Here is a 270,803-nt window from a genome sequence, read left to right as displayed (position 1 = left end):
GAGGTGTCACTCACTACATTTCTGCGCTCCAGCAAGAAGAAACAAAAGCTTCCCCTTTGAAAGATACCACGTGCCAGAATGGCAGCTCAGGTGAACCCACGCTGCTCCCTGTCTGTGGATCCCTTCTGCCTGCTGAAGAACTCTAATCTTCGCACAAAGCCACCTCGTTCTCCCAAACTTTCCATCCTGGAACTGCCGCTCATTAAGGCAGCTCCAGAGGCAGTGGAGGAAAGGGCTTTTCCGCAGATCCTCCCGCCTGTCCTGAGCAGAGCATCACAGGGACCTGCCTGGGAGCTCCTCACCAGCTCTGCGAGCGGGAGCACAGTGACAGGGGCAGGGGACAGCCACGGGGTACTCACTTCACTCGGAAGTCGTCAGCTGTCATCCTGCTGTTGTCGATGTTCAAAATGATCTTGTTGTTGTCTATGGTTGCACAGACAATCTGGAAAAAGAAGATTCACTCCTGAAGTCTCATCCCTCGATCCTCAGGCTCAAGTGTACCCACTGCCAGTGCTGCCAGACCTAATCTCTTTCCCTTTTTTTTTTCTTTTAATATTGCCTGGCAGGCATGGGGGAGTTGAGGAGTGCAGCAGTCACGAGGGTGAGTGTTCAGTGAAATACAGTGGAGGCATCAAAATGCTAAAATACGAGGTTTGGATGCAGACACAATTAGTGTTGTCCAGCAGCAGCTGAAATCTACCTGTTAAATCCAAATCTTACTTTCATGGATAAGAGATTTAAAAGCTTTGTTTCAAGACTTAATTATAAGCCTGTCTCGTTCTGTCTGTTTCCTGGATTCTTTTCACTTTATTCTTCTTTGTGCCTTGACATCCTAGGATTTTTGCCAAACACAGTTTGCAAACAAATGTTTTTAATTTTAAATTGCACACTCAAAATGTGTTATGGCAATACTCTCTTTGTTCTTATTTTTAATTAGATATCCATTATTTCCCAATTCTGTAGGAAAGAGTAAACTTGTAAAAAAAGGGAAATAAAGTTTAACTGGAATTCTGTAAGACTGATGACAGAATAATATACATTTAGGCAAATTAATGCGATCCATTATTTATTTCTCTTTTAGTTGCTTTCCTGGCATATATCTATTTAAACACCTTGGCACAGACCTAATTCAGAAAGACTACTGAGCCAATCCAGATGTATTCCACGAAGATAAGATTTTCCCTTTCAGATATATCTGATGAATAAAGGCAGTGGAAGCAATCCAAACACTCAAGGTTTTTACCTTTGAGCTCTAGGGCTTTCCACAGGCAGTTGTCTTAATGGCTGTTTACAAAAAGCATTTTACACGAATGAAACGTTACTCTCGATAACTGTATTAAGTTGTGAACCAACACCGTGGGAGAAGCTTACAAGGGAGAAAGCAGCTGAGAAATGATGTTACCTGATTTTGAAGATCTTCTATTTCTTTATAATAGCAGCTGTAGTCCCGTGGCTCACAAAAAGGGCCCTGCTTGGCATACCACTCCCTGATCCTGCACTCCAGGTCTGCATTCTCTTGTTCCAGGCACCTCACCTTGTCCAGGTAAGAAGCCAGGCGGTCGTTAAGGTTCTGCATGGTGACCTTTTCGTCACCAGAAAGAAGAATGCCATCACCAGCAAAACCCCCTCCAACTACCCCTCCACCAAGACCAATACCAAGGCCACCTCCAATGCCACCGCCAAAGCGAGCACTGCCACCGCTGAATCCAATGCCTGAACATCCTCCGAGGACAGCGGCTCCTAAGCCACCTCCATAGTTTCCACCAACCAAACTGCCAGTGCTCAGTCCTCCTCCGTAATTCACACCACCACAGTAGCTTCTACCAGAAAACCCTCGGCTACCACCTATCCCACAAGTCGTGTATCTTCCAGAGGAGACTGAGGAGATCCGTGCTCCTCCACCACCACCACCACCACCAATAACACAGCTGCCACCACTGGTCCTGCCCCTGAGAGAGCCAGTTGTCTGCTTAATACTACAACTCATTTTGAGGACAGCTGCAGATCCAACCCAAAGCCCAAAGCAAGATGCACAGCTTGATATTGAATCAGACTGCAGGTTGGTTGTGCCGCAGATCTCTATTTATACCTTCCAAAGGGGGTGTCACCTACAGGGTGTTTCTTCTTCCCACGGGGCTGGCTAGTCTTGCTGTTTATGCCAAGAATAAATAGCCCATAGGCAGTTTCCCTCTAGAAATCCCAGTTCACAAGGAAGATACTTTACATGTCAGCAGCTTATTCCAAAAAGTAAAATAATGTTTTATGAGTCATCAGCATTTTGTATGATGCAAACTTACAACAAGTGAAGAAAAAAAGTTGCCCTAGATTATGTACAAAGAAAAAACATTGGTATTTGTAACATCAAAGTGCCTTTTATCTTTTATTAATTTGTATTTATTTTATTCTTAGTCCAATAAACATTTTTCTATATCACATGCTACAGTAGAGTACAGGGAACAAAAATGGGTAATTAATATAAATTCTCACTTCTGAAAAGTGCAAATAAGAGTGACTGTAGTATTGAAAAGTCCAGGGATGCTGTGGTGTGGATGTCTGTCACCCGGTACAATGACAGTAGGTCTAACAGACACTTTACTCTGAGATTTCATAAATCCCTGAGGTAATTCCCCCGTGGGTTTAGTTCCCCAGTTGTGGCTTATATTGCTCTGGTCCCGCAAACACAAGAAGTCAGCTTGCTCCCAGTCCACAGAGATCAGGCCTGCTAGATGTTGGATGTCCTCTGTGTCTAGCTGTTACACAGAGTTGATGTAAGCTGAGGCGCATCAAGTACCTCTCTGAAGTTATTTTTCAATTACTTTAATTGCTGTCCATGCTGCCTCAATTTGTGGTGATGATAGATAAAGAAAGAGATGACAGGAAAGGGAGTATCCATGGGAGATACATCCAGTTCCCTGGATGGACTGAGAGGTGATCTCGCAAGTCTTTGCCATTACTAAGATTGTGCTGACCACAAAATAAGCAGAAAATCTTTCCGCATTTCTTAACTGAGTTTGTCAGAGTGGTGTCCGGTATTAGCACAGCCTGGCCAGCCATGGGAGCGCGATCTCCAAACCAGGCGAGCAATAGCCAGAGGAGCGTTCGGAGAACTGGCTCCACCAGTGCAAGTGCCTTTCTCCAGCAGACTGCTGTAGTGAGAGGATATTCTGCTCTCCAGGGGACGGAGGCTTCTGTTCCCTACAGGGTGGAATTTCCAAGCAACTCTTACTCACAAGTGACCTTTGACTCAGGTACGTCCATATTTACAGGAGCAGTTGTGATAACTCCTCTTTGGTGGTGCATGTCACACCTGAGAGGAGCCCTAGAGCAGCCATCGCCTCTGGGCAGAGGGACAGAGAAAACTGCGCTCGTACGCTCGGCGCCCTCTCATTCACTGCTGGGAGGTTAGGTGGCTTCTGTCACCGTGGCAGGAGAGTGTCCCCAAGTATACAGAGTTGTGATCGTCTTCTCACCAGCCTAAGTTAGCACTCTCCACTCTCCAGTGAGATAATTTATTTCTTTACTTAGATCAGAAGCGATAAAAAGACGCCTACCCAAGGCTGGCAGCATCCTAGAATATTCATTATTCGTGTGGTGCAGTGAAATAACTTGCTCAAGGACAGAGCCGGAGTCTGTCAGAGCTCAGATTCCTCTGCAGTGCCTGAAATACAAGTCCATCCTCCCCCTAGAACCACATCCCCCATGATCCCCACACAGCCTAGACTCACAGTAGTGAAAATCATGAGCAAAAAAGAGGATGGGGAGTAAATCTGGCTTTCATCAGTCGTTTTGAGGAATATAATTGAAGACAGGGTGCGGTTGTAAGAGCCAACAGAAATTAATATAATGTCTGGATTGCTTGGAGCTTTGCTTCTGCTGTGCAGGTTTTCAGAAGAAGTTACCTAACAGCCATCTAGAGCGAGCCGTGCTCTGCGCTGAGGTTGCTGTTATTTCCCTTTCAGAGTCGTAGGTTTAGGAGGAGACATTGCAGATACTGGACATTTCTCTGCGGGTGGGCGAGGAGCACCTCCACCTGCTTCTTTTAGCAGTCACCTAATAGGAAGAAGGAATAGGTCTCGCTCTACAAAACAAACTGGTTTGCAGCATTGAACAACCTTTTACATATGTCCTGGCTGAAAGGTCCACAGGCAACCAAATCACATTTTACCAGTGAAGATTAGAAAAGATCATACAATCATACAAGTACTCATATTTGGGATATAATTATATTCTATGGGGCTCCTGCCAGTTTCACTGGGATGTGGAACATGGGACTGATACAGCAAATGCATCCAAAAGCCAGTCCCTGACTATCCAGGCTGTATTTTAAAACCAGTTTGATTTTTCCTCTGGCTCCGTGCTGGGTAGCTGCAGCTGTGTTTGCTGCAGGCGGGCAGCTCACACGGCGCCTGGCAGTTTCGCCCAAGCAGCGTGGCATTGCCCTGCTCCTTACGGCGTGTCAGGGCTCCGAGGCTCGGCACCGAGACCTCGCCGCCAGTCAGGTGGAGGCGTGTGTGTGCGTTTGCTGGCTGTATGGCTCTCTGCTTTCTCTAGCCGTGAGCCACCATCTTGTTCTGAAACATCCGTCGGTATCGGCCTTTTTCCCCACTGAACTGATTCCTTTACCTCCACGTTTGTTATTATTTGCATTCCTGTAGCCCAGGGGCATAGCCTTGGGGCAGAACAGAGTGCAGGAAAGGACTGTGCAAGTCTAAGACTAAAAATGTCCCGAAAGGATTTACAGCCTAAATGTAAGACAGGAGGAAACAAATGGTTTCATCAGCTGGAAGTACAGGAAGCAATGCCAGGCTGTTAACCAGCATGATTAGCAGTGGTCTCAGCACAACGTCAGTGCAAACGGTGTTCAGTCTTGTGGGCATTATGGAAGAGAGATCCGAAGGTGGACGAAGAGGTAATGAGTCTAAATATTGACACGCAGTGGTGGGCAACTCAGGAGCAGGCAGGAAGATGTGCCGTTTTCAGGTGATGTTGTGGGCAGTGGAGTTGGGTCCTGCGGGAACCGTGACTGTCCCGGTGCACGGCCTTTTGGACAATGTCAGCCTGGCTCTTCCACTCTCTGCTCGCTTTTCTTATCAAAAGTTGATAATGTTTTCTTGTGTCAACTACAAGAAGGGTGTGTCTAATTTGACAGAACTTCGCTTTCATAAGCATTGCTTCAGTGATGTTTGTGCAACCACACTGGAATATGATTTTATCTTGTCACTTGTAATTACCATTAATAATTTGCATAATAGCCATTAGGCATCACTTATTAAACACTTCTTTGATGTGATACTGAGCTGGCTCCAGACCTCATGCTCCCATCTTTCAAATGCAGACCATGACTTTTTTCTGGCTAATGACTCATTGGTTTATACCACCATGTTTAGCAAAATTCCTGTAAGGCAAGTGAAATAATTATCACAAAGAGCTTGGTAACAGCATGATCCTAGGTCTTAAATACGCCTCAGAGACCAAGGTGATTACTCTGTTTCAGTTTCTTGCTGACTGTTCACATCTTCAAACTACCTCTGAACATTTGCTAGTGATGAAGTAGAAGTTCAGCGAACACGGAGGTGGACAGAACCCGATTTCTTCGTGCTGAAGCTCACAGTCTTCCCTGCTTCATTTTGTGAAGGGTTTTCATTTCCTTCCAGCACCTACCAGACAATGACAACGCAGCCGGACGTCCCAGCGTTTGCATCTCTGGAAGCACTACTGATTCTCATGGCAGAGAAGAATCCGAGAGAATTTGTATTAGGACATATGGGAATACTAATGGGTGAAGGAAACCACAGCAGTCACTCCTGCCTGGACAGCTGAGTGCAGTGCAGGTCGGGAGGGAAAACAAGGCTTTAGCCTGCCTGGGTCAAACCAGAACCTGACAAGCAGCACTGGAGTATTCAGGTGCTTCCTGCACTCAGGCACCAGACAGTGGTACAGCAGAGCCAAAGGCGTAGGCCAGCCTCCCCCGGAGCGGCTTCTTTTTATCTCTGTTTCATGCTTGCACTAAAAAATCTCTTAATTTCAATACACTTTCAATATGTGGTTCATACCAGCAGTTTAAATTATATTATTCAGTGTACTCAGCTGAGAAATCTCCTGCTTGATTATAGTAGTAGTTTACTCATCTATATAATTCTTTGTAAATGTTACACAAGCCAGTATACAAAAATACAAACCCCACAGATAGTTACTGTGGCTGTGAGTGAGACTGTACCTGTCTGCGTATTTTATAAAATAGACTTTTGTAGAGAAATTATAGTTTATACATCACACCAGAATATGGCCTACTATTAAACAAGCACAGTGCCTGTAATCAGATGTAATTGCTTGTGCAGTGAGGTCCTTAACTCATGGCTGATTTCCAGCATTGGCAATTTGCAAAACTAGTTGGTTTATTTGTTTCTTCACTGATGGCTTAAACCTCTGGCATGTTCACTCCTCAGGGATTTTTTCTGATGGTGTTGTAATTCACATGTGTCTGCTCTCCCTGTAGGACAGAGACCAAACCAGCTAGAGCAATCCCAGTACATTTCATCTACAGCCACTAGCTGTGATGCTGATTGATGGCTTCTGCTTACCAGCCCGAGTGCTGATTTAACCCCTCTCCTCTCTGGGGCACCCAGACCTCTTTTCAGCCTTAGATTCCTCTCCCAGTCTTATACCTCCAGCCTAGCTCTCTGTCTGTCTTTGAGATGCTCACTCATTCTTGCTTTACAGGATTTGCACATTAGAAAATAGAAGAACGAGCTCATACAAGCTGCAGTACCTATGTGGGGTGTGAGTGGTATGTATGCAGAACATGGTGGAAGTTTGCCTGCAGGAGGCTGCAGTCAATGTCCCAGGGCACTTCTTGTCCTGTTGTCCCACTGTATCCTCCACCTTTCATTTATCTTCTCTTCCTCGTCTCTTCCTATGCAGTTTCCGCAGTCACCACTTCCCATCACTGTCCAGGTTGTAAAGGCACTGGGCAGGGAAGGCATCTTTGTATTTCTGCACTGCATTTAGTGCGGTGACCTTAGAGGTGCTGTGTAAACAGGCAGGTTAAATAATACTGAAATGCACGGTATAGTTAGTGTTGCAGGAATAGGAGATACAGAACTTAGTAGAGAAAGTATTTAACCCAGAGCCTTGTCCAGAAGCTCGTTAGAGCAATTACCTCCCCAGGGCTAACAAGTGGCACAGCTGGAGCTGGTCTGTGGGTCGCTTGGCCACTGGCCCTCCATGCTGGTGCAGTCATCTCCGTAAGAAGTGATGTGCCACTTGGAGTTGAAAGCTTAGAGCACAAGAGGTGACACTTGAGCAGACAAGGTTTTCTGCAGAGTGCAGAATAAACTGGCTACCGAGTTCCTATCTTTGCTGTGATTTTTCCAAGAGAATAGCTGTCTGTGGTCAAGCTTTGGCTTGTCCCATGTTGTCATTCCAGGAATGTCTGAGCCGTTTCTTATTTTAGAAACAGACACTAATTAAGACTCATGATATCCCCTGAAGTCTTCATGTTGGAAGCCTTCATGGTAGACCTCTGTATAAGGTTAGTCATCAAACCCCATCTGATATTTCACTACAGAAAAAGAAAGAGATCTGCCTAACGAGGAGCAAAGGTTGTAAGCACTGTTCACAGCCTGCCTGACACATTTGTTAGGTCCTGCTGCTGGTGAGAAGGGACAGGCTGGATCTTGAGTCTTTGCTTGCACCAGCAGCAAAATGCAGTTGTGTTCCTGAATGTGTTTGTAATTCCTTTCTCTGTGGTAATAAAATACCAGCATCTTTTTTTTTCCTGGCTGTTTGTTGTATCTTACTTCTAAAAAAATTCTCCCCCACATATTAATTTGTCTCACCCTTTTATCTTCCCACATGTTGCCAGCTGGTTCTTCCTGTTTCCCTTTTTTTGAAATTCATTTAGAGGTTCTTTATTTAGCATTTTCTCTGGGAATTGTTTTCCTCCTCCAGAAGGGTGTGTCAGGTCCAGCAGAGCCTTGCTTTCAAAATTACTACTTCAGTATTATTAGGGAAAACTTGTTGTTCTTGATTTTATCCTCTTACTGCACATTCACAATAACTCAAAGGTGTTGTGTGTTGTATTATGTTATGTTATATTAATTATATTAGCAGACACCTACTTTAATGAAAACTCGATTTTCGCTCAGAAGTGTCTTTCAATAGAAGACAGTCAGACTGCCTTGAAAGTCCTTCCCTGCATTCTGTCCAGCCCCCTTGACTGTTTCTGTCCTCATCAGCTCCTACTTCATGCTTCCTCCTCCAGCAGCGAATGTCCCTTTCCGCAGCATCGGCTGGTCCCTTCCCTCTGCCCTGCTGCAGCTGCCATCCATCACCATCCTGCAGCCACTGAATTCAGTGGGAGTGGTGTGGCAGATGGGAATGCTGCATATTTTTCTTTCTTCTTTGCTTTGTGGATATAGATCAAAGGTGGATTTCTAACCAAAGGCATATGATAAATCTAACTATCTGCATAACAATTTTTTTAATACTTGTATATTAATTTACTTGTAGAAATTATTTCTCAGGTTCAAGGCTGTGTCAGTAGTAGCAAAGTTTTATTAGAGACAAGCTTTGGTAGTTGTTAGAAAACTGACCACCAAACAGATTAGCCCAAGTGAAGCCCAGAGATCGGACCAAAGCAGCATCAGGGGGTGAAGCCAGCAGGCAGCGTGGGTGGCAGGAAGGCAGCCCTTCTGCAAAGTCCCTTCCGACTGGTGCTATAGGCAGCACTGACAACTGCCAGGTTATTTTTGCCTTGTTTTTCCAAACGGTTTGTTCTTCGAGAGGCCTCAGGGGCATGTGCAGTGGGCTGGCAGGGAAGCTCTCTTGTCTGCAGTGACCTGCCGAGGGAGAGCAGGAAGCATTACTTTTTCAGGGGGTTTCTGCATACTGTGCCTTTCTCTTACATTCCTCTTGCTCTTGTACTGACTTTTCTGTTCCCTCTTCTCCCTAGCTTGCTTAATTTTATACACTACTTGAAAGACTCATGACTGACTGATTCCCCCTGCCAGTTCCTCGTTTTCATGTTGTGCTGCAAGTCTTACTTAAACACATTTACTACTAGTAACCCCCCAGCATCAAACATATTTTCTGTGCATAAGTTTATAAATGCCCCATAGCTGCATCCCTTGCTGCTGCTTTCTATCATAGCTCAATTAATCCCCATGCTCTACCACCAACAGTCACACCCGCGATCCCGCACGTCTGGCTCCCCGCACTGCCTCTCTTGGGAAAAAGAAACCGCCTCCAGCCCTTCTTCACCACCCAGAAAAGCCTGGAGATCTCTCATCCTCCTCTTCCCCCGGTGCACAGCCGGACTAAAGCAGCAGTTCACAGAGGACACCCCACCTTACACATCCTCGCCCAGAGCGCCCAGGCTTAGGGCAGGCACGGCTGAACCAGGCTGGCTTTAAGCCCACCACTTCTTCCAGCAGATGTTGCAGGGACTCCTCTTCCCACTGGCCCTCTGTGGAAAGGAGACAGCTCTGGTAACCAAAGCCCCCCACTTTCACGCCCTGGAGAGCTGCCCTGTGACCTGGAGCATTGGCTTGAGCCATGTGTCTCTGGTCACTACTGGCCATTTCCCCTTCGAACCAGGAGGGTCGTTAAGAGCAACAATTAGCACATCCTCCATCCTGCCTGCCTTGACAGCTATTGCTTTTCCATCCTGACGCGCTCAGGATTACCCGAGGCTCTGAGACAAGCTCTGGCAGTGTCATTTCATCCAGTGCAACTGGCATTTTGGAACACAAACTGATTTTTCATGTAACTAATTGAGGACTGGAGACTCCAGGAGAGCCCACATTAGGGCACCACCATTAAAATACCTTTTTTCCCAAACTAATGGAGCGGGTGGGTGCTCAGGCCGGTTGTGTGTGTATGCAACTATTTATGAGATTAACAGCATGCCTTGCTGTTTCAAAATCTCAGTCAATGGGAGGAAGAGCCAACTGCTTTGCATACAAATTAAATTTCCCAAAAGTTTAATTAAAATTGTTGTGTGAAACTGAAAATGTTTAGATAATTTATTGTTTCAGTTAATTTAACTGCCAGTCCCTAATCCTGTCTTGCAAAAGCCAATAAAACTCAGTTAAATGACGGTGTTCACAGAAGACCTTGCCCAGCTCAGAGTGAAAACCGCCCTTTAAGGAGCTGTGACGCTGCACTTTACCCAGGCGGCTGGGACAGCTCGGGGGGCTTCTGCCAGCTGCCTTTGCTGGCCCAAGCCAGGGAATGCTCTCTGGCTTGCACTCCGGACATTTTTCAGAGCCAAATCCTCAAGTGCCCCGTGGTTTGCTAATAGGCCCTGTCTGGTAACAGGTCAGTACTGGTTCCTCACCATAACCTTGCATTTTTACCACTGGTATCACTAATTTTCATATCCCTGTAAGTCAAAGCATAAAGATTTTACTGTGCCCGAGTCTGTCCGTAGCCTGCGTACATGATGTCATGCTGTCCTCCCTCCAGCAGGCAGTGGTAGGTCTGAATCTCCTGCTCCAAGCGGCATTTGACGTCCAGGAGGGTCTTGTACTCCTGGTTCTGGCACTCCATTTCTGCTCGTATTTCAGCCAGCCGCTGTTCCACGCAGGAGATCTGGCTCTGCAGCTCAGCCAGGTATTTGTTGTAGCGGCATTCGGTTTCCGCCAAAGAGGATTCCAGGTTTTCTTTCTGAGAATGGAAACAACACAAAGGTACCTGGGTGTGCTGCAAGCTTAGCCCATCTGGTTACGGGTACAACGCTGGTCATACGGCTTTCTGAAGAGAGCTGAGGAGTCCGAGATGTGAATTGTAGTGGCATCACCTACCATGGTGAGCTGGGCTTGTACGTTGATTTCCAAGGCCTGCAGCTGACGTCTCAGCTCGGTGACCTGTTTGTTGCTTGACTCAATCTCCTGGCTGCTTGTGATGACCTCCAGATTCACCTCCTCCACCTGCAAAGTTAGAAAACAGCTGCCCTTTCCTCACCTCGCCACAGCATCTCATGGTGCCAGGGGCCCACCACACTCGTTGTGTACACCCTGCAGTGCCCCTCAGTATTTCCAAATCTGAAGCCCCCCCGTTTATTCCGTTGTGACCCTGTAACACCATGCGATGACCCCTCTGCCGTGAACAGAGGAGTGCTGAAAATGGGCAGTACAATTAGATGCTGAGCACATCCATGACATTGCTGATATTAAGACATCTCCAGAACTGTTCTTAATCTCTCGTTTTCCCCTTTTCCCCCAACAGGCAGAGTAGGGTACAGCTCTGCATATGTATCGTACCTTGCAGGCGTACCACTGCTCAGTCTCTTTGCGGTTGCGCTCCATCAGCGTTTCATACTGGCACCTCAGATCCTCCAAGATCTTCCTCAGGTCTGGGCCAGGGCAGGCGTTGACCTCCACGCTCACATCTCCAGTCGCCCGTTTCCTCAGACAGTTCATTTCCTGCAGAGAATATGTGCACCATGTCAGTAATAGTCACACTCGGGGGGACTTTCCTTCTTTCTTCTTATTTCTCTAAGAGGGGCAATCTAACCTCCTCGTGGTTCGTCTTCAGACAACACATCTCTTCAGTCAAAGCCTCACACTGTAGCTGCAGGTCGGTCCTGCAGCTGGCCAGCTGGTCCAGGACGGGCCTTAAGTTGCAAATGTCTGCATCCACGTTTTGCCGGAGACCACATTCAGTCTCGTACCTTAAGCCACAGGCAACAAAGGAAGGTCAGCATGTTAGTAAACCATGGCAAGCCCTTGAGTTGAGTTTGTGGGGAAACAATTTAGGACCGAGCTCTTCTTTTGCTTCAGGCATGCAATGCTGTGAACATTGTCAATGATATCCACACCTTTCACAGAGATCTGCAATGCAGCAGCATGACACGCAGTGTTAGGAATTCCCCATCGCTCACCTGCCCCTCCATGGGCAGTGTGAACCCCTCAGTCTAAGGACTGTACTCACTTCACTCTGAAGTCGTCAGCAGTCATCCTGTTGTTATCAATATTCAGAAGGATTTTGTTAGTCTCCATGGCTGCACAGAGGATCTAGAAGAGAAAATGCAGGACAGAGAGAAATTTGGGCTTATGGCTTCCTCTGGCTACAGAAGGCCCTGGAGGAAACACCTACCTGGGGTAACACAGTCCACTTATTTTGTAATGGTTCCGTATATTGGCATTATTGATCAGTTAGATGGCATTACAGCGGGGAAACCTGTGTGCCAGCTTGGTGGAGCAGACTGTGCTGAAACTTCATTTGTAAATGCAGTGTCTTCCCTCCCCTTGAGCCGTCCGTTTCATATCAATTATTGCTTCCTGGGCACCTCCAGAGACATAGCTATCGCCTCTGCCATTTGGCATTGGTCTATCCATGTGTGCAAGCAAAACCCAAAGAAATATTAGAATTTACTTGAAAAACAGTGATTTACCTGGTTCTGAAGGTCTTCGATTTCCTTATGAAAACAGCTGTAGTCCCGTGGCTCGCAGCTGGGCCCTACCTTGGCATACCACTCCCTGATCTTGCACTCCAGGTCGGCGTTGTCTCCCTCCAGAAGTCGCACCTTGTCCAGGTAGGAGGCCAGGCGGTCGTTGAGGTTCTGCATCGTCGCCTTTTCGTTGTTAGCAAATAAGATCCCATCACCGCAACTGGTGCCAGCCCTGGTGAAGCCACCGCCAATGCCTCGAGTGCAGATGCCTCCACCGCTGAATCCAAGGGTAGAACAAGCCCTCTGGGTAGCTCCAAAGCTCCCACCAGCAGCACTGTTGGCGCTCAGCTGCTTCCCAAGAAATCCCTCACTTAAACTGTCACCAGAAAAATTGCCAACTGCACCCCCTAAGTCATAGGCAGCGTGTCTTCCCGAGGAGGCAGAGGAGACCTTCCTTCCACTCCCAGCCGCAGAGCTGCCAGCGCTGCCTCTGCCTTGGGAACAGGTAGTAATGACCTGCCTGACGGCACAGCTCATAGTGAGAGCACGAGGATCCAACTCAGAGCCCAAGGCAAGCTGCACAGTTCGCTGCGGGATCTGATTGTGATCCCTCTGTCCCCACAGTCTTCTATTTATACCATCCCTTGTGGATGTTGCCACTGGAGAAGGGCTGTTTATTCTTCCTCATTGTGACCTGGCTAGTACTACTTTTTTTTTTCCAGCTGGAAATTTTTCCCCAAAGGCATTTGTCTCCAGAAATCCCACAACAGAAAGATGCTTTGGTTAACAGAAGCGTGTTTCAAAACTACATCAAAAATGTTACTTCCTGAATCATCAGGTCTGACTTGTGATGAAAACTAAACAACAGTGACACAAAACCCGACGATACTCGAGAGTGCCCGGGGAATGAAACATCATAGCAATTATCCATCCCTGACATGGGCGAGTCTATCCAGAAAGTGAACGCTGTGGGAAAGCTGTCCTATCTGATGGAGCCTCTTCAACCCCTTGGTGACCAGAAGCAAGGGTGTCCCCTTGTCCAACTGCCTCGGGGTCCCTGGTGCTGCAGCCAGGAGACTGCCCTGCACCATGCTGCCTCTCTGCAAGTGCACCGCAGCGAGAGTCCGTCCCATTCTGCATGGCTGTCGGTTGAGTGAGAACCTGCTGGTGTTAGATCTCGAAATGCTCTTCTCTTGGAGAGCGCAGGGAAGTACTGCACTTGAGTGTAGCAGGGATTGTTTGACCCTTGTCTTTCTCCTGGATGCATCAAAACATCCCCTTTCAGAGGGCAGATCCCCTGGTATTTGTTTTGCTGCTTTTGAGGGTAGACAAAATATTCAAATATTTATCCAAAATGAAAGAGAAAAGGATATCTCCTGAGTACCAAATGTTGCAGTTAACTATGATTATTCACTGCCAAGAGAGGACAGCCACATCGGATGTTTCCTAAGATTTCTATAACAGTAACATGGAGAGTTTCAGAAGCAACGTGATCCTGTACAGGTCTGACCCAGTTCCGACCAGCACTGTGGAAATTCTCCAAATATAATTGAGGGAAAATGTGTTAAATTTAGAAAAGACACTAGAAAAGATAATTTTAAAAAAGATATTAAACCTATTTTTTAGTTGGAATGCTGAATTGAGGGAGAAGGGAAATAATTAAAATGTTTTGTCATCTGAATCTTTCATTTTATTAATAATATTAATATAGCCATGCTAATATTGGCTGACTTTCACCCGAGTGTTGCTCAGCATTGGTTCTGGCATCCAGGTCACCTGGACACATCACATAAAGGATGCGTCAGGTGCAGCCTGTTTCAGAAATATTGCTTATGCCATTTGGGTAAGTTCATTAGTCTTGATTTTATCTTGACGCTGCAAATCCAGAAGACCTTAAATGTGGTGTGGATTCCGTGGATGTCCACCCTTTGTTATGTCCATAATTAGCAGTGAAGCCTGTGCCATGGTGCCATGGCATGCCTCACCGGTGGCGAGATCCTGCGAGGAGGCTGCGGCACGGTCGGGATGGGGCACCTCCGCGTGGAGCCCAGAGCAGCCCTGCAGCTGCTCTTGCTGCTGGAGCAGGAGGGAATCAGAGGCAGAACTGGTCAGCATCTGCCTTTTTTCCATAGAAGAACTGTAAAAATAATGCAAAGCTAACATTTAATTTAACTCAATTCAGAAATGTATGGTACTTCGTTTTTCAATAAGAAAATTTAAAACGTTAAAATGGTGGTTTTTTCAATTATTGATAACTAAGCAGAAATGTCCGCATTTCTTCCTCACTTTTTGGACTTCAGATCTTGTCATAGGTCTCTGTAGCCAATGGTGGTTAGAATTTCTACAGCTTTTGTAAAGGAGAATAATAATTTCACACTTGATTTTACTGGATTTCTGTGTTCATGGCAGCTTTTTTCCTTTCCAGAATTTGAAATTTTATTAAAACCAGCTCTTGCTTTTACACCAGAGCATAGCTCAAGACCCACCAGCAGTTACAGTCCTCATTTCATTAAAAGAGATTTTCATTTATTAGGAGATCTGGTAATGATAATATCTACATGCATAATGGAAGGCTCTTTCCAGAATTAACTTTTGTTGGCTTCCAGACTGGAGTCTACAGAGGGAAATTTGCTCACCACAGCCTTGTGGCCAGCCAGGGGCATTGCCTCTGATGAGCCGTCCTCGGTTGACTTGGGAGCCCCTCGCAGGCAGCGTTGTGCCCAAGGGAGGAGAGAAATGATGGCTTATGAGGATTTCCCGGCAGGCATTTCAGAAACAGCAGTGCAAGCCTGGCAAGGAAAAATTATTTCTTCAAGTAACAAATGAGCAGAAAAGCCTCCCCGAGGCAAAGGTGCTGTTCCCGTTTAATCAGCTTTGTAGAAAATAGAAAGAAAGGAATTATATTTCAGCTTGGCATTTGCGTCTTGTCCTGTGCTGTGTAGGGGAGAGCAGGATGTGGTGGAGGATGGGCGCTGCGGCGTCAGTCCCAAGGGTTGTTCTAGTGCACAGAATTATCAGGTTCAAAAGAGCAATGAAAATGAGACAGAGAGATTAGGTTTCCCCAGAGGGAAGTCCTTTGGTAGTTTCAGGATATTTTAAGGCTTAAGACGGTTTCTTAGGCTGCTGCATATGAAGTACAGAAAGTACAATGTGCCCCCAAGAAGGTGATCCAGCATTTCATGTTATTACAAACATTCCCTGAGTCACCGGCTGTTCTCATATCCCAGAGAACTTCCCTGCAGACCTGGTGGCTCAGACACGACAGCAAACCCCGAGTCCCTGCGGTGCCCGAGCTGCCGTCCGCCACCCTGCGTGACTGCCAGCCCCAGCTCAGGTGTGGGCTGGAAGCACCAGGGAGTGCCCAGGTAGGGAAGCTGAGAGCCAGGCACTGTCTGGCATCCGCAACATGCCAGCTCCAGCTTCCACACGTCCCTCCAGCCTTGGGCAGCCTTGTCAGGAGGCCCTGATGAAGAGCGAGAACCTCAAGCAGCCCAGGCTCCTGTCTGCTCAGTGTCAGCTAAATTTGGGTGTTTCGCCTATGGAAAAATCTTGGGTTTGCTATTTACAAAGTCTTTTCTTATATGGCTTTTGATGTAATTGTCTTTCCACTTTTTTTTCTGCGGGTTATTGGCTGTACCAAAACTGATCTCCATCTCGATGATGACACCAGATGCTCCAGGGTTCTGATCCCAGCTTTGCAAATCACTCTAGGCAAATCATTCGGCTTCTCCAAGTCTCAATTTCATGCTTTGTAGGATGGAAACAGTAATAACAGTAATCCTCCTTCTCAAGGGCATTGTAAAAACAACTGCCTGATGTGAACATGGAGCTTTAAAGATCGGAAACATGATGCTCATTTTAAGTATTATTCATTGTACGTATTCTTGTTATTATATGTTAAGTTTGACACTGGCACGTCCTACATATTTCGCTCTGTGTCTCGGCTGATGAAATACCTTCCCAGGACATTCTTGGTTTTCTTTTTTTGTTTTGTTGTCCTTTAAAGTTTCACCATTATTTGCTGGGGACTGGCTTTTCTAACTCCTTGCTGAATCCTAACAAGGCTTTTCTTCTTGTGCTGGTATCTTGCAGAAAATTTGAGAAATGCTGTCCAAAACCAGTGTTTGTCCCTGTCTTGGATGTGATAATTTGTCCATGTTTCACAGATACAAACTGTGTGTAGCAAACAGTAATAATTAAAAATAAATTGCCTGATAGTGATGTGGTATTTTCTGTCTTCAGAGTACTGTAATGTAACACAGTGATAATAGGGTTATGTGGAGCTGTATGCAGCAATTAAGCCTTTTTCATTGATGCAAATATATGTTGGTGAACAAGGAAAACTCCTGATAAGATCCTCCCAGGGGGACTGAACCAACTGATTACAAACCTGGGCTTTCCATCAGCGCTCCCAGTTATTCTCCCAGCTCCTCTTGGGAATTCATTTCTGGCCGTTCCTGCTGACGGATGTAAATGAGTATCTTAGCACTGGGTGACAGATATCAAAGATAACTAAATATGCTGCTTGGTAAACCCCTCCCTTGTGTCCTTTTGGCTGCAGAAGTGGCCATGCCTTACTGTGCTGCCAGCAGAGCCAGACACTCTTGGACTGACATCTTCTTTTAGCCTCCTACTTATATTTAATCTGTAATGTTTGTGATTTTCAGAAAGCCTTTCTGTATTCACACACTTGGGGCATTCTGCAGATGGCTCTAGAGTTTAAAAGCTGCCATTTACAACTGAACTATAACAACTGTCTTCTGATGGGGAAAAAAAAACCAACACCTTTGCAGTTTAATCAGAATTTCCAGCCTGCACCCTTGCCCATTGCCATAGAGTCTCAGCTTGATGCTAAAGTACATTTTTGCTTGATTTAGTTTTTATTTTTGAGATGGCTCTACCTCACTTGGCTTGGAAGAGTTCCTTTTTCTGCAGGGAAGGTCTGTTATTCCAGCAAAGAGAAAAGCATGATACAGTTAATGAACTCTGCACTCTGGTCTGTGTTTCATTCCCTACCCTTTTCTGTAGCTGCTGAACAGTAATACAGATAACATCTCTTCACACTCCCTTTTCTGGAAAGACCTGGCAGGTTCCCCACTTCTTCGATCACCTTCCCTCTCCTTTGCTTGTCTTGTCATGCCCAGCATGACATCAGCCACCCTTTTCCCGAGGCTGTTCCGGCCAGGGAGCATGCCTTTATAATTGTCCAATAAGGACCGCAATGCCTTTGTGGAGGCTGAAGGAGAATGAATCACCAATAATAATCCAAGAGACAAACGTGCCTAACTTCAGCCGCAGAAGCTCCTTGTACATCATTATGAACAGAGGGAACATGATTTACTGCAAACTAGCACCTTTTCCTTTTGTCTAAGGCCCAAATCAGCATTCTTGAGGTGGGTGATGACCATGAGGCCATGGTCCACAACTGGGCAGAGCTCCAAAGTACTGCTGGCTAGAAAGCATGAAGTTGGATCTAAATTATTCCACTAGGTTTTTGGGGTCTAAAATTATTTCATCTCCCATCGAGCCCACAGGACACGTTTGGTGGGTGTGCAACCAGTGCAGCATCCTTCGGTGCCCGTCACGCCCCAGGAGGGGAGTGGGAAAGGCAGATCCAGTACCTGGCTGCCGGGGCACCAGCTGCGTCACCTAATCCCGAACGGCAGCTTACCTGCAGACGTTGTTGACATACAATAACTAGCTCGTGTGTCTAAGAAGGATTTCAGCAGTGATCTGCTAGATGCCATAGTGATAAAAAGTTATTGCTGCTCATCCCTCTGCGGATTAAGCAATGGTTACTTTAGAGCCGGTTAAGTGCAGCCCTCAGGCGGCATGAAAAGACCTGTATAAGGTTTTCATACAACGTGCCTAATAGTGTGATTTAAAGACAGTCAAATAAGACAGAAGGCATGTATGTATAAGATTTGCCAATCAGTTTGATGTTGCGCTCGTGTCTTGGAATGGGACACATGACAGCAGTAGTCTTGCTGAAGTCATTTAAGTTCAACTTACAGGAGAAAGTGATTCTTTACGATACCAAGAGTTAGAGAACTGAGCTTTATTTTGTTTGTTGTGTGGCACATTGACCTCAAACATTATCCTTCCCTCATTGCCTTCATTTCATATCAAACATCAAATTTATCTGATTTATGTCTTGGTCAGTCCCATGTATTTATGAGCAATGATTTCAGTGGAAAAAGCTATCTCAAATTATTTTTGCTCCAAGTGGAACGTCTATCCCTCTGTTACCCTCCTCTTGCTGACTTCTTCTTGTGGTTTCTTAGGACTTTCCCTGGCACGAACACACAGCCCTGAGGTTTTGAGAGATCATGTATCAGTAACAGACAAGTCTGCAGTTGCATGAACAATGAAAAAAAAGCTTTATTAAATGTGTACAGAGTGCACGATGGCACCTGTGTGAAATTAGGGTAAAACAGGAAGAAGGAGCAAAGGAATGAAGCTGATGGCTTTTTGTGACACAACCCCATCACATATGGCCTCAGGCAGCGCTTGGTTCAGCTCGTGCACCCTGTAGCCTGGGGTTGAGGATCCACAGAGCTGCCGGCCGTCCTAGCGAGTGGTGAGCGCAACCTGCTCCCGGGAGGAGACCACCTTCCCGTCCTGCACCTCCTCAACGATTGTGCGGACCTGACGGGAAGATGTCATGACTGCAAAAGGAAAACAGAGGACAATTATTCATGGGGAAGGAAGGAGGGAAATTTCCTAACATATTAACAGGTATTCCGGGTTCTTAAGGAAGAGGTTTGGAAAATGCTGTTTCAAGCAACGCTACATTGGCTAGGAAGAGGGAAGAGCCAGGCTGATGAGAAGGCTCCAGAAGGCAAAAGGCACACTCCCTAAATGTGTGGTGGTGCTGGCTTTTTCTGGTCTGTGTAAAGCTAGAACAGTGGCTGCTCAATCACAGGTCCATTTAGGGGAAATCACTCCTGTGCAAGGTATTTCCCTTCCTGACAGCTTTTTCCCCTGGTTAGCGGTTGTGAGATGCACATGAGCTCTCTTGACTGCTGTCACCCTGATTCAGGCAGCGAGGTGGCATGGCACTAGTATTCATTCCTCTGGTTTAACAGCCACTCTAAAAGCAGGTTTCAAAGCTGTTTCTAATAAACCTGTGTACCAAGGTAGGATCTTACCATCTCTGCCGGAGTGTGAGGACATAGCGGAGGAGTACTGGGAAGAGATGCTGTAAGAGAAGGAGAAAAACGAAGAGAAGTTAGGGACAAAATCCTTTTTTGTGGTTACATAGGCTCGACATTCAGGCAGGAGGAAACCAGAAAAGTCTCATAGAGGTTGGTAAAGCCACTGCTCCACTCGGTGTCTCCTGGAGGGGCCACTGGTCCTTCCAGCAGTGAAAGGTCCCCATTACAGCATCTCACTGCAGGCAGACACCAGGCACGGAACCTCTGGGCAGCCATCGCTGCTATGAACATAAATATGAACCCTGAAAGCTGCGATCGCACTGAGTCCCCAGAAAGCAGATTTTGTATCTATCACCCATCTCCTCCCGACCCACCCTCCCAAGCAAAGCCCCTGCACATACTGTGCATCCTCGCCCTCCAGGAGCCGGCGGTACGTGGCGATCTCCTGCTCCAGGCGGCACTTGACGTCCAGGAGGACCCTGTACTCGTGGTTCTGGCGCTCCATGTCGCACCGCAGCTCGGCCAGCTGCTCCTCCACGCTGGTGATCAGCCCCTGGAGCTGGGCCAGCTGGGTGCCGTAGCGGGCTTCGGTGTCGGCCAAGGTGCCCTCCAACGCCGCTTTCTGCGTGCAGAGGAGAGGGACGCGTTCAGGGGGCACGAGGCTGGCAGGGAGGGGAGCACCCATGCATGCTCTGACCCATGCTCCCGCGTGCCCCCCGGCCCTCGTACCGTGCTGAGCTGGGACTGCAGGTCAATCTCCAGGCTCTGGATGGTGCGTCGCAGCTCTGTGATCTCCGTCTTGCCGCTCTGAAGCTGCTCGGTGTTGATGGCCACCTCCCGGTTCAGCTCTTCCGTCTGCAACGAGGCAAAACCGTGCCGTTCCAGCACCGGCGAGCGGGCACGGCCTCGGGCTCCGCACTCCCCGCTGCGCTGCCGCCGAGCCGGCTCACCTTGCTGAAGAACCACTGCTCGGCGTCCCTGCGGTTCTTGTCTGCCAGGCTCTCGTACTGCTCCCTCATCTCAGCCAGGATCTTGGTGAGGTCGATTCCAGGAGCAGCATCCATCTCCACGCTGATCTCTCCACCCACCTGCCCACGCAGGGCATTCATTTCCTGGCACAAAGGAGACACACGATGCGCGTCAGAGTGAAACCGGCACGTTCCCATCATGCCCGATGTCTTATTTGCACCCGGGATATGAATCCCACAGGTCTCCTCCTGGAGTTTCTGTCCGCAGGGGTTGTTTCCCTCTCCCTTACCCCGTCCAGCGCCTCCCGACAGCCCTCATGGCAGAGACACTCCTGCGCCTTTGACCTGACCCCCTTCCATTGTGCTCAAGGGACAGTTTGTGGGTCCCAGCTTGAGCCTGGCTCTGTGCTCACCTCCTCGTGGTTCTTCTTCAGATAAGCCAGCTCCTCCTTCAGGTTCTCGATCTGCATCTCCAGGTCCGCTCTGGCCAGGGTCAGCTCATCCAGGACCCTGCGCAGGCCGTTGATGTCGGCCTCCACGCTCATGCGCAGAGCCTGCTCCGTCTCGAACCTGGGGACACACACACACAGTTGCACCGTGGAGCCCGGCTGATACAGGTTTTTTCTTGTTTCCTTCCCCAGCTTTCTGCCAAGCATCTTTTATTAAATGTACATGCACGGGTCTCCACAGTGCAGGCATATCCAGACAATGCAGTGTCCAGGAAGAGATGTACTCTTCCCAAATGTCCCATTTTTAGTGAGCAGTGACCTGGTGGAGCAACTTTAGTTGCAGAAAGCAAGGAAAAGCCTTAAAACAGACTGGCTTTTCCCGCCCTTCTCGTAAGAGCTCGTAAGGCATTGGACTTACTTGGTTCTGAAGTCATCAGCTGCCAGCCTGGCATTGTCGATCTGTAAGACGATGTTGGCATTTTCGACAGTTGCAGCAAGAATCTGGGGGGGGGATAAAAGCGAAAGAGTGAAAAAGTAGTTCCAAAACATGGCATGTGCTGCCTGAGTTCCTGTTCAGAAGGACCGGAGCAGCACTGAACCTCCTGCCCATTGGGCTGGACTTCCACATGGACTCTGCAAAGAGTCCGGCAGGATGCTCGTGCTCAGTCTCTCATTGACACTGATTCGGTCCTGTGAGGACACTGGCACGTGCCCACGGCACAGCCCGTGACCCTGCCGCAGTGGCACCTCCAGGCGCTCGCATCACGCTCGGAGTCCCGGCAGCACTCTGGGCTTTGCCTGGCAGCGCTGAACAGCCCAGCTGAGAAGGAAAAAAGGGCTGAGGAAGGAGTGTCTTGTGCCTGAATTGGTTTGCTTTCGTAATTACACCTGAGGTTCAAATATTTGTTCTGGGATTTTGAAAATGATTGGCCGTTTAATGAGCAACAATTTCTGTAGCCACAAGCTAATGAAAAGGTCTCACTGAGTTCTGATGCTCCGGGGGATATCCGAGCAATAAACTGGGAATATTGATGTGGTAGTTCCCCAGCTGCGGTGCAGAAAGGGAGGAAGGGTCTGATCCCTGGATCACGAGCAGAGCGTGTCTCTAAGACCCAGCACTTCATTGCTCAAATCTGGTGACAACTTCTGCCTCCACATGTTTCTGTGCTCCAGATGAGACCACACCCCACAAGCTGGAATTTGAGGAGAAGCTTTGTGTATCAAGGCAAGAGCCCTTGACCCCAGGGTGAAGCAGGCTTAAGGAACTGAAAAATTCTAGGTATGTGGTTTCCCCCGGGGGCTGACCCCTGAGCCTGTCAGGGCTGCTGCCCCATTTCCCTGGCATTCGCCCTCAGGGACCAGGTACTGTCTCAGCCCAATCCCACACCTCCACCTCCCCAGTGGAGCCTGAGCGTCCTAGGATGATGTCACCTCGATGTCACCTCCCTAGGCAGGGGTGAAGGACCAGGCAATCAGCGTGTGATGAATTATGTGGGCAGAGGGAGGATGGATGGCAGGGTAGGAGGGGAAGGACAGATTCCAGTGCTTTTGTTCAAGGACCTTTGCCTAAAATCAGCCAGGGAGCTGCTAAGGATAAAGAAACAAGCTTGGCCGTGATTTCAGCTGCTGCATTTTAGAGCAGGACACACCTGGCTTCAGATAGAGGGAAAGCCACCTACCACAACCAGTGAGTTCTGACTCCTGGATTTTTACTCATGTCTGTGTTTTCACCTCCCAAAGAACAACCATCCAATAAGACAATTTCTTTCTTTTTTTAACCTCTACCTCGAGCTTCCTGTCAGGCTAGAAAAGATCTGATTTGTAGGATGTTTATGAGAACAACTTTGCATAGCCATTTGCATATCATTCAGCAGTGAACAGTGCCAAAGAGACAACGTGTCCCTGCCTGCAGAGAGCTTGATCAGGAGCCTGACGAGGGGAGCACAGACTTGGGACATGAGTGGCATGGAGGAAAGGCAGGACATGCCAGCGCGGCAGCACGCACCCTGTGGCATCAAGAAACCTGAACTGATGTCAGGTAGCCTCTGACTCCTGCCATCCTGCCCCGGCTTTCTCCCTACACTGAGACAGTCAATAGAAACCTCATCTTTGTGCCTGGTGGAGGACATGATCAAGAAACTGCTGTTCATACATTGTGACTGTTGTTTCCAAGCACGCTCTTTTGGTTTTCCCATCTCAGACCAATTACCTGTCATTTGTTAATACCCTTCAGCTTTTAGGAACAGAGTCATCTTTTTAAAAGTGACTTTAATGAAGGTGTCTTGGTAATCACAGCATCCTACCTTGTTCCTGAGCTCCTCGATCGTCCTGTAGTAGGGGCTGTAGTCACGGTCTGGACCAGGTCCCTGCTTCTTGTACCATTCCCTGATCTTGACCTCCAGGTCAGTGTTGGCCTCCTCCAGCGCACGCACTTTGTCCAGGTAGGCGGCCAGGCGGTCGTTGAGGTTCTGCATCGTCTCCTTTTCACCAGCCGGGAGGATGCCATCGCCACCTCCAAAGCCGCCTCCAAAGCCGCCTCCAAAGCCAGCCCCAAAGCCAGCCCCAAAGCCAGCCCCATAGCTACCCCCAAAGCCACTGCCGAGGCCCCCTCCTACGCTGCTGCAGTAGCTGCCCCCGTAGCCACTTCCGAGCCCCGAGACAATGCGGGAAGAGACCGAGTAGCTGCCAGAGCCTCCGTGGACGCTGGGGGCTCTGTAGCCTCCTCCCCCAGCACGCACGGAGGAGAGCCTGCTGGAGCCTCCCCCCAGGCCACCGAAGCCCTTGAGGGAGGTGGAGGAGGAGTATTGCCTGACAGTGGTGCTCATGGCGAAGGCTGGCGGAGGCGGAGGGCTGGAGAGAGACACCCGGCTCTGCAGCGCAGACAGCGAGTGCTCGCTTCCCCCTGGCTTGGAGCCCTTTATAGCTGGGGCAGGAGGCGTTGCCGGCGCTTTTTTTTTCTGTTGCATTCCCGATGATTTTCATCACTCCTAAAATCTGAGCCAACTTCCAGAATCGTCATTTTTGCCTTTGTTCTATTCATGCTTTTTGTCATATTCCACAAGAAATTTTTTATCTCACAAAGGGCGTCTTTATGCTTCTTCCGTTTCCAACTAAATAGTCAGGTGTGATTCAAAGTAGGAGGCTCCTCGCTCAGGGCTACATTTTAATACTGCTTTGTACTGTTAGCTCTGGAACAGAGGTACTCAGGCAGCGCTTGGATGGAGTAAGTCAGCATCTCTTTTGCTGTGTCTTTTTGTCCCAGCTGCTACAGTTTCCCATGTCTACTTAGGTTGTACATACAGCACACCTACAGGGACAACAACCGTGTCGTGAAGCCCTGAGTGTACGTCTACAGTCCCATGAGTACAACGGTGCCAGAAGGGACTTGGCTACCAATCCTGGAAATACAAGTCTGCTCTTTTATCCACAGAGAGAGGGATGTTCTGTAATGAACAAGCAATGAGAAGGGAGTTCATGCTTCAGGGATCATCCAATTCTTCACTTCAGAGACCACCCAAGAGTGGAGGAATATGAAAAGGCAATAAGCAGTGGATGTTTTGTCTTGTTCTTTGTGAGCGAGAGCCTAGCAAACCATTCAGAAAGGGCAGGGTATGGCTACTAGCTGGCGCAACTTAAAAATTATGAGATGCTCCAGGAAAAAATGTGCATTAGCATGAAGGAGATCAAGGATGTAAGGAAAAAAGCTCCTGATCTCTAAGCACTGTGAACAGGAGCACAAAGTGGACAGTAACATAGCTTAGCAGCTAATGCTAACGATGTTTTCTGTGATAAACATCTCAGGGAGGACAACTTCAGTGTGAGTTTGGAGTTTACAGCTCCTGTATAAACAGAGCTTCAGGACAGATACCACTTGCCTCTGAAGAGCAAAAAGGCTCAAAAAATGCACGCACCGGGCATGGTAAAGCTCCGTTGTCTGTTCTCTGCACTGACCTGCGTCACGGGCAGAAACCACAGATCTGAGTGTCACTAGCTAATAATGCAGGGTGTGGAGGAAAAGATATTTCTCATGTGTGTACATGGTGAATTGTTTGACTGTCTTCGCAGACAGGCCCCAACAACCCCTTCCCAACAGCCAAGTTCTTCCTTAGATCATTTGCCAAGGGAGGGGGGAACGAGGATGGAAATAAGCAACAAAGGTACATTTGTAAGTAGCCTTAAAGGGCACGACTCCCTCCCCTCCATCTGAAGGAAGCTGGAAACGCTACAGGAGCGGGATGTGTCCTTGGAATACCAAGACATGTGGAGAAGCACAGCTAGCAGTGTTCCCGTATTTGCCACTGGTGGATGGAGACAGGTCTGTGCGACGGAGAAGCGGGGAATCTCCACGGTGTTTGCTCTGGCCGGAGGACGGGTTCGGTCTCTTGGCGGCAGCATCTTGTCGCGTGAGTGCCGGGGACGGGGTGCGGGGCCAGGAGACACCCACTTTCTGCTCATCCTCCCCAGGTGCAGACGGCAAAGGTACAGCAGCGCGGGGGCGGCCGGGACGCATAGCTCCAAGGAATGGGCTTTCTCCCCGTCTTCATTTCCTCACCCGGGTAACACGAAAGGGCAGAACCCGTGGGTTGGTGGCACAGAGAACCACAGGGGACCATTGGTGATAAAACCAGCACGGAGCCCCCGTGCAAGCCCAAACCCTCAGCCTTGACACGAGCGAAGCCTTCGGACCGGGCAGCCGGCAGGAGTAACCAGCTTCCCACAGACATGGTGTAGCACAAATAACTGTCACAGCGTTACCAGGTTAACAACCTACTCTTTCTTTACATGACATTGCCTTTTCTTTCATCTTTTGTTTCCTATTTAACCGCTGTGTCATAAAAATACACATTGCTCAAAATATCTATGATATTTTGATAATACCACAAGGCAGCAATTAAAATCATGAGGTGTTAACTGAGACTTAAAACAACGTATTAAAAATTCTAAGACCTTATTTACATGACCTCCCATTGAACACAACCACAAATGGCTGCATGTTATTTGTAACACACTCTCTTTTAAATAAAGAGCTGACTATTAAATCGGATTCTGCCCCTGGTTCATGAGCATGTGCGCACTATGAGCCTGGTTTTTACACATTTCCGAATCAGAATGCCAGTTCTGTGGCGTGACAGTCATTTCATGGTAGCCCATGGGTGTTTAAACATGCAATACTCTTTTACTTCTGGAGGAAAACGGAGATGAAATTCTGGCTCCAAACATACATATCAGCAGACCCTGAGATGAAACTACCTGGACAAAAACACTTCTTTCTTTGTTTATTTTTGTGGGCTTATAAAGTTTGCTGTAGCATCAAATTATCATAGGAAAGTTCCCTAAAATGAGCTGAAAAGCCACAACTTAACGTCTCTTTCTAAAGTGGTCTTTTATGTCAGATTAACTCAGTGTAGCCTGAGAAGTCAAACCTTCTTTCTGGAATAAAATACCACTTTCCGAAAGCTGCCTCAAGCTGCCGCTGCCTGTCTGCATACGCCGCCACCTGCAGCTCCCTCCTCAACGGCTTTCTTAAGGTCAGGACTAATTATTAATGCTTAAGGCAGGAGAGAACGAACATCTGTTTTCCACACCTCCCTCACAATTTGCAATAGCAAGAGTAATTAAAACAGGGGATTTTGTTAGCAAGGGATTATTTGTTGTTTCTATAGCAACACAGGTGTGCCCAGAGAAAAATATAAAGCAGGGATGAATTCCACGAGGCACCTTCAGCATCCCCATGCCGGGTGTCGCGAGGGTGGCAGCCGGAGGGGCACGACCACCGTGGGGGGCTCAGAGGAGCCGCGAGAGGTGTTGGTGGTCCCTGCGCCATCCATGGGGAGAGCAGGGGGTCTCTAAGAGGTGACCTGGGGAGCCGCAAGTGTTAACTGCAGCCTGTGTTCGTCTCTACCCTTCTGGGGCATCTGAGCTCGGGCTGTGGATCGCCTGCCCTCATCAGCCCTGGGGCATGGAGCACCACTCGAGGGACATCCCTCCGGCTTCTTGAAGGGTCAGAGAGGGCAGTCTGGAGGAGCGCAGAGATGCCGTGGCTGGGAGAGCCTCAGGCCAGGAATCGTGCCCTGTTATTTTCATGTGGCCCGTCCGCACTGCACCGGGAGCACGTGTCGAGGCAGAGCGGTGGGAGCCGTTCCCCTGACCACAGCGCTCCTTTACTGCACTGTGTTTATGTGTCCTTTGGTGGAATCTGAGTGGAAATGAGATCGCTGTTCATCAGCGGTAAGCTTCGAAGTCAAAGCCATGTCTACCACAAGCCGGTGGATGCTGGAAGAACTTTAAGGCGGCTCGCTCAGGGCTGCTGCGCAGGGTGCACAGGGCAGCTGGTGCCCTGGCCGTGTCGCAGAGGATCTGCTCTGTGTGGACACGGGGGATACAGCCCCAGCCGACACTGGGCAGAGCTGCATGGCTGCAGCATGGGGTGCCTCTAGACTGTGCATCCCTGCCCCGCCACCTCGGCTTGTGGTGTGGATGATGCACTGTGGGGATCCTTTCAGGGTTTGGGGAAAAAAAGCTGAATTCTTTCTTATCTCCTTATAAAATCCAGGCAGATTTTCTGGAAAGGGGTCTTAAAACTGCGTGGCCAGCTCTATTCTTACACACATTCGGTAGCACTTCTCTGAATCATCCCATTGATTTAGAAGTTGGATTTATGAAGTAATAAATGTGGCAGAATCCAGCCAAGAATGTGTCTGAACTGGCTTTCCAGGAACGGCTGGGCCAGCTGATGGCAATGTGAACTGCTGCGTCAGGAGCAGCCACCGACAGCCGGGGAGTGCCAGAAATAGCTCCCACAAGAGTGTTAATCTCTGCTCATACAGGCCATACCCACCACGTACCATCGCTTGCTTTCCTCGCCCTTTAGCGGTGCCTTTGGAAGCAAGAATGAAACAAAGCCGAGTCTGTATTTCTGGAGGGGCGTTAGCCGGTGTATCCCTGCCACATCTACGGCTTGATTTCATTTTACCCCAATTATTATCTGCACTGCACGGCAACAGAGCTGGGGAGGGAATCGGGGTCCTGGCTGCATGACCCGGGTTTTGTTCTCTCTCTTGCTTGGACTCACTGAGTTAAAAGCTTCAGCTCTACTCTTGCTGTACATTGCAGCCGGGGCAACAGCACTTTCCCCCGACCTGAAAGTCCCAGTGCCAAATCTGAGATGAAATACGAAGCGCCTCACAGGTTTCGCCTCCCATGACCATGTAATCAGTTCCTTTCTCGACCTCCACCCACATCAGCTGTCTTCACCGAAGCAGCCAGGTCTCTGCTTTTACAGAAGTGTAGGTGTACTGGCCCCACTGGGTACCAAAGGTGGAGAACGTGACTCCTTCCAGAGAGGAGCTTTGTCCTGCAGCTCCAGGAGTGGGACAGCCTGGCTCTTCAGAGCAACAAGACCAGAGCCTGGTTTGCACAAGTGTGAAGAAAAGCTTTATTTGATTTCTGAGCGCGGCACAGTGCTCAGAGAGAGGGTGAGGGAAGTAGGGGTGTGATAAAAAGAGAAGATGCTTTTCGTGATCTACGTAGCCAGAGCACATAAGCTGGAATCTTCTTTTGCTTTGCTATGCGAGGTTTGCGGCAAACCGGGCAGCCGCCTTAGTGGGCAGCCTGCGTGATCTGCTCACGGGAGGAAATCACCTTCCCATCCTGGACTTCCTCAAAGATTGTGCGGATTTGACGGGTAGTGATGGGTGCTACAATGGAGAAAGAAGGAACTGTTACTTACAGGGAAGCAAGGAGAAAGGTGTCTTAAAGATTTTCATGGGTAGTTTTGTTATTACCAACAACTGCCTCAGAAACCCACCAGGTTCCTACCTCTAAATACTTTATTGTATAGTTTCAGTCTGCACACATGATCTTCTGAAACATGTCTTGGTATATTGTAAGAGTGGTTTATGTCAATTCACATTTTGAAAATATAATAAAATAGTAAATTTAGTAAATTAGTAAAAAGAGTCTGTGCTAAGAAGGTGGCTAAGGATATGACAGAGCTGTGTGTGATCGGTGCTTCAGCCAAGACATGTTCTTACCTTCTTTCACAGGCTGCGAGACGTAGTGGGAAGACATGCTACAGGAGGAGAAAAGAGACAGAATGGTCAGAAAGGGGAAAAAAGTGAGTAGTCTCTAAGACAAAATCATTATTTAAAACACTGACTTTTCTTCTTGTACCAGTATGTGATTAAAATGCCTTCTGGACACTGCCTAGTGTCAAAATTTAAAGGGAGAAAATGGGATGTATGTGTGCCAGGGGGATTCAGGCGTAAAGGCAGCATGCATCCCTGCTGCAAGGAGCAGCAGTGGTACCTGCTTCTTCCCCAGGATCACAGAGACACTGGAGGGATGGGAGATGGATCCCAGGGATGCTGCAGCACTGTGATAACCACTGGGCTCTCTGGACTAGTAGGACCAAAGAGGGAGACCCTGTGACGTGCCATGGGTCAGGAAACGGGCTCATAGGATCCTCCAGGGGACACAGGTTGTTCATTTTTTTTCTTCGCTATCACCCATCTCCTCCCGACCCACCCTCCCAAGCAAAGCCCCTGCACATACTGCGCATCCTCGCCCTCCAGGAGCCGGCGGTACGTGGCGATCTCCTGCTCCAGGCGGCACTTGACGTCCAGGAGGACCCTGTACTCGTGGTTCTGGCGCTCCATGTCGCACCGCAGCTCGGCCAGCTGCTCCTCCACGCTGGTGATCAGCCCCTGGAGCTGGGCCAGCTGGGTGCCGTAGCGGGCTTCTGTGTCGGCCAAGGTGCCCTCCAACGCCGCTTTCTGCATGCAGAGGAGAGGGACGCGTTCAGGGGGCACGAGGCTGGCAGGGAGGGGAGCACCCATGCATGCTCTGACCCATGCTCCCGCGTGCCCCCCGGCCCTCGTACCGTGCTGAGCTGGGACTGCAGGTCAATCTCCAGGCTCTGGATGGTGCGTCGCAGCTCTGTGATCTCCGTCTTGCCGCTCTGAAGCTGCTCGGTGTTGATGGCCACCTCCCGGTTCAGCTCTTCCGTCTGCAACGAGGCAAAACCGTGCCGTTCCAGCACCGGCGAGCGGGCACAGCCTCGGGCCCCACACTCCCCGCTGCGCTGCCGCCGAGCCGGCTCACCTTGCTGAAGAACCACTGCTCGGCGTCCCTGCGGTTCTTGTCTGCCAGGCTCTCGTACTGCTCCCTCATCTCAGCCAGGATCTTGGTGAGGTCGATTCCAGGAGCAGCATCCATCTCCACGCTGATCTCTCCACCCACCTGCCCGCGCAGGGCATTCATTTCCTGGCACAAAGGAGACACACGATGCACGTCAGAGTGAAACCGGCACGTTCCCATCATGCCCGATTTCTTATTTGCACCCAGGATATGAATCCCACAGGTCTCCTCCTGGAGTTTCTGGCGCCTCCCGACAGCCCTCATGGCAGAGACACTCCTGTGCCTTTGACCTGACCCCCTTCCATTGTGCTCAAGGGACATTTTGTGGGTCCCAGCTTGAGCCTGGCTCTGTGCTCACCTCCTCGTGGTTCTTCTTCAGATAAGCCAGCTCCTCCTTCAGGTTCTCGATCTGCATCTCCAGGTCCGCTCTGGCCAGGGTCAGCTCATCCAGGACCCTGCGCAGGCCGTTGATGTCGGCCTCCACGCTCATGCGCAGAGCCTGCTCCGTCTCGAACCTGAGAACACAAGTACAGTCATAAAAGTCGTACAGGATCTTGTCCAGCTGGGTGCAGAGCCCTTCAGTGCTGCTGCTGGCATCGTGTCAGCACTGCATGATCCTGACGATGCATGGACACCATTCTGATGGTGAATGGTCATGAACACAGGGGAACAAGTGATAAAACAGTGTCCATCTCGGTCCACAACATCACCTTGCTGCTGATATTGCTGGGTCTTGTTACTGGGTCCGGGCTTTGTTGAGCTATGCACACACAAATTAAATGCACAGCAGAGACACAGGGCAAGTTCTCTGCACAGGAGAGGTGGTACCACAGAGGGACAAGCAATAGGAATAAAATAGTGACATTTTGCATGGAAGCAAAACAATCCCTAAACGTCTATAGATTTAGATAACCTCCTGCTTTGAAAATTACTCCTTCATTTTGAAGGCTTTGTTTCCACATTGCCCTTTTGGGGTTCGATGGGATTTTCTCCTCATTTCATCAAATGCCTCCGCAGACTTTGCTCCATTTTCCCAGGAAATGCGGCTTACTTGGTCCTGAAGTCATCAGCTGTCAGCCTGGCATTGTCAATCTGCAGGAGGAGGTTGGCATTGTCAACGGTGGCCACCAGGACCTGGAGCAGAGGACAAAGAAAAAGCACTAAATGAGTGTCAGGAACTCCTCCCACCTGACCAAGGGATGGGAGCACAAGTGAGACTGTCGGGACAGGAATAGTTTTGGGGATGCTTGGGGTTTCCTTGGCAGAAGTGTGTATGGAATCAGGGTGAGTGAGCTGAGACTGACTGCAGGAAGGGGCTGATTGCTCTGTGACTTCCCTTTCCAAAAATCTTTCAGTAAGTATTTCAAAAGGCAGCATGAAGCCACATAAGATGAGTGAGATCTGATGATGGCATTTGTTCCCATGCTCCAGGGCAGGTGCTGATGATGCAGGAGGAATCACCTGCTCCCACATCCACTGCACTGTGCAGCTCTTCTGGCAGGACAGATGGACCAAGCAGGGTGCTTGTGCTCCACAAACCTTGTGCCCATTTGTTCAGGGATGGATTTAATTTGTCAACTGCAGAAATGGAATAAAATGCAGTAAGCGGGTGCCTACAGCTTCGGATTTTTATATTACAGAACCGGGAGCAAATAATCCACACTGGGAGAAGATTCAGGTCAGAGTTTGGGAGGACATCAGCTACGGTGCCAAGGAGAGGGAGGGAAAATGGATTCCTGGCATCATTTGCCAGCACTCCTGGAGCTCCGGCTGCACACCGCCTTCCTTCATGTTTTCTGGGGGCAATTCATACGTAAGAGGTAACGGAGAAGAACAAAGTCAGCTCCTGAGTACTTCCTCCGAAATGGGATGGTGGGAATCAGCTCAGGACTGAGAGAAATCCCCCCAGAGCTGCCTGGGTTGGTGGGTTTGCAGTGAGCCTGGCCCCGGGGCAGTGGCTGCTGAAAGGAGGCAAAAAACTTGTTATTGGTCAGTTCCATCTGTTTCTCTTTAGCACCCACATCCCATCAATACAGAGGAGCTGAAACAAGTTTGCAAATTCTTTGACCGAATGTTTACAAACATGATATCAGGGTTTCAGTTCACACACACCTACAACTTTCCCTGCACACTCATTTTATACTCTCCTAAAATATGCATTATCAATGCAGACTTGTCTCTTGGTCTTCATTTTTGCATTATGTCCTTTTACATCTGCTTCTTCCAGTGAAAACTGCCATTTGTTCCATCTAGAAGGATGCCACCAAAAGCTGAGATTGAGAAATCTCTGATTTCCAGCCTGATACTCTGCATGTGCATCTGAGACACTCTGTTACTGCTTACTAATTACAGAAGTAGCAGCCAGTGTTTCTGCTTCCTCTGATAACAAGAATCCCACTGTGTTAATCACAGCATCCTACCTTGTTCCTGAGCTCCTCGATCGTCCTGTAGTAGGGGCTGTAGTCACGGTCTGGACCAGGTCCCTGCTTCTTGTACCATTCCCTGATCTTGACCTCCAGGTCAGTGTTGGCCTCCTCCAGCGCACGCACTTTGTCCAGGTAGGCGGCCAGGCGGTCGTTGAGGTTCTGCATCGTCTCCTTTTCACCAGCCGGGAGGATGCCATCGCCACCTCCAAAGCCGCCTCCAAAGCCGCCTCCAAAGCCAGCCCCAAAGCCAGCCCCAAAGCCAGCCCCATAGCTACCCCCAAAGCCACTGCCGAGGCCCCCTCCTACGCTGCTGCAGTAGCTGCCCCCGTAGCCACTTCCGAGCCCCGAGACAATGCGGGAAGAGACCGAGTAGCTGCCAGAGCCTCCGTGGACACTGGGGGCTCTGTAGCCTCCTCCCCCAGCACGCACGGAGGAGAGCCTGCTGGAGCCTCCCCCCAGGCCACCGAAGCCCTTGAGGGAGGTGGAGGAGGAGTATTGCCTGACAGTGGTGCTCATGGCGAAGGCTGGCGGAGGCGGAGGGCTGGAGAGAGACACCCGGCTCTGCAGCGCAGACAGCGAGTGCTTGCTTCCCCCTGGCTTGGAGCCCTTTATAGCTGGGGCAGGAGGCGTTGCCGGCGCTTTTCATCACCTCTGACAGCCAGAGCCAAATTTCAGAATCATCATTTTTCTCTCCCCAGTTTCATGTCTTTTGTCACATGCACTACAGCACACACAGGATCTGCTCCTTCCGCTGTAGTTCCCAGCACCCGGCATGATTCAGACCGAAGGCTCCTTGCTCACGGCTACGTTTTAGCATTTCTCTGTTGCACCTGAGACACAGTGGTGCTCGCTCCAGCTCCACCCCGCTACTCCATGAAGTAACACAAGTGAATCCTCTGTGATATGCCAAGTCACTAGATCATTAAAAATCTACAAATATATTTATTTGCTTTTTAGAAGAGTCTAAAGGCAACGAAAGCTGCTGACTTAAGAGCTCTGCACATCCATAATCTTTATATGGGCCAACCCAAAGCCAGACGGAAATTTTCCCGTCAGGACCTCTATCCCAGGACAAGCACAGACCTGGCAGTATCTGTATACTGATACCGTATTTGGCAGAAATCTTGGAGCTCAAAAGAGAAGAAACTCCAGTAGTTTCTTCTTACGTACTGGCATACAGAGACTGGAAAGTCCCTACAGACGTGGACTTTCGGTCAGTTTAAAAGGCAGACGCCTGATGTTTCCTAGTGGCACCTGCTTTGCTGCATCACCTTTCACAAACTCCACAGAAGCAGCCTCTGACTTCCAAAAGATTTGTAGAAGCTAAAAGCTTTGGTGCCGCAATTTCTTCTATCTATCTCATTGCTGAGGCAGGTTTTCATGCTTAAATAGTCCAAATCAGAGAAAAAGAATTTGAAGCTGCATTAGATACCCACTGCCAAGACACATTATGTGCAATTTCTAGTGGGAAGAGCAGGATCAGCCCTGACCAGTGCTTCGGCCTGCCTGCAGACAGGCTCTTCCCTACACATTTGCAGCTGAAGACACGATGCTAACGTAACTCAGCAGCACCTGTATCAAAAGGACTGATGGGTGAAGTGCAACGCACGCAGCAGTGAGGAGCAAGAACACCGCGACCACCTGCGAAGCAGAGGGTTTAGACAGGACACCGCAGGAGAGATGCCCAGGGATGAGGCAATGCAGCCGCCCCGATAGCCACGCCTGCGCCGTGCTATTAAGGGATTGAGCACGGTGATTATAGTAATGCAGCTGGACAGGTATTAGCGTGAAAAGAGCAGCAGAGAACCAGGAAGGGAGACACTACACTGTTTTATACTTTGTTGGGGGAAAAAAAAAAAAAAATCCCTCTACTGATGTGGCGCCAGGTCTTGCAGTGTACAGTGGAAAATCGCACACCCAACCTGCCGGCCTGCCTGGCTCCAGCGATGTCATTCTCGGATAAGAGAAGTTATTTTTTCTTTTAGCAGAGGTGCCTGCGAGGTAGTGAAAGAGAGTTACAGGGATTAGGAACCCTTTTGTGCTTTCTCTCCTGTGGTGATCTCCTTCCTTCCTGGGGCCCCTCTGGCTGTTTTCACATTCTAATGCACTTAACTGATTTTGGAGTTGCTAAGATGTTCCCAGAGCCTCACCCTTGGTAATTCATAGTGCCTCCTTTCTTTCATCTGTTCCCTGAAGGACACAATAACAACAGCGCTTTATCTGCATCGCTGTTAGATCTCAAGGGTTTAATAGGGAGTCACGTTCTCTTTCTTTAGCACCTGGCAAGAGAGGTGGGGTGATTTTTCTGGGCGGCCACCGAGGAAGCAGCTTAACCAGAAACAGACTCCAGATCCTCTTAGTGGAGGGTAGCACTGCCTCAGAACTGATTGGCTTCAGATTTGGGTTTTTGACTCCCCAAGCCGCAACATCTGGGGATTTGGGATGCACGCATGCCCCCCCCCTCAGAGAGCTGGGGGAAAGGAGGGGACCTGGGAACGACCCACCCCTGGCAAATGGCAGGGCGTGCAGATGATCGTGCTCAGCTTGCAGCAAAGTCCTGGAGCAACCTGGCAGGGTGAAGATCAGTGTTCCCGCTGGCCCGCTTCCCTCCACAGTGGGGGGTATGGGATTACCCAACAGCTGACATGTGGGAGCTGCGCTTAAGTGCCATTCCTTGGCCACCCTTGCTCTGCGTTCTTCCAGATGTGCTCGCTTTGCTCACGGTTGCTCTAGCAAACACCCTCCAGCTCCACATGGGCCCCTCACACGATCCAAAAACTCTGCTGTGAGCTCTGTCCCCCCGCTCAGGTCACCCCCACATTTTAGGCCAAGTTAGGAGTCAGTCTGAAGGTGACAACTGCCATGAGACGAAGCAAAGCCCTGCCACAGCCCCACAGGCAGGAAATACCTGGATTTAGGGCTCCTTGTTCTGTATTATCACCACCTCGGTCCATTTTTAAGCTCTTTTATTACAGCTGGCACAGGAGCCTAAGAGGAGATCTGGAGATCATCCTGCAATATCAACTTTTTCTGGTCTATGCTGATCAATGTTCTTGCCAGTCAGCTGCCCCAAACCAGCCCCGTTCTTACAAGAGAAACCCTTAGCACCAAGTTCGGTCAGCAGAGCATGATTATACAGAGGAATGTGCACCACTTCAGCTATTTCATGTTACCAGAATTCAATCTCCCAGGCTCTCCTGAAACACTCACCCACAATAAATTCCCTTGAGACAGAAAAAAGAAAAAAAACACCACACATCATAATGTTCAGGAGATGGTATCGGAGTCTGTTCCAGCAAGAAGCATGCCGTAGATGCTATCTCTCCCTCAGGTGTGCTGCAGGGGGAAAGGCAGAACTGAACTCCTCCGGTTCGCATAGGAAGGGAGGTGAAATTATGGGTTAGGAGTGGACAAGCAGTGCACACAGTAACCCACTGTGGTAAGGGCTGGGTGAAAAGGCCAGGGTCAGTGAGTTGCATTTGCCTCAAACAATAGCACTTAATTGTGCTTTTAAAGCCATTAATAAGAACTAATTAGGAGTCATTGGGTTTCCCCTGTGGGCCAGCTTCTCCCAAGTGCCTTTCACAGCAATTCGCAGCTCAGTAGAAACTAGCTGAAGGATCCAGCCCTGGGAAAGATGTCTCCTGCATGGAAGGAATGGCAGGCACAGGCTTTACCTTTGCCAACAGGTTTTCTCTGTAAGTTTGAACAACACCAAAATGGGTAACAAATATATCAAGGTGTGGAGTGAAATATGCTGTCTCTCTTTCTATCTCAGCTGCTAGTTCTTCATCGTCTGCTAGGACATGTCCTGACAGCCCCCCACACACTATCTGGAAAAAAGCAATCCTAGATCTGTTACCGTGAAAGGAAACTTGATGGTGTGTGTGCAATGGAAACTCCCCTCTGGGCAGGCTCAGGGCGTTTAGCCATCAGCCCGCCAGTGGAGTGGAGCCAAGGCTGGCCCGAGCTGCGGGGTGCTGCGTGATGCTCACCCCGTTTGATCCCCTGCTGCCTGCTGTGCTGCAGGATGGAGGGGAGACGGGCAGCACGGCCTCGTCCCCTTTAGCTGTAGAAGTGGAGGAGGCGGCAGTGGAGCCAGCAAGGTGAGGACTGACCGGAGGGAAGACAACGGGGGTGGCTCTACACTGGCCTCCTCTGGGCTCCGAACTGGCTCCTGCCAACGGTGAAGCCAGACCTTGCTCTGCTTTGACCGGCAGCGCCGTGTCAGGGCGCACTGGGGTCTCGAGAGGCTTTTTCTCCTCTCAGTGAATGTGAACAAGGATGATGCTCCTCCGTGTTGGCCCGTGCCCCAAGCTGTTCACAGAGCATCAGGCGAGGTCCTGGCCCTGCGTCATTCGGTGCTTCACAAGCCGTCTCCACCAGTGAGCACCTTGCTGGAGCACAGACCTGCTCCCCTGCCTGACACCCGCTCTGCCCGTTTCAGCACAGCGTGTGCCAAGGCGATCCCCTTACGGGAGTGATTCCCAGTGAATCAGTGCTGCGAACCCTGCCAGTTCACACGCTCCGTTGCTCAGCTGGGCAGTGCGGAGCGATGCGGTTATCTCTGCTTCGCTACAGGGATCACAGACGGGCTGTCAACAGAATGTTCAAGCTCTTCCCCCAAGTCCTGCTGCAGTTATTCATCCTCAGAGCCACCCAAGGGCTGTGACCGCCCATCGTGCTGTCAGCTCACCCAACCGAAGGCTGGCTGAGCATTGCTTTTCTGCTGGCATGTTTTAGCAATAAAGATACTGAATGCTTTTGATCACAACCAGTTTTGTCTCCAAGAACTGGCTTAGCCTTTCTGCTCCTGCTTGGGGACAAGGAACCCGTTCCAGCAAGCTCAGTGCTGTGAGCAGCTTGGCTCCCTCTTTCCCTGAAAGGGCTCTCTGGTGACATCCTGGTGCGCGTGCTCCAGCTCGGGCTCAGGCCAGTAACACTATGCAGAGCCATGGACCGGAGATGCGGATTCCCTGGTCTGGAGCTCCAGGGCGAGCTGCCCTGCAGCGGGTGCAGGACCAAGTCTCTCCCTGTGAATCTCTCTGAGCTGCAGTCAGAGGCGTGACCAGAGTCGTTCCAGCTGGCAAAGGGAGGACAGACGGACCACAAATCAATGCGTGTTTTACCCTAGACAAAAGAATATTTTTTGTATATGAGCAGAGCCAGACTCCCAAGCTATCACCAATTGCTTCAGCTGTATCACCACAGAAAACACCAACCGTTGGAGTTTCCCACGTTATTTTTTCAGTGTCTGTCTTCCAGATAGCAAGCAGCTCTTGCATTTCCTCATGTGTCATTCTGTCAGTGTGGAAATACGATCACACCCTGTCTGTTCATTCCTCTCCCCTCGCTGGGCACGGCAGAGCAGGCAGGGAGCTGCACACCTACTCTCCCATGCTGACTATAGGCAACAGGCAGCGGCTCCTGCATTCATACTGCGCCCACACCTGCTGCACCTACGGTGACTCCAGGCCAGGTCTCCATGACACAGATGGGAACCCTGGCTTGGGGACATTCGTGACGCTGGCAGTGGGGTGGGGCAGGTACTGGCATCAGCCTGGAGACGCTTGTGCTCACAGAGGGGCAGGAATCACGATCATCTGCCTCATTTTTCTCCCTGCTCTGGAGTGCGGCCAGTCATGCCGAAGGACCCCGGGTGGATGTGCCAAGCCCGTTGCTGGTGACAGGCGCTCCACCAGCCCCGTGACTACTCCACGGCAGCCTCTGCTGGGATTTAGTGCCCTCCCGCTCCCAGGGCTTGTCCTGGCCTCTGTGCAGACCCACCCCACGCACACAGCCCCGATGACACAGGAGGATGGGCACGAGCGATGGAAACAGCCCCCATGGACCGTGCTTTTCTAGCGCTGTCCCCAGGGGAAGCCCCTCTCCCCAGGTGGGACCCTGGCTCAGTTTGGCCTCTCTGGAGGAGGGCTTTGGTGTGGCCCCGCACATAGGATTTGCTGTGTGTTCTGGTCCCCTCCCAAGCTCCCTTTCTCTTGCTCCTCAAGGGCTGACGGCTGCAGTGGCTGTTGCCGGTGAGAAGGCAGCGAGGCTCCTGCTGTGGCCCGGGTGCAGCAGGGTCCGCTGACCTTGTGCACGTGGGGGGACGGAGGGGCAGCGCTCCCAGGAGGCCACCGTGGCTGCAGGGAAGGTGCCCAGCCGCGAAAGCCATTGCACAGGGGAGATGCGCCGCACTGCCCCAAAGCAGTCCCTGTAACCAGGCAGCGCTGTTGCTTCCCACAGGGTTGTAATTACGTGGCCGCTTGTTAATCCATACTTGGCAGGCAGTTTTCTGAAGTCATTAACAAGAGTGAAACATTCCGTGCCTACCAGAGGTCCCCAGCCATAAACCTCCCCCCATCCATCCCCAGCTTCCCCCCAAGGACCAGAGCCCCCCCCCAGCCTCACCACCCCCACCCGCAGCTCCACCAGCCCCCGCTGCAGCATCCGCAGGACCACGCTCCCTGCTCCCCGCTCGTCCCTCGCACCGTGCCCCGCAGGTCTCCTGGCTGAAGTCCACAGCTCCACCTCGGAGCACTAATGATTTTCTGTACATGAGTTGAAAGAGAAAAGACAAAGCCGGCCTGTCAGCTGGGTGTCTGGCATGAGGCAATTACCTGCCTGGGCTTGGCACAGCGCTCGGCTCGGCTCTCTCGCCTGGAGCGTGGCTGATCCTCCTGATACTGCAACAGTAATTATGAGCTGCCGCTTTGGAATCAGCTCTTTTGCCTCTGGTTTTTGGTTGGTTTGTTTTTTTAAATACAAATAACTGTGCTCAACCAGTCACTGCAGGGAAGAGCAAATGCTTGTGATTAAACTTCGTCCCTGGTTCACTGCACCATATCGCGTAGACGCGGGTCTGCATAGCCAGGGCCTGTGCCGGTTTGGGGTGGCGGGTGCTGCTCAGCTTGGTGGTGTAGCCTGGCCAGCTGGGCCCCGACAAACACGCCCCCACCTCCCGGTGCTGCATGGTGCAGAGCCCGGTGCCGGCTGAGCGTCCTTTGGGCAAAGCAGCCGCCTGGCCTGGCAGCATCGGCAGCACAACGCGGTGGGAGCCTCGGTGGTGTCGGTGCGTCTGGCCCCGCGGGGAGCACCAGGAGGGCCCCGCGCCAAGCTGAGGGGACGATGGGGTGTGCAGTGGGGAGCTGGGCTGGGCCTGCACGGGGCACATATTGAGGACTGCGCTGGGGACCTGCGAGGGGCTGTGCACCAAGGGCCTGCCCTACACCGGGATCCGTGCTGGGGAGCTGTGGGGGGCTGCGCACCACGGACCCACCGGGGGCTGTGCACTGGGCTCCTGCCCTGCCCCAGGACCCACCGGGGCTGTGCACCGGGGACCCACCGGGGCTGTGCCCTGCCCCCTGCCCCGGGACCCGCCGGCTCGCGCTGGGCCCGCTCTGGTCGCGCGGCGCCGGAGGGCGCACTCGCTGCGCACGGGCGCCCCCTGCTGGCAGCACACGGCGCGGCGGGACGGCTGCGGCTGCGGCTGCGGGGCCCGGGGGGGGGGGCGGGGGGGAGCAGGGCGGGCTGCTGGGGGGGGCTGAAGTGTGCAGGGGTCCCGCCAGGGTGTGCAGGGGGGTGCTGCAGTGTGGGCAGCCGTTCTCTGCCTGCACCCTGCCCGTGCCACTCCCCCGCAAGGGGCTCCTGCAGCGTGGGGGACGCGGGGGACGCGGGGGACGCGGGGCACGCCGTGCCTGGGGCCCACTGTGTGTGCAGCCCGCTGGCAGCACCCTGCAGAGAGGCGGGGAACGGACCACCACACCGGTGAGGCTTCATGCATCACACTGGGGCCGGATGCACCACTCGGTGCTGGTCCCGGCCAGGCCCCTGGGTTTTGCCTTCGTTCTGTGCCCCAGCAGCCCCACAGGCAGGCAGGCAGGCAGGCAGGCAGCGCCTGCTCCCGCTCTTGGTGCAGGCAGAGCCAGGCGCTGAGATGGCGCCTGCGTCCTGCCAGGCAGAGCTGGGCCTTCACCCTGCTCAGGTGGAGAGGGGAGGAGGCAAGTGTGAGCAAGTGTGTAAGGGTGTGCACACTCGTGTGCATGCATGTCTGTACGTAGTTCTGACTCGTTGCCACAGATGGCACCACTCACTGCTCACGGTGCTGGCTGGGAAGAGTCGCTCTGGCACCCGGCTGTGGCTGCAGCCCCTGCACTGCCACGAGGACACGGCGCTTCAGTGGCTGCTGTCTCTGCTCTGCTGCAGCCGATGGCCCTCGGCCACGCGCCTGTTACCAACCCCCAACTGCGCAGCACAAGCACGCAGAGACCCGGCCGTGGTGTGCAGGAGCAGTGCAAGGCTCCTTCCCAAGTGAATCCCCTCTGGGGATGCCCTCAGCGTGCTCACCCCGAGCCCCTGGCCACGAGCCGCCGTGCCAGGGCCCTGAAGCAGCCTGGCCCCCACGCGTGGCTCCGGCTCTGGCTGTACGGCTGCACAGGCCTCCCCTGAGATGAGCCACACGCTGTCAGCCCCATGCAATGGCCTGGGTTTTTTCATAGCCCCATGCGCTGAGGCCCTTTGGCATCTGCTGCCTCACAGCTGCCAGAAAGATGTCTGCTGGCCCCGTGGCAACATCCTGGGGATGGTGCCTGCAGAGCTGGTCAGCGTGAGGGATGCTTGAGGCAAGGGCCAGGCCAGGCTGCAGCCCAGCCTGTGTTCTGCAGAGCCAGACCCATCCCACAGAGCCAGAGAGGTGCCTTTCTCCGGGTCTGCTGAGACCCGGGACTGGGAGGCTGCCGCTCTGGCATGGAGAAGGCTTTGTCCCCTGGGGAGGGCAGGGAGGGCAGCGTCTGGGTGTCCAGTCCCCATGGGACGTCCAGCCTGGAGAACACAGAGCGCCGTGCCTTCACGAGCGCAGTGGGGTGCACCCACCCAGCACCCCAACTGCGGGTGCTCCCCTCCATGCCGCCCAGCCTCACCGCCCCCGCGGTCCCCATGAGTCAGCGTGCACGTTCCTGGGGCAGGAGGGGACATGTGCGCTGCAGGGACAGGCTGGCTGCGTCACCCCCTCTTGCTCCCACGCCTGGGGCTGGGGCGGCCCAGCTCCAAGCTGAAACTTGCCCGACTAATTACAAGGGAGATGAGGACTTCAGAGGATTTACATTCCACCCGGGCCACACCTGGGAAACAACTTTCACCATCAGCCAGTTCCTGAGAAAAACTTTCCACCTGCGTGGCCAGCTGCAGTCCTGCCCAGGGAGCCCGGCGGGCTCAGGGGACGGGGCAGGGGGGCTTCCATCAGCCCCATCTTGGGTTTGTCATGGGTGCTGCAGACAGCTTGTCCCCTCTTCTGCTGCCCCAGGAGCTCCTGCAGGCTCTGGGGAGGGCTAGTGCCTCTGTTCCCTGTGTGGGGGACGGTGCAGCTCAGCGCCCCGACACAGCTGGGGTCCGACCGTGCTTCCCCGAGGGGTCAGGGTGTGTGGGTGTTGGTGACTGGGAGCAGGGGGGTTTGCACCAGCATCCTCAAGAGACTGGAGCCTCGTGGGTGGCCAGCCAGGCCCTTCACTTTTGCTTCCCGGTGACTGCCCGGGACACAGGGCTTGGACCCAGGGTGGTTGTGAGGGACGGGGACTCATGGGACTCGCTGGGGCGGAGGGGCCATTTCTGCTCAGGGCACTTCTGTCCTGCCCACAGCCAGCAGGCACTCAGCGCTCCCCAAATTACAGACAGGGCTGGACCCGCCGAGCCCCTTCAGACACATCGGTCCCTCCTGGCTGGGAAAACAGTGGGGAAAGACCCGAATCCCTCCTGTCCCCCATGAACACGGAGAGATGCAGGCAGCCGGTTACCCGAGCCAGCTTTGCTGCACAGCCCTCACCAGAGCCGCCTGCTTCGTCCTCCTCCAGCCACTGCCATGTTTCTCACCCTGGGCCGGTGGCCCAGCGTTGAAGCCACCGTGGGATTGCTGGGACACCAGGACTGCCGGTCCTGCTGCAGGCTCTGTCCGGTGTGTGCCGCAGCAGCCTGGGCTGAGCACCAGCAATAGCTGTCGCAGGAATGTGAACATTACAGCAGCAAGGCTCTGCGCCCAGCACCGGTCCGTGGCTCATTGGCAAGACCAGGGACGCGGTTCACACCAGCCAGGCCGGCGCGGCACACGGCGCAGAGCCGGCACCGCCAGCCGGGCAGCGAGCCCTTTGTGTCCTGCAGCACGAGGCCTGGGAGTTGAGGCTCCGTCACGCCACGCACGGTGCAGGGGTCCCACAGCACGGGGCTGCGCCGTGCTCAGACTGCGGTTCCCCACCTGCGTCCCCTCCCCGTGTCCCTCGCTCTGCAGACGGGGTGCTGGGACCCCAACACCATCCAACACTGCTGGGCTTTGGAGCGTCGGCTTTGCAGGGTCCCGGGGCTGTTGGCCACAGGCCAGCTGGGGGTAACAGAGGCCATTTTGGCCCCACCACCCCCCAGGAGCTGCTGGGAACAGGCAGCGTCAGCACAGCACCAAGTCCAAGGTGTTTTGCAATCAGGAGGGAGCGGGTGGTTTCCTTATTAGGCAGCGCAGCGGCGGCGTCTCCCCGGGGCGAGCGGGCGGTGTGGCGGCACACCCGGCTGGCAGCGCCTGCGAGGGCGGCGGCGGCGCAGGCAGTTCTGACATGGGAGATGGGAACGCGCGGGCAGGCCCCCGCCTCGCTAATCACAGCCCGGCGCTGGGCGTGGGGACAAGCTGCGGCAGGGACGCGGCAGAGCGGCCGTGTCAGCTGAAACAACACCGGGCTGACGCACCTGCAATTTGCCCCATCGCCCGCCGGCCCCGGGGGGGGTCTCCTGCCCTGCTGGGCAGCCCCCGTCCCCTGCGTCGTGGTTGCTTCCAGCGAGGTCGATGTGCTCAGAAAGGGCCCCCGGGTGGGGAAGGCTGGGGGGGGGTGCGGTATTTATTCCCGCTCCTGGGCAAGGACCAAAGGCAAAGACTGAAATTCAGCCGGAGCCTGTCCTGGAGCGGGAGGGCCATGGGGGACCAGGGTGCCGGGCAGCGTCTCCACCTCCGACCTCAGCCCCACGGGGTTTCACCCAAATCTGTCCCCAGCCTGGCGAGAACCTGCTGCCAAGCTGGGGTGCCGCAGCCTTGGGGCCAACACCGGCCCCAGCACCCAGACCCAGGGCTTCCCTGCGCCCCCAAAACCTGCTCGATCCGCCAGCCCTTCCTGCCCCACGCCAGACCAGCTGCCGTGGCTCTACCTCCCGGCCAGCGCCAGGCTGAGCCTGTGGCAGGAGTGCAGCAAAAACTGCAACGGAGCCGCTTGTGGAAAGGCAACGGCTCCATCTTGACCTGGTTGTCCCGGGAAGCCCCGTGCCACGGGCGAGCACAGTGGCTGTCGGGAATGCCGAGCACATGGCGGCTGAGCAGCGCCGTTACCACAACGCCTGTGCTCGGGGGCCGCAGCAAACACCCCCCTGCAGAGAGAGGGGCTTTGGGGCGGATGGAGATGGAGCAGCCAGGAGGCCCCAGCAAACACCACCGCCTGCAGATGCTTCAGCGGGGGGGAGCTGGGGGGATTCAGGGTCCCCTGGGGAGGGCACATCGCGGGGTCATCTCTGGGGTGCTGCTTCTGGGAGAGGCCTGGCAGGTCTGCAGGCAGGTGGGTGCTCGGCTCCCTGACATCTCGTAGCCAAAAGAAGCAGCTGTGGCCGAGCTGTTTTCTCGCTGAACCCCTAAGGCACAGCCTGCCCAGGTTTCCCTGTCCCCCTGCCAGGCCAGCACACGCTGGCCTGCCGAGATAAGGGGCCTGAGCAGCTCTGTGCTGCCTGGTGCCATGGGACGGGCTAAACACGCTGTTCCTGCACCGCCGGGGTGCCAGGAAAGCCCCAGGCAGCGTGAGCGGCCACAGGAGGGCCATGCAGCTGCTGGACACAGCAGCAAACATGAGCTGCGGCTCTGGGCTTTGAGCCCCAAAGGACCTCAGGCACCCCAGGGCCTTGGGTCCCCGCAAGTGTCCCTCTGCCACTGCAATCTGTGCTCTCTGCAGCCCGGCTGTGCCCACAAAGCTCCCCCTTCCCCAGGGCCAGGCTGTCCCTGTCCCCATTTTGGGAGCCAGGGTGTTGGGACCCCAGGGCGTGGCCGGCCCCACTGCCAGCTCCCATCCCGGCTAGGTAGGGCGGGTGCCATGGCCAAGTGTTTTGTAAGAGGCAAATCTCTGCAGCGCCGGGCGTCGTGCCGTGACGGGGCGGGCAGGGCTGGGCTCTGCCAGCCGTGCGGGAAGGAGGGCTGGCCGGCGGCCAGTGTTTGGGCCTCGGGGAGTTGCTGTGTGTAGGCAGGGATGAGTGTGCCTGGCCCTGGGGCAGGGAAGGGGCAGGGCTGAGAGGCTGGAGGTGCGCAGGGAGCGCTCACACCCCTCCCAGGTTTTGCCTCGTAAGTGAAATACAAACTGGAGCAAGGCAGATGCTGATCGAGGTGTTTGGCCTGACCTGCCCCTCCTCTCTGCTCAAGTCAGCAGGCTGGGGACTGCCGGGCTCTGCCTTGTGCTTGCCATTTCTGCTGCTGTTACCCCAAAAAGCTCCTGTCCCTTCACCCCTGGGTCAGCAAGAGGTGGCTTCAGCCCGGTGCCCTCTCCCTGTCATACCAGGGCAGGGTGGGATGCCTGAGCTGTTTGCAAGCTGGGCTGGTCGCACGGCAGGGCTGGTTCCTCCCTTGGCATGAGCAGGAGGAACCCCCAGCCCGGCCGGAGATGCACGGGGCAGTGCAAAGCAGGCAGCAACGATCTGGCCTGGTCCTCCTATGGGCCTTGGAGCCCCCCGGACACGCAGGGAGAGCTGCATGGCAAGGGTCTTCTCTCTGAAGGGCTCTGCTTCGGTCCCCGTTGTGCAAAGCAGCGTCAGCAGCACGGGGCTGTGGGGGGGATACCTGGGAGGGGGGGTCTCACTGCTCTTCCCAGTGCATTCGCGGTATCCCCATACCCGGGCACCCAGCATGGCAGGAAGGGGCCCAGATTGGGCTGTCCCGTGTCCACAGACCTCGCCGGTGCTGCTGCTAGTGCTAGTGGTGAGCTCCCCTCCGCCGGGAGCCCAGTTCAGCGGGGCCCTGCCTGGCCCACGAGACTTCCAGCAAAGGCCCTGCCCAGGGTCTCTCTATGAGCCCAATTCTCTCCCTGGCACAGAGCAAGGAACTCCCGCCACGCTCGGGGGACGCTGCCTGGCTCAGCCAGACCAGAAGGGGAAGACAGGAGCAGGGGGGGCTGCAGGGCAGGACTGCGGCATTGTGTCCCCCCCCAGCTGGACAGGCAGGGCTGGGGCCGTGCAGGGCAGAAGCAGTGGGAGTTGTGTTACGTCCCTGGCTGGACCCCTGTGTCCCGGGCTGTTCCTCGGCATCCCAGTGAGGGACCCGGCGGGAGCAGAGCCCAGCACCTTTGCCCCTTCCCATGGCACCTGGAGCAGCTCTCCGTCCCGACAGCGTGGCCCAGGTGAGATAAATTGCAGAAAAGCAGGACGTGCCTGGCAAAAGCCTGTGCGCTGACGTGCGCAAACAGGCCGTGCTGGGGCCATCCCGCCCTCTTCCCCGGCGCAGCCCGATGCCGAGGCTCTGAGTCAGCCCAGGTGCCGGCAGCACCACGCTCCCGTCCTCCATCAGGAGAGACTGAATGCAAAAACCTGTCACGTCTCTCCATGGCCCGGCACCTTGAGCTGCCCTCGCCACCTGGTCTGGGGCCCTCCACTGCAGAAAAAAACCCCTTTGGACTTGCTCCCCATCACTAAGCCGGGGGGGGTTGGGGGGGAACAGCCGTGGGGAGCCCAGAGATGTCTCTGGGGCCAGTGGGGCCCATGCACAGGGCTCACCGTGTCTCAGAGCAGCAGCTCTGCTCTCCACCAGCCACTCAGAGCCCCTGGGGACCCTGGGAAGCCCTGGCAGGGGCTGCCCTGCCCAGGAACAGCCTGGACCTTTATTAGGTGCAATGTGAGTGCCGAGTGCTGTGTGCTCGGGGGGGCCTGACCCTCGGCCAGGGGAATCCCTGTGGTGCAGGGACAGGCCTCATCCTGGCCCCATGGGAACGACACAGGAACTGTCCAGGGCTGCAGTGGAGGGTGTAGCACCCCTTCTCTGCAGGAAACCTGTGGGATCCCCCAGCCCCAAGACAACCCCCAGCACCTCTGCACCAGCACGCAGGCGCTGCGCATAAGCCCGGAGGGACGGAGCAGCTCGGGCTGTAGCCCCTCGCCCCTTGGGACTCCCCAGCACCCACCCGGTGGGCACGGCGTGAGGCCGGCCATGGGGACGTTCGCAGCCGGGGGAAGCTGCATCGTCCCTGTTCTTGGTGCACAAGTGCAGGCAGGGAGAGGCTGAGCCGGGCTGTGAGCCAGGCTTGTGCCTGCTCACCAGCCCCAGCAGGTCGGCTGGGCTGGGCTGGGCTGGGCTGGGCTGAGCCCCGGTGCTTAGACCTCTCCTGGCACCTCGCGGAGAGGAGAGGTTTCACAGCCAGCGCTGGGAAGGCAAAGGCTGAGCTGTGGGAGACAGACCCCTGCCAGGGGAAGGGGGGAGCTGAGCAGTGGGAGGGAGGGAGGGAGGGAGGGAAGGAGGGTGAATAAACACCATTAGAAAGCCGGAATAGTGGTACACCAGGAGCCAAACTGGTGACCGGGGGTCACCGGGTTAGATGGGAATGAGGACTTGCCCGCAGACGGCCCTTGCTGTGCATCGCAGGGGAGAGGGCTGCGCTGGGACATGCAGTGGTGTGTGGGGGGGTATGTGCGTATGGAACCCTCCGTTGAATGTCTGTGTTACAGTGCGTCCAGTGCCTCCATCCCCGGAGCATCGGGCAGATGGGTGTCACAGAGAGCATCCTGCAGGCCACGGCTCCCACCTCAGGCGGGCAGAGATCAGCCCACCTGCTCATTAAGTAAAGACTTCCAGGGTTTACAGACTTTGGGATGTGAATTGCCAGGACGGGCTGTGTAAGGAAAGGGAACGTGGTACTTGAGCAAATAGTCTGGGATTCCCTGCGCTGCCTCTGGCCCCGTGACAGCTGGGCTCACCCCAGCCATGCCTCGGCTCTTTCCAGGAGCAGGTTAATCACCAGGGCTAACGTCTGTCAGTGCTGCCTTCGCTGATTAATGCGATCAAATACTGTGCATCAAAAATCCAGCTCATCCTGAATCCAAGTCTGTGCAGTCACACAGAGGCTGCAGGAAGGATGTTAGAGGAGAAAAGCTGGTTTCTAGGAATGTCCCAGCCCAGAGGGCATTTCTGAGCTGCGGGAGAGGCAGTAAGGCGAAATGCCGGGATGATTCCTTCCTTCCTTTCTGCTCCACGTCCCAGGTGTATCGGAGGGGCACCAAGGCCCCCCACCTCAGAGCACAGGGTGAAATGGCCTTGAAAGACTCAAAAGGCAGAGACCCGCAGCAATGCAGGCCTGGTTACCCACCCAAGAGCACCCGTGAGCACCTCAGACCGCCGTTGCAGCACTCCTGCACACTGGGCTGAGCTGCGTCGGCCCAGGGTCAGCGGGCCCGTCGTGCCGCACGCGTGCAGGTGCACGCGGGAGCGTTTCCCCTGAAATCCTCACGTCACCAGGAGCACCGATGCCGGGCAGCCCCTGCCCTCGCCACCAAAGCGTTTCCTGGTCACAGGGGCCTTCTGCGGTCCTGCGTACCCCCGGCTGCTGAGGGACAAGATGGTTTCCAAAAGCCACCCCCAGTCTAAAGCACAACTGCAGAGCCGTGTCTGTGATGAGGGGACGATGACGGAGGTGTCAAGAGGACACAGCCAGCTCTGGGCCCTCCTTGCTCCTCCTGCCGACCCCAAAATAAACCCGGCAGCTCGACAGACATTGCCGCAGCCCCGCGCACTCGGATTTTCCTGTGCATGGAGCCAGCGTCCAGCCTGGGGAGGACGGAGGGAGATGGTTCTTTGCCAGGCACTGGACATAAAAAAAACCCAAACCAAACCCGCAGGGACTCGGTGCTATCCGCCGAGAGCTGCTCCTGCAAAGGAGATCAGCATTGCCACCTCGTGGGGAGCCCGGACAAGCGTCTCCCTGGGAGGAGGCACCTCCCCGGGCGGGCAGGGAGGCAGGAGCACCCAAAGACGGACAGGCGTGAGGAGGGTGCAGGGGGGGCTCAGCCCCGGTGCCCAGCTGAAGCCAGCCGAGACTGCAGGTGCCTGCTCTGAATCCTGCTCTGAAGGACGAAAAATCGATGTTAACGTTTCCCTGGCGGCATTCAGCCCGTCACCAGCCACGGGCTGAGCTCTGGTGCTGACACCCGCTCGCCTCTTTTGGTATTTTACAAAAGGCTCTGGGGGTCCAGTGGCGAGGATACAAACCCCGACGTGTCGTATGGACACTGTGAATCTGCAGCGACGCTGATAAATTGACTGTCTGGGACGTCCTGGGCGTCCTGGCTCGGCCGTGGGACCGGCCTGCCCACCAGCAGGCACAAGACAGGAGGTACCACTGACTCTGCTCAAGTGGTTGGCACCGAGTACGATAAACAGTCACTTTGCTGGAGTAAGGACTTTGAAATGCCTCCAGCGGAAAGATGCAGTGTAAATGTCTAATTGCTTCTCTGCTGTCTGGATGCACCACCATGCGGCTGCTAAAACCTGATCAGAAAAAGAGGGGAGAGAGAAGAGCCATCTGCTTTGTTCATGATGGAGCAAATTCACATTTTAATGAAAATTTAAGCCAGTTCTCCAGCTGATCTGTCACATACAGACATACAAAAGTGACAGATGCTTTAGGAACACCAGAGAGACACTGAAATATAGCAACCCAAATTACTCCTTCTACCTAGTGCAAGATAAACAATTTGCCTTTATCTTAAATAAAGCCCCCAAGAATGATGCAACATCTAAACCACATAATGGCTGCCAGGACCCACAGATGGCAGCACACCCAGATGCCAATAATCCGTCAAAAATCCATAGCATTTCAGACATGGGTCCCAAAGCAGGGCAGGAACACCTACACAGGGAGAGCTGAGGCTGCAGGAGATCTAAAAGGAGCTGATAAACCATCCACAGCCCAACAGATGCAACACAACAGACCCACATCACCCCAGGGGCAACGTTCCCGCTCTGTACGTGGCTCTAACTAGCTCCCAGAGGAGAGTTTATGCTCTGTTTGGATCTATGTGGCTTTTGACCCCATTAATTTGTGTAGGAGATTTACTGTTCTTCGTATCTGGGGTTTCAGTGTATTTTTAGAACATGTCATACATCTTTGAGCTGGATGTGATGTTCATCTGCCAGCAGCCTCCGCTCCGCACTGTGCTGAGCCAGTGCTGGGAGACACTCCTCGGTTTGCGAGGGGTTTTTAGCCACACAGCAGGCACCAGGAAAGCCATCAATTGTCATTCTTTAGCAGCTCATACTGAACACTGAGACCCAGGCGCCTGACCCCCAAATCAGGACACCGAAGCAGGATTAAATGCATCTGGTTTTGAAGTATGTTCGGTCACATCTCCACCCACAGGGCTTTGAGGAAAGGACAAGACCCGAGATCACCAATTCCTGCTGACCAGTGACCGGAGCTCGGAGGCAACAACGGGCGGCTTTGCCCAGCAGTGCCTGAGCTCTTGGGCAGCACAGAGCTGACGGGGTCCCCTTGGAAGCCCAGCGGCCTTGGAAAATGAGCACAGAAGCTTGATTTCTGTCTGCACATGACGCTCTGCTTGCTTCAAGCGCGGCTGTCATCACGGTGATAGCCGAGTGACAAACGTACATCCACGGGCAAGCTCTCCAGGCTGAGGCCGAGTCTTCCCGGGCTGCAGTGTGCACAAGTCATCCACAAAGCACGGCGGGGGTGCAGCGACGGAGGGCAGGGTGGATGCGTTGGCCTGCACTGGGCTCAGCGGGGCCAAACCCGGGCTGCGAGGGCCCACACAAGGTGACAGGGAATGGGACGGGGCAGTCACCCCCGGGCTGGCAGCGCGGGGGGATCGCTATGTGTTTTGATTGCCGGGAGGTAACTGCCCGCCCGGCAGAAACCCAGGCCCTCTGCCCAGGACACGGGCTGGACAGCAAAGGTCTCGTGCCCGTGGGCACCCCGTGGGCCTCGGTACCGCCTGCGTTCAACCTTCCAGCAGCTTTCGGCTGTCACGCCGTGCTGCAGGGGCACGTGGCCGACCGAACTGCATCTCGCTGCTGCCGGCTCCGGCTCCCGTGCCCGTCCGGAGAGTGTCGCAGCCGGTCACCGCTGCCGCAACACGCGGGGGGGACAGAGCAGGCCGGGAGCCTGGGCACTGCGCTGCACAGGGGGTCCCGCCCCACCTCGGGGAGCCAGCACCCAAAGGCAGGGTGCAGGATCTCACCCCCGAGGCCCCGTCCCACCCTGGGATCCCGGGTTTGTGTCACACACTCCGGAGACCGGGCCCTGGCCCCGCAACCCGCCGCAGAGTTGGGCCCAGAGGGCTGCGAGGGGAGCAGAGGCCGCGGGCGAGGCCAGCGGGGCGCCGGGGGAGGATCGGGGGGGCCGGGGGGCGGCGGGGCCGCGGTAGGACCGGCCCTGAGGAGCCCCGAGCCCTGGGCACGGTGCGGCCCCAGGCCCCGCCAGGAGCCCGCCGCACGGCGCACGCGCCGCCCCGCGCGAGGTCGGCCCCCCTCCCTCCCGAGCCCGGGCCTCCGCCGCGCATGCGCCCGGTGCCTCTCGCACCAGCCGGGGCGCGGCCGCGCTCGCCCGTGCGGAGTGACGCCTCTGCGCGACGGCCAATCACCGCCCTCGCTTCCCGTGCGTGCTGGCGTCACACGGAGGCGGTATATAAGCGGGCGGCCCCAGTCCCGCCCCCCTGACAGCGTCTCGAGCAGCCGCCGCGAGAGCATCCTCCGCCGAGAGCCGCTCGCCTCCCCGCGCCCGCCGCCTCCTCCGCCGCCGCCGCCGCCTCCACCGAGGGAAGGGAAGGGAAGCGTATCGTATGTCCGCTATCCAGAACCTCCAACCCTTCGGTGAGGCCCTTTGTGCGGCGGTGGGGCCGGGCCGGACCGGGGGAGCGGCCTAGCGGCCCCGCCCTGGGCCGGCCCCGCCCCGTGGCGCAGTTACTATTCCCGGGGCCGGTTGCGTCAGCCGCGGGGGGGGGGTGTGTGGGGTGTGTGTGTGGGGGTGGGAGGCGGGTCCTGTTCCTGACGGACGGGCGGGCTGGCCAATGGGGAGCGCGGCGGGGCGGTGGCGGGCCGGGGTCTGACGGGCGCTCTCCGCAGACCCCTTTGCTGATGCAAGTAAGGGTGATGACCTGCTCCCTGCCGGCACTGAGGACTACATCCATATAAGGATCCAGCAGCGGAACGGCAGGAAGACCCTCACCACAGTCCAGGGCATCGCGGATGATTACGATAAAAAGAAACTGGTGAAGGCCTTCAAAAAGGTGGGTGCAGCCCCTCGCCTGCGCGGGCGCTCGGGCTGAGGGGGGCTGCGGGGGCGTCCGGGGCGGCGCTCGCAATGTGTGTCGTACTCAGGCGGTTTTTCTCTTTTGTTGCAGAAATTTGCCTGCAATGGTACTGTAATTGAACACCCCGAATATGGAGAAGTGATTCAGTTGCAAGGTGACCAGCGCAAGAACATATGCCAGTTCCTCGTAGAGGTAGGATTTCTTCGGTTTGCTGCATGTGCTAGCTAAACTTTAAACTAAACACGAGTCTCTATTTTAATAACCATCCAGGTTCTAATTTTCTTAGTGTTAAAGGAGCAGGCTGACAGAGGAAGCTCCTTCTGTTCTTCTTGAAATTCTTGCTTGAGGCAAATACCATCCAGCAAGGATTTGGAGTTGCCGTCTAACCTTCATTCCGTACTTCAGGGGGGAGCAGAACTGGGACGGTTCCACAGCGCGGACGGCGTACGGACGTGCGCAGAGGCCTGTCCGCTTTGGTGTGCTGTAAAGTGCGTTTTCTTTCTTGCAGATTGGACTGGCTAAAGACGACCAGCTGAAAGTCCATGGGTTTTAAGTGCCTGTGGGCCACCGAAGCTTTATGCAAGAAGATTTCCTTACCATGAAATTCCCATCTGTCCCTTGTCATAAGTTTAAAACCAGCCAGTTTGTGTAATGTAACGATCTTGGGTCCACTGTTCAGTCTGGACTAGTGTAATTCAGTGATGTAATAAACTGACACGAGCCCATGCTATCTCGTCTTGCTGTCCCTCATTTAACAGAGGTAAATCGGGCGTTTGGCACGTCCAGCCTGAAGCCAAAAGTTACCAGATGTTCCAAGTTAAACCAAGGGACTCGGCCCGTCAGGCCAGAGACTGTCCGGATCGCTCCTCAGCCCAGCTGCTCTCCCATCCCCATGGACGGCAATTCTGGCGGTGCCGACACGGAGCGAGGCGTGAGTGCCGGCTGTGACATGGCACGGGGCGATAGTGCCTTTCCTCTAGGCAGCGCTGGCTCCTGGTGGCAGAGGGATTTGGGGAAGCTCGACTGAACACCGGGAGGACTGAAGAGCGACTGCGAGGCTGAATGGCGGCAGCTCAGGCCGGGCAGGTGCTGGTGCCCTGTGCGCCCCAAGACACCGGGGCAGCGCACGCGAAGGAACCGCTGCCTTGGGTTAAACTTCTGACAAGGGATCAGTTTTGGACTAATGTAACTATTGTAGCTAGAGCTGCAGAGCTTCTGTGTTACTAGCAACTGCTGCCTAATGCCCTGTGAAGTAACAGACTTTGGTTTCATTTTTAATGTTTTATGTAATGTATTTAAAATCTTATTTAAATAAAAATGGTTTTCAAAAGCATTTGCTTGGTAGATTCAGTTGCATTCTGGAGCCAAAGTGCTTTGCTTTCCGTGAGCAGAGATGCTGGCTGGTGCCGGGGGGATTCCCTCTGGCTGGGGGGGGGCAGCCAGGGTGGGACAAGCGGCTCTGGGGGTGTAAGGGGAAGGTGTGGTGCTGTGCTGGTGCTGTGCTGGTAAACAGGGAGTGTGGAGTCCTTCCCTTCCTGGGCCGGAGTTCATTAACCCCTGCACCCGGTCTTGTGCTCATTGCGTTCCTGTGAGGTCAGCACTTCTGCTTCCTGTGAGATGGGTGCTGCAGCGAGGAGGGGGCTCTGTGGGTGCCCTGCTGAGGTGGGCTGGGTGGGGGTGCAGAGCAGCACCATGAAATGCCCCCAGACTGGTAATGAAGGGCGCAGGCAGTGCCTGAGTTCCGCTCTTGGGTGCCCCGGCCATGCCCGTCCTGCTGCCCAGGCCAGTGTGTTTTGGTGAGGGTCGCTCACACCCCGCGTGCCCACGGAAGCGCAGGCAGCTGCCTGGGCGGCCACTTCTGGCAGCTTTCTAAGAAGGGAGCCTTGTTTGTTCGCTCGCTGCCCACAGCTGTCCTGACTTTCCACCCCTTTTCCACGTGCTGCGGTGGAGCACTCAGTTCATTTTGCTGCCATTTACTTTCTTTCCTGGGAGACTTTGCTCTCGGAAAACCAAATTGCCGCAATTACGCAAAGCACCTACGGGAAGGCAGGCGACCTCGAGCCCTGCCTGCTCCTCCGAGAGCGAGTACAGGCAGCGTTGAGGCTGGCACTCGCGCTGGGGCATGCGTATGTGCCTGCAGCCCAACGCAGCGCAATCCTCAGCCTGCTTCTGCTCCAAAAACTCGACTTCCCCTGCCTGCGCTGGGGCCTTTCTGAGCGCATCGAGCCCGGTTGTTTCCCCGCCGGGGTTTGCCCGGCTGCTCGCGGCTGTTCAGACGCAAGAGGGAGGCACCGCCTTGGCCCAGCATCCTGCCAGCGCCAGGAGAAGCAGCGCCGGCTGGGCCATGGCGAGGGATGCTGCGGGCGCTGGCTGTCCTGGCTCTCCTGGGTCCATCCGTCGGCCGGGGCTGGGAGAAGGAACCGTCCCCAGCGCCCGCGGGTCCGGCCGCAAACCTGCGTCAAGGGACTGCCGAGCCCATCGCGGTGGAGGAAGTGGCCGCTGTGTCCCCGTCACCTTGACGGCTCATTTGTCCCAGATTGAGCCATTAAAAGCCAGAAATTGCAAAACAATTTGTTTGTTCCTTGTAAAAAAAAAAAACAAACCAGCCAACGAACCAATCTGTAGAGCGAGGAATCGATTGCTGCGGAGCACGGGAGGTGCCAGGGCGCTGCTGCCTTCTGCCCATTCAAAGCCCATTTGTTCTGGGCTCGGCGGAGCAGCGCCGATATCGGGCTTTGCCAAGGCAGCGGGAGCCGGGGATGCGGGCGGGCAGCGAGGTGGCACGGCGCACGCCTTTTATTGAAGGCGCAAGACAAATGTTCTCCGCAAATACGGGGCGATGGGGGTAAACACGGGCAAGAGGAACGATTGATGTTGAAAGAAAAGCCTGGAGGCAGCAGACAGGGGTTTGCGGGGGGGCTCTGGGGCACGCCGCGCTCAGCCTGGGGGTGGAGGGGCAGCGCGTGTGCCCAGCCGGCCCCGGGGTCTGTCACCACCCCCCACCATGACACCCCAAAGCTTTGGGGGGGGGGATGAGATACAGAGCAGGGGGGGGTGTGGTGTGTCGGAACAATCTCCACCAGTGATGGCGATGGTATGCACATACATATGTACTGAGGGGGCCTATGGCCCCATAGGTTGTCAGTATCAACATACGTGCCTACATACGCATATGTCCTTATCTACACCTATATCTACATGTATGTATACATATAGATACATCTACACATAGATGTAGGCACATACATAGATACATGTGTCTAAAAGTATATATAATACACACAGAGATATATATGTAGACACAAATATATACACATATATGTATAATAGATATAGTATAGCTTATTTATGTATCCCACTATTTACATATGTGCAGATGTATACATACAGATTGCTATAGGTATAGCTATAAACGTGTGTATACACATATATGCATATGTACATCAATATGCACATATATATGTAATCACACAGAGTGACACACACACACACATATATACACGTCCCCCCCCCCCCCCCGGGGCCAATTACCCTATATAGTTGCCACACATACACATATATACACAGTGCTCAACCCATATATCTGTATACACCCCCCCCCATTGCCCCGTATAGTCTCCATCCACATAAACATAGATGTGTGGCTGTATCTATAGCTATATATCTGTAGCCACATGTATGCATATGACTATATGTAAGTATGTAGATAGATGCATGATACGCTATTATATACATTATGTATGTTATCTATATTTTATATTGGCTAGAATGTGATATATTATACTATACAGTTGCTGTTTATTATGTAATACATAAAGTAGCATATAATTTCTCTATATACCTAGTCTAGTATAAAATCCAATAGTACATATATAATAAAATATAAGTGAGTGTGTGTGCATGCAGGTGCAGACATATATATAAAAATATATATAAAAAATACATATATTATACTGCCAGGGCCAAGTGGCCCTTGCATATGTATACACACACACACACACACACACACACACATATATATGTATACCTGTCTGTCAGTATGTAAATACATAGGTATGCAAATAGCTATGTGTTTATAAATAGATATACGTACTGCTGGGACCAACTGCCCTATGTATTTCTCTCCATCCATATAGACATACAGGCACATATGTACACACATACATGTGCGTGCATGCAGCACACAGACACAGACACACACACACAGAGATCCCCCCCCATCTCTCTATCAACAGCTATAGCTGTCTTTTTATACACTTATCTATACATACAGACACATGTATTTAGAGCTACTGATACCTGTGTGATTTTTATGACAACGCGTCCCCTGCAGAATCACCATCCATATGACCAAGTATGTGAGCACAGGGTTGTGCACCAACTCTCTCTCTCTCTCTCTTTTTTTTTTTTAATAATAGCTACATCTATAGCTAAAGCTATAGTCTATAGGCGCCTGGCTTGATCAGCTTATCTGTAGTTGTATGTTCAGCTGGAGATAGTGAGAGAGCGAGTGTGTGTATAGGCACGCATGTACTCAGACACCAGCATGAAAATATATATACATGTAATTATGGAGCTATAAATTTATCTCTGAGATATATATATATGGCTTTATCTATCTGTGCATGTGTGTGTGCACACAGCCATGGCCAGTTGCCCCATATATGCTCCATCCATAGACACATATATGTATATATGTGTATGCACATGTATATGTATAGCTATCGGTTATAGCTGTATGTCTTTATAATTACATGTAGCTGTACATATGTATATGTATAAGCTGTGTATGCATTTAATTCTGTATGTATTTAGACAGAGATATATCGCACACCCCTCTAGCTTTATAGCTCTAGATCTGCACCTGTGTCTACACCTTTATCTACAGTTATATCTTTCAGCTGATTGTATACATGTGTTTATGTATCTACATGCAGCAATATCTGCATGTGTGTGTATATATGTACGTATAGGACTCTAATTAAAGCTGTGTGTGTGTATATATATATATACACACATATGTATGTAGGTGTGCATGTTCATTTAGATAAATAGATATATGGTCCTATGTACATACATACAACAAAGGCCAAGTACCCTGTAGCTAGCTCTATCTAGATTTATATTTACCTATACCCATATGTGTCTATATATGACCATACCTATATATGTATATATCTAGATCTATATATGTGCATGTGTATCTATGTATTTATATGCATGCGTGTGTCTCTGTACATGTATATATGGATAGATCCCTAGCAATCTATGCATGTTCATTTATATATATTTCTAAACATATTTCTGTGTGCATATGTGTGTGTATGCATATATATATACACACATATGCCTATATTTACATCTATAGCTGTATATGTTTATGTGTATCTATACACATACATAGCTGTATGTATACATTGATCTGTGTGTGTGTGTATATAGATATAAAATACACGGCTGTAGGTAGTTATGGATAGATAAAAGAGTTCTGCATTTACATATGCATATGTATAACCATGGCCAATTGCCTCATATACTCCCTAACCATATATACATATACAGAGATACACACACACACACGTGTGCCCGTGGGGCTCGGCGGGCGGGTGTGGAGCCGCCCTGGGGTGGGGCGGCCGCGGCAGCGCCTTTAAGAGCGGGGGGCCGAGCGCGGCCACCCCAGACCGAGCCACCCCGCAGCCCCACAGCCGGCAGGTGAGTCCTGGGGGGGACACGGGGGGACCGGCTGGGAGGGACAGGGTCGGGGGGGGTGGCAAAAACTTGGGGACCAGATGGGAGGGATGGAGGGGACTTGGGGACCAGCGATGCCCGGGGGACACGCTCCCTGCTCCCTGCCTGGCCGAGTTCAAGGAGCAGCTGGACGGTGCTGTCGGCCGTATGGGTCAGTTTTAGGAAGCCCTGCAGGAGCAGGCGTTGGACTCGATGATCCCTGTAGATCCGTTCTGACCCGAGTCTGTGATTGTAGGGGTCTGGGGAGAGAGGGATGGAGGGGACTTGGGGACCCACTGGGAGGGACAGAGGGACCTGGGAACTGGCCGTGCCCTGGGGAAGAGCACCCTGCTCCCCGCACGGGTCACCCCTTGCCACAGGCTGAGCACGTCCCCAGTTCAGTGGCCGCAGCCCCTCCGCCCCCCTCCCCACTCAGTCTCTCCGCAGCCATGAAGGCGAAGGTGTGCATCGTCCTCGTCCTCGCCATGGTGGCGACCGCCTGCCTGTGCCGGCCCGCGGCAGAGGCACCGGGTGCTGCGGGGGACCCCCGCCGGCTCCCCGCCAGCCTGGTCCGGCGGGACTGGCCCGAGTCCCTGTCCCAGGAGCAGAAGCACTTCATGTCCCGATTCCTGCCCCACATCTTCACAGGTACTGGGAGGTGCGGGGTGGGCAGCTCTTGCGGGGGGTCCCATAAGGCACAGCCCAGCTCCCCCCACCCCCAGCCCCCAGCTCGGGGCAGCTCTAACCTGCTGCCTTTGCCCCGACAGACCTGGGTGACCACAAGGGCTACGTGCACGGGGACGAGGGGTCGGAGGCCCTGCATGACCACTACTACCCCGACTGGATGGACTTCGGCCGCCGCAGCGCTGAGGACTCGGCCGACGCCGTGTAGCTGCTGGGCTGGCCGCACCGTGCAGAGCACCAGCGTGCTCGGTGCATGTCTCTGCCTGCAATAAAGCTTTGGCACTACGGCCGCTGCTGCTCAGGTCTTTGCTGGGAAGAGCTGGGGAAGGGGGGTGGAAGCAGGAGGGGGGGTGGGATTGGCCCCCAGCCCCACTAGGAACCACAGGGCAGGGACCCGACAGCGCGCGGCAGCAGACACGGCACACTTGAGCTGCTTCGCAACTTCACGTTTATTCGACAGGGGACAGCCTGGGCGAGGGACACAGCTGGGGGGAGCAACAGCTACACCCTGAGAAACACTCGCTGCAGGCACCCCCCGAGCTGGGGGTGCTGCTGCTACTGCTATTCAGTAGGCAAGAAAGAGTTTAAAAACCAACATTCGCTTTTTAAGTCAGCCCAAGTGCTGGCCAGGGGCCCAGCCTGGGGTGGGAGGTCTCACCCCGGCACACATGGGACCCCCCAGGACCCCCCAAGCCCAGGCTGAGCTTTGCCCTTTGCTGCAGCAGCCCGGACAGCCCCAAAAGGCTGAGCTGCCCCTTGCTCCTCAGACAGGCTCAGCAGAAGCAGGAACAGTTCTTATTGCCAGCAACCGGCTCCTGTGAAGGGGCCGTACCCCCAGAGTGGGGACAGGGTCAGTCCGCACCCCCTGCCCGGAGCTGGGTCCCCCCAGAGCCCCGAGCATCACCCGACATGATCCCATCCACAGCGTAACGCAGGGTCGGGGGAGCATCCGGCTGGGGCTACGCGGCACCACGGGGTTGTGTCCTGGCCAGGGCAGAGCTCCAGCGAGCTGGGGCCAGGAGGGCTGCCAAGACATCACCAGGAGCTGAGGCTGAAAGCCCGTCCCGTCACCGATTCCCCGTGGACAAGCACTGAAGAGGACAGAGGATGAGTCTTGTCCTGAGCTCACGGGCTCCGCAGCGCCGTCACGTCGGTGCACTCCGGGCTCCCCTCCGCTCCCCGCGGGCGTAGGACATCTCCCCTCTGGCCACCACCTTGTCCAGCCCCAGGCGCCGCAGCTTCTCCACCAAGTTCAAGCTGAAGATGCTGCTCTGGGGTGGGGGTCTGTCCTGCTCCCCACCCGCAGGCAAGGGCTGGGTGTCAGCATGCTGGGGGTCCTGGGAGGGGAACGGGGGGGCCCAGCACAAGCCAGTCCCTGGCACCGAGGCAGAGATGCCCTGTACCAGCAAGAGCCTGACGAGTCCCACGGGGGTGCTCGGGGGTCTGGGGCCAGGTGCCAGCATAGAGGAAGACGGTTCCGGCGAGGGGCTGCCGAGGCTCAGCCCCTCAAGGGGCCCACAAGAAGGCACGACGGCGTTATACCGACTGGAGGGGAAGAGAGAGCAGAGGAGGGGGGGTCAGCAGGGGGCCCTGCCCTGGGGGAGGCTGCTGCAGGGGCCAGGGGGGCCTCGGGCAGAGCAGGACCCCCTTTCCTCCTTCCTCCATGCTCATTCACCTAACAAGGCTCAGGCTGTAGGAGACCCCCCGCAATTGCAGCATTGCCCAAGCACCCCAAAGGTCACAGCCCCATGCTGGGGGGCTGCAGCCATGCCCCCTCCCCAGCTCAGAGGAGGGGATGGGACATGAGCACTGCTCCGCAAGCATTTTCCAAACATGCAGGGTTTTGTCCAACAGCACACGGTGAACTCCAGCTCACACCAACCCCCAACAAGCCTTGGAGAAGCTCATTAGGGCTAAGCAACAGTGCTCACTAATTAAGAGGAGGCAGGCAGGCTCCATCCCCAGCCCAGCGCCTGGCTCCTCCGGCGCAGCCCAGGGAAAGATCCTGGTTTACGCACAAGTCCAGAGAGGAGGAAATCCACGTCCGCTCCCGGGGAAGGCAACTCCCCATCGCACCAGGAGCGAACGCTGCTCTTGCCCCCAGGGTAAGCCCAGCCGCATGCACCCTGAGGAAGGCTCTTCTTCCCATCACCGTGCAGCTCACAGAGGCCAGTGGAGGCTGGTCCCAGCCCCTGGGGGGGTGCACAGCCCTGGGCACGCAGCCGCTCCAGCAGCCGGATCCGGGGACATTCAGATTCAGGGATATTTCTAGTACCAGGCATCTCTCAGAGCATCAGGGGCTGCAGGTGGCCCCCAGCACTCCGCTTCATGAAGCTGCACGGAGCCGGGCACGGGGTGAGGAGGAGAGGGTTAGGGGGGACGGGGGGGGCGAGGGTGGCGGTGCAGGCAGTGCAGGCGGTGGGGGGGCCACGCGCCTTACCTGGGTGTCACCATGGTGATCTCAGTGGTGGGGTGGAGGATGTGGCAGGTGGTGATGGTGAAGGTAGACGGGGTCTGGGGGAGGTTGTTAACAGAGAGGAACACTGGAAGGGACAGGAGACACCAGGTTAATGGGGAGGGGGGGGGGGGCACAACCCAGGCAGAGGCAGAGGGCAGGGCTCTGGGCAGATGGGAGAGCCAAAGCTGTGCTGAGAGCCGCCATCGCCAGCAGAAAGCTGCATGTGTGGGGCACATCCCCAGCAGCATTTGGGTCCGGCTCTTGCTCAGAGAGGGCTGTGAGCACAAGTGGGAGCAGGAGCTGATGTTTCTCCCAGACACGTCCTTTCCACACGCCCGGGCTGCAGCGGGTGCACGCTGGTGTGATGGCGAGGGCTCACCCCGCCAGGGCGGCTGCAGAACAGCCCTCGTGCGGCTGCAGACGGAGCATCCCCACGGAGACGGACGGGTGGAAGGGACAGGCTGCTGCAAGAGGGGAGAGCGCGGGGGGGTGCGAGGGGCAGCCTGGGCAGGAGGGCATGGGCATCCCGGGGGCCACGTCCCCTCCGCCCCCTCGGCCCACGCTCACCCCCCGAGCGCTCCTTGGCTTTGGCGGGCGTTGAGGTAGGGAGCAGCTGGAAGGAGCTGGCGTCCACATCGTCCTCCTCCAGATCATTGAGGTTGTAGACCTCCTCCAGGTCAATGTCCAGCTGCCTGAAGTCTTTGGTGAGCACCCCGGGACGGGGCACCAGGATCCCGCCCAGGTTGGGCCGTGCCAGCTGCTGCCAGTGGTGGAGTGTCACAGAGCCTGGGGGGGGACATACACAGCCGGGGGGCTCAGCTGGTGTTGTGGGACCCTCCTGGCACCTCCAGCTCTGCACACCAGGGAGCCCCCCCCACCCCTCACCTTCCAGGGGCTTCACAATCTGCAGTTTGTCAGGCAGGTAGGTGAGGGAGCTGAGGGAGAAGCCGGAGCCAGTGGTGAGCTCTGAGCCCCCTGAGTAGTTGGTTCCGGTGGAAACGATGCTCTCGTTGGGGGTGAGGAAGCCACTGGAGCTCTCTCCGTCCCTCAGCCGCCACAGCTTGCGCTCCCGCTCCGCCTCGAAGAAGGAGCGCTCCTCCGAGGCATGGCTCTGCTGCCGTGCCGACAGCCGCTGCACCGCTGCCTCCAGGTCCTGCCGGCCCGGGGCTGCCCGGGGCTCCTCTCCGGACCCCTCGTCCCTGCCAGCGGGTGCAGCATTAGGGTGCTGGGGGCCATGGTCCTGTACCACATCCCCCACACACACGCTGTGCCAGACCCCAGCCGGCAGCGGGCTCCAGCCACGCCTGCCCTCCCCCTGCCCCAGGCTTGCAGCACTGGTTAATGCTCCGATGTGATCGGCATTTCGCCAACACCCCAGCTCCTCCGCAGGGGCAGCAGCTCTGTCCCACCCAGCCCGAGCCCCTCCTGCAGCACTCACTGGGTGCCCTCCAAGCCGGAGCAGTGGGGGGTGCTGGCCCCCCCGGAGGGGGCGGCTGACAACTGCTTGGAGCCCGGCACGTGGTGGGGAGACTCGGAGCAAGACTTGGCTTTGACCGCCTGGTTCACCGCTTTCACCGTCTCAAAGACACGCAGGTAGCTCCTGTGGGCAGGAAGCAGGCAGTGATGGACCCTCGAGCCAGCCCAGCCCCCCGGGGACCCCCGCCAGCATGACCCACTGATGGCAGCACTCACTTGTAGTCTGAGGAGGAGCTGTCTGTTCCCTTCCTCATCGTCCCCTTGATCTCAGCTGCCAGCGAGTCCTGGAGACACGGGGGAGGCAATATCAGCGGAGAGGAGAGCGGTGGCCCCCACCCCTCCCACCGCCCAGCCCTGCCTGCGCCCCCCACTCACCACGGGCAGGAGGCTGGGCGCGCTGTAGCGGCTGACAGTGCTGTTGGGCAGGCTGCGGCTGCGCAGGCTCTTCACCTCCTCCTGGGCTTCCTGCAGCATCCCACCGCACTCGGCGTACTTCTCCTGCAGGTCCCGCAGCTGTGGACAATGGGTGCAGCTCAGGCATGGTACCGGCGGCAACAGGGCAGGACCCCCCACCAGCTGGGACAGGCCCCCCCCACCAGCCGGGACACCCATGGCCAGGCTCTCCCTGGGCTCACCTCCGTCCGGAGCTGCTGCTGCACCTCCTTCGCCACAGCCAGGTGCTGCTGGAGCTCCTCCACCTCTGAGCCGTACTGCAGGCAGGAGTGGGCAGGTCAGGAAGCGTTGCCCGCACCTCCCCAGCACTCCCCCGGCACGGGCAGGGGACGCTCACCGTGCGGCACTTCTGCTGCAGGTCCACGACCTGTGCCAGGAGCTGGCTGATCTCCTCCTGCTGCCGTGCCGCGTCTTCTGCCTTGCGGGCCAGCTCGTCGGAGAGGTAAACGACCTGCTGGCTTGCTTCGGCTGGGGAGGGCACGGGGTCCATCACCACCAGAGCACGGCCATCCAGCCCCAGCCCGTGCAGTGCCTGCAGACCCCCCAACCCAAGCTCAGGAGGAGCTACCCCCCGCGAGCCCAGCCCCACGTACAGAACTGCTCCACGCAGTCAATCATCAGCTGCTGCTCCTGGTCCTCGTACTGACAGGTCTCGGTTGTGATGTTGGTGGCCTGGGGGAGAGGGTCGGAGGGGCTGAGTGCGACGGGCAGGACCTCCAGCCTCCCTGGGGGCCAGCTCAGGTCCCCCGGCAGTGAGCGGGGCAGAGGTGGGCACAGAGAGGGGCGTCCCACCAGCCAGCTCTGCTCACCTCCAAGCGAAGCTTCTGGTTCTCCTCCTCCAGACACTTGAGTTTCTGCTGCAAGGTGTCGTACTGGAAGTACTGCTGCAGGGACAGCGAGGACTCGTGCCGGCGCAGCCTGGGGTAGCAGGGAGGGCACTGAGCACCCACAGTGCAGGCAGGATGGGGGCACCCTGCCCGCTCCCCCCAGCTCCCAGGCAGGCATCTGCAGCGATACAGCTCTGTGGGGCTGGAGCCATGGAAGCCATGGGAGGGAAGGGAGCACCAGCCCTGGCGCTACCCCAGAGGTGGCAACGGCTCCAGCCCAACACCTCTGCCTGGCCCCCCAGGAGCAACCCTGCTCCAGGCAAGTGGTGGGACAGGGATCCCCCACTCACGGCGTGGAGGTGGCAGAGGTGGGCTCGCTCTCCTCGGTCGTGGTGGTGTAGAAGTGGAGCAGGTCGTCCCGCATGGAGACCTCGTGGCGCAGCTGCGCAATCTGGGAGGGCAAGAGGCATCAGGGCACAGCCGAGGGGACCACAGCCACCCATGGCCCCTGGGCAGGACATGTGGGGGGCCGAGGATAGGACCCTGCACCCAGGAGCTGTTACCTCCTCTTTGGCCAACTCCAGCTGTTCCTCCAGGAGCTCATTGCGCTCAGTCAGGCTCCGGTTCTGCTTCAGCAGGGACTGCCCGATGCGTGCTGCCAGCTCCAGGTCCCGCTCCTTCTGCAAAGGGCAGGTCTGCGTCAGCCGGGGCTCGTCCTCTGCTCTGCCCCCCCTTCCCCACCCCTGCATCCCACCGGTCCCCAGCCCTCACACCAGCCCATGCCTGTGCACGAGGCAGACACCGGCGTACCTCATCCAGCAGGTTGGTGACGGCATCGATGTCGTGGTAGGTCTTCGTGATCCTGACCACCCGCTCAGCACACAGGACTGGGGGAGAAGGGCAAAGGGTGAACCCCTGCACTGTGGGAGCACCGGCCCAGTGTCATTGTCCCCCCCCCCCCAGCTTCCCATTGGCACCCACTGCCCCGGGGTCGCATGGCAGAGGGAATGGGAGGCGGCTGCTGCAGGCAGCACAAAGCTGCTCCACGCTGGTCACCAAAAAAGACCTTTTATCTGCTTGGCAGCACCACCACGGTGCAGGGCAGAGGCAGACAGGGATGCTCACAGTCGTGACAGCACCATGGGAAATGGGGTGCTCCCACCCTCACCCCCCAACGCTGCCCGCACCTTGGGATGGCAGGAAAGATGCTGAGCTCCCCTCGCTGCACCCACCACCCCGGCCCAGACATAGCGCCAGCCCCACCGCAGGATACACGGACGGGAAGAAGGGATGGGGAAAGTGAGGCAGCAGAGACGGGATCGGAGGTGACATCTCCGGCAGAAAGCAGTCTGGAGCTCCAGTATAAATAGCAGTGGGTGGCACCATGCAGAGCTGGGCTTGCAGGCAGCGTCCCCTCCAATCTGTCCCCAGCCCCCTCCCCCCAGATCTCCCCCCGAGAAGCCAGTCCTGCCCTAGTTTCTCCCTGGAGATGTTGGCAGAGGCAGAGCCAAGCCCATCCTCTCAGGATGCTGCACCCCGCACCCAGCCCGATGCCCCTCCAGCTGCAGCGACGCAGCGATCCACGCTCTGAGCAACAGGGGCAAAGGCAGCTGCAGGCAGGTTACCTCAGTAACAGGCAGCTGCCTGCCACGCCAACACCACGCAGCACTACTGCATCGGGCTGGGCCCCAGCTAAAGCCCTGCCTCCTCCTCTGCCCCTATCTGGGTCTCTGGCAGGGAGAGGTGGCACAAGGACGGGGACGTCTGTCCCTCCGGCACCAATCCTGCCAACTGCGCCTGCAGAAGCTGCCAGACAGCACTGGGCATGCACCCAGATGGCAGCACTGGAGCTGCACGGTGGGAGGGAGCTGGCAGCAAGCACGCAGCCCCGGGTCCTGCCTGTGCCACGCAGCCGCTCCTGATGCTCCCTTCCGATGTTTGACTGCCCCAAGGGTGCGTGCCTCAGTTTCCCCTGGCAGCGCAGCGCTGGCTGCACTCGGGGCCTTGACCTGCGTCCCCAGCCATGGCCACGCTCCCCAGCTGGGCAGACAAAGTGGGTTAACTGGAGAGGCTCAGCCACACAAATCCCATTACGCCGCCCCAGCTGGGGTTGTGTAATGGCGTGTGTGTCACGGCAGTGCCCCCACCCGCCACCCCGTCCGGTCCCCGCTGCCCCAGGTGCTGGCCCCGCACCCCAGAGGGCACATACCCCAGTGGGCACGTCCACGGGAGGGGCCCAACCTCACCCTCATCCCCCTTCCCCACAACCCACAGGGTCTGCTCCCTGCAGGGGTCCCCAACCGCACCTCGTCAGGCCGCTGAGCCGTTAATTGGAAATAATTAGAGCATGAGCATCATTACAGTTTGAGCGAGTGGCAGGCCCTGGGAGACGCTGGGGGCTGCAGCACTGGCAAACACGTAAACACCCGGCCCATCTGCGGGCCTGATCCAGCGCGATGCGGGGACCAGCGCCCCATGGGAGGGCAGCCCCCCACACCCCATGGGCACACACAGACATGGTGGGGGCCCCTCGCCCCATCCCTCTGCCTGCTCCCCACCACCACCGGAGCAGGGACAACCCTCCTCGGGGACAGGGTTTGCTGGGGGGGGGGGTCCTCAAGGGACCTGGCAGCAGCTTCCCTGGGATGGGGCCCTGCGAGCGGGGGCTGGGGCTGCCCACCCCGCAACGGGGAGGGGGAAACGCACGGACGGGAAGGGCGGCAGCACCCATCCGGGCGAGAGACCCCGGCCCCCGGCCCCCGCCGCCCGCTCCGCACCCGGCCCCTGCCCGCGGAGGGAGCCCGGACCCGCCGCAGCCGCGTTCCCCGGGGCAGAACCGGGCCGGGCCGCCCTCACCTTCCTCCAGCTCCCGGGCGATGGGGTCGGCGCCGCCACCCCGCTCCGCGTTCCCGTTTAGCTCGTCGTAAGCGGCGGGGCTGCTCCAGATCTCCATCGTGCCGAGCCGAGCCGTGCCCACCGCAGCCAGCCCAGCCCCGCCGCCCGCTCCCGCCCCTATTTATAGGGTCGCCCCGTCTGCGCGCACCTGCCCGGGCGCGTCCCACCGCGGCCGGGGCCGGGGGCGGTGCCGGGCGGGAGCGGGGGGTGAGAAGCGGGGGGGGGGGGTCCAGGGGCTGCCGGGGCTGCCCGCTTCCCCCCGCTCCGCCGCGGTGTGGGTCGGCTCGCTGCGGCTGCACGCTCCCCCGGGGCGCCTTGGGGACGTGGTCCCCATCAGGCACCCCAGGAGCAGGCTGCTCCCTTAGGGCACCCCACAGACACGGTCCCCATCAGGCACCCCAGGAGCAGGCTGCTCCCTTAGGGCACCCCACAGACACGGTCCCCATCAGGCACCCCAGGAGCAGGCTGCTCCCTTAGGGCACCCTGGGGACCCACCAGGACAGTCCTGCTCAGCCCTGGGGTGCTGGTGCAGCTGGGCTCTGTGTCCCACCTCCCAGTCCACGGACACAGGGGGTCTGGGCACATGGGTCCCCATGGATGATACTGAGCGCCAGCTGCTGAGAGGGGACACTGTGGGGTCACTGGTCCCTGAGCAGCACCTTTGCAGGGCTGACCCCAGGCAAGTCATGCACAATTTCTGCCCCTTAGGAGGAACAAGGAAAGGTTTTGGGTCCTTCACCCTAAGCCCAGTCTGCATGCAGGGCTGGGGTCCCCGTGATGGTCACATCGTGTCACACCACAGTACGGCCTTTGCTAAAGTTCCCTGCCCTTTGCCTAGCCCACCTTGCTCTTCACCCCAAGCCTGTCCCCAGGCCTGGGTCCCCCCATCATGCCCAACTCAGCCCACTGCAAATCCTGCACGCTCAGGTGCCCAGTGTGGTGCTGGGACCTGCCAGGTCTGTGAGCCAGGAAAGGGCTCTTCCATCCCCCTCCAGCCTGCCCCACTCAGCACCCCCCTACTCTGAGCGTGGGCTGGCACGAGCCTGGCCCCCCCCGTGCCTCGTCCAGGCTGCCCCACGCTCCCTGGCTGGCACCCCCAGCTCCCCCACAACCACACTTGTGCAGAGGCAGCGCCAAAACAGGAGAACTGAATAAATCATGCTGTGCTGAATTATGGAGAAGCTGGCTGGCACGTAGCACAAGCCTCGTGGGGCGGGAGGGCAGCGGGGCTGTGCCAAGGACCCCACGCCACGGCACCACGGCATGCTGAGCGTGATGCTGATAACGCCAACACACGCACTGCCTGCCCCCATTGCCTGCCCCAAAGCCGTTCCTCGTTAGTACTGAACTAACTGATGAATCAGTGAGGCTGGGGCTGGAGCTGCCCCTCATCATCACACGATGACTTTATTTACCCGCTGGACTCCTACTCGCTGAGATCCTGACCCCAAACCATGTCCCGCCAAAATCACTGGTGCCCTCAATCCCAGCCTCTCCCTCCTCCTTGCACGAGTGTTTCTCCCGGTGATGGCAGAGGGTGAGGGCAGGGACCAGCCAGCTCACCTGGGCACCATCCCCCCGGGGACCCCCAGGACACAAGTGTGTGTCTCGGCATGGACAGGCAGGAGCCGCTCCTTCCTAATCCCCCGCTCAGAGATTTGCTCCTCGGGGCAGGTCCCCTGCGTCTCTGCGCAAGCAGATTACAGGGGGCTATTTCTGACGGCAGCTTAAAGGTTTGGGTAAAGGGATGAGGCAGCACGGGCCCCCTCCATGCCGGCACACGGAAGCGGCACCAGAGGCATGGAGAAACGTGACCCGTGGGGCGCCGGGGCTGAGCACTGCTGTCCCCACGGAGAGAGAGGGGATGGGGGTGCCCGGGGTCCTGCTGAGCCGGGTGCTCCCTGCAAACGGAGTTTGGGGCTCGATCCCTTGCACTGTTGCTGCAGGGTAAGGGGGTGCTGATGGCTGGGGGGGCCACACCCCGCTGCCTGCTGAACAGGGACGGGAGCTGCCGGACGGGGAAGGCTGCAAGCGTGGGCAGAGCATGACCACGACGGGGGTTTGTCCCCAGCCCAGCCTGTCGCAGCAGGGGGGTGGGAGACGGGCCAGCAGCGGGGCCTGGCCCTCAGCCCCATCTGTCTCCCGCTGCCCCACATCCATCCCCCAGCCCCTCGCTCTAATCCTGCCCCCGCCACACGTGGGCCAGAGGCAGAAGCAAAGCAGAGATAATCCATCTGTGCCCCCCGCTGAACCCCAGCCCCACGCCGGGAACGGGCCTTGCCGCAGCGCCGTGGGGCATCGCCCCTGCCTGATCTCGGGGGCTGTGAGTGTGTCCCCCCGGGTACCCACACCCCACGGCTCTGGGGGCTTCGCCAGCAAGCAGCAGCCCCACGTCCCTCTTGGCCGCTCCGGGCTGTTGTGTTTGGTGGGGCAGCGGCACTGGGGGCCACCGGTGCACCCTCCACCATCCCTCCGCCGGTGTCCCACCCTGGGGAGCCATGGCACAGTGCAGGGGGTCCTGACAGATGACGGAAGCTCTCTCCAAGTGTCCGGCTCAGCTCAGCAGAAGCTGCTCCCAGAATTAGCCCGGGATGTTCTGGGCGAGGAAATCCAGCCCATCAATCCCGTTAGCGACAATTAGCTCCTGTGCTGCCCTCACGGCCCCGACCCAGCCGGGCCAGCGCTGCCCATACCCCGCTGCCTTCACCAGCCCCACGGCGCAGGATGCGTCACTCACGGAAGTACTGCAGGGTCTCCTCGATCTGCTGGGGAGTGAGGGGGGGCACGGGCTCCGTGGGGCCGGGGGACACACGCAGCCAGTCGTTGTGGTCATAGCCAAAGACGGTGTCAGCCCGGAGTGTGTAGCGGGGCAGCTGCTCACCCAGCAGGCTGATGATCTCCACCTCGGGGACATTGCCGCTGCACAAGTCTGGGGAGAGAGGGGCACGGCATCAGCCGAGGGTGGGGGACACCCGGGAGGAGGAGGGTGCAGGGGGGGCCGTGGCAGGGGAGCCCTTCCTGCACCCCTCAGCCCAGTCAGTCGAGGTTTGGGGCTGGTGCCACCAGTTAGGTCTGTCCCCACAGCCAGTTGTGCGGGGACTGGGGGTCCCCCCGCAGGGTGGCACACAGGACCCTCGCCCCAGCTCTCCCCAGCTCCCCGCTTTCTGCGGGCAGGGTCCTGCTGCCATCTCCTGGCCACGCTCTGCCCGGCCAAGCGGCGCTGGGGACAGCAGGCCAGGGATGCCAGCGTGGGGTGAGGGATTCTGGGACCGTGGCTCAGCTCTGGCCACACAATGGGGACAGGATGAAGGACCAGCCCAGAGCTGCCCCAGCTCCTCACCCCGGTCCCCAGGGTCACCCACCAGCACCACCCAGCTCTACCCACCAGTGATGGTTGCAGCATCGCTGTGTCCACCCGTGGCCGACCCGTGGGGCGTGGGGTTGACATGGGGCAGGGCAGCGGCGGGTGAGTCCGGGCCAGACTGGAGGTGGCAGGCGGGTGGACACTGGCCAGGGGGGTTCTCTCGCAGGACTGCGGTGTCCAGTTTGGCTGGCGTTACGTGGGGGGGCCGGCTGCCATGGGGAGAAGCACCTTCCTCCCTGGCTCCCTGGAGCAGCGCTGGTGGGCAGCAGAGTCCCTTCTCTGGCCCCTGCCTGGGGAGAAGGAGCTGTTAGGGTGATGCTCTGGGGACTGGGGACACATCCTGCACCCCAGCCACATGCTCAAGCAGCTGTGTCCCCCCTAGCATCCTGCCGGCTGGCCAAACCTCCTCCCTGGGGGCAGCATCTGCCAGGCCTGGGGGCTTGCGGAGACCTGGACAGCACGGCCAGGGCTCAGGCGTCCCCACTCCCTGGCCAGCCCGTGGGGACAGGGGGACCGCGGGGACCGCCAGCGCCCAGGCAGGACCCAGCTCAGCCTCTGCCTGCTGCTGAACGTGGAGCGGTTGTGGGGATGGCACCGGGTCAGCGTACCTGCTCAGCGCTGCCTCTGCAACAGCTGCTACGTGATGCGGGGGGCTCAGCACCAAAGCAAACACTCGGAGATGTCCAGATCAGCACCAGCGCCAGACAGGGGAGAGGACGCTCTGAAGGAACCGGGCAGGACCCTGCCCCCCCCAGGCTGGCAGCCAGGTCCCTGCCTGTGGGAGCGGGCAGGAGAAGGAGCCGTACAGCTGCTCGGCAGTGGGTGGACACGGCTGTCGTGCCAGCGGCTCTCGCGGGAGCCCTCGGGAGCCCCACCTTGGAGAGCAAAGTTCGGCTGTGATCCTCCACCCCATCAGCACCAGTATGTGGAGCAGGGACCTGCCGTGTTGCCCAGGGCAGGGCTGGGCAGCATCCACAGCCATCCCATCCCAGCCATAAACACATCATGCGACAGGCCATAAAACCAGCACGTTCCTGCTCTCCTGCCACCTCCAGTGGCCCTGGCTCGGGCTGCAGCCACTGCTGGCACTGCTGCCCCTCTGCCGTATGGGGCAGGAGCCTCCCACGCAAGCCCCATGCCCCCACCTCCGCTGCAGCGGGGGCTGCAGCACCAGCAGCCCCTCATCCCTGGGAGCAGGTTCATGTCAGGGCATCGCCGCCCTCCCTCCTGGCACGTGCTCATGGCTTCTGTCACGTCCACGGCACCCAGGCGAGGACACCCCGCAGCTCCCTCCAGTGAGGCCGGATCCTTCCCAACACACAGGCCAGGCATGATGCAGCAGGGACACCCCAAAGTCCACCCGCAGCCCCACAGCCCTCTGCCCCACAGCACCGGGACCACCAGACATAGGCGGCCCAATCCTGCACCGTGCTGCCCAGAGAACAACTCCACAGCCCCCAAACCTGCAGACCCTTTCCCTCCCCATTTTTCCCCAGAGAAGGAAGAGTACCCACCGTGCTGAGGTGCCGGGCTGCTGCTGCCCTGCTCCCCACACTGCTGCTGGTTCCGGGGAGGAAGCCCAACCAGTGAGTCAGCGCTCGGCCAGAGCTGCCAGAGCCCTGCGTCTCCTTCTGGCCCAGCTCCTGCACGTACATTAACTTTCCCCAGGGGGGACCTTGTTCAGACACGTGCGAGCAGCTCCCGTCGCCCCCGGATGCTGCTGTCCCCCCCAGCCACCGGCGTTCAGCTGCCAGATAACCTGGGAATTTGCCCCACTGGGAGCTGGCGGGGAGCTGGGCGAGAGCAGGACGGTGGAGCTGGGGCACCGGACGGCGATGGTGGGCCAGGGGGAGCGGGGCCCTGGCTCAGCCCGCACCCAGGTGCACGTGCAGACCTGCTCTCACCGCTCTCTGCTCTGCCCTGATGCCATCATGCAGCTCCTGCCCAGGCACCTCCCTGCCTGCACAGCCTCGCAGAGGGTCCGGGCTGCCTCGACCCGAAGCCCCTTCCCCACCCTGCACCCAGGTGCCGATGCTCGGCAGCAGCTGAGCGGCGCTGGGGTGGCTGGGCTTGCTCCGGGCTATTTTTTCCCCTCAGCTGCTGCAGCAGGAGCCTGGGGCTGGGGAGGGGACGCTGCTCCGAGTGAGGAGTCTCCGCAAGTGCCTGGGTCGGGGGCTGCAGAGCAGCAAGGCCAACATGCGGGGTCAGGGCGAGGATGAGGCGGTGGGTCAGTCCCACCGCTGGGATGGGGGTAATTGCAGTCCTGCCCTGCCCCAGCCCAGGGGACGTCACCAGACGGGTCCCTGCAGAGACCCTCGGGCTGGGGATGTCCCTGCTGTTGTGCAGGGAAGGGTACAGACACAGTCAGGCTGTGACTCCCACATCCCGTCAGATCCCATCCCGATGCTCAGGTGACCCCAGGAGGCAGCATCTGCCCGAAGCATCGTTTAGAAATGGGGCTCTCCCTGCACCCAGGGGGGGTGGACTCCTGCCCCAGCGGTTCATTCTGCGCGCTGCTTGGCTTCCCAGCTGGAATGGGGCTCCCCAGCCCACAGCTCAGCTCTGGCTCCATCACCTTTGCTCAGTCGTGACCCCTCGGCACCCAACGCTCTGCCCCTGCCTCAGGCCTCGCCGTGGGTTTCGTGCGCCCAAGGGGCTGAGCCCTCCGTTCCCTTCCCCTTGCAGAAATATCCTCAGCAGCGTCAGGCTCTTCTCACAGAGCAGGAAAACCCTCCCCACGCCGGGCAGACTTCCTGGTTCAGGCACCGGGGACCACAAAGTGCAGCCAGATCCCAGATCCCAGATCCCAGCTGCTATCGCCGAGCCCCCTCCTCAGCCAGACCATCCCTCGGGACCCCCGGGACCCCGGGACCCCATCCCTGCTGCAGACCCCCGGCCCCTAACACCAAGGGAGCAGGAAATCCCACCCGTGGCAGGGGCGAAGGCTTCGGCAGCAAAGTGTGGAAATGTGTTACGGGTGTCAGAGCCCACGAGTGGCAGTGGGGCCGTGGGGGGAGCTGAGCGCCGGGAGAAGGGGCGAGACGAGGCAAATTCTCCGGGGAGCTCCGGCAGCCGCCGCCTGTGACACCCCCGGGGGACCGGTGGGGACCGGCTGGGCACCGCCCGGGGCTTGCCCGCCGGGGCTACCCGGGAACTCGGGGTGCCCGGAGGTGCTCGGTGCACCCGGGGGAAAGCGGGACACCGGGAGGAGCCGGAGGCTCAGTGCACCCGGTGGCAGCAGGGACACGGTGCGCCCGGGGGGGGGACCGTGGGTCGGTGCACCCCGGAGGGGAGGCGGGATACCGGGAGAGCCGGGGGCTCAGTGCACCCGGGGGTGCGGGGATTGCCGGAACTCGGTGCACCGGGGGATGCCAGGGGGTCATAGGGTTCGGTGCCCCAGGGGGTCCTGGGGGACGGCGGGTCTCGGTGCACCGGGGGATGCCGGGGGGGGGGGGGGGGCAGCGGGTCTCGGTGCACCGGGGGGTGTCGGGGCGCGGAGCACACTCACCGCTGGGCGCTTCTCCCGACGCGGAGGAGGTGGCGGCGGCGGGGCCCTCGTACATCGCCCCCGGGGCCCCGCCGATAACAAAAGCCGCTCCCCGGGCAGGTGCGGAACGCGGCCGGGCATGCCGGGACCTGTAGTCCGACCCCCCCTCCAGCTCTCCCCGGCTCCCCGGGGGATGCAGCTCCCTGGGGGACCCCGCAAGCAACTCCGGCTGTCCTGGTACAGGTGTCATCTGGCTCCGCTTCCTCCCCCCAAAAAAAATTCCGGCGGTGCCCCCCCCCCCCCCCCGCCAGCCTCTTTGCAGCAGGGCTGGGGGGTCTTGGGGTGTGCAGTCTTGTCCCGGCGAGGGGGATCCAGGGTGGGCGAGGGGCATATCCCTGCCCATTGCCCCGGGAGGGGCCGGGTCCCGCGGCCGTGCCCAAGGCACGGCCGCGGGACCCGGCCCCTCCCGGGGCAAATGCTCTGGGGCATCTCTGGAGCGAGGGCTGGTCTGGCTAAATCACTTTGTGTTCCCCCCACCCTGCACAAGAGGCTTATTCCCATTGCACGTCACTGATCCATCTCTTGTTCTGGCAGTGGCTGCAGCAGGCAGTGGGCTGCCTGGACACCCCCCCCCCCCCCCCCCCAGTCTCATCCCGCAAACCATTCCAGCCCCACTGCCCTCCGGAAGCCCGCTCGGCTCTGCTGGGTCTGCCCGGAAAGCAGCTGTTGTTTTGTTTGTCCCTGGTCCTGGCACGGGACGTGGCAGGAAGAACAGCCGCATCCCTGCTGCACCGTGGCTTGGCCACGGCCACGGGGCTGAGCTCAGTGCAGGATGTTCCCCTGAGTTGGTGGGACAGCACTAGAGCCAGCCCCGCTCCTGCTGCCTTTGTTCCCGGCTCACTCCTGCCCTAGCCCAGGCCCGCTATCGGGATGGATCACAGCGTGCCCCGACAGACGTGCAAACCTTCACTTCTTACCATGCTCTGCAGCAGCCCGGGCCCCGTGCGTAGTGGGCACCCACCTCCCCGTCCCCCTGCTCCCCCTCTGCCGCACAGCTGGGCGCCGCAGCAGCAGAGCCGAGCCAATGCGTGAGGACAGAGGGGTTGATGCTAACAGCAAGCGGGAACGGCTGCGACTTTGTTCCCAACTCCCTTTGATCATGTCTCTCCATCTCCCCGCGCTGGTGGCAGCCGTGTCGGGCTGATTAGTGTCCTGCCAGTGGCTGCACAGAACGAGCTGTGCTACAGCAGGCAGAGCTCAGAGCCGGGGGGGGGGGGGGTAGGGGATGATGTCCCGACTCTCCAGCTGTCTCCCGGTGTCACGGTGGTGGGTGTCTCACTGAACCGACGCACCAATCGCAGCACCCTGAGCCACCGATGCACTGCAGGCATCCCTGCACGATCCGACTCCCCTCTCTGGGTTCCCCACCTCTGCCCAAGGAGCGTCCCAAGGGCTGTCCCCTGCGGGACGGAGGCACAGGGCAGAGGTACAAACCCACCTGGGAGAGGGATGTGGGCATCCCGGGGCCAGCCACGTTTCACCCTTCCATCCCCTGGCACATACACCCCAGGAGACAAAACCCACAACTCTGCCGCTGGCCGCAGCCTCGCACAGAGCTGCTGCGGGCAATCTCCTGCCTCCGGGCTCAGCCTGCACCTTCTTGCCCAAAAAGGTGCCACGTGATAGCTTGGGGCGGCTGGCAGCGTCTGTCCCTGGCCCCGTCCCCATGCCGAGGAGGCCGCTGAGCAGATGGGCAGCCCTGAAGTTGGTGGGTAACTTTGTGAACAGAGAGTTTTCACCTCCCAGCACGATCCCTGCCTGGCGCCGCTTCCCCATCGCCCTCCCCGGGCGCAGCTGTCAGAGTTAGCATTTCAGCTGAGAATATTTCCTCCTGCCATCTGTTCCCTCGATGGAGCCGGGCTGCAGAAGGAGGCAACCAGGTTTGACTGAGTAAATCACTTTTAACCTGGCCTCTCACGGCTCCATCCAGGCTTCACTCCATCAATCAGCGGGGCTCGCTCCCGACCGGCACGTTTATCCCCCAGAGCTCATTAAAGTGAGCTCTGCACAGCAGCAGAGAGGAGACGCCGGTGATGCTAACGAACAAACATCTTAATTACTGGGAATTTTTACCTCCTGACAGAGCAGACAGACGCCCAGACGGAGCCGGCATGCTAACAACCCAGTGTGGTGACGGGAGCTGCTGCCAGTGGCCTGTGCTTTGCTGAGCATCGTCCCCGAGCCTGCTTGTTGTCCCCCCCCGGCCGCCACCGGAGCCCCGGGGCAGGCATAGCGGGTGCGGAGCATCGGAACGAGCTCATCCAAGGTCATCCTGCCCCACGGGAGGGAACCACCGATGCCTGGCCCAAGGAGGGTGATGGCCACCTTCACCCCGGCTGCCCCAAGGGGACTCACTGACCTTGCCCAGCCGACAGAAGAACACGCTCAGGGCAACACGGGGCTGGGGGGGTTATTTTATTCTTTGCTTTGGTCTATACAAAAACAACTTACAGAAATAATAAAATCTTCCATTCCTGAACCACACTCCAGTAACTGTCCATCCCTTTCCGGTGGAAGCGTTAAACCACCATCAGATCTAGAGCCTCTTTAAAAAATGTGTTAGATAAGGGAGGAGGGGACGGAAACACACCACTCACCAAAAAGAAGGGAAACGGGTTAAAATGTGCAACAGAGATCGGTAGAAGGACACGGTTCCTAACGCTGGAGTCACTCCTCTATGGGTACTGGTAGGATACAGGTACACAAAGTCAGCTCCCCAACGGCTGATCGGAAAGAATTAAACTGCAGACATCCCGATGGCTAAAATGAAGGTCCTGGGACACGGTACCTTTTGCTTTCCGCAAGCTCTGGATTGGCCTGATTAAGTTAGAGTTCGCAGAAAGCAAAGGGTTTTCCCGTGTTAGATTCCTTTCCTAGAACACTAACACGCAGAACAAGTAGTGGGGAAGTTAGAAAGCACAAACTTAAAGACGGCGAAAGCCGTTGGCACCATATTAAAAATAAAAGAAATATATATTCATAGAAAAGACTATTCTGCCAATGAAAGGTCGCTAATGGTGCGGGGTTTGTGTGTTTTAAAGCTTCAGAAACAGTATCTTGGATGCTGGATGCGGCAGTAGGTGCTTGAAGCAGTCCCAGGGGGAAGGACCTTCTCCACAGACCCACAGCGAAGAGAAAAAAAAAAAAAATAATCGAAAAATAAAACCTCTCGTGGGAATGGAAAAGTTTGTCTTCTCAGGCACTTCTGTCTCCCAAGTCCTTCTTGCGAATGCTCAGCTCTGGGGCCACCCTCTTCTGTACGGAGGAAACACCTGCGCGCGGCAGGAGAGAGCTCCCGTTACTCGACCAAGGGGGGAATTGGAGCAGACCAGAGCCCAGGGACCCCCGAGTCCACGGGGCGGTGGGGATGCCAACCCGTGGCAGCACCGGGGACCCCGCGGCACTCCGGGTGCCACCAGCCAGCCCTGCCTCCCCTGGCCACCCGCCCCAGGACTGAGTGTGCCCTCGGTAAGCGCCCGCACCCCGGGTACACGCCAGCAACTACCTGGTGCGGGGGCTACGGGCGGGTTAGGCGAGCATGTGGTCAGCGAAGGGCGCTCGGACGCCGTCGCTGTAGGCGTCCATGGGGTAGTCCCCGTCCATGTCCATGTGCATGTCGATGGGGTCCAGGGGGATGTCACCCGAGTACATGGGGCGGTAGCCGGGGTCCAGCTCTGCAGGGAAGGGATGCGGCAACCTCAGCGCCCGCCAGCGAGAGACTTCTCCAAACCTCAGCCGCCCTCACCTGAGCGTGTGGCACGTGGTGCTGCAAAGGACACGAGGGCCACCCACCACCCACCTGCCCCAAGCCCCCGGGGCAGCCCGGGCACACAGGAGAGCGGCTGCACGTCCTCACCCCGGGGAGCTGAGCATCCCGCTGAGCATCCCCGGGCAGGCTGGGCTGACGCTTCGCTGGCAGCCACCCAAGAAAGGTTTTAAAACCAGCTTGGTTTGGTGAGATGAAACAACTGCCCCACCAGAGCACAGCCCACGAGGGGACGCAGCAGGAAGAGCTGACGTCGTACTCACCGTCTGAGTAGGGCTCGTTGATGGGGATCATGCTCTGAGCCTGCGAAAGAAGGTGACACAATTGAAGAGGGAATTCGTGCTCACGTGTGCACGATGCTCAGGGGCTACGTGGTGCCCAGCCCTGCCCCAGGCAGTGGGTGCTGTGACCCAGGGCTGCTGGAGGGCCAAGGCCACAGCCTGTCCACCCCCCTGCTCCCCCCATATTGTCCGAGCTCTGGCTGGAGGCAGCGGCGGCAGCTTTTGGAGGCAGGACGGGGCCATCCCAAGAAGGCCTGGTTTCCCCAGGGAAAAGGGCTCATCTCCGCGCCCAGCAGGATGCTCACCGCCTCCCAGGCTGCCGGGTCGTGCTTGAAGAGGGAGTTGGTGAGCTCCACGGAGACACGCTTCCTGTAGTCAGGGTTCTTGTCCTCCGAGATTCGGAAGAGCACGGCGGCCGCATAGGTGGCTGCAGGGGAAGGGCGGCAGCCTCAGCTCCCGGTGCCGTGCGGTACCAAAGCACCGGAAGCCCCAGACCGGCTGCAGCTGGGGCGATGCCAGGTGGCAGAGAGCCCCCGGCATGGGGCCCGGCACAGCGTCACTCACCCGTCCCCTCGTTCCTGGAGTGCAGCAGCTCCATCAGCGGAGCTGAGGCCCCCTCAGCATCGATGGCATCTGCCGCCTCCTTGTCCTGGGCCAGCTCACACAGCACACCAGCTGCGACACGCTGGATGTTCTCCACCGGTGAGTAGAGGAGCTGTCAGGAGAGATTAGCAGCAACGTGAAGCAGCTGGCGTGGGGCCGTCGTGCTCCTGACGCGGGCTGACACGTGCGGGTGCCGCCAGTTGAGCATCGCGGCTCCTTGGCCTCGGCACCACGGGGCCGTGCTGCCGGGCGGGAGGTGGCAGAGCGCAGCCCCCCATGTCCCCCCCAGCCCCTGACCTGCACGAAGAGAGGGATGGTGTTGAGGCGGAAGATCTCCATGCGGTTCATGGGGTCCCGGGCCAGGATGTGCAGTGCCCCTGTGCACCCCTCCACGATCTCCTCCATCTTCACTCCGTCCTGCCGGGGGACAAGCGCTCAGCTGGGGCACCACGCCAGGGCACGGCCACCCCGAGCGTGGGCACGGGACAAGTCCCCAGGGACAGGGCGGCTTTTGAGATGCCAGGCTGTGCCAGGAGCGGGGCAGAGGGGCACCCCTGGCAGACCCTACCACGGGGACTCACCGTGTAGGGCTGCTGCGTGCCGGCTGCTACGTGCCGCTGGGCGTCCTGGTGAGCCTTGACCAGCAGCTGGACCAGGCGGGGGATGACGGCGGCCTCCTGGAGCGGGGCATGGTTGGCTGGGCACAGGGCCAGGTTGCGGATCAGGCCTATGGTAGCCTGGAGGAGAGAAGTGGGGAAGGAAGATTTGTCTCGACCATGGACTGGAGCAGCGTGTGGTCCCCATGGGACGGGCTGGCTGGGCCCCCCTTTTTCCCTGCCTGTCCCACCCCATCCCCACTCTGCAGCGCAGGCTGACTTCAGCTTCCTCCCACACCGGATCCGGCCCCCTCCTCGCGGGGGAGGCCGGGGAGAGTATTGATTCCAGCCGAGCAGCCGGCACGAGCCATTTCCTCCATTAGCTGCCATCAAGGACGCAGCCCAGTGGGACCAGGGCTGCAGCAGCCCACCATCGCTCCATGCACGGCACCAGCTGCAGACCCCCCCAGCAGTGTGTCCCAGCAGCTGGGGGCTCGCTCGAGCCCAGCCGTCACCTTCCTCCGGCCCCCAGCAACTCCCCCCCAGCCTCTTACCTTGACCAGTGGCCACTGGTTGGGCTGGTTGAGGAGCTTGACGATAGCGGGGATGCCGTAGTTGAGGCGCACCGAGTTCTGGGCCATCTCGGCCTCAGGGTGCCGGCTGGTGAGGTGCCGGAGAGCGCAGACGGCCGGCTCGGTGATGTCCTCCTTGTCACCCGCCCGCAGGATGGTGTGGATCAGGGCCTCCACCCCGTTCGACTGCGTCACCAGGGTCTTGTTCTTGCTGTTGTTGCAGGTCAGGTTGGAGAGGGTGCCGGTGGCACAGGTCAGCACATTCACATCGTCGGAGCTCAGCTGGTTCACCAGGATCTTGAGGACGCCGTCCAGGCCCTCCTGCAGGGGTGGGAGGTCAGGCTAGATCCCGCACAGCCAGACCCGGGCTCAGCCACCAGCTGGGCTGCAGCTCCACGCCATCCCCTGCGTCTCTTGCCCAGGCATGGGGAGCCAGAGCTGTCCCCCGGACGGGCCAGACGCCCGGCCTTGGCGAGGAGCCCCCTCCCGCAAGGACGGCTCCTGCCATCGCACAGAGCATCCAGTCCCCGGCCGTGCTCTTCCTCCCAGAGCTGCCACCTTCTCCCTCGAGACCCAGGGCGCTCCTGCGGCCGCCCTCGCTGGTGCTCGCACACGCCTCGCTGCAGACCCCTGCCGCCCAGCACACCGCATCCCGGCCCCACGCACCCCTCCTCCCCGGCTCTGCCTGGGCCAGAGCAGGCAGCGATGGCGGAGAGGCAGCGTTTCCACCTCCCACACCGCCCCATCCCCCTGCAACCAGAGCTGCTTCTCCGCGATGCCGGCACGGCGTGAGCAACGGGCGCTCCCCACATGTGCAGCTTTACTTAAGAGTTTAATGTCTCCAGCAGCTTTTCCCTGCTGGGATGTGCAAACAATGCACCCGCCAGCGCTCCCCGAGCGGTCCCGGGGTGACCCTGGTCCCAGCCGTGCCGGCAGGCAGCCAGCAGCGGGGCAGGAAGGAGTTAAAGGCGCCACGGCCGCATCCCCCCATCACTCAGCAGAGCCAGGGGAGGGGACAGTTACACGGTTACAGCCAGCCCAAATATTTTCCACACTACATCAGGCGCTAATCTGCACGGAGAGGCGGCCCCAGCAGATGGGGAACACATCAGGAGGCAGCAAAGGGCTGGGGAGAGCAACCCCAGAGCAGAGCTCGGGGTCACCTTCGCACCAGTGGCCACTCAGCTCCACGGGCACAACCGCCTCGGTGCCGCAATGGCAGCTCCGACCGCAGCTCCCTCGCCGGGGAAGGAGCCGAGCAGGCGGCAGGGACCAGGGCAGGCTGCCGAGGCTCCCCGAGTCAGAGCAAGCGGCAAGTCCTGGCGATGCCCTGCCCAGCACATGAGCAACTGTCGGTGGCCTTGGCCCCGGCACCTGGCTGGCATGGGAAGGGGCCACGAGCAGCCTTCCACGACGCCAGGCAAACCCCTGCTGCAGCGGGGCTCGAGCACGGCTGGGCATCCCCTCGCTCTGCCGAGCGCACGTGCTGCCAGAGCCGGTGGCTCGCGGGGATTGGAAATGGCACGAGGACAATACTTTGGATTTGGTCTGGCACAAGCAGAGGGCGAGAAGCAGCCTGGAGCACCCGGCGGCTGCTACGGAGAAGGCTCCGAAATGCTGCATTGAAGCACCTCAGGGTCCCGCAGACTCACCTGTTTGGTAGCCACGTCGGAGAGGTTTCGCAGGGTCCAGAGACAGTTCTGGACCAGCCTGGGGCTGGAGCTGGTCAGGTGCTTGCCCAACGCCTGCATGCCGCCTGCCAGGGAAGGAGACACCAGCCCATCAGCAAATGCCCCAGCAGAGCAGAGGAGGGGGAGACAGTGGGTCTGCGTGGCGAGCGTGGGCTTGGGCACCACCCGACCGATGTCTCCAACGCACGATCCAGCCTCATCGCTTAGCGGAGGCTAAATGCGGCGCGGGAAGGCAGCCAGGCCAGATCCTGCCCACGCACAGTGCCAGGAAAGCACCTCAGCAGCCTTTCAGAGCAAGAAACCAGGCCACATGCGGGTGGTTTCGCCTAGCCGTGTAAGGCATCAGCACGTCTCGCACACCAGCTGTGAGATGGCACCCTCAGCTGCATCATCCTGACACCACCGTCCTCCTGTGTGACACCAGCTCTGCCGCAGCCCCCCAGCCCCTCTTACCAGCCTCAACGATAGCGGGCTTGTTGCTGGGACACACCGAAAGCACCTTGAGCACCCGGCTCGTGGTCCAGAGCAGCTTCTCGTAGTTGTAGCTGCGCATGATCTGCACCAGGGCTTGGGGTCCTCCGTTGGCCAAAATAATCAGCTGCAAGACAGAAGGGCCGGGGTCGGGGCGTGCGGCAGCTCTGCGTTGCTGGGACCACCGCTCTGCTTTCCCCAGCTTGTGCCAGGACACCAGGTCCGGCCATTCTGCAGGCAGGAGTGCTTCGGGCCACCCCCGCCGGGGCCGTGCACTGCCACTGCCCCCCCCCGGCCACCCCAGCCCCGCGCCCTGGGGTCCCCCGCCCCGTGCCACAGGCGGGACAGGCAGCAGCCCCCCGCCCAGCCAGTGTCGGGGGGCTCCCTGGGACGGGACCTCTGCACGAGGCCCGGACAACTCGTGCGTAGGAGGAGAGGAGCGGCCAAAGAACGAAGACAGAGGCATTGCCCAGAGCAGCCAGGGGAGAAACCCAGATGAAGTGATCTACCGGCCAGACTGGGACAGTCTACGTTTTCGGGGACGCTGCACCTGCAAGAGGTGAGACGCAGCAGCGTGGCATACAGCACAACCGCTCCGCAGCCGGCTGTGGCCGGGGGGCACACGGGCCGAGACGCAAGGAGCTCCCACCCCTGCCTCCGGGCTTCTGTCTGTCAGGAGCGAGGTTGGGCGACCGCCCCCCTCTCCTGCCCTCCCTCCGGCAGGACCCGACGCAGCAGGCCGGGCTCCCCGGGGGCACACCTTGCTCTCCTGGTTCCCATAGGCGAGGAGCTGAAGGCAGTCGGTGGTGATAGCCAGGAACTTGGGGTTGTTCTTGTTCAGCAGGGGAACCATCTTCTGCAGGCCGTCGGCCAGGCGCACAGCCATCTTGGCCCCTTCCTGGTAGAGCAGCAGGTTGTGCAGGGTAGTGATGGCGTAGAAGAGGACCGACTCGACTGGCGAGCTGCAGGCAGGCAGCACAGAGCCACGTTAGTGCAGGCAGCTGCCTCCGGGCTCACCAGGCTGCCAGCGGAGCCCCCGGGGCTGCCCCGAGTCCTGACTCCCACCCAACGCCCTTCAGCAGGACCCGGTCTGAGGCCACTGTGCCGCGTGGCCCTGGGGAAGGGACACCTCCTCTTTGGGGCAGAGCAGAGACAAGAGCCCCATCTTCACAGACAAGGCAGCGTGGGGGACCGCTCCCCTCCTCCTGCCCCCACACAGGCTCCAAACGCAGCAAACCCCTGGGGATTTCACAGGCTAAAAGGCTCAAGGTCTCCCACTCCCTTGTTTTGGTGTGAGCAGGAGGAGGACCTGCGTCTAGGGGCACCACGAGCCCTCCCGTCCTCTGTCCCCAGCCCAGGCACTCGCCTGGCTGCCAGCCTGGGAGGGACCGCTCGGCTCTGTCATTCTCTCGGGACCCCCTGCCAGCACCCTCGTACCTCAGCATCCTGACGAGGGCCGGGATGCCGCCAGACTTGAAGATGGAGAGCAGGCCCTCGCGGTGGTGCGAGAGGTTGTGCAGGATGCTGGTGGTGCAGCGGGCCGTGTCCAGGTCACTGGTGCTCTGCATGGTGCGGACCACGGCCGCCACGATCTGGGGTGACTGCATCAGGGCGCGGCGCGACGCCTCCTTCTTGGAGAGCTGGTTGACAATCATGGCCGCTTTGCTGACAACCACCTGGGTGGGGGAGAGAAGCCGGCCGGTGGGAGGGGGTCCCACTACTGCCCATCACAGCAGGGACAGGAGGGATCCCACTGCTGGGTGAGAGCTGGCCCGGGGCTGCTGCACATCGGCAGCGCAGGCGAGGATTGCTATTTTTAAGAATCCTCATCCACGATGCTCCAGGAGCTACGCTGCGGTTTGCAGCAGCGGACGGCACACGGTCGGGTCCACGGAGCACCGAGAGCTGGCAAGAAGCGCTCAGCGTGTGTGCGAGCCAGGGCAGGAGAGCCGTGTCCGAGCAGCAAGGACAGGCTGTGAGGAGACGTGGGTGGGCAGAGGTGGGCTCAGTCCCGTTGCAGCATGGAGGCAACCACAGAGCTTTGTCAAGAGGAAGGAGTCGGACAGCAGCCATGGAGCCCCACAAGGACGGCAACCCGGCCACGGCTGGGGAAACGCACCCTGCAAGCCCGGCAGCTGAAAGCCCAGACACACGCACAGCCAAACCATGCTTCCTTACCGGGTCCTCATCATTGAGCAGCTTGGTGAGCTCCGGGATGGCGCGGGTGGCCAGCTCGGCATCGTCCTGGTAGTTGATGAGGTGCACGATGGCCGATTTCAGCATCTGCGAGGGCTCTGCCAGGCGCTGCACGTTGGTCTGCTGCCCCTCCAGCTGGGTGGTGATGAGCAGGGAGCGGTCCTCCACCGTCTCGGGGTACATGGCGGCCCGGACGCGCTGGGCCCGGGTCATGGCCAGCTGAGCCTCCATGTCCGCTGCAGGGGTGGATGGGGAGGCAGCGTTAGACTCGGGTTCTCCCCGAGGAGCGCTCCTAGCCCTGCTTTCCAATTTCAATTAGCTGAGCAAGAGCTTAGCGCAACAACGCCGGCAACGTCAGCAGTCCCAGCACGCTCTGCAAGGAGCCGGTGCTTCAAAGTGTAAACAGATATGGCAGCACAGAGATAAGGCAACGCTCAATTAAGCAGCATGATTAGGCAGTTGTCACACAAGGCCTATTAATTAAAAAATTAAGGATATTTACGACTTGGGACCAGCTGACACTGGGGATTAGGAGAAGGACACGGAGGCCTTCACCATCGGGGATGTCAGGACAAGCGTGACCCCAGGGACAGAGCTGCTGCAGCGGCCACGCGCAGCCCCCACCTCTGCGGCACAGGGACCGCGCGGGGCTCAGCGCTCTCCACGGGGCTCTGCCTCCCCGGGGGTGCTGGCGGTTAAAGCTGGCAGGGCTCATCGCTGACGAGGGAACCGAAGAGGCGAGCGGAGCCAACCAGCCCTCCTTCTAAAGGATAAAGCTGTGGGAAGCATCTCCTTTAGCTTTGGGGGCTGCGTTTCTGTCTGCTTCGCCCTCGCAGCAGCAGGAGAAGACGGGTCGGCCGGCGGGGCTTTACGGCACACGCCGGCAGCTCTGCCAGCCACGCTGAGACAGGTTTCCCGAGCAGGCAGGCAGGAGAGCAGACGGCCAATCTGTGGGCTGGGATCAGCTGTTTCTATCTCTAGCCAACCCACCGGCGCGCTCGGATGTACGTGCACAGCTCAGCACCGGTGCGGGCTGGCTGCGAGCCGCCCCTACGCAAGAGCCTCTCGGCGCAGGGAAGGAGGACGGGAGGGAGCATATTTTAGGCAGCAACAACTCCCGGGGTGTGGAAGTCGGCGTGGAGGAGTGCCCAGAAGGAGCGTGGCTCGTGGGGGAGGTGGAGGAAGGCAGGAGCCGAGCAGCCGAACTCGCAGACGCGCCCGGCCCCACGGCCCCTACCTTGTGCTTGGCTCTGGCCCTGGCTCCCTCCCTGGCAGTAGCTCGTGGTGGTCGTCTTCTTGATGGTGTACTGCTTCCCATAGACCTCGTCATCGTCCCCGAGGCACTTGCTGCTGACGGAGGGCACCTGGGTGTTGACGCCGGAGTGGATGCCCGAGTCATAGGTGTAGGTTTGCTGCCACTCCGTCACCTTGATCGGCTGTTCCATCATGTTCATCACCTCCATGGCTGCTCTGCGGGGCAGGGAGGGGAGAAGTTACACCTCTGGCAGAGCCCAGGTTGCCGCAGCACCCTCTCGCTCCTCTCCCGCGCCAACCTGCGCGGCAGACCCCGGCGCGGCAGACCCCGGCGTGGCAGGGCACGGCAGCCGGCCCCTGCGCAGCCCACGAGCAGATCTCTATCTGACCTCCTCCCCCATGCAAGATGAAAGGCGGCACCGGGATGACGAACCCACAGCTCAGCACTTTGCTGCTCGTGTTCAGACACGAACCGTGGCTGCAACCGGCGCAGACCGCGCACGGCTGGCTGAGCCGTCAGCCAGCGCCCACCGCGCAACGCCGTGTCTCACCGCCTCGGCAGCGAAGGTGTGAGCAGGCTCTGCCCAGCCTGGAGAGACCCCCCCTCCCCAGCCAGCCCCCCCCTCCAGCTCCAGGCTCCCCCGGCTGCCCACAGGCTTTTTAAAGAGCAGTTTCCAGAGACAGTGCCTGGCACAGAGCTGGGGACAGCCACAAGGCTGGAGCTCCAAGAATAAAACAAACCTTTTTAGAAGCCCTTCTGGGACACTCCTAAAGCACCTAAAAATAACCAGGCGAAGCCACCGGCTCGTCTCTCCCGTGGGCGCTCAGCACCACAAGCGCTCACGGCACGGTCTGGGGCTGGGTGCTCCCCATGCTGTGCCGAGCACCACGCCGTGGCTGCGAGGAGCTGGGACGGGGCAGACATCTCAAAACTCAGGACAAACCAGTCAAGGTTGCTTGCAAGCAGGGCTGGGTTTCCCTCGTCTTTAATTTGGGGATGCAGGGGGAGGGAGAACGGCTCATGGATTAACCCCTGAGCTCATCGTGGCAGGCGGATGCTGCAGGGCTGTGAGTCACCGGCCCTGCATCCAGCCCCCGGCACAGCCAGGAGGGGAGGGATGGAGGGACGGAGGCAGGCAGGGATGGATGGAGACAGCGGCCAGCCAGCCCCACCGCTGCTGACCCACCACCACCCAGGCGCCTGCCGGGATTTCTTCCCCTTCCTCCGGCCGCACAGGAGGCCGCGCAGGGGTGGGGATGAGTCAGAGTTTCAGAGGTGATAAGAGGCGAAGGGAGCAGCTGGCGCTCGGCGGAGCTGGGCGCAGCAGCAACCGCGCTTCCAAACAGAGGCATAATTACCACCTCCACCGGCACTGATTCATGCAGCAAGCTGGACCAGGGCAGCCGTGCGCCCCTGGCTCCGCTCCAGCCGCCGGCACAGCTCGGGGCTCACCGGGACCAGCCGGGCTGGTGCGGCAGCCTCAGTTCCCAGCACCCTCCTTGGGGGAGCAAGGGGGACAGAGGACAAGCCCCCCACCAACCCAGGCCCCCCGCCACGCCGGCATCTGAGTCAGGGCGTTGGGTGGTGGCCGAGGACGCGGCTTGCGCGGGGCAGCAAGGCATTGCGCGCACGGGCTTGGCACGGCTCGCCCCAGCCCTGCCGGCTGCTCCCAAGGAGCGGCCGAGCCCTCGCGAGTGGCACAGGCTGACGCTCACAGGGAAAAATCCCAGCTCAGGCACACGCGCTCCTTCCCAGGGAGCAGCAGCTGGGTGGGGAAGCAGGAGCCCCGCCAGACTCCTGTCCCTATCCACCCCCATGGCTGGATGCATCCCACCACCCCCACCCCCAGCCACCTTCCCGGAGCCACTGCAGGGTACTGCTCCTGTCAATTCAATATTTTTTGAGCTGTCAAGCAGCAATCCGCAGACTAAGTACTGCTCTGGCTTTAATGGCTTGTGCATAATGCATGTTTATAAGGCAGCAAGAGAGGGACCCACTAATGGAGGCCAGCGGGGGCAAATCATTCCCACGGCAGGGCGCGGGCGGGAGCTGGGGTTTCCGTTTGGTGCGTGACACACGGCACCGGGGGCGAGGAGCAAGCTCGGCTCAGCCACCCACCCCACGTCAGAGCAGGGTTTGGCCAGGAAAGCCCCTGCGCGGAGCCGGGAATGCCAGCACCGCACACCCCCTGTGTGTGTATTCATGAGCTGTTGAATTGGTGCTTGGGAGAACAAGTCCTCCCAGCTGGGTCACCCTGGCCACAGTGGCAGAGGCTCCAAATCATGTCAGGAAACTTGAGAAAACCAATGCCAAATCACGCCCGAGGAAGCACGGCAGGCAGGAGAGCACTCCACCGGCACGGCAAGTCACCACAGTGCAGGAGCTGGTACAAATCATGGGACATCCCAGCCTGGAGCTGGTGTACAAAGCCTTGGCAGCAGGGCTGCGGCCAGAGGGACCCCGGCACCCCCAGACCAAGAAAGCTGCCCTGGACAGGGTGGGCAAGGGGAGAGCTGAGCCGAGGGCAGAAAAGCTCACAGAGGGGTGTAAGGACCCCAAGCATCCACCCCAGCCAGGACAGGGACCCTCAGACAGCAGCGAGCTGGCAGGAAGGGCTGGTGCTGCCTGCACTGTCGGTCAGCCAGGAACAGCTGCTCTACAATTTACAGGCCTTTGACAGGCACTTAATTTTTCAAACCTCCATGAGTTCAGCTCAGACACTGGCTTCTCAGAGCCCTGCATTATGCATGAGCCACCCCCCCGTCTGCACCACCGGCACCCCAGAGACATCAAAAGCCAGCAAAGCTCCTCAGAGCCCAGACACAGGCTCAGGTGATCAGCCCCAGACAAGCTCCAAGCAGGAGAGTGGGTCCAAGCTAATGAGCACCGTGTTAGACCTGTCTGAGCACAGCACCCTGCTGCAGGGGGGGCAGGGGCCACCAGGGACAGGCGTTACACAGTTTGGGGGACTTTCCCTCCCCAGAAGGGACCCTGGGGAACCTCGTTAAACACAGCACCCATCCTTCCCCTGGAGCATCACCCCACCAGCAGCCTGGGGGTTTGCTCAGCACCGCAGGCAGCCAGTGGCACCCGAGGTGACTGGGCCAGTGGAGCAAATGTCAGCCACTCCAGCGGTGAGCAGTGACATTTCCCAAACCCTGTGTCAAGTGTCCTCTGCTCCTCACTCAGCGAGGGCCAGACACCTGACATGAGCTTCTCTCCATCCTCCATGGCTGGGCTCTGTCCTCAGATGTCCTCCCTCCTCCAGAGGAGAGCGGGACGGGTGGTCCCCCAGGCAGGGGATGCTGGTTACGCCTGGGTTCACCTTCAGCAGGAGCCGGTCACCAGCGATGCTTTTGGTGGTAAAGGGCTGCAGTGGGGCAGGACCCCTGCCAGCAGCGGAGGGCAGGGCAGCAGTTCACACAGGAGGGAGAAGCAGGGGGTATTTGGGGCACATGAGCACAGGGGATGCTTGGGTGGGCTCCAGCCCCCTCCACAACCAGGCCTGTCCGTAGGACGATCACTGCTGAGCCCAGCCCTTATCTCCCTCCCACCATGCTGGTACTAACCAGAGTGGGAAGCAGAGCACAGCAAGGGCAGAGCAGTACCACCAAGCCCTGGCTGAGCCCCCCCCCCCGACCTGCACAGAGCTGGGACCCCAGGGAAACAGGACTCACTCCAGGGAACAGTGAGGAAACCCCCCAGGAAACAGAGAGACAGATGTGGGGGACCCCACGGAGGGGACAGCAGCTTTAGGGAAGGACCTCCAGCCTGCCCCGACCTCCATGATGGGGAACGGGCCAAGCTGTGGCGGGGGGGCTTCAGCCTCCCCCGTGCAGGGGACAGCCAGGAGAAGGTTAATCCCTCTCCCATCACTTCCCGCAGCCAGGAGCACCGGGGAAGGCAGAGGAAGCTCCCACAGCTGTACGGCACCGGCCAGCAGCTCATCCGCCCCCGGAGCCATTTGATCAGCGTCCAGGCAGCATCACACCCCCCCCCCGCCCCGAGGCACCGTCTGCGGAGGAAGTCTCCAGCAAACACACAACCCCGGGCCTGACCAGCCCTTCCCTCCGGCTGCCAGGAGAAGCCTTCGGCCTCGCGCAGGCAGGACACAGCCGGCAGAGCCCAGTGCTCCTGCTGACGTACGGCCGAGCTGCCCACAACAGCGGCAGGGAAGCCAGGAACGCTGCTTCATGCAAAAATAGTTATTGCTCCGGGACTCCTCATGGGGCAGCAATCCCTGGGGTGAGCAGCTGTGACCCCCCAATAAGGGTTTACCCCTAGGTGAGCAAGTGGGGGGCATGGAGCACCCCCACATCCCAAGTGCCAGCCAGGGGCCGCACGGGAGCGGGCACCAGGACCTGAGGGTTGGTGGAAGCAGCCTGAGTAGCATGGGATGCCGGCAGAGGGGATGCCGTAGCCCTCCGCTGAGCCCCGTCCTTGCACGCATCCTTCCCGGCATCCCTGCTGGGAACAGAGCACAGCAGGACTGGAGGTGCCCCCGCTCAGGAGCCACATCGTGCGAGGGGCCGAGCTCGGCTGCGGGAAGCGTGCGAGCAACTGCAATTACAGTCACTCAGGCTTTTAAGAAAAGGAAAGAGACAGTTAAGGCAATTCAACAAATGCAATGCGAGAAAAGACTCTATTTTAGAAGCACTTACGCTACATGCAAGCGATCTCCGGTCCTCCCCACCCTCCTGGAGCAGCCGGGGGATTAGCGACCGCCCGCTCAGACGGCGAGGCAGGGGGAGAGCAGCCTCGACAGCCGCAGCTCCGGAGCCCTCCCAGGGACAAGGGCACCCAGGAGAGCTGCACCCTGAGGTCCCGCACCCCCCTGCCCCGGGGGGGGGCCCAGACCAACACCATTGCACTGGTGGCTAACGAAGCTGGGGTAGCAGCTAACGAAGCTCCTGCAACAGAACCAGTGCTGTACAAAAGCTTCAATGGTTTTGAAGAGGATCCCTCGCAGGAACACGCAGCAGGAGGAGGCAGAGAAAGGAGCTTTTCAAGACCTCACCAGTATCAATGAGAAGCGTTTGAGTCAGATCCCGGCTACCATGAGTCCTTTCAATAGGGCTTTACAGTGAAGATAAGTGAAAGAATTCAAAGGAGAAGGAAAGCAGCTTGAAGTTTAATGAGGAGACGACAGGCAACGGGGGATCGGCCTCTTGTTAGAAAGCAGGCTGTAACGGTGCGAGGCCGCCCTGGCCCCAGCCCTGCACACAAAGGAGCCGATGGCCTTTGTTCGCCAACACTCACAAGTCAGGAGCAGCTCCTGGAGCTGGTGGGGCCACCGACAACTTCGGGTCACTTGGGGAGGGCAGCGAGGGGTGCAAAAGCTGCTCTTCAGACCTGGGCTCCCTCACTGCTTAAGGCTCTAAAATCCTATTTATTTTCCAGCTGCTCCTGACAAGGTTAAGTTTGAGCTGCCGAAATCCCCACGTACAGCCCCTGCTCCTCAGGCAGCGCCAAGGGGGCCGCATCCCCCCCCCCGAGCACGGTGAGACCACGAGCCGGCCCCAGCAGAGCAGCATCACAACTGATGGAGGCTGATGCTCTCCATCAAGGCAGAGCACGTTCCCCAAGCTCCGAAAGCGCCTTGCTTTCACCCGAATTAACAGCTACTGACAGCTCCAGCACACGCCAAGTCCAGGCTGTAATATTTTGGCACTTCACATCACAAAATGACAAGGTATTATCCATCAAGTGCTCTCCCGTTGTGAGAGCACACACAACACCCAGGACAGCCCCTCTCCCGCAGCACACTGCGGGGCGACCCAGCCCTCGCACGGGGCACCACCGGACACCCGGGACTCGTGCAAGAGCTGTGCCAAAACACCGTCTGCTGCACCACTGCTTGGGCTTCCCCAGGGAGCCCCGCTGCCCATGCTGTGCCCTGCATGGCCCCCCCAGCGTCACCTCCCTGCCCCACGTGCACGGCGCTGCCCTGGATCCAGCAGCCTTGATTTGGGATCAGGTCCCCCTCCCACAGCTCTTGTGCCATGCCTGGCTGGCTCTGCCCACACGGGGTGAGCCCCACGGCAGGACCCCAGCCCAGGGAGGGTTTTCCCAGGGACATTCACATGCCAAAGACCCATTGCAGGGTCTCCGGCAGTGCATCTCCCCTCCCCGCATCCCCAGTTGCTGGTACAGACATACCAGGATCGGAGGACCCATGTGGACACACCCCCTCCTCAATTAAAGTTTGCTGATCTCATTGGAAACACTGCTGGGAAAGATGGGAACCTGCCACTTGTCCATGGAAAGAAGAACTGGCATCATGCAATTAATCACAATAACTCCATCTGGATAAAAAAATAATCTTGTTTTAAAGAGCACAAAGAACAAGGTGTCCTTTAAGAACACGATAATTGCAGGCTTTAAATTTAGACTTTGAGGCTCGTAGCTCCAGTCGCGGTGCCCAGAACCACGGGATTTTGCCACCCGGCCCTGCTGCTGCCAGAGGAGCCGAGGCAGCGGGGAGGGACGCAGAGCTGCTGAGCCCCAGCTTAATTTCTCCATCCAATTGCATTACATCTGTAAAGTTCAGACGCTTCACAAGAAATTATCACCAACACCCGTCAGCACCCAGCCTGTCGGAGCAAGTTAATGATTTGTCACCAGGGCTCTGCCCGCGCGTCACAACAATTACAGCAGGGCTCCTTACAGCAGCCAAAGGTCTCTTCCCCCACCAGCAAAGCACAGGCACTTTATCCAGCTATCCACCCCCAAAAGCCGCACGGGACCGTGGCACATCCCACACCTCGGGGTCCCCCCCACCCCGAGAGGGCACTGCTGCTCACTCGCCTTCACCACCTCCTGCGGGTTTGATCACCCAGGCATGGGATATTTGGAAAACACCGAGCATTCCACCTCCACCCAGCCTCCAGCTCCTGCTCAGGGTCTCGAAAGGAGCCCAAGGACTCACTCGGTTCAAAACAGCACAGACGCGGCCGGGCTGCTCGACAACCCCAGGCACAGCACAAGATTCCTGCCCTGTTTGCAAAGCGATTTCGGAGCAGAGCGACCAAGGCACATTGAAATGCCTCCAGGCCTGTCAGCAGCTGCAGCAAACCCCATCAGAGCCAGCATATTTAGAAGGGTATTTCAAACCTCTACCTAATTAGAAACATCTTCACCTCCCCCCCGGGGCCATCGACAAGCCATGCAGCATTCCCACGCCAGAGGTGGGAAGCAGAGGGGGCCAGGAGCTCTGCCCATTGAGGCACCTGCGTGGCTCCAAAGCCAACCCAGTTTAAGCACGGACATGGTTTTTTTTTTTTTTTTTTAGCTGCTTAGGTCAAGTTTTAAGACTTCTTTGGAGAGGGAGCGCCTGTGCCCTCACGTCCCTGCCATCCTCCGCTGCTTCGCCAAACTGCATCTGTTGGAAAGGGGAGTAGAACCTCCTCCTGAACCAGGGAACGCTGCAGCGATTCAAGGCACCGATGCAGCCCTGGCATCCTCCCGAGCCGCCGCCCCAGCTGCTTCCATCTGCACAGACCAACCTGGGACACCCCACGGTCTCACAGGACCGAGATCCACCACCCCAGCCCCAGCTCTGGGTGACACCGGGCACCCCACACACACCTGTCTAGGTGGGAAAGCACCACCTGAAATCAAGGTAAAAGCTGAAGTCCAAGGTAGACTCGCACTGCTTTAATAGAAATTAAATTTCTTTTTAACTTCTGTTAATTAGAAGCCAGTCTAATTTAAATCTTCAAGACTAGCGCAAGCCTCGGTACAGATGCCGCAATTAAAGTCTTGCAAGTTCTCCGCAAAGAACCTCCACTTCCCCAGCTTGCAAAGCGGGGGCCAAGGGCAGCTCCGCTCCCGAAGGCTCTGCCATCTGCGAGCGGCAGCGCGCCCGACAGAAGCGTCGTCTTAAACCCCGGAGATCTGGAAGTGCGATAAAAAGCCAAATCCCATCAAGTGCTCCCACACCAAACCACAGCCTTGAAGGGAAGCCATCGTCACAGGAACAGTCTCAGCTGAAAGAGCCATGCAGCTGCACCACAGTTGCCTGCCCCAGCTGATTAAGGATTTCAGGTGAGGGAAACAAAGGGGAGAGTTAATGGGATTAGGACAGCACTGAATATGACACTGAAATACAGCACTGGGACCAGAGGGGAAATTCTCCAAGGTCCCTGGCTGCAGCCAAGCCACGAGCTGGTTGCACTGCTCGAGGTGGTGGAGGCTCCAGGCACGGTGCACAAATCACTCACATGCCCAGCCCCAGCAGACCGACCCCCCCCCCAGCAGTCCAGCTTGCCCCACCGGGGATGCACGCACTTCCTGGAGCCGGCGAGGACGCGCCACATCGCCCAGACAATAGACCGTAAACGCCATTGTCTGGAAGCGAGGGCCCTGCCGCAGCCGCCCCACCTTCCCCCAGCACCCCCCAAGAGCCCCTGAGCATCGGGGACCCACGTCTCCCCCAGCACCCACGCAGGAGCCAGCCCCGGAGGGGAAACACCCCGCAGCCACTGAGGCCAGGAGCTCTGTGCATTCCCATCCTGATGGCCAACTTGTTTAAGCCAAATTAGCAGTAAAATGGGTTTTTCATGACACTTTATGGAAATCCTCCAAAGCGATGAACCATTACAAGCTTCAGATGGGCAAAGGCTGTTTCACCAGCCAGCCCGCACCCTTCCAGCCGACTCTGATAAAACACCAACAAGGACACAGAAAGGGACCTCAAAACCCCCCCAGCCCCATTACCAGACGGCAGGGCTGGGCGCGGGGCCAGGAGCAGACCCCGCAGGCACCGCACCCGCCCTGGATGCGGCCAACAGCCCCGAGCTAACGCCTCCGGCGGCCCCAGCACCGCTCCGGCACCGCTCCAGCCCCGCAGCAGCCGGCAGGGAGACGCTTCGCCCCCGACGCCCCACCAACCCGATGGCAGACGGACACGACACTGCCGGGTGTCAGGGCTGGCAAGCGGCACCGGTGCCAAAACCAGCACGACGTGGGCTGGAGCAGGAGGTGCAGCAACCGCGGGGGCCAGATCCAACTGGGTCACCGGCTGCCACCGTCCTTCTGGAACATTGCCCCAGACACGGGGCTCGCCCAGGCACCCCAACAGCATCCCAGGAAAGCTGGCAGGGTGCGGGGACGCTGCTGCCCGACAAAAGCGGGTGCAGGCTGCTGCCCTCACACCCGCGCGGGCACGGCAGCGGTGCGGGTCACCCGGGATCGTCCCCGGCAGGCGGCCGTGCCCTCCCGGCAGGCTTTCACGCTCCTCTCGCAGGACAAACGTCTCTCCAAGTTGCTGGTACGACAACCTACGTCGTTCTCCTCCTCTGGGCAACTCCCAGCAACGTTTCAGCATTATCCTTTCATCTGCTCTGCAAACCTGATTAATTAAGCTAATCACTCAGCTAACGCAATTAGAGTGCTCTCTCCTGTCCAAACACCAGACAAAATGAGGAGTTTCGCTCCCCCCACGTTTCCCCGCACCGATATCCGCTGTCGGCCGCTCCTGGGGGGCTCAGCTGGGAACCCCCCCACGCAGAGCGGTGCCCAACACCCCTCCATGCCATGGGGGGGGGAATGACCCCAGGCCACCCCCATCCCCTCCCGGCCCCTGCGGGCTCCCAGCCACGACAGCCTGGGAACGGGCTTTGCAATCCCGGCTGAGGGCCAGGGGCAGCCCACCGGCACCGGGGGGGGCTCCGGTGAGCCCATCAGGTGTGACGCCAGCCGGGCCACCAAACAGCCACGGTTTACGTCCGAGCCCCGCGGCCACCTGGGCGAGCAGCGTGCCAGGGCCTCGCCCGCAGCCCCGCCACCGCCCCGGTCCGTGCAGCCGCGGCTCCCAGCGTACCCGGGCGGTGCCGGGGATGAAGCCGCCGCCGCCGCCGCCTCGCACCGGGGTGCGGGAGGAGGGGCGGGGGGGAGGGGGAAGGGGGTCGCTGACCGGGAGAGCAACTTGCAAACTCGGTCCCGCAGCACCGGGCGGGGAGCGGGGGCCGGGACAGCCCAGCCCACCCGCGGGGGCTCGCCCCGGGGACCCGCCCGACCGGATCCGCGCAGGCTGGGCTCGGCCACCGGCCCCACGCAGGACAAGCCGAGCTCACGGGCAGCACACGGTTCCGCGCCCGCTCTGCGGGAGCTCTGCCCCGGGCGGCGGCGGGACCGACCGGGAACGTCTGGCACTACCCAGCCCCGATTCCTCCCGGCCCCAAGCGCGGCCGCTCCCCAGCCCGGGACGCCCGGCTGCCCCGACCCCCCCACACCCCGGCCCTGCCAAGCTCCGGGCCCAGCCCCCCGGGCGCTGCAGCGGCGACCCGTCCCGGTCCCGGTCCCGTCCCCGCTCACCTGCGCGGTGGCTCCCCCTGCGCGGACACTGGCAGCCGCCCCGCTCCTGCCCGAACAAAAGGCGAGCAGCGCCCCGCGCCCCGCCCCGCCCCCGCCCCGCCCTGCCCCGCCCCGGCACACGCACCGCCCCCGCGCCGCCGGATCGCTATTGGATCGTCGGCACGTCGGTCAATCCCGAGGCGCGTCGGGCACCGCCCCCGCCGGACGTGTTTATCCGCTCTCTATTGGCGGAGGCGCGGTCCCCCCGCCCTTCTCTGGCAGGCGATTGGACAACGGGGCGGGGCGGGTGGGGCGGGGAAGGGCGCGACCGCGAGGGGGATCACCTGGGTGACGTCAGTGGGCGGGGCGAGGCGGGGTCGGGGCGGAGCCAGGGCCCCTCCGCTGGGCAGGGGGCGGGGCCAGCCCCGGGGGGTGCGGGGACCCCCGAGGGCTGTGGGGTTGCTGGGCCCACGGGGGGGGGGGTGTGGGGTGCGAGGAGCCCTCCCACACCTGGTGTGCACGTGGGGTGCAAAAAAGACCCCCCCAGGGCAGGCGAGGGGTGCCGGGACCCCCGCAAGGGAGCTGGGGCACCCCACGGCCTCGCCCCTGCGCGTCCCACGGGCAGCGCCCGCCTCTCCCTGCACACCTCCGGAGTCACCCGTGGGCTGCAGACACCCCGGTCCTGCGGGGGCTACAGCACCCGGCCGGGAGGGGCCGAGGGGAGCGGAGCGCGGGGCCGTGGGCAGGGGCTTCGGGGTTACCCCCGCCGCACCGCTCCCGGCTCTCCGGTTGTCCTCCCCGCTCCCGCCTGCCCCGGCCTGGCCAGGCTGCGATTAGAGCCCTCGAGCAGCCGCGCCACAGGAGCCGCGTGGGCCACCCCTGCCTCCTGCATCATTTACGGGGTTTGCACCAGTCGGTGCCCGCGCACGGAGCCGGCAGTGCGGCAGCGGCAAGGCAGGGTCCAGCTCTGGAGCATCACCCAGCCCCGGGGAAGGGGCTCCGTACAGCCAGGGTGGGGAAACCGAGGCGGGAGCCCGGCAGCAGCAGTAAGAGGTGCTGGGGAAGGGCTCAGGTGGCTGCGTCACCTGCGGCCCTGGCCAGACTGGTCTGGCCACGTGCTGCCGCTGCAGCCCGGCTCACCCGCTCCCCACCAGCCCCGGGCGAAGCGTCCGTCACCCAGCGCCCGAGTCACCAATGAGCACCCAGCACCAGGGCACGTCCCAGCTCGTGCTGGGGATCCCTGGGCCTTCCGCTCCCCAGATTTGGGGATGGTGGCGAGGGGACACATCCTGCACCCCCCTGCCATCAGCCCCTGCACAGTCCTCTGCCACATCTGGCTTCGGGCACTGACCCAGCTGGGGAATCACAGCTGTGGAGGAGGTGAGAGACGGAGCTTCAAACGCCCCTGCAAGAAAACAGGACTTCATCGCTGTGTGCAGAGCGGGGGATCCAAAAAGCAGCGAGAGCTCTTCCACCAGAAGGAGGAAAGGGGCACACGGCACAGCGCGGCACAGCGCGGCACAGCAGGGCACGGCAGGGCAGGGCACAGCACAGCTGAGATGACGGCCAAGAAACTCATTTATGTTCCTTCTTGGTCAAGGTCAGCAGAGTCAGGGAAGCACAGTGCTGCCTCCATGGTGTTAACCCACAGAGTCCTGCAGGCTTTCCCCCCCCGCATCCCACCTCCGTATCCTGGCTCGTGCCCCTGCATCCCACCTCTGCACCCCGGCACCTCCCCGCAGCCTGGCTCTGCCGGCCCTGCATGCCACGGGGGACGGCGGCCGTGTTCGCAGCCCCGGCCACTGCCGGGATCACACCGCCGCTCGCAGAGCTGCTGCTCCCGCTTGGTGCTGTGGGAGTGCCGGAGCCAGCCAGCACCTCTGCACCCAGCAGCTGCACCGGGAGCAGCGAGGGGACCCTGGGACCCCGGCCCAGGGCTGCAACTGGCTTTTACCCGGCACCGGCAGACAAGGGGGAGCAAAGACCCGTGTACCCCAATGTGAGTTGGGGCTGGCGAGGGGACGCCGTGCCCAGGTGTGTGTCGGAGCAGGGCGGAGGCCCTGTGGGCCCTGTGCCACCTTCGCTCGGCTCCTCGGGAAGATAAACAAGCCATTGTCCTCTGGGCCGCGACGCCAGCGCGCTGGGCTGAGCGCTTCCCGCTGATCCAGGCCCGAGTGCCGCCGGCCGCGCCCCGTCGGGCTGGCGCTCCCCTCCCGAGGGTGGCCGTGACCCATCGGTGACAAACCCCGCTCCTCCCGTGGGAGAGGACAGCCCTGCCCGGCGCAGGGGTGCAACGGGCTGCTCCCGCCGCTGGCGCTGCCTCCCCTTGGCTCTGCCCCGAGCCCTTTCCCCATGGGTCTGGGGGCTCAGCACCGTCCCCCGTCCCGGTGCCCAGCCCCACGTAGGGAAGGCAGAGCTGGGAAAGCCCTGGTAAATGGGGGGGCAGGGCAGGGTGGGGTGCTGGCAGCCTCCCCGCCGCCCCCTTCCTTCCCTTCCCTCCCCCGGGGCGAACGCGGTGATTCAGCCTCTCGGTTTCAGTCCTCGCAGCCAACTTCCATGGGGAGCAGGAACGCACCCCGAGCAGCGGGGAGGAGCGAGGCGGCCGGAGCCCCGTGCCCAGGGCAGGCGCGGGCTTGTCAGCAGCAACGGCGGCCTCCGGAATGGCCTCCAAACCGCCCTGACGCCAGCGGGAGGGGGCTCGTCCCACCCCGCCACCCTGGACCCGCATGGGGGGACGCAGGCTGCGCCCTTGGGACCAGGAGCAGCAGGATGATGCACCCCCCCAAGGACCAGTGTCCGGGTTGACGAATCCCCCCAAAGCAACCAGCAGATGATGCACATCACCCCCCAAACACCCGTACTGTGGTGAGGCATGCTGCCCCCCCGCCCCCCCAAGCCACCTGGCAGCCTCCCCTGCGCAACAGGGGGGTCACACAATCCCCTTAAGGGTCTCAGTGTGGTCGTGGCTCCCTCGGGGACCCCCCAGCCCTGCAAGAGCCTGGCTGCTCTCACGGCCCCCAAGGTTCCCCAGCCCCCCCTGTGGGGTCTCCCCCACTTTATAGGGACATCCGACCCCCCAGCCTGTCCCTCCCCCTTCCACAGCAGGGCCTCTCCCACCCGGAGCACCCGGCTCCCGTGGCAGCAGCACACCCCAGCCCCAGGGAGCCCCGAAGGCAGCTGTGAAAAGACTGGTCCGGATTTTATTAAAAGTTCAGCACCAGAAAATATGTATTTAAAAAAAAAAAAAAAAAAAGCAACCGTGCAAATTGGGAAGTATTAAATTAACGGACCTTAAGGCTACAGAGGGCTGGCGTGGTCAAAATTCAAGGCACACGCAAGGCACGGGCAACGCAGCCTCGCAGCCGTGCGGCAGCACAGCGACACCGGCACACCGGGAGCCCCGTTGTAGCACCGGGCCGTGGGCTCTGAAGTGACCCCAGGCTCTGGGGGCTGGCAGGTGGGCTGGGAGGCTGGAGGCACCAGGGTAGGAGCTCCAGGGAGCCCCGAGGAGGGGCAGGACCGACACGCACGCCCGGCTCCAGCAGCACCATGCATTGCTCCCAGAGCAGGGGCAGCCCCTTGAACCCCTTAAGACAACAGGGGGGTCGGTCCTGGCGCACCATCCAAAGGTCCTGGGGAGGAGCTGAGGGACACAGTAAACCCCAGCGCTGCAGGACACCGCTGCTGACCAGGGCTCCTGGGGACATCGGGGACAGGGGTGGCCCAGCGGGAGCTCCTGGGCAGGCAGGGAGGTTTGGCGGTGCTGGTGCTTCACCGATGGGAATCGTGCTGCCACTCAGGGCAGCAGATATCCAGACGGCAAAGGCAGCTCTGCCACAGGGCACCGGGCAGGATCAGCCCTTCCCTGTGAGCCCAAGTTTCTGCACAGCAGCTGGCAGGAGCCCAAAGCCCGGTGTCCCCGGGATGGCGTCGCAGGGCCGCTGCTGTCCAGCTCCATCAGGGCCGGGCGTCCCTTCGCCTGGCTCATCGCAGGGTCTCTGCAAACAAGGAGGGCTTGGTGGCACCGGGACGTGGGCAGCAGCCGCCCCCCGCCCCGCAGCGCAGCCCTTGGCCCTGGTGTCAAGAACCTTGGTCGGCTTTGTCCCCCTTGGTCTTGGGCTCCTGCCACCACTCCGCGAAGAAGCCCTCCTCGTAGTCGCCTTCACCCTCGAACTCGCCGTCGGAGGGCAGGTCCTGCGCCTCCGGCCCTTCGCTGCTGTCCACCTCCATCTGCAGCATGGGACGGGCAGGAGGAGGCAGCAGGGCTCAGCAGCCCCGTCCGCAGCCTCCTCCAGGGCTGGTGTGGGGGTCGGACTCCCAACTTGAGGAAGTGCCCTGCCCTGAGGTACCCACAGCACCCAGCTGCACCACCCAGCACCCCCAAAAGCACCCAAGCTGCACCCACGCCTGGGCCGTCATTTACCTCATCGTCAGCCTGCAGGTACTGCCTGGCGAAGTCCAGCATCTTCTTCTGGGCGGCCGTCCGATTGTGGTAGCTCACGGCTTCCTGGGCACGGGGAGGGAGCGGGGCCACGTCAGCCCCTCCGCCGCTGGCAGAGCTGCGGGACGGGGGGGCTGGAGGATCCTCACCGGCCGGGGCTCAAAGTCCTCTTCCTGCAGGCGCCAGCGCTCGCGGTGGAAGCGGTAGTAGACCAGGTTCTGCTGCATCACGGCGTCACCCGGGTCGAAGAGCATGTAGCTGGAGACACTGCGCACCGCGTCCCGCACGTCGTTCACTGCGGGGAGCAGTGCCGGGTGATGTGGGGGAGACACCGTACCCAGAGGCCCGCAGCACCCCGGGGTGCCCTGGGGGCACAGCCCCCCGCTCCCATCAGCACTCACGCTTGTAGTAGGCGAACTGGAGGTAGTGGTACATGGTGGCCACGAACTTCTCCACGAAGTAGCCGCCCACGTTGGGGGTGAGCTCGGTCTCGCAGTCCACCTTGCACTGCAGCACGCTCACAAAGTGGTCTGAGGGGAGGCGTCAGGCATGCTGCTCCATCCGCCCCCCGACATGAACTTGCCAGCCCCCGGCCCCCCGCCCGGTCACCTGCGATGGCGGGGTAGAAGTCCTTGAACTCCTGCAGCTCGTAGGCACCCTCGCAGCCGGCCAAGCAGTCCTCGTACGCCTTGTAGTACTCGGCCAGCGCCTGCTCCATGTCAGCCGCGCTACTCCGGAAATCCCCGTTGTTGTACAGCTTCACTGACCGCACGAATATCGGCTGCCGGAGACCAAGCGGATGCTGCTCACCTCCCTCCTGGGCGCCACAGCCTGGCTCTGCCCACCAGCACCGACCTGCCCTGCTCCCCACGAGGCGGCTCCGTCCCCAGCACGGGCCCCACAGACATGCTTTTTGGGGGGCAGGAGGTGAGCGGACAGGGCTCAGCGAGGGAGAGCCGCTTCCCTCAGGGTTCGGCAGTACCAGGTGCACACCAAGCCCCGGGGAGCCCCTCTCCCACCCCAGCCCCGTTCTCTCCTCACCTCGTAGGGCTGAGCCTCCAGGTCAACCAGGTATTCATCCACGTCCAGCATTGTCTTGTAATAGTTCAGGTACTTCAAGGTCATCTCGTGCTTGGGATTCTTCTGCAGGAAGGTGTGGGCAGCGGATATCGCTTTCTCGATCTTATTTGACTGGGGAGGGAGGAAGAGCCGGTGCAGCAGGCTGCTGCGGCTGCGGGGGGCTCAGCACCCAGCCAGACCCCGGGGCTGCAGCGCAGAGGGCCAGTCCTGGGGAGTCCCGCAGCGCCAGCCCTGAGCCCAATCGGCCGCTGACAGTGATGGACGGACAGGATCCGGGGCCACGGACAACTCAGATAAATCCAGCCAACGCACGGTGGCTGCCCGCACCCAGCCACGCAAACCTCTCCGTGCCCGCGGTGGGAGCGGAGACGGCTCAGCCCCTCGCAGACCCCCACGTCCAGCCAGGATTGATCCATGTGGCATGGGTTTGATCCACACATCTGCTCTTCTCGGGCACTGCCATCAGCCCGGGCGAGCCGCCCCCGCTCCCCTGCTGCTTTATGAGCTCTCAGGTTGCAACTTCAGGGAGGCGAGATTGGGGGGTTGAACAAACCGTCCATGAAATGGGTTTTGGCCAGAGCAAGCAAGAGGAAAAGGCATTAAGGATCTAGGCCAGGCTGTCCCTCGCCACTGCCAGGTGAGCGGGGCAGCACCACTAAGCACTAAAGCAGCATCCGCACCGGCAGCCGGCCAGCGGCACAGCTCGGGACCCCGACCAGCACCGGTGCCTCAGGAGGGGAGCATCCCCTGCCAGAGCCACTCTGGCCAAAGGAGGGTCACCCCAGGGCGATCCCTTACGAAACCTCCCTCCACGTCTGCACCGTGAGCCCAAGCAAGCGCTTCTCCTTGATGGAGCATCCAGACACGTGTCCTGCAGCAATCACAGTGGCATCGGACCCGCCAGCTTGGGACCCCTTGGCTGGGGCTGCTCCTGTGTACCCCTCCCCAGGCAACACTCTGCCCAGCCAGGGGGACCTTGGGGGACCAGGGCAACACAAGGTGGGGCGGGGGGACAGAACCACAGGGGCCCCCGGTCCCAGGCGCACCCCTCACATCCTGCCTGATGCATCCCAGATGATGCCGACGTGCCACGGCGCAGGGGCAGGATGGAGGAGCCCGGAGGGGGGATGCCAGATGTGGAGGGGAGGATGGGGGGGATGCAAGATGAGGGGTGCAGGATGGGAAAGCACATGAAGCAGGGTGCAGGATGGAGGGGAGCAGGTCTCACGGGGTGCAGATCAGGGGGTGCAGGTCGGTGGTGTAGGATGGGGGCACAGGATGGGGATGCAGGAGGTGCAAAGTGGTGGGGGACGGAGGCACAGGACGCCCCCCCCCCCCCACCTCCCCCAGGCCAGGGAAGCCCCTCACTCCCTCTCCCCACCACGAGCCACGTTGCGCGGCATTTGCGCGCCCGCGGGGCGCCGCGCCACCTCACCTTGAAGAGCGCGTAGTGCAGGTACTGGTAGGGCTGGCGGCGCTGGAAGTCGCGCAGCGTTTGCGCGGGCGGGTAGCGCAGCTGGAAGACGGGCAGGTCGCGCTTGCAGGCGCGCAGGCAGCCTGCGCGGCGCAGCAGCCGCCCGAAGAGCTGCATCTCCCGCTCCCACTCCCACACCGCGGACTCCCCCTCCGCGGGGGGCTCTTCCGCGGGGTTCCCTTCCGCGGGAGCGGCGCAGCGGCGGTGGCAATGAGCTTCGCTGTCGCGCAGCAGGCGGTGGAGGCGCAGACTGGCCTCCAGCGCCCGGGCGCTCTCCGCCCACTGCGCCCCCGCGTACTGCGCTAGCGCCCGCGCGTAAGCGCGCTGCAGCGGCTCCAGCGCGGCCGCGGGGAACCCGCGCACGCTGTACTCCTCGTACTGCGCCGCGCACAGCCCCGCCGCCAGCAGCAGCGCCAGCGCCGCACCTCCCATCCCCGCCGCCGGCGCTGCCGCGCACTGTCCGCGCAAAGCCGCGCACCGCTCCGCGCAGGGGGCGGGCGGCGGGGAAGGGGCGGTGCGCGGCGGGCGCGCAGGGTCTTAGTGCGGCTCTGCGCGGCTGGCGCAGCGCCCGCGGGGTGCGCGCAAAGGGTGCTCGGTGCTGCGCGCTCCGCGGTGCTTTCCCGGGGGGGGGGGGGGAGAGGTGCGCGGTGCTGCGCCCTACCCCGCGGCCGGGCTCAGTGCCCCACGCTGCGGGGAGTCACTCCCCGCCCCACGCTGCGGGCTCCGGAGGATGCGCTCGGGGCTGCATCGCCCCGGGGTTGTGCTCGGCGGGGTTGTGCTCGGCGCTGCACGCTGCAGAGCGGGGTCTACTGGGGTGCACCCTGCGCTGCACCCCCTCCGGCGCGCTCCGAGGTGCGCTCAGTGCCGCGCTGCGCTGCTCCGGGGCAGCCGGCCGGACTCCCCAGCCTGGCCGTGCCCGGAGCTGGTCACGCTGCCGGCTGGTGCCAAGCCAGAGGCCACACACCCTGCGCCGCGCCAGATCCCAGGCCCGAGGGCTGCACCGTGCCAGGCCTCGGCACGGCCACGCTGGCCCCAGCCCAAGCCTGGCGCTTTGTTGCCGGCTGGACAGTGGTGCTGAGGGACGTCACGGCGCAGAGCAGGAGCCAGGACGCTGCTGAGGTTTCTTGCTGCGGAGCAGAGGCCGTTAGCAGTGCCCAGCACCTCCCCGCAAACGAGCGGTTCAATAGCGCGCGGGTTGGGATGCCATCGCCCCCCTACATAATTGCTCTCTTGCCCCAGAGTCAGGCCCCACTGTGCCATGAGGAGAGCCCCGAGTTCCCCCGGGCTACTCTGAGCGGCGCTGAGGTTGCTCAGCCCCAGCGCGGTGCGTTGGGGAGCCGCAGGGCACCCCGGGTCTGGGCTCCAGGGACCCGATAGCTCTCTGCTCTCACCAGTAGCGCTGCGCCTCAGAGAGGCCGGGTTTCGGTTTGGGTTTATGGCCTGTCGTATTTCCCACCCGGGACTTGCCAAGGGCTCTCGCCACGGTGCCCGTCTCTTGCCGATGGGTTTGGGGGAGCGGGGATGCGCGGGCGACGCGTACGCGTGCATTCGATGCTGCTCCTATCTGGGAAAGACCGTTAGAAGGATAGTTTCACATTTTTAATCATCGCCATTCAGTAAAAGATCTGTCAGCAGCAGATTGAAGAGCAGTAGATGTTATTAAAACACTTAATTCTGTGTATTATTTACTCTGCTGAACTGCCAGGGACCGAGTAGCAGCAGCTTGAGCCGTGGCAGGGAAGAGGCTGCTGGGAGGAGCGCAGCCAGCACTAGGACCCGGGGCGAGCGGGGCTGGGATGGGACCTCCAGCTGCACAAACTTGCTTCCAAATAGCTCTCTGCAGCTTTTTCCTTTGCAGAAGGAACTGCCCAGAAAAAAAAAAAAAAAAAAAAAAAAAAAAAGTGGAAAAAAAAAAAAAAAAAAATAAACCGTCCTGACATGGAGCTTTGCTGAATCTTTTCCTGCCCCATCCCACCGGCTGGGGGGAATTGCCCCGGCGATGCAACGGGGCGACTCGTGGTGGGAGCGTGGCTGGCGAGGCCGAGGCGCCAGGCCCGGGGTACACGTGTACAGAAATTCCATCTGGTCGGGGCTGGGCAGGCATCCCGCGGGAAGGGGCGGCCGGGATGGCCCCACCTCTCCGCCTTCCCCGGCTGAGCCTTTCCGCCGGCCGCAGGCTCCCAGCGCCATGTCCCCGGGCAGCCTCGTCCTCCTCCTGAGCATCCTGGGGGCCCTAGGGCTGGGTGACCCCGGCCCCCTGGAAGACGTGGTGATAGACAGATACTATATCCCCAAAATCTGCCTGCGGGAAGTCCAGATGGGGGATTTCATTCGCTACCACTACAATGGGACCTTTAAAGATGGCAAAAAGTTTGACTCCAGGTATAGCCCTCGGCTCTTTACCGAATGCATGCGGCCCCGCCAGCCGTGTGCTGCAGAGGGGATCCCTGCATGCCTTCCTCCCGCGCCCGCGTGCGTGTCACCCCGTCGCATCCCCCATGGCCAGCAGGCAGCAAGGCGAGGAGCGGGCAGCTGCCTGCTCGAGCCAGCCCCCCGGCCCCCGCAGCTTTGACCCTAAGGAGGGCTTTTGCCGGGTGCCTGCGGTGGGTGCTGGGGGTGAGGATGGGGAGCCCGGGGAGCCCTGTACACGTGTCAGCCCGGGGCCCCGGCGTGGGCCTGAGCGAGCTGCCGAGTGCGGTCCCCCCCCCCGCCCCGCGCGGGGCTGCAGCCCCTTCCCGGCCCCTTTCCAGCAGCTCCTGCCCGTGCAGCCCCCCGGGGTTTCGCAGCAGCCCCCCTGCCCGTCCGGGAGCCTGCAGAGCCCTGCGGGTGCCCACGGCCCCTGTACACCCTCAAAAGCGGGGTGCTGCAGGGCTTGGGCAGGATTCGGCCCTCGCTGAGACACTTTGCACTCAGGAACATGTATTTGCATGTGCTGCACAGGCAGGGAAAACACTTACAGCACTTTGAAACGTGGCAGCGGCGAAACCCGTTCATTACCTAAGAGGCTTCCCTCTCGCTGGTCTTAATTTTCCTTGGCCCGTGCATTGATCCTGCTCCATTCACGCTGGCTATAAATGAGTTTATGTTGGTGCTGTCCCTGATTTCCACCACTGTGAACAGGGGGAGGATCGGGAACACGGTGAAAGGACAGAAACAAACTGGGCTGTACTGGAGCAGGAACAAAAACTTTCCAGACGGGCATTTTTCAGAGCCTGAAAAGCAAAAAGGGATTCTGCTTTGGTTAAATGGGTCTTATCTCTTGCGAGCATGAATGGGGGAGAAAGTAACTGAGCCGTGCGCTGCCACCGCTGCCGCCGCGTGCCCCAGAAGCCGTGGGAGTCTGGGGACGTCAGCTGCTAAAATAATTCCTTGTCCTGATGACTACAGCATACTGCCAGGAGAAAGTGTCAGCTGCACATTAAAGGGGATGAAGGATTTCGATTTATCTGAAATGGCCCCAGGTGCTTCTTGGAGTATTTTAAGATTTAAAAATAAAATAAATTTGCAGTTTAAAAATGAGGCCTGGGACGTCTTCTTTCCTCCTCGCTGCATAAAGCTCCAAATATGCCATATGCGAAATTATTTGGAAGCAGCAGAAAGGCCGGGAGCTGCAGGCCTCCAGCCCGGATCACCGGGTGAGATCTGGGGAGGGTGCTGCTGGGTTCGGTCCCAACTGAGAGCATCGCCCGCCTCCTTTGCACCCAGAGGGTCCGATCCGCGTTCCCCTGTGTCCAAGGGTGCTGGGTGTGCAGGTTCAGGCCAGAGCCCTGAACGGAGCCGTTGGGAGGCAGCTCCACTCCAGGCAGTGCAGGATTGATCCCATCAGGATCAATGTCTGTTTGCTGCGGGGGTGAGCTGGCTGTGGTGGGTTACCCGCACCCCTGGGAGGGGACAGCCCTGTCCCCCCTCTCTGCCCCCATGGCGGGCAGGCACCCGGGAGCCCTGCGCCGTTCCTCGGTGTTTGCAGGGTTCGTGGTTTGGCTCTGGATCTGCCCCGAGCCCTCGGCGCCGGCATTGAGCACCCCTAGCGCCGGTGGCTTTGGGGGCTTCACCCTTTGCCCGCGCGCCGCTGACAGGTCTGTCCCTTCATCCCAGCTACGACCGAGGGGCCACGGTGGCCGGTGTGGTGGGCGTCGGGCGGCTGATCACTGGCATGGACCGGGGTCTGCAGGGCATGTGCGTGAACGAACGGCGTCACCTCATCGTGCCCCCGCACCTGGGCTACGGCAGCATCGGCGTGGGTAAGGGGTCGTGGCATGGCGCGAGGACGGGGGGGCCAAACCGTGGGGACAGAGCTCCGGTGCCCAGCTGGCGGCGCTGGCAAAGGGCGGCTCCATTGCCAGGGCGAGTGGTGCCTAAGCAGGGGTCCTGCCCCCCCCCCCCCAGGCTCTGCTGCTTTCCCGGGGGCTGGCATCTGCGGCCAGCAGCCCCGAACAGCCGCGGGCTCGGGAGGGCTTTAGGGGACGGAGCCCTTGGCGTGCCTGTGCTCGGTGCTGCTCCCAACTAAGGTGCTCTGTCCTTGCTGCCACCCCTTTAGCGGGGCTGATCCCCCCAGATGCCACCTTGTACTTTGACGTCGTCATGCTGGACATCTGGAACAAGGATGACAAGCTGCAGATCACCACCCTCTCCAAACCAGAGCGCTGCAACCGCACTGTGGAGAACTCGGACTTCGTGCGGTACCACTACAATGGCACGCTGCTGGATGGCACCCCCTTCGACTCCAGGTACTGGGCACCAGTTCTGGCATGCACCCTCGCCTCGGGGTGCAAGGTACTGGAGCTCGGGTGCACCCTCTGCCTCGGGGCTGGGGCACCAGGGATGGCAGGGAACCAGGAGACACTGGCCTGGGGCAGGACATGGGGACCCACGCTGCACCCCAGTCAGAGCAGCCTCCCCCTCCCTGCACCCCAGCAGGGCCGGTGCAGCTCCGTGACCCCCAAACCAGCCTCCCGCATGGCACCGCTCAGGCCGGGGGGGCTGGCGTGGCCCCAGAGCCGTCCCCCCCCTCATTCCTCCCCACCAGCTACAGCAAGGACAGCACCTACGACACCTACGTGGGCACTGGCTGGCTGATCAAGGGCATGGACCAGGGGCTGCTGGGCATGTGCGCCGGGGAGAAGAGGAGCATCATCATCCCCCCGTTCCTCGCCTACGGGGAGAAGGGCTACGGTGAGTTGGGCATCGCCCCGTCTCACTGGGCCCCTTCCCTCCCAGCTCTGCACGGAGCCCCCCACGGTGCATCGGGACCCTTGTCCGGGCTGACCCGTGTCCCCTCCGCAGGGACCGTGATCCCGCCGCAGGCCTCGCTGGTGTTCAGCGTGCTGCTGGTGGACTTCCACAACCCCAAGGACGGCGTCTTCCTGGAGCACCTGGAGGTGCCGGCGTCCTGCAAGCGCCGGGCTGTGACCGGGGACTTTGTCCGCTACCACTACAACGGCACGCTCATGGACGGGACGCTCTTCGACTCCAGGTGCGGGGAGGGAAGCGGCCGAGTGGGGAGATCCCCCGATGTCCTCTCCCACCCCACGCTGGGCAGCTGGCTGCAAGGAGAGGCTGGAGAATTGGGGGGGGGGAAGGTGGAGGAGGGGGTGGTAACGGGCATGAAACGGGCTAAAAAAGGCAATAGCTGTTTGCTGCATCCCGAGGAGCAAGGTTTGGCTCCTGGGGGAGCAAGGCAGAGGCTGGGAGAAGGGGTGCGGGTTGGGGTGTGTGTGGGGGGGGATTGACGGGCCAGGCTGCCCCACATGACGGCGCTGGGGGCTTCTCTCGCTGCAGCTACTCCCGCAATCACACCTACAACACCTACATCGGGAAGGGCTACATCATCCCCGGCATGGACCAGGGCTTGCAGGGGGTCTGCATGGGAGAGAGGCGGCGGGTGGTCGTCCCCCCACACCTGGCCTACGGGGAGAACGGCGCAGGTAAAGGGCAGCCCCGCGGGGCCCGGCGTGCCTGACCGGCACAGCCCCGGACTGCGGCATTGCCCCTCCAGCCCTGCGCACCGTGGGTCTGACACGGGGAAAGCGCTGGCCAGGCTGGGCCAGCTCCTCACCCCGGGGGCCACCTCCATCCCCAGGGCTCTGGGCGTTGGGAGGGGGCGTCGTGGGCAGGGGAGAGGCTGATGCCAACACGTGCAGAGCCAGGGCTCTGAGGGACGGACACGCCACGGGGCATGGGAAAAAGCAGGGAAAGGTGTTACCGGCCCCGCGGCACTCCGGCAGCTCTCCCAGCAACTCTCCTCACGTTCCTCTTCCAGGGAGCAAAATTCCTGGCTCAGCCGTGCTCATCTTCGATGTCCACGTCATCGACTTCCACAACCCCGCGGACACGGTGGAAATTGAGACCGTGTACCGGCCCGAGGGCTGCAACATCACCACCCGCAACAGAGACTTCATCCGCTACCACTACAACTGCTCTTTGCTGGATGGCACCAAGCTCTTCTCCTCGTGCGTGTTCGCTCGCGGGCTGCCCCCAGCCCACCTTTCCTTCGCAGGGCCAGATCCTGGCAGGCGCTGAGCCGGGCAGGACTGGGGGCAGACGGGCACCGGAGCAGCACCGGAGCATCGGCATCAGGATTTTGCTGCAGGGTGGAGGGTGGGGGATTTTGGGGCACAGCGGGATGGACGGCATGGGATTTTGGGCTACGGTGGGGCTGCCCACGGGGTCCGAGGGGTTTTCTGAGCTGTGTGGTCTTCTCCCTGCCTCCTGCAGCCACGACTACGAGAAGCCCCAGGAGGTGACTCTGGGGGCCAACAAGGTGATCGAGGGCCTCAACAGCGGCCTCCTCAACATGTGCGCGGGGGAGAGGCGGGTGCTCATCGTCCCCCCCCACCTGGGCCACGGGGAGAGCGGAGGTAGGGCACCGGCGTGCGGCTGCCCGTGCATTGCCAACCGGGGGGTTCTGCCTTGCTGAACCCCTGCTGGGCTCCTTCACCGCCCCTCGCCCCGGCTGGGGGCCGGGGGGGGGGGTTTTGCCCATCTGGGCCCAGCGTTTTTGCTGGGCTCCCCCCGCGGTGCGGCAGCCTTCGCTCGTTTTTCAGCCCGGGGGGTGCCAGGCAGCGCCGTGCTCCGCTTCGAGGTGGAGCTGATCTCCATGGAGGAGGGGGTTCCCGAGGGCTACCTGTTCATCTGGCACGGAGAGCCGCCGGCGAGCCTCTACGAGCAAATGGACCTGAACAAGGATGGGGAGATCCCCGCTGACGAGGTGAGCGAGGGTCCCGAGTGCTGCCGGATTGTGGGCTTATGGGGTGCAGGAGGAAACGGGGGCGCAGGGGACCCCACCCTGGGGAGCAGCACTCAAAGGACACTGCTGTCCCTGGGCATTCAGGAGGCTGAAGAGTTGTGCAGAAAAAACACACCAGCCTGGAACATCCCTGCTGGATGCGGGCAGGGACACAGAGGGCAGGCTGTGATCTTGTCCCTGCTCCGTCCTCGCTGCCCGGCTGCTGCCCTTGGCACGGGCCGTGATGCTCTCTGCCGTGCCCGGTGCTGGCTGCACGGAGCAAAACAGCATCTCTCTCCTCTCCCCGTCGCAGTTCTCCACCTTCATCAAGACCCAGGTGGCGGAAGGGAAAGGCCGCCTCATGCCCAGCTCCGACCCGGAGAAAGTCATCGCCGATATGTTCAGGAACCAGGACCGCAACCAGGATGGGAAGATCACCTCCGAGGAGCTGAAGCTGAAGTCAGATGAGGACCAGGAGAAGATCCACGAGGAGCTCTGAGGAGCAGACCTCACCTTCCCCCGGAGACAGGATCGTCCCCGCTGCGCCACAGCCAGTCTTCCCCACCGGCTGCCCTGGGAATCTGCCCCTGCCCCTCCCCATCCCTCCGGGGGGGGTGTATTTTGGTGTCGTCCCCCCCCCCCATTATTTAACTGAGGGGTTTTCTGATGTGTTCCTCCTGGGCAGGAAAACTCGCCAACCCCCAGCTAATAAACCCAGGCAAGAAGGTGGGAAGCACCCACGTTCTTGGGAGTCTCGATACCCCACGGGGATGGCAGCGCCCGCATTCCCCCAGCCCTGCAGGCGATACCTCTGCCACGGAGCGGGACCAAGGATGCCAGGGCCAGACCCTGGAGCCCTGCCCCGCTCTGCTGCCAAACCCCGCTTCGACGCCCTGCTCTCAGCTCCCCATGGAAGGGCCGGGGCAGCGGCGTCCCCTCCCCGAGCCCCTTCGTCCTCAGCCAGCGACTGCACATCCCGCCCCAGGCTCCTCGCCTGCCCGTGCTGCCTCCTGGGGCGGGCAGGCAGGCGGAGGGGCTTCCCCCCACTTCTACCGCAGCATTTTGTAGATTAGGGTTGTGGTTTTTTGTTTGTTTGTTTAATACACATATAAAATTCTTTAAAGGAGAGGAGAAATCAAGAGAAGCGTTTCATGTGGGTCCCTGCTGCTGGCCCAGCCTCTGCTCCCCGCTGCCATCCTCCCCGGGACGAGAGGCTGGAGGGGACTCAGGTTCCCAGGGCGAAACGCAGGTGCCCCGCACGGATCCACCGTTCCAGAAAACCTGGGACCCCAGAGACAGCGGGGATGGGACCTGGCAAACCCCCCATCAGCTGGGAGGAGACAAACAGAAAGCCTCTCCCACCCAGGTCCTCAGGGAGCAGCCTCGTCCCCATCGGCATCCTCCCCAGCCCTCAGTGATTGAGAAAAAATCAGCCCAATTTCATTTTGATGCCTAAATGCAGCTAATTAACTGGGCACTCTCAGGTTTGCCAGTTGTGACCAGCACGGCTCCATCACCTCCCACCGGCTCTAAAAGCTTTTGCACAGTGTGTCTTGCGGGCAGAGATAAAAGAAACGCAAGAATAGAACAGCGCAAAGGGTCAGAGCGAACCCCTCAAACAATGACTTCTACCTTGCACCAAATAAATAATTTCTACTGGTTTCCAAGGAGTTTGCCTTTGTGTCAGGTTACTTTGCCGTGAAACATTCCTGCGTGTCCGGGCAGCGGCGCAGAGACAAACCTCGCCTGTCCCTGGGAGCGCGGTGCCCACGGGGATTTCAGACTCCAGCACTTGCTGGGTCAGGCAGGAGAGAGAGAGAGAGAAAAACCAAAACTCCGCTCCCGGGAACCACCAGTGAAGACGGACGGTGCTTCAGCACCAGCACTGAGCACCCGGGGCCGGGCAGGGACGGGAATGACCCGGAGCTGCGGAGCGGCCCCAGCCACAGCTCCTCGGAGCTGCGTACAAACCACCCGTGGCCATTTTAGCCAACGTTTTTATTTCTACAAGGAGAAGGGAGCCTGCACTTTCAGCAGTCACATTTACTCGTCCCGTGGAAGGCGGCAAGCGAGGGTTGAACCCGGAGCAGCCCAGAGCTCGTGAGCCAGAGCTGCCCCATCGAAGGCGGCAAGGCAGGGGCTGCCGAGCGGTGCTGAGCCACACCGCAGCAATAACGGCCCCCAAAGAGCCGTATGAGGGCTCCTGCCGCCATCACAGCGGGCAGCGGGACGGGATGTGAAAGCAGTTTCCCACATAAGGGTCTGAATTTGGCCCTTGCTGAATCGGGGCTGTCATAGCTTTACTCCTTCCGTCAGAGGTTACACAGAAATAAGTGGTTTCTTACTCTTGCTGCTCTCAGCCCAGCAGTTTAAGACAGAAACATGGTTAGCTAAAAATATTCCTTAAAATCCAAAACGCTGCCGCTGGCCTCTCCTCCCCCATCCACATCCACAGGCTGCAAACGCGCTGCTCCAAGCACCCAGCACCCAAGCACCCAGCACCCAGACCCCCCCCCCAGCCCCACCCCGGGCAGACAAACTTACTTCTCGCTTCGTGCAGCAGCGTGGGATGAGCTCCGTGGGCCGAGCTCCGTGGGCCTGCGGGGATGGCTGCAAAAGCCGTTTGTACACGTGGAGCAAGAGGGACAGCAGGGCTGGCGTGGGGGGGCCAGGGAGCTGCAGGGTTTCTGCTGGTGGGCGGGGGGGGGGACACGGGGCTGGGCGATGCTATGCCTGGCAGGGTGACACCAGCCCATCCGTAGGTGGCACCGCCGGAGCTCAGACTTGTTTTCTTAGACAGGGACACAGTAAAACTAAACAGCTTCCATCTGAAACAGGTCTGTCCTCAAGCCACAGCAAACAATCTCTGTTTCTGCACTCGGCTGCGGAAGCAAGCGCAGAACATCTCTACCTGGAGCGTGAAACGGTTTGTTGTGGCCTCAGGCGCTGGCTGGGATGAAGTCCGAGGGGGATGAAGTCCGAGGGGGAAGCAGCAGAGCCAGGCACAGGTGGGGTAAAGGGAGTGGAGAAGCTTCCTTCATCTCACCCCTCCTGCTCCAGCGCCGACCGACGGGGCTTAGTGAGGTCGGGATGTGTACAACAAAGGAGAGCCAGGGCAGGGAGCCTGCCTGGCGTCAGGATGGAGTCCAGCGGGTTCCAGAAGATCCACTCCAGCTTTGTCAAGGGAAGGTCACCGACTGCCCGGGCGTCTTGCTGGGGGGCTGGAGCTGGGATGCCGCCTTCCCAGCTCACGTCTCGATAAGGATGTACCGGAGAATCCCATTGACCACATCCAGCGTCTCGTCGCTCTCCAGCACGATGTCGTAGGCATCCAGGTACTTTCCCCTCCGCTCTTCCACCTGCAGCGTGGCGGCCGGGACGGGGCGGAGGGGAGAGGCCAGAGAGGAGAGGACTGTAAACGCCAGCAGCTGAGAATGAAGATGCTGCACCCACAGCCCTTGCATCTCTTGATGTGCCGCAAAGAGGGGTCGATAACCGCCCTGACAATGCCCCAGGTGCAGCGGGAGCTCAGCAGACACCCCCCAGCTCCCTTCGCACACCCCACAGGAGCTCATACGAATCTCTTGCACCCCCCAAATCACTCAGACAGCTGCCTGCCCCTCTCTGCTGCCCCCTAAGCTTCGCACCTGGGGACGGCTGGCAGGGAAGCAAGACAACTGCTCCTCACACCCACCTTGTCGTTGAGAAAGCCAATCTTGAGGATGTTCTCCACACTAGGGATGCCGTCTGCCATCGTCACATCACCCATGGAGTCCCCCAGCAAGATGATGCTCGTCCGAGTGCTCAGCTGCTGGAAATACTCCGTACCCTGCAGGATGCTGTTGTTCTTGTTGTAGGTGTGGATGAGAGGTCCCTTGAAATGTGTGAGGACTCCCTGTGCAAACAGGACAGACAAATTGATCCCACAGCAATCCCTTCACTGAGCCGCAGCCTCAGACCCTTTTTGGAATGGGGGAAGGTGGGGGAAACACGCTCACAGGGCACCAGCTCTCACCTCAGAGACACCCTCGAGGATTCTGGAAACCCAACAGCCACGAAACACCTGGAGACAGCCCCCAGGAGTCCCCTTGTGCAGGGCAAGCCCTTCCCAAAGGTGAGACCAAGCCCAACGGATGGAGACCCTAGAGACCTTGGTCAGGGCTCTGCGCTGCCCTGGAGCTGGTCAGGGGCCACGGAAAGCCGCAGTCAGGGGAGCCCCAGGGCAGAGCGGGGCCCCTGCAGAAGGCAGGACTGTCACGCTGTCCCGTGCTCCCCTGAGGACTGCCTGTCCCAACACACCACCCGTGGGAACAGAGGGCTTCATTGTAAGAGCCATGCGATTTTCTAAGTGCACTGGGACTTTTCGGGCTTTAGTACATCAACAAAAGCCTTCCAAGCTGCTTTAAAGGACATCTGGCCTTCAGATCAGCAGAGACCTCTGCGGTTAACTCCATCCTTACCCTGCACCAGGGCGGAGCACGCAGAGATGGCAGCGCACTTCTGCCACCAAGGAGCCAGTTTGATCCCCGAGATCGCGTGCGGATGCTCAGCTGTTCCTGCTCTCTGCCTGCCCACCTTATCCACCCTCTGCTCTCTCGCTGCTGATCCAGCTCGCGGTGAGGGCAGGGGAACCTCTAACACCCCCCCAGTGCTGATGCTGAGGGCTGCTACGGTGGCAGCAGGTCACAATCCCTGAAGGCAGAGCAAACGGGGCAGGAGGCCACAACCAGGCTCTACAGCCCTCCCCTGCCCCAGCAAAGAGTCAGCTCCATCGACAGGGATCACGTTAACATGGAAATGTTAACGGGCAGCTTTTAACCCAGCGGTGTCCCTGCTAAACGAATTGCAGCCCTCAGTTCCAGCTGAACAACTCTCCTCTCTGCAAGCTCACCACACGTACGCGACGCAGAAACTCACATTATCGTCGAAGTCCATGTAGTTGGACACCACGTTGACGTTTGAGTAGAAGACGTTGGCCTGACGGATAATCTCTTCAACGATATCACCGACACCAGCAGAGAAGATGAACAGGGGGACGTTGTACTTATGCAGCTGATCAAATAATTCATTGAATCCATCCCTAGAGCAGAAGTGTCCATTACAGAGTATTGCATTACCAGCTCGCAGCGAGGTGCTCGGTGTACCGTGGGCTGGGAGCGCTCTCAGCCCAGCTCCGAGGCTCCTATTTCTACCTGGGACTTCCCAAACAGAAATGCACGTGCGAGCTCTGAAAAAGCATGAGGGTTTTGGGGCACCAGCATTTCTGTGGTGTTCACTGTGCGTGCAGGGGGTGTGCAGCAGAACCCCAGAGTCCTCCTGGGAGCAGCGACCTAGCGGGGAGCCGCACAGGAACGTTGCACACGAGCAATTGGCCCAGCATCTCCCGAACGCGTCCAGCCTCTCACCGGGGAGACGAGGCACGGCGTGCATGGACACGTGCCCACCAGAGCGGGTGCTGCCAGCCCACTCAGAAACTGTACGTTAGAGATGTGCAACAGGTCAGACTGGTTGTGAGGACGATCAGACAAACATGGAACAGTCTCAGTCTGCCAGGACACGATTTCTGTGCAGGAGGAGAACTTGGGCTCATGAAAACCCGGACAGACAGCACCATCTCCTCTCTGAGACTGGCAGCTCATTCAAACCAAGGGTCCCTGAACCAGTTTTAGGACCATCACTGCCAAGGCCAGCTTTAACAGCAAGTTTTAGCACAACATTTTTGTGCTGTGGGTGGAATTTGATGCTGAGTCAAGGGCCCGGATAAAGCCCAGCAGTAAGAGTGAGCAGAGAGAAAAATCTCTCCTGCAAGAGGGGAGCTGCAGGCTGCCCCCCCTACCCCCCCCGCAAACGAGCCATCCAGGGACCTCTGCCCATCACCCGTCCTCTCGGCCGCTCCTTGATGAGACTCAAGGGAGATGGAAGTGGTTTCTGAGCGGAAGGAGTCAGCCATGAACGGAACAGCCTGCAGCCAGGGAGCGAGCTCAGGCTGCGGCTCGTGGCGCTGACTTTTGGCTCTTTCATGATTAGAGCTCGGCCCCAGGAAGGAAGGGAGATTTGCATGTGCAGACGAGGGTGAAAGCAAGGGGACCTCCTTGCACAGAGGCAGGAGAGAAAGGGACACAGGCAGCCGAACCCCGAGCCCGTACCTCAGCATCACGTCCGATTCTCTGACTATCTGGGCTATGTCACCCTTCCGGATCTTCTGCTGCGTCAGCAGCTCATGGGCCCTGGTCCACCTAGGGAAAGGCAGCAGAGTGAGCTTCCCAGGCAGCAACTTTAAGGCAGTCAGAAAAATAACAACTAAAACTTCCCGGTATTGCCACCAAGCCTAGAGACGGTCCAAGCCTTGTGTCTCGTAGTCCTCAGGGGCAAGAAGTTGCCAGGACAAGGCCAAGCTCAACGCATACAAGCACTCACCACTCCACCATGAGGGGACATTTCTCTTCCAGGGTCCGGTTGGGATCGATTTCAATGGGATAGTAATAGTGCAGCAGATCTTTCAGCTGGAGCGTTGTACAGATGGAAAAAGAGCAGAGTGAACATCACGTCTAGAGAGACTGTAAACACCAAAAAAACCCCATTTCTAAATTCCTCCAAAGCATCGCACTTCCTAATGAAAAACAACCCAAACCATTTCACCAAGAAACTTCACTCTGAGCAATATCTGGAGATCTCAGGAGGAAGCGTTAACCCTCCGGCAGCCTGGCTGACTCTCACCTTGCTTCAAATACCGCAGGTACAGATGCACACCCATACACCCTTCCTCTTATCAGACCAAAAATGCCCTCAGTTGAGCATGCAAATTAAACTTCTGTTTTTAACCTCTCCTTCCATTACCATCGGCTGAAATGCAGCCTGGACACTTGCCCTGCTCCCTGTCCTGGCAGCAAGGCACAGCTTTTGCCCATCATGTGAGCCAGTGCAATCTCCTGATGATGAGTGACAGGGACAAAAATCAGAGCGCCAAGGAGCAGTGCCTTACAAAACAGCACCTACCTCCTTCTTGCTGTCCTCACTGATAACATGACTGTTATCGAGGATATCTGTAAAGACAATAAAACGCCAGTGTTGTAGCCTTTTTATGTTTCTGGGCTTTCTCAAAGGCAGCTATCCCAGCTCTCCCCAAAAAACGAGCCAGATGTGGCACATTGACCCAAGCACAAGCTCGCCGCAGGGTCTCAAGGCAGCGGCTCCCCCTGCGAAACCGCAGCACGCGCTGATCGCGGGGCATTGCTCAAGTGGGACAGAGCAGCGTCAACGCTAGCAAGCTGCGGGATGCAAGTATTAGGAGAAACAGCAAGACCAGGAGACAACTTCTGCAGTGGGCTGCGGGCTGCCCGGGGGACGAGCAGCCGCTGCTGCGGCAGCCGAGGCCTGGAGCTGCACCGAGAAAGAACAAGATGGAGCGGTCAGGCTTGGCAAAGGAGGGAGGCAGAGGATAACAGGAACCACAGAGACCGAGAGCACAAACACGAAAAATAAACAGAATTAGCAACAGTAAAAACAACGGCTTCAACTCACTGTGCGAAGTGGGGCAGCGTCTGCCGTTGCACCCGAACCTGCTCAGCGTCATGTCGAAGTCAGAAATGACCTGGAAGGCAAGAGAAGACCAAATCTGTGCATGACGCAGCGGACTTTACCTTTGCCATAGCTAGCCAAGGGTGCTCCCGCCTGCGAGGATGCAAATCCAGCGCCGGCACGTCTCACGTGAGGGCGCAGACTCGCAGCAGGGCACAGCAGCAATGAACATCGATGCGCCTGCCAGCCGTGAAGCAGACGTCCTCATCTGAGATAGCCAGCACCCCTCCCACCCCAGCACTCTTATCAGTACCAAAAGGCTTAATCCTGCTGACTTATTTCCATGAGCGGAGGGGGGCTGTTGGGGATTGGCTCATATTTATAGCTTGCATAACAGGGAAGAAAAAGGCCCATCCAGGGAGAGCCACCAGCTTGGTCCTCCCTCTCGCCCGGGGCTTCTCCCTCCCCAGCTGCAAAACGTGTAGAAGGTGCTTCCTCGCACGTGGGTTGGGTGCAGCCAGGCCGGGGAAGGGGGTGGCGATGCATCGCCTGCTCTCAGCCCCACCACTGCCGGAGCCAAACAGGGCCGGTACCTGGAGCTTGTTCGTGCCCTGCTCCTTGATGGCCCCGATTACCCCCATCACACGCTCCGGCTGCTGTATCCGGACCGTGGCTTTCTCCAGCTCGGGCACCTGCGGGCAGAGACCCCCGGTTCAGTGACACCCCCCCGGTTCAGTGACACCCCCGGGATCCCCCGCAGCTCCTGGGGGCCCGATACCCGCCAGCCCCCGCTGTGCTCCCCATCTCCCCTCAGCCCAGGGCCGCGCTCCCCGGCCGTTCCCCAAGGCCCCTCGGGACCAGCCTCACCCCGGCCGCTGCTCCCGCTGCCCGCCCCGCTCCAGGCTCCTCACAACCCCCGACCCCGCTCCCGCCCGGCCCCGGCCCCGCAGCCCCCCCCAGCTCACCATCGCGCTCCGCTCCGGGCAGGGCCGAGCCGCGCCGGGGCCGCGCAGCCGCGGGGAGGAGCCGGCGCGGGGGCGGGGCCGGGCCCGGGCCCGGGCCCGGGCGCAGGGGGTGGCCGGGGCGGGAGCGGGGGTGCCGGGGGGGTGCCGGGGGGGTGCCCGGGGGTACCCGGGGGTGCTCGCTGCGCTGCGGCTGGGGCCGAGCCTCCGCCCCCCGCCCCAAGCGGCTCCGGCCGGTACCGGCGCTTTTGCGGTTGCGTTTCCTCTGCAACACGCTCCGAGCCAGGAAGGCGAAAGAGAAAGGAGAGATAAAGAGTTTGAAAAAAAAAAGAAAAAAAAAAAAAAAGACAAAAAAAGACAAAACCCAACGTACGTGGCTAGGGCTACCTTCTTGCCGTCACACTTCTCCCAGCGTTAATTTAACTTAACCCCCCCCCACGCCGTAACATGAAAAAGTCCAAACTGTTTTCCCAGCTATGCTGAGACCCTCACAGAGGTGCTCCTTGGCACCTGTGTTACCTACAGACATGACAAAACACAAGGGAAAGCTGCTGCCACGAATTAAGCCAGCGAGGAGTGAGGACGGGGGTCCCTGCCCCCCCGTTCTCCTCGCCTTGGCCCCAGCGGCACCTTCCACCCCTCCAAATTAGCAGCCGATGTGGCAGGGACAGAGTACTTGCGGCTTCATCGCTGACATGAGCTAGCCTGTGTCTCAGCTTCCTCCTGTGTGAGCTGGTACCAGGGCACTTCAGAAGCACTCGGTGCTTACATTTGGGGAGCTTTATACCCAGGATAAATAATATTTAAAAGTTGCAGGGGAATGACAAGACTGGTTTTGCACAGAGCAGCCATCAGCAGGGTGTACGTACAGGGTCCAGAGTAATTTGGGCTGTGGTTAAGCGAAGGCTGTGGGCAGCCAGGGGCGAGGGGGCCGGGAAGACCAGGACCCCGTTGCCTGTGGAGGGGTCCCCCCTGCGTGTGTGATCTCATTATGGGGCATATTCTAGAACCACCCGACAGACAGGGGTTCAGAGACACGTTGGAGGGCAAGGACAAAGCCCTGTAAGCACTTGAGAGAGAAGCACCTTCCACTGCCTCAGGCTTCAACATGGGTGATAGCTTGGCGCCCACCAGGTATTCATCCTCACACATGGAGAGGAAGATGAGTGCTATGGCCTGCACCGTCTTCAACGAGCTTCGCCTGGAAGGGAAACTCTGTGATGTGATCATCAGTGTGGATGGTATTGAATTCAATGCTCACAAGAACATCCTCTGTAGCTGCAGTCACTATTTCAGGTCAGTGCTTGAAACAAGAGGGGATGGGGACAGACAGTATTTCCCAGTCTGTGGCACACTGCCTTAGTGTATCTCCAGGGCTTCCATCAGGACCAAAACTCTCATCCAGCAGTTCCCCATAGTCCCGGTACCTCCCTGGGCACCAGAATTAATCCACAACCCAGTATCCAACGGCAGCTCTGGAAGTGGTGTCTGACGGACCCCCAGATGCGGCGCAGGGCTGGGAGCGTGGCCAGCCTGGCTTCTCTGCCATCGGGCAGGAGGTTTTCCTTCCCCACACGCCATTACTCTCCGATATTCTTGTTGAAGCAAGATGACCACTCGCCCTGTTGCTCTGTGCCCACAGTCAGAGGCTGTGACTCCTTTTTAAAACAACCAGCTAGTAAAATATTAATTAATAAACAACGTTGGCTCCCAGCATGGCTACTGCTAGTGCCCAGATTGTGTGGCGCAGGGAATAACGGGGTCAGGATTTAACACAGCGAAGCTGTTTTTTCCCCCAGCACTACTTTGTTTTTTTCAGGGCTTTGTTCACCAGCAGCTGGAACAACGCGGAGAAGATAGTATATAAAATCCCCGGCACTTCACCTGAAATGATGAGGCTCATTATTGAGTACGCCTACACCAGAACAGTACCGGTCATGGCTGACAATGTTGAAAGTTTGCTAACCGCAGCAGACCAGTTCAATATCATGGGCATCATCAGACTGTGCTGCGAGTTCTTAAAATCCCAGCTATGCTTCGAAAATTGCATCGGCATCTGCAGACTCACAGATTATTACCACTGTCCCGACCTGCGAGAAGCAGCCTACGTGTTCATCCTCCACCACTTCGAGGAGATGGCCAAGGTCTCTACAGAGTTTCTAGACCTGTCCGTCAACGAGCTAAAGGACATCATTGAGAAGGATGAGCTCAACGTGAAACAAGAAGATGTCGTGTTCGAGGCTATTCTGAAATGGATTGCTCACGACCTGCAGAACAGGAGGCAGCACATCGCAGTCTTGCTGAGCAAGGTCGGTGCTGTCACGGCGTGGGCCCTGCAGAGCTGGGCATGGGGCAGCTGAGCCAGAGCCCCTTTGCTTTTCTTGTAAGACCGGAGGAAATTGCAGCCTCCTAACACTGATGACAAAGAAATGAGCTTTCAGACCGTTAGGCTATTGCTACGCTGAGGCGCGGGTCAAAGATCCTGCGCTGGGGTTGGGGCAGACCTGTTAAGTGCACATTTCCTCATGTTTAGAGCTTAAGTTTAACTGTTCCTCACATCCAGGAAGGGCCAAAGTTCACATGGGACGACGTTATCTCTCCGCACACAAAGTTTACGAGCATTTGCCTAGACAAGCTACACTATGCAAACAGCAGCAGGCGTTAGGGCAGTTTCAGCCTGCGTACAGGAAAGCACCGTGCCAAAGCTGTGGCAGACTCCCTGCCGTGAAATCAAGTAATTTACCCTTGCACACCCCTTTCGGGACTAGCTAAAAACTAGGCATTTAATTCTCTGGTTCTCTAATAAACTTTAGACAACACCATAGCCTGAAAGCAAAGCCATCCAGCATCAGAGCTATCCATGAAGGATACCAAGATGTAATCCATCTGCATCAATATTCTAACCTGCTTTTTGCATTTTGCAGGTTCGACTGGCACTGATGCAAGCAGAATACTTCATGAACAACGTCAAAACACACGAATACGTGAGGGACAACGAGGAGTGCAAAGTTCTCATCATAAACACGCTGACGGAAATGTACAACCTCAATATGCACGGCCCATCTTTGGATTTCACCAACCCGCTCAGCCGGCCTCGCCTGCCCTATGCCATCTTGTTTGCTATCGGAGGCTGGAGCGGGGGGAGCCCAACCAACGCCATCGAGACGTACGATGCCCGTGCAGACAAGTGGGTGAATGTCACGTGTGAGCAAGAAAGTCCCCTTGCCTATCACGGCACGGCTTATTTAAAAGGTTTTGTCTACGTTATCGGAGGATTTGACAGCGTGGATTATTTCAATAGCGTCAAGCGGTTTGACCCACTTAAGAAGACATGGCAGCAGGTTGCACCCATGCACTCACGGCGCTGCTACATCAGCGTCACCATCCTCAACAACTTCATCTACGCCATGGGAGGGTTTGATGGATACATGCGCCTCAACACGGCAGAACGGTACGAGCCAGAGACCAACCAGTGGACACTGATTGCCCCCATGCACGAGCAAAGAAGCGATGCCAGTGCGACCACGCTGCATGAAAAGGTAAATGGGCCATGAGATTACAGAAAGCAGTTAGGGTGGAAGTATGGTGAGCAGGACAAGGAACCAAACACACATCAGCACTACACCGTGAGCAAGTACCTTTCATATGGCACATTCAGAGGTTGGGGCTTCCATGGAGCTCAGCCTCTTTATCTAGCGAGGATCTATCAAGCTGTAGCCCTGTATGTAGTACCTCTTCCCCAGCTACGTACCTGCTAAACACAGCTACTGCTCAGAGTTCATCATCTGGATGGAAAAGAGGAGCTGTGAGAGCAGGAAAGGTAACAAATGCTCCTTTAACCTGATGAATCACTTAAAATGAAGACAGTAAATCCTGGTGCTACAGATATAAAGCTAAGAGTAGCAACTGACTGGTGGGCAGAGGTGCAGACAGGAGTGGCAACGGCCAGCATCACCAACAGCCCGCTTGCTGCTGGACAGAACTTTGTCCTGCTCAAAAACCATGCCTATCTGCTTCATGCAGTTCAGGAAGTGACGGGTCTAAACCCTGCTGGCTGGATAACTGACTGCACTTTTATTACTTCAAACCCATGCCATTCCCATTAGAAAAAACAAAACACACAAAAAACTCCCCCCAAAACCCCACCCACACCATTCATTCTCTCTTGAGCATGTTCTCCCACCAAGAGCGTAACTGCCCTGCTCACATTTTCCTTTTCTCCGGTGAACAGGTGTATATATGTGGTGGGTTCAATGGAAATGAGTGCCTGATGACAGCTGAAGCGTACGATGCCACAACAAGTCAATGGACCTTCATAGCCCCAATGAGAAGCAGGAGGAGCGGAGTAGGTGTCACTGCATACGGAAACGAAGTGTACGCGGTAAGGGAGAAGCGGCACCTCTGCCGTTACCACCACCTAGCCCCTGCGCTACTTTGGCTCATCCGCATTCCTAGATTTTCAGGCTGGCCATTTGCTTATTAAGTGAGATTTAGGGAAGAGTGAGCCAGAACGGTTGATATACCTCCTGAGAATATTATTGCCTGCACTTTTTGTTATGAAAAATGGACAGACAATATTTAAGCAGCTGCAGCAAAGAAATTATTTTCTGCTGCAGCTAACAGCATTAGCAGCACAGAACATTTGCTTGGTCCTGTTTATCTTACCCACGTGCTGCATTTAAACTCTAGAAGTGTAACATCTGAGCAGTTGCACAAGCTACTTTTGGAAGCTCCAGAAAGAACAAGGGAGCAGTCTGCAATACGTGAGCACTGTGTTTAAGACCACAAGCTCCCAGCAGTGCTCAAACCGAGGTCAGCGAGGCACGACCAGTTCCCTTCCTACTTGTGCACAACACGATTCGGCCGAGCGAGCGGGTGAGGAAAGGCCTGTTTCAACTCCGTACCTTTGGCATTCACAGGTCGGAGGATTTGATGGAGTCAACCGGCTTCGGAGTGTGGAAGCTTACAACCCCGTGGCCAACACATGGCGCACAATCCCCACCATGTTCAATCCTCGCAGCAACTTTGGCATTGAAGTGGTGGATGATCTTTTGTTCGTGGTTGGCGGCTTCAACGGTTTTACTACTACTTTCAACGTTGAGTGTTACGATGAAAAGGCTAACGAGTGGTACGACGTTCACGACATGGGCATATACCGTAGTGCTCTGAGCTGCTGTGTGGTGCCGGGTCTATCCAACGTCAGGGAGTACGTTGCCAGACGAGACTACTACGTGGACAACTCTTCAAAGGAAGTCAGGTTCACTTCTTCAACAAGTAGCCTGCCTATATAAACAGCTCCACTCAGCCAATAAAAGTCTTCTGAGCAGCAAGTGAATGTATTCACTTACTCTAAAATAAAAACAACTGATACAGGCCAAAAGAATAATTAGTATTTAAAACTTTGATTGTATGGCACCACAAAATGTGTGTATCGGCCACAGCCTACATAGCAACTTAAAAAAAAAAAGGTACAGCAGAATGCTAGAGAAATAAAAGGTTTATTTTCATTAATTCACTTATTACAATAAACTTTAGTACAGTGTAGTTAAAGAACATTACAGTAGGATTTGTTTCCAACAGCCTATACACACACACTACTTTACCTTACTGGAAGTAAGTACAGGAGTGCTGCTTCCCCAAGCAATCTGCTGAAGTCTACATTAATATCGACAGGAAAGCGCAGCTGCCGTGACCCACAGTGACATGGACCTAAGAGGAGTATCTGACTATTAATGGTCTTCAAACATCTCGTTAGTTCCATACTTTACATTCATATTAGTAACAGGACTAGATCCTCAGGAGCACCTGTTTTATCAGACTTCTGCCAAATCAGAGATACAGTTTATACCCTAACATAACGTGGCCACAGCTGAAAACAAATCTAAGCCATAAACCACTTATTTTAAGCTTGCTTTTTAAAGCCCATCGAATGTTACAACATACTCTTACAAGGTTGTGTTAGAAATAACCTAAAAAGTTGTAATTCTCTGTGAGTCAGTTTGTCAGTAGTGATCAGTCTATTCTGTGACACACAAGTTGAGCCAAGAGTTTTGATTTTAACACTTACTGTAATGGAGAAAAATGATACTGAAAGAGTATAGCAGAATGCTTGGCATAGTTATTCATAATGCATGCTAGAAGTTGGCAGGTTTTCTTCATTTCTGGAGTGGTATCCTACTATGTGCAAGAGAAAGTCTTATTAAAAATACAAACAAACCCAGCATACTAACAGTATTCAGGTAGTTATAAAATACTATGTACACATAGGGCACCTAGGAATGACTACAATGACTGCTGAGTGCTAGGCAGGACGTGCCCTACTTCACTAATACTTTGAGCAGAAAGGCAGGACATGAAACATGCATTTTGTGGCAGGTATTCAGTACAGGTACAGAGGTATGATTGTCATAAGGAGGAGGAAAAACTCCACCTGATGGTCTTTTACATTAGGAAGGCCAGCAGTCAGCCTTTTAATACTCACCGAATACACACTAGGATCTTACTGACATTTAACCAGCCACTATAAAGACACTGAAAGAATTCACGGGCTTTTATTTATAGGATCATTTTATAAACACTCAGCAAGCCACGGCAGTCAGGGGCCACAAGGAATTTGTTATGTGATTCACAGGTTAGCAGGCTAAATTACAGCCAGAGTCAATAATGCTATTCTTCCGAACACCTACATGTGATACAATGGATAGTTAGACTTGTCAGTTAAAAACCATGAGCAATGCAATTGGTCCACTTAAAGACAAGGCTAAAAAATAACCCTGCCTACTTAAAAATTCCATAGAATTGGCATAGCAAAAGTTAGAGCAAACCAGTGTTGTTCACAGTGCCCATCACTCACCATGCAAATAGAATATACGGAGACATAGTGCATCACATATAGAATCATGGCTGGCATTCACAAGTTCGGCTCTCCAGACGCGAAGCTGTTTTGACACCGTCTTTGACTGGAATGTCTTTAGTAATACAGCTTGAATGTCAGCCAAAAGTTCTCATGGTAAGTGCAATATCAATTTTGCTTAGAAAAAGACAGACTGCAAGAAGTTTGTTCTTGCATCTAACTTTGTTGCATGCTGCTGCATGTTAAACTATTTAGTTCATATTCCAACTGAAATAATCATCCTGGTATTTCTCCCTACAAATTGTCCAGATTTGTTGACAGACTACAAGATGGCTTTGACAGAGCTGTGGTGGTCTGACATACTGCCATCCTTCAACTGCTTCTTCAAAATCCCTACAGCACAGTCAGTGGGATGGAGTACATAAAATCTTCTCAGTTGCTTCTGTGCAAAGTCTGGTAGAGTATCTTAAAATGAACTCCCACAAATTTAAGTTAAATCAATGGATTTAGTACTAAAGCCCTGAGGCATTTTCACACTTCTATTAACAAACCCTGCTGTAGGGGCAGTAGTTCTTAAACTACTCCAGACAAATCTGCAAGAGCTCCTGGGCCAAACTCCACTGATTAACCCCTTGCTTACAGGCCTGCGTGAGCTGATCTGGGAACAGTCACTTCTGAACATCAGCCTTAAACCTGAACAAGCTTACCTATTTCCTTTCCTGCATCAGGCCAGCATCGTACAATTTAATCTGCCCTTGCATAACAATCCAACAGGCAAATAAAATACAACACAGTTACCACAGATGAGTAAACTGAGACTAAACCGTTAAGATTTTCAAAGGGGTTTTTGTGTGTTTGTGTTTTGTTTTTTTAAACAAAGCTAGATTATTTTATTACAAAAAGAGAAGTTACTGATATCAAAAGTGGCAAGTGAACTGCAAAGTGGAGCATTAAGGGATGTACACATCAGAGAAACCTTTACATACTATGTGGTTGAAAGACTTACCCAGTGTTTGAGATATGATCTAGGTTGCCTGCTGAATTGGAAAGTGAGAAGTATCAGCTCAGAAAGCTAAACAATTAAAAAACAAAACAAAAAACCAAACTGTTTAGAAGTTCTTTTGCAAAGAAGTTGCCCACATCAAAAACACCAACAAATCATCATATGAGCCAAAGACAGTAAACAGATTCTCCAACAATGTTTGTCTACACAAATTTTGGAACACCCTGGTTACTCCTCCCTTTCCCTTCCCTAAGATCCTGAGTTAGGCTGCACGTGAAAGCCTGGAACATTCAAAGGAAAGGAAGGATGGGGAAGAAAAGGAGGTAGGAAGGATGCACTGAATCCGCTAGTAACCTAAACTGTCCTAGAGCTCTTCGGATCAGGGAGAAGGCGTTTTCAACGGCATAGCTAACTGAGAGGCAGTGATACTCTTAACGGAAACACTCCACATTCTGTTCCTTGGGAGTAGAGCAGTAAGCAAACCAGAGCCAACCAGGGCATTGATTTGTGTCAAACCACCTCAAAACGCCAAACGGTACCTAAATCAGCTTAAATCTTCCTGCCACAGTAAGCAGGGAAATTAAAATATTTAAAGACTACGCAAACTCAACTATCTCCCTTCAAGCAGAACACCAAGTGCCGACTTGTTAAGGAGCACTGCAGCACTGCTACTCTAAGGGTCTCGGGAAAGTATGCTGAAGGCAAAGGGTACTGATTGTCAAAGACAGGCTGGAAACACGCTCGTGGGGGTTCTTCTGATCACTTTTTCACTAGAATTAAACCACGTGCAATGTTTGAGAAAGGACCTACAAGCAGCTCAGGTTTCAGTCTATTACTGTGAAATAACCTCCTTACTAATCCACAGTGACAGAAGTGAAGTGTTGATGTTGGTGGGTGGCTACTTTGCTGGTTTTCACTCCTTTTCTCAGGCTGATTGTTGACCCAAGTTTCTAATGAAGCTGTCGAGGACAAACTCAAAGCATCTTCAGATACACCTGAAAAAAAAAATCTACTGCCTCAAGTTCTCTGTTTTAGCAAGTCTCTTGTGTTCTACCAATCATCCATTTATAAACGAACTCTGCAGCCTCTCTACAACATACAGATACAAAATATTTAGTACACATAGAAACATCCTGAAGTAGTTTTATAAAGATTGTGCTTTTGTTTTCATAGATAGGTATAACTATTCCACTTGCCTCCAACTTGGGAAAGCCAAGTACACCAACACCAAGTATATGTGAAGTTTAGTCACTGAGGAGAGAATCAAAGGAATGTCAATATATAAGTGCAAATAAAACAGGTGCTTTCAAGCACACACAAATGTAACCACTAAATTATTAAGATAGAGATCTTTGATTTTCAATATAGAACTGTTAGAGACTAACTCTACAGAAATCCTTGAAAACAAAGATCTGAAGAGAGAAGTAACTGACTTAATGTTCCCAGAGGTATTTCACAGCCCATTACAGACTACAGTTTTTTCCTGGGCACCATTAAGTAATACTGTTGGACTCACACAGCGCCTCAATTCCCGCCCATCCTCACTTTCTGTGTTGCTTAATTTTCAATATATAAACGATGCTGGTTTTATGCATCAAATCCAATCAACACCCTCATGTCTTATAAAGGCGTATCAAGACTAACAAAACGGTTTAGCACAGTATTTCCTTAGGAGTGATAGTCCAGAAACTAGCACTCAATCTGCGAGCGTGGCATTCTCCGTAAGCTTAGCGAATGTCGGTGTATTTCCTGCATCTGCCTTTCCTGCATTTGCCTTATTCTATCTTTTTGCCACATTAAATTTTGTGGCATAGGGTACCTTTGTGTTCCCTGCAAACACCTGAAGGGGATTCTCACGTGGCAGGCTGTCGCTCTGCAGCGAGGCTGAGGCATAGGAGGCAAAAGCATCCAGCGCTTTCTCTCAGCACAGTAACGATAGGCCTCTTTCCTGTATTGCTTGTCAATATCATCGCTGTTTTTCCACCCCCCAATGATAAAAACATCATCTTTGTAATAACAAATAGCTGCTCCTTCAATGCTAAGAACCTCTGGGGGTAAGCTTTCAAGTATTTCATCCGAGGCCCTGCCAGAGATCTTCATCTTGGCTTCCTCGTTATCTATAGGGTAACTCTTGGGGCAGCAGGACGCTGTATGGTAAAAGTTTGTGTTAGCAACAGACATCTGAAAAGAGCAGTAATTATCAATGAGTGGCAGAGACTCCACATCCTGCCACTGCCTTGTTTCAGCATCGTATCTGATAATAACCGCCCTCAATCCATCTTCGCTATCGCTGTCAACTGGGGTACGAGCAGCAACATAAATAAACCGGTCTTCTACAGAAACAGCTTTGACGTCACGAAGAATCTTTGGTGCTGACTCCAGGTTAAGCCATTTGTCTTGCTCGGGATTATAAATGGCCACATCTTTAAAGCCAGGACTGAAATTGCCATGTCCACCAATACTGTACAAGTTTCCTTTAACTTCAGTAAGGCCAAAAGAATGCTTTCTGGTTATCAGATTTGAGACTTGCTCCCAGATGTTTCTGTTTGGATTGTACCTTTCTACAGTCTTGGCAAACCCTGGCTCCATGGAGCCAGCCACATAAACGTAAGATTCTGTCACAGCAACAGCATGCCCATCAAGATGATTGTGTATGTGGGGTAAGTTTACCCACCTATCTTCATCAATGAAATACCCTACACACTCACTCAAGTAATCTCCCCCCTCCGATACGCCACCGATCACCATAATGACGTCCATGTTTTGTCCAAAACGCGGCAACAACGCTACAGGACAAGCGGAATGTTGTAGGTTACCAGACTGCAAGTTCTCAGACCGCAAGGCGTGACTCTCCACAGCTTCAGACACCAATTTAACACAGGCTTCGTTGCTCGATACCAGCCTTTCAGATTTGACATGGCGAGTAAGATAAGTGGGTTTCATCTGAGACAATCTAAGCAGTTTAAAGAGATCTTCAAAGTACCTCTCTCTTTCCTCAGGATTTTTCTGAACCCACTTCAAAACGGTCTCAAAGAGAATTTCTTCAGAGTCCACTGTGATCTCTGAGTCTGAGAGCCAGTCTCTGATGAGGTGAAAGGGCAAAGTGTAGAACTCCTCATCTTGGATAACTTTGTGGAAGTTCCTTCTGATCATATCCTGAGCTTTGAGGGCGAGCTGATTCAAGGAATACATGTGGGCTAAGCTGTGAACCGCAACGCAGTTGGAGAGATTGAGTTTCTTCTTCAGAAACTCTCCACAGAACTCTTTTAACCGGGTCAGTAGAAACCTGCAGAACAAACGAACAGGAGTGATGTTGCAGCCCGGTTGCCAGCGGTGCAGAAGCGGCCAGCCCCCCCGGGCCCGGGCCCCGCTCACCTGTCGGCCATCTCCAGCACCTCGTGGACGTTGCCGGGGCTGACACGGATGGTGCCGGTGTACATGAAGCCGACGACGGCCTCCACCGTGTCGGGGTCGGGACCGCCCTCCGAGCTCCACTTCTGCAGCTCCACACGGCCCGAGCGCGACTCCGCAAAGCCCCCAGAGAGCAACGGCGTGAAGTACTCGGTGGCGGCGGCCAGGACGGAGCGGTGCGCCCGGTACTCGCGGGCCGCCCCGGGCCGCCCGCCGCCGAAGGCCAGAGTGATGTCGCAGTAGAGGCCGTGGCGGCGCTGCTCGTTCTGCCGCCAGGCCAGGTCGGAGCAGTGTGCCGGGCACCCAAACGCCTCCGCCTCCCCATCACCATCCACCCCGCCGCCGCGGGAGCCCCCGCCCTCCGCCTCGGCCGCCGGCGGGCCGGGACCGGGCTGTGGCTGAGGGGAGGCCGCGGCCGCCGCCATCTTGTCCGACATGGCGGGCTGCAGTTGGTGCGCCTGCGCGCGAGGCGCCGGCGGCGTCAGTGACGTACGCGGCGCTGCCCCCTAGCGGGGAGGCGGTGTCGCTGCCGCAGGTAAAATGGCGGCCGGGGGGTTGCGGGGGCAGGTGGCAGAAGCGCAGCGCTCGGGGCGCTCCGTCCCCTCAGCCCGGGGGAACAGGGATGTGGCCGAGGTGAGCTCCCCTCCTCGCTCCTCAGCGAGCAGAGAGGGCGTTTGGGCCAGCACCGCGGCAGAGGCACCAGCTCCCCCGCCTCAGGCAGGACCGGCGGTTCCCGCTCCCTTCGCCTCCCCGGCGACCTCGAAAGACCCGTCCGGAGGGAACTGCTGGGCCTGCCCCGCGCAGGGCTTGAAGCCCGACCTGCCCCCGCATGCTTCTCCGCTTTAGGCCCGCCCTGGTGCTGCGGGCGACAGCCGGGCCGGCTGGCGAGGCCACCGGTGCCTCAGCCCGAGTAGTACAACGGCAGCTTTGCCGTCACCTCACAAGGGAACCGGGCCCCTGTGCCAAAGGGAACAGGTACCACACAGAAACGACTACATAGCTTTATTCAGGGCCTTCAGCTAGCCTTTGGATTCTTTTTCTCATTAACAGCATGCTCAGGCAAGCCTCCAGGGAAGGGACTTTACATGAGGAATGCACTCAACTCCACCTAAGGAACACTTTTTTTTTTTTTTGTTAACTAGAAGGAGCTGCAGTTGATTATTTCAATGTTTACAACATGATACACTTCCCTAACTCTTCTATAATGCAATATCAATTATAATTACTTCCCTCCTTTTTCTTTTCTAATTTGTTATATTCTATCTCAACCTGTCATGTTTCAGGGTGCATTAAGTCAGTACGGGGTCACCTGTCCTGTCTGTGTCTCCTCCCAACTTCTTGTCCACCCCCAGCCACCCCGCTGGCAGGGCAGTGCAAGAAGCAGAAAAGGCCTTGGCCCCGTGTAAACACTGCTCAACAATAAGTCCATAGAACAAAAACATCTCTATATTATCAATGCTGTCTCCAGCACAAATCCAAAACGTATCCCCACACTAGCTACTATGAAGAAAATCAATCCTCTCAGCTGAAACCAGGACAGGGTTTTGTTTTTTCTTCTTTTTTTCCCCTTCTCTCACATCAACCAGAACACACACCATGAGAGGAATAACTGCTCTGAGGTTTGGTATTTTGTTAAACAACTGTTGCCCAGCTTGTCACGCATTCCATTAGATACTTTTAGAAGCCAGAAGCAGAAAAAAGAATAAATTAGTAGTGTATCATTTATTTGAGTTAGGTTACAATACACAGACAAGTAGGACGCTGAAGTTATTACTGAGATTATTTTTGCATCTGCAGATAACATGAGTGACATTCCATATACCAGCAATCTAATAGTAAATGAGAAATTCTTTGCATAAATACAGACACTGGAATACATGTAGTTTCACAGTTTTAAACAGCAGTATGTTACAACTTTACACTTTAAATTACTACACCAGAGTTTGAGTAACATTGGTTATACATCAGCAGTGGTCCCACTATTCAGGATACAATCAGACTGAAGATGAGAACACAGTAAACGAACTGAAAAAACAACCAATAACAAAAAAAGCCCAAGTCATGGCTTAGGGGGATGATGGGGACCTTCCCTCTATCAGGAAAGGTTGCAGCTTGTTACCCGACTAATGGATCTTCCACAACTTCAGTAAGACTGCACCTATGAGCAAAACTCCCCTCCCAAAACCCTTAAAATCTTTTCCGGAAACAAAATGAAACAAGAGTAGAAAAAATAAAAGGGTGAGAGACAGTATTAAATACAGCAGGTAACATATGGAATATCACAAGTTTTGGTTTTTATTAGAGTAAGTTTCTATTCTTGTAAAACAGTTGCTTTGCACAGTTTGACCAGGCAGCTCAAGGTCTGTGTACCAATGGCCTTTATACATCAAAGTCCCATTTGTGGCTGTCCTCTGTGCAGGCTTCTGCCTTCTTGAAGTGACATTCTGAGGTGATACTACAGGTTCTCACATAGTCATGTGCTCCGGTAGAACATAGGATATGTCATCCCACGGGTGACGGTACAGACCTTGCTTCAACCTCTTCTGATCCAGGTAGTGTCCTAAAATGAAAGTGGTTTGTGTTACAAAATGTCTGTTCCTCATTCTAGTCTTACTTTGCCTTGAAAGAACTTTGATTTCTGTATTCCTACAACTAGTGTTTTAGACTGAGTCCCCAGAGGTTGACATTTGTCTCGTGCCCATGGTGGCAGGGCAGCCCCTAGTAGAAGGGAAGGGGCAGAAAGACTGCAAACTTACCAATGAATCCCATACTCCTGCCTAGGACAAAGATGCCATTAAGAGCTCCTATATCAATATATTCATCTGCTTCTTCCCTGCAAGAGAAAATAAATTAAATAGATAATTATCAGGAACTATTTAAGGACTCGATCTTAGAAAGGGTGAGTCTGCTCTAGTGCCAGTAGCAATACCAAGTTCATGTGAAAGCTTCTTCCTTCCCCCAAGTCCAGGCTGCATTTCCTTCACAATGTCCTTTTGAAATCCTGGCCCCACATGAGCTGGCAGTATGGCTCCCATCACATTTATAGGACTGTGAGCTAAGAGGAACGGCATGCTACCTACTTACCGTGTGAAAGAGCCACAATTCCTGAGTACGTCAACAAAGGCAACTCCAATAAAGCCATCTACATTCAGGATAAGATTTGGTTTCTGCAGGAAATGAAAACACACCCCGATAAAGATGTTAACGTGGGCAAATGATGTTCCCCTGGCAGCTGCCATCCTCAAGGGTAATTTGAGGGTTGCCCATAATTGTGGGCACACAAGCCTAGCGATAGAGGAGGCTGTTCAGCAACCTCAGCAAGAGCCACACTTAATGTGAGTGATGGAAAACCAGCCCCAGAGAACGGGCCTGCATTTGGTTCAAACCATAGAGATTCTCACGTGTGCTAGCTCTGCCTCAGATTTAAAGAGTACAGCAGTTCCAGGTATACTGTGGGTACCACAGATAATGGGTTTTGGGGTTTTTTTCCAGCATTGTCCCCAGTCTCCAACAAATGTCTTCAGCCTTACCAAAGTGTAGTTGTACTTGGCCCAAAGTCTACCATAGGAAAAAACCCAAACCCAGCAACAATTTATGAAGCATTGCAATTAAAATACAGTATTAACTGCATGTCACTTGTCCCCCAGTAAGAAAAAGTGCTCAAGAGGAGATAAACACTAGCGCATTTCACCTTGGAAGTTGTAATTTTTTCTACTTCAAGTGCATAGTCCAGCAGTGGGGTGGCAGGGAAATGCTGCTTCACGTAGTCTTTGAGGATCTGAACTCTCATGTCTGGGTTATTTATCTGCAAGTTAAGAACACATTACAGTCACTGATGTTGCCTCTTACACAGGTACTTGCCATAAGCTTTACTGTTTGTGGGTTTAGGATTTCTAGATCCTGAGAATTTGGTCAACAGCTCCCTCTGAAAGTTGCTAAATTTTCTTTGTTTTTTTCCTCTCCCCCAGCTCTCTAAAAAACCCCAAACCAACCTCCAGTTTGTACTAATGGAGTTTTCTTACTGATTTGACTCTGTGTCCGATGCCCATGATCAGCTTCCCTTCTTTCTTCATCTTATTCACAAACTCCATAGGGATAATCCCACTGTCAAAGGCTTTGCTGAACATTTTAGCTGCAGCATCCAGTGCTCCACCAAACCGGTCACCCTGGGTGCAATACACAAAGGAAATTCTAGCAAAGGACTCCACAATTAAGGTACAAAACAAGCACAGGATTATCTTCCCCATCCGCCTTTCCTATCAATGTGGCATTCATGAAGTTAAAGTCAGCAGGCACCTGAGATAAAGCATCTGTTCATAACTCAACACAAATGTCAATATGTAGCCAATGCATCCCCACTAGAGATAAAGTGTGGGGGAAAATGCAATCTAAAGTCTGTTTTATCCATGTTTTTACTTGTCAGTGTTGGAAGAGACTAGGCAACCATATAGGGACAACGCTGACAGCGATTTGACCTCTACAAAAGTATTTCTAGACTCAAACGAGAGACATCAAAATAGTCTTGCTTACTAGAAAAATGGACTAGGCTTTAAACCTAGAACATCAAGTTATTAGAGTTGAATTCAACAGGAATTCAAAGTGTGAGTGAACAGACACAACCTGTCCACAGCTCTGCAGCCAATCTAAATCTCAAATTAATAGTAATAAAACCTGGACAGGGCAATGAGTAGCAAAGCTAAATCTTCTGGAGATTAAGTACTTACGATAGTGAGAAGGCCTGAAGTGAGACTCGAGACAAGATCTTTTCCAGCTCTTGCACAGACAATGGTGTTGTGGGCTCCAGACACAGCAGGACCATGATCTGCTGTTACCATCAAACACATCTCAAGGAAGTGGCAGGCATACTTTGGTAACCTGAGCAAGGAAGAGACCGAAGTCATTTATTGTAATTAAAACTGAGTAACAAGACATTTAGTGTTTTACTGGACAGTGACTTTTGTTTTAGGTGTATGCCTGAAAGTAGAACAGAGAAAGGGAGCTGTAGGGTCACAATACCCATCGGTGCACCCTAATATCTTTCTCAGAGATCAGGTTTTAATTCACTTTCCACAGGAGCTGTTTAGCTCAGAGCTGAGGGTCAGTTTTGTAGGCTGAGCTTGCACACACTCAGCTGACTGATCAGTAAGTTCTGTGGGTCGCCTTGAGGGGAGCCATGGGGCTGTGCTGCAGTTCTGTTCATCCTCTTCTGCTGAGCCAGAGATTCCGGCTAGTACCAAGAGTGTCCCTAATGAAAACATCATCAGATGAAGGCAGCAAACTTCTGCCATGCAGGAGGTTCCCTGTAGGCTGGTTAGCAAATTTTTGTCAACTCCCCAGTCTCTCTAGTGTCGAGGTGACAATGATAATAAGCAAGTAGTCAGAGTGTGAAACAGGCCTAGAATAGAGAAATCTCCTCAATGCACCACAAAACTTGTGGAAAACTTCACCCCAAGACTAAAACATACTGTATGAAGCCTTGAAGTGCTGAAGTGGTCTCAGAGGAGGGGGTATAGAGATGGCATTTCCAATGCATCTACATTCACAAAGGAATTCTGGAGTTATTTTGTGCTTAGAAGTCTATTAATAAACAAGCAAAACTTCCAGCCAAAGAACTTGGGAGCTTTCACAAAACGCTGCCTCACCTCTTTTGAAACCAGAGCAGGCCCAGAACTCCTCCAATTCCCATCTCTTCTTTGAAGACCTCAGTGATTGGCATCCCAGCATAAATCAGTTCCTGACCTCTCTCATCACAGATGCTTGTCATAAAGGAAGCCGGTTTGCGGATCAGACCCAGCTCCTGAAATCGCAGCATAAAGATGGGATTTTAAACATTCCACATTAGACGCAAGCGGCAGTAGGAGGCAGAGCGGTCAAACAATGCCTTAAGCTTGCCCTCAGAGCAACTTCCACAGCCTAGACCCAGCATAGCCAGGGAGCTCACAGATAACATTATAAAGCGTGCAATAAAACCCCAAGGCAACGCCATCATCACCATAAGCATCCAGAATCACAGCAAACATCCTGTCTGGTTTCTAAGGAACCAAAAAGCAGGTAAAACAGCAGAGCTCACCCTTGCCCAGGAGTAATCCATTGGCACAGTTGGAGGAGGCACTTCCTCGGCTGGTTCAATCACTCTTTTGGCCACAAGGTCCTGGTAGACAGACCTACAGAGAGAATCCATTTATTAACTTAAGTCCTTTATAAGAGATACAAGTGAGGTGGTCTTAATCTAGACCTTAAAACCCAAGAATAAATAGAAGTTGCTTTCTTTATGCAGGAATATATTCTTTATCAAGGTGGAATCAGTGCCTTAATAGTTTGTCCCCTGCTGACGGTGCCTTAGTGTGACTTACTGAATGACCTCTCCCAGCTCATCAAAACTCCGGGGAACAAACACACCAGCTTCCTTCAAGGCTTGATTCTTTGCAACAGCAGTTTCAGAAGCCTGGTTGGCACAAGCTCCTGCATGGCCAAACTGCACCTACACAAACAAGGGAAGATACAGCGGTAAGGAACGCAAGTTGTTTACCTGCGGAGAGTAAAACAGAATAAAGACCTGACTAGAAAACGGGTGACAGGAATACCAGTGACTGCCCATCTGCCTTCTTATTTGGGCTAACAGAACTCTGGGTTGCAACTCAAGTCACCACTGCAACATGCAGGGCATTGTCTGATCTGGAATCACTCCAGGTTCTTCCACTGAATTCCTGCCTCCCTAAATTCCCCCACTCTCCATCGTTCCCACTCGCACTCCAGAAGCAAGTGGCTATTGGAATCTGCTGCATTCCCTGGGATCTTTGGGCTCCCTTGACAAGTATGCAGAATCCCCTGGAAATGTCCAGTGGCAGACTATAGAAGCACAAAAAGCTTTTTCTATTTATATTTATTAACTTCTGGATGTTAAGTTGCTACCAGCAATGCTGGAAAGTTTAGGCACAGTGAGAGAAGTTGACTTATGTCTTCCTGTTGTGGATATATATTTAGTTCATGCATTTGCCCCCATTTTTGCACGTACCTCTGAAGAGAACATGGTGGCACAAGTACCAATACACCAGCACACTACTGGCTTGGTGATACGACCTTCTTTAATACCTCTGCAGATCTTATACTCTTCTGTGCCTCCAATCTGCAGAAAGAGAGAGTGCTGAGCTGGTTGAAAACTTTGCACTTTTGTAGAAACCAGCGCCAAGACACGCATGGAAGCATTACTTGGATTTTTTTTCCCTCCTTTTTCACTGAATAACAGCTGAAGTCTCACAACAAAGCCTCCTTATTTGTTTGTTTTTTGTTTTTGTTTTTAAAGTAGGGGAGACTATGCTTGTCTGTGGAATACACTCATAGAATGGTTTGGGTTGGAAGGGACCTTAAAGATCATCTAGTTTCAACCCCCCTGCTGCAGGCAGGGACACCCTCCACTAGACCACATTGCCCAAAGCCCCATCCAACCTGGCCTTGAACACTGCCAGGGATGGGGCCTCCACAACCTCTCTGGGCAACCTGTGCCAGTGCCTCACCACTCTAACAGTAAAGAATTTCTTTCTAACATCTAATCTAAATCGACCCTCCTTCACCTTGAACCCATTCCCCCTTGTCCTGTCACTGCACTCCCTGATAAACAGTCCCTCACCATCTTTCCTGTAGGCCCCTTCAGGTACTGGAAGGCCGCAATTAGATCTCCCCAGAGCCGCCTTTTCTCCAGGCTGAACAAGCCCAAGTCTCTCAGCCTGTCCTCATAGCAGAGGTGCTCCAGCCCTCGGATCAGGTTCGTGGCCTCCTCTGGACTCTCTCCAACAGCTCCATGTCTCTCCTGTACTGGGGCCCCCAGCGCTGGACGCAGTACTGCTGGTGGGGTCTCACCAGAGCAGAGTAGAGGGGCAGGATCACCTCCCTCGACCTGCTGGTCACACCTCTTTTGATGCAGCCCAGGACACGGTTGGCTTTCTAGGCTGCAAGTGCACACTGCCAGCTCATGTTGAGCTTCCCATCAATCAATACCCCCAAGTCCTTCTCCTCAGGGCTGCAATACTCAATTTCTTTTGATGAAAGAAGCATGAAATAAAAATTCAGACATTCAAGACCAGTATGAAGAGCTGTCACTTAGCTGCAGCTATTATTTGGCATCCTTGCAGCCAGGTCAGAGCTCCCAAAACAAAACAGTTGGGTATTTCTCAGATGGGTGTGAGCTGGTCTCACTCACCTCTCCAAGCACTACAATCATTTTCACTCCGGGAGTATCCTCATAACGCAAGACATGATCCATGAAAGTTGAACCAGGGTATCTGGGTAGAATACAGGGAAAATGGTGGAAGTTGAATTTGTTTCATCAACTTTTCTGAAAGGAGAAAAATTAAGAGCCAACCTGCCCTTCTTCCTCCAAATTACTAACAATTCTTCTGTTGACTGACTTAAGAAAATGGTGTCTTTGTTGAAGATGCAGAGTCCTACCTGTCTCCTCCAATGGCCACCCCTTCGTAGACCCCGTCGGTGGTTCGGGAAATGATGTTGTTGAGCTCATTAGACATTCCTCCGGACCGTGAAACATAAGCCACACTGCCAGGACGGTAGAGTTTTGATGCTAAGATATTATCCAGCATGCCTCCGGTGTTGCCTATTTTAAAGCAACCTGGTTTGATCCCACCAACCTACAGGAAAATTGGAGAAAGATGTAAAGCCCTGTAAAATATACATGAACTTTAGGAATGTTTCTGTAAGACAGTCTCATCAGTATTTATACAAGTAACAGAAGACAGTAACATGACCTTAAAATGAGAAACTAACACACGCTTTATATGACTAAAGACAAGATGGACTGTAGGATATACTTTATGCTTCAGAGAAAGCCGATCTGAAGATTAAGACAGATGGACAAGAGGAGAAAAAGGTCACCAGTTCTTACAGTTGCAGGCCCGATGATAGTGACTCCTTTTTTATCAGCTGTCTTGATCAGTTTGCGTGTCAGGGCCTCCGGAATGCCCTCGGCAATAATGGCAATGGTGCGGATCTGCATGAAAGTAAAGCAAACCATTAGTACCCCCAGCGTTGCGGCTCTGCGGGACAGAGAAGGTAAGCAGCTGCTCGGCGGCACGACCAGCTTCGGCCCCTTGCCAGGCCCTCGGGAGGTCACGCTGTGCACTCACACGCAGGAAGGCCCACTGCATGGATCCGTGGTCTGCTGTGATTTTCACAACAGTCTCAACGCACTGCTTGGAGCAGGTTTTTTCCTCCCCCTTGCACATTAAAGCAGCACTGTACTTTAACCAACCCAAAGTAATCACTCCTAACAAAGATGTGCCAAGTTCTTCTTACGTAAATTGCAAGTCCGGCATTAGAATTTGCTATGCAACTCCAGTATCCTATTAGGGCCTACAGAGTTAGAATTGAGGTATTTATCTGCCAAGGTGGAAGACCAAGCCAATTTGCTAATGCCATCACGGTTTAAGAAAACTGATACCCTACTGACAAGATCTTCCTTCTTTTCCTGGGCTGCTTCTCGATCCCTCACTCACCTGTGGATAATTCATGGTTTCAACAGTGCTGTCATAAGCAGAGCGCAGAGATGCAAAGTTGATGAGAACATCCACCTCTGGGTGCTTCCTCATGGCATCTGACATGTTCTTGTAGACTGGGATCAGGATTTCTTTGTGGCCCCAGTAGAACTTCTGCCTGTGGTCACCACTATGGAGCAGAAGATGAAAGAGCCCTGACTTTTAAGGCTACCGGAAACACAAAGGGATACAGTGCATGCAGACAGAGGAGTTTACAAACCCCAATTCTCAGACACCAAGACTGACTGTGAGACTCACTAGGAAGTGAGTGTACATGGGGAGGGACCATACTAACAGCGGAAGGTTCTTCAGAGTATAGAACAGAGCAGCATATGGAAGGAGACGGGCTAATGGGGACAGAGGCATCCAGCAAGATGAATAAGCTCTCCCACAGTGAAGTTACCAGAGCCTCAATTCTACTCCAAGCTGGAAGACAGAATGAGGCACAGAAAGAGTAATGAATGAGATGCATGCAAAGCTGCATTACTGGGCTGGAACAAATACCAGACTGGGGGAACAGGAAACCAGTATCTGCAGGGAACAAGGCCAATCAGCTTTCCAATTCTGCTACAGTGAGGCTCTACCCACCCTGCCCCACGCACACTGAAGGAGACGTGCCTAGGAAAGCGTCACTGCAGGTGCTGTCTTTTATACATGGTAGATGCTCTGACTGGAACTTCATTGACATCTAATCTGTTCAGTCGTTAAGAGTCTAGAGATAGCAGCTGTGTCCCCACACCGGTACATTTGTAATGGAACATTCCAGGTTTTGCCAGCCTGGCTTCCTCCAAAAGGTCACGCAGAATCAGATAATTATAGGTAGCCTTAAACTTTTAATCCCTATTGCTTTTTCTTCATTAAACAACTGCAACGGGTTCCCACTCATCTATAGATGTGACTATGCCTGCACTCAGTTTTAGTACCCTGAGGTTTGCACTTGCTGAGAAGATACTACAGAGCTGCAATTATCATCAGAGCTGCAGACTAACAGCACAAGGTACTTAACTGCCAAGAGGAAAAATTCTCTGCAGGACAGAGGCTGATTAGACATCAGCTATCCTGGATGTCTGTAAATACCACAGAAATGAAACAAACCTCCTACCTTTGTACGTGCTCCCATCTCACTGTCTCAGCAGCAGGCCAGACAGCCACTCCTTTCCTTCTCGCTACTTGCCCTGTTTGACAGGGAGACCCCCTCCCCACGCTCATGAAGTACAGTAACAAAACAGCTCATGCTCTGGAGGTTCCTCCTGAGGGCGACCTGAAACACCCAAAAGCCTCTCTCATCCCCGTTAGCTGTGGGGATAAGGTAAAAGAGGGTGAATACCACAAGAGAACTCTATTCCCACGGAAGGATCTGCACACTTCCTGCCTGCTTAGAAACTACTAGCTATAGGAAAGAGTATGAACAAGATTATTTTTTTTCTTAAATTTTGTTTGGCTACATGGCAGACAGACTGCTTTATTAGCAGAGCTGCTCCCATTCTGGCTAATATTCAGAGGGGAAAATTCCAGCTGCTGCAGGCACAAATCAAGATGTCTCAGACAAGCATGCAGCAAACAGCAGATGAGTGGAAGAAACCTTACAATAGCCTTACTGCCTCTGTGAAGCCAGTGAGCTGTTAAAGAAAGCCCAACTAGTCATACCTTCCTTCCTTGCCGAGCGAATGAACAGAATTTGGACACCCTTTGAAAGAGCATGAGGTGGGACTTAAATTATGTGGCTAACGTTAAGCTGTTTCAACAGAGCAGCCTGAAATTAATGGTTGAAGGAAAGAGGAAGCAGTCTGCAAAGCCAACCTGATGGTGAAAGGGAGCATAGGAGAAGGTGTTAAAGCAGAGATGTAGACTAGGGCAGAGCTACACTAAAGAACAGCAGGGACTAGAAGATGAGGAAGCTAACAGAAAAAATTGAGGGAAGCAGTCAGAAAAATAATGCGGTCAACACAGGCTACTTACGTGAACGGATAAACCATGGCAGCAACTGAAGGTTCATCCCGGGAGCAAATATAATCAAAGTCCAGCATTCCTTGCACAGCCCGTGTCTGCATCCCCCAAATGATAGCTTTGGTGTGACGGCTGAACAGGGTGGTAGCTTTACCTGCTTAGAGAGAGAGGGGGAAAACCCAAAACGCGCTCAAAACATACATCTGTGCAAGACAAAACCTGCAACTTTGCCAAACATCTGCTGAAAGTCTCCTAGACAAGCAAACTGCCCTCCCTCCAAACTGAACCCAGCAGGTGAGCTGCAGGATGTCGTAGCCACATTGTCCACACTAAGGAAGAAACTGCAGATGAGGCAGCATCCCCCTTCCCAGGATTCGGAACACAATAGCCAAGTTTTGTGTTCCACAAAATGGGCAAGTGCTTAATCACAGGGCGGAGCTGGTGTAGGAGAGGAGAGATAAGAAGTGAAAACTGCCTCTTCCTCTTCTCATATGGGCCATTCATGTTCCTCCCAGATAGTTTTATTCTGCAAAGCTGAAGAGGAAGAGAATTCTAAATTTTATTTATTTGCACAATCTGAGAGAACCACAGGAAGTTTGCCTCCTGTGTTTGTCAGGGCACCACAGTAGAACGATAGGAAATAAAAAGAAAAGCGGGAAACTGAGCGGACAAAGAAAGCAAAGGAGCTCTACATACTTAGCTTTTGTTTTCAGGTTTTTTTTGATGATCAGAATCCAACACAAACCTGATGGCTCCAAGAACTTAGACGTGGCCCAAAACTTGGCTTTGGGGACAGAATCACAGGAAAGGCAACTGTTCAGCTAGTGAGGATGGACTGTTTGCTTAAAGTACACTTACACCACTTGTCACAGCCAAATATTGAGCTCCTCCCTTTGACTCCAGGCAGAGTTCCTTTTAAAACTCTTAAGAACTCAAGAGCTGATCCAACCGCTGATCCCAATTCAGTCTACAGCTAATTTCTTTTTGGCTTTGAATCAGAGGTAAACAGCATTAGGGATTAAACAGGATACTGTTGTGCAGGCTTTAACAAGAAATCAGTCCCTGTTCTCCTACATGTTCACAGTTTAGATGCATGGCCACATGACTTGTTATTAGGAAACTGCCTACCCTGAAAAATTCCGTTTATCTTGCAGGTGCCTGCAAGGAGGTAATACTAGTATTCACAGAAATAGGAAGATGCAGGCCCAGGAAGGTGACAACATCTGTCCGAGACCACACGAGGAAGAATGAGAGCCCCCCTTCTGCTGTCCCTCCTCTTACGAAAGTGGAGACGGCTTGAAACTCTGCCTTGACCCCAATTCAGCAGTTTATTCTCATCCAGCACAGAGCTCAAGAGAGTGCTTCGCATCCCCATGACTTCACTGAGCACAAGCTTTAATGGTTTGCTGAACTGATAAGGCAACAAGAACATTTAGTTCATTCAGTGACTTTTCTGTGCCCTTCAAGGCTCATAAATAAGCAAGGCACCTGCACTATTTTGTTTCCCTTTGAAACAAAATGTTAGTTATTAGGCATGGTTAGTGATTCCTCCTTTTTGAAAGCAAAGAGAACGGAGCTTTTCGCAATACACCTAGGTCTGCTTTTCTCCATAATGATTGTAGGGGATAAGGGAAGAAAAACTAAAGTTTGTTTGAGACCTGTCCCTCTCTCCCCCAGAAATAATAAGTTTTTGTGCAAGAGAGTATGTGATCTACACTTGAAAAAACAGATGAAAAGTTCATATGGTGATAGCCAAATATGCTGGGCAGGAGGGAAGGGAAGGACCAGACAACACTGCAAACTTTTGGAGAGAAAAAACAGCAACAAAACCAAGAACTAAAAGTCAGCTGCCAGCAAGGCCAGGCACATTAAGCTTGTCACACATGTCCTACCTGAACCAGGTCTTGAAGCTGGGATTGAATCTGTTAAAGAGAGAACCACTCATGCAGCTATATGCCAGAGTTGGCTGCTGTCATGCCAACAGCAGGGCACCTGCCATGGGGTGCTGCAGCATCCCTCCTCCCCACAGCACTCAGGTCTTTTGGGTTTTGCTTTTGGTAAAACACAAGCGGACTGGAACACTCTCCACATATCTGGACATCAAATTTTGCATTTTGGCATCTATCAACTTTTTGCTTGTCCCAGCACAAACACATTTCAGGTTCAGGTGGCAGTTCCTTGTGCTGCAAGCTCCACAGCTCAAACATTTTCACTGTATTTTTGAGCCATTGCTCGTGCAAAATTCTGCGCACAATGATTAAGAGCAGTAGTGGATTTTGTGATGCATTTCACTGGAATTGGACCCAAATCTTGCCATCACCATGCCATACTGTTGTAAACAAGGCCAGTGTCTCCTCACATTGAAGGGAGGAGGACCTCGACATTATCACATTCTGTACCTGCCCAATTCTACTGTCGTTTCCCCCCCCCCATACAACATGCTTTTACTCAATAAGGCTTCCAACAAACACAAGCAAAAACCTGCCAAAGCTCTTGCATATTACCATGCTAAAGAAGCCTCCTACAAACTTCCGTTTGTAGGAAAACAGGACAAAAACCACACACCACACAGGACCCTCCAACCCTAAACGTGTGAGGAGTACATCACAACTCCTACTGAACTGACTGTAGAGCGCTCATCCAGGAAGCTGCAGTATGTACCAAGGACTTTCTGAATACCTACATCATTCCAGCAGCATCCCATGGGAACATCCCCCAGGGAATTAACTGGAGAGCAGGTATCAGTTCAGCAACCACAGCACAGACACTCTAACCTGTTGTCCGCTGGCCTTGTGTAAGGGGATGTGGGAAAGCTGGAGCTAAACCATGCTGTTCCCTTCAGAGGAACATCCCAGATCAAAGCAACTCTGACTCACCTTGCGTATGAGCTAATAGCACAAGTGACAATATTCTCAAAGCACTTAAATAAATTCAAAACAAAGATAGACAGGTACCACAAAATTGCTTCCCTTTACATCCAGAAAAAGCATTAGTTTAGTCCACATTCTGCCTTTTGGAGCAGAAGAGAACTGCTAGCGACCACTTCCAACACTGGACTTACCAAGAGGTGTTGTCGGCTTTGCCTTCTTGGCTGGAGCAATATCATCAGGTTTGGACTCTGAGAAGGAAGCCGTTCTGCTTGGTGCTGGAGTCTGAAAGATTCAGAAGCCAAGTCAGTAAGGGATGGTGTGCCGGACAAGGCCTGGAGCATGTAGGAAAAGATGGCCACTTTGGCTATGCTAGTCTACAAAGAAAACCAAAGAGAGTCAATTTTGAGATAGGACCATTTCAGTCAAGTGAGGGAAAACTCCTAAATGCCCAAGATCCCAGTAGATGCAAGAGTCTCACTGATGGTTTTGAGGGGGTCACATTTTCTGCATGAGCAAGGTGCATGTTGGGAGGGCCCTTTCTGATAAGCCCTACAGGCAGAGCCGCTTCAGCTTCCTGGGCCTTTGTGCTGATAGTGGTGGCCAAGACCCGTTTGTGACCTGTTCAGACAGGGAAGCTGCCTTGAGGAGGCTCCTCACAAGCGTTGCCTTTCAGGGAGGGGAAGGAACTCACCGAGGGGCTGCCGCTGGCGTTGAGGAGGAAGTTAGCGGTGTGGGCTGCAGCAGGCGGTTGGTTGGGGATGGGTCGATGGCCGAGCGCCATGCCCACAATCGCAGTCATGTGAGTCTCCGTGCCAAAGACATGGATGGGGATCCCAGTGGTCTTCCCTGTGCATGCATGCAAGAACAGTTAGCCTTGGGGGGAAAAGGGAACAGGACGAGCTTCTGCCGAAGTGAAGCATTTAACCTCGAAAAGGCTCCGCAGAAAGCAGGGGGAAGAAACAAGATGCAAGAACAAAACTTAAGGAAATGGTTGGTCCTTACCAACTTCTCCCATGACACGTAATCCTTCCTGGTAGTTCGGGCCTCCTCTTCGTACAAAGATCCTCACCTCATGCTCCTTCAGAGGGCCCTGGTAATCCTTAATTGCCCTCACGATGCCCTAAAAGAAATGTACAAGCCAGGTGAACTGGGCAGCCCAATGTTCACCCAGTCCCTTCCTCCCAGGAACTCCAGAAAGAGATGTGCTGTCAGCCTCAGCACAACACCCAACTGGGGAGAATGGCTCGGGCTTGATGACTGTGGGCATTTGCTAGTACTTCTGAATAGTCACTTACTTTAAAAGTGGCTGCTACATTGGTGAAGTTAGCAATGCTGCCTCCAATGATCAGGATTTTACCTGAGGGAAGAAACACATATAAATAAAACTGTTTCAAGAACACAGTGTGCTGTAGGATCATGAAGCACATTAGGACATAAACTGAAACAATGCTGGAGTTCGGACTAGCCAGTAGTTTGCGGTAAGTTGTGTTTAGCAGAGCTTGGAAGAGAAGAGCTTTGTATCAAGCAAGAATTTTTCTGATAAGAATATCTCAGGGCACATTTGCTCCTGTCTCTGAAGCAAGAGCTGACAGAAATCCATCGCTATTTCACTCAGAAGGCAGCAGTACATTAAAAGCTCTGCCAGGGAGGTCTAAGCACAGTAACAGCCCAGATTTGTTCAGTTCCGCCCCCCCCCCCCACGCAGCTTCATAGCTGAGCAGCTTTGTAATTGCAGCAACTCTCTTACCTTCAGGGTGCTTCTCTCGTGTCATGAGGGAAAGAATAGTCTTAGCATAGTCATAGGTCTGTTGTTCACTTGGGGCTCCCGAGTATTCCCCATAGTTAGCCAGTTCATTCACACCTCCCAGGTCACAAATGGTGTCACTGTAAAAAAAAAAAAAAAAAAAAGAGAGATTAATTATAATTTGAGTCACTATAAAGGTCTTCATAACACATTCCAAATTCCTGGGAAAGTGGGACTTGTAACAGAGAGATCATGCTGTCTGCTGAAAACAAAGCTGCTCTCCTCTTGGTGCCAGTCACAATTAATCTTGTTATACTTCCTAGATATGATGGGAACTCGGTGACTACCACAGCAATAATATTACCATAAACAGCTTTCAGCCAGCTTGTTTCTTTCCAAGTCAAAAAGAAACCATATCTCAACCTTACAGAATTAAACTGTCATCTCTAAAGGACACTACGTTCCACATCTTGGTAAGAAATCTGCACAGCATCTTCATTCTGGAGGTCCCAAGCAGACATGGTGTAGGAAAGATTGCTCTACAAGAGTCTCCTTTCCAGAGACTGCATCGATTCTTTTCTCCCAGCACTGTAAATCCACCCCCGTCTCTGGAAACCTTGTTCCTGTTACCTGTAAACCACAGAGGCACCACCACCAGCCACCATGGTCCAGATCCTGCCTCTGGGGTTGAGAATAGTAAGTTTCAAGCTGGCTCCACTCTTTGCATCCAGGTCAGCAATGTAGGCTTCCTGCAAACAGAGCAGCACGCAATTTAAACTTCCTTTGTGTCCTCCTCCAAACCAGAGGGTCCATTTCCTGGGCCTGTTTGGACATGCAGAGCTCCCACATCTCCTCTCAACTACAACTGAGGGGACAGCAGTCCCCCTCAGGGACTAGAAACACCATTTTTGTAAGGGATGAAGACCCAGCTTCATCTCTCAGGGGCCAGGACCGATTTGTGTTAGGTGTTCTCCAAGACAGAACACTGAGATTGGACTGGATACAGACAGCTTGTGCCATTCCCTTGGTAACAAATTCAAAGGGGATCAACCTGAGCGTACGTTCAAATTCTGATTCTTGCTTGGGGAAAAAAAGAAAAATCATAGCCTCCAAAGAACACGTTGTCTTTCTAAGGCCTGCTGGCTCGCCTCTTGCTTGTCCCAGGTGAAGTCACAAGTGATTGCTATAAATAAATCTGATATTCCTTCATTTGTAAAGTGCAGACCCAGAAGCAGAATTTTCCTGTTTGCACACAAAAACCTTTGGAAACGCAGCTGACTGCTGGTGATGTTTCACCAAGCTGTACTACACTGGCCTTTCCATGAACGGTGGCCGCCTCCTCCACGGCTCAGCCAGCCCTGGGAACCTCCCAGGTTTCACGGTTCCGTGTACGGCAGTCAACACCTCTGAAGTGAAAGGTCTTGTTCTGACTTTGTCTGCGGACTGAGACCAGAGGAAATTGGAAAATCAATACACCCATGGCTACACGGTCTCTGCAGCCAAGAATGTAATCACCGAGGGAGCTGTAATTTGGCTCAACGTGGTGTTCCTGTATCGCAGTGTGCTTGCCTGTTGTGAAGCACTTCACTGCGAGTTCATTAAAATTCTCAGCAAAGGCACTGCCATAATAACCTTCACCGTGACTTGCAGAGGGATGATTCAGAGACAAAAACTGAACTAATCCTTTTAAGAGCAAATTGAGTTAAGTGCTGGCATCCAGCAAGCTACATGGAGAGAAATAGCTAAATGGATTTCCTGGCCGTGTTACAAAAACCTTCCCCAACTGAAGCACAATTATAATTATTAAAATGAAAAAAAGTCAGGACAGAAATCTTTTTGGCAACAGCAAAACAGTCACCTGAAATAAGTAACAGAACAATTAAGGAGAGCGCTCTACTTCCAACAGTTTTGGAAGCTGCTGGGAGGCTCTGTGTGAAGCAGTGTTTATGGAACCAGCAGTATGAACCCAGGGAATTCCAAGAGGAAACGGGCATTTCAAACTTTAAAAGAAAAAGGTTGCCCACAGGCCTCCTCTTGGTCATCTCTGACCAGGAAAACAGGTACATTAACATCTTAACTTTTTACTTTGTGAATCCAAAGAAAATAATTTGGATTCTCACTCACACGCAGATTTCACACACGACTGCTACTCTGCTCTCAGAAACCGTAACCGAAACACCGAGGGAACATCAGCTGCCACGAGGCTGGCAATAACCAGCGCTCCAATAAAAAAAAAAAATGATGCTGACAGGGCAGCAATGCAGGCAAGAACCGTATAAGGAAGACTGTACGAGTACAGAGCTTTGGCACATAATTGAATGAAGTTAAATATAAGCCTCCATTTAAAAAAAGTCAATTCTGAATTAAAGAAAAGAACTGAAACAACATCCAAGGAAAGACAAAAGCAATTGCAGTTCAGAGTGCTGTTAGGAGAAGTCCTAGTACTACAGCAACATAAGCACAGGTTTGCATGACCTCTTATCACGGATGCCAATGCCAAGGTACTTGAAACACAGCAACAAAAGCCACAAGAAAGGAAACCCTCAATGCCCTGGATGTACCAGCAACGAGGAATTAACCTTGTGGGCCACTACAGAGGGATCTGGGCCAGAGCGGGTTGTTACTTGCCTCTGGGTAAGCTTCCCTGCCAAATGGCGGGGGGAATTCCACGTCTCCCCATTTCACTTTGCAGATGTAGTCAGCAGTTGCGTCAATCTTTGCAGCCAAATCAAGGATGTAGACACCATTGTCAGTCACTACTGCATTTGGGAAAAAAAAATAAAAAAAATCAGAATTAGCTGTTTCATACAGACACATGCATTACAGATTTACTCATAAAATTTGATACCATACAGAGATCATGACAAAAAGCTAGGTCACCTTTGTTCCCTTTCCTCTACACGTGTCATTTAGTTGTATTTACCGAACCCAGAGAGTTCCCTTAAGAAGTAACTAGTGACCATGGCCATGGGCCAGGCCCCAGCTCAGGTGCTGTTTTGTTCTGAACAGAACATTTATGTTCTTCAGTTCTGGCTTAACATCTCTTTCAGTGGAACTGTCCTTTCCACCAAGAAATTAGGCAACAGAGAACACCTACAAGCAGTTCTTGTTTTGGATGCATTCAACTAATAGCTCCAGAACACATCATAGCCACTTCTGTATGTCTTTTGCATATGTAACCTGGTACTGTTGCAAACTACATAAACCTGAGAAGGATAAATTACACATTTCAGTATTCCAGAACAGGAAGTCCTGCTCCCAGAAATATCCATTACCTAATGGATTGATCTCGAGGTATGTGAAATACAGATCTTCATAAAGGTTGAACAGGCCACAGATGAAGCTAGCCAAGATGCTGTAAAAAATTTAACACAAATTCATTAAAGCAGCCAAATATAAAGCACAGCCTGCTCTGCTTCATTTATATTAGTGGCAATCTGCAAATCTACTCTGTATCAATTTCTTTCATTCTCATTCATCTTCTCTGGAAGAAGCCGAGGTGATGACTCAAGGAAAGGAAGACCTTGATGACTCATCTTAATTATACTTCACCAAACTCTGCTGGGAACGCAGTCACTCACAACTGTCATATAGATGTTCAGTCTGTTTAATCTTGCCGAGACACAGAAATGCATCATTGTCTCACTTTCAGATATGCATCTTTGTCAGAACTTTGTTAGCTGGGATGGGGAAGAGACTGCAGTAAACTGTATTAGTGACAGGCTTCCTCAACCCTTCAGTGCTGAACAATGCCATCAGTGATTACGTTAATGTTTGGAAAAATCGTGACTCATTAAAATAACTAGGTATAGGCATCTAATTAAAGGAGATACAGAAGCAGCTTTGAGATCTACAGACAAGCTCGCAGTAAGCATAGGAATAGCAAGAGAATACCTTCTTAGACTAGGCCAGAGTAAGGGAGAGTACGTTTCTGAATTACAAATCGGATTCACATCTTTTCTCCGTTTCTGCTAAATAAAAGAAACTCTGCTATGCTGGCACAAAACATCAAAATTCAATACATGTCTCCAACAGAGGTCGAGACTTCAGTAGACTGAGAAGCACCCCTGTCAAGTGAAGGCTCAAAGCACCACAAACACTTATTTTGAGTTTTACAAGTACCTCCAATGAGGTCAATGTGGATTTAGGATGCATGGCATATTCTTGAGAGCAGCAAGGAGGGGAGGAAGGCAAGCTTTAGCGTGAAACAGAACGAAGGGATGTTGCACTGAAATGAAAGGAGAGGAGCTGCCTGGAACTGCACATCTCTACTTACTCCTTTTTATTCGCTGGTGCATGCTGCAGGAGATATTTCTTTACATCCGATTCACTGAGCTTTTCATCCACCGCCACAAGCAACTTCTGAGCTTTGGCATCAACATCTCCCACATCCACACCCCCCTCGTGGTGGAAGAGCACGTAGTCTCCCTCACGGGCAGCGTATATGCACACATAGAACTCTTCCTCCTGCACAGACCCAGGCACGAACATTAGCAAGTCATACCCAGAGAAGCCCTTGAAGGAGAGGCTCGTGCCAGTGCTAGGGAAGGGGCAACTGAGCACGCTGCGAAGCCTTCCGAGGAGCAGCCCAGATGCTCCCCAGGGTTGTAGAGGCTGCGTTGGCCCAGAGGGAGCGTGGCAGGGCCCAGAGTGCTTCATCCTGGTGAAATGAGCCAGGGACAACCCTTGCCATTTCTGGAGAAAACTGCTCCCATTTCACACAACTGAAGTGCAAGCCAGGGTCCCCTCTTGCATGCACTGAAGACACCTCCATCTTAGGTGATTATACCCTTCCCGCAAACCATGGCAGAGTATGAATATTTCACCAGCGCAAACTCTCACATCAAAAGTTTGTTATCCACACTCAGGAGTAGCAGATTCAAGGAGCAGTGAGTTCCCTTGACCGACCAACTCTGACCCTCCTAGGTGATCTGTAACCTCTTCCCAGCAGAGCAACAGCAAATCAACATCACTATTAAGAACTCTTCGCAGGGACTCATGCTGTGCCTGCACACAGCTCTGACCGCAGGCACCCACGCTGTCAGCTTAACAGCACACTCCCGAACTTCTGCTTTCTCCACTGTATCAATCCATCTAAGCTGCATGTGAGTCAAAAGAGATTTAAAAGCACTTTTTAATGCTTTATTTGGTATACTAACCTGTTTGTGAGGGACAAACGGTTCAATCAGAAAATTCTTTAGGATTCCCTTAGCATTAGCAATCTGTAGGCAGAAAACAAGACAAACACCAATAAACGCTTGTCCAATATCCACATTTATGACAGCATAAGGGAAGCTTCAAGAATTAATCAGCACTGCTAAAAGAGAGAACCCTTCAGCCTCTTCCTACAGGGACAGGCAGCTACAGCAAGGTCCCAGGAACTGTCCTGCGTGGGCTCTTTCCTGCTATCCAAACCCAAGTTTCCTGACTCAAGGGACACTCCTGCACAGGGCACGGGAGATACCCCCTGCTCCTGAGGATGCTGCTGCAGGAGCAGACATCATTGCTCACAAGTTCTCGGCACAGTCCTTCCTTTAGATGTGGTTGTTGAAATCGCTTCTGTAGCGCAATACAACACCCCTCGTTTTCCTGACGGGCAGGCACACAAGATGCAGTTGCCTGGTGTTTCATAATGGCCTTCAGGCAAGCCCGGCTGGCTCAGCTGCACAGCAGCAAATCAATCACAGCAGGGCCAAGGCATCAGTTTCCTTGAGACAGCACAACTCTTATCGGCTCCTGAAACACAGCAGCTGGGATGGCAGGCATTTCTTTAACATTAGCATTGCAGCATCATTCCCAGGAGAATAAGTATTACAAGCCAGCACCAAGTTAAAATAAGGACTTGAAGTAACACTCGGTCATCAGCCAAAACACGCTGACTGGCTACAACAAGAGGACAATTTTATGACAGCTTTTATACTTGTCTTGTTAGATCTGCCTTGGGTATTAACGTGAAGCAGCTAATGCCAACTAGACACAGCATTTGAGCTATCAACTGCTGACTCCCAAGTGGAAGGGATTTTCAGAATGGTACCAGCTCCTGCTGAGCTCCCACCGCACGGGCCCTACATGGCAGAGCTGGGCAGCAGATGCTAAGTGGGAGCACCGAGCTGTGCCACCTGTAGAGGTGTGTCATTTATTGGTGATTCTTTACCAGCAAGAAGTTCACACACGGGACAGTTTCTCACTTGCTTTGCCATAAGTATAACATGCATTTTAAACCACCATAAGCAATAGAAATATCTGCGCACCAGCTCCTATCATGCAAGTAGGCAGAAAAGACCCAACAAAAAAATCTTGGTTTTGTTGCCAAGGTGGCACTCACCGTGGTTTCTTGGCCCAGACGCTGTTTGAGCCAAACCTTCACCTGATCCAGAGTGAGGTTAATTCCAACCAGTCCAAGCTTCCCACGTCGCTTAATTAGCTGATCTGGCTTCACCACTAAACGCTATAACATTGTGCAAGAGGGATTAAAAGAAAGAAGCATTAGAAAGTGATTTTAGTTAAGTGATTCTCTGCAGATAGCGAAATAAAAAACTTAAATTCTGTACAAAAAACGTCCTTGCAAAATTTCTTTAATCTCCTGGCTGGTGCCTAATGTGCTACAGTTGTTAAGCAAATGCATCTCCTGGTACAACACGCCTGCAGGTTTTTTTTATGCTGTACTTTGAGAAGAGCTGCCTTATTTCTAGTCAGACACAAATATACATCAGAGACTGAGGTGACAGTTTCTTTGGCTTTTTTTGATGAACTTTGATAACTCTTTCAAAGCAGCTGTTAGTATGGGGTATACATACTCACTTTCTTTAAAAAAAACCCCAAACAACCACATGCTGAAAAGCAAACAGCATCCTGTCAGTTTGGCAAACTGACTTTGTAAGATGCCTCACGAAATCATGAAATGAATATTTCTCTGTGAGCAGAGGCTCATAAGGAGAAACTATGAGAGGCACAGCAAGCCCAGTCAGCTGCTTCCCAAGAAAGCTCCTGCTCTCACTACATATGTGAGACTGGCCAACGGTCCTGCACATTCTGGTCAACTGACAGTGGCTCTTTATAAGATGCCTACAGAAAGCTGTTCCTAGGTAACACACTTATCTCTAGCTTGCACACACACACACATATATATTTTAATAAGAAATGGGTGCCATTCTCCTGTACAGCTGGTATGTCCTGGAACTTCAGCAACTTACAGCGTAAAGTCAGAACATGACATGTTGCAGTACAGAACATTGATCGTGGCCTTTCTGCTGGACCCTGTAGCCCTTCCTAGCATTACAGAACTCTGCCTTAGAGGACAGATAGCATCTTTGCTGCCTTCTGGCTTTCCGCAAGTCTTTTTAGAAGCACTGCTGTTATCTTCCTGCAATTCACTCGTGCACTTGAGTATGGAACATTTAATTACCTAGTGCAGGGCTGCTATCAGTCAGGCAGTAAAGGACTGTGAAACATTCATGTTCTACCAACCAATGACTTAATATAATTAACTGCTGGAAAGAAGCCAGCTTGGACAACTAATAAAAAGAGCTCTGGATACATTTTCTCTACAAAAAGTGTGTGGCCATGAAACACAAAAAGATGTAACACATCTTGCACAGAAAAAGGCAAGAAAATGAAGTTTTCCCTGACATTTTGCTTGGACGCAGGAAACCTAAGCAGTACCCTAACTGAATGTAAAAGCTGTCCGTGGAGAAGGCATTCTGCGATTTCAGAACGTAAGGGTTTGAGAGCAGGGACTGCCATCTGAAGACTCTTGCTTTGTCTGAATCAGCCTCCTTTACTTTCTGTGTGGTTATTAGAAGCTTCTTGTTTGCAGATATCTCTGCTCATGTATTTCACGGGCCTTAAAGGAATTTTATAATCAAGCCCCTCCAAAGGTTGATACAACAGCCTTGAAGCAAGGCTTGTTTCTTCATCGGTGTTGCAAATGAATGTTGCAGAGCAGCAGCAGCGACCGGTCCTTCAGGAAAGATCTGGAGCGCAGTTCTGCTCACAACCTGCCACAGCACGACGCGCTGTGCCCGATGGGGTGCAGCTCAGGTGGGTGGGCAGAGGTTTCTCGGGGGCTCAGCCACAAGAGGAAGGCGAGTCGCTCTCCTTACCTCGCTGAGAAGCCAAGGGTGGTCCTGGGTGAGTCGTGCCCAGTCAGTGTCTGGGGTGACTCGGGCATACTTGAAACGGTTCTGGATGGCAGAGGATGTGCAGATATACTTATACAAGAACTCCTTCCCCGTCTGCTCAGAGATGGCTTTGGCTGACATGGTTACCTCGTCTGAATTGGGGAAAGAAAAAAAAAAACGTAATCAGGAACAGAGTGCAGTTCTCACAGAAAACTCCTCATCACCTAGCTCAGTGCAAACCCAGAGCTGGGGCTGTATCTCCCCATTATAAATAGGACTATAAAACTCACCTGATAAGCAACAACTATTCTGTGTTGCTTAAAACCTCTACCCCATCTCGCTGCCCTGAATGTTCTTTTGGTCCAGCCTTGCCTGCAGGGCAAAGCGTAATCCTTGCAGCTCGTCCCAGCCAGCACGGTGCCTTTACCAAACCGGGCAGCTCTGAGCATCTGCCCCGGTCTAGGGGAGCGTGCAGCTAAAGCAACTCCTCTCAAACTACGCAGCCCCCCAGGTTTGCTGTCGTGGGATCTGTGTATCACGCCCACCGTTTCTTCTAGTTCAGAACCAGGGAGTGACAAGGCAAGAGGAAAGGAAAGCCCTCCCTCCCACTTGTTTTCTTACGGCACACCACATTCCTAGTCTGAGCTTGACTGCAGACAAATTAGCAATCCCTCATACCTTTTTCTAAAAGGAAAAGAAAGTGCTGCCTGTATTATCAAAACCAGAACACTTTTATATCATTGGTTTATTTTTTTGTTTCAGAACCTAGATGTCTTGGAAGCAGTTTCACAGCCTACAGGATAAGATGCTCAAGACAACAAAGAAGATTAAGGTAAGACAGTTTGGGCTTTTTTTGGAGAAAAATAATTTAAAAAAATAAATTCCTAATGTCATGCCTTTCCTGGAGATGGCTTTCTTCTCTTTTAAAGAGCGTATTCTAAACTGACATAAGTAAATAATTTCTGATCTCAAGGCTGTAACTTTTCTTTCTGAAATGCAGCAAAGTTAAAGGGTCAAAGATGATTTATTTTTAGCTGCAATAAACATTTATTTAAACCAACACTTCATCCCAGTGAACCCGTCTGCATGTGTCAAACATCAGAACCAAGTCCTGCCATCAATCAGCCAGCAGTCAGCAAGCAGTTTTGATTTTTCTAAGGGGTCAGACTGCCGACAGAGAAGCTCAAGTAGTGGCTCGTGCTGCATTCCGAGTGCCTGGGGCTCACGTCCCTGTTCCCCAGGCACAGCAGGGAAACAGAAAAGCACTCTTAGGGAGGTTTCTGGGAGAGCTGCGAAGCGGAAAGACACCAACACAGAAAAGAAGAGCTCAGATTCCATCCGAGTATCTGCACAGCGAAGTATCTGAATAGCTCAGTAAGACTAACTGCCTGTGCCATTGCAAAATAGATGCTTTACTCAAGACCCACAGAGGGAAACAGTTTAAAAATTCCAGTTATTTCTTGTGCTACCTTCTGGGCAATAACCATTACTAATCAACTGGGTTATTCATCCTATAAGCAAACACAGAATATGCCAGGGAGTAATTAGCCATCATTAGAAGTAAAGACTTTTTGCCCTAGAGCAGAAAGAAAGAGGTTTAGTTCTCCCTGTCCCCCCAAAATAGACAAAATATATTCTGCAGAAAACAGTAGTAGGAGACAGGCTGCATTCTCTCTTTGCCTCTAGAATGAAACAGGTTGGACTAAGTAAGTACTGTTATTGAAAGCTAGGCTTAAGAACTGGCCATCAAATTTGCTGCTAACATCTTTTCAAACACAATTCAAGGGTTAAAGGAGAAAAGGAGAAGCTACAGAAATGGCAAAAAGTGTTAAACAAATCAGCGTTCCTGCTTTCAGAGAATGATTGTTACGCAAAACTCCAACATGATTGCAGTGCAGCTTCCAATTTAATCCCATTTCAAAACAGCAGCAGACAATGTTTCTGAAGCACCCTATCTTTCTTCATAGAGTCAAAAACCCATTCTTGTGGCCATAAACACTTGCACCCATTATTTTGTCTGCTAAAAATAATCCCACTTTGTTTTTATTACCCCAGTGCCAAACACAGCCTAAGGAGTGGGGAGCTCTTGTGCACAAACCAAAGCAGACCAAGCACATTTTGTCTGTCCAGTCCCGCAAAGCCAGACACACATCTTACCGCTCCATCCTCCCCTGCAGCCCCCTTAACGTCACAGCCCTCGCAAACGCTACGCTGAGGCTGCTGCCTCGCTTCATTTGCTCTCCAAGAGGTATTCCTAAAAATACCTATTCAGAGATGCTGTGGGAATAGAGTTGTCTCAGAAAAACATCGAGAGCCATTGAATTATGCCAAGTCCTGGGGCTATGAGCAGCCGTTCTGCAGTAATGTTAGAAGCAATCGAGAATTTCCATTGGGTGCTCCTAATTACAAAAGATGGAATGACATGGAGATAATGTAGTTATCTCAAGGCGACCACTTGTACACAGCTATCGGGGAACAAATAACAGCAGCACGTATTGGAAGAAGTAGCATCAGTGAAAGGGAAATGCTGGGTACCAATGGATTAACCTCAAAAGATTTTAGGAATTGGAAGGTTTGCTGCACAACCTTCTCAGGCAGGCTGCAATTCTGGCTGTAAGCTGAGCACGGACACTGAAGTTCATCTCTTCTTGGTGTTAATCCACCACAGCTTTCTAGATCGGTAGGAATTTTGTTTGGAAGGGGAAGCAATCTGCAGCAGGTAAGCAGCAGCGGCCAGACACATCCCAAGGGAGCTGGCAGGTGACCTGTGCATTGAACGGGTGCAGATGTGGCTGCTTGTGCTTACAGAACAACCGGGCATTCGCCGTTCAAAATCCTACCTACTGCCGATTGCAATCCCCTGCCCGCCTTTGACCTGCAAACGCCACAAAACTGTAGGAGTGTAAGCTGTGTTGTAATCTGCATTAAAAATTCAAAGTTAGCAGAGTTGCTTTGACTGTTTAATCTTTATTAGCAAGTGTCATGGTTTAACCCTGGCCGGCAAATCAGCCCCACGCAGCTGCTCGCTCACCCCCCCGCCCCGGTGGGATGGGAGAGAGAATCGGAAGGGTAAAAGTGAGAAAACTCGTGGGTTGAGATAAAGACAGTTTAATAGGTAAAGCAAAAGCTGTGCATGCAAGCAAAGCAAACCAAGGAGTTCCTTCCCATGGCATGCAAGTGTTCAGCCATCTCCAGGAAAGCAGGGCTCCATCACACATAATGGTGACTTGGGAAGACAAATGCCATCACTCCCAACATCCTCCCTTTCCTCCAGCTTTATATGCCCAGCGTGACATCATACGGTATGGAACATCCCTTGGGTCACTGTCCCAGCTGTGTCCCCTCCAACTCCTTGTGCCTCCCCCAGCCCACTCGCTGATGGGTGAGAAGCAGAAAAGGCCTCAGCTCTGTGTAAGCACTGCTCAGCAGGAATGAAAACATCCCCGTGTTATCAGCACAAATCCAGAGCGCAGCCCCACACTAGCTACCGCGAAGAAAAATAACTCTATCCCAGCCCAAACCAGCACAGCAAGGAAGCTGCAAGAGACAGAATGGTTTAGCTACTGGAAACCAACTGGAACTTGCTGCATCAGACTAAGAAGTGGGTTTGCAGAACGGGTCTGCCTCTATCCTCTCTGCTAATTGTGGATCAGTTTGACGGTATCATTCTGAGACAGCTTTTTCCTTAATTCTGAGGCGCTGTGTGTGCATCAGATAAGCGCTATCAAAAAGAATATGCCAGCTTCTCCGACCAAAAGCTTACAGCTTTATTATATGGTCAGTCAGCCACAGGCCAGCTACAGTTCCAAAACTACAGAAGTGGCTGTACATTGGGCTAGGAGTTGGCAGAGCTGTAAGAAAAAACGAAAACCCAACCTTATTCTGCAGGCATGCACAGACACATTCAATTCCCATAACCACAACGCTGCTACCTTGCCTTCATAGCTGCACACGCACACACTACAGTAAGTTGTCTGTACCGTAGTGCTGAAAATTTTCCATTACAATTTTTGCTTTAAAGCAGTGCTATTTCTGAGAGCAAATCCTGCTCCCAAGCTACCTGCAGTTATTTATTTTGTCTGCTAGGAAGCTGGAATACCCTTGATCTCAAAGGCCTTAGAAATCCATCATGTGCCGACTGTACAATATGCTAACGGCCAGTCCCGGGGAAAAGTGTCACATTTCACTGCAGTAAACAGATAGATAAGAGAAAGTGGCAAAACAGATTTCTTAATCTTAAAAAAAAAAACCCAAACCCTAAGTATTTTTCATTTTTCCAGGGCGACACAGCCTCCGAACAATATTGCAGATTTTCAGTCCGCATGTACAAATCAAAACAATCAAGCTGATGCTAGTTATGCCAGTGACCGACAAAGTTGTCTGCAATTGCAGGAAACTGGACCGAGGACATCCCTCAGGTCTTATTAAACCCAGTCCTGTAAAAAAAAAAAAAAGTGTCAGCGGGAACAACAGTGATGTACATGGGATTGCTTAAACCTGAGGGACAGAAAGCGCAGGGGCATTCCCACAAGGCCAGGCACTGTGAAGTTGTTAATCTCTCAAACTTTGCTGATTCTGCTGCTCCCTTGGTTTCTCTCCCAATTTCATCACCTCATTTTTGCAATAACACTACTAGAGTAAAGAGAGAAAACCTAGAGGATTATTACAATAACAATAGATGAAAAAAAAAGACAAAATCCTTGTGTCACGGCAACAGAACGGCAGGAATGGGGCTGTTCTTATCTGCCCATGGTTCACTGAGACATTTCCTAATCATTAGCAAGGCTTTAATCATGCCCCTCACTCAGTTTTTCCGCTGCTCCAACCCTGCCTTTCTCATGGGATAGACAGCACAAAACAATTGCTTCAGTCTGCTGAATTGTTAAGCTAAAAGATCAGCGGGGGGGGGGGAAATCCATAGGGCATCAGCAATTCCTAGCTGTATGTGCTTGTGCAGGTCCCTCATCAACCAGAGAGGAATAATCAGAGCAGACTCCATTAACTGGCTCCATCTGTTCTGCAAACACGGAGCAGGAGCACGGACTGCAGCTCGCCACCAAACTGGAGGAGCAGAATCTTTGCAGTTTCCCAAGAAGGAGGCTGGTTAAGACTCTCACTTGTCATGGATAATCGTATTTTCAGTCATGCTTAGCACCTGCAGTACCAAGCAATGCTGATGGGAGTAATGGATGCACCCCTGAAAAAAACCAGAGCAGGGCAGGGAGAAAAAAATTCCCTTTCTCCATACCAAATGCAAACTATAGGCTAACGTTCTCTACTGATTAACTCCCAGACACTGCTCTGTTCATGATTCATCAGGTAAGACTGAACTCCAATTTTCTTATGACTTTAGGCCCCAGATCGTGCACCACCACACACCACGGTAAGTTCATGTCAGCAGCACAAAAATGCCTTTTCCAGGCTGCTCTTAACACATATCCTCTGCTGCACAGGATTTAGGATAGGGGCAGATAGAATTAGCAGTTTCTAACCTATAACACCTCTCTGGCTGCCTGCAACGATTTGCTGGTCATTCCGCGAGTTCCATGCTGTACCTGCATCATCACAACCCTTCGCTATAGACTGCCTTGCCTTTTCCTTTGAAGGGTTTACGATGGAAACACAGTGGGCTCCTGGCCAAACCTGCAGAGCAAAGGACGACCTACTGCCACTTTAAAGCATTCTCTACAGTATGTGCCATGAACTTTTCAGCTAAAATGCAACAGATCACAGGATCCCAGCTTAGTTTAGGTTAGAAGGGGCCTCGGGAAGTCATCGAGTCCAACCTCAAGCTCAAAGCAAGGTCAGCCCTGGAGCCAGCCTGGGTTACAAGGACCATTCTTGTGTTTGAAGCATGCTGTCCTTTACTTCTTAAGCAAAGAACGTATCTGTTGAATGGATGTTACACACCTACCCTTGGTTCGGCAAGTGGGTTACTGGTGTAAGAGTAAGTTATTTCTGGAAGCGTCACTGATTTCCATGAATGATTGGTGTTCGTTTGCTGAGGCTCTAAAATAAACTGCTTCCCTGCAACACAGAGACCTCTACACATCATCATCCGTTGCCACTGGTTTAGAGAGTGCTGGTTTTCAGCCTCCGCTAGCAAGTCCAGAGCAAGTAAAAGAAATGGATTAGATCACATTTTCAAGGGCTCAGCAGCACTTATTCCTTCAAAATATCACCTGCCAAATATGCAAAAAAAAAAAAATTATGCTTGGGGAAAGTTTCTCAAGTCTATTGACAAGAGAAAAATAGTGTAATGGTGGCAAGCTCGCTAAGAGTTAAAGAGCTGGATGTTGTGTTTGCTGTGACACAACTGATACATCTGCCCCAATACAGCAGGGACTAGCTGAAGGGAAAACGCAACGTAGTCCAAAGAAAAGAGATGGGGAGACATCAAGAAGAGACTTTCTTACAACAGAACCCGGGTAAAGTCTCCTCGACTCCCAAAGAGATCAGATGATGCAGCACTACTCAGCACACTACGGTCTACTCCAAGGGGAGGAAAAAAAGAATTTGAAGACATTGATTTGGTTTATTTTTCTTTGAACCCTTTTTTGTCTCAGAGGTATAACACTACAAGCTTCACCAGTTTGTGTTCATGCAGAACATGGCGCTCATGCCATTTACTTGGATCCAGATCAGTACCATACCCTGATCACACCTGAGCAACGCTGTTGTTGGGAGAAGAGGACTCCCTCTCCAATAAAGATTTCACACCCTCTCTCCCAAGAACTATGTCAACAAAGCCACACTGTAAAGCAACCTTCCCCCCTCCATCCCAGGTCATTTATTAACGCAGTTCAAGATCAGCCAGTATTTTCAGCCCACGGCAGCGTGAAAAGTTACGTCAGCTTCCACCTGGCGAACACGTGTGCTTTCATCAGAGGACGGAGAGGGGGCTGGAGCGAAGAGGCCCTGCAGCACTCAGCCAACTTCACGGGTCAAGATACCTCAGTGCCATGCATTATGAAACACCTGGCACCGGCCTGGTGTGATGCAAGCAGGTGCACTTGCTAAGGCGGTGAGCGCGTTGAATGCCCAGCTCTGGAGAAGGTTCCCTGCAGACGTGGAACCTTTGAGAACAAAGCAGCAGCCAAGGAGGGGAACAGACTACGAACGGAGTTAAGTCTGGCTAACGGGGAGCAGACAACGGGCTCCAAACGCATCTAGTGCCAGAAATGGGGTATCTGGAATCCTGTCTTTAAAGATCTTACTCTGTAGCTTTGGGCAAAGCCCTTAACAAGTTTACTCCTTAAATCCTTCCCCACATCACTTGCAAAGCAGACAGGAGCAGCACGTTCTCTGGCATGCATGAGATCCCAACTGTGGCTGTCCTTCGTACCGGGTCCCACCTCAAGCAGAGATACTAACAGTAGGAAGAGCACTGCTAGCTGGAGGATGGAGAGCACCATTTCTGCACGTTCATACAGAAGTCTCCTACACAGAAAAAAACTCTATGGGGTTTGAATAACAGTGTTAAACAGTACAGCTGATATTCTGAGCTTCAAACCCAATTAAGGAAAGAAAACAAATAGGTATTTACAAACAATATATTTAAGATGCACATAAGTTTTCAGTCTTGTAGACGCTATGGCAGACAACAAAAGCCGTTAAACAGAGAGAAAAGAGAAGTCCGTACAAAAGGAAGAGACTTTCCAAAGCAGCACGATAAAACAGCAGGTGTTTGCAGGTAGCAAACAAAAGAGCTGGAAAAGAGCCATTTCGCAGCTCCTGGAGCTGTCAGGTCCATTCGCAGGGAGCAAGAGGGACACAGACTATTCACCCTCCCGCTAGTACGAGGGCGGGAGCGGGGGGAGATCCCAAAGCGGGGCTGCTGCCTCCACACCCACCACGCAGGGACTTCCATCGTGGAGACGGGGCACGGTGCCGGTGGAAAGGGGCTTCAAGGCACGAACGTGCAAAACCGAAGCCTGGATCCGCTGCTGGCGGGGACAAGAGCCCTCCCAGGCCCTCCCTAAAGGCTTGGCCTGCGCCCACCGCAAACAGACGGGACCCCCGCACACGGACCCGGCCGTCACACCGAGGGGAAGCCCCGGCTGAGGCGTACGCCTCCCTCAAGGTCAGGGCCGGCGAGGCGAGGCGAGGGAAGAGGGGAAGCGCGGGGCTCCGGCCCCGGACGCTCTTCCCTGCTCCCGGCAGCAAACCCGCTACACGACCGGGAGCGCGGCGCTTCCTGCGGGCTGCGGCCCGGGGCCCGCCAGCTGCACGGCGACCTAGCGACTACCGGCCCCCATCTCCCCCCCCCCCCCCCCCGGCTCACGGCGAGGGCCGCGCAGGCACGTCCCACCCGGGGCGGGAGAGGCGCTGCCCGGCTCGCTCCCGCCGAAAGCGCGTAGGCGCCGCCGCCGCCGCTCTCACCCGGCCCGTGGGAGCCCCGGCAGGAGCAGCGCCCCGCCAGACGGAACCGGAACATCCCTACCCTCCCGGGGCGGACCCCGGCGCTCCGCGGTGCGACCACCGGCACTCACCTGGGCGCCCGCTCGGCCGCACTACCCCGCACCCTGCCCACCGCCGCCGCCTTTTGTTCGCTGCGGCGCGGCGCGGCCTCCCCGACCCATCAGCCTACGGGCTCCGCCGCCGCCCATTGGCCGCCACCTCCGCCACGTGTGCCTTGCCTGAGCGGAGACCGCTCGCCCATTGGCCGCCGGCGGTGGGGCGCGACCGCGCGGCTTTGTGGGAGTCGTAGTTCCGCCCCTCACTCCCCCCCTTCCCCCCCCTCCCCCCGGCCGTGAACCCCTCGCGCACGGGGGGGCCCGCTGACGTCAGAGCGGAGCAAAGGGCCGCGGCCACGCCGCCGTCACGCTCCCCCACCCCCCCCCCCACACCCCCCGGGCTCACCGCCCGCCCGCCGGGGCACCCAACGCCGCAGCGGCCCCACACCGCCCCGCCTGCACCCGCGGCGGCCGGAACGGGGCCCTGGCAGCGGGGCGGACCCAGCGCTGGGGCAGGAGAAACCTCCCCCCCCCCCCCCCAACCCCTCCCCGGGTGCTGTAACCGCAGGGCCGGGACGGGCCCGGTGACACCCACGGCCGGGAGCGGGAGCAGAGCGTCGCCGGTGTACGGCACGGCCGGAGCGCGGTCCCCGGGATACGGCCGACAGGTGCTTCTCGCCGCGCGGGGCGGCGTAACGCGTACGGACACCGTGAGGTGAGACGTTTCTGGGGCGTCGTCGGCCCCAGACAGGATGCAGCCATCCTGCCTCGTGCTCCCAACGGCCCCGGTGTTTTCTAACAAGCCTCTAACGGCAAACATCACGTCTCCTCCGCTCGCCAGAAACAGTCATCGCACATTCGCTTTTTTTTTCCCCTGGTATTTCCAAGCCGTGACTAAAGCACGCATCAGCAGCGCTAAAGGGCAGCACCCCGGGGCTCATCTGTCTGACGAGGGCGGATGGCTTTGGTCCAGAGGCGAGGTCCGCCGTGCCCCGTGTGACGCTGTCACCAGCACCGGCCACCGTCCAGACGGGGACCAGAGGACACTGACACGATGCTCCTGGCCATCTCGGTGGGGAGAGCACGTCACACCCGGTGGTGCCAGTCAGGAAAGCTCCCACAGAAAACAGTTAGCAAAAGCTTAAACTGTCTGAAATTCTCTGCCTGACTCCCTGGGGACAGGGGTGTGTCACACTCGCCTCCCACGCCAGGGCTCAGCTGGTGTTTGTCTCACCACCCACGCGTGACACCCTGCCTCCCTCCCACACTGCGGGTCTGCGCGGCCGCTCCAGCCCCGTCCCAGGAGCCACAGAGCAAGGACGGGCCCTGCCAGTCCGGGGCTGCGTCCAGAATCCGTCAGCAGCGCTGATTTTCCCCGCGGTGAAGGTAAATCTTACAGGCTCGGAGCAGGAGTCTTTCTGAGCGGGACAGACATGCCAAACCCTCTCTGAGTCACTTGGCAGGAACAAATCGCTTCAAACGCTGATCTTGGCAGGGTCTCACCCAAGGCCGAAATAAAGTCAAGGCTGAAGTCACTTATAGGGGAGAACCAGCAGCATCTCTCCTTCATCATTTGTTTGTCCAGGACTGGACGCTGCGGTGATGGAACCAGTACCCCGGGCTACCGGCAAATACCAGAAAGGACAAAATATGGTTATTCCAGAGAGAGGCGGTGGGCTGCCCTGGCGAAACCCCTGTGGTAGGCACCGGCTCGTGACCTGAGGAACCCGTTCAGCCTGACGTTCAGCAGTCACCGAGGCATTCACACGATCGCTCTTGCAAAGCGGTTTTACCAAGCGCTGGTGCTCCCACACCCCCTTTCTTTCTGGCCGTGCCACCAGCGTAAGGCTTTGGAAACGTGAGCGTAAGAAGAAAACCCCAACGGGCACCGGATCCTCCATCGGTTGGACGGGTTGGGTCAGGAGAGATGAAGCGTGAGACACCGCGAGCACCCGGTGTGCAGCCCCGACTGGCTTCGGCCAGGGCCTGCGCACGTTTTAGTGGAAAAAAACGCGTTTCCTTCCATTGGAAGTGGCGCAGCCCCTCCCTGCACTCGCCACCCACGCGTGCCCTATTTACACGGCACCTCTGGCCAGCCCACCCCACGCTGCCTTCCCCCGCACCGCCGTGCTTGTGCGGACTCGCCGTGAGCGGCGCGGCAGGGGCGTCCCCAGCGCTCTGCTACGGAAACCCACCGGGGGTGCGGGGGTGTGCGTGGGGGGGGTGTGTGTGTGTGTGTGTAATTTTGGGCACCCGGCCCACGCCCGCGCGTGGTCTCCACGGCCGGAGGAACCCGCCCCCGAGCAGCCGGCCCCCCTGCCGTGCGGGGGGCCGGGGCTGGACCCCGGGGAGGACACGGCGGCGACGCGGGAATTTCTACCGGGGCGCGAGAACCCTCCCCGGGCACGCCACAGCGACGTCACCGCCTGGGCGGGGCTTCGCGCCGCGCCGGAAGTCGGGCCGTTACCTGGCAGCGGTTGCCAGGCGACGGCGGCGGTGGCGGCGGGCCGGCCATGGCGGCGGCGGCGGCGGCGGACACCGTGCCGGCCGGCACCTTCCCCAGCTTCATGGCCGAGGGGACGCTGCTGTGCCGGCGGGGCGAGTACGACAAGGCCCTGGCCTGCTTCAACAACGTGAGGGTGGTGCGGCGGGCTGACGGCGGGACGAGGCCTGGGCGGTGAGGGCGGCGGGAGGGGGCCCGGCGGCAGGAGGTGGCACTCGGGGGTGGCGGCCCGCGAAGGGATGTGCGAGGTGGTGGCACCCGGTTGGCGTGGGGGCGGCTGGCAGAGGAAGGGACACGTGGAGGAACGTGGGACCCGCGGCATGGCGAGGTGGCAACGTGAGGAGACGCGGCCCCCGCCGAGGCGGTGGCGTGAGGGGAATGTCCCCAAGGGCGCCTGGAGGTCACAGCACGAAGGCAGGTGGCACATGGGAGACAGCACGAGGACGTGCGGCTCCTGTCCGGTGTGGGGGGACCGCTCAGAGAGGGGCTGCAGAACCCCCGCCGTGGAAAGATGGGGCAGGTACAGCAGAGGGAATGTGCAAACATCAAGAGAATATTTGTTTTCCAGTAGAAATGTTGTGGGTTTATCCTCATCCATCATCACGATCCATACCGAGAGCAGGTTGCATCGAATAGATGTGCTTGTATACGTTTGTGCTGTTGAGCCAGCCCTGATGACGTGTCCGTGTCTGCTGCCTTCCAGGCGCTGAAGCTGAGAGCAGGAGACAAGAACTGTCTAGTTGCCCGCTCAAAATGTTACCTGAAACTCGGAGACACAGAAAATTCCCTGAAAGATGCTGAAGCTTCTCTCCAAGATGACAAAACATTCTCCAAGGTAAACAGCACAAAGTGACAAGAGTCTGGGGTGGCCAAGGACCGGTCTTTTAGCTGTGAAATTCTGAAGGGTCTGGGACACGGGATCGTGCAGAACCAGCTGACTCCACATTGCTGTTGCTTCCAGAGAAGGGGAGGTGCTGAGTCAGCAGTGGAGAAAGAGTTCCAGGATCGGATTGTATTGTATGCAGATTGCGATAGCTCTCACTTCTGCCTAGCGGGGAATTAATTGAGATCTCTGAAGCTTTTTTCCCCTCTTTTTTATTTTATTTTTTTTCTCCAAATGTCATTTTAGGGACTTTACCAAAAAGCTGAGACATTATATACCATGGGTGATTTTGAATTTGCGTTAGTGTTTTATCATCGAGGCTACAGACTACGTCCAGAACTACAGGAGTTCAAGCTGGGTATCGAGAAATCCCAGGAGGCAATTGTCAACTGCATTGGAAGTAAGTTTCACTTTATGGCCCTACAAGCAAAGTTTCACTTTATGGCCCTACAAGCACAGCCAGAAGCTGTTCAGTGGACAGCTGATGGCGAATGAGCTCAGCAAGTGACGCAAGGACCCAACAACAAACTCTTTGCTTGTGGATTCAGGTGCTCAGTGGCCATTCTCGGATGAAACCAGGCAGCAGCAAAAAGAGCACAGGCCTGGTTTGGTTTTTTTCTTCTTTTTTTTGGCTGAATGTCTATTCCTATACAGTGTCTAATAACTTCAGTTATGTGAGTAAATTATGACACTAACTTAAATTTCCAAAGTCACCATGAAAAAGTTCTAGGTAATACAGAACAAAGCAGCTCATCTACTTACGCTCTACTGATTACAGAATCTGTTCTGAGATCTTTATCCTAATATTCAAAGTTTGCAATGAAATTTGCCTTGCTACCTGAGACTGGCCTTCCTGAGATCCTGACTTTCCTCCAATTTTCATTGCATAAGACCAGTGAAACTGTTGACTATTGCAATGGAGCGCTGCTTTCATAACTTCTGGCTTAGATCATAGAACGGAGTCCTGCAGGAGGCAGGAAAGGCCAAGGACCTAGCGATGTTGAAAGCAAACTGAAAACTTGTCCCTTTTCCCTTAGTTTTTTCTTACCGACGCTCTCATATGTCGACAAGCACGGTCAGGATGTGCACCCGCTCTCAGGCATGCAGATACAGCTCGGCTGGGGCTGCCACCTGTGGCACGTGCATGGAGCAACCTGGCAAGGCTGCTGTAAAACCCGCCCAGCCAGTTGGAGACTGCTTAGGTGGATGCCGGGCAGCCTGTGCCCTCCCGGAGCCGGGACACACCTTGCTGCACACCCATATACATAGGCCCTGATCCCTGAGAGATTTAAGTGCCTTACTTTCCCTGAAAACAATTTCAAAATTTCAGCCCACCTCCAGTGCCACAGATTAAATTTATGGCCCAGCTGCGTAAAAGCCCAAAGCTCTTTCATATGGGATACTTATTTAAAAGAGCAGGGCAAGTTTCCAGATCTGGCTTGCTTTCCTTCATTCCTGCTGCTTTCTTAGTTTAATACAAATGTATTTTTGTACTTTTGTACGGTCATCTTTGCAGCTCTCCGTTGAAATGCTTGCCATGCTTGATACACTGAACTAAGGGCTTTAAATGCCTTCAAGCATCTGGGCTGTAGGCAAATGAACAGATTAAAAACCAAGAGGACGTTTTTTTAAATCAAGCAATAGCTCCTAGATGCAGGAGAAAAGAAGCGAGGAAACATGTTAGCGTTTGATCTAGATGTTTAAATAGTTGGGAAATGCACACACACTAACAGGGCACGTCCACAAAACTGCTTTACTGGATCTGCTTTGCTCGGCAGATTCAGAAACACCTGCCCTCTGTGACATGCATGTACTCACATCGCTGATCTTGGCCCAGCTGCCTTGCTGATGGAAATCCTTCAACAACAGCTCGCGAAGCTCTTTCCTTCCTTCTGACCAGGCCAACACAAAGAGGTATTTTTCACTCTTACCTCCACTGCTAGAGTGCAATCTGAATAGCACAACTGGATGTCAGAGTGAAAATGAAATGGGAGTTTTGCCCTAATGGCAGTGCACAAAAAAAAAATAATATAGTTCTCTGGATTGCTGGAGATCCCTATCCTTGTGAGCCTTCCTTCCATTTCAAGCTTCAGCTGTGATCCCGCAGAAGAACCTGCCATCCTTTTTCTTCCTCTCTTTCCATGCAGGATGTAGCATGTCTCTGTAGAAAATCTGTGCTGTGATGGGAGCCCCCTGGTGCCACGTGGAAATTAAAATCCTGAGAGGAGCTGCATCTATGAGCTGCAATCCCCGCTTACAGAACATACCAACGTCCACATATTTCATGTGAAAGAATTAGTAGAAAGCTTTGTTTCAAACAGGACATTATAGGCTTGGCACATTTATGGTCATTCTAATTTCTAAAGCCTCTGCACTGCTGTTCTTGAACGCTAACAAGTATTTTCTCTGTATTTGCAGGTCCATCCTCAGTTAAACTGGAGAATAAAGAGGATCTGTGCTTTATAAGCAGGCAGGCAGAGGTACAGTCTGAAGAGCTCTTGCTTTAGAAGCTAACGAGTTATAATGCTAATACTTCTGAAATAGGCATTACAGAATTAATAGTTTCTGGAGCAACATGGATGGGGATACAGCTGGTCTAGTGAAGAGCCTTCTGAGCGTAGGAAGCACACTGATCTGTTACGGGAGTATTTATGCTCCTGCTTTTAATGTAGTTCTGGCTCAAGCTACACAAAATTTAAAGGAGAAGGTGGAAGGGCAGGGAAGAGCAACGAGGAGAAACAAAGGCCAGTCTGAAATTTCTCTGCCAGCCTGACTGTTTCTGTTGGGTGTTGCTGATCACCCATCAAAGGCTAATAAGTAACAGCACTGCGGCTGGAGCCAGGGTACATTTATCTACAATATTTACTTTGGTTTTACCTGATGTTTAAGGTTCACATTTTTGATTGTGGACACTTTCTCAATTGCTTAATTTGGGGGTGGTCCATTGAAGTAGCGCCTTGTTCCTCCGAGGTGCCAAGCCACATTTCCCTTTGAGGTCAGTTCAGTGAATGCTCATTGCTTCTTTCAGCTGGAATTCCGGGTACTCAGTGGTAAAAAACAATTTACATAAAGGGGCCTAAAGATTAGCGTTCTAACTGTTGGGATTTTGGATGTCAAACTTTAGACATACCCTCTTGACGTTTCAGAAGCCCTGGCTGTTACAGCCTCTGTTTCTTTTGACTGTGGACAACTAACCTGCCTTTCCCAGAGCCTTTGTCCTCCCACAGCACTGACTCGGAAGCTCCCCAGAACTGTACAAGGCACTGGGGCAGAACTAATACTTGCTCTCACTATAATGCTCCCTCCTGTTCTTGGAAGTGAGGGAACACAATTGGGTGCAAAATTTCCGTTGCTGATGACCAAAGCAATTGGTGAGATGCTGGCGTTTTGCTTTTATTTAAAAGATAAGTTGGCTTATATGGAGTGTAAACAGAATTCTTCTAATTCTACTGTTCCCCACTAATCTCCCCCAACTTCCTTTATTTTTTCTCACCGTAGAGCAAAAAAGCAAATCAGAAAGCCCAAATCAAACTGACTAAGGATCAAAAATGGACAAGGAAACAGGAGCCTGTGAGGAATCCAAAAACAGAGCGACAGCTTCTTGGAGAGCTTTATGCTGACAAAGCCTACCTAGAAAAGTTGCTCAAGGATAAAGGTCTTTCTCCATTGTATTTATCTAGATGTTCCTTCTAAGCAGGTTCTTTTTTTTCTTCTCCTTTTATATCCCTATGACGACTCTTCCTTATTTGTATCAGAGCTCAGATAGCACAATGTGTTTGCAGTGGTCGTGAGAGAGGCAGGTGTCTGGAGAGTACGGGGGGGGGTTTGACCCAGATCCAATAATGAGCGTATTTCCTTCCCTATTAAATGGCAGGCTTTTATAACAAACAATAAATCAGCTCAAAGCAATCTTTGCTGACGAAATCAAAAGCAGAAGCAGTATCACTACAAATTACTTAACTTCTGTCATACTGACAAAATCCACTAACACTTGCATTAAGAGCAAAGCATTGCTCATAAGACTGCAACTCATTTGTGGTTTCGTTAGAAATGCTGTTAAGATCAAGATGCAGGATTCAAAGTAGTATGTCATTTTAGAACTAGGCAGAAAGGTGATTGCCCTTCAGTCATTTTTCTTGGAAACTCTTTACCGAGTAATAGAGAAGTAATTAAGAATTTAGTTTTCTCACGGGCTTTATGGTATTATTGGCATTAATAATATATGTGGGATCCCTGGTTTCCAGGCATGTAAAAGCCAGCCGTCTCAATTTCCATCTTGCAATCTAATCCACAACACTTTTCAAAGTGCCATTCCAGCACAAAGGCCCCATACAGTTGTTCTGTCCAGGAGGACGGCTGCTCGCTCATCACAGCTGGCCCCGTTAATTGGGCCCCTTCTTGGCTCTTGTCAGCAGAGAAGGCAGCAGCTCTAAGGGCTGGGAACACCAGCTCTAGCTCCCCAAAACAAACGGTTACAGCAAGGGAGTTTTCCACAACTTCCCTCCTAATCGCATCGGTTCTGAGAGCACTGAAGACTTTAATTTCTAGGACTCTCTCTCTGTCAGAGCAGAAAAGCATTCAGAAACAGCCCTCCACTGAATTGCAGCTTCATTCCTCATATACATTAATACTCTCCTGGGTTCTACCATCTTATTTTCAGATTTGATGGAGAGCAGCACAAAGCAGGGGATCAAAATAGCAGACCTGGTTTTGAGTGGCATTGCCTACCTGGACACACGCAGTGAATTCTGGCAGCAGCAGAAGCCTATTTATGCCCGTGTGAGAGAACGGAAGCTCAGGCAGCAAAGGTGGATCCGGGACAAGAAACGAAAACCAGCTGAAGTTGGCAGATACATCGTGAAGAGCATGGAAGACATTGATATGTGTAGGTGTCCTGGCTGGAAGCAGTAAGAAAACGATGATTGGCACATGTAATTATTTGCTGTAGTAATTATAGACCAGAACAATAGAAGCAGTGCAAGTATTAACAAACACTAGGAGGCAGGTTTCGGGCAATATTTGCTTTCGTATTCTTTACCTTTCCCAGCACTTATTTAGATACAGAATCCAACACTTTTTTTTTTTGTCAGCTTTTTCTGTACTTGAGGTCTGGCTGGTTGGTTTTCAGGACACCACTTAGATATCAAACCCAGGTAGGTCACCGCTGCGTGCTTAGCAAATGCCTCTGGCTCGTTTGGTCATCAGAAGTTATTTGATTGAGAGAACGCGGCTGCTGGAGTTACTCATTTCTATAGTTCAAAAATAGCATTGTAGGGAGATGAAGAAGCTGAAAAACAGTGGTCTGGAAGGAAGGAGTCATTCAGCCACTTCTGGCCTCTTTCTCTCTTCCTGTGCTACATATCTTACAACCCAGGGAAAAGAATTGAGTCGTTACTGCAATTCAGTTCTTGTAAGCTACAACAGCGTGGTGCAGGTAGTGTCAGAACCAGTGCTGCTCCCACAGCACTGCAGCCCCGCTGGGCACAATGAACAGAGCTCACCAGGAAAGTGCCCGGGGCTGATTTAGGAGATAAAAACTCAAGTACTGTAGCTAGAACTTTCTCTCCAAGACCAAACTGCCCTGCTGCGATAACTATGAGCTTTCAAAACCTTCAGACAACAAGCATCATTCTCCTTTAGTTTTCTTTGGCGAGTGTGAAGTGTTACCAGAGTCATTTCCCCTTACTTGCTGGGATGAAAGTTATTTCCAGCAGTGCCAGGCGGAGGGTCAGAATTACCATTTCCCAGGGGCAGATTTCTCAGCGATTGGGAGGAGGAGTGCAGGAGATGCGTGAAGAGTGAGGAGCTCTAACCTTTCCCAAGCTCTGTCTGAGCCCTACACAACTACACTTAGTTTTACTTCCCCAGTATCGCTGTGTCCACGCACTAGCGTTACACTTTCCTCTTTGTCTCTAGTGCTGACTGGCGACTGCCCTGAAGAAAGCTGCAAGAAAGCTCAGCGTGTGCTAAAAAGAATACAAGGGTGGTCAGATGATGAAGTTCCCAACAAGAACAAACTGATTGGAAACCTCCACAGCTGCATTGGGAATGCTCAGTTAGAGATGGGTCAGGTGGAGGCAGCTCTGCAAAGCCATAAAACGGATCTGGAATTTGCCAGGCAGAAGTAAGTGCTGAGTTCGGGTGGATGGGGAAAGGAAAGTACCCCCGTTAAGATGTTTTAGCATTGGGTAATGTTGTCATTCTCACCTGGAGATTTAACAGAGTAACGCATTCAGACTCTGCCCAAGTGTCATGGTCTTAGCAACTTATTGTCTTCACTATTTCAAAAATAAGGAGTCCGAAGCAGATTTTTAAAGGACTGAGACCACGTGGCACATCTAAATCTCTATTGAAGCAAAGCAAAAGAGAACACAAGTCCCATTCTCAGCACTTTAGCCTCCAGTATGCACTTCCTTCTCAGGAAGGTCACACTCTAAATTACACAAGTTTTCTGCTATGTTTGCTCTTAAAATTATTTGCATTCAAGCCACAATAGCAAGCTTGAAATATTTCTCTAAGAGGTACAATTTCCTGCTCATACAGAACACATTCTGCAGCTCTTTCAGCTAAAACAGAATAAAGCAAAATGAAGTCTTCAGATTTAGTAAGAGTTTTGCAAAGCACGGGAGAAAACACTGAATAGTTGCTTGAATTGAAGTTATTTTGGTTTTATTTTTGCCAGTACTGTGTAGGGCTTTTAAAATGTAACTAACTTATTGTTTATCATTTTCACGAATGACTTTTTATAATTAGCATTAGTTTAAGAAATTTCTGCCTCTCTCCAGGTACTCTCCACTCCCCAGTTATGCCAAATAAAGTTAAGAATTAGCAGTAGAGAGGCAGGAATGAGGTTCATCATTTTACTACTTTTTTAAACCGATATAAAGCTACATTTAAAGGACGAAGCGCGGTGATGACCGAGGGAGCCTCCCCCTCTGGTGGCTGGAGCTCCCAGGGTGACAGGAGGATGGTTAATGACTCGCCATCGCCCCCAGCAAGGCGTTTATCCTCTCCTCTCATCACCTTTTTCGTTTGTAGGCAAGGGTAGTCAAAACAGGCCACTTCTGAACATGGGAATGAGGACTAATTAAGGAAAAAAATTAAAGTCCACAGGCTACATTATTCCAGAAGGAGCTGCCTCTAGCACGGGGCAAAGGTTTATTCAGAGCACAGGGAGCAGGACCCATTACCAGGAGTCTGCAGGCACATTGCAGACACGGTTTTGGGTCTTCCCTTTTCTCTTGGCCAGAAACCATCTGTTAGTGTTAGGGATCCAGGAGCTGGTAGGGGACTGCCACAAGGCAACAAAGGGAAACTGAGGCAAAGAAAAGTGGAAGGACTTTCACCAGGTCTGCCAGATTTGCACAAAAAGAAAAATCAAAGTAAAACTAAACCATTTTCCCCCTGTGCCTTACAGGGTGTCAGTTGCAACAGCTGTAGATAAAATCAAAAATCTACCTGGATTTCATGACTGTCAGCCTGACATTGGCCCTTTACCTCTACTTCTCAACACTTAGCCTGAAGTCAGTTTGAGCACCAAAGAAAACATATGAGGCTGAGGAAAGCGCAGGCTGTACAGGAAGAAGACTATGTCAGCTACCACAATTTCTTTTTCTTTTCAACACAGCAATCTGCCAGATGCCGTATCCAGAGCCCTTGATAACATTGGCAGAGTTTATGCCAGAATCGGCAAATTCCAGCAAGCTATTGACACGTATGTAAAATTAGTAACAGAAAAGGCATAAGGTTGTATTTTGAATTAAATAGACGATGTCTTTTCAGTTTGTTTAATCGTACTGCTAGCAAGGTGGGGCTGTGAGATTTTTCATAACAGTACCTGGAATGCTTTCTTTATAGAATCAGTGGTTGAAATTATAACTCCTAATGAGATTCAGTAAATGTCTGTCTGTCTTACTCTCTGCTTGAAGCTGGGAGGAGAAGATTCCAATGGCAAAATCCAACCTGGAGAAGACCTGGCTGTTCCATGAAGTTGGCCGATGTTACCTGGAGCTGAATAAACCTGAAGCAGCCCAAAATTACGGGCAGAAGTCCCTGCAGTCAGCAGATGAAGAGGGAGATGTTGAGTGGCAACTCCATGCTACTGTCCTAGTGGCACAAGCACAAGGTAAAGGCATTACTACAAATTTTGCTCTGAGGATGGAAACGGCCTGTCTGTTCAGCATCTTAGTGAAAACATCTCTGTGATTTAACAGCCAAAGTAACCGTTCAGATCAAGACCGCTCATCGGAGACTTGCTTGATTAGCTATTGTTGTTTTCTTGATCTTGGGTTAAAATAGATGTTTTCATTTGTCTCTTACAGTAAAATTACACAATTACTGGTCTGCAATCATGAACTTTGAAAAAGCACTTGAGAAGGCAAAGCTTATTCACAACGAAGCTGCTCAAAAGGCCATCATTATTGTAAGTGGGGTGTTGCAAAGAGGAGAGAAGCTGTAGTTAGCTGTAACTCTTGTCTAGTGTCCTGTGAACTGAGAAAACATCACTACTTAGGTAGAGTGTTAAGAGGGGGAGAACACAGCCTCTGAAGCAGTTTACGTATTAAAACTTAGGAAACCTCCTGGCTCAGAAAACTTAACCCCAGTTTATGAACCAGTCCAACATACAGAAGAGTGAAGCCCCGACAGGCCAAGGAAAAATTTTCTTTTGACCTCCCTGAGGCAAGGGTTTTGCACAGAGAATACAGCAGTGCCTTCTCTGTGTGCAGCTGCTATCAGCTGCTGGTCACAGCTTACCATTTCCTGGCCTCTCCAAAATGTCCCAGAGAAACCACTTTGCAAACCATGGAAGAACATCTGGGCATGGCCACCAACCCACGGTAAAGCCGTCTGCATGTTCTGGTAGCCAGTCTTCATCGACCCGACAGCAGGTTGTGGGTGATCTGACCGCAGCCAGCTTGCCAGGCAACAGTTACAGCCGAGACACCCACCTATTTCGTGATTCCTCCGGGGTGTCCAGAGCGCAGGCAGAGCCTGCTCTCCTGCCAGAGGAAAAGTGATAGTGTGAGAGATGGAATCTTCAGGGCAGGAGATATTTGATAAGGGTTATTAACAGGTAGTAATCGCTGCAGGGAGAAAGGAAGTATATTGTTGCAGAGAGCAGGTAGGAAAGGAGCAGGTAGTGATAGCAGAGATTGAGAGAAAACAGGAAAACTTAGGTATGTAACTGCATTTCTAGAGCTTTTATTAATAAGCCGTGTCACTTTCAGTCCTTAGATGATGTGAGCAAAAGCTTCATCGAAGAGCTGGAAAAAAGAGAAACGACAGCTGACACTCCTACAGGTAGTTGTCATTTAGACCTTAGCACCTCATGAATACAGAAATTCCCCACTTTCCTTTTCTGGAGCAGAGACCGAGGCAGGAGAACCAAACGCCCCATTCCCAGGTAGCAGGCGTGCAAATTTCTGTCCCATATTGTATCCTCCGTACTAGTACACAGGAGCAGGAATTAATTTATATGGGAAGTCACAGTGTAGTTATAATTCATGGCTTCAGGTTTTTTGGCAGTGAAGGTTTAATCTTGAGCTGGTATTAGCCAAAGTAAGTGACGCCAATGAAGCCCTGATAACTGCAAAGGAGCCTGGTTTCACTCTTCCGTGCCATGCCTTTGAAAAGCTGCTTTGAATAACGCTGAAAGCAGCTCCAGCGCCCAGAATTCAGAATGGTGGGTGCAGCCAGAACAAACCCTGACTGTCAAAGTGCCTGTCCATAAACGAGATCCAAATGAGGCCTCACGCCGTGTAAAAGTATTTTTTTTTTAATAAGCATGAGATGAAACTCTTTGCAGAAGTGCTGAATCCCTGTCGGGGCGGCCGTGCCCACCTCGGCGCCCTGTCCAGGAGGTGGCAGCACCTGACAAGCGTCGCCTGTGCCCGGGCCACCCGAGACCGCCAGCCCGGCCGTGGGTGGGTGACCAGCACGGTGAAGTGTCTGAGGTTTTTTTTTTTTTTCCTGCTTCCTTGACTGATAGGAGAATAATAGTTTTGTTTATCTTCTGCTGTCCTAGGCAGCTGGTAATTCCTATTCTCCTTTTCTCTCTAGATTGTTTTTTTCCTTTTGCAGGACAGATTGGAACCACAGACCTAATCTTCTCCTACTTTATATCCTATACAGCCACTTACAGGTGTGTGCATAGCGTCACCTTACCAAAATGGCAATGCTTTACAGAGATATAAATTAGAAGGTATGAGCAGTACAAGCAATTGTACTTGTACAATTCGCCGAGCCGTGGGAGAGGGAAAAGAGAGCAGGAGAGCTTTCCAGCTGTGGCGGTGGAGGCCAGGGGTCTGCCTTTTCTTGTGCCCGACCGCCTGCTCAGTGCTGGGACTTGGTTTAAGGTGGTTTTTTTCCTCCCCAGATGATGATTTCGGCAGTGAAAATGCAAAAGACGAGATCTTTGAGAAGGACAGAGAGAGAGACGAAAGTGAGCAAAGCACAGAGAATCAGGAAGATGAAAAGCAAAAAGAAGATGCCAGGAACCGTAAAGATGAAGACGAAACCATAAAGAAGGGGGAAATGCACAAGAAAATAAAGAGAACGGGAGCGAAGGGGAAAAGAAGAGACGGGAAGGAGAAATAGGAGGCGAGGAGCCAGAGCCGCCCGCAGCACTGGAGCAGCGGACGGGACGGCGCGTTGTGCTGTAGCGTTGGGTCAGCAAACACGAACCCCCCCGGCCCGGTCCGGGCACAGCCGGTCTCTCTCCTACCTGCCAGCCCCGCCGCTTCGTGCGCCGCTTCCCCCGGCCCGGCGCAGCCCCGCTGCGCGCCCCACGCGTGGGGTGAAGGCAAGGGCGACAAACCCCCTCACACCCCCCCCCCAATGTCCCGGCGGGGGCACAAGCTGGGCAGCCCCCAGCAGCGGGCAGCGCCGGGGGGGGGGGTGTAGGGGCAGCTCCCGGCCCCGGGCAGGCAGGGCGGGGGTTGAGGCTCCGGGCACCCACGTCCGCCGCGCTGGTGGCCGCCCCAGGGGACGGCCCGGCCCCGGCCCGGCCCCCCGCTCCCCCCCGCGTCTGCGCGGCCACGGGCGGGGCCGAGGGAGGGGGGGCCCGGCGCTATGAAAGGGGCCACGGCCGCGCCCGCCCCAGAGCCGCTTCCCCGCCGCGCCGCTCCGCACCGGCGGCCGCTGCCCTCACCATGGTAAGTGGGGAGCCCGGGGGTGCGCAGCGAGCGGGGCCGGGGCAGCCGCCCCTCCCGGGTGCGGGTTTCGGTTCCCGGAGGAGGAGGAGGAGGAGGAAGCGCCGGCGGCGTCGCCGACACGTGGGCGCTGGGCCCGGGGGTGGGGGCGCGGGGTGCAGCCGGGCCCCGGGACAGTCCGTGGCCGTGGGGTCCCCGCGGTGGAGCTGGAGGTGCAGCGGCTCTGTCCCGGGGGTCCCGGTCTGCCCCGTCCCTACGCCTTCCCCGGGGCACCTGCAGCGAGCCTGGAGCATCGCTCCCTCCACGCGAGTCCCTGTCCCGCGGGGAGCCCGGGGACAAGCGGGAGCTTTGTGGGGATGGCGGGGAGGGACGGGATGGGGTGCGGGCTCAATGAGGGATTGTTCACCCGGGGAGCCCAGCGCTCCGCCGACGCGGGTCTCTGTGGGGCCATTGTCCGGCCAGGCCGAGCGTGGCCCCAGCCCATGAAGGCGACTATTATCCTCCAAGCTGGCCGCTGAACAATGGGGCCGGAGGGTGTTTTCTATTATTGTTCTTTTGTTTGCACGTTTGAAAAGCGGCCTTAGTTACTGCCATCACCAGCAGCTGCCTTCAGCAAAATAGCTGGATTGCCCCAGCCCTCGCTTGGCACGCGGGGTCCGGCTGCAGGAACGGCGAGGCCAGCCCGGCCCCAGCCCCGGAGCCACCGTCCACCCTGTCAGGCCAAACGGGCCACTTACACTGCGAGGAGGAGCAGCTCTCGGAGGTGGCTCACGCCATCTGCTTCCTCCCGTACGATGACCTGGGAGCGTCGAATCCACGGGGAGGCTGCTGTAGGGTTCCCAGGAGAGCCGTGTGGTCCGTGTTCTTCTTGAAGGTCCATTCACACTGGGTTTGGCAGCGGGCACGGCTGCCCAGCATGCTCAGGGCTCTCCGTCCCGGTGTGCTGCCCAGTAGCCGACCCCAGGGCAGGCAGGCAGCGCTCCCCTGGTCCCAGGGCGCTTTGGAACCAAAACCCACCTCCACATTCTGGAATAAGGGATAGACAAGTTAATCAACTGCACAGTTGCTTTTTTTTAACAATACCTTCACTCTGCAAACAGGGAAGCTGTGTTTTTCTGCCGTAGGCAGAGCATTTATGTAGTATGTAAACCCCCTCGATTTTTGCATCAAAGGCAAAACTTACTCCTTCGGCATCACCCCCGGGGCTGCTGGCGCAGCGTTGGGCTGGGGAGCAGGTGCTGCTCACGGGCTGGGTGAGGATGCAGCTGGGGAGGCCGCGTGTGGCACAAAAGGCAGCGGCTGGCCCATTGGTGCTAGTGAGAACGGTTGGAGAAACCCCTCGTTTCCTTCCAGTCCTGCATTTTCCCAGGCCCTGCTGGGAATTCATCTGGGATTCCAGTTAGCGGAACTGCTGGCAGGGGGGAGGGAGAGCCAGTGCCAGCTCCCCAGCAGCGCTTTTCCCGGCTGGAAGGGTTGGTTTCGTTTTTGTGCTCAGCTCAGCAGCTGCTGGGAGGGGCTTTGTCTTTGCCGGAAGCGATTTCAGTTGCTCTTCATCACAAGAGGAGCCCAAATTCCCTCCTCCGAGGCACTCGGGGTGTTGATGTTCAGCATAGCGTGAAGAAATCGCAATCTTAAGGTGAGAGACCGTCTCCTTGCAGACTTCACTCGGAACCAGCGTTTCCTTTGGGGACAGAGGATCCGTGGACAGACTTAAATCCCTTTGCAGTCTTTTTTTATTCAGATGAAGCGATGAGATTGCAGCAGCTGTCACGACCTGCTGGGACTTTGGTTTCCTGTTGTTTTTTTCTGCCTGGGCCGTAATTTTGTGGCCTCTCGTGGTGCCTGTGAAACTGCAGCTGCTGCCACGTGACGGGTAAAACTTCCCCTTCCTGGTCGGGCAGGACGGCGGCTGCTGAGGCCGGAGCGGCACCTTCAGCTCCTCGGGACGGACGGAGCCAGGACAGGGCGCGGGTGACCAGCCGGGGTGGCTGTGAGCCAAGCGGGGCAGCTGAGGTTAGGGGACACGGGGGGTAGATGTTCCTTGCGCCTGCTCCTCCCAGTACAGATGCTGAACGGTGCGTGCTTGTGTGATGGGAACCCGCGGTCTCGTGGGGCTGCTGGCCTGCAAAATATTTTTCTTCTTGTATTTCAGAACAGAAGCTTCTCAAAGAAGAGTCACACATTCCTGCCTAAAATATTTAGAAAAATGTCTACTCAATCAGCAAAAGAAAGACCTGAAAGCTTGCAGTTCCCTTTCCTTGACGATGAAGATACCATCTCCACAGTCAAAGAATCTAAAACCTTCTTTATTTTAAGAGGCCTGCCTGGCAGTGGGAAGTCCACTCTTGCCCAGGCGATTCAAGATAGGTATAAAGATGCCTGCAAGGTCATCTCTGTTGATAGCTATAAAATTACACCTTTAATTAGAAGCACCATTCCTGAAGAGTATTCAAAGGTGGATGAGGATCTAGTTGACTATTGCAAACGAGATATCAGCGTTATCGTTTTGGATGACACTCACCACGAGAGGGAACGACTGGACCAACTCTTTGATATTGCTGACAAATACCGGTACAAAGTCATCTTTGCTGAGCCCAAAACCCAGTGGCGAATGGATTGCTCGCAGCTGAAGGACAAGAATCAATGGAAACTGTCAGTGGAAGAGCTGAAGAAGATGAAGCCGAGCTTGGAGAAGGAATTCCTACCCATGTATTTTGGGTGGTTTTTGAGCAAAAGAAGCTCGGAGATCCTGAGGAAGGCTGGCCAGGCCTTCTTAGATGAGCTTGGAAGTCTCAAAGCCTTCAAAAAGGAGAGTAAATACTGTATGTATGCAAGTATCTTACCAAGTTCTTACTCTGTTGATGGAATGTTAACACTCAGCAAGCGGAGCAGGTTTGGTCAGCTTCTAAAGTGAATTTCTAGTTAGCGTTAGCAACAAGGAAATCTGTTTAAAGCTACTAATCCGTTTCCCATAGTTGACAAAGTTGCTGTTGAGAGTAAAAATAAATGAAACTCTTTCTCCCAAGAAGTCTGTCTAGCTGTGACAGACTATAGAGAACTGGGCTCCGATGGCAGCAGCGTCACATCTGGCTGCTGCTGTGAGTCAGAGAAAAGGGCAAGACTTGAACAATCTTGTCCCGTAAGGGATTCTTACGAGCCACGATGCCGCGCGGAAGCTGCAGTTTTCTAGTTGCGTCTGCTGTTAGCCTAGGTGGAAGGAGGCGTTTTATTTACCCATCTGGTCCTTTTCTGCAGTGAGAAAGATGAAACATGAAGGACAGGTTGGTGAAGAAAGCTGAGATGGGATTTAGGCTCATGGGGTGACATCAGGGGACCATTTTTTGATGGTAATGTTGTTTACCTGTATTTGCAGTTGCCTCTGCTATCGAAGATCCCAAAATAAAAATAGATCTCACCAGCTACTTCGTGAAGAGGCCGCCTGGAGTCTTACACTGCACCACAAAATACACCGAGTTTGGAAAAGCAGCGGGAGCCGAGGAATACGCACAGCAGGAAGTGAGTACTGGGCTCCGACTCTTCCCCACACCCCGTCACCCTCCCAGCAGCAGCTCCACGAGGCTCTGGGGGGGACCGTAGGGACAGTCAGTACATCCACGTGGTTTGTGCAATAGAAAAGTCGTAATTGTGGGAGAGATGGTGACTGTTTCCTGTTAGTTTCCAAACAAAGTTCTCCTGCCCCATCCCATCACCCCTGACTTCCAGCATCATCTCTAACAGCTTGATTTGAATGACAATGAATTAAGGTATTTTCACTTCCAGCTAAATTATTTCAAAACAGATAAGCCCAAGTTAAATATCGGAATTTCCAGAGGAAAAAGGTGTAACCAGCTCCAAATTCATGGAGCAGGAACTTCAGGCCATGACCCAGTTGGACACAGTATTGCGAATATGTCAAAGCAAGAGCTCCCACGACCAGCCCAGACATCGAGCTCGTGGGCAATAAAGCCAGCCCCGCTGCTGTAACTCCCACCTGCCTGCACGCAGGTAAAACTCTGTTCTGACTTCTCTCCCTCTTCACCCAGGCTGTGAAGGCTTCCTACGGCAAAGGCTTCACCTTGTCCGTTTCCGCTCTGTTCATCACAACAAAAACTGTCGGTGCTCGCGTAGAGCTGAACGAGCAGCAGCTGCTGCTGTGGCCAGGGGACGCCGATAAGATCCTGCCGACTGACAACCTCCCAAAAGGCAGCCGGGCTCACATCACCCTCGGCTGCGCCAACGGCGTCGAAGCCGTCCAAACTGGGCTCGATCTGCTGGAGTTCGTGAAACTGGAGAAGGCAGGGAACAAAGGGGATGAAGTGGGAGAAATTGGAGGAGGGAAACTGCTGTATTTTGATAACGGTATGTGGATGCTCAACCTTTCTAAAAAGATGGATGTGAAGGCAATATTCTCAGGTTACTATGGAAAAGGAAAACTTGTGCCAACGCAGAGCACCAACAAGCGGGGCTCTGCTTTTAGTTCCTGCACCATCATCTAGGAGCATGGGCAGGGTAGCTCGTTTGTTTGGTTTTAAAAGGCAAGTAACTCCTGTAACCTTTAAAAGTGTAAAGAGAAATAATTTTACCTTTACTAAAGTAAGCCCTTTTGCCAACCCCAGTGTGATGCCTCTCTGGGGAGAGTTTATTGGCCTCAGAACAAGGAAGAAAATGACCAACTCCTGACTGACAAAGGAAAACTGTCACATAACTGATGAGCTGCTGAGTGTATTTTGAGTTTTGGAGAGAACTAGCCATGGTGTTCTGCTCGTTTTCTTCCTCAGAGGAAGATCAGCTATGGTCTTTTAGAACTTCCCCATGAACCACAATCGTTAGACCCTTACCTTCAGGACTATAAGCAGTGGCAGACCAAAGCCTGTTTGTAACCGGTCTGAAGCCAAGCGAACCGCGTAGTGTCCCTCCCCTCCTCCCACACCCAGGGACTGACATCAGTCCGTCTGGTACCCGAATTACTGGGTAAAACCGGCAAGACCCACTCGTGGGTTGCCGCTGTTGCGTGACAGTTACTAATGGTTTAGCCCATGAGAAGAGAACTTGCAGAGGGCAGCGGGGTCAGAGGCAGCTCCTGCAGCTGCGCTCATCCCGATTCACGTTCGCTGTTTGCCCGTGAACCCTGGGGAGCGGAGCGAAGGGAAGCACGCTGCCAGATAACGTCTTACAGAGCTGTCACAGACTTCACGGGGAAACCCGTGAACCACCAGGAGAGGCATTGCGTTCCTGCAGCTTGGCCTTCGGTGCCAGAGGGGGCTGGACCACGTGCTGTCCACGTCCTTGTCCTGTAGGGAACAATCCTGCCTCGGCGGGGAGTGGAAGAGATGAACTAACATCTTTTCCATCTTATTTTATAGAAACTAAAATCGTGTCTGAAGTATAGCACTGTACTTCATGCAAGATTTTACTACTTTTCTCTAATGCACTTGAATGTTAAAAGTTAGGCTGGCAGTAACATTGTAATTTAAGAAGTAAGTGGAGGTATTGTAACTGTGTAACTTAAGTCTGCTCAAACCTAAACCATTGGCTGGAAAACCTGTTAATAATCAAGAACTTCTGTTATTAAGTCTGTTTTATTGACACTGGTGTTTTTGCTCTTAGCCAGGCGGTTTGCCAGTGGGGCAGTGGGTATGTGGTCACTACTTTACTGTAACACAAAGCTCAACTAATGGATTCAGGTCAGGACAGCGTAAGCTCATGCTACGGCTCAGTCTTTGGTGAACTGCATAGTGAAATTAATCCCGTATTAATACATGTAAATACTTACTGTGTTTGACAAGCGCGTGCTGGGCTCGTGTCTGTAAAGGAGCTGTCGTGTGGGCACGGCTTACCTGGAGCTGGGTGTGCGCTGAAATGTTGCTGGGGAAGCCCAATGCTGCCTGTGCAGAAGCATTTCTCCTCTGAGTGTTGATAAGAAAAGCAAGGAGTGCTTCAGGGATAATCTGGTAAACACCCAGCAGGTTTATCAATAAAACAAAATACTTCCTGCTGATTCAAAGAGATTGACAACAATAAATTCTCATTATAATGTAAAACCATTATGTACACCCCCCCACAGCACCTGTAACCCTCCCTTCCCTTCAACAGAGGAACCCTTGCTCGCTTCTGCACCGGCAGACACTCGGCTCAGGCCTTTCCGACAGAAATCCCGCAGGGGTTTGGTCCATCAGAACTCAAAAAACGCGTGGCCCGGTGCCTGCCCAGGGCAGCTCCCGAGGGAGCGCAGGAGCACGCTGACCCCCCTCCCTCCAGTGCTCCAGATCACATCCAGCACTGAAATGCACAGCTGGAATACCTTGTTTATTTGCCTGTTCAAGAACAACAGTGAGACTGTCATCATTTAAGTTTTTATTAGTTTGTACATCATATACAGTTTATAATAAAGTAAACCAATTGCATATGGTTTCGCTTCAGTCTGTGATATTCTTCATATAAACACATCATTATGAATTATGCCTAATGAAGTAAACAACAAATATTCACATTTTTACCATTCACATCCTAGGAAGGTAAGGGTCCAAAGCGGGACAGTGTTCGTACCGACGTGAAGCCTGGCTTAGAGAGGATGAGGTGTTTGGCAAAGCGATGGGGACAGTGATTGCTCCATGCAATACTCCTTTCCTCCCACTGGAAAGGTTAAAGATATTTACACTGAGGTAAACATTCAGAATTTCAATTCAGATAAATACTGCAGCACGGGGTTTAGCGTCCTCTCCAAGTTGGCTTCACGTCGGTGCCTGGTTTTTGTCCTGACTACTCCTTACTGTCGTTACAACAAAGCAGATACGCATGCAATGAAGGTGCTCGGTTTGCTGTTCTGCACTCAGCCCCTCCAACATTGCTTCACGTGATTTTCCTCTTTTGAAGCGTGAGCTATGAAGCGAAAGCTAGGAGGAAGATGAGGGTAATCGAGGTGAATTGGCTCTGCCAGAAGCGCAGCCCCAGCCAGGGGCCGCGGCTCAGCTCTCCCAACAGATTTTGGCCACCCCGATCACGCCAAAACTCTGGCTGGGTAACACCGTGTTGCAGACCACGCCTCACCCTGACAATGTTTCATGCCAGAGCTTTCCTTCAGGGCTCGGACCTACGCCGGAGTGAAAACTGCCTCGTGCTACTCAAAGAAGGGATAACCCATCCCCGCCGCTGCAGGGGAGGGGAGAGGGGGTACGTCAAGGAGGGCCAAAGCATTGCGCATCGTCTCGCAAAGCGGAGTGCGGGTCCAGGTCCTGTCCCAGGACAACAGGGACAGCCCCAGAACGCGGCACTGCTGCACGTGAGCGGCTCCAGGAGAACGGGGGACCCCTCTGCCCCCGGCAGCCTCCGTCACCGCCAGCACCGCTGCATCAGCCCCAGGGACCTCGGCCCTGCTCGGGGAAACTCGGGCAGGCGCGACACACGAGCGTCCTTTCTCCCTAAGACAGGGGAGGGTACAAGGCACAAATTTAAACGGGATGAAAACCATCCACTTGAAGATAAGGGAATAGCTTTAGCTATTACTGAAACTGAGGAAGTAATTTGGAAAGAAGAGCAAACCACTGCGTGGTCCAAACACTTTGGTCATTCAATTGGTTGAGGAGCGATTCGGCCAAGCGCAGCCGGCTCGGGGACCGAGCACAAGACCTGGGCCGGTTTCCCTAACGGAAACGAAACGGCACAGCAGCTTTTGCTCTGTATCCCTGTCAGATACAGAAAGCCGAGGGACTCGCGATATTCCACGGATAATAATACTGTTGTCCCTAAACATTTTGTTTTCCTTTCTCCTTTTTTTTTCTTTCCAATTTGCATTAATGTATTTACAGAACAGTCAGAAGCCTTTAGCACTAAGGATCCAGCTGTACAGCAACACCTCCAAATTCACAAGCGAAACCGTGTACCTTCCCATGTAGCACGTGTAGCAGAAACAACGAAGAGCCTGTTGCAGTGGGCAGCCAGAAGCATCTTAATGGTCTTTACAGCTGATTTCAAGTCCAGGTTCAGTGGAAAGGACTCTCTCAATACTCCCCCACTGAAGGTGGAGCTGACACAACATCAGGTTTGTAAAGTAAATCCACACAAGAAAAAACACACCAGGCTTTGTGGTCTGGAGGTCAGACCACTGTACATGCAAGCATCTCCCACACACAAACATTACCGATGCGCATTTTCATTTTTAAAGCATGAAATTGCTTCCATTTTCACTTGAATGCAACTGCATTTCACTATTTGAAACTATCCCTACAGCAGCTCAGACACCACAAGTATTATGATTAGGCAAAAAAAAAAAAAAACAACCCAAAAAAACCCCAACCAAACCATCAGAGGGAAAGCGCAATAGTCAAACAATTCCTTATCTCCTTGTAAACGCTGCAGAGTCAGGACAACAGAGCCTCGCTTCACGCGCTGGGGCTGCCGAGAGCCACGCTCCTCACACGCACACAACAGTCCCTGCGCTTGACAACTTTTACGGAGGAAGCTGACACCTATTCCGTCAGTTATCGAGCTGTTCGATAGCAATTACTTCCACCATCTCTGCTGAAATACCCCTCCCTTACACGCCAACCTGGCCTGGCTGTCTCCGTGATCCTTCCCATGCGCGGGAGCTCTCAAGCACCGACCGTTCCCCTTGGGGAACACGGGGAAGGAGCCGGTAGGCCGAGGGGGTCAATGCGCATCGTGCAGCAGCAAAACCCGCCCGGCGTCGGTGTTTGGGGCCGTTCAGAGCGGGGCACAGGGGACTCTGCACGTGGGACAACCTGGGGGCACGGCTACGTACACCTCAGGGTTACGTATTAAGGCTCTACGCCAAAAAGTAAACCTTTCGGTAATGACAAAGGCTGATTTCCAGAAAGAGCGCTCTTCTCATTAAAGGAAGGGCTTTTCCAGCGGTTTCTTCCACGTGCCAAGTCCACGTGGCGACCTGCGGTCACCCCAAAGGGAACAGCACGCTTCTAACTAAAGCTCGATGCACGCGCATCCCACCGTGCTCGTGCTTCAGGGATATCACCTACAGCAACCACCTTCATGAGCTCTTTACCGTTCTAGAAAAAGCATAGGCATAAAACCACTTTTAGATAGTTATTCATTCTCTCTGTAGCAAATTCCTACGTCCGGTAGCTCCTATGGAGCCGAAGGAAGCCAGGGAGGTCTGCAGAGCAGTAGCAGCTGGAAAAACCGTGCTAAGGTTCCCTGCGGCCAAGTACAAAACACAACGAAGCTCCGTAGCTACCGAGCACGAAAGGCAACATTTCCAGCAATGCCCATCTACGCAGGTTTCTCTGAAAGAAACAGCCCCGTGCCCCCAAGCTGCGCTAGGGCACGATGGAGGTTACACCACCGCACCTCCGCCGCTGTCCCGAGGTAAGGGACTCACCGAACGCCGCTCAAACCCCGGTGCTCTGCGCAGAAGGGAACACGCGTCCCCCTGCACCCTGAATCACATAACAACGCTCCTTGGAGAAGTCTTGGCACTCACCATAGTAATATTTAACTACATTAAATCATGCATTCATGTACAGTTTTATAAATATCTGCTGTATGCATTTTCTCTCTCAGAAGAAAAGCCATTCCACTCCTCTCCTCCAAGGAATGGTCTCATTCAAAGTCTGGAGAAGGAATTACCTGTCGTACTTAACCGGGGGGGAGAGGAAACGATAGTAAAAAACCACTGACAAATGCAGGACGCATCTCTGCGTGGGGACAAAAGACCGCGAAAAGTCCAAACTGTACAGTAATATCAATACACACAGGACAAGACATTATGAATCCAGAATGCCACACTAAAACAAGTCCTGTAAACTCTGATTTACAAGTACCATGAGAACTGGAGAAGTATCAGTGTGCATAGACCGGGATTTCAATTCCCCAGGTATTTACCGTTTCAGAGTCTGAAAGACGCTAGGACCTTATTTTGCTTTCAGTGCAATCCGGATAAGTCCATCACGTTACACCGGTGCGAAGGAAGTTAGAATAAACATCGTAGAGTCTGTTTTTGGAAATATTACTCAACATTGGCTCATTTGAAAAGCTGACTTTAGAGTGAGTTATAAAATACTTTCTTTATTCTGCAGTACTAGAATTTAAGCCCTTAAATCTTCCCTCTACGAAAGCAGATTGTCAAGAGTTCTGGCAGAACACAACCCCAGGGCTGCCGTACTCGGCGGCGGCAGCACCACGACACTATTGCAACTGCGGGGAATGAAGTTAACCCGCGTCGCGGTCTAGCGACTCGTCCCACTGAACAGGACGAGTCCAGCCCTCGACAGGAAGGAAGACAAAGATGTTCGCATTCAACGGGATCACTTCACGCAAACGAACTCGTTGCAGTTTTTGTTCCTGCAGTTAAGAAGTTCAACCAGGTATTACATAAAGTTAGTGTCAGGTTCCTCTAGGAAAGAGCCCTGCGTGTTATTTGTACCAACACCCGTTTTCTCAGCCAAGCAAAACTCAGGCCCGCAACCGCCGCTACGCTACCGCGAGCCAGTTCACAGCCCGGACGCAGCCACGCCGCCGAGACACTGCCCTTCTCGCAGGGGCTGCGAGTACCAACACGCTTTCTCTCAAACCCCGGTTCTGAGCAAGGCTGCCCAAAACTGCCGACCACGTGCTGCGCTCCGGAACCGTTTCGCAGCCAGTATGTAACTGGAACAAAGCAACTCCTCGCTCTCTAGAAGGGAAGAATTCTGGAAGCAGAGTCCTCTCTCAGCTGAGATCTTGCTGCAACACTACATTTATGGTGAAAATAAAACAGCATTCGTGTCAACTGGCCGTACCGTCAAGCCAAAGCCGTTCCCAGTTCGGGCCAGTGCAGCCGCACGCAGCTCCAGGCTTTCCTCGTCCGGACGTTGTGCGAGAGAAGCAAGTGACAGACTGTCAGTTTGGAGTTTGACTTTGCATTTTCTTGCTTCTTTGGACTAGTAAATTACTGCTAGTTGAAAACTACTCGACTAGTTTAACATATTTGTACAGTTCCTGTAAACATAGTGAGAGCACACTGCTGCACGCACACAGTAACCATTTTCAGTGATTAACCTGAATATTACTTTGCATTTCTTCAGAGCTAGAAAGAGCTCATCCACATCATGGATCAGTAACACAAAATCAAACATCAAGCTCAACAAAATCAAGTGTTAGCACAAATATTAAATGTTCAAGTGGATCAATTAAAAAAAAGGTACGGTGAAGAAATTCAGCCCAGAGCAAGTTCAATATTCCCTTAAACAGGACACACAAAGCCCTTAATTCTAGCTGCATCACAGGGAATTCTCACATAAGCTGCTCTTTTAAATCCAAAGAAGCACTTCTCTTGATACAGAATTGTTAAGCTCACACATCATCACTTAAGTTAATGCCCAAGTGTACCATTCTGGTAGAACCATGGCAAAAAAAAAAAAAAAAAAAAAGAGAGAAAAAAAGAAAAAAAAAAGACAACTGGCAGGTAAAACATGGTTGGATGAAACTCGATTGAATCTTGGCAATATTTTCAGAAGATTAAGATAACTTCCAAGTTACTACAAACCCCAGACATGCTGCCACACTGCGCTTCGGAGCCAACCAAAACGACACGGGAGATTATTTCACCCTCTCACAAGTCGAGATTCCAGGAGGACTTCAGGGAAATCCTCTGTGCCGAGGAGCAGGAACAGTCTGAAAGTACGGGCCAGCATGGAGGGACCAAAAGATTCAAAGCTTTATTTTTATTTTTTTTTTTTTAATAAAGTTAACAGTAAAACAAAATTCACAAGCCTTCCCCTCCCCGAGCTGGTTTCCTCTTCACACACAAACGCACACAAAACAGAGGTCTCCAACCGAGAAAAATGAAACTGCTCTAAGTACAATGAGACATGATGAAGGAAGGTGTCTAAGTATGTCCGTATTCAAGGTTAAAATAAGCAGATCAGGTATGTGTGGTTTGGGTTTGTTTTGTTTTTTGTTTTTTTTTAGCCAAACTGGAAAAAGAAATTTCCTGGCCCAGAAGCTGAAAAAGAAAATGAAAGATATTAGCACTTTCAAAATTCAAAGACAACAGGGGTACCTACTATCCTGCTGCAGCCTGACGCCCAGCCAGTACGTAACTCAAACAAAACCATTTGAACAGGTAGGCAAGAGGAGATCTTTGCTGTGCGTTTCCAGCAGCTAATTTCCAACAACTAAACGAGCGGACTACTGATACTGTGGATAAAGGTGGCAGATTTACAAAGAGGAAGGTGAACGCTACACGAAGCGTGCAAGATTTCTCAAAATTCACTTAATGCAAGACCTTAAGGAACACGCATGTCCCTAAGGGGTATATTGACACTAAGTGCCGAGAGCTCACTCAGTGCTGCGTAGACACTACAACGTGCGTGGAGAAAGCCTGAACACACGCGAGATCTGGAGGGACAGCGAGTAACAGCTTCTTCGTTGCCTCCAGACACCTCAGAGTGCGTGCAGGCAGAGGCACTTGGGGGATTCAGTGTGATGAAACCAGAGGAGAGAGCTGCAGGAGACACACGCACAGGACTTCAGACGAGAATCGCCTTTGGTCGCTTCAGCGCCAGTGGCCGGATCCAAGTTACGGTCAACTATCCCCAAGCAGCAAAGCAGCACTAAGATGGCAAAGGCTACACACGTGTCGAGAAAAGGGAACCCCCGGGTTTTGTTGCTTTCGAACACCAAAGAACCAGAACAGCCATCGGCTGGGATGCTGTGCAGACAGAACCTTCCAAACACTCTTAAGATTCTTTTATGTGGAAAAGTCAAACACTCTTCTCAAAGAGCACATCCACTATGGGAAATTCAGCTGTCCTGTCCAGTGATTTGCATACTCACATTTCCAAAGCTGACACGAGAACACTTCCACCTACCTTCAAAACTGAAGCCACCTGGCCCACCGAAGAAGGCCTTGAAGATATTATTTGCATCAAAGTCTACAGGGAAGAAAAGGAAGTTGTGAGCTGAAGTGAAACAGCCAGTTCCAGCTTGCACAGTTTAGAAATTGTCACTTAATGGAGGGCCCGTAAAGCATTGGACAAGCGGACAAAAAGCTAATCGACAGCTTGCTCTGCCGGAGCACCGCTACAAGCAGCACAGGGCCGCTGACTACCAGAAATCTGGCAAAAGCAACTGCTGTCAGAGAGATAATTTCAGCCCTGGGGCAACCTACGAATTTTGGTTAAGCAGCGTTTAGGGACCCACAATCTTTCTATTACGCTATTTAACACTTCCAGTGAAAGGCTTCTGCCTAATGGCAGCTACTACCTACGGGCTCAGTCAAGGGTAACACCCACCATATAACCTGGACTGTTTGCAACTTGAAACATTCAGCGCAGATCTGGCATTCAAATGCTTTCAGAGACCAAACTGTCAATTCATAGGATTATTACAAATGGGAGGTTTGCTTTAGAGAAGGCAGACTCTAAATAGGCTGATCTTTTTAAGGGCTGACACAGTAGAGTATCATAAGGAACACTCACCTCCCATGTTCAACCCGTCCTCTTCTAGATCCTGCCCACTGTCATAGCGAGCCTTCTTCTTGGGATCTGACAGGATGGTAAAGGCTTCACCAACCTCCTTAAATTTCTTCTCCTCTTCCTTCTGTACTTCTGCACTTGCCCCACTGTGTCGGTCTAAAGATACAAAACCAAGCACGAAAGAAGCTTTTAGTTTCTAGTGTAATGGAAAACGCTGCTGTCACAGGATGTATTTCAAATTTGTGGGGTCAGAACTGGTATTTGTCCAGAAATTCCCTCTTATTTATTCCTGCCTCCGAGCGATGGTTGTGCAGGGCACGTGCATGGAGCAAGGGGATGAAAGCAACAGTACTGTTTGTGGATACCTGGATGATGCATTAGTGCTCTTTTCCTGTAAGCCTTCTTGATCTCATCTTCGGAGGCATTTTTGTCAACCCCAAGGATTTTATAGTAGTCTTTCCGTTTGCTCTTTTTCAATTCCACCTGTGCATTCTTTAGAAGTTGCTTGTGTTCTAGAAAGAAGTGCAATGCCAAAGGAAAGCGGCTTTAGTGTTAGGCACAATCTCCTGCTTTGAAAGATGCTGAAGACCAACATGCTGAGATGACCTGGGCTGAAGGATTCAAGTGCATGAGTAACCAACCCACTTGGATTTACAGTCAAGTAGCTAATTAAAGCCTTGCTGTCCACCTATGGCTGCTTCCAAAGGTAGGTAACGGTCTCGGTGCTATTAAACAAAGCAGCGTTAGAAACTGAACCACAAGGACTGTCCATTTCGTTTCAGCTACTAAAAAAGCAAGATGACAGTAAAGAACTAGAACCACAACCGGATACTCTGAATCTAGTGCACTGCTTCAGCTACAAGCTAAATCGTCTTCTCAGCAGTCAACGCTGGGAGAGAAATCAGATTCTGAGACTAGATTTCAGAGTGCTTCTGAGGACTTTTCCAGTACTATCCCACTGGGGTAAGAGGTAGCAAATCAGAGCATATGGTGGGGGAAAAAAGCGAACAAAAGCAACAACAAAACCATCGTCAGTTAAGGGAAACTTATACACACAAAAAGAATGTCAATATGCTCACCTTTTGTTTTTTCTGTCTGATAAACTTTTTCATAGTCCCTTACAGCATCTTCATATTGTTCTGTGTCCATGTAACTGCAGAAAGAAACACTGGCAGTCAAGGTGTACTTCACAGAAAATGCAACAGGGGGTTCAGATACGAGCTCTCTGGTTGGGTATGAATTAAGGGAAAGATGTGGACTGGACTGCAGGAAGAGCAATCGGAGGAACCCACAGAGGGTCACTGCTGGACCGACTGGAAGCCCAGCCATCTGCTACTTGTGGGAAATCCTGGCACGGGAACCTGTACGTTGGGCTCCAAGAGCAGACTGCAATCTCGTTTGGCAGTGCAAGTACTACTTTAACGATCTGATAATCACTTTATCTAGCCGCAGGAACTAATACCAGCCAGCAAGTTTTCAAGGAAGCTGGTGCAGAGTTGTACACTAACAACGCTGGTTAGAAGGACAATTGTGGCATCTCAGAGAGACGTATGCCCGTCTATTTGTGTTCCAGCCTTACTCACGTGTTAACTACTTACTGTAATTTAGCAATTACTGAGATGGAGCTTGAGAAGAACACTGAAGTTTGTAAATTAAAATGAATGCACAACAGGAAGGCTGCAAGAACGGTTTTAGTTCATCTATAAGCCAGGCAGCTTTGCCACAAACTGGGGAAGTAATCAGTATTGAAAAAAGCAGCAAATAAATCTGTAGTCGTAACAGAGCTTTGACTGCTTCCCTGGTGGGTGCCAAGTGACAGAGGAGACATACAGACCCGAATCTCCTTTGTCCAACTTGCTCAGCCTCACTGCACTACACTGCGGTATTACCTATGGCTGAAATACAGACAGGCTCGGCCAATTTCTCCTTTAGGGGAAGCAGGGCATCCCATCTCAAAATCTAGTTTGTTGGAAGTGTGAACAGCTCTGCCAGGGTAAGATCTCTTACCTGCAGCAGCCCTTTGGAAAAGCTTAAGAAAGGCTCTCTGGGACAGAATGCCTTATGTTAGTCTATAAACACGTAAGTCAAGCTTTAGAACAAATCCTGCCTAAATACAACAATCAATAGGCAGTCCCAGATCCACAGAGGCAGCACAGACTACACAGAGCTTCCCCGTCTCCTCATCAGCGTAAGGAAAGGACCCCTTAAAGCCAGAACCTTTTACTCAGTTAAGCTTCAGATTTGTTATCCCTGTCACTCAGGGCTGTAGGGAGGAGATTCCTACCCGCAAACCTGCCCAGCGTGTCCATTACAAAGGTCTACTTACCACTGTGCTCTCCTCAAGTATGCTTTGATATATGTGTCATCCAGTTTTACTGCATTCGTGCAGTCATCTATTGCTTCTTCAAGTTTCCTAAGCTACAATATCAGACAGAAGTTAAGTGAGTTCAAACCAGAGAACAAATGCTGCTAAGTAGCATTATGATTTTAGGCAACCGAAAGGTGTAAAGAGTCTTGGAAAATCTCACTGCTTTGTGTGTCTGCATCTAGGAAATTTTTTCCAGTCCCCCAAAACCACAGAGCTTTTGCTCCCTAGGGAAAAAATTAGAAGCTTGGCTATGAAATGGCAGAACTACGTAGTGCTTCTCTTTAAGAAATGCACTTGGAAACAAGGGTCTTCCTGAGAATGATCTGAAAATCAAGTTATTCTGTGTCCAAACTAAATCCCACACAGGAAAATAAACTTTAAAATATGAAAAAAAATTTTTTTTTTTAAAAACATTGCTTGTTTTCAGCCATCAACAGCCATGTAAAATATCCATTACTGCTGCCTCCAGCTCAGCCCATTTCCCAGGTTTTGAGAACAGCCTCTGTCCCCTGACCAAGTGGGGGTGTCAAAAAGCTCCAAATCACCGCACAGAGGAAAGGCAGGGTGGAAACTGGAAGCACTATCACATGACTGACTGTTTCTCTGGACAGTGCATGACCAAAATACACCAGCCAACCCAGAAAAAGCATCCAGGGTTTTAAATTAGGTCATATCTTTTGAGATCAAAGCCCAAAGCAAGACAGATCATCTACAAGAAGAATACGAACAGAAACCTTCTCATTACCAGGAAGGAAACAAATAGGATGCCCTTATGCTGATTAAGATAAGGCTAAACTACATTCCTCTTCTCCCTCCCACTCTGTGCAGCCCAAGTATTTCAGTTTTGTTTCTTCAGGAGTCAACTTTGTTGGCTGTTTGGAACAGATCCAGTCATTGTGCAAGTACAAAAACCTGAAACACTGCCTACAGCACTGGAAAGATCCAGCTGCCCCAGCAGCCAGAGGAGCCTATGCTTCCCAGAATAGCCGATTTGCAATTTATAAACTACGTGGTGAGGAACAGGATGAAAGACTACCTGCCAGGTGACCATTTCTTACCTTTGAATTAACTGTCCCCCGGTTGCAGTAGAGTTTGGCATTTGTTTTTATATTATTTGGATCTATTCCTAGTGCCTCTGTGTATAGTTCATATGCTAGTTTGTAGTTTCCTTCTTTAAATGCTTTATTCCCATCTTCTTTCTTTGCTTTAAGTGCTTTGGCATTCTGAAAGAAAATACATCCTGAATAAGGACAGCAGGCAAGTGGTTCAGGGGTACCAAGCACCGTATTTTGCTGAGTGAGGGCCCTCAAACATAGCTGTTCCCGTTTCCTTTCAAGCACCATTACAGGACACAAAAGTCACAGCCTCGCTACAGCAGCTGAAACGAGCTGTAGGCATTTTGCCTTTCCCCCAAGAGAAGCGCTAAGGAACAGCCAGTGCCAGTTACAGGCGTTCTCCATGGGAACAAAGGTTGCCTAATGTTTGAGAACATGACAGTGAAGGAAATTTATGGATTTAAAAAAAAAGGAACGGGAGCTCACTTTTTGAGAGCTTATACAAATAAACATATCTAAAAAGTCAGTCAAAGTACTACAACAGAGTAGAAATGAGGGAAGGAATAAAATGAAAGAACAGTGCTTAAATGCAAGTCAACCTGTAGGCCCTAATATTGAATCTGAAAGTCAGAAGTTCTTTCAGAACTGATAGACCTAGTTTTATTGCTCCTATATCTGATCAAAGAACAAAGAAGAATGAAAGGGAGGCAGTCTTCAAAGTATCACGGTCTTCTGAGAAAGAGCTCCCAGCAACTCAGTTTTACCTAAAGCAGCAGCTGGTTGGCTTTGGGAAGGGCTTGACACACTCCTTGCCACTGCTGGGGAACGCTAATGTTGAGAGAGGGAGAAGGGATTGATCCAGCAGCACCGAGTTATGTGTTCGGTTTTTAAAAAAAAAAAAAAAAAAAAAAAAAAAAATTCCCGGTAGTTTTGCAGTCCCATCCCCAGAATCCCCAACTTACACGGCAGGCAAGACACGCTTTCTCGTGATCAGGAGCCATTCTGAGTGCTTGGACAAAGAATTGCACTGCCTTCTCAATACAGTCCTCATAATAAAGGCAGAGACCACGGACATACAGAGCGTCTGCATTTGTTGAGTCCATTCGTAAGATGTCACTGTAACAGACAGAGTAAAGAAATGAAATGTTTCCCTACTCCAGTCTCCTCCTGATCTCCAAAAGCACTCTTCCTCCACTGAGATATTTAGTTATTTTATCAAGTCTGTGATACAGAAACGCAAAAAGTAGGGGAACTTGCTCAAGCAGGACTGCTGGTTAACAACTGAGGCTAAATACAGTTTCCCAGTAAGATTAACTTTAAGGGGCATAAATTCACATACTCTTCCTCATCACAATTTGCATTAAGGACTATTTCTTTTTTATATTCCCTCATCCATTTCAGGCTGTGGAAAACAAGCAGCAGCCAGGACACATCACCAGCTGTTACTCAAAGTCGAGACCTTAAGACACTCACCTCGCTACAGATTGTGCTTCCGGGTAGCGACCCAATAATGCTAAACATTCGGCCTTGAGGATTTTGAATCGATGACAAGCAGGAGCAAACTCCAAAGCACGATCCATGCAAAATACAACCTGGTGTGAGGAAAAAAAACCCCCACAAATGTGAGCAAAACAATTAGCTAAAGGCCTAGTTTGAAAGGCTGCACCATTACCACACTTGAGATTTCATATTTGTCTTTCAACAGGACGATAAGCGTGCAGACACCTGTTTCTTCTGTTGCTGGAGACACATATTTCATTAGAAAGTCTTCCTCATGTGCACGTTTTTTGTCCTTTTAAAGTGCTTTGTGTACAAAGATTTGCTGCACCTGCTGCGTTACGACACAGCACTACAGGGAAAATTTGAGGGACACCTCTAGAAGGTCCATCCCTTTAACTCCTCAGAAATTGCAGACCCTAAAGAAAAAGCCAAGGAAGACAATTCTGCCCCTGTTTCCTGCATTATAAAAGCACATGGGAAGGACAGAAATTCAATAGATTGAGACAGTTTGGACTGGACAAAACACAAAAAGTACAGTGCAGGGACTGATCTTACACTGGTCTGATTGCAATGGGCAGGGTGATCTAATAGGTCTTTTCCATCTCAGCCTTTCTGGTGGGGACATCTGCACGAGAACAGGGTCATTGTTCCACCAAGGTTCATCTGCTTCCCCGGCCCGTGACATCACGATTGCCCGCTGTGGGAAGCACTGTGCTCCAGACTGAGAAGCCAACGGCTTCTGGGTGAGGAAGGAGCAAGAGCAGCTCTCCAGAAACAAAGATCACATTTCATGCAGGCCTCCCCAGGGGAGTGAGATGGAAGAAGTGAAGGGACAGATGCAAAAGCCCAGAACATGCAGAACAGGCAAGGCAATTCCTGCACAGGAAATCCAGATTGACCATACGTCCCATTTGCTCCTCAAAACAAGAAGGGATTTACCCTTCCGTAATCTTGAGCTTAGCCTAAGAGTCAGTGACCTGAACAACAAGCTTAATGTGCTGGACAATCTCCTTTCTGGGCCCAACTTGGGCTTTACGTGCAACCACTGAACAGAAACAGTTGCATGAGAAACATTTGGTGCCTTTCAGATTTCATGCTGTCATTTCTTGTTATATCAGGTCAGTACCAGCTGTGTCCTGCTACAGCCCTTGGGAAGAAAGATTGGGAAACAGTAACAGAGAATGCCCTGCGCAGATCTGCATTCCTCCTTCAAAGACCCTCACTATAATACTGGCAGACAGACTGGTTTTTTGTTTGGGGGTTTTTTTTTTAATTAAAGAGTTGAGAAAGAAGAATCCTGGATATGCATTTTAGGAGCAAAGTGTTATCAAATGCTGCTGCTGACAGAACCTGTACCGAACAGTTCACTCATGGTTCCACTCACCCTGCAAAGCAAACAGCAATAGAAGACATTCAGCCTGAGCCAGTCACCCTCTTCACTTTTCATTCGTTCAGTGCTAAGAGAGTGTGAGCTCCGCTGTTCTCACAGCTATCACAGTTCACCAAGCAGCCCTGCTTCAATCGCAAAAACATGTTGTACAGAACGCCCTGTTCGAGTCCAGCTAATGTTCGTCAGGGAAATTCGACACGCATCTGGTTGAACTGGACACGTAAAACATGTCAGTTCATAATGCTACGGGAAACAATGAAATTTATTTTACCTTCCTGAAATCCCGTTTCTCAAAATCCACTTCAGCTATTTTTTCATACTCAAGCACAGTACTGGCGTTCTTCAGCTGAAAGACAGGAGAACACAGCAAGTGCTGCAGGACAGTCGCTGCTCTGAAACACCATCAAGCAGCACTTAAGCAGCCAAACCCTAAAGCGTCAAGAGCAAAAACCATTGCAAGCCATGGAACAATAATGCAGATTACATGAATACTTTTGTCAACGTTAAAATCAGTTTGAAATCAAGTGACCTAACGGGCAGCCCAGAAAAACGTACCCCTGTGAATGAGACAGAAAAGTGGCAGCAGCTTTCTACACGCTGCATCACCTATTTCCGTGCTCCCTTCCCACCATTTACCATTTCTCCTCTGGAGTGGTGGGTGAAAGACCAGCTTAGCCTCCACACTTTTTGTGCTAAGAGGAGACAATCACGCACAAAAGTAACTATGCAACCTGGCGGTCTACTGAAAAACTGGTTTAGACATTTTGACAGCATCTCATTTTTCCCATTACCTCACAGCATGCAAACAGTCATTACTAACGATGACTGTGATTCCACCTTGCAAATTCAAAGCGAAAGGCTTACCAGTTCAATCCACTCCCTTTGACAGGCACATCTACTGGGAATATTTAAATCTGAAGAATCTCTTACCTCTTGCTGCGCCTGGGTATTCTTATGATCCAGTTCTAAAACTCGTTGAAAGCAGCGGCTGGCAGCCATGGCATTCCCTAGGGAAAGATGGCACTTCCCTTCCCGTAGATGGCCCTGAGAAGACAGTTAAAAGGGAATTACAAGAGCTGCAATAGGTGGAGACAAGGGTGTTGAGACACAAATAAGAAGTATGAAGGTTTCCACATACCCTTACAAAGCTATCATCCAATCTGACAGACTGCTGAGCATCTCCCAGTGCTTCTCGGAATCTGCCCAACATCATGAGAGTGGCAGCTCTGTTACCGTAATAACTGGCATTATTAGGACAGGTATCTGGAGAAGATGTCAGAGCACTCACTGTTATCGTAACATAACCAGCTATACAACTTGTAGAACATATTAAGAAGCCGTGGTTGGATTAAAAATTCACGTTCCCTCCCAATTTATAACGTCACCTAAGTGGTTTAAGATGACGCATGATGGTCAAGCGGCTGTTTTGAATAGCAAGTTATAAAACTATTGCTCCCCACACTATATACAGGAATCAACTCCTATAGAACAACAATTGTTCTGTTGGGCAGCACTGCTGACCCTGCATTAGAGGGAAAGCTGGACTGGTTTCACGTTAAGAATATCTTGGCTGGAGGAGAAACAAAGAACTGCTGCAATCACCCACACTGGCACTGACTTGCATTATAAATCTGGTGAAGTTTTGCAAGGTTAATTAAAGCAGGTAAAAAGTTTTCATCCAGCGTGTGCTGTTAGAAACCCTCCTGGTGTATTTTAAATCAATTTTAAATCAATAACTAGCTTTGATTTTTAGACCTGGTATTCAGCAAAGATTCATATTACCACCAACTGTTCTCACCTATGGCTTTTGTGTAATAGTTGTACGCCTCGTTGTAATCTTTCTTGGCGTAGTATGCATTTCCTTGCTCCTTGAATGATTCTGCTTCTCTGAAAGGAAGGAAAACACCCCATTTTAAGAGAAATTGATCAGACCCGATTCTGACCACGATTGAACATTTGATCCCCAATCTTAGTATAACTCCTCAGTGCTCCCAAACTCTTGTAGCTGGTTGCTGCAAGGCTTCCTCTGTATACACTGCCCATCAGAAAACAGAACACCTCACGTCCTGCTGGCTCCCAGATACTTCATCACTTTACTAGGGCAGTGAACAGGGAGATGACCCAGCTGAACGTTACAGGAATGCAGTAGCAGACTAAAGCCACCTTTGCGCATCCCTCTTTCAGTCTCAGAGGCGCTTGGCTTCTCAGAGTCCAGCAAAACTCACAGCTGTACACGGTCAATCGAACCAGCCTACTCCTGCGAGGTGCTGCATAACCTCAGCAGTCATCGAGGTCAAGAAACACAGTGCTGCCTATCTTTCAGTAGTCCCACATACTTAAGAAACAGGGCCAAGAACAATTCTACATTCAGAAGCCAGCTAAATCAAGGAGAAGTAAGGGTGCAAGCCTCAAGTAGAAGCTTGGCACTGCCTTGGCAACAGGTCCAGAAATAGTCCTCACACTCAGGAGCAAGCATTTGCAGATACAGTTTAGGACATTTAAAAAAACACAACATATGGTTTAAAGCAGCATCCCTTAAACTCTTGAAAGCAAAGTTTCCCCTAAAGGAAATTAAATACTTCTCTCTCTTCTCCCATCTACCTGCATCATTTTAGACAAGCAGTCTGAGAGGGGACTTGTACCATGGTGGTGAAGTTTAATTCAGCTTCACTGAATTAAATTCAGTGATTTAATCACTTGCTTCTCCTCCTAGACTGTTTAATGTGTGAAAACTGTGAGGCCAACCCAAAAGGAGCATCACCCCACTCTAAGATACAGCAGTCAAGACTTGTGTCGTGCTTTTGGGACTTCACTGCTGTAGCCAGAGCAACAGATGCTGTTTGTCCACTCTCCAAAGCACTCGCACAACCAGAACTCTGGCCTCAGACAAAGACAAATTCTAACCATCAGAACAAAGACCAGCTCAGACTCCATCCTTCATGTCCCACCAGGGATGTGGCCAGCATATCTACGAGCCCCAGCTACTCTCCTTCAACAATTAGCAATCTTCTGCTAGAGCAGCCAGGCTGCAGGGATCACCTGTACAGGGAAACATCCGCAGCACAATCGGGACAGTTGCAGTTGAGTATTACAAGTCATCGTAGCCTTCTTGGGTGACCGCCAGCTGGTCTGAACATAGCCTTTGCTGAAGCAACGGAGCAGAAGCCGAGGAAGCTAAAATAGCTGAGTGACCCCCAGCCTGCCAGAGCAGAGCGGCACTTGCAGGCTCAAACACAGGTCAGTTCCAGGCTGTGCTGAAATGTCGGACTTCAGCGTTTTCTTGAAAGAAGGATTCAGAAAAGAAGGTGTCTCTCTGCACCGCTTGCTGCAGGAAAGCTATTTACAGGGTAACCCCAGGTAAACAAAACTAAGACAAATCAGGGAACACAGGACTAGAGAGTGAAGGGTCACGGGATCTTCTACATACAAATACCTCCATCCCGCACGAGCTGTTCAACTGCGCTGCGCTGAGGAGCTTTATTCCTGTATCCGACAACACTACTGTAACAGTCAAAGGCCAGAGTCAGAGACAGTCTTCAGTCTACCAGGTACTACAAACACAGAGATAATCTTTACCTTTACAAATGTAGGCTCGCCTATTGCGGAAAGTATAACTCGAGTGATCCACTGCTGTATTTCTGTATACCTCGACAAAAGTCTCAAAAATCAGACGCAGCTTTGGGCATGTTTCAGGACTGGATTTTGCCCAGAGGAAGCAAAGACTTTTGTCTTTCACAAATCATGTTCTTGATAAACCTAACAGGATAGAAGCTGACTGTCTTCACTGAAGGCTGCAGCTACAACACATCGGAAGAGCGGAAAAGGGGCTCTGGCTATAGAAGATTTGCTGTCAGAACGTACCATAGTGAGAAGCCTCTTTCAGTATAGAAAATAAAAAGTGAAGAGAAGACTGCTGACTAGTCCTCCATTTCAGTAAGCTGCCGAAGCCAAGCCCTGAAGGTGCAGAGTAGATCTGTAAGAGTCAACCACCACTTTGCATTTTTATTTTGGAAGTACGTATAGATCAGATCGGTACGCAAGAAATGCATTTATCTACTGGAAGCTGCCAACCCAGACAGGCTGAACGCAAGCCGCAGTGCCCTCGCTGAGGGGGGAGCGCTGCCGGAGCCCCCCAGCACTCCCAGGGCACATCTCGGCAAAGGCAGCACAGGAGCCGAAACAAGGAGGAGGGACCCCACCAGTGAAGGGCAGCAATGTTCGGCAAGCCTACTAGAGAAAGAACAAAGGGAATTGTCTTGAAACAAGTTCACATGTTTTTAAACCTCATTCAGACTTGCCATTGGCCATTCCCACACAACTGCCTCATGCAAAGGGTTGTTTTCACTGAACCATCACAGTTTTGCCAGCTGGCAAAACAATAGACACAGGGAGCTGCCACGCTGAGGGCCCGCGGGCACAGCTGAAGCGTGTGCTCTTCACTTTCATTTTTAACTTTTGCTAGCAGCTATGCTCCAGCAACGGAGCAGATGCACCCCTGCTGTAACTCTGCTGAAGTCAAGCAACACACAATCACATCGCTGTATTTATTTGAAATAAGATGATTAAGTAACAGGGTGGCACAGAAATGGTTTAGTGCATCCACCCCACTGCCTCAGAAGGGTCTGGTCACAGCTCCTGGGTTCAGTTCATCCCCGCCGCATCCGCTCCCGTTCCAGCAAACGCTGACCTCAACCACCCAAGATGGGAAACCACTGTACCTCCTGCGCCCCAGCCTGCCTAGCACCTCGCCCAAGGAAGGTGCTTGTCCGTAGCCTTGCTCTTCCTCAGATGCCAGCCCGCTGCCAGACCCTGCGTGGCAGGACAGCATCCCTCCGTGCTCCTCCTTCCCTAGGGCCACAAGAGCCAGAAATGGTTACGTGCCTCTTGGATGGATCTGCATCACAAGCGGCAGGACTCATACTTTGCACGATTAAAAACGTGTCCAAACACAATCATCTTTTTTTTTTTTTTTTTGAGTATTACACACCAAACATTCAAAATATAGTGGAAAAAGTAATCGGCAATTCTGTACTTCTGGAACCTCGGCAGCAAGTAGTTTAATCAAAACTTTATTGTCTTGTTTCTGTAATCACAGATGGAAAAGAGCATCACAGCTCCTATTAAAGTTCCTTCCCTCAGAAGCTGTCTGTTGTACGGTCTAAAGAAAGGGAGAACAGTATTAATGGCAGAACTCATCTCTCGGAGCCACCACTGTAACCTGCTTAGCATACCAGTCCCTGAGTCACAAGTCTTTTAGCAATTTTACCTGTCATGTCATGAGGAAGCATTGTCTAATAGATACAGCTAAAGGGCTGGGTGCCAGAACACCCTGTCTGCCAGCAAACGGCCGGGAAGAGCTGGGAAAACGGGAGAAAGAAAACAGATACATGGCAAAACCAGCTTTCACAAAGCATCAGTACTCTGAGATGCTAGAGAAAATATACAAACAAAATTGATTTTCTACACTTTTTATTGGTCTATTTTCCTTTTCAGCATTTCCTTTAACACAGATTGATGTATGAACAAGTCACAGGACCTCAGATAACACAGGCAGGCAGGAAGTACACTGGTATTTCTACTGCTCACATGGCTTAAAGCTTAACGATGAAAAAAGAACAAGCAAATTGTCTCCAAAGCATGAAGGCCGAGACACAGTTGCTGGAAACGCGAGGCTTGTGGTCTGAGATCCTAGACACAGAACAGAAGCATCTCTCCTCAGTTGTGCTCCACTGACATAGAAAGTACACAGAGAAAACAGTTCTTGTTTACCACGGTCTCTAGCTATAACAAGAAAAAATGCAGATCTCCTGATATCACTGTAATTGTTTCAATCCAAACAGATGCTGCAGCCTGAATGAGATCATTCTGCATCTCGCACTGATGTAGGCTGCATTCCCCACTTGCTACTTTTGAAACTGAAGAAGAATCGTGCTTTGCTAAAAATACGATCTGGGCTCAATGGATTGCTTTGTGAGGGGAGGTTAGTGTCTTCTCAGGGCCTCTCCATGCTGGACGCAGAAGACAGGGAAGAGTCACACCAAGGATCTCAGGAAGAAGCTCGTCTTTCATTGCTTGCGTGCACCACGGGCTCACAAGGAGGGGACTGTTTGGAGTAACTCTGTCCCTGTGAGCTAGTAAATTTTTTTTCCCCCTCTTTTATAACATTTGTCAGGACCCCTAATTCTCCAAATGCTCCGGTCCCTGTCACCCTAGAGGACCTGCCACCAAGACAAGCAGCGGCCGCACGTTTGGGCGCTCCCCTTGCACACCAAGGGGCTGAGGACGCAGCATGCTGCCTGCCTGGGGGTAGAAGGAACCCTCACAAGGCTCCTTCCATTCCCTGTGCCCTGCTGAAAGCTCAGCCCCTGCTCATTCCCAGAAGAGCTGTGAGAAGCAGCCATCAGCAGTGACACAATCCCACGTTTGCCCAACAACTTCTGCCTCCTCCTCAGAGCTTCCACACGCTGCCCCCGCTCGAGCGCCGATCGTGGCTTCCACCCCTCCTACTCCAGCTCCCAAGGAGACACATGCAGACCTACCTCGCGATGCACTCGATTTTTTAAGTCCTCCAAAACTTCTGGGATCTGCGCAAACAGCACCTGCCAGGTCGGGGTGCTGGCACAGACCCTGCGCACACAGGTACGTGCGCCCAAAGCAATACTACCCAGCTACAGAAATTCGCATCTAAGCAGGTGGCAGACTTGCTCTCTCGACCCTCACTCCTACTTCATTTCCTGCCTCAGTTACGAAACAGTGACAAAAAAAAAAAAAAATCTAGGATTTAAGGAAGGCTCCAAAACCCTGCCCTGGCCAAGCAATCTTTTTTAGGATGCTCTGACAAAAGGAACACACCTGCCTTTTCTAAGCAATTCTTGCAGATACTTTCTTTACTAGGACACAGTGCCTTTATCTAACATTTTTTTGGTTGAAATCCAGTCCAGATTCTCAGCTGTCAGATGTTATTCAGCCGCTTGGGTAAAATAAGTTTGGTGATCTCAATACAGTTTACAGCAGGCAGATGTCTAGAGCTTAAAATTAGCTGTCATATTTGCCACTGGACATACTATACTCTCCCTTTCCTTTCAGGACTCAGACGAGAAGCCAAACGCAGAGACACGCAGGGTACACTTCCCCATACATGTTAGAGACTCCAGGTTCGATTTTGCACTCTGACCGAGGATTTAGCGTGAAGGGAATCTATCTATCTATCTGTATGTCTCCCATTAGCAGCGTTTGTGTTTTCTGTCTCTGGTGCATGGAGGAAGGCTGCAGGTGCAAAAGCGGGTCCCTGAAAACAAAAGACAAAATGGTATCTAGGATATAGCACGATCACCCTCTGCAGCTAGACAGCATCTTGCCAACCCTACTGCCGTAGGGCCCAGGCTGAACGCGGAGCAGAACACACCACCACCCAAGACGTTTCTCTGCACATCAGCACCCCCCACTGAACAAGGAGCAGGTTTACTACTAGCTGCAATACAGAAATGAAAACGATGACATTTACTCACAGCATGCCCCAAACCAGGGAAATAGTGAGTCTGTACAGGCAAGTATCTGCACGGATAGCCTGAAGACTCTGCAACTGCAACATAAAAGCAAAGGTCTGCCACAAGCCTCTCAAGAGCAGACACAGCAACGTAACGGCCATTTAATACAGAAGGCGCACAAAACACCCACGCTGTCCTCTCCATGCACCCCAGAACAGTCCCAGCACCCGAGGACAAACTCAACCATGGAAGACCAAAAGCCACAAGAACCAAAATACGCCAGGAGAAATCAAAGAAATGAACCAAACCTCTCCCTGCAGCTGTAAGTGAAAACAACCTGACGAGCCCTGAACTTTAATTGCGCAGTTACGTAACACACCTCGCTCACAGAGCTCGGTATTAACCTAATTCATGGCAATGGTGCGATCTTTCCTGGCAGGGTCACATCGTAGCTGTCGTGAGAATCCATGGAAGGATCTAGAACCAGCTAGAGATTGCTTTTTTCTGCAGAGGCCTAAATGAAGGAAGTCAGCTGTAAGAGTTACATGGAAAAATAACTGCCACTACAACATGATTCACCCTAAAAAAGCATGTCTCACGTTAAAGAGAAAGGCTAGAATTGTAGGTACTGACCATCTTCTCAGACTGTATAAAGCGACTATCTAATTCATAGTATTCAAATATTCTGCAAATTTGTGGAAGAGCAAACAACTATGCGAGCAGCTTCTACTGCTCTTCATATTATCATAAGAGCATAAAGTAATTACATATTAGTAAAATAGGCTGGGTTTACAGCCTGGGAAACTCAAGTGCCCGTTGACAAGCAGAACAGGAATAGCGGAACCTTCTTCAGGCACCCCCGTAGCGACGCTTCCCACCAACGGTGCCCCTCCAGCCGACTGACCCCCACTCCCTGTGAAAGCAGCCAGGTAACGACATTTATTGATGAGGAGCCTGACCAAGATCCAACTCATTTTGTGCAAAATAGCAGTGGAAAGATCTGTCGAGCTAATAGTGACCCAAAGGCAGGCAGGGTCTGAAGCCTTCTTGACTTGTGCACAATTCACTTTATGTGGCAAATTTCACGTTCGTTGCTTTACTAAGGCTAACTATGATTTCCTACTGAGGATCGACATATCTGAAGTCTGCAGCAAAAGCATTGTAAAAGCAGCAGTCCGGGTAGATCATTTCATAATGATATTTTCTGAATGATTTGAGATATTTAAGAGGTTTCCACATCCTCCAGTGCTGAAGAACGGGGAGAAGGTCCAACCTTAAGCACGCACATCAGACAGAATCTAGAGCTGCCAGGAAGATGACAAGGAAATTCTCCCTGGCAGAACTCCAGTGACCCCAAGCTCACAGACCAGCTGGACAAAGGGAAAAACCATCCCCAGGGGTTAGAAACCTTTAAAATTAATTAAAAAAAAAAAAAAGTTACTTTTTTGGGGGTGGACCAGCCCCTGCTCATCAGCTGCTCCCCAGCAGAGGAGCTGGCACTAACAGCACCACTACCCAGCAGATAAAATTAACGCAATTACATCAACCCTTTTCCATAAGGACCCCCACAATTTATGCAGCAGCAGACAATAATTATCCTGTGACCACACTCTATTCCTGTGCCTTAAACAACCTGTGAGCGAGCCATTTGGCACGTTTTCAGCTGTTTCAGTGCATTAGTTACAATCATTCTGAAATACAAATCTCCGCTTTTGCGAATTTCCTAATTTTTATTACGCCACAGAGAACAGTCACGCATTTAGACAAAGGTGAGTCCTTAAGCAAAGTATCAGTATCTTGTCATACTATAATTCCTAAACAGAAGTTCAGAACATGGAAACCCTTGATGCTGACTTACAGCAACGATTCAGAAAAGGTTTTCACTTATTTTTGCTGTTTCCTTATAGAAGGTATTACAGACACATCATAAAGACTGTACTAAATCAGATTCAAGTGTATGCCTCTGCACGCCCATTAATGCGGAGTGCCTGCATAGCCCTTACATGGTTCAAGATGGTTTAGAAACATCAGACACGTAATTAAGCCTCCAACTGCTCTCCCTAATACAGTGACCATCACCCTAATTTACACGAGATCAATTAAGCCACAGAAGTTAAGCAACTGATATAAAGCCAGGAAGGGCGAAGGTAGAGGAGAGGTTAATGCACAGGACCCTTGGCTGGCAGAAAGGCATGAGTGTGCAAGGCTTGCACTTTCTGAGCAACCAAAAAGACTAACTGGAAGTAGAATAACCATATCCTACTCACACATTTCTCTTTTAGCAAGATAAAGGAGTAATATCCCAACAACAACAAAAAAGGAAACATTGTGAAAACACCTAATAAAAGCACTGCACGGTGATGACCACAGACTACGGGACTGGCCTTATGACACCAAGAAAAACCCAGATGTGCCAGACTGCCTGTTCCTCACAGCCGAGCCTTCCCCTCGGCGCGGGGCGAGGACCGAACGCTGCCCACCAGTTCTTCTATTCCTGCACCTGCTCAGCCTCTCCCAAGATCATCCTAGTCGTGACTGGTTCCCTGCGCCCATCGCTTCTGCAATGAAACTTGGGAAGGAGGAAGGGTAACGTTAGAGGTCACTATCAGAAGACGACTGTGCCTTCAGCGTGGTTTCTACATTTGGATATTTTTAACATTTCAAACACCACGTTTAATTAGCCCAGGGGAAGGAATGACTTGCCCATTAAACAGGGCTTTCCCAACTTTACAGGCCATGCAATTTGTCAGTATTCCATGCACGACATCCAGGTGCCTCTTCAGCAACACCTAATTTAAGTCCTTAGAATGACATCACCAGGAAGTCAGCTCCTTAAGCGTTCAGTTTCTGACCGTCAACAAGCAGCACAAAACACCTCAGGGCATCAATATTATTTTGAAAATACTATTCCTGAGAGGCCACTTTCAGTTTTGTTTCTTCCTTTTAATTCTATCCACTGAATAATCTTCTAGAGAAACTGCCTCACCTTCTACAGAAACCATTCTCTCCTCCCAGTTCCCCAGGAGATAACCGACTGCCAGCGTTCAATGCTGCAGAGCCAGAGGAGTTTCCTAGACGTTGGACCTTGCCACCCCACTGCCTGCAGGGACTGCGACGCTCAGCTGCTGCTGGGAACCAGCTCACTTGCTCTTGAGAAGAAAACGTGCAGGAAAGGTTGGGATTCCCACCACCCCCAGCCGACGCTGTGGCTTCCCCTGGGCAGGGTGCACCAGGTCACTTTAGAAATGAACCAGCTACTGGAACTCAAGCAGCCCTGTAACTACACTAACCTTTTTCAGAGCAGGACTCTGCCCAAACATACGCCAGCAACTGATGTTTTCCCCAATACCCGCAGCAAGGCAGGGCAAGTAAAAATTGCTGCATGTAGATTTCAAATGGTAACAGGGAGAAGGGAGCTGGGTACGATGAAGAAGCAAAGAGCGCTCAAATCTGTATTTGAAGCTTCCCCTTCTACACCACAGCTTAATCCTTTCCTCCTCAGCGATGGGAGAAAGCTCTCTTCAGACACCAGCCCGCGTGGCCTCGGGACAGAAAGGATGTTAATTATATTTCTAGGACACCCTAGCTGACTGAAGACAGCCCGACTCCGCTACGGGGTATATGTTCTAATCCTGGTATAGACGGAGGCCATGGGACGCTCGCATGGGACGCTCGGCCAAGACATCCCAAAATAACGCGTCAGCCGGCAGCGAGCACAGCCCTGCGCCGCATGGGGCATGTCACAGCCCCGGGCGGCACTGCGGGCGCTGCCGGCGGAGCCCCGCGTTCCCCGGGGGGCCCTACGGGACAGGCTCTGGGAGAAAGGCCTGTGCCCCCCCCCCCAGGGCCCGCCGCGGGCAGGGACCTGCCGAAACCGACCCCGAGCGCATCCGGCCCTGCCCGGTGCCCCCTTCGGCCCGGAGCTGCCAGGCCCCCGGCGCGGACCCGAGCCCTCTGCCCCCGAGGAGCTCCCGCTGCCCGCCGGGCGACTCGGAGAAGGCCGGAGGAGCCCTGCCCGCCCCCGGCCCAGTACCTGCGACTCCCCCGCACCGAGGCCCCGGGACCTGCCGCCCCCTCCCCGCGGCCCGGGGCCGCCGCCTCCGGCTCCCCCAGCCTTGCCCGGCCCCGCCCCGCCCGCCGGGAGGGACACCGGCCGCTACCTCCCCCGCCCGGCGAGGCGAGGCCGGCCCGCGGCAGCCGCTCTACCTCCGTGTCTCCTCCTCGCTCTCGGGCTCGCCGGGTCCCTCGGGCGCCGCCATGATCACATCGCACTCTGCCGCCGCCGCCATCTTACCGCCGGGCCGGGCTGGGGACGGACGGCGGGGCGGGGGCGTGCGCGGCGCCGGAAGGGGCGGGGCTTCCGCCGGCAACGACAGCGGCGCGCGGGCTGAGCAACGGCGGTGCCCGGCCGGGGCGGGGCGGGGCGGGGCCGCCCTGGGATCCGCCCGCCATGGGGAGGCCGGGCCCGGGCAACCGGCGAGGGTACCGGGCACAACGGTACCGGGTACCGGGGCCCGGCCCCTCACCCGCTGTCACCGTGGCCCCGGGGGCCCCGGCAGGCCCCGGTCCGCCTGGCCGCAGGAGGGCGCTGTGGGCCCGCCGGGCCTCGCCGCGCCCCTTCCGCCCCCACCGCCGCGCAGGTGAGGCCCCCACCGGCTCCTCGGTCCGGCCCGGCCGCAGCGCTGCCCCGAGCGGCCCGGTGTGGGCGGTGCCGCAGGCTGCCCTCCGGGCCGCTTCGCCACTGAGGCCTGGGCCGGCTGGCAGCTGCGGGCCGGGCCCCCGGCGTCCCCGCCCGGCCGGGGCTTGGGGGTGCACGCACCGAGCAGCACCGGCTGCCCCCCGGCCCTTCCCTGACAGCCGTACTTCGCAGGCGGATTCCTCCAGCGGCCCTTGGTGAGGCAGCATGGGGAAGAGCTGCAAGGTGGTGGTGTGCGGTCAGGCCTCCGTCGGGAAAACGTCTATTCTGGAGCAGCTTCTGTACGGGAACCATGTGGTTGGTGAGTGTGCGGGGGGACGGGAGGGAGCCTGGCAGGGCCCTGCCTGCATGCCTGCCTGCGTGTCTGCCAGACCGCCCCGTGCTGCAGGCAGGGAGCAGGAGGCAAGGCTGGACACGGAGACCCCCCCAAACAGGCAGGCAGCAGGAGAGGAAGGAGTCGCTGTCCTGCCCCAGGCCACCCGGCAGGACAGTTTGGGTTGTGCCAAGGTCCCCACGTCTCCCCTGCCCACCTCTTTGGCAGGCTCCGAGATGATCGAGACCCAGGAGGACATTTATGTGGGCTCCATTGAGACGGACCGCGGGGTGCGTGAGCAGGTGCGCTTCTACGACACGCGGGGCCTGCGGGACGGCCTGGAGCTTCCCAAGCACTGCTTCTCCAGCACGGATGGCTACGTGCTGGTCTATAGCACTGACAGCAAGGATTCCTTCAAGCGAGTGGAGCTCCTCAAGAAGGAGATTGACAAGTCCAAAGACAAGAAAGAGGTGAGTATGCCCTGGAAAAGGGGCTACAGGCTGGGCTTTGCTTCCCTTGCTCAAGTCCTCCTTTTCTCTAGTTTGTCACAAGATGGTGACAGGAGTCCCTGTTCCCTAAGACTCAATTGTAACTGGCTACTGTCCTGGGATGCTTTCCGAGTGTACAAGTGCTCAACAGGCCGTTCTACTTCGGAGCTGGTTTGAGACACACTGACCCAAACAGGAGGGAAAGCCGCCAGAAGGGAGCGCTGGGAAATGTGGTGTTTTAAAAGGCCTTAGCGTGGAGGGGGAATTGGCTGCAGGACTGGGCCTGGCACCGAGGGTCTTCGAGGCAGAGCCAGGCAGCGCCATTCAGCTCTGCATTTGGTACTTTCAGCGATTCTTCTCACCCTTTTTTGAACAGGTCACCATCGTGGTTTTGGGCAACAAGTGTGACCTGCAAGAGCAGAGAAAGGTGGACCATGACGCAGCCCAGCACTGGGCCAAGGGTGAGAAGGTGAAGCTGTGGGAGGTGTCTGTGGCAGACCGACGTACGCTGATCGAGCCGTTCATCTACCTGGCCAGTAAGATGACGCAGCCACAAAGCAAGTCTGCTTTTCCCCTGAGTCGCAAGAACAAGGGCAGCGGATCCATGGATGGCTGAGCCTTGTTTTCCCTTCCCTTCCATTGCCACCTCCTCTCCCTCACCTCCCTAATTCCCTTGCACATACCTCCTGCTGAGCCCGTTCAGTGTTGTGAAGCCTGTGGGAAGCATGGTTGCACAAGGAGCAGGCGTCCCAGGGCTGGGGATGGTCTTGAAGGACCAGAGAGGTAAGCCATCTCCCTGCACTGGGACAGGGACTGCTCTTTCACTGCCCAGCCCCTGCAGACATTGGAGGTGCCACAGAAAAGCCAGGATTCACCCAGCGAGGGCCTCTGCTCTTGGGGCAGGCTGGGAGAACCCGCAGGCCGATGCTGCTAGAGGGGGGAGGCACAGCGAGGGGCTGGCCAGCAGGTGGGGATCAGCTCCATGGCTGAGCACAGCCGGGCCCGAGGAAACCATTCCCTCTATCAGCTGCTCTGGTTTATATTTGCTGATAGCATGTGAGAAGAGCCCATTTCCTGGCCCTGCCTCCAGCCCAGCTGCTGCCACAGCAGCTCTCCCTTGTCCTGCCTCAGCTGGCTCTGTGGTGCTGCAGTGCTCCCTGCCAGATTGCCCCTTACCTGGCAGGACCTGTTGCTCCTTTACGTGCAGAAATAGTCATCCTGCCCCAGTGAAGGTGTAGTGCCGAGCAGGGCCAAGGTGCTGTTATTGAGGGCAGGGTGCCCACATCCACCACACTGCAGCCCTCCTCTTCCTGAGTGCAGACTCAGTCAGGACCTTGGAGGAGCTGGCACTGCGCTTAGCCTGCACGCCCTGACGCTTAGGGCTGTGGCAGCTCTCGCTGCCCATCTGTCACGGTGCTGACTCTCCTCTCAGAACCACCACAAGACAAGGGAAAGGTGTCCCAGTCCTGCCCAACAACACGTGTTCCCTTCAGCTAGTCTGGATCTAGAAAAAAAAAAAAATGACGAGAAAGCCCTGGCTTGTTTATACTTGTTCCTTTACTTACTGAGTAACACAATAAAGCGATGAGATTCGATTATCAAAATATTTTCCTTTTTTTTTTCTCCCAACAGTTATAGTACATCAAAAAATATACAATGAACATTACAGGAGGGGTACTGGCCAAGTCCCTAGAGTCTGTTTATTCCATTTTTGTGGGGTTTTTTGTTGGTTTTTTTTGAATCAAACTGTTCACATCACTCCAAGGTTATTTACAGAGGGACACACGTTATCGAGCGCTATGGACTATGCCCTACTACCTAGTACAGCATATGCTAAGTCAAAGGCAGTAAATGCTTTGGATAGCACAGGAGCAGGGAGGGTTTCTGGAGGCGGGGGATGCAATAGAGGGAGTGTGTTCTTACGCAGCTTGTTGCGGTATTATTGTTATTAGAAGGAATGGCTTTCAAGGGGTTAAAGTGCCAAGTGTAGGAGTGTATTAGGACTCCACTGGTGGAGGGGCGACGGGAGCAGCCACTGCTGGCTCCAGCACAGGCTTTTTAGAACAAAACGCAGGGGAATGACCCACCAGCGCCAAGCGGCTCCTGCAAGCTGGAGCACGGCTGCAGGTGGCTCCTCCCGGCTCCCCACGCTCCTGAGGCCGGTGGGCACGCTGCAGGAGGGGATGCGCTGCCCTTCTCTGCTGTGGCCAGGGCTGGGAGTGACGGCGAGGGGACCTGGGGAAGAGCACAGTGAGATGAGCAGAGGGAGGGCTGGAGCCGGGCTGACAGCGGGCTGCTTGGCACTGCGACGCTGCGGGACCTGCGTCCCTCCTGCCGCCGCGGGCCCCGGCTGGTGCAGGCTCCTGTCCTGTGGGACGCGGGGTCCAGGCTGCACGTGTCCCCAGGGCTGTGGGACCATCTCCCTGTCCCTGTCCAAACCACTGCTGCTGGGAGCCGGCTTTCCCTCGGCTGCTCTCTGAGCCACGTCTCCCACCGCCACTGTGTGAGACCTTGCGGTTGTCTCTATCCCCAGCTCGCTCCTCTTCTCCTGGTGCCTCTCTCCACTTCCCTCCTTCCCTGGGGTGGAGGAGATGCCCTGAGCAGATGAATCCGTGCCCAGGGGCTCCCTCGTACTCCTGTCCTCAGCGGCGGGAGCACAGTAGCGGCACTGCGGGTCAGTGCTGCCCATGGCGTGAGATGCAGGCGTATGGTTCCGTGCCGCCCTGCTCCCTCTGTACAGGTTTCCTGCCCTCACACGAGGGTCCAGCTCTTTCTGCCAGCTCTGGGAAGCAGAAGCGTTTCAGCCATGCTGAGTTACCCGTCGGCTCGTTCCCATTCACCTCCCATTGCCAGGGCCAAGTCCTGAGCATCGGCGGAGCGCACCGGGCTAAATCCTCCTGAAATCCAGGCGTCGCTTATGGCCGTCAGCTATGTGTGCTTGTGCGTGTGGATTCCCCAGTGCACAAACCAACCTGCCTCTTCCCAAGGGCTGGGATCGAACGTGGGCCACGGCAAGAGGTCTCTGAGCCAGCACCCTGGGCCAGGGGACGGGAAGGGAATCATCTGCACAGAGCTAAAAGTGTTGCGTTGGGTGGTTTGGTTTTTTGGTGGTTTGTTTTTTTTTTCCTGCTCCGACCACCATTCCCGGCTGTACAGACAACATGAGCACCAAAGTAAAACACAGACAGCGAATGCGGCGGGCGAGCTGCTCCCCCTGGATTGCATAGATCGGGGTGGGTCGTCACTCCAGCGTAAGGTCCATTTGGGTTGCAACTTTCCTGCATGTTTCTATTTATAGCAGTGCGCTGGGAACCCGGAGTGCCGTGGTTACAGTTTTCAGACCAGGTCATCGCTGGGCTTTCTGAGCACAGTGAAAAGCAGCGCTACGGCTTCGGGGTGCCTCCGGAGCCCAGCTTTCTGCAGGCTACGACGGGAGTGTCACAGGGAGAGCACCGGGTGTAGGCTGCGGGTGCCGCCTGCTCCTTCGTACCTGATTGTCCGGGCTGCTGGGGACACCTTTGTTTTTCGGGCATCATCGGTAACTCCCTGGAAGCTCCTAATGGGGATGGGGTTGGAGGGCCGGGCACGGCAGCAGGCGAGCAGCAGCATTGCCTTTCACTGGAGAACCGAAAGTGCTTTAGGGACATTCACTCAGCCTCACAGCATCTCCCGGGAGGTAGGGGCAGGGCTGGCCCCCGAAGGTGGGACAGAGGCAAACAGTGGGCGCTGAGCACGGGGTCACCTCTTCAGGCAGCCCGCACCGGACGGCCCGGCTCCCCTGTCCTCTCCGGGCTGGAGCAGAGCCCGTCTCCGGCCGCATGCCCAGGTCGTGTGCTTCTCGGGGGCCAGGGCAGGGGCAGTGTGCTTTCGGAGGGAGGAGGCGCCGGCCCTGGGCTTCGGCTATTGCTCTCGGAGTGAAGATACGGTCAGTGTGGTCGGTGCCCGCCGCGGCGGGGGCTCTTTGGCTGGTGGGACGTAGGGGGTCATGGGGTGTAGGAGGCTGGTGGGCAGTACGGAAACCCCCGGCCGGCACAGCCAGCCCGGTCTGAGAGGGGAACTGCCAACTTTCTGCTTGTGCTGGGGTTGTTTCTCCCAGTGAGAGCTAGGAGACTCCCCTCACAGTTCCCTTCCCAGTGGGCTGGCAGGGACCGGCCGGCCAGAGGGATGCTCCTTCCCCTGGGGACCAGCTGGGTCCTCTTCTTCCAGTCCAGTAACTGGGAGGGTGATGAATAAGAAGCCAGTGGGCCAAGGACAGGCAGCCCCTGGCCATGAGATGGTCCTGGTGACTCAGGCACCGTCCTCTCCCGTCCGCCGCCCAGCCGTGTGATGGGCTCCTCTGCTGAGCGCGGGGCTGGCACGGGCGCGGGGGACGGCGGGGATGCACGGCGGGGCTGGCTGGGCTCTGCCGGGGTATCTCACTCCAGCCGGAGCCTGCTCAAAGCAAAGGAGAAGCCGGGGTTGATGTCTACGCCTATGGTTTCCCACCAGCCAGAAGAGCAGCCTGCCCGGAAGCCCCACACCGTGCAGCCCCCGCAGCACAGCCCGGTCCTCGGCGGACGGACCCTCGGCAGGCGAGCGGCTCTAGTAGGGCGCGAAGACGATGGGGCCCGGCGTGGTGCGGACGTGGGCCGGTGGCGTTCGGAAAAGGGCTGGTCCGAGGATCGGAGCTTGGAAGAGGGTGGTGGCAGCGGCTGGTCTCAGGGCGAGGGGGCCAGGCATGGCGCAGACGGTGGCCGCGGTGAGCGGGCTCGGGAGGAAGCGGGTCGCCAGGGTTTTGGTGAGATGCTTCTGCAAAGCCAGCTTGGACTGTGGAGAGGGAGGAGGAGACACCGTGAGGCACCTGGCTGCAGGACAGCCCCAGCTCCCCGGGGCCAGGCAGGCAGCCCCGCGTCAGCCCCTGCCCACGTTCGCTTTCAGCTGAGCTCTCGGCACGTCTCCGCAGCAAACGCAGCCCCTGGCCCCGACCCAACACACACTCCTTCCCACAGCCCCGGTCCCTCGGCTCGGCTGCTCCCAGGTCAGAGCACACAGGGATGCCGCAGTCGTGATGACATCCCCAGGGAGGTCCTCAGCCCCATCACACCAGCCTGGAGACCTGCCCTGGCTTTTGCGATGGCTGGGCTGTTCCCTGCATCGGTGCTTTCCTCTGGTGCCCTGGGATGACTTTTGTGGCCAAACTCTCTGCTGAGCTACGCGTCTCCATAAGCAAAGACTTAGGCTGGGTTTAACTGAGCCGTGCCAGCCCCAAGCACCCAACCATCCCCGCTCTCCCGTTCAGAAACCACAAAGCAGGTGGAAGAATCACAAAAGCTGCAGTTGTGAACTCGCAAGTTATTCCCACACTTTCCTTCCCACGAATAGACTCAAAACTCCCCTCACCACTACAGCCCACCCCCCCCAAGGGGAGCAGGTTGGATGTGACCATGGGAACCGAGGCTTTAAGGAAAGCACCCCCTGCGTCTCACTGCAAGAGATGGCTAACACGGCAAATGAAGTTTCGGAGAGCAAACCGGGTGGGTAATTTGCAGGGAGACAGGTACCTTGAGAATACTCACTGCGAGGGCAGCGTTCTTCTGCAGCTTGTTGTAGGGGCTGTACTTGGGCTTGGGCGGCTTCCCCGCCAGCCTGTCTTTGTGCCTACGGCTGCTCATGTGCTGGGAGAGGAAAAACAGCTGGATCACCCGGAGCCAGGACAGCGGGAGCAGACCCACGGCACCGCACGGCTCGGGTCTGCGGGGGACTGTCAAGTACCACCCCCCCCCGCCAGCCACCGTGCCCCTGCGTTCCCAGGGGAAAGGCACGCGCCAGGCCTGGCATCGTCACCTGTTTGAGCTGGGTCTCCGAGTTCACGTAGATCTCGCACACTTGGCAGTGAAACGCCTTGTTCTGGATGTTGATGCTGCCCTTGTTGCCGATCCGCTTGGACTTGTGCCCTGCCCGGGAGAGGAGCTTGCCTCGGCCTCGCCGCATCTGGGTGCTGTGACCTTCCAGCATCGACTTGTGCTTGGCGCCTGGGTGGCAGAGGGGACGCTCAGCAAACACTGACTTTGCAGACAAACCCAGCGCTGCGCCGAGTGCCGCCACAGCAGGAAGGATGCCCTCCAAGCAACCCGCCCGACAGCGCTGTGCATCCCCCCCGCCCCGTCCCGTGGGACCCCGGTCCCCCCACCCGTGGGATGCCGGTTCCCCCACCAACCTGTGCCTGGCAGCACTTCCAGGCAGAGGGGCAGGGGAGCCCGGACTCTTGCCAGGGACGTGTCAGCCCATTCCCAAACCCTGCCAAGCTCTCGTGGCCAGCTGCGCTTCGCAAGAAGACCAGAAACGCTCGGCTTCCCAGAGACACCCCCCCCCCTCCTTGTGTGTCAGACCTTCGGAGAAACTGCTATTTTAAGCATGTGCTGGAGCCTGTCGCCTGTCCCCGGGCGTTAGCACAGTCTGCAGAGCTGGGCACGCGTCGCCCTCCGTGCTGCGGCATCTGAGCTGTGCCCAAGGTCAGAGAGGATCCGGCCGCAGAGCCAGGAATAGCTCAGCAGGGGTACAGGAGGCGGGGAAGGAGGAACCCGAAATCCCGGCACACCTGGGGACAGGGCGCTCTGTCCTGCCCCTGCAGGGCCCGTGGGGTGGGACAAGTAATTTAAGCCACCGCTAATTCATTCTATTTTTTAAGGCGTTAAGCAAGGAGCACGAGTTTGTGTGACAGCCACGGAGGAGCGCAAGCTGCAAACATTTTGTTTGTTGGTTGGTTTGTTCTTTTTCCCCAAATCAGCTCCTAAATTTGTAAGCGGAGCTGACAAAAGCAAAAGGACACGTTTGCAGCTAAGCCGCGGCGGTGTCCCGAGCCAACCCCTGTGTGTGGCTGCTGCTGCTGCCCCGGCCCAGGCTCCCAGTGGGTGCTTGGGGCTGGGGGAACTGGTTCCCAGTGCTCGCTGAACTGGGGGAGAGAAGACCCTTCCCTTTAAAACGGGGGTGCCCGTCCTTGTTTACCATCCTCCAGAGAAAGGGGCGAGCCAGGGGCTGGCGCTGCAGGGCCCCCAGACCCTGCTGGGGGTCCCCCCCTCTCTGCAGCTGCTGCCCCCACCATCACCCTGGGGGTGGGGGGTCCTGCTGCCCCCCCTCCTCCCCTCCGGCCACCCCCAGGGTGCCGGGGACTCCGGCCAGCCCCAGACGCCTCCCTGGCCTTAGCGAGCTCCATCACTTGCTGCTGGGCTCCGAAGCTCTCGTTAAATTCCCAAGGGGCTTCTCAAAACGACCACGAGCCCAAACCACGGAGCTGCTTTCGGAATGATTATCCTGGGTCTGCAAGAGGCGCTGGCACTCCGGTTGCTGTCAGCTTAAAGCCAAACTGCAGCGGAATATAAAGTAGCCTCCAATCATTTGATTAAATGTATCCGAAAATGTCTTTAATTAAGAGACATGAACAATAAGAGAGCATTTGACCTTGCTAAAATTCACTCCGTAAGCCGCAGCACAGGTAAAACACCACCACTTATCTTCACAAGCCGCCTTAATTAACCCTTTTTAATTAAAGCAACGTTCATTAACACTCGCCGTTTCCCTGCAAGGCTGTTTGGTGATGGGGCACGGCGGGGCTTTGCACGGAGCTGCGAGGGGCCCGTCCCCCCCGTCCCCGGCGATGCCCTTACCGGTGTTGTGAGCCTCCAGCTGGGACAGGGAGTTGACGGTCACTTTGCAGGTGGGACAGTACAGGTGCTGTTTGCTCTTCTTCCCCTCCTTCTCGCTCTCGGGGGCCGAGCCGATGCTGCTACCCGACTCGGCCGCCTGCGCCTCGGCTGCTTGCGCGGCCGAGGAGGTCACGCTGATGGCATCCGAGGTGCCCTCCGACAGCTCCGAGGCTGGCGGGGAGCCCAGCGGGGCGACGCTGCCCGACAGCTCCGCGGGCGACTCCTCGGCGCCGGGCGTCAGCCCCAGGCTGCTGCACTCACCCTCCGGCTCCTGCAGGCCGTTGGCTTGAGCTGGCGGGAGGGAAAGGAAAGGGGGGAGGGAAAGAAAGAAATGGGCAGAAAGGGAAAGTTCTCTGTGCTTGAACGGTTTTGCCGGATTTCAGAGAGCACCCCCGTCCTCCCCAAGACCTGTCCGCTCACGTTCATCCCTGGTGAGGACGGCTCTTCCCAAGGTCCCTTCCTTTCCCACTTTTATCCGCGGCTCATGGCAGCCGGGCTCAGCACAGAAGCCGGGGTGAGCTCCGGTGCTGCCTCGGCTCGGAGCAGGGGGGATTCAGCTCCTACCAGCCCCGTCCCGTCCCTGCGCGGGGGCAGAGCCCTCGGGACGCACGAGCCCTCCTCGGGGCACGGGCAGGGAACGCTTCCTCTCCTGTAGCCGTTATCTCCCAGAGACACCAAATCACAGGGGAAACACCCGCCATTTCCCCCGGCGAAGCCGCAGGGGACCAGGTTCCCCCGCCCCCGGGACGTGAGCTGCCCAGGCTCCTGGGCTGGATTTCCACCCTCTCCCCGCGACGCTGCGCCCAGCCAGGCACGCCGAGGCCGCCAGCGCAGCACGAAAGCTCAGTAATTAACGCTGGCGGCGGTGTTTATGCCACACTAATCGCAGCCCTCCTCAGCCCGACCGGCAGCTGAGCGGGCAGGATGCTCAGACACGAGGATTTAATCGGGCTCTTCAGGACACTGCAGCCGCGGCAGGGCTGCGAACACAAACGCCGCTGCACCCCTGGGAACTGGCCAGGTCGCTCACGCCGGTGTCACAGATTGCCAGCGCCGGACCCTCGCATCCCCCCTGCCCGCGTACCTGTGCTGCCGGACTCCCCGCTGCCCTCGGGGCTGGGGACGAAGTCGGCTGTGCCGTCCCGGCTGGTGGCCGCCGCCGCCGCAGCCCCCGTCGCCTTCTGCTTGTTCTTCATGGCCTCGATGGCTTTCAGCCTCCGCGCGTGCTTGTGGCCCTTGTAGTGGGCTTCTGCCTGGTTCTGGGGAGGGAGGGATGGGGATGGCCGTGTCGGTGCTGCGGCCGGACAGACGGATGGACGGACGCGGGGAGGATGGGGGAAGGGATCAGCCCCGGGCCGTGGCCGCTCGGACACGTTTCCAGTGCAGCCACCTCCCCTGGTGACATTCATCCCCGGGGCTGGGGCCGCCGCGGAGGTGGTATTTTTGGCTGAGTGCGGTGCAAAGCTGCTTTCCTCCTCCCGCCAGATTGCTCTGCACACAAATGCATTCGTGCCAAGGTATCGCTTTGCTAAGACATCACCGCATTGCACGGCTGAGATAAGGACCCTGCTCTGATTAAATGCATCGAGTCACTTTTAAAAGAAGCTTTCAGGCAAAATTTATGACTTCAGAAATGTACAATGAATTGCTAGCTGTAAAAATAAAATAAAAAAGTACATTGGTGGGGAGGACGCGTCTCCCATTGTAACCTAACGGGTGTCTAACATGCCATTTACATTCACCGGCTCCTTTCTCCCAGCGAACGCTGAATAATGAAGTGCACGTTGATGGGTTCGTGCCTGCACCGAACTGATAAAAACGTACACAAAAGAAAATCACCCGAACATTTGTGTACTCCGCAGTCAGGGACAATGCCGCATTGTCCCCCAAAACAACCACAGTTTAGCAATTTATGGAAACCAAATCCAATATGAATTAAGACACGGTACCACTGAGCAGCACGGATTAATTTGCACGGCATTCTCAGAGGCCGGCTGAGGCTTCCCGCGCTCGGTAGGAAGAAGCATCCCTTCCCTCCCCCCCACGGCTTTCCAAGGGCTGGGAACGGTGTCCGGGTTGTGCAGCGACGGCCGGGTACGTGGGAAAGCGAAAGGCCCGTCCCAGCACGGGGCCTCATTAGCAAATACAATAAACTTCCACCAGATAACGGGGTTGGGACGGGGCTGGGCTGCAGCCTAAGTAGGTCACCGGCACCGCTGCTGCTCTGCGCAGAAATGCCAGTGGCGTGCGAGGGTCCGCGCCAGCGCGTGTGCTCCCGCAGACGTGACCTCGGGGGGGGGGACGACAGACGCAGGCAGGGACGGGCAGAGCGGCACGGGGTGCCTGCGAGGGCAGTGGGAGCACGTGGTGGGACCGAGTGTGCCGGCACTGCGCTTCCAGCCGGGATATGGCTTGAAAGGGGGAAGTGATGCTTTTCCCTGAGCCGCTTGGTTGCGGAGGGGAATAATTAAGCCCAGAAACATTGAGTTCTGTTGGCAGAGCAGCAGCCAGCCCCGGGCTCTGCTGACGCAGCTCGGCCAGCCTGGTTCGGCACCTCCACGGGAGGCAGAGAGCCAGCCCAGCCATGGCACGGCGTCCCGGCACAGCTGCCCTGGGGAAGGCGAGAGCAGGTCCCGGCAGCCTGCGCTGCCAGACACCGAGATGCAGATGAGACTGCGCTCGGGGCTGCACTCCCGTGAGCACGGGGGCTCGGCGCTGCCTCGCTCCTCCAGGAAGGAACGGCCGAGGCCAGGGGATGCTCCCAGGCTGGCAGCTCCACTGGTAACGCGTGTGCCCGGGCTGGGCTGAGCGCGGGAGGCTCCTGCCTCCATCTCTGCCGGGCACGCCATGCAGCAGCGGCACAGGGAACAGCCGGACTTGCGCCGGTGCGAGCGGGGCCAGCCCAGGCGAAGGGCTCCGGGCTGCAGCCCGTGCGGAGGAGGCTCTCGCTGCTCCGCTCCCAGCCCCGCTGCCTGCAAACCCCCGTCCTTCTCCTGCCAGCTTGGAGTGAGAATTCCCTTTCAAACCTTGTAATCAGTTTTCCCCCACAAAAGATCGGCTGCGTGCAATTCATTACCGCGGGGATCAATGAATGTTTCCTTCCTCCCCTCTACAAGGTGGTTGATTTACTTAGAATAAAAGGCTGGGAAAACCCACCTGCCACACCAGAGCTCTGGGAAGCCGAGGCAGGGAAGATTATATTCAGCTCCCAAGCACCAGATATAAATTGCACGGGCCGATAAAGCAGCTTAAGCACAAACACCGAGAGGCGGCAGGGAACAGACCTGAACAAAACCAGGAGCAGCAGAAAGAGCCAGCGCGGCAAACAGAGGACACGGCAGCCCCGGGAGCGCCCGGGCAGGGAGATGCAGGTGGAAACGCCAGCCGGGACAGGCGCAGAGCGAGGGAGGGCAGAGCTCCGAGGAGCTGCCGCCTGCACGATGGCGGTCCGCGCAACGGGGGTCCGCACGGTGCCCTCATCACGGGATGCTCCTGCTCAGCCGCAGGCGCTGGCACCGGCCCCGCTCGCCCGCCCAGCCCCGCGCTCGCCGGCCCCGCTTACCGCAGAGTTGAAGCGCAGGTGGCAGATGTTGCAGGAGATGAACTGCTTCTTCTTGAGCGGGGTGGGCACGCCGAAGGTGTGGCTGATCACCGCCTTCTGCACCGGGTCCATCTGGAAGGGGAGGGAAGGCAGAGAGTGGCTGGGTGCCACGCCGCGACGGCCGGCACGGAACCGTGACCCGACACCGGCCACGCTCGCCAAGGAGCCGCTGCGAACGCCGGCAGAGCTCGCGGCCGGTGTCTGGAGGGGTGAGCGGCTGGGGCTGCAGAGGAGCCCCGTCTGCCACGGAGGCAGCCCCCCGCACGGGGCAACGCGCGCTGCGTCGACGCCTGTTCTTGTCCTTTTTAAACCATCCTCGGAAAAGCCAAACTAGGGCCCAAAGTCTGCGGTGGTCTGGCAGAGGGGACGAGGTTGCTGTGGGGGTGCAGCCTGCAGACCCCGGCCCCATCGTGCTCCCCTGCGTATCCCCCTTGTCCCCTCTCCGCCCACCGCAGACACCGGTGCCCTGAGTGGCAAATTATCGGTTTCTGTTTGAGCTCCCAGCTGCTGCCCTCGACCTCCCAATGCCAGAGCAGCTTTCGAGAGACTTAGCAGGAGCAGAAACCACCAAAACAGGGGGCAGAGGCGATGAAAACGAGCAACCGCCATTCATCCTCCACGCGCTCTTAGTCAGGGAGCCGAAACGTCCCATTGCAAAGCCGAAGGCGCGAGTGGAGCCACGCGTGCCTGCTGCTTGCCCGCGGGACGCTGCACAGCCCACACAGGGGGAACAACGGTGCCCGCGGCCGTGAGCGCACGGTGCCCGTGCAGAGCCGCTCCTGCCGGTCAGGTACGCACTTCGCCCGCTCTAATCGAATGACAAGGCTGGCGACTTGCAAGCCCGCGTGCAGCCCCTGGTATCTCATCGGGCACGTCTGCGCACGGAGACAGAACAGCTCCGGTTCTCCGCGACGAGCTGCGTCTTTCCACAGCCCGCTCGCGGCGGGGCAGCGCGCGGGGGCTGCCGGCGAGGCGGATGCCTGCGGGCTGTTGACAGCCCCTGGCGCTTCTGTCTCTCCCCGGGGCTCGGCGTCATTCCTCAGCCCAGGCAGCAAACTTGTTCGAAAAGCCATAATTGTTTTAAACCAAATGCATTTATTAAGGGGGGGGAAAAATAAGAATAACCTCTTTGTTTGAGCGTGGCTATAATCTATAATGCAAGTATTGTTCCCCTACCCTGTGGCATAGGAAGATTATCTTATCTGAGTCCTGCTGTCAGTAGAGCCTTGCGTTTTCAGGCGATCGTATTTCTCTGCAAAGCTATTTCGTTGCTTAGACAGGTGCATCAGTCTTCGAGGCACATGCCTGGACAACAGAGCCATTATCAAGACCACAAATTCCTTTCCAGGAGTGAGCAGAATGGTAAAAGCAGGTGATTAATGAAGTGCCTGTTTGCTATGAAATTTTACTCACTTATCTGGCATATAAACGAAGAGGTATTTGGGGTTCGGCGGAGACCCGGAGGAAGCTACAGATGGCAAAGATGCTGCTCCATCCCTGACGACAAACATTGCAGCGTGCTACAGGCAGCATCCCTGCGCTGCCAGTCTGCGGGCAGAAGCCGGCACTTCTTTTCAAGAGAAACACCCACCTTTCCCATGCAACCAAAAGAAAACCAGCTCTAACCTCTGCAGCAGCATCAGCTGCCGGGGCCTGGCCAGTGGCTCCCACCGAGCCCTCCTGGCTCCCACCGAGCCCTCCTGGCTCCCACCGGCTCATCCGCCCCCGAGCACCGCGGCAGGAGCGGAGCAGGGCAGGGGGACGGAGGAGGACGCAGAGGAAAGGAAGACACTGGCACGAGGATGCAAAAGCGGCCAGGAACCATCCTGGCATGAACCTGAACGTGACAGTGAAGCCAGCGGTGCTGGGGCTGCCATCGAGCACTGACTCCGGGGCGGCAGTGCTGAGCGTCCCCAGCAAAGGGCCCCCTCGTCCTCCTGGGGCGTAAGGCGACGGCACCGACCTGGGCCTTTCCACCCCCGCACTTTCGTCAAGACCCGGTTGCTCGGCCCCGCGGCACGGCGAGTTGCATCAGTCAGAGCCTGCCCCAGGCAGGCGGAGGAGTTGTGAACTCCCCAGGGCAGGGCAGGGCTGGCTGGTGTGCCCAAAAACTTGCTCCTCACCCCAGCCCCGTGCATCCCGGCCAAGGCCGGTGCAGCTGGGGACCGTCACCGCTCCTGCTATCCCAAAGCAGACACAAGCACCGCGTCCTGAAAAGCCTTTGGGCACCCAGCCCCGTGGGAGCGCGCCCAGCGGCTGACCCCTCGCCACGGCCGCTCGTCGTCCCCGTCGAGCACGCTTGGCGAGCGCGGCGCATTTGCAGCCCAGCCGGCTCCGTCCGGCGCGCAGCACTGAGCAGGTCCATCACCTGAGAGCCCCTGTGCTTCTCTCCGAGCAAAATCACAAACGTACCGTCAGCTCTTCCCTAACATACGTGCTCGCCGCTATTTCAGATGGGAAAAGGAATCACTACGGACCCCCGCCCCGGGGCCGGTGAGGGTCTGTGCCGCGGCGGTACGTACCGGCGCCTGCAGCCGGGTGGGTCGAGGCTCTTCCTGGAGGTTTCCGGCTGAACTGACCCGACAGCAGAGGAAGGCTTTGGGCACCACACACTCGGAGAATAAAGATCTCCGCTTTATAGTCAATTCTTATTGACTCACATTACTTTATTTATCCCTGGATGTTCCTACCGATATAAATAGAGATCCCTGCGCTGAGCTCCCTGCCGGCCACCGAGGTCAGAAACGGGAATTCGCAGGGACGCAGCATCAGTTCGCGTTGCGTCTCCTGCCGTGGTTTTGCAAGGCGCTGTTGGGTCTTGGGGATTTGCAACATCTCAAGAGCTGGAAAGGGCCTTTCGAGTGTGAAACACGCCTTCTGTGGTGCATTAGGATTTTTTTTTCCCCCCTTGTTATCGTTGCTTTAAGTGGCAGGAGAGCTCAGCTTGGAAAGGTTTCGCTCCCTCCAGAGTAAAACATCTGCTGGGTTCATGAGAGCCTTGTGACCTGCTCAAAGTGCAAAGTGTTCTGCTGAGCGGTTGCAAACAGCTCCTGCTCTGCAGGGCAACGTCAAATCCTGCACAGTATCACCAGTAAGCAACGGCAAACCCTCTGAGTTCTTTTTATAGCAATTCATACATGGCAGCGCTCTCAAAAAATAAATTACCCCGCCTGGTTCCCCCTCCCACCCTCCCAAATCACCCCGGAGGCTCGGCTGCCAGGTGGAGTCTCCAACCCAGCATCACGGTCACTCGGGCAGAGAAACGAGGAGCTGCCAGCCCGGCTCTGGGGCACAGCGATGCTCGAGCCCTGCGTCCTCCGAGGATGGGGACTCTGCAAAGCCGTCTGCTCGGGCACGACGCTGGGCGCTCGCACCCCCTCAGGTCTGATCTCAGAGCAATTAATTCAAAGATGTTCGTACAGCCGGGACAGCCTCCCCCAGCATCTCCATCCGCACGTCCGACTCGTCCTCAGGGGCAGACGAGTCCCCACCGAGCGTAGAAGCAGCGCGACGGGGCTGTGTGGCTCCCGCCAGCGCAAGAGATTCATTTTCCAAATTATATATATATTTTTTTTAAAGCAACACAGCTCTGGAGAACGCGTGCCAAGGCAGAGGCAGGCGGGAGCCAAGCAGAACAAATACCAGGGTCTGGTTCAAGTTAGCTACTGACTCCAGCGACTAAAAAAAGGAGCCCAGACAAAGAGCAGCAACCTTAATGGCATCAAAAAAATTCTCCTCTCCTGTGTTTCTGCTTGTTAGCACAGGGGAGAGACAGGCTACAGCTGGGATTTCAAAAGAGCTTAAAGCAGTTAGATGTCTGAATCCCATTCAACAGCAACAGGAATCTTGCGCTTAATTTCTACGCCTGTCTTTGAAGATCTCCGCGATAATTTGCACCTTCCGAGCACATTTAATCTCAAAGGCACTTACAAAAGGCCGGCGAGCGAGCAGGGAGGGAGCTCAGGAAAGTCCCGTTTGCAAACTCACGCGGGGAAAACAGCACTTCACGCCCGGGACGCTGTCGTACGTCTTTGGCCGCATCCAGATCAGTTTAGGTGTGTAACAGAGCATCTCTAGAGGGGCACGTTTAACTGCATGACCCAGGCACGTGGTCTGGGTCCAGCCTGAGCTGGAGCCCAACCAGGCACCGGGAGAAGTGCGGCACCGACCAGGCTCCCCCGACACCCGCACGGGGCCACACGGCACCAGCCACGTTCCTTCTATCTTTATACGCCTTCTCTCTCTTTCTTTCCTTTTCTTTCTTTATTTTTCAACTACTGAACTGCTCTCCAGAGGTACTTTATTACTATTGATTCCAGGAGCAAAATCCAATTGATCTTGGTTAAAACCAACCAACTTTTTAATTCTGGTTTATAAGGGCGATGGCTGGGCAGGAACCGCTCCGAGCTAAGGGCAGGGCGGACGCGTTGCACTAGTGTCCATCAGCCAAAGACCCTGGTAATTAAGCCAGAAATTATCTGGTGGGGTTTGGGGAGTGGTGCCGTGCAGAAGAGAGGGTTTTTTTGGGGGGACAGGACTGCTGAGGGGGAGGAGGGATCTGGCGGCTGATGCCCGCCCACCCACCCCCCGGGGACTCACCGTGTTGAAGTTGGGGAAGAGGTTGAGCGGTGACGTCCCGTTGAGCCTGAAGGTCAGAAAGTGCTTGATGTCCAAGGGGGGATGAAGGGGACGGCCGGGGATAGGCAACGACGCTAAGAGGGGGCTGCTGTGTCCGGAGGGACCTGGGCAGGCAGAGGGGAGAGAGCAGCGTTAGCGCAGGCGGCCCCCGCTCGCGGCGTGGGGACACACGAGGCACGCAGGGATGAGGCACGCAGGGCGATCGGCTGCGGGCTCCGGACCCTCCTTGGCGAAAAGTCCCAGCCCAGGGTGACCCCAGGCACCCCTCTGCCTTCTGGGCTCAAAACCAGCACCCCAGTTCGAAGCCGAACGCAGCCGTGATTGCGTCAGAGCGCTGACGCACGCAGGAGTTCGCTTGGAACCCTCCGAAAGGCGTCAAAACCTCCCCGGGGGAAACAAACAGCCCCTTCCCCTCACTGGCACCGTGGGGGCTCCTCCTTACCACGGCTGGTGCTTTTTTAGCTGCTGGCAGCAGCCAAAATACCCCTGCGAGCACCAGGCTGAGCAGCCCCGGCCGCGGCACTGCTGCAGCTTTGCAAAGGTCTGGAATTTTGGGTGCACCTGGCCTCGACCAAGCCGCACGGGCACCCCGTGGCTCTGCCCCTCTGCGGGTATTTTGGATAGAAGCCCCCAAAGGCGGGTTCCCCACCGACCCGCGTTGCCGACCCACCGGCTCCCGCACCGCAAGCCGCCCGCTCCCCGGCCGAGCGCCGCCGCCTGCCTCGCATCGTCCCCCCGCAAACGCACCGCGAGCTCCGGCGTGCGATTTAAAAATAGCCTGGAGTTATTAATAATTTTCTGTTTAAAAAGAAAACACCCCTGGGGAAGGAGGGAAGGCCAGACGGAGGGGGTCTGTCTCCAGCCCACTCGGCAGCCCGAGGGGGCAGCGGGTTCCCCCCCCCGAAAAGCATCCTCCGACCCGCGGAGAGCCCTGGCTGGGCTCTTGCACCCACACACGGCTCTGAGAGCGAGGAGGGAGGAAAAGTTAAAATAAACAAACAATTGAATGAAATACAATAAATAAGAAAAGGTTTCAAAACGCCGTGAGCCAGAGAAGCCCATTCGCATCTCGCACAGCTTCACGCCTCCTCCAGCCCCCCCTCGGCAGCCCTGTCCCTCCGCCTGGAACAAGGACGAGGCCAATGTTCCTTTTGTTTTTTTGGGTTTTTTTTTTTTTTTTTTTGATTTCTGGGTTCTTTTTCACCTCAAAGGTGGTCACAGAGCCAGGCTGCCCCAGCACAGCGTCACCCCCAGCCCCTCCTGGGCTGAGAACGGCAGGAGACCCTCGTGGGAGGACAAAAGCGGCCGGTGCTCGAGGGGGGTCGGATGCTCCTGCAGCAGAAACGCTGACCGGGAGCCATAACCACCGGTGCCGGTTTGTGCCAGTGCCAAGACACTCACCCCCCCCCCGCCTCCAGCCCCCCCTCCGCACCCCGACACCGGCTGTGCAGGATGAGGACCCCGGTTGGTGCCGCTCTCCTGCTGTGCTTTGCTTTTTGCTTTACACCCGACCTTCCGCTGGTGCAGGAGCCGAGATACAAATCTGAAATGCAAAGTTCGAAAGATTTGCTGAATTTGAGCAGCGAGCGTTCGCCGCGCGGGCCCTGCGGGCAACAACGACCTCTTTCTGGGAGAGCGCACACGGGCTCTTCAACGGCACCGGAGCCGTCCCCGAGTCAGGCCTGACTCCAGGGAAAAATTACATTTTGCTTCATCAGGCGTGCATTGATCGAGTTAATTCCAGAGTCGCCCAGAAGGGAAATCTGTGAAACTGTTTAAAAATAAATAAATAAAATTATAGCAACGGCGACGAGGGAGGGAGCAAAAGCAAGCAGAAATGGGTGAACGACGCATAATTAACCTTCTGAGGCGTGAAACAGTATTTCTGCATCAAATCATCTGAGACGCCGGGCCGGCGCCCAGGGAGCCGGCCCCCAGGGACCCCCCCAGCCCACACACACAGCCCCGACCCTGGCCAAGAGCAGCGGTAGCAACAAAGGCATTTGGGGCCGGATCACAAGGGTTTCCACTTGCCTTTGTCAGTATGCTGTGCGCCGACTGCGCTGGCCTGAAAAATACGTATATATCAGATTTAACACTGGGAGGAACAAGAGGGTGGGCGAGCACCTCTGCCCCCATCATCAGAAACCTAAAAAAGGGAGTTTGCAGCCCAGCCGACGCCGTCACGACGGCAAAACCCGGCTGCTGCCGCACGGCCCCGCGGCCGAGTGGTTTGCTCCCCGGGAAGCGGCTCCCGTGCCGTGCGGACGCGTGGCCCAGGGGTGGGACACGGGTCCCTCAGGGACGGCCACCACCCGCGGCGGCTGCTGCCCACTGAGACAGTAAGGGCAAGATACGCCAACTATGGCACATCCTTGAGCCCAAATTTGTGGATTAAACATCTTTCCAGGCTGGGTCAGCAGCCCAGGGGTAAAACAGGGGGTTAGAAGAGAGCCCAGGAACCCCAACCGAGATGGGACCCCGCGGAGGGGGCAGGACCTTTCCCTCCTGGTTTTGCCCCTGAGGTAGACGAGACCCCCCCCGGGAGCAGGCAAAGGGCTGAAAGTCTCCAACAGCATCGTCATCGCTCAGGCGCCCTGCGAGGAGCGGCCAGGCGCTTACAGCCGGCAAAAGGAGGAAACCCGGCGCTGGCTGCGGAAGGGACGAGCCGCAGTCGGCACGGCTCGTTGGCCCCTGGCTAAAGAGGGGAAACGGGACAGCCGCCACACGGCGCAGGGACGAACATCGTCAGCTTCGGTTCGCCCGAACCTCAGATGATCACAAAAGCATAAGCACCGCGTGCAGGGAGAAGGCAGACAAGCGGCGCAGCCGCCATCCTGGCACGGCAGAGCTCTGTGGCAAGGAGCGAGCTGCCCCCGGCACGCCGCAGCACCCTGCCAGGGCACGGGAGCACCCGCACGATGCTCTTGGGGCACTTCCCAAGGTTACGGGGCCGCGCCGCTGCGGCTCCTGCCTTACCTTTGCTGCAGGGCAGATTCCGGCAGCAGCTGCGGGCTGTATTTTTAGGTATTAATTAGACACTTAATTAAGGGGATTTGCTTTGGGGAGAGTGGCAGAGCCCCCAGGTCTGTATAGAATGACACGACCTTACCCAAGGTGACGGGCATGGCCACCGGCAGGGTGGGCTTTGCTGGTGAATGGCATCCCCAGATGCTTGGGCTGCAGCTCTGGAGCGGGGCCGGCCCCCACCGCAGCGCTGTCTGAGTCTCTCCCCCCGTTTTGGCAGAGGGGCCCCCACCCATGCAGCAAACACCGCTGCTCCGGCATTGCGCGTCCTGCTGGGACGGGACGTGCTCGGGGCTCCGCGGAGCGTTTCAAAAGGCTGGTGCAAGGAGGGGAGCGCAGGAGCCCCGTGTTCCTGGCACAAGCACCTGCTGCAGCCTGGGGGGGGGGGTGTGTGTGGGGGGGTGTGTGTGTCCTTTCACCCCCACCAGCTCTGCAGGGAGGGTACACGGCCATTCTTAACTGAGCATCCATCCAGGCCTGACCGAAAGACGCCAAACCACACGGCATCACCGCTGCGGTGCTGCACATCCCCTGCCTGGGGCTCAGCCCGGAGCCATCAGCCATCAGTCCTGTCCCACAGGACTCTCAGAGGGGTTCCCTGGAATTTAAAGGCATATTTCAGTCCTTCATCTAACCAAGCCCACCCAGGACCGTGCCTGGCCACCATCCCCAGCGTGTCCCCCCATCTCTTTGCTCTGCACAGCAACGGCACGCACGCCTGCGGCGGGTTTTCTCCCAGGTCCCCTGCGAGGCAGATCAGAGCAAGCGTTGTGCTCTAACGCTATGGATGTGCGAACCTCCAAAAAACGCCTTTGAAAGCGGTGGGGACAACGCTGTGGATTTTCCTACCGACATGAGGATCTGCCAAGGATCCATCTCTGCAGACGCCGGCTGCCTCGCAAGAGCATCTGGCGCAGAGTCTGCACAGGGCAGATGGAGACGGGAGCTGTTTATTCACACAGAAGCAGTCTGGCTCCCTCCCATTTGGTAGGTGTTCTCAGTAAATTTTGGTGGTGTCTCAAATTCCTTACCCAGGGCTTTAAAGCTTTTGTCTCTGGCCAAGCATCGGCTGAATTCACTCCAGCTATTTCCAGGAGACTCTCTGGGAAACACGTGTGCGCGCTCCCCGATGCCAAAGGCTGCCGGCGGGAGAAAAGCAGCAACACCCGGTCACAACGCTGGACCACGACCACAGCCCGCCCAGCACTGCTTGGGGTCCGGACTGCCCCAGTGCCCCCAGCTCCACATTAGGAACGTCAGTAATTAGCAGATTGCCCTACCTCAGATTCCCAAGCAACCAGACCCAGCAAACCCGACGTGGACCGCCGAGCAGCGGATCCGTTGGCCCTGCGGGCAGCGATGCTGCAAACCCCGGCACGGTGCGTTTGCTCCAGGCCCCGGCAGTCCCGCAGCAGGACCAGCCTTGGCCAAGCGCAGCCCCTCCGGCTGGTTCCCAGCCTCCCTGGGAACGTGAGGACGGTGCACGCTGTGAGCACCACCCTGCTACATCCTCCTATTTCCAGCTTCCGACAGCCACAGCCGCCGCCTCCACACGCACGGTTTGGGCGGAAAGCAGCCCGCAGCAAAACCCAGCGTGGCAGGACAAGGTCAAATCCAGAACCACAAACCCAACCCGGGGGATGCCTGGGAGCGAGCAGCCTTCACCCAAATACACTTGCCATCAAACCAGCGAATCCACCTTACGGATCAGCTGGAAGGACACGGACTCTTGGCCGTCCGCCGTCACCAGCCGCCAGCCCCGAGGACAGGATGCCTGACTTCCCCTGCCTCCACCACAGGGCACAGTGAGACCCCCCCAGGCACCCCCGAACACCCCGTCCGTACATCCGACGTGGGGGTCTGGGGGCACGGTACCTGCTGGGTCGGGCAGACGGCAAACCACCCCTCAGAGCAACCAGGGGACCCCAGCAGGGGAGGCAGCCGTGCCGGCAGAGCACCGCTCCCGGGGCCGTGCGACCCCTCCAGCCGTCCAGGCTGCTCTCCAGCGGCTCCACAAGTCAGGGCTGGGGCGGAGGAAGGTCCGTCCGCCCGTCCGTCCATCCACCATGGGCAGCGGTCGCTTGGTCTGGAGGGGGGGGGGGGGAGCAGCGAGACCAAGCCCCCCACCCCTCCATATTGCTGCAGCACAAGTCCCAGCCAGAGGTGTGGGACCAACAGGGACTGTCAGCATTATGGGCGCTGGGGTCAAATCCTGCCCGACACAGACCCTGCGTCTGCGGGATGGCGTGAATTTACCCAGGGAAGGAGCGGAGCCGAATCCCACGGGAGGACCCATCGCCCAGGATTGAACCGACGTGATGCTTCAGGCTGCTGTGGTGGCTTTACTGCAGATTACAATCAGCGAGAAGGGTCTTCTCATCCACCCTGACAGAACTGAAGAACACATCCCTCCGAGTTAAAACCAGAGAACCCCACACACCCCCCCCCCGACACGCCACGCAGCACCGACCGCCTGGCTCATCCACCGTGCTCGCACGCCCAGACCCCGGCGGCAGAGGAGCCCGAGCCCCCGGCCACCGCGGGCCCCTGATGGCTTCGCTCGCTTCAGGGTAAAGGGAACGTTTAAAAGGAAAAGCACAAGCTAAACAACTCAGGTTTGTCCCAAAAGCAGACGTTAAAAGACTCTTTCTTTGGTTGCAGAGCGCGCAGGGTGCAAAGGGAATGTAGGTACGTGATGCCGTTTTGAAAAGACCAGCAATTCACTATTTATTATTTTTGGACCCCTGCTTATAATTTATTCTGTCATTGCAAAAAAAGTCCTTTTAGATATCTTTGTACTTTAAACACTAGGAAAAGTAAGATAGACTTTTTTAATATATATATATTTATATATATATTTTTATATATATATACACATACACATATATACACAATGATGCATTTAAAAGTTACTATTTCCTTGGTGATTACAGTATCATTCTCTAAATCTCTTGCTCTTGAAATGATCATGACTTGATGCCACTGCTAAAAATATTTTGTGCTGTGCGCAGGGAACACCGACAAGACACCATCAGGCATGTTGGGGTTTGCCACGGAGCTAGAAAGATGCGTTGCCTTTTCTGCATTCATTCTCAAGGCTCCAAACCAAAAGTCAGGTATTTTGCAGAGTACTAAGTAAAAGCTGCTGGGTATCATTGTGCAAAGGCAACGTGACATTTGAGCTCAAGAGAAGAATTGCCTTCATCTCCCTAAAACAAAATAATAACAAACCCTTGAAAAAAAAAAAAACACCAACCCTCATCGCAATTTGGGATTTCAGGTGACCCCAGGATTTTAAATTCTGGCCCACTCAGACGGATGTTTGGGGGGTGAGGGAGGGGTGGTCGTGGCATCGGCATGGCTCTGTGAAGGAACCCGTTTCCTCTTCCCAGCATGGAGCAGGTCACCGTCCACCGGCGGCCGTGTGGCCCCGGCGGTGACCAGCGATGGGGAAACGCGGCATCGAGCCGGCGCTTGGGGCTGCCCGCAGGACCCGGCTCCCTGCCCGCAGGGCTCTGCCTTCACCGGCTGCCACTCATTTCACCTGCGCCACGATGAAGCTGGACTCCCTCATGCTCTCGTAGTACTCGATGGCCAACGCAAAGTCAAACTCGTTGATGGCCGGCCCGTCAATGGCGATCTTCATGAGGTCGGAGAGCCCCTCGTCCTTCGTGCGGGACGACCGGCCGCGCTTCAGCAGCTCCCGGCCCCGGCTGATCTTCTCGGCAAGGACCGAGCCCAGCGGCAAGGCCAGGGCAATGGCCGCGAGGACGGCAAAGTCCGGGAAGAGCTCGTGCATCTCAGAGTTGCTGTAGACCAGCTTGACGCAGAGGTCCTTGAAGGAGAGCTGACTGAGGCTGAAGACGATCCGCTTGAAGAGGGGGAAATCGCTCAGGGCCCTCTCGCTCACCACCACCCGGGAGTAAGCCTGCAGGAGGAAATTCAGCTCGCTGACCCCATAGCTGCCAATGTCCTCCAAAGACTGGGGGTAACACTTGGGGTTGAAGATGGCCGAGAAGGAGCTGATGGCCTCCAGGACGCTGCTGGGGAACCTGTCCAGCAGGTTGCCCCTCACGCTCTCCAGGTAGCTCTCCTTCAGGCGTTCAAAGTGCTTCAGATGCACCTTGGAGCAGTTGGCCAACTCAACACCCTTGTAGTACAAGCGGCTCTCGCCCTCCCGGTCGTCCCGTGGGTGCTCGTTCATCTCGTTGAGGAACTCCTGGAGGTTCTGGCCACTAGCGCTCTTCTGGGCCTGCAAGGTGGTGGCTGTGGCAGAGACGATGGGCTTCAGGATGGAGAGGTCAAAGTCCTCAATCTGGAAGAAGCGGCTGAGCTTCTGGAAGATGGGAAGGACATCCAGAAGGATCTTGGTAAAGGCCACAAACTGGAAATTCTTGAGCTCTTCGCAGAGGCCATGGGCCACAGGCGACCGCTCCGCCTCACTCTCCAAGAGCAGCACCAGCGTGGGCCATGAGGAATCGATGGCTTCCACGGCTGGGAAGATAGAAGTCCAGTGGATGGCTTTGGGGCTCCCGAGGTCTATCTCGCAGAGGTCCAGGACGGTCCGCAGCTCCTGCAGGCCGCTGCTTTCCCCCCTGAAGCTGGAGTAGAGTCTGTACACGGCATCCACAGTGGTCTCGTATCTCTGGAGGTATTCGATGCTGACAATGCTCTCCGCCGGCAGGAGGGAGCTCCCGTGGGACAGGCAGTGCATTTCCGTGAGGAGCGGGCAGAAGGAGGTCAGCGTGGTCCCCACCCCGCTCAGCCGCTCGGCCACCAGTGAGGCGCTGTCGGCGCTGAGCCAGGTGATCTTCATGGTGGGGATGCCGAAGGAGCGCATCACCTCGCCCACCTTGCCCGCCACCGTGGAGGCCTCCCCGGTGGGCAGCTCGAAGCTCCCCAGGAAGGTGGCGGAGGTCTGCCCGTTGCAGGGGGAGACGGTGGTGGTGAACATGGCGAGGTTGCGGTGCTCCAGGACGTCCACCATCTCGTCCACCACCAGCCCAACAAACGGTGAGGCTTTTATCCTGTGCCTGTCCTCGTTGTGCAGGACTTTGGCGATCGCTGCCTGAGCCAGTTAAAGGAGGTGCACGGGGCAGGCGGGGAGGGAAAGAGAAACACAAATGAACTTCAAAAGCACGTGGGAGATGCACAGCACCCGGCACAAAGCAACCTCCCACCCTCGGATCTCCCCAAAAGCGGCGCAAGGTCCCGAGTCAGACAGAGGCCCTTAAGCAAGTTTTATATACAAGTACATACGCAGGCTGGAAATGACTTTTTTTTTTTTCCCCCCCTAACATACTGTCTCCTCCTGCTCCTGGCCTGCAGCCCAAACACCAAGTGAAGCTCCAGAGAGCTCCGGGGTCCCTGCCCTGAGCTGGGGTTGGAGCCCCACGGCTTCAGCACGACCGAACACCGACGGGCAGCACCGAGCTGCCGCCGTGTCCCCCCCTGTCACCCGGGCTCCTGAGACCCTGCCGGTGCCGGGAGCGAGGCAAGATGCCACAAACCTGCCGCCTCAGTTCAAACTTCATCGATTGCTACCCAGCACGGACAGAAGCAGTGGCAAAACTTCCAGCATCTCTTCCTTCCTTACTCCATTTTGCCCATTTCAGGCAAACGCCTCGGTTTGACGGGAAAACATCTCCCCTTGTGCGCGAACGCTCTGAGTAGCACTTCAGGCTGAGAAATCTAATTAGTGGATTTAGTCTATCTGCAGCAAAATACGGCTCTTTAGAGATCTTAAAAAAAACCTCTGGAAAACAGCCAAGACTCACTAAAAAATTAATTTGATTTTTAACAGGCATGAAGCATTTGTAAAATTAAGAAAATCCTTTCTAAACTCTCCGGCTACTTGATCTTTCCCCGATCACTCAGTTTAGGGCAAAAGAAGAAAAACCCACAGCGCTCGTGTGCTAATTGAACTCCTGAGCTTTTCTCCTTCAGGCTCAGACGGGAGAGGATGCTCCTGGTCTCCCTGCGTGTCTGAAGCACACGCGTGACCACGAGCCCCGGGCTCCTTCGAGGGAGCCCATCGCCTTCTCCTGGTTTGTCAAACCAGGGAATGACACCGACAAAGTGCCACGTTGGTGGTTTAATGTGGAGGAACTTTCAATCTCCACCGGAACTCCTGGAGAACAGGAACATCGCCTGGCTCCACCAGCTCCTCCGTGGGACTAGGGCATGCCCCAGAGCAGGCTGGTTTTGTGCACGGGGCTGGTGGTCCCAAGCACAATGCAGACGTGCCCTGGTGCCTCCAGGGATGGAGGTCTGCCCATCACCAAACCCTGACGCAGAGCGGCCAACGACCCCAGCCCCTTCTCTGCCCGCGAGTCGGGGACACCAGCTCCCTGCCCATCCTCCTGCCTGCCCGCCCGCCGCCGCGGCACCTGGCTCCGGCTCTCCCGGGCTCAGGCTGCCGGGAGGATCTGGCGATCCCTGCTGCAAAGTTGGCTCTGGCCCCCAGCCCGGCATACACACCTGCATCTCCCTGACGCTGCTGGGGTGGTAGTACTCGCTGTGCTCGGAGGCCAGCAGCGCCTGGCACAGGTTGAACTTCTGGAAGTCGAGCAGAGAGGAGCACTTCTCATCCGGGATCTCCTCCTTCGCCATCCAGTAGACAGTGGTGAGGATGGCCACCTTTGCCGGGTTCACCTCCACCTTGATGACCGAGCGCAGCTCTGGGTGGCCGTGGACGCGGGTCTCGAAAGCCAGCTGCTCCCGGTTCACCGCCAGCGCCTGGCGGTGCGCGCCGGAGGTGACGTGCCGCAGCAGGGCATGGCGCTGGAAGTTGTCCGTGCCCACAGTAAAGGCGTTCTCCGCTTTACCGTGCTTGTTCTTCACCAGCGCCTGCCGACACTCTATGCAAAACATGAGTTTCCTCTCATAGTCAAACTCCAGCCAGGTAAATTCTTCCTTCCAGTGCTCATTGAAATAGCGCTTACACTTTTTATTGGAATTGGAAGTTTCCCCAGCTGGCTTTTTCCCTGGAGGCACCATATTGCTGTGGCTGGGAAATCAAACACTACGGTTGAACTGAAACGTGCCTTGGAGGAGCAGACTCTACATTTAATTTAGTAAGAAGGTCTATTACAACTCTCCTGGTCCGACTGGAGATGAAAGAGACACAAGGGGAAAGGGATTAGGGCCCTGCAAACCTCAGCCTCTGCTCATCGTTTACTCTTGGCTGCTAACGAAGAGGGCAGGCTGCGCGACAGCCCCGGCACCGCACGGGGGGGATCCCACCGAGCGCCTCATCGGTGTCACCGGCAGCTCTTGGTGCCAGTGGTGGGACTGGCACAGACGCGCGGTCCTCTCCATCATCGCAGGGGCACCCAAACGTGCCCCCCACCAGACCAGACCTCCGCTCTGATGCTGGGAAGGTACGGAACCAGCACCGAACCGAACGCCTGGAAACGAGCGTTCAGCCCCACGAGGAGCAGCACCCACTGCTGACGGCGAGCACCAGAGACCCAGGGCTGAACGAGGACGGCTCGGAGGCCAGCTCAGAAACACGTGCCGGGGGGGGTTTTGCATGCACGCTTGTGCGTTTTCATTCCTCCCTGGCTCGTCTCTCTCTATAAATTGCCAAAGCTACGCTGCGTCCCGTGGCAGCAGGGCCGTGCTCTGCACCGTCAGCATCCCAGCCCAGCGTCTCTCCCCCGGGGGTGGCTGATGGACAGGACCCGCTCCAGCCAGAGCTCCCCAACATCTGCTGGAGCCTCAGGCTACAAAGCACTTACGCGCTATTTAAACTAAGTAGCAAAAGTATTTAAGCATCCACTTAACTCCCTCCCTATACTTAAGGCCCACTCAGTCCGATCCTCGAATTCTTCCATGAACTGGATTGAAAAACCAAAGTGAGTCTTGATAAAGGTGGTGGGAGGAGGAGGAGGAACCCAGCGCAGGGTGGGGAAGGGAGGAAACCAAAACATAGAGGAAAAAAGGAAAGAAAATGGACATTCAGCAGCAGTGCAAGCCAGGCAATACTGTGTGCTGAGAAACCCAGAAGGAACTTGAGGTTTTTCTGAAGAACAAAACCCCCAAATACCAGAGCCGTTACCACAGCCTCCAGGAAGAAGAGGAAAGCCTCATGATTTAGGCGTTAGAGCAATACCCCGACTCCCAGAGCCGCAAAATCCCGCTCCCGTGGAACAGGGGTTCCCCTCAGGGTGCCCGGGGCGATGCTGGACGGGCGGCAGTGCAGCCAGCTGGCACCGCAGCCATAGGGCTCCCTCCGCCCTGCCACCCTCCCTGGGGCTGAGGAATGTCCTTTACTGACAGCGGGAGGGGAAGGGGTGACCGTCCTCGGCCCCTGCGCTTTCCCCGGGGTGCCCAGGCCCAGCTGCCTGCCCTCGCTCGCCACCTTGCTGGTCCCCCTCAGGTCCAGCCCCGAGCTGCGAGTCCTCCCCCGCCCCCGGCTCCGGGTGTTTCTTCTGGCTGTGCCCAGCTTTTCAGGGACCCCTCTCCTCCTCCCGACGCAGGGCAGACGTACCAAAGCCTCCTGCCGTGCCAGATGGGAGCAGCACTCCCACTGTGCTCCTCCATCACGAAAACCAGAACAACCTGGTAAAACAGGCATCGGAGGCCAGGAAACCCCCTCTCTGTCCAGAGAGGAAAACATCAGCCCCCAGCCAGGAGCCGGCAGAGGAGCAGGCAGCACCGGGTGCGCCCCAGGCACCACGCACCTCCCCCTGCAGAGACGGGTGCTGCGGACCCTCGGAGCCCGTATTTCCCATTGCTGCCATCCAGGCACGTCCTGGCCGCAGCTCCATCCCAGTTCACCAGGCACACGTGCGTCTTCAGAGCGTTACGCTTCTGCTTCCAGCCCCCGGAGCTCTCGCCTTGTCCAGCAAACCGGGAGCTGCAAGCCAGCTCTACGATGGCAGGGGGACAGGGACAGAAGGACCAGAGCAGCCAGCCCCAGGACAGAGTAAGGCTTTGCTAGTCCAAAGCTCAGCTCTAACCACACTCAGCATCAAACACTTCCAAGAAAGCGGAGAGAAACCCCAAGACACAGCCCTGCTGAGAGCTTTCTTCCTGCCCGCAGGGAGCACGAAGCTCTCAAGGCTTGCAACAAGCATGGAAATTCCCTCTGCATCTTGCTCTTAGCCTATTCAATATGGTTTGGTTTGCTCCCCAGAGCCAGGTCTCTCACCTGGTCCGACACCTCGGCACGGTGCAGCTGAGAGCACCCAGGGAACGATTCCCACAGCCGGTGGGGGTGGGTGGGGTCCCCCAAAAAAGCTGCAGCCGCTTCCTGAGGCCGGTCCAAGAGCCACACTGCAGCGGCCGAGCGCCGGCCAGAGCAGCATCTCCTCAGAAGCACGTTAATTAGGAAACTGCGACGGACTTGCCACGTGAGAATCAAAGCCCAGACCCGTCTTGCTGAACGTTTCCTCTGCAGTTGTCAGCACCCGTCAGACGTTCCCCAGGGACGCGAGGCTCTGCCAGGGTTGGGATTGTGCCGGTGCCCCTGCCGTGCCCCGGTGAGGCTCAGGGCTCGTAGCAGGGACAGCTCTGCTGTCTTGGACGGCCTTGCTCATGGTTCACGTGCCCAGCCTGCCCTTGGACCCACCGCCCCGATCCCTGTGCTGGGCAGGCGATGAGCTCGGTGTGTCCTGGCTGCAACCGGGATGGTGCACGGCTCCGGGAGGCGGTTTCCTCCATTCCCTCCCTGTCACCCACCCCATTCGCTCCCAAACCCGTCCTCACCTACACACAGCCCCAGCACTCGCTCTGGCAAAAACTGCTACCTTGGAGAAAAAGAAAAAAGCAAAAAAAAAAAAAAGCAGCAGTTAGCGTCTGGGGCACACGGGGCTGGGGAGAGCTTGGGATGGAGCAGAGCACCGCGGCACCACTTCCCGCAGCGCCTGCGGTGCGCCCGCACCAGCCCCGGGCACCCTTCGCTGCCGGAGCCGCTGCTGGCCACGGGGAAAAGCACCGCTGGGTTTCCTCGGGGACCCGGCAGCGTGCAGGGGGGGGAAAACAGGGGGCTCGGGAGCGGGGGTGACACTGCGGTACCCCCAGCAGCCTCCTGCTCCCCACTAGCCGGGGCAAGAGCACTGTCAGCGGGGAAGTTTGGGCAGGATCAGGATTTACTTGCGAGAGGATGAGCCGCTGCTCTGACCCTCTCGCCCGGGTGCGTCAGCCCCGGCTGCTGGTCGCCTACGCCCGGGTGAGGGTGAGCAGAGCAGCACGCGACCCCAGCACCCAGCCCTGCGCACCCAGCCCTGCGTGCCCGACCCGCACGCCCACCCTCTCCCTACATACGTACCATTTAAAGGCTGCCATAAGCTTTGGGGTGAGGGGGCTTGCAAACTTCCCAGATTTTGGTTTTTAAATAGGAAAAAAAAAAAAAAACCCAAAACCTAATTAAAAAAACCAAACCTAGCCAAACAATGCAAAGCCAAAAATAAAATAATAAAAATTAAAAAAATCTTGCCGGAAGGCAGGGAGCAGGAGCACCCCCCCCTGCCCCGGCAGCCCCCCTCAGCACATGGGGGCGGACGCCCCGCCGGTGCTGCCGCGGCCCCGAGTGCGGCGGCTGCGGGAACAAAGCCTGCGGCTGCCGCCCCGCGCTCACGGGAGCATGGGAGCAGCCATCTTGCTGCGAGGACTGTCTGGCTCCACGGATGCTCCCGGCAGCCAACGGCGGCAGTGGCCACTAGCGGTGGCCAGGAACGGGAAAGGCCGCGTGGCGGTGGCCGTGGCCTGGCCACTGGGACGATGGACGCGGTGGCTGGGCGATGGGCTCCAGCCCCTGGGGAACGGGAAGCACGTGGAGCTCGGCCCCGTGCACGCTGCACGGGACACCTTCCCCAAGGAGCAAGGAGGGCAAAGGCGATGGGTATCGGCTACGCGGCTCATGGCCCCCCCCCGCCACCCTGGGACCCCCATCCCGGGTCCCTCGGCCGAGGGCTGAGCACACGCAGCAGGACGAGCTGCAAAGGCACCTGCACCCAGCCAGGACGGGTGTCCCCGGGGTTTGGGCAGAGCCAGGACCCACGTGCCCCACGAGCGGGCAGCTGTGGGCAAAGCAGCTCCCCAGCCCTGGGGCATCGAGCCGTTGCAAAATCCAGGTCAGAGCCCCTGAGCGAACACCGCAGCGAGACTTGGACTGAGCTCCTGCTCAAACCCCGTTTGACCGCACTCCTGGTCCATAGCTGCAGGAGCGACGCTGGGACTGGCACCCACGTCTGGCACCCACCCCCTCGTGCTGGGGCTCCCTAACAAGCTCAAGGGCTCCACTCATGCCAAAAAACCCCACCTTATTTTAACATTAAATGCAGGGGAATTTGAGAGCCCCCCAACTTCTTCCAAAGATAGGATTTTATGCCAACTTTGCTTTCCCCCAAACAAGGTTACCAAGGATGCTAAAATCCCAAAGAGCACCGATGTCCCGCAGGAGGCTCAGATGGGAGCACCCCACCCATGGGTGGGGGTGCCTGGGTGCTGGAGGATGCTCTCAGCCCCGACTCCACCTTCTCCTGGTGCAGAGTCGGGTCCCAACAACAGCCTCGGCCCCACGGTATGTGTCTGGATTAGGGGCTGCATTGTACCTGGCTCCACACCCCGGAGGGGACTGGGGGGCCCTGAGTGAATTCCTCTCTTTAGGCTCCTCGACATGTCCTGGGGCAAGAGGCTCTTCCTGCTCTTGGGACATTCCTGCCCGGCCACCTCAGCCCAGGGTTAATGCTAACAGGAGCTGGGTGAAACCAGAGACGGGCTCCCAGGGGTGAAAATATGCACTATTTATTCTTGTGCTAATGCAAGCGAGAAAAGAGGACTTAGCCATTTTAATCAGTTTTCAAGCAGGAGGCTGCTGCATCCCCTGGTTCACAGCATCCGGGAGCAGGATTGCAAAGGTCAGTGGTCCTGGGGCAAGGAGCAGCAGCAGCCGGTGGCCCCCGGGGGCGGGGGCCGACCGCCGGCAGGACCAGGGGACTCCGTCCGGGAACACGCTTGCTTTTCCCCCAGTTCCCCGAGGGAGCGGCCCAGTCTGATCCCACAGGCTTCTCCTGCCCCGCACCGTCGGGAGAGGCACCCAAACCGGGAGCAGAGGGACGGGGAGGGGGAGCGCCAAGGAGCCCCACGCAAAGTCCTGGAAAACAGGCAGATTTGGCAAAAGCACCCACTGCTCATCCTCCCCCTCTGCTTTCACCGGCACCAGATACGCACACAGTCGCTTATAATTATGACGAGCCAAAGGGAGCCAGGCAGGAAAAAATCTGCAGCAGGGAAACAAAACCGCTCAAGAAAAGAAGCAACGGGGACCAGGCAGGATGTCAAAATCCGGCTGGGCAAACCAACCACGGCAGCACGTGGCATCTCAGCAGGACCCAGGGTCCTCTCCGAGCACGGCCAGAAAACTGGGGAGATGGGGCAGGTCGGCGGCTCCACGGGGCGTTTCGCTGGCGGGCGAGCTCTGATGCTGCCGAGCCCCCGGCACACGGCAGCCCCCGCGTGGGGCGAGGAGCCCTGGCAGGGAGACGGGCATCAGCCGGCGAGGATGAAAGGTGCCTGCCCAGGGTGGGGGACCATAATTATTGTGCCCTTTTGCTTTGCAAAGGGCCGTCCGGCTCTGGAGGGGTCGGTAACCCGCCAGGAGCGGCTCCAGCCCAGCTCAGCGCCCAGCAAACATCCTCGCCCACGTTAACGCCAAATCACGGCGGGAGCAAGGCGGGGATGGGGACAGGCACGCAGGCGCCTGCGAGGGGCCGAGCGGCCGAGTAGAGACCCCGGGTGCCTGCCGAGGCATGCCGAGCCCGGGGAGAGGGCTGGGAAACCAGGGTGCGCTGGGCAAACCCCACGGGTGCTGGGGTGAGCGGGGAGGGGGCTCTGCCTGCTTCATGCCGGGGGGCATGGCTGAACCCACCCGTCTCTTCTGCCCTACGCGCCTCTGCCTGGGGTGCTGCGGCGAGGGGGCTACAGGAAACAGCTGAAATGCTTCATGTGAAACAGTCTTTTCATCGCCTCTATTTTTTTCCTCCATAAATCAGTGTTTTTGCTGGAAGCCTCCAGGTTTAGCGTGAATTTTGGGCAGCATTTGCAGGATGTCCCTGACCCCGTGACCACCCCCGTCCTTGTGCCCCCGCAGGATGGCAGACGTCCTTCCTAAAGGAACCGAAATGGAAATATTTCTGTTTACTCCTATGCAGCAGCAGCAGCCTTGGTTTGATTCGATCATTGCTATTTTTCTCCCCGTGACATGCCTAGAGAGCTCGGCGGGCAGGTGCCCTGTCCGCACGAGCACATTCATCATCAGCATGGCACGAGGGCGGCCGCTGCCCGATGAGCCACAGTTTCCACTTGCGCCCCGTGCCTTCGACGGCCGAACCGAACCCGGGGCACAGAGCTCCCGCCGGGGATGCTGAGGGGGGCACCCCCTGCCAGCACCGCACCCCCACATCCGGGGGCTGCATTTCCCCGAGGGTTTTTCATTGCATCTATAAGAAGCCAAACAGAAGCGACCGAACACCCAGGCATAATACTCCGACAGATACTAAATCCCCGAGTCCAAATACATTCATGAGATTTTGTTTTCCTTCTCTGCATTAAGATCTTTAAGGCAGTCTCTGGGGAATGACTCCCGGTTTTCCAGCAGGGAAGCGGAGTTGCTGGTGCTCCCGAAGCTGCAAACCCCGGCGAGCCCCATCCCCTCGCAGCCCACCGGCTCTCCCACCCGCCCCACGGCGCCCAGCTCCACCAGCCGCACTCCTCCCCGTCCATCATGTTGGGACAGGGTGGGAAAGCCCCGACACGTCACCCAGGGAGAGCTGCGGTGCCAGCTCTGCACAGGGAGGGGTTTGGGGGGGAAGGCAGGCGCACACCGCCCCGCAGGTCCCCGCTCCCTCTCTGTGCCCAAAGCCCCAAGCGACAGGTCCCAAAATGAACCGGGGGCTGGGAGCAGCAGGGGGATGCACGGGAGGATGCACGGGAGGACGCACGGGAGGATGCACGGGAGGATGCACGGCCCCACCGCCGGGCTTCGCCTGCCGCCGCAGCGTCCCTTGCACCCGAAGGTGGTGACAGTTCAATTTAATCTCTGCTGTGCATGGCGGAGGAAGGCAGGCTGCGAGAAGCCGCTGTCTTGTGTGGGAAAGAGCCGTCCCTCTGCGAGGGAGACAGCACTCAACACCGTGTCAGCTCAGACAAATTAAAAATACTTCTGCAACCACCCCCCCTCCCCGGTCTGTTGCCTGGACAGGCAGATCTGGCAGGGCTGGCTCCTCCCGCGGGATCCGCTGTTTCGCAGCATCGCTGCAAAGAGACCGGAGGGTCACGGGGAGGAACGGGGTGCCCTGGCTCAGGGAAGGGGATGGGGCACACGCTGGGGGACCCTGATATTTCCCTGCTGTGTCCCAGCTCTCTTACAGATCTCCAGGGTGCTTGGGGGGGGGGGGGGGGCAGAGGGGCTCTGGCTTGGGCCGCTCAGATCCTTGCAGAGGGGCCTGGGTGGGCAGAGGGCCACAGAAAGGGGACCGTGGAGAAGGAAGCCCCCCCCGAGCAGCTGAGACGGGGACCCGCTGCCCGTCCAGCGCTGCCAGCCCGCGGGACGCTGCCTCGCGCCTCCTTCCCCTGCACGGCCTTGTCACAACCTTTTGCTGCGTGACTTGAGCCGGCAGGGAACAAGCCTTGAAATAAACTCCGATGACATCCCTGCAAACTCCCGGGCATGGCCACAAACGGGATTATTTGTCTGGGCTGGGGAGGGGGAGCAGTGCTCATTTCTCCCCCAGCAGTGACCCCAGCTCTGGGCTAACACCCCCCCGGCTCAGAGACGGGGCTGGTTTGGTCTCCACGATGCAGCAGCCGAGAAGGGCGAAGTCCTTTGTTGAGGAGCAAGAGCAGAGACGAGGTAATCTCCACCCCAGGCTCCCTCCCAGTTGATGCACCTGGTCCTGGAAAGGCAGCTCGGGTGCATCCAGCACCCCAGGAACCGCAGGGAGCGGGAACCCTCCACAACTGATATAAAAAGCAATTTCTTAGGAGCAAAACTGGACGCAGGGCTTGCTCTATCAAGCCTCTTTTCCTCCTCACGTCCACAAGCATCAAGCCCATCTCCCCTGTGGTTTTAATTCCCAACTTTCCCTGGATGTCAGCATTAGCTTGACTTGAAAATGAGCATTTAGCGATGCCCCCCCCCCCCCCCTTGCAGAACCCCCATCCAGCCCGACATCCCCCACATCACGGCCAGCGTCACCGCCAGGGCTGGTGCAGCCCAGCCAAGACCTCGCTGATCTCCATGACAGGTACCCAGGAGCTCGGGAAGAAGCTGGGCTAATCCTGACCCAGGGCAGCGGCAGAAAGGAGGCAGGGAGTATTGAACGCTGACCCGGGCTCCGCTCCCCAAAGCCCTGCCTGCCTCTCCCCACCTTCGCCTTCTCCTCTGGAACGGCGGGGAGGAGAAGTCAGGGTCCTTCTGAAACATAGAGAGCTCGGGGAGGAGACCGGAGCCCCAGATTAGTGCAGCCTTTATTCTGGGCATCATTTAAATCATAAAAATTATAGCTGAGTCCAATTCATTATGGCCAGGCAGCGACTGACAGAAATGAAAAGGGGAAAAAAAGATACTCAAATTGATGCTTTCTCACCCTTCCAGTGAAATAACCAATTTGGAACAAATTAAGGGGCTCCCATCTCTACCAGCCTTTTCAATTGCCTCTGAGCCAACGCACGTTTTTCCAGAGTGCAGTGTTTCCTCCATTAGCAGTGAAAATTAATGATTTCTATCACTGAGGCACCTGAAGCCTCCCCGGCACGTCGGGGCTGGGCTGGCCTTTCCCCGGGACACGGAGCCCCCGGATCGCAGAGCACAACCCTGGGGGGGGGACACAGGCTCGGAGAGGATAAGTGACATGGCCGGGGCCACCCGGCAGGTCGGTGACAGAGCCAGGCTCTGGGCCAGCGGCAGTCCCCTCTCAGCGGTGCCGTTCCAGATGTGCCGGAGCGATGCCCGCAGACCACCGCACGCGACAGCTGCGCCCCGATGCCCCCCCAGCAGTGAAACTGGGTGGGCGTCAGCCAGTCCCTCCCAGCTTCACTCAAGGGGACAAAAAGGGAATCGCCCCACTTACAGGGCGTCCAACTCAGACTTTGGGGGTGTAAATCCTGGGGGGGGGAAGAGAAAACTTTCAAACCCTAATCCATTTACATATTCCCCCCGATCTAAGTTTTATCAAGGTCAAAGCCCTTTGCCTCCCACCGCCTGCTTTCTGCTCACAACGTTATTTTCTGGGAGCCCCGAGCACAGCGCCCATCACGTTCGCGCTGACAGCTGCAGAAGTGCGTAACTCCCCACCACGGCTGCCCTGGGGCCAGGCTGGTCATACCCAGGGTTTGGAAGCAGATGCACATCTGTCATTATTTTTTAATTAGATTTTTATTTCCTACCGCTAGTATTTCACTGTAATTTCCGCCACTCCTACCCAGGTCGTGCTAATATAATCACTTCGGAGAAGAGTGGGAACAGGCAGCCTACGCGTTCTAACGTCCCGCTCAGAAAAAGAAAAAAAAAAAAAAAAAAAAAAAGCAATCTGTTTAATACCCAGCCCCTGCAGTCATTACGAGCTTAAGGACATCAGGCGGGGACCATCAAAGCGCCCGTGCCGGCAGCGCAGCCGCCAGCAGCCTGCTGGGAGCATCCTCACCGCAGAAACTTCAAAAAAAAGTTCATGTTCGCTCAAAATACCTGTTAGCAACCCATTGCTCCAAAGCGAGGTAGAATTAAAAACAGCCTAAAAAAATTTGTGAGTTATACCCTGGGGTTGATGCTGGAAACGCAGTGATATTTTCTAGCCCACATCATACTGGAGGTCAAGATTAGATGACAGTTTGGTCTAAAAATACTCCGAAGGGGAGGCTGAGGCTGTCGGAGGAGCTCAGAGCCCCCAGTGCCCCCCCCCGGGGTGTCGCTCCGGGTTGAAAGTGGGGGACAGATGTTTGCCCCAGGACATTTCTCAGAGCAAGCCCCTGGCAGTAAAAACAACTGCTGCATTTACAGGGAAATTCACCCAAAACAACCTTAGGGAAAGCTCAGTCCCACCATCTGATGAGGGACCCCAAAGCCAAACCCGGTGTTTGAGTGGGGACAGAAACGTGCCCAGCTTGGCTCCCCTCCCCATTAACCCCGACGATGACGGAGAGGACAGGAAGCCTCATTAAGCAACCAATTAACAGCAGCAAACTCTCAGCAGCAGCAAGACCCACACGTGGTCCCGCTCTGTTTGCACCGTGGCATGGAGCGAACACGGGTGACTCCAAGTTCCCACTTTTTTTTTTTTTTTTTAAAAGAGGTGTTTAATATGTAGCGGGGCAGAGGATGTTTAACACCGGCAGGGAGCGGGCACCGCACAAAACCTGGCAACCACCTACCAGAGCACCACAATCCCGCATCTGCTCCGGCCCCATCACGGACATCCCTGCACCATGCCCAGCGGCACGGGTTCAAAATTGAAGCTTTAGTGGCTTTACAACATTTCCTACATATCTGAGACCACAAGCTGAAAGCAAGCTGGGGGGGAGGTGTGTGTTTTTTTAAAACCTGCTTCGCCTGACAAATATTTCAGATAAATATCCCGAGTACTGTTACACATTCAGAGATACAGGAAAAGGCAACTCACGGAGAAAAAATTGTGTTTCAAACTATCAGAAGAATTAAAGTGATCCACAGGAGACAGCTGACGAGCAATGGTGGGGTTACAACAACGCGAGCGCCTCGGAGGAGCCCTGTCAGATGTGCCAGTTCAACAAGATCCGCGGTTCCCCGGCCTGGCTGCTCTCCTACAGCCCCAGGCAGCAACAAGCACACGCCTGCGACGCCACGGGAAAAGGAGCGCGTGTAAGCATGTAGACGTGCACGCGCTCACACGTATGTGCGCACCGCATGTGTGTGTACACGCATAGAGAGGACCGGCACCGCTGCCTGCGGGGACCTGCCGGACCTCTGTCGCTACCCAGCGCAGGCAGCGGCCGGGGAGGATGCTCCTTCCCCAGCAGCCTGCCGGAAAGTTAACGCCGATAATAAGAAAAGCACCAAAATGACCAGCCCAAAATCCGTGCGGGAAACGGGTCTGAAGAGCAGTGTTACGCTCCATTTGCCGCCGCAGCTCCACTCCACGAGCCCGAAACAGCCAAAACCAGCAGCAAAGCACCACCACCACCCGCCCGGCCAGCTTTTCCCTGTCTTTTCTTCAAAGGCGCTGCCGGTTGCTCTTCCCCCCCCCCCCCCAGCCTCATTTCACACAAAAAGCATCAAACATTCGCGTTGCGGCTACAGCAGAAACATAAGTCTGGAGCTGACCCCCAAACGAAGAGCAAGGACAAAATAAAGCCGTGTCAGCGCGCGACCTGTTTCTTCCTCTTTTTGCAGCCCTGGGAAAAATCAATAAGATGCAGTGAATCCAACTCAGCTTGAATCCCGTAAGTAATTAGGATTAGCAGGCTGGGAGCTGAAGAAACAGGCTGCATGTGTGCCTGGGCTGGGAGGGACCATTTTGTGGGTGTACGGTACGCAGTTGATGCAAATAAAAAAAAGAAGAGTTCTTTAAATGGGTTTTCAGACAGGATGGCAATAAGGAATCCCCAACGACCTGATTTGCTTAGAAAGATGAAAATCTCGTGAGGGCAATGTAGCACGCTGAAGCCCTGATGGGAGCAGGATGAGGACCCCACAGGTGAATCAATATTTGTGTTTGATGCTGAGTCTGTTACCAGCCCCTCGGCTCCCAAGCCCGGACTCCTTAAGCATCACATATTTCTGGTGCTGGCAGTAAACAAATCCATCTCAATTTTTCGCTATGAAGAGTTAAGTCTGTGGCCAAAATAGCAAAGGGGAGAAAAGACACCCCCCTCCCCATAACCTTAGCAGAGCTACCCAGAAAATAAGGAACAATTAGCTATATTGTTTTCCTTAAAGAACAACTCGTACCTTGATTCAGTTCCATTTTCTCAAGCTCGAGTAACTCGGCAAAAGAAACGCTTGAACGGGGTCGGTGCAGGCAGGAGCAGCCCCGGGACAGCCGCAGGGGGAGCGCCCCGGATCCCCCCCCCCGCCCCCGGCAGCCCCCCCCCGTTCCCACCGCCCCGGGTCCCCAGAGCTGCCCAGGGCTGGGTGTAACACGGGGGGTCCCGCTGCCCCCGACCCCCCCCCCGAGCCGGGCAGCGAGCTCCGCAAACGGCTTTTTCTGCCGATTCCTAAGGGGGGGCGGGGGGGGGGACGGACACACACACGGGGACACACGACAAGTTCCGTTTCACCCACCTAGAAGCATTTTGGATCCGGCTGCTTCACCTCGGCGCTGCTGGTGCGTCCCGCTCGCCCGGCTGGGCTGCGGGCAGGGGCGGGCAGGGGCAGGCAGGGGAGGGGAGGGGAGGGGAGGGGAGGGCGGGCTCGCCCGCAGCCCCCCACGCAGCCGCGCACACCCCAATTAACAGCTTCGTGGCTCCGGGAGGTGCGAGCCCTTCGCCCACGCGTCCGGCCCCGCCTCGGCCCAAGCCGGAGCACGGAGGGGGGGGGGGGGATCAGCCGGAGGTCCCGGTATGAACATGGCAATGGGTGGGAGGGGGAGCGGGGGAGCCCGGCTCCCTCCCACCCCCCCGGCACAGCACAAGCGCCCTTTTCTTCCCGAGCCTGGCGCGGAGCAAACGCCCGGGCTGCCAAAGCAAAGAAACTTGGAGCGGGGAGGAGGGAGCCCAAATTGGCTTCGTCTGCACCCCCGGGCTCTCTCCGAGGGCCCAGGACCCACCCTAAGGGGGCTGCTTTGGGGTGGCCGTGGTTGGGTGGGCACCTGTGGAGATGCCCCCCCGTGCTGGGCTTCTACCGCCAGGTTTGCTCGGGGAGGGAGCACAGCCGTGGCAGCTGCCTCCCCAGGAAAGGGTCCCTAAAATCCCCCCTGTGGGCAAGGTCGCACGCACGTGCTGGCGGGATGCGGGCAGAGCCAACCGCCCCTCTGACCGCATGAGCCTTGTTTGCCCGGGAGGCCAAGCACATCCCACACACACTGGCGAGCATCCCTTCTCCGGCCCCTCGGCTTTCGGGGTTCACTACCGAGACATCGGCGCTTGTCCGAGAGCAGCGGTGGGAATCATCCCTTTTGCCGCTCTCTGCAAGAGAGATCCAAACCTCCCAGCCAGCCCCGGAGCATCCGTCAGGGTGCCAGACAACCTGGGCATGCCGGTGTCCCTGCCCAGCTCTGCCCTGGCACCCAGTGCTGGAAACGCACAGCGTCATCGCTTCGTGGGGTGACACGGGTGGACGGGGGTGACCTGCCCCGGCCGCCTGTGATGGGGGTTCTGCGTAAGCGCCTGGAGCCCAGGGTTTGCTGCCCTCCCCCTCGTTTTTGTCAGCAAAGGCTGAGGCAGCTGGATACCCCGACGGCAGCGCCTTCTCTGTGCTCGACTCGCACCCTCCGGAGCTTCTCAGGAGGGGAGGTTCACGACTTGGGTGCATGGTGCCTTTTTAAAGAGGGAAATGATGAAAAACCTGCTCGTGAAAAGAGGAAACATTCGTGTCCTGGCGGAGCAGCCTGGGGACGAAAGGGAGGCGAGAACACGGAGGGATTTAAATACTTCTCTCAAGCCCGACAACTCAGAGCGGGGCAGGAACCCACCTCCTCCAGCCACAAGCAAAGCGAAAACAAAGACGTAAACCACAAGATACCAAATTCCCTTCCCAGGTCCTGCAGCCAGGCCAGACTTTTGGGGGAAATTCTTGCATTTTGGTGCTCTGTGAAGCACCCAAAGCAGTCAGGGCCCCACTTGCGCACTGCTGCTGGGACAGGGCATCCTGCGGGGCCTTCTCCCGACACCCGCCCGGGCACCAGCAAAGCCCCGAGTGGGGCCGATGCACCGGGCACATGTGCCCCCCGCACGGGGTATTGCTTTCGGGGTCGTTAGCAGCAGCGGTAAGTTTAGCCAAGGCGCTCGCTAATCTGGGATTGACAGCTGGGCCCGCACCGCCTGTTACCAGCCTCCCGGCAGGCTATTTAAACCCGATATTAATTTGTTTAATGTCATCAGCAGTTTGGCGTTACTGCAAGCCAGCGTCAGGCAGAGGAGAACGCGGAGGTGTAAAGACTGGGAGGAACGGGGGGCTGACAACCATCCGGGGGCTGTTCTCCTTTTCCTGGGAGGACCACAAGCCGCGGGCAAGTCTGGCATCTCCCAACCTCCAGCCCCCGCTGGCAGGGACTGGCTGGACCGATGTGCAGCCCGAAACCCCACATCCATCCTCCGCCCAGCATCACCCCCAGCCCTGACCGGCCCCTTGAGTTCTGCACAGCAATTTCATCAATCAATAATCTCCCTGCTCTGGCCAGTGCCGAGTTTATCCCCGTGGGGTGGCAGGTCCCGGCTGGCATCGCCATGGTCCAAAGGGTTTGAGCTGGCGTGACCTGGAAGGGTGGGAGAGAGGAACGGCAGCGTGGGCTGGCGTGTTTTATGGCCGAGCCTTTGAGGCCAGCTGGAGCAGAGGCTAATTGCAGGTACTGATTACAGACCCCTGCCATTAATGCCTCCTGCCCTCCCCTGCCCAGCCGCAGCGGATCACTGGAATTTCCCAGCGACGCGGCGTGGGTCCGGCCGGTGCATAACTTGCTATATTTGTACGTGGACCCCAGCGCTGGCACACGGCAGCAGCACAAACCCTCCCACCGGGTTCAGACCCACGTCACCCTCCCGGGGGCATCGCCAGCTGCCCCACGCCCAGGGGAGCAAAGCCCATGGCCGCTTCTTCCCACAATGTCCTCTCCGGGACAGACCTGCCGCTGCCGAGCATCCTCACCAGAGCCTGCAGCTGCGAAGGACGCCCGGAGGCCACGACAACCGGCTTTACCATCCCCGCGTAACACCCTGGGAGGCACTAAAAAAAAATTTAAAGCCAACGGGCATCGTTGCGTCAGATGCTACACACCCCGCTGCGGTCACTACTTTTCGACACGGGTTGTTAACCAAACGGCAGAGCGTTAGGAGAGCGCGGTGATGAACCCGGCGGTTTCTCTGCAATGAGGCAAGGCTGCCTGCCCCGGCACGGCCGTAGCCCCCCAGCAGTCCTCAGCTGGCAGCTCATCACGCGTGTCCCCGGGAGAGGCAAATCCCGAACATGCAGTCGGAGGGGGAGTGTTCACCTACAGCCGCTTAGAACTAGGCTTGCTTGGGCAAGTCTGCTCAAGCCATGCCTACAGCCCAGGCAGCAGCGGCTCACAGGGAAAGGGAGGGCAGGGAGATGGGGATGGTGCTCAGGAAGCGGAATGGATCCGGCTGTGACCCATCAGGACCAGTTTGGGCACGGACTGTCCCTAACAGCACCGATTTGCTGGGCTCTTCGTGAGGACAGACTCCAGGAACCATGACAGAGTGATTACTCTGAAACCTACTGAGGGCAGTGTTAAAATCCTCGCTGGCTGAGACATGACCAGGACGGGCTCTCCCAGCCTTAGACTCCAAAAGCAGCCTGGCAAATAGTGACCAGAATTGGGCAATAAACGCATCAATAAACGAGAAGGGAGACAGAGGGATAAAAAAACAGCAGGAAGTCCCCCCCCCCGCCCAGGTCTGCCGAGCCTTCCAGAGCCTTTCTGCCTGACTTTGTTCACCAAGGATTTAGGGTATAATTTGGGGGTGAAAGATGCCAGATAGGATCAAGACGGATACACCTGGAGGACGCGTATCGGTTTTCTTCTGCTCTGTAACCTGAGCCCCGTCAGAAGCAGAAGGCTCAGGCGTGGAGCAGCCGCTGGCGGTTCATCCCCGCCAGGCCAGGAAGGCGGGCGCTGACCTTTCCTGCTCCCGAGTTTGCTCAGGATTAAGATAACATATTTTAAGGGCTGAATCCTTCCCCCCAGGGGGGTTCCCACACAAAGAGGATGGGGTTTGTGGCTCGCGTTCCCCCCCACGACCCCCCCCCATCCCCAGCAACCCCCCGATAAACAGGGACCCGTCCAGATGCGCCGAGTCTGCGGGCAGGCGCCCACCCCGATCCGATCAGGGCATCCTGATTTTTTTAATTAGTACTTCCTGAACGTTTCTATTTTTATGCATCTAAAAAGAGCAAACCAGGGGAGCATTTGGCTGGGGGGGGGGGGTGACCCATGGCGTTGGCTGACTGTCCCTGGGGGGGGGGACATGCACCCCCGGCCGCTGCCAGGACCCCACGGCCAGGGTTTAACCTCAATTTTCCCCACGAAGGGAAGGTCTGGTCTCATCATGTTGCTAAGAACCACGATAACAGCCAAACACCTTGGCTTTTCTTCTCTGTGCCACTTTAATCTTCCCCGTTTCAGGAGCGGAGAACAATATTGCCCTTTCATTAATCCCAGCTCCTGAGCAAAGCCTCAGCTTTAAACCGTGTTGGAAACTACTCCATTAAGGGCCTTTTTGTTGCAGCTTATGGCGTTAAAACGTTATTTTCCCCTCATTTTGGTAAGGATCCACCTCAAAAAAAAAAGCAGCTTAAAATTGCTTAAGTGTGTACACTCAAAATTCTCACCATTGAACATCAAGGCCATGATAACTGCAGCCTGGGTGTCACTGCAGAGGACGGCCACCGTGTCCCCAGGTTTGGGGACATTAAATAGGGGCTTCTCCATCCATCGTCACCCTCCGAGGGGATGGGGCTCCGGCGTGCCCCGGGCTGGACGCCCGCGAGGAGCCCCAAGGACGAGCAACTGCTCGGATAAAGGAAACGCCGCGGGCAGGAGGCAGGAGGAGAGCCGGGGTTGTGCTCGCGTTAATCATCTTTCACAGGGAGATGTCTAATTACAAAGGCATCCAGGACAGGTCTGCAAATAGGGTGGAGAAACTGGATGACCTAAAAATATTTAATTATCAGGAAAAGAGAGTGAAGTTACACCTGTAAATAGTTTCAGAAAGAGAGTGTAATATTTTCCATCTAATTTAGAAGAAACGGGGCAGAGGATTTCACCTGCAACCACGCTTCGGCGCACGAAGAAACCCGTCGCGCAGCGCTGAGCCCAGGGCGCGCGCGCACAGGTCGCAGACCCCGTGCTGGGTTTGAAATCCCGAGCTCGCCCAGCGCTGTCGGGAAGGACGCCTGGAGCCCACCCCGGCACGAAGGCGCCTGGGGGCTGCCAGCGCGGAGCCTACCCGGCCCCCGACCTCCGGTAATCGGCATCAACAGCAGCACAACAGCTTGGGAATATTTGGAAGAGGTTTTGTGACGTGACGGGTACTAACTGGGAGCAGCTTGCGGAGCCACGTGGAAACCCAACGCCTTCGGAAAGCCGCCGTTAGCTCCCGGGCTGCTGGAAGCACATCTGCTGCAGCTTGCCCCCTTCCCCGGGTCTGCAGCCCCGGCCCACCCGGCACGGCCGACACCGCAGGCAGAGCCTCGGCAGCTCCGGCCACGCAGCATCCGACACGGCCCAGCACCGTTATCCCCTTCCCGTGGCCGAGGGCCGCCCCACGTGGCACCCAGGCAGCCGCCTTCCTCCTCCCTCCTCATCCTCCTGGCTGGAGGGTGAAAAGCATTTGCCGTGCCGATTCCCCCCCCCCGGCCCCGTGCAGATTTCCGAGGGGGGTCACAGGGCTCCTGAGCCCCCATATCGGCTCAGCTGGGGGTTGGCATGGCAACCAGCTACCCAAAATCTTTCCGATGCTTAATTAGCCGGGGGGGTGACGCTGGCTCTGGTCTCGCCCGCGAGGTCCCTGCTCAGCCCCGTGCCCCACGGGGGGGTTCCCAAGGACCTGCCGCTGTTGGGGAGCACATCCGGCTGGGCGGCAGCACCGCAGGGACGGGCACGTGCTCCAGTGCCACGGCACAGAGCATGCCAAGACGCTCCCGCTGACACGGCAACGGTAAAATAAATGAAACTATTACTCATAAATCTATGGCTATAGAAAATATCAAAGGTGAACTGGAGCAGCATTGTGTGCGAGTTTTCAAAAAGCAGCAACAACTCGGAGGCAAGAAAAAAGGGAGAAAACGTAATTTAAGGCGATTGTGCAATGACTGCAGTTAAAGGCAGTCCTGCCCCAAAAGTCGGTAAGAGCAGAGAGGTGGCTGCAGCCCCGGGAGGAGCCGCAGGGTAAAGGCCACCCACCGGTCCTCGTGCTGGAGGGAACACGGCCGTGTAGGAGCGCACACCGGTCACTCGTGGCCAACCCACCCGGCACACACGGGCTTTGCACTGGTCTGTTCTCAGCAATATCAGCTGTCCCGGGGCAGCACCGGGGCTCAGCGAGAGGGCAGGTCCCCGGCAGCGGCGCAGTGGAGCGATGCCCCGTTGTGCTGCGGGCTCCCCGCACGGCCATGGAGCATCACGAACGTCGGTCCTGGGCCGGAGCGGCAGTGCCCGGCCTTACACAGCCAAAATGTGGGTGCAGCCGCCGGGGTCAGGCTGAGGGACCTGAGCACCCCGACCGCAGCTCAGCACCCCCCCGGCTCCTCGCTCCCCTCCCAGGCACAAACCCAACCTCCGGGGCTCGGGCTGTCGCCATTTCTGAAATGGCCAGAATCCGTTTTTTTTCCCTCTGCACGACCATGCCGTGACACCGTGGGGTTATAAAAAGGAGAGATCACTCTGGGAAAGACGGCATAAAGCATGACGAGGGAAGATCATCTCTTCATAGAAAATTTTATATTGCTTACGACTTACTGTCTGTGAACATAAAACAGTTTAACCAGCCGACCCTAAATCACAGTGACAGCTTTACACTACCCACAAACCTTTGCTCGCGCTTATCCAGCTCAGTCCTACCTACCTCCCCCTCCCCATTTGCTTTTTTTTTTTTTTTAAACACTCGCTCCCCCCCCCCCTTTTCCCTGGAAAAGCAGCACACATGTGTGCACACGCGTGCAGAGAAGCAGCCGAGCCGAGGCGCAGCAGGCACCGGGAGGGACGAGCTGCGTTCCCAGCCTCGCTGTTCATCGAGACCCCGAACAAGTCACCTCCCCGTCGCCGTCACACCGCCCTGGTCCCCCCCCAACCCGTTCAGCCCTGGTGCTCTTTGGGATGGCACCTCGGCACAGGGCGGCCGTGCAGCCCTCTCGCACGCAGAGCCCGGTGTGATCTGTTTTATCCGGCACCTCTAATCCCCGATGAACAGCGGCCGGCGCGGGAGCGGGATGCTTCGCCTCCCTCCCGCGTCAGGACAGCGGCTGCCCCCGTCCCCGGGAACGGCAGAGCCTCCCCCACGGTCACATCCCATGGGGTGACCGAGGTCCCACGCGTCCTCACCTCTCCTCGGGGACGTTCAAGGAGCAAAAAACGTGTCTTTGTGCAAGGGCGCTGGCTGTGCGGCAGCACCCGAGCGCTCGGGGGGCACAGCCGAGCCCCCTCCAGCAGGATGCAGATGGCTCCGATGCCCGGGGTGGCCGTGAGAGCCAGAAGCTGCCTGACCCCGGAGCGGCACCTCGTCCCCTTCCCGGGGGGACCTCACCCCCCACTCAAAGCCGCTGCTGGAGCCCTCGCTGGGAAAGGCCCGGTGCTCTCTGGGGATGGGGATCAGCGGTCGCTAACGAGCTGAGACACGCTCGAGGTTAGCTGCGCATTTACCATTTTTTTCCCCACTTAAAATAAATCCCAGGCTTTCCTCTTCCAAATCTGCTGAGCTGATGCTACATGGGAAACTGTGAAATTTCCATGGCTGCACGTTCCCCGTTGCTCTTAATCCACTTCTAATTAACATCACGTGTGACGCATCCCTGAGCTAAGTGGCCATAAAATGCTATTGTTGCAACTTGATAGCAAACCAAAAGGAAGAAAATTACAGCAAAATCCAAGATTAAGGATAACTGGCTCACAAAATACAGCGCTTAAAAATAACACGAGGCAATTTCCTCCTGATTTGGGGAAAAAAAATCACCACCGCCAGCAGCATCCTCTGTACGCAGCACAGCTCAGCCTCTGCCGGCAACGCGTCTCGGCAGCGCCCTGTGCGGAGATCAGCCCTGCCAGGCTGCTGCTGCTAACTCCCTTTATCCCAGCTACCAAAACCCATGGCAGCCTTTTGATGAAGGTGATTTAAAAAAAAAAAAAAGCCGGGGCGGGGGGGGGGGGAGCAGCGCTAAAAATTTGGCTGGCACGTTATCAGAGGAGGAACCGGCCGCGCGGCCGAGCGCAGGACCAGGCGTCGGGATCAAAGCTCCCCGCTCCGTCCGCGATGCCCAATCCTCTGCGGATGAACACGTCCCGCGCCCTCCCCGAGAAGCGCCTCGTGAAGGTCAGAGCCATTTCACACTCGGGAGACGATTTGGGGGCTGGCACAGGGCCAAAAGCCAGTCTCCGATATTTGCGCGCAGCCGACAGTCGCTGCCGAGGTCTCCCCTTCAAAATGACCCCATCCTTCCTGCCGCTCATCCCCCCGCCCCGCCGTTTGCACCCTCCCCAGCGACACCTCTCACCGTCTCGGACACGGGTCCCGTTCCCGTGAGACCCCCCCTCCCCGTTTCCCCTCAATGCATTGAGAAACCGCAGCTTGCTCCCCTCCCCTCCCAAACACCCCCGTGGTCGCTGACCCCCCGCGGTCCAGGCACCAGGCTGCCAGCCCACCCAAAGATTACACTTGATATATACTATCTTAGTTTGTTATCTTTTGACTTGGTCTCTAGGGGTTTTTTTCATCTTTTAAGGCAAACTCTTCCTGTGGATGCAGCTGCAGCATCCGCCCCGGCCCCCCGAGCCCCCATCGCAGGGGGGCTCCGACCTCCTCCGAGCACCACACAACAGCCCGCGTGAGCAAAGCCCAGTAGCTTCTCTGCCTCATTGTTTGGCCAAGAGTTTAAATTTTTAAGGATCTTTTTAAAATAAGTGTGTCAGGGAAGGAAAAAAAAAAAATAAAAAAAAAAATCCCTGAAGCCTCTGGCCAGAAATCAGGGTGCAGAGCGGAGGGGCAGTGCCCCGATGGGGAAGGCTCTGCATCAAGAAAATCCTTCTAGCAAAAGTTAACAGCTAAATCAATTTATTTTTTTATTTGAAGTTACCGACTCAATAAAATCAGAGATTAATTATGATACAGTTATTAATCCATGATAAGCTGAATAGCTGGGCTTTTCAGAAGGCGAGCAAGTTAATGGGGTATTTTCAGAGGATTTAAGGGAGCCGTTTCCTCCGGATTAATGGGCTGGCACAAGGCTAACGTGGAGGGTTTGGGCTCCCACGGCATCTCTCGCACGGAGCCCACAGGCCCTTTCCCCCCCGCCCCGCCATGCGAAATGGCTTTTTCGGTCTAACAGGCTCATTTAGTGGAACGGAGCTTTTCTGCCCGTTCCCGGTGATGGGGGTAAATCTCTCCCTTTCTCACCCCCCCCAGGTAGCTGGGCTGGGGCAGGGCTGCTGCTCCCCCCAGCTCTGCACAGCACCCGCCCCCCCCCCCCCCCCCCCCCCGGGGCTCGCTGCCACCTCGGGGGACACCCCCGTGCCCCAACGGGGAAGGGAGAAGCCTGGGAATAAGCAGAGGGAAAGAAAAACATACAATTACCCAACTGCGCTTCTTCAAATGACACCTGATCCCAGCAAACACCTTTAAGACATGAAAAACCATTAAATTTCCCCCACTGAGATTCCAGGTTATTCAAATCTGATCTGAAAAAGCTATTTTTAATCATCTTTGCTCGCAGCTGAAGGGAGCAGCCGAGGCCAACCGAGCAGGAGGGCTCCGTATGTTTGTCCTTCGCTGAATTTACAGAAGCTTAAGCCACGAACCCCGCTTCTGCTTGGCCACGAGGTTCTCGATCGACACGCGGGTGGATGCAGCGTCTGCCACGGCTGAATATTAAAGACCCTTTAACACCCAGGGCGGGCGCGGATCTGCTGTTGGGAAGTTCAGGAGAGCCTGATGCTCTGACGTCCCCGGGAGACAGGGGCTCAGCGTCCGGCTGGGGTCGAGCGGGAGCGCTTCCCCCCCCCCAAGACCCTCGCCTGCCCTTCCCACTGCCCTTCCCCACTCGCCCGCCACCCCGTTACGTTCCCAACTGCTTTTTTTCCTCCCCAATATCTATACCTAATCCCGTCAGCTGACATTAGGATCAGGGGCCGTGCCAGGCGAGGGAGCGCTGCGAACGTGGCTCCCGGGCCAGCCCGACCCTTTGCTTTCCCTGCCAAATTTCTCCAAAAAATCCCAAAAGCAGGAGAGCAGCAAACCACCACAGGAACTAAGGAGGAAGGTGCTGCGGCCGTCGGCAAGCTACCGAGGCTGGTCACGGATGGGAACACCCGGCGAGGGCCGGCACGGCCGGGGGAGCCGGGCATCTTCCCACGGCGCCTGCCCCGGCTTCAAGGACATCCCAGCCCTGGCCCAGCCAGCGACGTGGCTGCTGCACCCCAATTAGTCCCCAATTAGACTATAATCCTGCATGTTTGCATATTGTTTAAATCAATACATTGGATTTTATTGCAGACAAAGCGCCACTGAGCATCGCCCTGTTTATTAAAGACAATTAAAGGATTCCGTGCATAACATGAAATTGAAAAAAAAAAAATTAGATTGGCACCCATTTTCTTGGTAATTAACAGCTGAAGAGCTCCAACAGCAGAGAGCAGCAGGGGAAAGGCAGGAGGAAACGCCTCCCGCAGCTGGCCTCCGAGATGCCGGAGCACACAGAGCAGGATGGTGGAGCAGGATCACGCAGCGGCCACGCGTGATGCTCCAGACTGCTCACGGTCAGACACGCCGAGTTCCCTCCCTCCGCTGCTCTCCTCACCAGGGCATCGCTTCCTCAGGCGATGCTCCGGGTGCTTTTCAGGACGTGTCTACCAGCCGGGTTATCCCAGCGAGAGCACGACCGTGACCCAGTAACTCCTCCGGTCAGTGCAACAGGCAGCGGGGACCTTCCCTTTGCTGGGGAGAACAGCTTGACCAGGCCAGCGACAGCCTGGGTGATGCCCAGGGACGTCAGGCTTCCTTCAGCAGCACAGCACCCCAGGACCCTTCCGGGGTCTCCCGCAGTTGAACGCCACGGCCCATCGCCGCGTCTCGATAAACCAGCCTTCGCACGTCCCCGGGTCTGCACTGTGGGCTGCGACGGAGGAGCCATTCGAGGGGAACGGGTGGTCCCCCCAGCACCCAGAATCAGTTCCACCTGCTGCCAAAACCCAGGGGTTCAGCTGGCACCCACCATGTAACACAAGCTATCTCCCACCGGCAGCCGCCAGCCCCTCCCCAGCTCCCGGAGCGGCACAGACCCCCGTGGGGTCCCCACGTCCCCTTCCGGGCGGCCCGTCCCCTCCGCTGCAGACCCAGCGATACTGAAGCTGTCACACCAATTTCTCTGCTCATCTCAAACCTTTCTGCTCTGCAAACGCACACAGACAGACAGTTCGGCGGCTAATTGGGGAAACCAGGATCTGCCCATTTGCGAGGAGCCATTATTTTGGCGCAGCGCTGCCGGGCAGGTGGGGGTGCAGCACAGGGAGCTCCAGTGCAAGCGCTGGGGGACGGCACCGGGCAGCCCCGGAGAGGGTCTGGGTACGTAACGGCACGGGGCACGTGGAGCAGAGGAAGAGCGTGCGACAGGGATTTGCGTCGGGGCACAGCTGACTCCGGGTGTTTTGGCCCAATCCTGCCCACCCGGCCTCAGCGCTGGGTTTGGGGGAGCAGCCCAGCAACCCCCAGGGCTGGGAAAGGCACTTTGAGATGGGCTCGAGGGTCGCGTGGACCCTCCTGGCACGGGAGATGCCTGGGCAGAGCACCCTTCCCACCGCTGCCAGCACCCACCGCCCCCAGCCGCGGCAGGCAGGAGCCGCTGTCAGCTCGGATCTGCCCGGGAAGCTGGGAGACTCCGGCTACAAAGCAGAACGCTCTCCCCGCCGCATTTCAGTGAGATACGAGCTGACAGGGCCCGGGGACGCCAGCTCCGGCAGCGAAGGAGCACGAGCTGCCCTTTTTACATTTGGGACACTGGGAGAAAGGCGTTTTTTGGGGAGCAGCGGACAGCAGGAGAGTAAATTCCTGAAATGCCCCAGCTGAGCCCATCCTGCAATGGGTAGCCCCTGGGATTATCCAGGAGGACAAAGGGAAGGCAGCAAACCCTCGTCCCCTGTCCCGGCGGTTTGCACCCGCACAAAAGCCGCGCCGGAGGCTGCGCCTGCAGCCGTCGCTCCGCATCTGGGGGGGAGGCACAGCTCCTTCTGCTCCTTCAGCGCCACAACGGGGGGGGTCCCGCTCCTGGTCGCGGGAGCACGAGGACACCAAGAGCAAACTGAGCTCACTTGGGCATCCTTGAAAAATCACAGGCAGTAATTAAATCACTCTTGACCCAGTTGGATTTGAACTGGCATCTGCAACATGAAAACATCTTTCATCTGTGGACATCCCGTATCTAATTGCTGCTGCACTGCAATTCAACACGAGACAACAGAAATCTATGATTTGCCTTGCAAGAAAATGCCTAATGAACAATAATTTGTTTTTAAGTTGAGGTTCTTTCTGGCATAGAGCTAATAAATTGTAATGATACTGATTATCGCTTCTGTTTGCCAGCTAAGCTCCTCCACAGCTTCGCTCCCCGAACCGCGAGCGATTACAGCCTTTGCAGAAATAACTGATCAGAGAAGCCAGAGGGGAAACAGGGAAGATCGAGTCTGTGAAAGCTGCCTTCGATGTAGCTGTAGATGTCAGTGCGAGACAGAGATTCCAGCTCAGAGGAATATCCCATCTTTGTCTAACAATTATTTCCTTTATTCCATTGTCTTTAAAAACCACCCCCTCTCCTCCCAAGGCTCCCCCAGCGCTGCCACGTTATCAGACCCCCGCGTTAACCTGCCCTCTCCGGGGCCGGGTGGCACCGAGCACCCGCAGTGCCAGGGACACGCTCGGCGACCGGCACGGAGGGGACGTGGGCGTCACGTCAGCCGGTTCCCAGCCCTAATTTGTGATCCGCAGCCACGTGCCCACCCCCCTGCCCTGGGCTCACGCCTCAGGAGGCTGGGAAAGGTTGGCAGTGACAAAGCTAGAAATGACATTTTTAATCAAAAGCCTGGGGGGAGAAGGTCGGCGCCGGACAAGCTGAGCGCGCTGCAGCGGGAGCAGCGTCCTGCACGGGCGCCGCGTCTCCACCGCCGTGGGGGGGGGGGGTGGGGGGGCAGCAGGGACGGGGAGGCGAGGGGAGCAGATGCCGCCTGCAATTTCCCCACATAAGCAAAATCGCAGCCCTGCGCTAGCAGAAGCCGACTTCACCTTGAACGCCAGAGCCAAGCGTGCGCGAGGCTGACAGCACAGCAAAGCCCCGAGGGCTGCGACTGTCTGCTGGAGCCCTGGCCGCTGGCGGAGGTCAGGGACGATGCAGAAGTACAAAGAGCATACTCGCATGCTCTGAGATTCTTTGGCTTGGTAGGAAACGTATCCCTGGACAGCCTCCCATCGAGCCACAACACGGACCAGGGGGAGAATCTGGAAGCTGCAGGCTGGAATTTATGAGCCCTGTTCCCATTAAAATAGCGGCGATATTTCCGTCTGTCAGTAAACGATGATAAACAGACCAGCTCCTTTGCATATCCCAGACCTTGCTCAAACAAAACTACCACCGGGCAGGGCAGGATTTGGCGTACAGATGACCATTGCCATGCTAGGAATTTACAGCTCCAGCCTGCCCGGTCTTTAGCAAGAGCAGGAGCAGGTATTTATACAGACCGATCCCCAGGGGTCTGCCAAGGCAGGGCACTGCAGCCAGGGCCCTGGCACCGACCGCAGCACCCGGCTGCCCACCCCCTTGGTTTCCTGGGGACAAGCATCCTCCTGACCCGGCTGTGAGCCAGGGCCCGTCAGCACTTTTCCTGCCTTTGAGGAAATTCGGTGTTCAGCAGGATGGAAAGCGCTGGAGGGGAGCGTGGGTCCAGATTTGCACCCAGGACCCCCCACCCCAATGCAGACGTGCCGGAAGCCACCAGCGAGCGCAGCAGTGAAGGCACCGGCGCTGAGCGCAGCCACCCCGGTACCCGGAGAGCATCACCGCGATCACCCATCCCACGAGCTGGGGCTGGGGTGGGGGGGCAGATACCGCAGGTTTTACCACCCTGCAACCTGCTGCTGCTTTGCTGTTTGCGAAAGCCTTACAGATTTGTTTGCCAACCCTTCAGATGTTATTAAACAAACATTTCCTGACAAAACTGGGGCTGGACTCCAGCTCCTTATGGCTCCTCAGCAGAGCAGCTCCTTGCAGGACAGCACGCCGTGGGCCGCAGAAGGGCAGTCGGGGTGCTGGGAGCGATGGGCCAGCCCCAAACACCCCGTTTTACAGGATTCCAGCACGTTCCTGCCCTTTCCCCATCCCCTCAACTTCTCATCACCCTCACACCAGATAAAGGCATCAATTAGCTACAGAGTGCTTCAGAGACCTCGGCTTATTAATCCAACTTGCAATGAGTCTCTAAGGAAAGGAGGGCAGTTACCGAGTCAGCCGCTCCCTGCGGCTCAAAGGGGGTCACATCCAGACCCCCGTAACCACTGTTCCCCACGGAGCAGCCGCAGGGTGCGCAGCCAGCGACACCCACCTCCAACAGCATCAGGGTGCCAGGAGAAGCGCTGGCCCCGGCCCCGGGATGGGGACACCGGGCTCTGGGCACCACCCTGGGCACACAGATGTCTGCACCAGCCCCAGGAAAGACAAATTCCTGTGGTTTGCTGCTTAATACCACGCGAACCCTCGCAGCCGAAAGGCTCGGGCAGAGCTGGCCAATCGTTGTTGCAGGGTGACATTTGTGGGCACGTTTCCCTGCTTTTACGCAGGAGAAAATCCGCAGCAGTCAGCTGTACGGGCCCGGGCCAGGTAAACGCCAGCAGATGGCACAGAGGGCAAACCGGTCCTTGCCCTCGCACGAGCTCCCGCCCGGCGGCGCAGCACCTGTGCCAACATCCCCGCCGCGTGCCAGCATCCCCGCCGCGGCCGACGGCGAGGGGCCGGGACCACTCACCCACCCACGCAGCCCCGGGGGCAAGCGTCGACCCTTCTTGTTCGCTCAGAAAGCGCCCCGGAGAACTACCGAGAGGGGCTCAGAGGAGCCCGCCCTCAGCAGGGTGACATTTGGGGAAAAAACAGGCGGGAAGCCAGAGACTGGGTTGGTCGGGCTCCGCGTGGCAGGGATCACCTCGTTGCTCTGTAGCGGAGGCTTTGTCCAGCCATCAGCAGACATACCCTTTCCTCGTGCTGCAGCCTGGCAACTAGTTAACATGCAGCTCTGCACCTCCCGGAGTTGCTAACAACATCGAGTGGACGCGGAGTCTGCCTGGAGGGACGAGGCTGGGCTGCTCTCCTGCCAGCCGTAACGCAACAGAGGTGTTTTATAATAATTAGGTGATTAACAGGAGCTCCACTGCCAAAAAGAGAAACCGTCCCCAACTCACAGCAGCCTCGGACCACTGCACCTCCAACATCGCATCGTATGGACAACCAGCAAGTAAACCAGGCCACTGAGCACGTCACCCCTGGGAGTTCGGATGCTGGTGCTTGGGCATCCCCCGAAAACCACCTTTGCCTCCTAACGCTGCAGTGCCGAGGGCCCGTGCACTCAGCCCATCGCCTAAACACTCGGTGAAACAAAACCACGGACCTTAAAACATCCTGGCAAGGGCAAGCACGGAGCTGTCTTGGCTGCCACTTCTGCTAAGCGGCTTTTGTGATAAACATCGGTCTCTAAACGCAAAACAAAACCTGCGCTTGTTGCGGTGCCGGTGCTTCCTGCTCGCTGGAACAGATCGACCCTGTTGAACACATCGACCCCAGACAGCTCAGCTCGTCTGGTTTGTTGTACACCCCATCGAGCGTCGGTGTCGCAGCAGACGATATCCCAGCGCCGAGCTAACGGCAGGGAACAGCTCCCCTTGCACGAGGGATTCGGGGCAGTGACCTCCCCATGCAAACACGCCACGGGAGCCTGCGGCCAGCAGGAAAGAAGCAAGATCCCCCACCATAAGCCAGCACAACAGGACAACTTGCCAAGGACGTTACATGTCAAAGGGCCAGTGGGATCCGAGGCAGCTACGTACTGCCAGAGTATCCGAGCACAGGGCACAGCAGGTGAGCGCGGGTCGCCGGTGCAGAGCACCTCAACAGAAAAACACAAGTGAAGTTTCAGAAGATCGTAGTTTCCAACAAAACCTCCAACCATATTTGAAAATGTCACTTGAGAGCTTGAGTGGTCCACCCTTAACCCTCAGCACTAAAATCTAAGCAGCATTTTGAGTCAACAGCAGCCAGACTCAGCAGTTACAGGACACATACGGCGGGAGGCTGGAGGGACAGGGTCAAGGTGGCACCTGGAGAGCAGGTAGCCAGTAACCCAGAACCACCAGCCACTCCACCCTTGGATGCACGCATCCCAGCTGCACAAGTCATCTACAGAAACCCAAAAAGATGCTGATGAAGACACAGAGCACCAGCAGCCACGCTCGCACGTGGACAGAACCCACACATGTCCATCCATCCGGCGCAGCACCGTGGGCTCTCAGACCCCAAAACCACTTGAGGACCAGCAGTGACAGCGGGGTGGGGAAGCCCCCGGAGTTCAGGCAGAGCAGCAAGTGACAGACGCCGAGGACACAACAGAGCATTCCCAAACATCCCATGAATCCGGCACACCGAGCCCAGCGGAGCAGCTGTCCCAGAGCAAGGGCAACCTTTGGGCAACCTCAGCCTGACGGATGGGCTCCTACCTTGGGCTGCCGGCATCTTCCCCTTGTTGAGCTGCTTGAGGCGCTTCTGGTGGGACTTGCCGTTGTAGTGGATCTGCGCCTGTGCGGCAGAGTTGAGCTGGATGTTGCAGACCTCGCAGAGCGTGAAGGACTGGTGCTTCTTCTCCCGCTTCATGCGCTGCTCAGGCTGGCTCGGTGGGCAGCTGGCTGCCTCCAGCAGCCGTACCCCGTTCTCAGGGTTGTGGGATGGGCTCAGGGGTCGCTTCATGCCTGCGGGAGGAAGGACAGACCTGCCGTGAGGACAGAGAGACGAGAACGAAGGGTCAGGTGGGACCAGAACAGGTCCCATGCCCGTGGGGTGCCCAGGCTGCCCGGATCTGGGGGGACTCCTCGAGCAAGAGCACCAACGTTTGCATCTCTGCGAGGAGTTGCACCAGGCAGGAAGACACGAGCAGCAGCATTCCCAGGAGGTTAGTGCTGGAGCAGGGAATAACCCACTTCTTCCAAGTTTCTAGCACCAGACGACACTCCTCACATCAGCTAAAGTCTTTCCGTTCACTCCCAGACAACACCGTAGGTTGGCCCAAGGCAGAGCTGGGATGGTAACCAACTCTCTGCAGGCAAGAAATTCAACTGGAAAGACTCGTGTGCCGCTCTGATGTCCCACAGCCCGTCCCCACCATGGCAGGAGGAGGACTGGCACCGGCACCTCGAGCCACGAACACCTTCTCGCCCGTGTTACGCAGGTGCCTGTCCTGCTCTGCGGGACCAGCTCGCACTGGGAGCTCGAGTCCCAGACCCGCACGGGGTCACCACGTGGAAGAGCTGCCCACAGAGGGGTTGGGGTCAGCTGGGGACGGCCCTCCTGTGGCCTTTGTCTCGCAGACACACTGTCCCCACTGCTCGACCCCGAATTGGGAGCTGGTGGGACATCCAGAGCTGAGCCTCGGAGAGGCGTGAAGGTCACCCGAGCCCAGCGATCCGGTTACCACCTTGGAGCTGGCAGCTGCCGGTTAGAAATACCCAGGCACGCTGCGCCGAGACACCCCGAGGGGCCAAGAGCAAGGACAGGGGTGTCCGTGGGTGGCCAGACGGGCCCCAAAGGTGCACCGCAGAGATGTCCCCGGCATCCTCGGGCAGGGCTGCGTGGGCGCTCCTCGGGCGTTAGGGACCGGACCAGGGGCTTTGGTTCACACCATGGGGCAGCCTGAAGCCATCCCTGCCTGACTTGGTACAGCACCATCCTGGAAAGCCTCACCCAGCAGCTCCAGCCCACTGATCCTGATGGCGGGAGGCCCTGCGCATCCCCTCGGACCCGGCTCGGTTTTCTGGGTCCCGCACCCACCGCGAGCGCAGTCCCCTCTCCCTGCCCGTGTTTGCGCAGGAGGGGCCAGGCTGGGCTCCTCTCCGGGACAAGCCCACTGATTTCTCCCCAAAGACAACACACTGCAACGTGAACACCCCGAGAAGCGCCCCGGTTCCCCGGCAGCGACCCCAGGGAAGCCCCTGGACCCCAGCGTGGGTGGGTTCGAGGGAGGGGGGGCTGCCCACCCACCCCGCGCGGGGCGGGGGGGGGGAGCGCCAGGACTCGCACAGCTAAAGTGGGGTTTGATGCATTAAAAGCAGAAAAAATAAAATTCAAGTGCCCGGACCCTGGGGGGGGGGGGGGCAGCCCAGGCCGGGCGGTCTCAGGGTGCTGCAGCCCCGGCCACGGCCCCGCGGTGGCGCACACGCTCCGCGCCGCTCCCCACGCGTGGGTCTCCGCGGCAAACCCGAGCGGGCGGTGGATCGGGGCGGCCCCGCTCATTGCGTGGGGAAGGGGCTCCCAAAAAGCCCTAGCCGGGCCTGCGGTGCGGGACGGAGCCCTGCGGGGACGGGGGGGGGCGGCAGTGGGTAACCCCCCCCCCCCCCACCAGCGTGGTGCGTGGGTGTGCTCCCACCCGTGCAGCGAACGGCCCGGACCTCGGCGGGTTTTGGCATTTCCGAGGTGCCAGAGCCGACTCGCTCTGTCCAGCTCCCTGGAGGTGACAAGAAGCATCTCCCTTAGGAGTTCCAGGTAACAAAAACCGACGGGTTTTTCCACGAGCTGCTAATTAAGCCGGAGACCTGCAGGGATGGGGGGTGACCCAGGCTGCCCCCACACACGCACCCCGACCCTGCTCGCGTGGCAAGCAGAGATGTAGAGGGAGCCAGCCCGGTGTCACCCACCCGGGATCTCACCACCCTGCGCCCACCGCGGCGCTTGGCACCGTCGCCCGAAGGAATCGGCGTCGGTTTTGCTCAGGGAGGGGGTTTACACGTGAGGATGGACCAGGACCAGCGCAACACGCTCCAACCTTGAAGCCAGGCAGAAGGTTGGACCAACCAATGGTCCCTTCCAGCCCAAATTACTCCACAATTAGCCAAAAATGTCAGCAATAAGATCCTTAAACTCCTTCACCAGTTAAAATACTAAGCAGCATAACTAAAAGGAGGTTATGTTAAAAAGAAGTAAATCTACTTTTTGGCAGAAGGATTTAGAAGCCTGACGCTCGCACGCAGCCCTCTGGTACCTGTTAACTCTGTACACTCTCTAGAGAACTCCGAATTTTTCCTGAGGCTCCAACTTCACATTTCAATGAAAATGAAATTCACAGCCCTTGTGCTTGAGACAAGTAAAAAACATAGCTCAGCCCTGAAAGACTCAAAAAAAAAAAAACCCCAGGAAAAAATATAGAAATCAATCTAAATTTTATTTACAAAAGCCCAAAAGGAACAGCTGATGGGTTTTGGTTTTGTTTTTTTTTTTTTTTAAATGAAACCTCCTGGACTCGGCGCACTTGGATGGAGCTGCCCTACACCGAGAGCGAGGAGCTCAGCAGCAGAGCTGCCCCGTCCAACCGAACCACGTCATTTGTGGTCATTCCCCAAAACTCGCAGCAATCGATGCCCCATTGCACTCTGATGGGCAGGGAGCCCTGTGGGACGCTGGGGAGAGGGCTTTTACCAGAATAACCATTATCGGAGCAGCCGGAAAGCAGATCTGGGAGATGATCGGCATCAGGAATGCGAAACGGGGCCTCGGGGACGCAGCGGGACACACGGAGCGCTGGTGGGGACGCGCCAGCGGAGGCAGGTCCCCGGGTGCCCTTGGCATCCTCCCCCTCCCCGGGTATTTTTAATGCAATCACATCCCGGGACGCAGAGCTAAAATTGGAACATTATGTGGACAAAGCATCCCAAAAGTCTCCCTCGTCTTAAAAAAAGGAACTGCTGTTGCTTTGATTAGACAGCGGCTCCCTGTCCCGGCTCTCGTTGCAGTGTTTAAAAGGTCTCTCCTAATTGCATGCACGCTCGTCTCATTCACTTAATTTCTGCTGCGTCTGTTCTGCTTCTCAGGTGTCAGGACCATAAATTCGGTGATTCGTGGCTGGGACAGGTCACTGCACATATGAGGACCTGCGTCTCCTTGACTGACAGCTCCTTTGGGGCAGATTTCACCTTTTCAGCAAAGCACTGAGGATCTTGGGGGGCTGCTCAGCACCCAGCACCTCAGTGTGGGCTCCCTACCCGGGCTGAGGTCCCCAAGAGGTCCTCTCCATGGCCGGCCCAGCCCTCACCCTGCCTGCAACACGATTGCTGTACTCACGGTGCCCACGCAAAGGAAGGAGGGGAAACTGAGGCATGGCGAAGGTTAAGTGGCACCCCCCACGCGACTCAGGGGCTCCGAGTCAAACCCGGCACCAAGCACAGGGTCGCCGCATCCCAACTCCACAACCCTATCCCACCCCAGCGCCAAACAAAGCCAAGCCTTTATCTTCTCCGTGGAGGACCACGAACAACCTCCTCTTTTGGGTGGTCTTCCCAAGGGGCACAGGGCTCCCACCTCCGCCCAGATTTCACCTGGCTGATCAGCATCAACGACACCTCCCCGGGTCCCACGGTGCCCCCCGCTATCTGTACTTTCTGCTGCCCCTTGCTGTGCCAGCCCCGCCACCGGCCGAGCGGGGCGAAAGGCTCCTGCCGGGTGCGAAAAGCTCCCCGACAGATGTCCAAATCTCCCTGAAATAAAAGAAGGTCAGAGCAGCTTGGGTGTCACCGCAGCGGCGAGCGCCGCGTCAAAGCGCCCGTCCTCCCGCTGTGCGGCATTGCCAGGACGCGGCGCCCACCCTGCATGGCGAACCCCCGTCCCGTCCCCCACCGGACACTGGTCCTCAGCCCTGGTCCCCCAGCCCCAGCCATCCCCCAAGCCCAGGACTTGCAGCACTCTGATCTCCGACTCCAAGGGAGCTTCTCCCTTCTAAATCGTCACTGCTTTTATTGTTTGCGATCACTTTTTGACTCTGGGATTGCCACCCCCTTGCCCCCCATCGCTCCCAGCCGTCAGCAGGCTGTCGGGCAGGCGGGTCTGCACCGTGAGTTCATCACTTTAAGGTCAGTTTTATACTCTTGTACAGTAGCCCATAACCTCAGGTCTCTCCCTCTCTTTCTTTCTTTCTTTTTTTTTTTAATAACACCATAAACATGTTGCAAAAAGCTGTAAAGCGCTGACAAATGTTAGAAAGACTTTTAAATCCAGGCATTAAATATCTGAAATAAGAAACACTCTGGTTTGTAGAGGGTGCACGACAGCAAGACTCGCCTCCTTTCCAGAGAGCATCCCGTGCAGGTGGAAGGCAATCGGCGGAGCGAGGCTCTGCCGGACGAGGACATGCCGATCCCTCTGCTCCAGGACCTTTGCCGCGGCTGCTCCGATCCCTGACCACCCCAGGTCAGCCTCCTACAGACCACGCTTCCCCACCAACAGCGATTTCTCCTCCCAGGAGCCAGGCCAGATAACACTCGCACCGGGGGCCCGGGCAGCAGGACTCTGTCCCAACGCTGGCACTGGCCCCAGGGACGCTGCATCCCTGGGCTCCGGGGTAACCGCTCGGTTGATGCCACAGCCCGAATTAATTCCAGCCCCTGGAGAATCTTGACTGGTCGCCTGAGCACTCGGGGCCTGGCCTTGCCCTGTCCTTGGCGTGCACGCAGCAGTGAGATCCCATTTCCCAAGACCCCGGTGCCTCCAGGCTTGCCCCTCCGCAGGGGACATCCCGGTGGACGAGTTTTTGAAGCCCCACGCTGGGACATCCTTTAGTTCAGCTCCTAAACGTGACCCAAACTCTTCAAAACCCACCACTTTCACTTCACTCTGAAGAGAGAGCAGCTCTGTGCCGACGCGAGCACGAGGACGCAGCATCCCTCACCTCTGCAGCCGGGGAGGGTGAAGTCTCAGCGAGCCCCTGGGCTGTGCAGGTGGACCAAAGAGTGCCCTGTGCCACAGTTGGACACCTTCTGCTGGGTGGCTCTGCCAGGAGCTTGCGGGTGACAGCAGCCCCCGACACCGACAGGGAGGAGCGAGGGGGATTAATGAGGGCGATGCCAGCAGACATCTGCAGCACGCTGACACATTTATGCACCCTCAGCCTGCGAAGGAGGAGCTGGAGCTCAGAACACGTGGCAGAGGTCTTGCAGTCACTCACCCTCTATGCTGGGGCCCCCAAAATCTCCAAATAGCTGCTTTTTAGCAGAGAAAATAGGCTTGCACCCAGAAAAGCAGCTGGCTGAGCATAAGCTAAGTCTCCAGGACAGTAGGGTTCTGGCCAAGCTATGAAATCCTGCTGAGAGCACGGGTTCCATGAACATTGAGACCTTTGCTCAATTCTGACAGACCAGATAACCCAAGGACAGACCAGCGAGGCCGTCCCGGGGCGCAGGGAGCACAGCTAAACGCAGCCCAGCCAGAGCTTTCTCTGCTGATGCAGCCTGAGTGTCTGCCCAGGGACGTTCTCCCAGTCCCACCCCGGCAGAGACCCCCGGGCTCCATCCTGCCATCGGCACCGATTTGTGTCCCCCAGGTCTTTTATTGGACCTGAACAGATTGACCCCAACACGCACGGCCAGAACCTCCACCCAAGTAAAACCACCTTCGCTGCAGAGCTGAAGCAACATCAAAATTGATAATCTGAAGATCTGTCCCATTCAGCAATGTGGAATCAGGGAAACTACCACCTGAACCTGAAGTCTGGATGAACATGCTAAGCAAGCAAGAAATCTAAATAAATAAATAAATAAAAAATAATAATAATAATAATAAAATCTGATTTGATTTCACATGATTCCATAACACTGAATCTGCTTTCCTTACCTCTGGTTAAGTGTACATAATAGCAAATAAAAGCAACGGCAGCAGAAGTAGTAGTATGAAAGTCACCACCAGCAGCTGGCACAAAACTCGCTTAAACCCCCCAAGCAATGGCCCTGTTTGCCCTGCAAAGGTGCACAGGAAAGCCAGAAAATACCACAACCCTTACCCGAGCGCGACTGAAATCGCTGCCTCTCATTGCTGGCTCAGGTTGCAATTTTTTTTTTTTTACAGATATAAATTGTTAGAGCTGATAGCATGTCCCCATTAAAATTGGCTTGAATGCGCAAATTAGCCAATAGTTACGCCGTGCTTGGAGACGTAAATCTCAGCAGAAGGGCAGTTCGAGTCTCGGAGCAGCTCCGTGATCCCATCACAGAGGCCAGGCGGGTATTTGCACCAGGGACCCCGGCTGTGTCCACCCTCCAGAGCCCCCCCGGGAGCCCCAGACCCCCCCCGGGGTGCAGAGGAGCCCGGTCGGGGGGGAGGCAGCTGCACCCTCCTGCCTTCACGTAGACCCTCGCCGCTGGCGCAGGCGGTTCCCAGCTGACCCATCTGGGTGGGCTCGGGACAAAGCGACACCAAAGAGGCAGCGCCTGGTGCCCCCAACCCAGCCCGGGGAGGTTCTTACCTGGTCTCCGGCAAAGGGAACGCCAAGCCCTACCCTTCGCAACCGCCGAGCCGGCTCCTGCCCGTGTGCCGCAGCTGTCGGGGCACCGCAGACACCCTTACGCCCGGAGAGTTTCCGACACTTGTCTCATATTTCAAGGAGCACTTCAAATGCTGTTCGATAGCCACTAAATCAGCCCTCATCAGCAGCCTCCAGGCGAGAGCCGGGGTGAGTACGAGCTGGGTGCCTGCGGCTCAGCAAGTTCCCAAAAAGCCCCGAGCGTCACGCGGGGCAGCAGGCGCCAGCTGGCAGGAGGCTGCCGCTGGAGGAGCTACCTTGAGCCGAGAGCGGGAGAACGCACCTGACATCAGCTCTGCTGCCGAGCGGGGAGACGGGGGACCTGCCGGGGCTGCCTCTAAGGTTGGACGCAGAAAATTCCCCGTGCGGCTTCGTAAAGAGGCCCCAGGTGTTGGTAGAGGGATGAGGGATGTGAAGGCAACCGGCCTCGGCTGCAGCGAGCGCATGGGTGCTCTGCCCCTCCCCGGGATGGAGGTGGTCCAGGAGACCTGCTACGGCATCA

General features: G+C 55.4%; 20 protein-coding genes, 3 long non-coding RNA genes and 1 pseudogene across 45 annotated transcripts in view; 8 read left to right on the top strand and 16 right to left on the bottom strand.

The window, feature by feature from the left end:
• Positions 1-1,987, bottom strand: part of LOC104632456 (keratin, type I cytoskeletal 19) — a 5,236-nt gene extending 3,249 nt beyond the window's left edge. The window contains exons 1-2 of the mRNA XM_010298318.2: positions 1,403-1,987; positions 360-442 (exon numbers count right to left, since the gene is read on the bottom strand). Coding sequence (XP_010296620.2) covers positions 360-442; positions 1,403-1,987 — 668 coding nt within the window. The remainder of the gene's footprint in view (positions 1-359; positions 443-1,402) is intronic.
• Positions 1,988-8,628: 6,641 nt separating this feature from the next.
• Positions 8,629-12,951, bottom strand: LOC104632457 (keratin, type I cytoskeletal 19). Its single transcript, XM_010298320.2, has 8 exons — positions 12,398-12,951; positions 11,935-12,017; positions 11,518-11,674; positions 11,265-11,426; positions 10,806-10,931; positions 10,442-10,668; positions 9,349-9,466; positions 8,629-8,840 (listed from the first exon to the last, which is right to left on the bottom strand). The coding sequence occupies exons 1-7, from the start codon at positions 12,929-12,931 to the stop codon at positions 9,379-9,381; spliced, it is 1,377 nt and encodes a 458-aa protein (XP_010296622.2). The 5' UTR covers positions 12,932-12,951; the 3' UTR covers positions 8,629-8,840; positions 9,349-9,378.
• Positions 12,952-18,771: 5,820 nt separating this feature from the next.
• On the bottom strand, positions 18,772-23,914 carry LOC142604990 (keratin, type I cytoskeletal 14). Its single transcript, XM_075775000.1, has 8 exons — positions 23,272-23,914; positions 21,387-21,469; positions 20,933-21,089; positions 20,502-20,663; positions 20,281-20,406; positions 19,953-20,173; positions 19,546-19,595; positions 18,772-19,062 (listed from the first exon to the last, which is right to left on the bottom strand). Exons 1-8 carry the CDS (start codon positions 23,791-23,793, stop codon positions 18,965-18,967), a joined length of 1,419 nt encoding a protein of 472 aa, XP_075631115.1. The 5' UTR covers positions 23,794-23,914; the 3' UTR covers positions 18,772-18,964.
• Positions 23,915-28,379: 4,465 nt separating this feature from the next.
• Positions 28,380-42,927, bottom strand: LOC142604991 (keratin, type I cytoskeletal 14-like). 2 transcript variants are annotated; one of them, XM_075775002.1, is made up of 9 exons: positions 42,776-42,927; positions 32,527-34,526; positions 31,158-31,240; positions 30,465-30,621; positions 30,071-30,232; positions 29,850-29,975; positions 29,522-29,742; positions 29,002-29,039; positions 28,380-28,665 (listed from the first exon to the last, which is right to left on the bottom strand). In XM_075775002.1, the coding sequence occupies exons 2-9, from the start codon at positions 33,046-33,048 to the stop codon at positions 28,568-28,570; spliced, it is 1,407 nt and encodes a 468-aa protein (XP_075631117.1). In that variant the 5' UTR covers positions 33,049-34,526; positions 42,776-42,927; the 3' UTR covers positions 28,380-28,567. The 2 variants fall into 2 exon arrangements, with proteins under 2 accessions (XP_075631117.1, XP_075631116.1); XM_075775001.1 differs by lacking the exon at positions 42,776-42,927 and having other exon boundaries at positions 28,389-28,665; positions 32,527-38,884.
• An 8,308-nt stretch (positions 42,928-51,235) lies between these two features.
• On the top strand, positions 51,236-52,570 carry LOC104643550 (eukaryotic translation initiation factor 1). The gene is made up of 4 exons (XM_075775034.1): positions 51,236-51,400; positions 51,653-51,816; positions 51,931-52,032; positions 52,349-52,570. Exons 1-4 carry the CDS (start codon positions 51,370-51,372, stop codon positions 52,391-52,393), a joined length of 342 nt encoding a protein of 113 aa, XP_075631149.1. The 5' UTR covers positions 51,236-51,369; the 3' UTR covers positions 52,394-52,570.
• Positions 52,571-58,010: 5,440 nt separating this feature from the next.
• Positions 58,011-58,459, top strand: LOC142605128 (gastrin/cholecystokinin-like peptide). Its single transcript, XM_075775478.1, has 2 exons — positions 58,011-58,215; positions 58,335-58,459. The coding sequence occupies exons 1-2, from the start codon at positions 58,017-58,019 to the stop codon at positions 58,457-58,459; spliced, it is 324 nt and encodes a 107-aa protein (XP_075631593.1). The 5' UTR covers positions 58,011-58,016.
• Positions 58,460-58,695: 236 nt separating this feature from the next.
• Positions 58,696-66,432, bottom strand: HAP1 (huntingtin associated protein 1). The gene is made up of 15 exons (XM_075775219.1): positions 66,322-66,432; positions 64,276-64,352; positions 64,029-64,145; positions 63,816-63,916; positions 63,448-63,556; positions 63,232-63,310; positions 62,976-63,106; positions 62,821-62,895; positions 62,561-62,698; positions 62,402-62,469; positions 62,148-62,309; positions 61,595-61,908; positions 61,277-61,495; positions 60,692-60,794; positions 58,696-59,796 (listed from the first exon to the last, which is right to left on the bottom strand). Exons 1-15 carry the CDS (start codon positions 66,416-66,418, stop codon positions 59,397-59,399), a joined length of 2,190 nt encoding a protein of 729 aa, XP_075631334.1. The 5' UTR covers positions 66,419-66,432; the 3' UTR covers positions 58,696-59,396.
• Positions 66,433-70,473: 4,041 nt separating this feature from the next.
• Positions 70,474-73,474, bottom strand: LOC142605085 (uncharacterized). The gene is made up of 3 exons (XR_012838836.1): positions 73,253-73,474; positions 71,239-71,399; positions 70,474-70,599 (listed from the first exon to the last, which is right to left on the bottom strand). It is a non-coding gene; the product is annotated as an uncharacterized LOC142605085 (long non-coding RNA).
• Positions 73,475-75,670: 2,196 nt separating this feature from the next.
• JUP (junction plakoglobin) lies at positions 75,671-95,081 on the bottom strand. Of its 2 annotated transcripts, none has more exons than XM_075774889.1 (15): positions 95,020-95,081; positions 84,685-84,917; positions 83,430-83,683; positions 82,689-82,927; positions 82,012-82,213; positions 81,234-81,378; positions 80,742-80,845; positions 79,072-79,410; positions 78,503-78,658; positions 78,219-78,338; positions 77,883-78,033; positions 77,624-77,745; positions 77,301-77,340; positions 76,777-76,945; positions 75,671-76,543 (listed from the first exon to the last, which is right to left on the bottom strand). In XM_075774889.1, exons 2-14 carry the CDS (start codon positions 84,908-84,910, stop codon positions 76,800-76,802), a joined length of 2,244 nt encoding a protein of 747 aa, XP_075631004.1. In that variant the 5' UTR covers positions 84,911-84,917; positions 95,020-95,081; the 3' UTR covers positions 75,671-76,543; positions 76,777-76,799. The 2 variants fall into 2 exon arrangements, with proteins under 2 accessions (XP_075631004.1, XP_075631003.1); XM_075774888.1 differs by lacking the exon at positions 95,020-95,081 and adding an exon at positions 85,443-85,460.
• A 3,097-nt stretch (positions 95,082-98,178) lies between these two features.
• On the bottom strand, positions 98,179-102,482 carry P3H4 (prolyl 3-hydroxylase family member 4 (inactive)). The gene is made up of 8 exons (XM_075775127.1): positions 101,955-102,482; positions 100,481-100,630; positions 100,049-100,220; positions 99,841-99,969; positions 99,589-99,734; positions 99,422-99,505; positions 99,087-99,228; positions 98,179-98,996 (listed from the first exon to the last, which is right to left on the bottom strand). The coding sequence occupies exons 1-8, from the start codon at positions 102,423-102,425 to the stop codon at positions 98,983-98,985; spliced, it is 1,308 nt and encodes a 435-aa protein (XP_075631242.1). The 5' UTR covers positions 102,426-102,482; the 3' UTR covers positions 98,179-98,982.
• A 1,654-nt stretch (positions 102,483-104,136) lies between these two features.
• FKBP10 (FKBP prolyl isomerase 10) lies at positions 104,137-110,888 on the top strand. The gene is made up of 10 exons (XM_075775283.1): positions 104,137-104,375; positions 106,089-106,234; positions 106,531-106,720; positions 107,020-107,165; positions 107,277-107,466; positions 107,772-107,917; positions 108,253-108,442; positions 108,708-108,850; positions 109,037-109,200; positions 109,532-110,888. The coding sequence occupies exons 1-10, from the start codon at positions 104,182-104,184 to the stop codon at positions 109,715-109,717; spliced, it is 1,695 nt and encodes a 564-aa protein (XP_075631398.1). The 5' UTR covers positions 104,137-104,181; the 3' UTR covers positions 109,718-110,888.
• Positions 110,889-111,201: 313 nt separating this feature from the next.
• NT5C3B (5'-nucleotidase, cytosolic IIIB) lies at positions 111,202-117,832 on the bottom strand. Its single transcript, XM_075775285.1, has 9 exons — positions 117,702-117,832; positions 117,330-117,428; positions 116,740-116,809; positions 116,215-116,261; positions 115,636-115,721; positions 115,365-115,454; positions 114,136-114,298; positions 112,913-113,113; positions 111,202-112,577 (listed from the first exon to the last, which is right to left on the bottom strand). The coding sequence occupies exons 1-9, from the start codon at positions 117,702-117,704 to the stop codon at positions 112,467-112,469; spliced, it is 870 nt and encodes a 289-aa protein (XP_075631400.1). The 5' UTR covers positions 117,705-117,832; the 3' UTR covers positions 111,202-112,466.
• A 1,619-nt stretch (positions 117,833-119,451) lies between these two features.
• KLHL10 (kelch like family member 10) lies at positions 119,452-123,106 on the top strand. The gene is made up of 4 exons (XM_010298731.2): positions 119,452-120,007; positions 120,623-121,237; positions 121,930-122,079; positions 122,618-123,106. Exons 1-4 carry the CDS (start codon positions 119,588-119,590, stop codon positions 122,987-122,989), a joined length of 1,557 nt encoding a protein of 518 aa, XP_010297033.2. The 5' UTR covers positions 119,452-119,587; the 3' UTR covers positions 122,990-123,106.
• A 3,358-nt stretch (positions 123,107-126,464) lies between these two features.
• On the bottom strand, positions 126,465-129,425 carry KLHL11 (kelch like family member 11). The gene is made up of 2 exons (XM_010298732.2): positions 128,930-129,425; positions 126,465-128,840 (listed from the first exon to the last, which is right to left on the bottom strand). The coding sequence occupies exons 1-2, from the start codon at positions 129,400-129,402 to the stop codon at positions 127,244-127,246; spliced, it is 2,070 nt and encodes a 689-aa protein (XP_010297034.2). The 5' UTR covers positions 129,403-129,425; the 3' UTR covers positions 126,465-127,243.
• A 1,243-nt stretch (positions 129,426-130,668) lies between these two features.
• On the bottom strand, positions 130,669-161,796 carry ACLY (ATP citrate lyase). 7 transcript variants are annotated; one of them, XM_075775061.1, is made up of 29 exons: positions 161,684-161,796; positions 153,174-153,343; positions 151,397-151,519; positions 150,231-150,293; positions 149,348-149,538; positions 148,347-148,426; positions 147,696-147,830; positions 145,702-145,816; positions 145,075-145,211; positions 144,623-144,684; positions 144,330-144,447; positions 144,019-144,173; positions 143,519-143,609; positions 142,350-142,379; positions 140,470-140,611; positions 138,472-138,640; positions 137,862-137,966; positions 137,411-137,607; positions 137,163-137,244; positions 135,981-136,091; positions 135,319-135,446; positions 135,036-135,129; positions 134,608-134,762; positions 133,690-133,840; positions 132,988-133,131; positions 132,657-132,770; positions 132,050-132,132; positions 131,722-131,798; positions 130,669-131,525 (listed from the first exon to the last, which is right to left on the bottom strand). In XM_075775061.1, exons 2-29 carry the CDS (start codon positions 153,330-153,332, stop codon positions 131,431-131,433), a joined length of 3,306 nt encoding a protein of 1,101 aa, XP_075631176.1. In that variant the 5' UTR covers positions 153,333-153,343; positions 161,684-161,796; the 3' UTR covers positions 130,669-131,430. The 7 variants fall into 7 exon arrangements, with proteins under 7 accessions (XP_075631176.1, XP_075631178.1, XP_075631179.1 ...); XM_075775063.1 differs by having other exon boundaries at positions 145,702-145,820; positions 147,700-147,830; XM_075775064.1 differs by lacking the exon at positions 161,684-161,796 and adding an exon at positions 158,747-158,843 and having other exon boundaries at positions 145,702-145,820; positions 147,700-147,830.
• Positions 161,797-162,852: 1,056 nt separating this feature from the next.
• Positions 162,853-163,890, top strand: LOC142604962 (uncharacterized; annotated as a pseudogene).
• Positions 163,891-164,136: 246 nt separating this feature from the next.
• On the top strand, positions 164,137-175,742 carry ODAD4 (outer dynein arm docking complex subunit 4). The gene is given in 13 exon segments (XM_075775081.1): positions 164,137-164,280; positions 164,854-164,985; positions 165,280-165,433; positions 167,452-167,513; positions 168,532-168,688; positions 169,694-169,918; positions 170,950-171,157; positions 172,661-172,747; positions 172,962-173,158; positions 173,355-173,455; positions 174,261-174,333; positions 175,409-175,543; positions 175,546-175,742. Coding segments are annotated over 13 exon segments (1,800 nt in total). The 5' UTR covers positions 164,137-164,160; the 3' UTR covers positions 175,695-175,742.
• On the bottom strand, positions 168,858-177,503 carry LOC142605037 (uncharacterized). Of its 6 annotated transcripts, none has more exons than XR_012838819.1 (5): positions 177,367-177,503; positions 176,921-177,209; positions 173,788-174,032; positions 170,072-173,139; positions 168,858-169,931 (listed from the first exon to the last, which is right to left on the bottom strand). It is a non-coding gene; the product is annotated as an uncharacterized LOC142605037 (long non-coding RNA). The 6 variants fall into 6 exon arrangements; XR_012838820.1 differs by having other exon boundaries at positions 168,858-170,395; positions 171,241-173,139; XR_012838815.1 differs by having other exon boundaries at positions 168,858-173,139.
• CNP (2'',3''-cyclic nucleotide 3'' phosphodiesterase) lies at positions 176,056-182,587 on the top strand. 5 transcript variants are annotated; one of them, XM_075775088.1, is made up of 4 exons: positions 176,056-176,186; positions 178,336-179,005; positions 179,557-179,699; positions 180,227-182,587. In XM_075775088.1, the coding sequence occupies exons 1-4, from the start codon at positions 176,184-176,186 to the stop codon at positions 180,677-180,679; spliced, it is 1,269 nt and encodes a 422-aa protein (XP_075631203.1). In that variant the 5' UTR covers positions 176,056-176,183; the 3' UTR covers positions 180,680-182,587. The 5 variants fall into 5 exon arrangements, with proteins under 5 accessions (XP_075631203.1, XP_075631205.1, XP_075631204.1 ...); XM_075775090.1 differs by having other exon boundaries at positions 176,115-176,186; positions 178,341-179,005; XM_075775089.1 differs by lacking the exon at positions 176,056-176,186 and adding an exon at positions 177,922-178,056.
• A 5,245-nt stretch (positions 182,588-187,832) lies between these two features.
• On the bottom strand, positions 187,833-207,768 carry DNAJC7 (DnaJ heat shock protein family (Hsp40) member C7). Its single transcript, XM_075775087.1, has 14 exons — positions 207,623-207,768; positions 197,728-197,816; positions 197,068-197,192; positions 196,860-196,973; positions 196,201-196,275; positions 194,513-194,631; positions 194,002-194,155; positions 193,043-193,207; positions 191,943-192,034; positions 190,696-190,769; positions 189,982-190,128; positions 189,620-189,772; positions 189,011-189,073; positions 187,833-188,142 (listed from the first exon to the last, which is right to left on the bottom strand). The coding sequence occupies exons 1-14, from the start codon at positions 207,703-207,705 to the stop codon at positions 188,105-188,107; spliced, it is 1,491 nt and encodes a 496-aa protein (XP_075631202.1). The 5' UTR covers positions 207,706-207,768; the 3' UTR covers positions 187,833-188,104.
• Positions 207,769-207,882: 114 nt separating this feature from the next.
• On the top strand, positions 207,883-210,517 carry NKIRAS2 (NFKB inhibitor interacting Ras like 2). 2 transcript variants are annotated; one of them, XM_075775094.1, is made up of 4 exons: positions 207,883-208,056; positions 208,287-208,413; positions 208,654-208,895; positions 209,290-210,517. In XM_075775094.1, exons 2-4 carry the CDS (start codon positions 208,320-208,322, stop codon positions 209,527-209,529), a joined length of 576 nt encoding a protein of 191 aa, XP_075631209.1. In that variant the 5' UTR covers positions 207,883-208,056; positions 208,287-208,319; the 3' UTR covers positions 209,530-210,517. The 2 variants fall into 2 exon arrangements, with proteins under 2 accessions (XP_075631209.1, XP_075631210.1); XM_075775095.1 differs by lacking the exon at positions 207,883-208,056 and having other exon boundaries at positions 208,070-208,413; positions 208,654-208,731; positions 208,829-208,895; positions 209,290-209,529.
• ZNF385C (zinc finger protein 385C) lies at positions 210,395-270,382 on the bottom strand. 3 transcript variants are annotated; one of them, XM_075775084.1, is made up of 9 exons: positions 270,245-270,382; positions 263,469-263,717; positions 224,796-224,938; positions 220,158-220,268; positions 217,680-217,854; positions 216,557-216,886; positions 214,737-214,924; positions 214,454-214,567; positions 210,395-213,719 (listed from the first exon to the last, which is right to left on the bottom strand). In XM_075775084.1, the coding sequence occupies exons 2-9, from the start codon at positions 263,713-263,715 to the stop codon at positions 213,495-213,497; spliced, it is 1,533 nt and encodes a 510-aa protein (XP_075631199.1). In that variant the 5' UTR covers positions 263,716-263,717; positions 270,245-270,382; the 3' UTR covers positions 210,395-213,494. The 3 variants fall into 3 exon arrangements, with proteins under 3 accessions (XP_075631199.1, XP_075631200.1, XP_075631201.1); XM_075775085.1 differs by having other exon boundaries at positions 214,469-214,567; XM_075775086.1 differs by lacking the exons at positions 263,469-263,717; positions 270,245-270,382 and adding an exon at positions 247,126-247,187 and having other exon boundaries at positions 210,396-213,719.
• On the bottom strand, positions 221,335-222,794 carry LOC142605038 (uncharacterized). Its single transcript, XR_012838821.1, has 3 exons — positions 222,719-222,794; positions 221,610-221,744; positions 221,335-221,501 (listed from the first exon to the last, which is right to left on the bottom strand). It is a non-coding gene; the product is annotated as an uncharacterized LOC142605038 (long non-coding RNA).
• Positions 230,588-238,544, bottom strand: C24H17orf113 (chromosome 24 C17orf113 homolog). Of its 3 annotated transcripts, none has more exons than XM_075775078.1 (3): positions 238,138-238,544; positions 234,342-234,870; positions 230,588-232,929 (listed from the first exon to the last, which is right to left on the bottom strand). In XM_075775078.1, exons 1-3 carry the CDS (start codon positions 238,152-238,154, stop codon positions 231,397-231,399), a joined length of 2,079 nt encoding a protein of 692 aa, XP_075631193.1. In that variant the 5' UTR covers positions 238,155-238,544; the 3' UTR covers positions 230,588-231,396. The 3 variants fall into 3 exon arrangements, with proteins under 3 accessions (XP_075631193.1, XP_075631194.1, XP_075631195.1); XM_075775079.1 differs by having other exon boundaries at positions 234,342-234,970; positions 238,138-238,543; XM_075775080.1 differs by having other exon boundaries at positions 234,342-234,721; positions 238,138-238,541.
• Positions 270,383-270,803: the final 421 nt, after the last annotated feature.

This window comes from Balearica regulorum, chromosome 24, assembly GCF_011004875.1.
Source record: "Balearica regulorum gibbericeps isolate bBalReg1 chromosome 24, bBalReg1.pri, whole genome shotgun sequence".
NCBI lineage: Eukaryota > Metazoa > Chordata > Aves > Gruiformes > Gruidae > Balearica > Balearica regulorum.
The sequence above is the reverse complement of the archived record's forward strand: the minus strand, read 5'-3'. Positions and strand labels throughout refer to the sequence as shown.

Coding starts and splice junctions, on each gene's coding strand:
- LOC104632457 (XM_010298320.2), bottom strand. CDS start 12,931: ATGAGCTGTGCCGTCAGGCAGGTCATTACTACCTGTTCCCAAGGCAGA. Junction 11,427..11,517: donor TGAAGACGAACCACGAGGAG/GTTAGATTGCCC, acceptor TATTCTCTGCAG/GAAATGAACTGTCTGAGGAA. Junction 10,669..10,805: donor TACAAGCCCAGCTCACCATG/GTAGGTGATGCC, acceptor TTCCATTCTCAG/AAAGAAAACCTGGAATCCTC.
- LOC142604990 (XM_075775000.1), bottom strand. CDS start 23,793: ATGAGCACCACTGTCAGGCAATACTCCTCCTCCACCTCCCTCAAGGGC. Junction 20,174..20,280: donor TGCAGTCCCAGCTCAGCACG/GTACGAGGGCCG, acceptor CTCTGCACGCAG/AAAGCGGCGTTGGAGGGCAC. Junction 19,063..19,545: donor CTCACACTCCGGCAGAGATG/GTAAGATCCTAC, acceptor TTCCTTTTGCAG/TCATGACATCTTCCCGTCAG.
- LOC142604991 (XM_075775002.1), bottom strand. CDS start 33,048: ATGAGCACCACTGTCAGGCAATACTCCTCCTCCACCTCCCTCAAGGGC. Junction 30,622..31,157: donor GCTGATGACTTCAGGACCAA/GTAAGCCGCATT, acceptor TTGTGTTCTCAG/GTTCGAGACGGAGCAGGCTC. Junction 30,233..30,464: donor TGAAGAAGAACCACGAGGAG/GTGAGCACAGAG, acceptor CCTTTGTGCCAG/GAAATGAATGCCCTGCGCGG.
- LOC104643550 (XM_075775034.1), top strand. CDS start 51,370: ATGTCCGCTATCCAGAACCTCCAACCCTTCG. Junction 51,817..51,930: donor TGGTGAAGGCCTTCAAAAAG/GTGGGTGCAGCC, acceptor CTTTTGTTGCAG/AAATTTGCCTGCAATGGTAC. Junction 52,033..52,348: donor TATGCCAGTTCCTCGTAGAG/GTAGGATTTCTT, acceptor TCTTTCTTGCAG/ATTGGACTGGCTAAAGACGA.
- LOC142605128 (XM_075775478.1), top strand. CDS start 58,017: ATGAAGGCGAAGGTGTGCATCGTCCTCGTCCTCGCCATGGTGGCGACC. Junction 58,216..58,334: donor CCTGCCCCACATCTTCACAG/GTACTGGGAGGT, acceptor TTGCCCCGACAG/ACCTGGGTGACCACAAGGGC.
- HAP1 (XM_075775219.1), bottom strand. CDS start 66,418: ATGGAGATCTGGAGCAGCCCCGCCGCTTACGACGAGCTAAACGGGAAC. Junction 62,896..62,975: donor TGCAGCAGAAGTGCCGCACG/GTGAGCGTCCCC, acceptor TCCTGCCTGCAG/TACGGCTCAGAGGTGGAGGA. Junction 61,496..61,594: donor GATTGTGAAGCCCCTGGAAG/GTGAGGGGTGGG, acceptor GTCCCCCCCCAG/GCTCTGTGACACTCCACCAC.
- JUP (XM_075774889.1), bottom strand. CDS start 84,910: ATGGAGGTGATGAACATGATGGAACAGCCGATCAAGGTGACGGAGTGG. Junction 82,928..83,429: donor TGCTCAATGATGAGGACCCG/GTAAGGAAGCAT, acceptor TCCCCCACCCAG/GTGGTTGTCAGCAAAGCGGC. Junction 81,379..82,011: donor ATGGGAACCAGGAGAGCAAG/GTGTGCCCCCGG, acceptor TCTGTCTTGCAG/CTGATTATTTTGGCCAACGG.
- P3H4 (XM_075775127.1), bottom strand. CDS start 102,425: ATGGGAGGTGCGGCGCTGGCGCTGCTGCTGGCGGCGGGGCTGTGCGCG. Junction 99,970..100,048: donor CTTCTACCCCGCCATCGCAG/GTGACCGGGCGG, acceptor GCCTCCCCTCAG/ACCACTTTGTGAGCGTGCTG. Junction 99,229..99,421: donor ACCTGCAGGCTGACGATGAG/GTAAATGACGGC, acceptor CCCATGCTGCAG/ATGGAGGTGGACAGCAGCGA.
- FKBP10 (XM_075775283.1), top strand. CDS start 104,182: ATGTCCCCGGGCAGCCTCGTCCTCCTCCTGAGCATCCTGGGGGCCCTA. Junction 107,918..108,252: donor CTACGGGGAGAACGGCGCAG/GTAAAGGGCAGC, acceptor TTCCTCTTCCAG/GGAGCAAAATTCCTGGCTCA. Junction 108,851..109,036: donor GGGCCACGGGGAGAGCGGAG/GTAGGGCACCGG, acceptor CTCGTTTTTCAG/CCCGGGGGGTGCCAGGCAGC.
- NT5C3B (XM_075775285.1), bottom strand. Junction 115,455..115,635: donor TGTCCCCTCATGGTGGAGTG/GTGAGTGCTTGT, acceptor GCCTTTCCCTAG/GTGGACCAGGGCCCATGAGC. Junction 113,114..114,135: donor ACATGGACTTCGACGATAAT/GTGAGTTTCTGC, acceptor CTGTTTGCACAG/GGAGTCCTCACACATTTCAA.
- KLHL10 (XM_010298731.2), top strand. CDS start 119,588: ATGATGAGGCTCATTATTGAGTACGCCTACACCAGAACAGTACCGGTC. Junction 120,008..120,622: donor TCGCAGTCTTGCTGAGCAAG/GTCGGTGCTGTC, acceptor TGCATTTTGCAG/GTTCGACTGGCACTGATGCA. Junction 122,080..122,617: donor ACGGAAACGAAGTGTACGCG/GTAAGGGAGAAG, acceptor TGGCATTCACAG/GTCGGAGGATTTGATGGAGT.
- KLHL11 (XM_010298732.2), bottom strand. CDS start 129,402: ATGTCGGACAAGATGGCGGCGGCCGCGGCCTCCCCTCAGCCACAGCCC. Junction 128,841..128,929: donor GTGCTGGAGATGGCCGACAG/GTGAGCGGGGCC, acceptor TTTGTTCTGCAG/GTTTCTACTGACCCGGTTAA.
- ACLY (XM_075775061.1), bottom strand. CDS start 153,332: ATGTCAGCCAAAGCCATCTCTGAGCAGACGGGGAAGGAGTTCTTGTAT. Junction 148,427..149,347: donor GCACCAGCGAATAAAAAGGA/GTAAGTAGAGAT, acceptor AATTTTTTACAG/CATCTTGGCTAGCTTCATCT. Junction 135,130..135,318: donor GAGCTGGGAGAGGTCATTCA/GTAAGTCACACT, acceptor TTCTCTCTGTAG/GTCTGTCTACCAGGACCTTG.
- CNP (XM_075775088.1), top strand. Junction 179,006..179,556: donor CAAAAAGGAGAGTAAATACT/GTATGTATGCAA, acceptor CTGTATTTGCAG/TTGCCTCTGCTATCGAAGAT. Junction 179,700..180,226: donor AGGAATACGCACAGCAGGAA/GTGAGTACTGGG, acceptor CTCTTCACCCAG/GCTGTGAAGGCTTCCTACGG.
- DNAJC7 (XM_075775087.1), bottom strand. CDS start 207,705: ATGGCGGCGGCGGCAGAGTGCGATGTGATCATGGCGGCGCCCGAGGGA. Junction 189,074..189,619: donor GGACGGGTTGAACATGGGAG/GTGAGTGTTCCT, acceptor TCTTCCCTGTAG/ACTTTGATGCAAATAATATC. Junction 188,143..189,010: donor AGGTGGCTTCAGTTTTGAAG/GTAGGTGGAAGT, acceptor TTTCTTTTTCAG/CTTCTGGGCCAGGAAATTTC.
- NKIRAS2 (XM_075775094.1), top strand. CDS start 208,320: ATGGGGAAGAGCTGCAAGGTGGTGGTGTGCGGTCAGGCCTCCGTCGGG. Junction 208,414..208,653: donor GTACGGGAACCATGTGGTTG/GTGAGTGTGCGG, acceptor CCTCTTTGGCAG/GCTCCGAGATGATCGAGACC. Junction 208,896..209,289: donor AGTCCAAAGACAAGAAAGAG/GTGAGTATGCCC, acceptor TTTTTTGAACAG/GTCACCATCGTGGTTTTGGG.
- C24H17orf113 (XM_075775078.1), bottom strand. Junction 232,930..234,341: donor GCAGCGTCAGGGAGATGCAG/GTGTGTATGCCG, acceptor TAACTGGCTCAG/GCAGCGATCGCCAAAGTCCT.
- ZNF385C (XM_075775084.1), bottom strand. CDS start 263,715: ATGAAGCGACCCCTGAGCCCATCCCACAACCCTGAGAACGGGGTACGG. Junction 216,887..217,679: donor CGGGGAGTCCGGCAGCACAG/GTACGCGGGCAG, acceptor CCCTCCCGCCAG/CTCAAGCCAACGGCCTGCAG. Junction 213,720..214,453: donor TCGCAGTGAGTATTCTCAAG/GTACCTGTCTCC, acceptor CCCTCTCCACAG/TCCAAGCTGGCTTTGCAGAA.